This window comes from Panthera pardus, unplaced genomic scaffold (assembly GCF_024362965.1).
Source record: "Panthera pardus isolate Hobbes unplaced genomic scaffold, ASM2436296v1 HiC_scaffold_2, whole genome shotgun sequence".
NCBI lineage: Eukaryota > Metazoa > Chordata > Mammalia > Carnivora > Felidae > Panthera > Panthera pardus.
The window spans coordinates 27,817,279-28,105,636 of NW_026526765.1; the positions used below are offsets into that span (position 1 = coordinate 27,817,279).

At 39.9% G+C, this 288,358-nt stretch overlaps 1 protein-coding gene and 2 non-coding genes across 5 annotated transcripts; 2 read left to right on the plus strand and 1 right to left on the minus strand.

The window, feature by feature from the left end:
* Positions 1-950: 950 nt before the first annotated feature.
* On the minus strand, positions 951-158,698 carry PRLR (prolactin receptor). 3 transcript variants are annotated; one of them, XM_053906921.1, is made up of 11 exons: positions 120,355-120,433; positions 85,340-85,527; positions 41,599-41,660; positions 17,672-17,782; positions 14,741-14,873; positions 13,115-13,284; positions 8,726-8,895; positions 6,878-7,019; positions 5,251-5,350; positions 4,671-4,740; positions 951-3,015 (listed from the first exon to the last, which is right to left on the minus strand). In XM_053906921.1, exons 4-11 carry the CDS (start codon positions 17,736-17,738, stop codon positions 1,993-1,995), a joined length of 1,875 nt encoding a protein of 624 aa, XP_053762896.1. In that variant the 5' UTR covers positions 17,739-17,782; positions 41,599-41,660; positions 85,340-85,527; positions 120,355-120,433; the 3' UTR covers positions 951-1,992. The 3 variants fall into 3 exon arrangements, with proteins under 3 accessions (XP_053762896.1, XP_019306206.2, XP_019306207.2); XM_019450661.2 differs by lacking the exons at positions 85,340-85,527; positions 120,355-120,433 and adding an exon at positions 158,083-158,698; XM_019450662.2 differs by lacking the exon at positions 85,340-85,527.
* On the plus strand, positions 73,984-74,068 carry TRNAQ-UUG (transfer RNA glutamine (anticodon UUG)). The gene has a single exon. It is a non-coding gene; the product is annotated as a tRNA-Gln (tRNA).
* A 14,658-nt stretch (positions 158,699-173,356) lies between the features above and the next one.
* Positions 173,357-173,464, plus strand: LOC128778429 (U6 spliceosomal RNA). The gene has a single exon (XR_008424018.1). It is a non-coding gene; the product is annotated as a U6 spliceosomal RNA (small nuclear RNA).
* The last annotated feature ends 114,894 nt before the right edge of the window (positions 173,465-288,358 follow it).

Sequence of the window (288,358 nt, forward strand, 5' to 3'; positions counted from 1 at the left end):
CCAGGTGAGATGCTGATTTAGCTGGTCCTCCAAGCATACTTTGAGTAGCAAGGACCTAGAGGACTGAATGCACAGGGGCAACTTTCCCACAGGATACCTTCGCTCTTCTTGTTATTCTATACTGGGAGAAGAGGAACTCAGATCTATTTACTTTTGCAATTCTGGAAGCTAGTGACATGTTCACTTTCGAATATCCGGCCACCTCGGAGTCCACTTCCAGCGAGCATGGGGTTGCTGGGGTGGAATACTGAACTCATAGAGGTGAGCTCAAATTGACTATACCCAGCTAGTGAGTGAACAGAGAATGGGTCCGCCAGGAGGTGAAATGAAAAACAGAGGGAGGCTTTTTGATGAGTCATGAATGCTCTCTTCAAAATGGAGAGCCAGGCTTTGGACTGCTCTTGGGAAGGCTGCCCCTGGAGCAGACTTGGAGATTCTTACTTCCACACCTTGACCTTTATTCCTCTGCCAAGACTTCGCAAATGGATCTACTTCAGAGAGATACTAACTTCTGGCTTTGCTTAAATTTTCTTTGCTGCCCAAGATTTCTCAGAAGCAAACCAAACGAAACCAAACCCTCTCTCTAAAACAGTACGTGAGAGGTCACCACTCACCTTTTCATGGTGGTTTTATGAATATTCACCCAGAGAAGAGCAGAAAGCCCAGACAAGCCCTAAATCACAGAAGTAATTTATGGTCTGTGGAAAGCCCTAAAACTCTAGGCTGGCGACTGTTTCAAGTGTCATGGAGATAAAAAACGAATCAGATAAACTATACCATACTATGCTGGAAACTGAGTATAATCATTCACTTCGTAATCTTCAATGGACTTTGGGTTGGGATGGCATTTTCCTCCACAAACAGGGACTGCATATACTACTATGTACTGCAAATACTCATTATAACCTCATAGCAGAAAATACTGTACCCATTAAATACGTAAACAGCTGTACTGGGAAGATAGAAAATAGTCTTTTATTTTACCTAAGTGATAGAAAAATAGTCTTCAAAAATACATTGTGAAACTTATGGGTTTCTATTAAAGTAGAATTCATATGTACAGTAAGGCAGTATTTCCATTAGCATCCTGCTGTGATTATCTTTTAAATTAAGGTTAGTCTTCCGGATTTTTTTTTTTTTTTTACCTAACAGAAGACTAGGGGGTTTAATAAATTATCTCGTGTGCTGAAATGAAACAGGAAAACATTTTAGAAGAATTTACCACACGAAACTCACTTACCTGTAATGTAAGAAAATTCCATTTTCCAAAACTATATTCTCTAGAGGCTTTAGGATAAAATACAATTTAGGGGGGAAAACCCATGCTTAATAAATTCAAACCATTTTAAGAAAAAATTGGAGGCATCATTTTGGCTTGCATATTGGCAATGTATCACTAAGGTGATAGGAACTGATGTAAACAATTTGTCAGGTGTTCTGGAATGCATTCTTTCTTTAAATGTGTTCGGTTCATCCTAATAAAATGAGAGAGGAGTGCAAAGGTCAAGTAAAGGTCAAAGGTCAAGCAAAGGTTCGTTGGTTTTCAACAGTGGTTTTCATGGCATTTGTCTCTCACACCTGTCATCTTCCTGTGGTAAACAACCGTGACTCTCTCATTTCCTTTTGTCATACACCAAACCGTGAAAGTCTTCCAGAGGATATACCTGTCGGTACTGTCCCTCGAGAATACTAAACGATGCGCTTTTATTTCATTGAACACATAATTTTATAACTAATAGCAAATAGTAATATAACTAATAGCAAAAAGTAAATGTACAAATCACAGGAAGCAAAGCGATTTGTTCTGGAATCAGCTGTTGGAGAAAGAGGCAGCTGGTTGAAAATGGAGCATGAAAACGAATGAACTGTGGGCTGTATAGTGTCAATCTAACCACGTTCTCGAGCATTCTCTAGGAGAGTGCATTTCCTGTACTCTGTAGTGTTACCTGAAAAAAAGTCACATTTTAACCAATCGTTCCATTAATCAAGCTATCACTGAAAGGAGTGCATAACACATGTGGGATCCAGGTAATCCAACCCACCCTGCTGGAGTCCACAGTTGCTTGGTGCCGACGTGAAGGAGGCCAGGTCTTCTTTAGCTTGATTCGGTTGAAGGGGCTGTGGAGCCCCCTTGGCTGGTTCTTCAAATGAAGCCAGGTTTTGAGCTTGCGGATCCTGCACTAACACCAGGATGTTGTTATCCATCACCCTGGACACCTTGGCATACTCCTTACTGGTTTCAGGAGTGCTGGGCTTGTCTGTCTGGTTGCCGTTCTCTTTCTGTTTTGGGAGCAATGATAGTGCTCCATCTTTGCTAACTTTGTGAATCTCCACATAATCCAAGGGTTTCACAGAGATAAAAGAGGTTTTCTCCAGGGTCAACAGCCATGCTGTGCCTTGGTCAGTCTTGGAATGGAAGCTTTCCACTGCCCTCTGCTCAACTGCCACTTTCTCCCCTCCAGTCTCAACGTTTTTTGAAGATCTTAAAGCATGAGTGTCTGTTTTGTCCAACAAAGTGGCCGATGCACCTGCTGGGCCCATGGCCAGCTTGCACACATCAGCAATGTTGTGGTAAGAAGATCTGGGGCTGGGATGGCTGGGGGGCTGTGGTAAAGGCCATGTTGAAGATTTGGATCCATTGGCAGGGAAAGAAGGGATTTTGCCTTCCAAGCTTGTGCTCTGAGGGTCCCAGGTGCGGGTAGCATTTGTCTGGGGATTCTCTGGCTTCTCAATGCCCTCAGGAGTGTTAAATGTGGAGGGATTTGCCCGGGCTTCCTCACACTTTTTAGACAAAAGGGAAGGGCTGTCGCAACTGCCCCGGCCAGAGTCACTGTCTGGGTCCAGGGGTGTGGGCTTCCTATCTTGACCCGGGTGTTCTTTTGAAAGGGCTGGCATCAGCTGCTGGTCCTCACTGTCATCCACTTCTAAAAACTCCACCAGTAAGTCCTCACAGTCAGAAGTGGGAGGGAAGTCTTGGCACCCCAGGGCACTCAGCAGTTCTTCAGACTTGCCCTTCTATTCAAACACAGACACAAGGAGAGATGGCCGTTAGCTTCCTGACATTCCACGTCGACATCACAGCCAAGCCAGTGGTCATGACTATGGGCAAGTGGGATGTGCTAATGGCCTAGCAGAATTTCCCAAATGTTAGATGTTTGTGTACCAGGCTATTTATAACCACCTCCTGGGCTACTACTCACCTCATAGTTTTCTTTCAGTCAATTCATGATTTTAACTTAGTTTCTCCCTAAGCCATAATGATTATGAGTTCAACTGGCAGGTAGTATATGCACAAATAATGAACACATGCCTAACAAATAAGAGGTTTGTGAAACATGAAATCCACAGTGCTCACGCATGGCTTCAGTGCTCTGGGATCCACTGGCCCTGAGATCTGGTTGCTGGCCTCCTAACCAAGTCCACCACCTTCTGGAGTTTGGCAGTAGTAAGCAGATTCTCATCCCTCCTTGCTGTTCCAGTCTCCTCCCCTCTCCTCCTTTTTGTTCTCCTCCTTCTCCCCTTCCTCTTCTTCTGGCTTCCTTTTCTTTCCCACTCTTCTTCCTGATCCCTTGACTTAGATCAGGTACTGGTGCCCAAGTCTTGACTCTATCCCTTATTAAAGGGTATTGACTTTGGATGAGCTGCTCTATGGTCCTCACTTTCTCCATCTGTAAAATGGAAGTAATAGTACCTATCTGGGAGTTCTTTTGAAGATCAGGGTACTGTGATTAAGAATGCGAAAACAAATTTTTTTTTGTAACCCAAACAGTAGTTATTTTATTATTCCATTTCTGTGGCTATAAGGTCAAATTTCAAGTTAGACAGCAGTTAATTTACTTAGTTGAGAAGTGCATGCTGGTTCTGTGAAGGTCAGTACTAGAGACTAGATAGTGGGATAAGAGCACTGGGCCAGGAGCCCAAATTCTGGGGCTCTAATCCCTTCTCCGATATTTGCAATCAAACTGAGTGTAGTCAAGCCAAATTCTCTGGGACTCACTTATCACATTCTTGCATTGCTGGTCTCACAGTGGCTGGGTCAAGTGATGTAATGCAGATCATTGCTTTTAGACACAACAGTGTTAAGATTGAGTCCAACTGAAACTATATATTTCAATCTGGACAGAAGTTTAAAATGATGTAACCCCTCTTTTTATTCAAAACACTTGAATTTAATTCCACCTTGAATCAGTCTAGGCAGGGCCTGGCAAACACGAGCCCACTGTACTGATCCAGTTTCGACTGAACGCTCTCAAAGTGAACAACAATTACAGCAGGATATTGCAATCATGTGAAGAACATTCGAGTGAAAGCTTTAGCCCACGTATGACAAGGGAGGTGGTGGTGGGTCCCTGTTTTGTATTAAGTAAGACATTTACCCTTTTTCTTAATTGATTGTGCAAAATGTTTATTTCTGTGCTTATGAGCATATGCACCTGGTAGACCTAGCAAGCATTATTATGTATTTTCATGTTTTCTTGGCTTTCTCTCCCAAAGGTAAGTACTCTCATGCCTCCACCCAGCTTTCTGTAAACACACTTGCTGAAGAGCAGGGACCCGCTGGGCAGGGACTGAGCTGGCCAGGCTGAACGGATGGAAATTGTGTGTGCATGTGTAAAGGTAATCATTGCAAAGCAGAGGGTCATACTACATTCCCCACTTTTGCCACTTACCTCCAGCAGATGAGTATCAAATCCTTTTATTTTTGGCCCAGGAACTGGTGGAAGGATGCAGGTCACCATGCTATAAAATAATTTGTGAAAAAGAATAGATGACTCACCTTCTCACTTTGTGATTTTTGAAAGATTAGTATCCTCTCCAAATAGCTGCTACAGACTATGGTAGATAGGAGTTAGACTTCTGGGGCTCCCCGAGACTAACAACCAATGGTGAAGGCAATCATTTTAAGGGCTTGCATCACAATTAGCTCTGGCTAATAGAGGACGCTGATTCTGAAATTAGCGGATTACTTGAATTTCTTGCTTCTCTTGATTTTAGTTGCTCTTAGAAGATTTTTACTATTTTATAACTGGGAGCCTCAGTCTGATGGAAAGAGCACCAGCTTCAAAGGAGACCGTTCTGCTACTTTTGCTATCACTGATAAAAGATTTTTTTGTGGGTGAACACATTGCAGCTAATGGCTTAAATGAAGTGTTTGAATTATCTGTAGGTTTCTACTATTTTTATACGGTATTTTTTGCCACAATCCCTGACAACCATGATGGGGAGGAAGGATGATAGACAGTAAAGTACCTATGGCCTTTCAAAGCCACTGCCACGACCATAATCAGACAGATGACAGCAGAAAGAACAGCCACAAAGATCCACACAATGGTATCTTTCATGGTGACATCTAAAAAGCAAACAGTCAGAAAGCTTTGATCACATCAAAGCATCATTAAAAACAAACAAACAAAACTAATAAGCACAAGTTTTGAACAAAAGAGTCCCCTTCCCCTTACCTACACCTCTTTTGATTTGAACAGCAATCCAAATAGAGTAGCATCGATGACAGGTTTAATTTTTATTATTAAATTTTAATAGTGTGTATATTTCACAGTACTCTATAAACTTCAAAATCCCTTTACATATTGTTTTATTTGATCCTTAAAGAGGAAATTTAAGGTCACATGATCTGTTGCAGTAATAATAATAAAGTCCGTCACTTATTAAGTTCTTACTAAAGCCATCCACGGTGTTAAGCTTTTTACGTACATTATCTTGTATGTAAAGATGAGGACACGGAGGCTGGAAGAGTGATTTCCCCATGAGCATGTAAACTATAAAACTGTAGTCGTGACTGCAACTCAGGCCTCCTGCTTCCAAACCCGGTGCTTTTATTTATTTAATAAGAGAGAGGACTGAATGAGATGCATGTGTGAATCTGATGACCCACAGTTCAGTGTTCTTTCCAGTATGCCAAGCCAATGCAAGCCCTGATACTTTGGCCAGGCAAGTTGTCAGTAGAGGTAGGCTTTGTCACGTGGCTCTGAGTAAGACTCTAACCTCACTGAGCTTCAGTTTCCTCACTTTTAATTCCTGATGGTAATTGTATTCTCTCTGAATACCTGAGAGGGTTGGAAGGGCCCAAACCTTCCAACCCTGGTATGGTTTATGGTTCATAAACCATAACACACTTTAGAAATGCAAGATGAATCATTCTGTTGTGGAGCAGAAGCCCCATGGTTAATGGCACTTGGAATCGAGTGCCTTTTACATACTGTACCTCTGCATAGAGACCAAGATGTAACTGACATCACAGACTGAAAATTGGTTCATGCCTTTGAGATGGCATACCACTTTACAAATCTGGGGACAACTAGACGATGACCTTGACCAAATTATAGGGATAGGGTAGATGGGGAGGGCAGAATGACTGAGCATCAAGCCCTCTGAGACATGCCAAGCCTATGTTTGAAGGCTTATTCTAGAAACTGGTCTTCACTGACAGTGACCCAGAGAGCAGTGCTACACTTTCAAATGTCTTTGTATTGGATGGAGAGATGATAAACACACCTCTACTTATTTTTCTGGCTAAGGCTTAACATAGTTTCTCTGTTAGCTGTTATTACATGCAAATTTACTAAATTCTTTCTGTTTTAAAAATATTTTGGAGTAGGGGCACCTGAGTGGCTCAGCTGGTTAAGCGTCCAACTCTCGATTTCAGCTCAGGTCATGATCTTGCAGTTCGTGAGTTTGAGGTCCACGTGGGGTTCTATGCTGACAGTGCAGAGCTACTTGAGATTCTCTCTCTCCCTCTATCTCTGCCCTTCCTCTTTCTGTGTGCACATGTGCTCTCTCTCTCAAAAATCAATCAATCAATCAATCAATCATTAAAAAATATTTTGGAGTGTATGCAAAAGGGAGCCAAGACACTCACCATTAGGTATCTGAATGGAGCTCTCTGGGCTCCACTCACTCCAGAATCCATGGTCTGGCTTGCAGCGAACCTGGACAAGGTATTTCTGTCCTGGATATAAGCTGAGAATCTTAAACTGAGTCTGCTGCCCAGCAAAATGAGTCTATAGAGAAACAAGGAAAACAAGGAAGTCACTCTGACTTGTGTGATGCTTCTTCATAGACTTTCCTCCTAGATAACTGACTGTTGGAGAACTGAGACCAACGAACTAGATTTTGTAGAGAAATCCCTGTTCTCACCATTCCACCCTCTTAGCCCATCTTTTCCTCCTTGCTTTGCTCACACAAAAAGTAATGGGTTTTCTGTCTCTCCATTTGGAGCTCTCTGGCAGAAAGGCAAATATTCGGCCTCCTATCCTCTACTCCCTTCTAAATTCTACTTTATGGAAGACAACCATTTAGTAAAACTGGAAAATTGTTATTTTGTAAACCCTAATGACTTCATTGATTCAAGGCTTACCAATTGGTGTAAAACTACTAGATGAAAGAGAACGGGACCTTCAGTATGTTGAAACAATAGTGTACAAATGAAACATAAATTTACAATCAAGGGATCAGGTTGTCATCTCTCTAATCCCAGAGTCAGTTTTAGCATCAGGTACAGTGGGTTGGCCAGATGATTTCCATCTCCTTGTATGATGCAATATGAAGCAAAAAATATCACCTCTGAAGTTCTCTTGCTGAAAATTGTTCTACCTGAATAATCAGATTTTTAGATTTAATGGTCTGGGTACAGGAAATACAGGGGCAGAGAAAGTAGCTAAATGACCTCACAGAGAACTCATCAGACAAATACAGAAGGCAGGACATTCTATGGGACAAGGGGCCCAGTCTCCTGAGCATGTTGAGACCAAAGGGATATAACAACCAGGATATAACAATGTGTGTTCTTGCAGTGGATTGTGGTTTGGACAAACTAGCTTCTACAGACATATTTTGAAGCAACTGGGGGGAATTAAAATATGGACTGGCTGTTAAATGATATTAAGGAATTTTAATTAATTTTCTATGTGTGATCCTATTATTTTGGCTATGTTTGGAAATGCTCCCGTTAAAAATTTTATCATTGCTAGTGGGTTTGGAGTATCTTTTTTTTTTTAAGTTTAAGCATAATTAACATACAGAATTATATTAGTTTCAGGTGTACAATATAATGATTCAATCATTCTATACATTAGTCAGTGCTCATCACAATAAGTGTACTCTTAACTCCCTCTATTTTACCCATGTCCCACCCACCTCTCCTCTGGCAGCTACCAGTTTGTTCTCTGTAGTTTAGAGTCTGTTGTTGTGTTTGTCTCTTTTTTCTTTGTTCATTTGTTTTGTTCTTTAAATCCACATATGAGTGAAATCAAATGTTCCCTTTTTGAAAGAGACATATACAAAAATATTTTAGAGTGAACTATTAAAATGCCTGTAATTTACAGTATGATTTCTTTACATTGAAGTATTTGAAAGTGAATAAAAATACCATTGACCATGAAGTGGTTACACTGAGATTGTTTTCCTCCTACTTAGTGCCATGTAGGTACATGCATGAGTGTCTTAATCTAAGATATCCTGAGGGAAGTGGGTTGGAAATCTGGTGGAAGAGGATGTTCAGTGCAAGGAACTAGCCCTAGAGAGCTATGAAGATGAGTTCCCATCAATCCCAGTGGAGGGGAGAAGGCACTTCCACATCTGACTAGGTCACATCAGCATCAAGAGGGCAACATGGTTGCCCAATAATGAAGAATCATCTATTCTCAGCTGTGAGGGCTTGAACTTTGCCAAGGACCTGGTTCCTTCCAAAAGCTTCTAGTTGACTCACCTCCCACTCAGTGGCTTTCTCGGGTTTTAATCGAATTTCGTACTGGAGTGTGAGCCAACCAGATCTTACATCAACCAGGGTGGGTGGGAACCATTTCATCCACAGATACGGTTTTTTGTCTTCTGGCTGTTTTAATTCCAAAGTCAGGTTCACAGGAGGGTCTGGTTCAACTGTAGATATGAAAGAAACTACATATTTAGTAAAAGTAGCATTTGAACACAGAACTATATGACTTAAAGGCAGCTTTCTCTACTATTTCACTCCACCATGGTTATGAGACACTTTGCATTTGGTATCAGGTGCTGGTAAGAAGAACTGAGGTTAGGTTGAAGCAAGAAAGATGTAAAATTTAAGGAGGCACAAATGACCAACAAGCACAGGAATGAAGCTCAAAAGTCATTGGGAAATGCAAGTCAAAACCACAATGAGAGAGCAGTTCATACCTGCTAGAATGGCTAGAATTCAAAAACTGAAAAATAACAAGTGTTGGGAAGAACATTAGAGAAGTTGGAACCTTCATACATTGCTGATGGGAATGTAAAATGGTATAGCCAATGTACAAAAAAGTCTGGAAGTTACTTAGAAACTTAAATATAGTATTACCGTGTCATCAATTTCACTCCTAGGTATATACTCAAAAGATATGAAAGCAGGTGCTCACTGCAAAGGAAACAATCAACAAAACTAAAAGGCAACCAATGGAATGGGAAAAGATATTTGCAAATGATGTATCGGACAAAGGGCTAGTTAAATCTATAAAGAACTCACCAAACTCCACACCCAAAAAACAAATAATCCAGTGAAGAAATGGGCAGAAGACATGAATAGACACTTCTCTAAAGAAGACATCCAGATGGCCAACAGGCACATGAAAAGTTGCTTAACGTCGCTCCTCATCAGGGAAATACAAATCAAAACCACACTGAGGTATCACCTCATGCCAGTCAGAAGGGCTAAAATGAACAAATCAGGAGACTATAGATGCTGGTGAGGATGCGGAGAAATGGGAACCCTCTTGCACTGTTGGTGGGAATGCAAACTGGTGCAGCCGCTCTGGAAAAAAGTGTGGAGGTTCCTCAAAAAATTAAAAATAGATCTACCCTGTGACCCAGCAATAGCACTGCTAGGAATTTACCCAACAGATACAGGAGTGCTGATGCATAGGGGCACTTGTACCCCATTGTTTATAGCAGCACTTTCAACAATAGCCAAATTATGGAAAGAGCCTAAATGTCCATCAATTGATGAATGGATAAAGAAATTGTGGTTTATATATACAATGGAATACTACATGGCAATGAGAAAGAATGAAATATGGCCCTTTGTAGCAACGGGGATGGAACTGGAGAGTGTGATGCTAAGTGAAATAAGCCATACAGAGAAAGACAGATACCATATGTTTTCACTCTTATGTGGATCCTGAGAAACTTAACAGAAGACCATGGGGGAGGGGAAGGGAAAAAAAAAGAGAGGGAGGGAGGCAAACCATAAGAGACTCTTAAAAACTGAGAATAAACTGAGGGTTGATGGGGGTTGGGAGGGAGGGGAGGGTGGGTGATGGGCATTGAGGAGGGCACCTGTTGGGATGAGCACTGGGTGTTGTATGCAAACCAACTTGACAATAAATTTCATATATAAAAAAAAAGAAAGCAGGTGCTCAAACAAAAATTCCTGCCTGAGTGTTCATAGCACACTACTCATAGCATCCAATAGGTGGAAACAACTCAAACATCCATCAGTTGATGATGGGTTAATATCCACATAATGGAAGACTCTTCCGCCATAAGAGGGGAGGAAGTACTGACATATGCTAGACAATAGATGAATCTTGAAAACATTAGACTAAGTGAAAGAAGCCAGACACAAAAGGCCATATACTATCTGATTCCATATGTTTGAAATTTCCAGAATAGGCAAATCTATAGAGACAGAAAGCAGATTAGTGATTGCTCTGGAGTTGGGGTAGAGTGGGAAATCCAGAGTAACTGGTTAATGGGTATGAAGTTTCCATCTGGAGTGGTGAAAATATTCTGGAACTAGATAGTGATGGTCATTGCAGAACACTGTGAATGAACTAATACCACTGGATTGAACATTTTAAAATGAATACAAAGGTGAGTTTTGTACTCTGTCTCAAAAAATTAAGGAGGCACTTACTCTGAGGTTCCTTTAAGTACAGGTCTGTGAATCCCTCCTTAAGAGTGAGGTGCCTTGGATACCAACTTGTCTTCCCCTAATCTCAGTCCTGCTGGTCAGTAATATTTTCTCTATTCATTTATTACCTTCTCAAATAATTCTCCATGCCAGGTTTGGGATGTGTGTGTTAACTATAGTGTTTTGGGATTATAATCTACAGTTACCTAAAAAAGTGAACTCTGGAAAATTTGCCACCAATCCTAATGCTTATTTGTTACTAAGGGTGATTGTACTTCCTGAAAGGATGATATGTACTTACTAAACAAACATCATCTACAAAGGTTTTAAGCTAAACATAATACTGAGAAACGCCTCTGATCAAAAACTATTTGTGCAAAAATGCCAACAAAATGTTTACGACGAATCCTTTAAAGCAAAGTTGCTCAACCTCAGCATTATGTATTTTGGACCAGATCCTTCTTTGTTGGCAGTGGGGTGTGTGTCTAGGATGCTGAGCCTTCGCAGCGTTTCTGGCCTCTGCCCATTAAACATCAGTAATTCCCTCAACCCTCCTCTCCAGGTTGCACTATGTGGAGATGTTTCCTGTAATTGCTAACTATCCTGCGGGGGGCAAAACAGCCGCCAGTTGGGAATCACTCCTTTCAAGTGTCTTCAACATCGCTAAATATTATTCAATGGCAGTAACGAGATCAGCAACAACACAATCTATTTCTGAGACATTATCTGCCAATATTGTCATTCTGTACTGCAGGTTATCACTGGATGAGACTCCAGCTGATAGAAAATGTACTGTAGTGCACACTGATTTTTAAATGAACTTCTATGGCCTGTTACCAGCACTGGATGCTGCAGGGTCATAGGAGGGTTTGACCCTCCCCATAGGAGGAGAGTTCCATAAACCCTCCTTCCATTGTTTTGGAAAATACGGCCCAACACTTTTTTCACCAGAGAATTTGTTTTCCAGAGCCCATGTGAAATCGATGCCCTCATTGATTTCACTTTTTAAAGGTCCTACTCTTTAGTGATTCCATTTTTTTGTGAATGCTCTCATTATAGCAACTGCTCATTTCAGAACTTCTTTTGTTTTTGCTGTTTTGCCCTCAAATGTTAAAAATGTAAGAAAAAGCCCACGACAAAGGAATTAGTTGGCACTTAGCATCTTAAAGGCTTCGTATCTCAAGTAATTTATATGACTAGAATTTAATTTATTCCTACTTGCCAGTGGGGTTGCCTTTCTGAGTTTCTTAAACTAAGATCCAATTCAGTTCCCAGCCCATGCTCATTCCAATGATTTGCTGCAGGAAGAAAATATTCAAGTGTGCACTGGTTGGTGTTGGAAGCTTTTTTAGTTTTTCAGGATAAGCCACTGATACAATACCAATGGGATGATATATATGCAAGTGAACACTTGAGAATCCTAATCTGATTTTCCTTATTGAGTGGTGGTAGGTAAATCAGGAAGACTTGGGTAACCATGAGCCTAATTAGCTATTCCCTAGACTATTACCCAAGATGAGGGCTGAACTCAGGCCTGGCCAAGCCATCTCTTGTCCTAAGATTCCTTTTGTCACCCTTGCTAAACCATCCAGGCCACTACAGTTATGCCTAGTTGTCCCATAGCTCACTGCTGATCATGCAAAGCAAGAAGCAGCTCTCAGGTTGGCTTTGTTTCGCTTTGCTAATGACTTCTCCAAACTTTGTGCTTGTGCTCCTGGCCTTCAGACTGCTCTTCAAGTATTCACTCCCCAAATTATTTATTTTTGAAATAATGGCTCCAGTTGCTGAGCACACGTATACTGAAAATTGAATCTGGGGCAAGTCAGTTGGAGTAATTCCTTGGATACAGAAGCAGATGAATACCTCCTGAGAGGTGCTATTCTGTGGGGTAGCTCTGTCTTCCCTTGGGAGGGACAAAATTAGAGAGAAGGGGACATTGGTTGCAGGAGGAGGGCTGCAGGGAAGCATAAATAGAACATTCCTTCTGGATGCAAGAGGATGGGAAGAAGGGTCAAGGGAAAGCACAGAAACACAAGGATCCCGAGGGCCAGTCCTACTGCTATGAATGACTCAATTAAAGTTGGTTTGAAAAACTCAGTTGAGCAGGGTATTGTAAATTTTCTCATCTTTCTTTTGTGGGACGCGTGCAAAAGCCAAGAAGACTCAAACTGAGTTTGACTACTGGCAAATCCATAACGGAGTAACAAATTCCTTACCTGTCGCCCTTCCCCTTACCTATGTAAGTCACGTCCACATAACGTGGATCCGAGGAAGTGCTTCCCATCTGGTTTGTGGCATTTATTGTGATGATGTACATTGTCCAGATGGAGGTGTGCTTCTTGTTGAAGTAACAGGAATTGGGGCCACTGGTTATGTAGTCTGGACATTCATGTGTGAGTGTCTCTCTGCAATGAGTGATATATTAGCAGTGAATAAGAAAGTAGTAAAAAGAGTTTAGTCTTTTTCTTTTCTTATTTATTTATTTATTTATTTATTTATTTATTTATTTATTTTTATTTTTTAGTCTTTTTCTGAATAGATCATTAACACTGGCTTTTGAGGATCAGATGTTCCAATACAAATACCAGAGCTAAGGAATGGCTCCCCCAACATCTGTGTCCTGCCCATGTCAGCTGGGAGTGAGACAGGAAAGAGGGTGCTGGGGATGGTGATAGAAGAGTTACATCAGGTCCCCAGCGACCCTGCTTCTCACCGTCACTTCCCTTCGGCAGGTTTTTGTGGGCTGTGTGATTTGTGCCCCTTGCCAATAAACACTTGCACTTTCAACGGCCAAGGTGCCACCCTACTCAGATAATGGCCACTGGGCCATCTCAGGAAATGGGACTCTCCCCCTTACACACACCCTGCGGGTTGTGCACACGCGGCATTTCTTGCACACAGGTGTTGAGTCACATTTCATTAACAAAAGATGAAAGAGGATAAAAATTGATGTCGGTGTATTTCAGACTGCACTAAGTCAACAACAGAGGCAAGGGACTCAGAAAAGAGAGAGTTCAGGACCAGGTGGCTCACTGGGCTGCTCACATTTAGACTTCACAGCCTCACTGCAAGACCCGCCACAAGGTGTGAAGGTGTATTTGATTCCAGTCACCCGTGTGAGTTCCTGAAATCTATTTACATGCATCCTCCTTTGGGTCCCAGAAGGGATGACAGCTTTGTGTCCAACAAAGTGCAGTCCTTGGGAGGTGGGCCAGCTGTTGCAACCACAGGACTACAGCCCTCCTGGGATTTCCAGAAAGGTTTCATTATGAGTAAAACAAAATCTTCCCCTGGAGATGACCTTGTTCAGCCCTCACTGAAACCTTAGCTCCAAATACACCCCCGGGACGATCCTGGATCCTGGATCAGCAAATGCTAAGGAAAAGTCCTTACCTTCCTTTGCTTTGAGGGCTCTTTACTTGGTCACAATACAAGTTAGAAAACCTAACGTTACCATGGTTGTTAAGGATTACATGATAATCCACTTATATCGCAAAAGTAACAATTACTAAAAGACAAATTACACATGGCACAAGGTTTACAGATAAGCATCTAAAATTAATGAGCACTCAGGAACGATTCATATGTGACTTTGGGCTACAACCTAAGCTTCAGACAGGCAGTGGAAACAATGCCGTATTATATTTCTGGGGTGGCAAAAGAGCTTATGCGCATCTAGGGAGCTCCTGAAGGACATTAACACGAGAATGTGGACATGAACAGTAAGTTCTTTGCCCCAGTGGTAGGAGCCTTACTAGTGTCAATCCAGGGAAGTGTGGCAATTCTAACTCAGAACCAGTGTTCTTTGGGCTGGGAGATTGAGAGCGGTCACGTGGGTTGATAGCACAGAAGAAAACTTACCCTTCCTTGTGGTAAGTCAGTGTGTAATTGGTAGGGAGACCTCCATCTTCCCCAGGCTTCCACCAGCAGGTGAATGTCTCCTTTTCAGGAGAACGACATTTAAGGATCTCAGGTTTTCCAGGAGGTGATTGTCCTAGAAAAAGCCAGAAGCATCTGAGGTAAAGATGAGGGTGCATTCAACCATTCGACCATCCTGCTGGTGACAGAAGCAGATTCGTGGGACCAGCCCAGTGATGAGGTCTTGGGGTGAGCAGGCCTAGGGGTGGGTTGCTCAGAAATGCCACAGTGTCAGCATCCGGTAACATTCCTCTGTGGGCTGCCCGGATGTTGGCAGGACTGAGAGAAAGAGCTGTGTGTGTGTGTGTGTGTGTGTGTGTGTGTGTGTGAGAGAGAGAGAGACAGAGAGACAGAGCTGTGTGTGTGTGTGTGTGTGTGTGTGTGTGTGTATGCCTGTGCTTGTACGTCCTGTGAGGTAAGAAACTAACTGGGATTGGTGACTGACTATAAGGGTACACATGGACTGAAGACGACATGGCCCTTCCTCAATCCCAGAGTCTATGAAACTGACACCATCTCACAGTATAAGGGTGACTGTGGAAAGAATTCTCCCCCAGGCACCAGCATCCTGGGGACACTCTGCTGAAACAGGGCTCTCTGGCACTTCATCTGCTCACAAATCTCCATCTTTCTGCCATTCCCACACCATTGACTCAATCTGTGGCCTTCATTTTCCTTTGATTCCATTTGGCTTGGACCTCTGACCCAGTCTCACCCTCTGTCTCCTCATTCTTCCACCCCCATTTCTGAATCTTGTTTTTTAGTCCCTTTTGTCTTATATTTTCCCCCTTCCCCTTGGGTCTTTTTGTGGTGAGTGGCAAAGGGCTTCTTTGTAGTTTTATGACTCTTTTGGGGGTGGGAGGCATGGTAAGAGGTGAGGGAGTGGAGAGCTGCCCTCCTGGTTACCAGCTACCATTATTATACAAGAGCTGTGTCTAATCCCAGTTGGAAGCTAGAAGGTCTGAATGAGGTGATGTGGAAAATATAATGTCAAGAGAATGGGGTTTTTTACTTGCTTAATCCCCAAAGCTCTTGGTGAGCTTGCCCCCTCTCTTCTTCCTTATCTGTCAGGTCCAAAGAGGGGAAAGAGTGGCCCTGGGAGTTTGCCCTGTGCTGCTGGGCTAGGAGTGCCACCGTGCCCATCCACAGAACCCCAGCTGATCCTCCTTTTTCCCCAAGCTGGATGCCTGAGCTAGAGCTTAGTGGAGAAAGTCAGCAGCAGAGAGGAGAGCTTTCAAAAGGTGTCAGTCTCAGCAACTCGGTGGGAGGGAGGGTTCTGTCTGTTTTCTCTCACACTTGTCCCCTCCCCACCCCCCCCCCACCCCCCTCCTGCTGGCTCCTGGGCCAGAATTTCTTGCTGAGCACCAGATCAGAAAGGGCAAGTCGGAGGAGGACAGGCATGGAAGAAGGGGTACCAGGCAAAACTAGCCAGAAAGAATTTCATGGAATGATATGATGAGGTGCATAGGATGGGCAGAGGACACTGGGCTAATCATGTCAGCGGGAGCCAAGCTACCTCTGGCTCCCAGTCCCCCTGAAAACCGTCAAAGAACTACAGAAAACCTTGGAATCCATGCCAGCCCGCCTGGGTTTAGGTCTGCTGATATTTGTAACATCATTCCTCCTCCAGGGAAAATTTCTTCAAGACAATCTCACAGGTTGAAACAATTTGTTTGCTGTGTTTTGTTGTGGGTGGGAAGGAGTGTGTGGGACAGAAAGGTTTATTAACCAACTCTCCCCCCCCCCCAAACTTATGGCTCAATAATGAGTATATTCAGAAGACAATTAAGGCAACTGATGATTATTTGAGCACTTCAAGTTTCCCCATGGATTATACTGATCTCTATTGTCCTTTTCTCTCTGGAAGCTTATCTCTTCTACATTTCACTGGTTATTCATAGTACTTCTAGGAAACTCAAGAGAGGAGAGCACAGCTGTGAAATTATGATTAGTCAAATGTTCCTTTCATTCACTTTAGCGGACACAGTGAAAATTAATGGACTGTCTCACTATCCTTATAAAGTGCACACAGAGGGACAACCACATAGGCACCATACACACAGGTACACACAAATACCCACATAGAGCCCACCTCACAAACACACACATGCACACCCCCCCGCCCCCAAAGACATACATGCATATGCATACTCAGAGAGCACAGGCAGGTACACACATTGAAATATACACATTCATGGAGGTACACACACAGACGTATACTTACATTGGTATACACAGAGAAGCATTTGCAATCAGATACACATAGAGAAGTTAATACACAGAAGTATATACAAAAGTATCCACACCCAAAGATACACAGAGGTGGCGGCACCGAAATGTACCTACCAGCATGCTGGCTCTGTGAACTTCATTTCTCCCATGGGCACAGACAACAGAGTTGGCTATATGTTTCCGACCATGTAATAGCAATCCCTGTTATCTCTTTACACTTTTTCAAAGATTTTCCACATATATATTATTTCATCTGAGGTGGAGGGAACATCATTATCCTCACTTTGAAAAAGCGGAACCCCAGAGAGATTGAGTGATTGGCTCAAGGTTCCATATATAGCTAGTAGTAGCTGGAAGGCTGGACTGAGACTCTGGTCTTGTTCATACAGCGGCTTCACTGCATTCCCAGAGTGAGGACAGAAGGCACAACATAGGGACATGCCTTTGCATTCACCGCATTGCTTCCTTTGCATTAATTTCTGCATTAATTTTAGTGCCAAAAAAATACTGCAAATTAATAGCAGCAAATCACTTTGACACTTTCCTTTCTTGTAACTGCAGTACAAGAGGACTATATGGACTCTCCACCCTCTCAAGAAACACCCCATGGAATTAAAGAGAGCAGGACAGTCTCTTACTTACCATTCAGGAGTCTGGTGTTGAGAAAAAGTAGCGAAACGAAAATTGTGGATGCCACACTTTCCTTCATTTTAGCTTCTTTTCTCTTTCTACAGGAAATGTATCAGGCTTTCACTGAAAGAAAAGGCACCAGGCAACTTTTTGTGAAATAACAGTCTGGTCAGGCACATGCACCACTTTATTCTGGGTGTTTGCAACTGATTCTTGCTCCTTGCCTAACATGAATGACAAAACAGCAGGAAAGGAATGTAGGAAAATTGTAACATGGTTGGATGGCTTGGCTCAGAAGCGTACATGCACACATGCTAGGACAAATTCTACCACCAGAGGTCACCAGAAGACAGCGTTCAAGGGCAGCTGCTTGGCAGCCGCTCATTTACACACACCTCAAAGAAAAACTGTTCTGTTTCCACTCTTTGCTCACCTAACAATACACCACCAATGTTATGTGACACAGATCGTGTGCCCCACAAGAGAGCCATTCTTGGAGGGCTTTGATCCACCAGTCAAAAATAAGCCAGGCTGAAAAGCCAAGTACCCTCAGTATGACTTTAACCTGCCCTCATTGATGCCAAGTTAGGGGGGGGCTTCCTCTGAAGGTGTAAGCTAAGTAAGAAGTCGGCTGGGCCATGGGCACAACTGAGAACCGCCCAGTGAACTCCAGTGAGCCTCTTTCTTTTTCCTCTTTCAAGAAATGACAACCCCCGTAATAATTCAAGTCTATTGGTTTTGGAATGTTAAGTAAATTTTGAACCTGCAGGGGTTGAGAGTTTTGAGCAATTTATTATTAATATTATTATTTTTACTCTTGGAACAAATTTCAAAGCCTTCTAATGTCCTTCTTTAAAAAAAAAAAGCATTTTTAAAGACATTTGAAAAAGCCTCAATAGTCTTGTTGGACTCCAAAACACTCTCAGAAAACAAAGGATTTGATGAACTAAGTGTAAATTCTTGGAAACACATGGCATATATTTTCTTTTAAATTTTATGATTTTTGTAATCAAGGGAAGACCGTCCAGAGGCAAGGCTGCCTGTCTTGAGACATTTGAAATGGCTGAGTGTTGTTTGATGAACCCTGAAAAGACCAGCCTTCCCCCATTCCTCCTGGCCAGAGTGGGGGGTTCCCCACCTACCAGCTGGATACCATCTAAGGGACAACTTCTAGAAGGCTTTCTCCACCTGATACCACTCCCTACGAGGCATACTGGGAAGTAGAAATCCTAGTGACAGCAGAGATTTGGGGTACCTAGGCACCATCAAGTAACCCTCTTATTTTGGGGCTCTTGGTTTAGTAATGGCCTCCTGTGAGGCAGCCAGCATGTCATTCTTTGGGGACCTTCTAGTTACTCTTCCAGGATTCCTTCTTAATGCCTCCTCCTTCCCAGGTTGCACATTCTAAACCACCTGCCCCATCTAAGCTCTCAGATCATTTAATTAATTAACTTAAAAAAAAAACATGTTTATTTTCAGAGAGACAGAGAGAGAGAGAGAGAGAGAGAGACAGAGCATGCACATGTGAGCATGTAAGAGAGACAGTGGGGGAGGCACAGAGGGGTAGAGAATCCCAAGCAGGCTCTAGGCTGTCAGTGCAGAGCCCCATGTGGCGCTCAATCCCATGAACCGTGAGATCGTGACCTGAGCCGAAATCAAGAATGGGACACTCAACTGACTGAAGCAGCCAGGTGCCTCCTCAGGCCATTTAATTTAAATCAAGTGGTTAGAGGCTCATGATGGGAATAATCATGCCTACCATGTCTGGAGCACAGTCACTGTGCTAAGTGTCGTAATCATTTGCACCTCATCTAGCCTTCACAGCAGCCCCATGAGTGGCACAGACTATTACCTCCCCTTTTAACAAGTGAGGACACTGAAGTACAGAGAGGGGTAACACATGGTCAGTCACATGCCATTGGGAGAGTGAAATGTAGTAAATCTGAGCACCTCTGAGAATCAGCTTTATTTGCAGACAGTCTGTGATGGACAGTGCAATAATTCCTCCTTCTATGGCAGGGAGAGTGGGGACAAGAGCAAGGGACCCGAGTGAGCAGCACGCCAGGCCCCGAGCAGGCATGGAGCCAGGACAGTCAGGCTGCGGGGCCTACTTGTGCTCTCACAATACTTTGCTCTCACAAATCCAGCTTCAATAGGTCCATATAGCCTTGGAAGAGTTCTTTTGTCTTGGAGATCTTATGATCTATCTCATCCTGGCTTGGGGATGGGATTTGGCCCACTGACTGAAGAAGTTCTAGAATATCCTTTTATTGAGACTTCTCTGCTCTTTGGGGCATTGCATTAAAATGCTTGAGATCAACATGCTATAAATCACAATTTTTAGGCAAGGTCAGATGCTGTCTGGACAGCTCTGCCAAGTCAAGGCTCCAAGTGATTTGCAAAAGAAATGACTGGATGGGGAGGGCAAGGTGGGGGCGGGTAGGAGCAGACATTGCCAATGCTCGTACTTCCATGTGCTGGTCCAGGCTCAAAGAAACTCTCTTAAATAAAGTTTTCCTATAAAAATGCTTTCAGGAAATATTTTACGAACCGAAAAGCAAACAAACAAACAAACAAACAAACTCATTTCCTCTGGGATTTCCTCAGCTGTCTTGGAATCTGGTTAGTAGCCACCACTCACTTTCTGCTGCCCTGAAATCCCCATGCCGGGGAATTAGACAGACTCTTAGCGGTGTTGTCACTGTGCTTCATCAGTAATTTCTCAACTCATCCTGCACCTTATTCCCAGCAGGGCAAACACAGTGGGGAAAGTACACCTTCACATGGCAAGGAAATCACAGCTGCTAACCTAAGGGAGCCATGCCTAATGTTAACCCTGCTCACATACTGTGTTTTTTCCAGAACTACACATACTTTTATGTCTGGTAAATGCTAGTCTAGGGATAAATTTGTTTTTTTGTTTCTCTAAGCCACCCTCCCATGCACCCATTCCCAGCCCCCACTGCAAGCGAGATCTTAATCAAGGACCTCCTCATGGATCCCAACTGGGGCTGGAACACCCAAAGAGGGTCCACAACCCTCTTTTAGAGACGCTTTTAGAGACGGTTATAGGGGCAAATTGCTCCAAATACATGGATGCATTCCAAACAGGAAAACATCAGCCCCATACATCAGTTCAAAGACAATTATACTGGCTTCACTCTTCACTAGCTCCCTGGGTGTGACTGTGGTTTAAAAATGCAAGACTTGGAAAGAGGAGTCAACATGGCAGAGAAATATTGGGACCTGAAGTTCCCTTGTCCCTCAAACACAGCAGTATTGAGGCCAGAAGACTTGGAATTCCAGGAATCCGGGCTACAGAGTGACAGAAACATCTCCAGGGGCCCACAGGGACAACGTGGCGGGCCAGAGGTACATGATTTCAAACTGGTGGAGATAAAAAGGGTGGCATAAGAACGGAGGGAAGGGATCCCCTTCTGTGGAGAGACAAAAGGAGGGGAAAGAGAGGCTGTGGAAATATAGGATTGTATTTGGACAAGAGGAAAAAACCATGGGCTGGGAAACAGAAAAAAACAGGCAAAGAACCAATTTCTAACTGGGGCTTTCTCTGGACTGGAGCCAGCTGCCTATTCGCGCACCTGGGGAGGAGGGGAGCTGGCCTTGGGCTCTGTAGCCAGTCTGAGGTGCAGTTAGAGACAGCAATCCTCTCTGTGCTGTGGGAATAAAGCAAATAGCTGCTCCAAGGACAAAAGACCCTCCAGGCACCTGCCAGCCAGAGGCTCTTTGTCATCTGGCTGTCTAGGATGGAACCAGGGCATGCGGAGTGGGATCCTTCTAGACATGGAACGAACTGTGCCGCTCGTGTCCACGTGGCACTGTGAGGAACCAGAGGCCCTTTGTCAGCTGGCTGGGCAGAGTGGCACAACCCCAGGAGCAGGGCACACAGAGGGGGATCCTTTAAGACACTGGGGTTTGAATCCCACCTGAGAGCTTGGGAGGCTTGAGAGACTGTGGAGCAGAACAAACTGGGGCACTGTGAGGATGGTCTGAACAGAGTGGTTTGGGACACCCAGTCTGGGGAGGAGAGACAGGGGTGTTGCCAATTTTCTCCCTATCACCAACAAGGTGGGGCTTCAGGGAATGGACAATGGGCCCACAGTGGAGGCAGGACCCACCTACACCAAACCATGCCCCTCTGTGCCTGGTAACTGCTTATCTACTGGAGCAAGACTGACACTGACTGAACCAGATGGCCCCTTCTCCAGACCAGCACTGCCACCGATTCCAAGAAACCATCAGATATCGGTTCAGTGGATTTGCATTTTCTGATTTGATTCTTGGTCAATTATATATATAAATCCATAAAAATATATATTTATTTCTTCCTTTTCTTCCTCTTATTTCTTCCCTTCTCTAGTCTGTTTATTCTGGTTGTTGGTTTGTTTAAGGAGACATTTTTAATCTATTCTTTTTACACCTCTTCTGTATTTACTTCTTCTTTATTTTTCTCTCTCGCTCTGTGGATTAAGCCATATAGTTTCTCTGATTTTCTGCTTGGTTAATTTTTTTTCTTTTCTTTTTTCTCATCCCTGTCATTACTCTCTTTGTATGGGATAAGGCTTCTTCCATCCCCCCCACCTTAAAAATGTTTTTTCCAGGGTTACTTCAATGAACAAATCAAAATACACCTCCTCAAAAGAAATTCCAGGAAGAAATGACAGCTAGAGAATTGCTCAAAACAGATATAAACAATATATCTGAGCAAGAATTTAGAACAATAGTCATAAGATTAATAGCTGGGCTTGAAAAAAGTATAGAAGACAGAAGAGATCAAGGAACTAAGAAATAATCATAATGAATTAAAAATGCTGTAAATGAGGTGCAAAATTAACTAGATGTGGTGACAGCAAGCATGGAGGAAGCAGAGGGGAGAATAAGTAAAATAGAAGTTTAAAATTATGGAAAATGATGAAGCCGAGAAAAAGAGAGATAAGAAAATACTAGACCATGAGGGGAGAATTAGAGAACTAAGTGTTTCAATGAAATGTAATAATATCTGTATCATAGGAGTTCCAGAAGAATAAGAAGAGAGAAAAAGGGGCAGAAGGTTTACTTGAACAAATGATAGCTGAGAACTTCCCTAACCTGGAGAAGGAAGCAGACATCCAAATCCAGGAGGCACAGAGAACTCCCTTCAGATTTAACAGGATTAGGTCTCCACAGCATAGCATAGTGAAACTGTCAAAATACAAAGAGAAAGAGGGAATTCTGAAAGCAGTTAGGGACAAACGGGCCTTAACCTACAAAGGTAGACAGGTAAGAGTACTAGTAGACCTGTCCATTGAAACTTGGCAGGCCAGAAGGGAGTGGCAGGAAATATTCAATGTGATGAATAGAAAAACCAGGGAGCCAAGATCCTTTATCCAGCAAGGCTGTCATTCAGAATAGGAAAGATAAAGGATTTCTCAGATGAACAAAAACTGAAGGAGTTCATGACCACTAAACCAGCTCTGCAAAAGATACTAAGGGGGAGTCTGTGAGTGGAACACTGCAAAGACTACAAAGGACCAGAGACATCACCACAAGCATGAAATAACACAGTGACACTAAATCCCTATCTTTGAATAATAACTCTGAATGTTAAATAAACTAAATGCTCCAATCAAAAGATATAGGGTATCAGAATGGATAAAAAAATGAGACCTATCTATATGCTGTGTACAAGAGACCCATTTTAGACCTGAGGACACCTTCAGATTGAAAGTGAAGGGATGGAGAACCATCTATCATGCTCCTGGAAGTCAAAAAAAAGCTGGAGTAGCCATGCTTATATCAGACAAACTAGATTTTAAAGTAAAGACTGCAGCAAGAGATGAAGAAGGGCATTATATTATATTTATGGGGTCTGATAATCAAGAAGAGCTAACAATTGTAAATATTTATGCCCCCCCACATTAAATACCCAAATATATTAATCAAACATAAGCAATCTTATTGATAAGAGTATGGTAATTGCAGGGGACTTTAATACTCCACTTACAACAATGGACAGATAATCTAGGCAGAAAATCAATAAAGAAATAATGGCCTTGAATGATACACTGGACCAGATGGACTTGACAGATATTCAGAACAAAAGCTTTTCATCCAAAAGCAGCAGAATACACATTCTTCTTGAGTGCACATGGAACATTCTCCAAGGTATATCATATACTGGGTCACAAAACATCTCTCAATAAATATAAAAGAATTGAGATCAGACCATGCATATTTTCACATCACAATGCTACAAAATTTGAAATCAACCAGAAGAAAAAATTTGGAAAACTTCCAAATGCATGGAGGTTAAAAAGCATCCTACTAAAGAATAAGTGGGTCAACCAGGAAATTAATGAAGAAATTAAAAAAATATATGGAAGCAAATGAAAATGAAAACATGATGGTCCAAACCTTTTGGGATGCAGCAAAGGCAGTCCTAAGAGGAAAATACATTGCAATCCAGGCCTATCTCAAGAAACAAGAAAAATCCCAAATATAAAACCTAACAGCACAACTAAAGGAACCAGAAGAACAGCAAAGAAACCCCAAGGCCAGTAGAAGAAGAGAAATAATAAAGATTAGAGCATAAATAAACAATAGAGACTCCAAAAAAACAATAGAACAGATCAATGAATCTAAGAGCTGGTTTCTTGAAAAAATAAACAAAATTGATAAACCCCTAGCCAGACTTCTCAAAAAGAGAGAGAACCCAAATAGGTAAAATCACAGATGAAAGAGGACAGATCATAACCAACACCACAGAAATACAAACAATTATTGGAGAATACTATGAAAAATTATATGCTAACAGACTGGATAATCTGGAAGAAATGGACAAATTCTTAGACACCCACACACTACCAAAATCAATTGGGAAGAAATAGAAAATTTGGAAAGACCCATAACCAGTGAAGAAATTGAATTGGTTATCAAAAATCTCCCAACAAATAAAAGTCCTGGCAGATGGCTTCCCAGGGGAATTCTACAAGGCATTTAAAGCAGAGTTAATATCTATCCTTCTCAGGCTGTTCCAAATAGATATGGAAGGAAAAGTTTCCAGACCCATACTACGAAACCAGCACTACCTTGATTCCCAAACAAGACAGAGATCCCACTACAAAGGAGAATTACAGGCCAGTGTCCGTGATGAATATGGATGCAAAAATTCTCAACAAGATACTAGCAGATCAAATTCAACAGCATATTAAAAGAATTATTCACCATGATCAAGTGGGATTCATTCCTGGTCTGGATAGCTGGTTTGATATTTGCAAATCAATCAATGTGATACATCACATTAATAGAAGAAAGGATAACAACGATGTGATCCTGTCAATAGATGCAGAAAAAGCATTTGACAAAACACAGCATCCTTTCTTAACAAAAACCTTCAAGAAAGTAGGGATAGAAGGAACATACCTTAACATCATAAAAGCCATATATGAAAAGGCCATGGCTAGTATCATCCTCAATGGGGGAAAAAATGAGAGTTTTCCTCAGGAACACGGCAGCGTTGTCCACTTTCACCACTGTTGTTTAACATAGTGTTGGAAGTCCTGGTATCAGCAATCAGACAACAAAATTAAATAAAAAAGCATCCAAATTGGCAAAGAAGAAGTCAAACTTTCACTTTTTGCAGATGACATGCTACTCTACATGGAAAACCCGAAAGATTCCACTGAAAAGCTGCTAGAACTGATACATGAATTCAGCAAAGTCACAGGATACAAAATCAATATACAGAAACCAGTAGCATTTCTATACATCAATAATGAAACAACAGAAAGAGAAATCAAGAAATTCATCCCATTTTCAGTTGCAACAAAAGCCATAAAATACCTGGGAATAAACCTAACCAAAGATGTAAAAGATCTGTATGATGAAAACTTTAGAATAAACTTATGAAAGAAATTGAGGAAGACACAAAGAAATGGAAAAACATCCCATGCTCATGGATTGGAAGAACAAATATTGTTAAAATGTCAATACTACCCAAAGTAGTCTATACATTCAATTCATTCCCCTCCAGATTACACTGGCATTCTTCTCAAAGCTAGAACAAACAATCCTAAAATTTGTATGGAACCTAAAAGACCCCAAATAACCAAAGTAATGTTGAAAAAGAAAACCAAGTGGGAGGCATCACAATCCTGGATTTTAGCCTCTACTACAAAGCTGTAATCATCAAGACAGTATGGTATTAGCATAAAAACAGACACATAGATCAATGGAACAGAAAAGAAAACCCAGAATTGGACCCACAGATGTATGGCCAACTGATTTTTAACAAAGTAGGAAAGAATATCCAACGGAAAAAAGACCGTCTCTTTAGCAAATGGTGCTGGGAGATTGGACAGCAACATGCAGAAGAATGAAACTGGACAACTTTCTTACACCATACACAAAAATAAACAAAATGGATGAAAGACCTAAATGTGAGACAGGAAACCATCAAAACCCTGGAGTAGAAAGCAACCTCTTTGACTTCGGCTGCAGCAATTTCTTGCTTGACAAGTCTCCAAAGGCAAGGGAAATAGAAGCAAAAATGAACTATTGGGATCTCATCAAGGTAAAAAGTTCCTGCACAGCAAAGAGAACAATCAACAAAACTAAAAGGCAACCTATGGAACGGGAGAAGATATTTGCAAATGACATATCGGATAAAGGGTTAGTAACCAAAATCTGAAAAGAACTTACCAAACTCAACACCTGAAAAACAAATAATTCAGTGAAGAAATGGGCAGAAGATATGAATAGACACTTTTCCAAAGAAGACATCCAGATGGCCAACAGACACATGAAAACATGCTCACCATCACTCATCATCAGGGAAATATAAATCAAAATCACATTGAGATACCACCTCACACCAGTCAGAGTGGCTAAAATTAAGAACTCAGGAAACAGATGTTGGTGAAGATGTGGAGAAATGGGAACCCTCTTGCACTGTTGTTGGTGGGAATGCAAAGTGGTGCAGTTGCTCTGAAAAACAGTGTGGAGGTTCCTCAAAAAACTAAAAATAGAATTACCCTATGACCCAGCAATAGCACTACTAAATTTATCCAAAGGATACAGGAGTGCTGATTCATAGGGGCACATGTACCCCCAATGTTTATAGCAGTGCTATCAACAATAGCCAAATTATGGAAAGAGCCCAAATGTCCATCAATTGATGAGTGGATAAAGCATATGTGGTTTAGATATACAATGGAATACTACTTGGCAATGAGAAAGAATAAATCCTGCCATAAATAAATCAGTCAGAGAAAGACAGATATCATATGTTTTCATTCATATGTGGAACTTGAGAAACTTAACAGAAGATCATGGGGGAAGGGAAGGGGAAAAATAGTTTCAAACAGAGGGAGACAAACCATAAGAGACTCTGAAATACAGAGAACAAACTGAGGGTTGATGGAGTGGGGCCGGGGAAAGGGAAAAATGGGTGATGGGCATTGAGGAGGGCACTTGTTGGGATGAGCACTGGGTGTTGTATGTAAGCAATGAATCATGAGAATCTATCCCTAAAACCAAGAGCACACTGTATACACTGTATGTTAGCCAACTTGTCAATAAATTATATTTAAAAAAACCCTCAAAAAATAAAAATAAAAATAAAAGTTCAAGATTTGGAAATGAAGAGCAGGTTTGTGGGAAGTCAGCCACATGTGACCAGCTGCCTTGCTTCTGAATCCTCAAAGACCACGCCCCACCCCATCTTCATGCTCTCCCACCTCCGATTATCTTATTCAAATATACTTTCCCACAATGCTATGTCCCATGGTGGTATGATCTCCACAAAATCTCCCTTCTTCCTCGTTTTTGTTCTGCATCAATGCTGATGCTGTCCAGGCCATGTTTTCTGAAAGCTTCCCTTCATCACCCTCTTCCATTAAGCCAAGTCTCTTCTACACACGCCAACAGTTGGAAAAAAAAAGTCTGGAAATTTAGGCCTCACAGCTTGCCTTTCTAAGAAACAAGACCTACTCTCCCTGGATGGAAAATCAGGGCCACAGTCCCACGGTGTGGGCTGATCCCGCTATCCAGAGTGGAAAGGGTGAACCATAGGAGGGGAGGCCATGTGGCCCCTGAGAGTTAAAAATAACAGCTCTCAGTTCCCAATGCACCACTCCCCATTCTCTATCCACTGGTAGACCTACTGTGTACTCACCATCTGCATATTCTGCCCTACTTAGCCCCTGAACCAACCTTGAATGCAGGGGATTTCAGCTCTACTGCTCTGTGGGACTTGCTCCCCAAAACCTGGTGATCCCCTGAGTGCAGTACCCAACCTGGCCTGCCTCATCTGCCACTATTGCCCCAGTGTTCTATTCAGAATTTTGACTCACTTCTCCTGACTCTAGAAATGGATCATCATGCTAGGCAGTTGTTCTGAGGACCTACGTAGCTATGGCAAGCTCAATTCTTGATGGATACAAGTAGGGCCCAATTCAAGATTTGGATTTCTTTAAAGACTGTCACACATAAGATTTGCCCAAATCATAAGTATTCTCTTCAATGAATTATTGCAAAGTGAATATGCCCATGTTATAACCAGGTTAACAAATAGACCACTAATAGCACCCCAAAAGGCCTCCTAGCGTCTCCTCCCAATCTCTACCCACTCAACAGAAACCATTCCTCTGACTTCTAACACCACAGTTGACTTTTGGACTTTATAGAATTGGAATCACACAACATGCCTTTTCTGAGCTTGTATGTCTGGCTTCTTTAATTTCTTTAATTCTACAATGCTGAATGACTTACCCTTTTACAAAATTTACAAAATTTTACAATTTTTGTCATTTTACAAAATTCATTTTCACTGCATCTTATTTATCTTCCCTAATGTCATATTGAATGAAAGACCATAAATAAACTTATTTATTCATTCTCCACTTGATGGATATTTGAGTTGTTCCAGGCTTTGGCAAACTGTGGATTTTGTTAAGACTGATCAAAACTCACATGGCAGGGCAAATACCGTGTGATCTCTCTTATATATGGAATCTAAAAAAAATATATCTATCATCTATCTATATCTATAAAATTAAGCTCCTAGATGTAGAGAACAGATTGGTGGTTGCCAGAGGTGGAGGGGTGGGGGTGGGAAAAATGGGTGAACCGGTTTTTTTTTTTTTTTGGTTGGTTGGTTTAAGCACATTGAATAAAAGACATAAGAAATTAGAAAATAAAATTTGATGAAGCTCCTGATTTTAAATGGATATATTTACCTTATTTACCAAAAAGGGATGAAATAGAAAAAGCCCACAATTTTGCAGCATATAAATTGGATGGAACAATGAAAAGAGTAGTAAATAAGAACAAATTACCTGATGAGTTTTGTTGGGTAAAATGTGTTTCAAGTAAGTTATTCTGAATATTTACATTTTACATTCTTATATATTTACATTTTACACTAAGAAAAAATTAGAACAAAAACTATCATCCATTTGCTGTATTTTTCTGAGCTTACTAGATACCCCGTAAAGAGTATTTACACAGTTAAGAATGTTGTACAGATACGAATCAATTTCAAGTCTCAACACTTTTGAATTTATTAACTCTAAGAAGAAACTTTGAACAAGAATACAGGAAATTTAAAAAAAAAACAAGTCTCAGATGGTCAGGAAGCTTTGAGCACCTCAGATCCTCTTGCCTTCCCCCCCTCATTTTGAGTCTCCCACCATAAATGGTTAGGACACTGCCTGCCACATCTCCTGACTTGAATGCAAATCAAATTTCAAATGTCTCTCTTGTCCTAAAAATGTAAAAAGATTTACTTCTTGGGAACAAATTTTACATGCATTGATCCATTGTTTTTAGCGTTAGGAAATGTATTAGGTGCCTCCTTTGGGGTCTGCCTGGTTGGGGTTCTCTGCTTGCCAGATCTCTTTACCTGCTGTTCCACCTGGGTTACATGGCCTGAGGCTAAAATAACAGGGAGAGAACCCCATAGGTACGCTTTGATTTCCAGGAGTCCCGCTCATCTTTCCAATACAGAATGCCAACATTTAGTTTGGAAACCAGAAGACATACTTTGTGTAGGGTGGGGAGAGCATCAGGAGGTGGAGATTAAGGCTCAAGATTAAGACCATTATGTAAACTTTGCCCAAAGTCAACGGTCAGTGACTGCCTGTAGAATGAATAAGTGAATCCAAGATATGGGATGACACTTTGCATACAAGAGAACGGGTCCTATGTTAGTGTTATCAAACACCAGATGTGGAGCCAGCTTAGTCTTCTGTCTTTGAGAGAGGAGGGAAGAAGCTTTAAGGAGAACGTGGCAGCGGCTCTTTGAGGCAGACCCACAAAGCTGGAGAAGTAGTGCTCGGGAACCCCGGTCTGAGTGTGGGAAATGAAGGCATGCAAACGTGTGCCCGCATGCAAATGTGTGCCCACATGTTTATCTGTCCAGAGCCCAGACGACATATTTACACATTTGCCTGTGAACTTCCATAGCAGGGCCCTTGCTCACGTGACCATCCATTATTATTATTTTTTATCACTGCAATTATCCAGTCCACATTTTATCGCTTCTCAGTTTTCCATCTTATTCCCTATTGTGAGACATCCTTTGGTGGGAAACTTCTGGAACTTGCCACAAGGGAACTAGTTTTACATAAAACGACCATCCCATGAGAGCCCAGCAGTTTAGTCAGAACATCATGGCTGTGTGAAAGCTATTAGAAACAATACAGAGACTGATATAAAATGCCCTCCCTCCCTCCTCTCCCAGGACTCCCAGAGGTGCCACCTGGGGAGAAGTTGGTGAAGACTGTGCTCTGTGAAGACGCATCCAGCAGGAGGCGTGTGCCATGCTGTGAGAAGCAGATGATCCGCAGAGGCTGCGTTTGTCTAAGCTGGAGCGGACCCTGGGTTGGTATAGCATACAGGAGCTTCGATAGAAAGCTCTTCTGGCTCCTGCCGCCTGTAAACTGCCACCTGTCCTGCATGTGCCTTTGCACTGGAGTCCCTTTAATAAAGCAGAGCGCTGGGGACACCTGGGTGGCTCAGTTAGCTGAGCGTCCGATTTCAGCCAATTTCAGGTCATGATCTCAGGGTTTGTGAGTTTGAGCCCCGCATTGGGATCTCTGCTGTCAGTGCGAGGAGCATGACTCAGATCCTCTGTCTCCTTCTCTCTCTCTGCCTCTCCCACACGCACTCTCTTTTTCTCAAAAATAAGTGAACATTAAAAAAAAAAAAAAAAAAAAAAAGCAGAGCGCTGAATGCATCCCCATGGCTGGAGGCATCGCTTACACCACTTCCACTCACTGGCTACAGCATCCCAGCAGCATCTCTGACTGGAGGGAGGCTTGTGTTTGCGCAACCTGCTTGGCTTGAAGGCAAGAATAACATGTGGGTGAGTTGCAGTCCTCCCCAACAAGGGCACGCTTTGGACAGATGGTGGAAAACGTTGGCCTGATTGTCACGGTAATCAGTTTCTTTTGAGATCATCTATCAACTAATAACGTTTTAAAAAAAACACCATAAATTGTGGATTGTGTTTTATATAGCTGCTACACAGAAATCAGTGGTTTTCAATCCAGGATTTCCATTAGGACCACATAAGGAACTTGTTTTTAATTTTTAAGTTTATTTATTTTGAGAGAGAGAGCATGAGCAAGGGAGTGGCAGAGAGAGAAAGGGAAAGAGAAAATCCCAAGCAAGCTTCACTCTGTCAGTGCAGAGCCCGATGCAGGGCTCGAACCTACCAACTGGGAGATCATGACCTGAGTCATGATCCCAAGTCATGAAACCAAGAGTGGGACACTTAACCTCTGAGCCACCAGGTGCCCCTGGAACTTCTTAAAAGTTCTTGGGGGGATGGTTGCTTTGTACGTCCTGGCTCCTCCTGATCGGACCCCTCTCATTCCTAGAGAGAGGGAGAGCAGGAAAGCAAATACTCTTCTCCTTTTGCAGTGTTGATATTAGTCAGGTTAATCTCTGCACACCACCAAAGTCTTCGCACTCTCTCATTTGCTCATTGATCAGTAATTCTATTAGCTCCGTCTGTTTTTGTATCTGGCTCACTACCTCGTTGAGCAAAATATGCTCAGCCTTCTCTGAGATGCAATATTAGATGTACTAACAACAACCTAAATCAACCCCTCTCCTCTCATCCCACCCTCCCCACCCCCCCACCGCCCCAGAACAATGTGAACAATGACTTCTGCATATTCCCAATATCCCCTTCTGTCCTGTAGGAAATCCTTTGGTGGAATGGGTGTTGCCACAGCCAGTTGAGAGAGAAGAGGAGCTTGAGTTACACCAGGGGAAAGGATAGCTTGGGTGGGTATGTATGTAAAGTAATAAATAATCCTTTTTTTTTTTTTTAAGGCTCATGGGGATAGCTAGATCTGCTTGAGCATTCATTTATTCATTCATCAAACACTGATCTCCCTTACTTCTTTTGTACCATTGTTCAAATGTCACATTAGCAAGGCTTGCACTGACCACAATCTTTAAATTGCAATCCATCTCCAGCACTGCTCTGTATTCTTCATTCCCTGGTCCCACTTAATTGTTTTCCATGGCACTTAACATCATATGACCTATGATATTTTTTCCTTAGCTATTTGTCAATAGTGTGTCTCCCTCCACTAACGTGTATACTCCATGAGAGAAGAGATTATGCAGGATGGTGCTTAGGACAGTGGCCTATATCCCAATGATCCGAGAATGTCCAGTTTTTTGGTATGTTTTGAAAAACATACTTGCAATGTCTTACTGAAATAATGTCTGCCCCTTTCAGACATTATTATTATGTCTCCCCTAAAAGCATAGCTTACTAGCAACCAGCTCACCCATGGCGTAGGAACCATCCATTTCTCTTCCCTTCAGGGATTTTGGAGCCAGAACATCTGGGTTGGAATCCTGTTTCTGCCACTGACGAGATGTGTGTTCACAGGCAACTTACTTAACTTCTTTGTGCCTTAGTTTCCTCTTCTGTAAAATGGGAATAATATTAGGACCGACTTCATAAAGCTGTTATGAAGATCAGATGAGTCACTTTTGGCAATGAGCTTAAAACAGTGCCAGCCTATAATGAGGACTAGCTAATCCCTCTATTTCCCTGGGACTGATGGCTTCTCCCTCCTAACTGTCTCTAACCCAAGAACTTTCCACCACAGAAGGAGGGAGGTACAGTGGTTTCGTCTCCATAAAAAGTGTTGCATTTAGAACTTCAATGGAGGTAGTGGGAGTATAAGCAGACTGGATTATAATCCTCAAATATTTTCTCTCTCACTGTCACAGGATTGCATATTGCCATCCATTGTCATTGAACATAATCCTATATCCTGTGGGAGGAACACACATCCCATTTCAATGCCATGTGGAAAGCTTTGGTCAATGGAACGTGAATGGTTGTAATTGTTTTTGCTGTGTGAACAGAAGTCTTAAACAATTGCATGATTTGGCTTAGGCCTTCTTGTTCTTCTTCTCCACTTGCCCTCAGGATGTCCCAGATAGTGGCTACTCCCTTAGTCTGGGTTCTAGAATGAGAAGACAGGTGGAACCTAGATAAGCCTAGCAGAGTCCATCCCATCCTAGCACAGCCACTGCCAGCCCACAGCGGATCCTCTGTTTTTACATAAAGTGAGCAAAAAGCAAATGTTGTTGTAAGCCACTGAAATAGTACTGTATGTTATCACTACAAAACTGACTAACACAGGGCAGGAGAGTAGGAGGAGAATATGTTTTGCAAGACTGTTCAAACAAGATTATTTTTTCACAGAGGAACCTTTGTGTGTGTTATATATGTGTGTGTGAATGTGCTATTCACCCACACACAAAACAACTTTATTTTGCCATAAAAAATCACTATTATATTGGTAACAACCTTGTTTATTATATATATATAAACATATATACATATATATATATGTATATATATATATATATAATTTTTTTTTGAGAGCGGTTGCAAGTGAGTGAGGGGTAGAAAGAGAGGGATAGAATCCCATGCAGGCTCTGCACTGCCAGCGCAGAGGTCAGACGGGGGCTCAAGCTCACCCGAAGCAGGGCTCAAACTCATGAACAGTGAGGTCATGACCTGAGCCAAAGTCAGATGCTTAACTACTGAGCCACCCAGGTGCCCCTATTATATACATTTTAATTTCTAGAAACCTGGGCTTGGGAAGTAAGAACAGAAATTAAAGTTAAAATAAAAAATAAATTATTGCCCTAGTGGCATTGGCTTCCTGCCTCCCTGCTTATTTGTCTCAGGAGAAAATGGATAGCAGAAGTTCTAGAATTTTGGATATGAAAGGAAAAAGGGCTTGAAAAGATTCTGACCCAACCTCTCACTTTTCTATATGGGGCAACTGAGGCTTGGAAAGATGAAGTGCATTGGTCAAGTGCCTGATGGGAGAATCTTTAAAGCATTGACAGTAGGCTGTGTGCATACCTGAGAAAGTTAACATGCCTAAGAAGAAATTCTCAAGAATGTGTGAAAGCATTTTTCCTCTTTATTTACTTTTCCCTGCCATCTCAGAATCCTGGAAGACCATTCCCAGGAATGATAAAAACTTCTGCTGTCCATCAGAAATTTGATTCTCCTTTTCTTTCTGGGCACATAGTTAAAGATCACCTCATTGAAGCCCTTGTAATTAGGTGGGATCAGGTGACTGAGTTGTGGCGTCTGAAAGTGAGCAGAAGTGATATACTTCTAATCTGGTCCTGGTATTTAAAACTTTCCACACATTCTCACTTGCTCATTCATTCTCTCTCTTTCTCTCACCCATTACTGGCCAGAGGAAGATGAAATTAAGGACTTAAAGGTCCTAAGAGCCAAGCATAGCCAATAGATGGAAGGATCCTGCATCCCCTGCTGATGCCCAATGAACTGTGACTTGGGTGACAAGTAAACCCTTGGTTATTAAGTTTCCAAGATACAAAGAGGCTGGGCATTGTAGTGACTGAGATGGCAGCTACTATATTTAACCAAGCAGCAGGCCTACAAATAAGTGGGAAATCTCTGACATCTGGCCTACGGCTGATCCATCGTGAATACCATCATCAAAGTCTCAGAGTAACCTGTCTTGCTTCCTCTACATTTTTAGCTCCCTCACACTGTCACATGTGTATGTTCACAGGTGTTCAACAGCACTTGTTGGATGACTGACCGAATAGTTTATAAGGCCACATATAATACATTATTTAATTCACAGAGCCACTGAAAAAGCACTTGACCTTGAGCTCTGCAACATGTTCTTCCCATTAATCAACAAGCCCTTCCCATTACTGACAGATATGAGACCCTACTGATTCTTCCAATGAAGCTGTTCATGTGTATTAATTTGAACTCAAAGATGGATGGGTAACAAAGCTAACAAAGATGTGGTTGCTTTATAAGTGAGCTTTGAATACTGATGCGTTTCTGTATCCCAAAGTAAGACAGCTGCACTTAGAAAAATCTGCTAAAATATGCTTAACATCTTAAGAAGTGAGTGCCATTGTCAATTATAAAAGGATCTCTCCATATATTTCTTAATAAGTTCACCATACCATTAGCATAACAAACAGTAGGTCTAGCTCTCAATTGGTTGCTAGGCTTCCTGTACCAATGTATTTGCTCACAGAGGTAGAGTGGGCCTGTGCAAATATCTGCATACCTGACCACCATGACCTTGGCCTGGCAGAACCTGGTAAGTCATTGCTGACTCACCGCTTTACAATAGTAACATCACCTCACGGCACAACATATAATTGATGTTATGTCTTCCAGACAATCCTCTCTGAGACCACCAAAGGGAAAAAAGATTAAGAAGTCAATATTCAAAAGGTTAGTCAATTTCTCATTTTCTTTGTAACACTCTTCTTGGAAGATTATCCACAATGATTGTCATCCTTGGCCTGGCAGACATCCTATTGTTGCATTCCCATGCTTCTCAACTCACCATTAGAGACAGAAATTAATTTTAATATTACCACAAGAACAACATGATTTGAAAGGGAAGTTTGCTGCTTTGCTGACACTCAAAGTTATGTTAACTGCCAATTTATTTACAAGTCAAAATATAAATGGCTTGGGATGTTTTCCATGGGTTTGCCTAAGCAGAGGGGCTGATAAACACCTGGATTTCTGGAATGCATTTCTGAATGTCCTTGACTGCCTAAAAGACCCCATTATAATCCAGCCTTTTCTTTGAAGCTCTGTGAATGTCTGCTGGTGGGAATGCAAACTGGTGCAGCCACTCTGGAAAAGTCTGGAGGTTCCTCAAAAAATTAAAAATAGAACTACCCTGCAACCCAGCAATTGCACTACTAGGTATTTATCCAAGGGAAACAGGTATGTTGTTTTGAAGGGACACATGCACCTCCATCTTTATAGCAGCACTACCAACAATAGCCAAAGTATGGAAAGAGCCCAAATGTCCATCTATGGATGAATGGATAAAGAAAATGTGGTATATATATATATATATATATACACACACAATGGAGTATTACTTGGAAATCAAAAAAGAATGAAATACTGCCATTTGCAACTACATGGATGGAACCGGAGGGTATTATGCTAAGTGAAATTGGTCCCAGAAAGACAAAAATCATATGACTTCACTCATATGAGGACTTTAAGAGACAAAACAGATGAACATAAGGGAAGGGAAACAAAAATAATATAAAAAACAGGGAGGGGGACAAAACAGAAGAGACTCATAAATATGGAGAACAAACTGAGGGTTACTAGAGGGGTTGTGGGAGGGGAGATGGGCTAAATGGGTAAGGGGCATTAAGGAATCTACTCCTGAAATCATTGTTTCACTATATGCTAACTAATTTGGATGTAAATTTTAAAAAATAAAAAATAAAATTAAAAACAAACAACAAAAAAATTATTACTTTTATAATTGAGGGGGGAAAAGTCTCAATAAAAAATTTTAATACCACAAAAGCAATCTCCTAATAAAAACCTGTCCTTTCATGGTGTAAATACATGGAAAAGGTCCCCACTTGGGGAGTACAGAAATGGCTTATTTGTGTTGTGGCAAAAGTTTCAGCAGCTGCTGATAGCCAATCTCCCTGTGTTAGTGTGTGTGGTTGAGCATGAGCCCCGTCTCCCACCAAACAGTAAAGAGTGATTGCAATAGTTCTTTTTTTTTTTTAACTTTTTGAAAATGTTTATTATTTTTGAGAGAGAGAGAGAGACAGAGAGAGAGAGACAGAGAGAGAGCGAGACCCTGTACTGGTGCATGTGTGAGTGGGACAGGGGGAGAGAGAGAGAGAGAGAGAGAGAGAGAGAGAGAGAGAATCTCAAGCAGGCTCCATGCTCAGCACAGAGCCCCATGAGGGGCTCTATCTCATGATCCTGGGACCATGACCTGAGCCAATATCAAGAGTCAGATGCTCAACTGACTGAGCCATCCAGGCACCCCACAATAGTTCTTGATGTCCCACAGACTGTTTCTTTGTTTTTAAGAATTCTCGCCACTTCTCTGAATTCCATTACTGTGTCCACCTGAGGGTTATTTAAAATACCCAGGGATATTTTATTTACCATTAAGCTTTTGACAAGTTGTTGAAAGGCAATTTCATGGGAAAACTCTTTCAGAGCCTCAGAGAAGGGTGGGGTCATCTTATTCAGGTGGTTTAAGAAGTTCAGTAGGGTTCTCTCAAAGCTGGGCACTTGTTTTACCTTGGCCCCTCAGCCTCTGGTCATCCTTGGTATGTAAAGTAGGAGGATCTGGAAGTTCAAAGGGTGGTGGGGAGGTGGGGCAGCAGATGGGTGCAAGGGTTAAAGCCCCACCTCCTTGCCTGTTGCCAGAGTGTCAGAGTATCTCTGCCACCTCTTGAAACCACTACCAGTCCCCAAGTCCCCTTATCTCCCCTCACTTTGGTCCATCTCTTATACAAGCACATCCCATCTCTACTGGATTAAATCAACCCTTCTCAGTCATGTACAATGTTCTTTCAAACCTGCTTCTTCATTCAAAACATGTGACCTACTGATGCAGCAAGATAATTACTTGTCTCTCTTAGCGGCTTATATTCACTCTTTTTTCTTCTTTCCCCTTTACTCAGCTTCCCTCAGAAGAAGCCCTTTCTTAACAAAAACTCACTTGTCCAATCAAAGATGTAATGGCCAAGGTCCTTGAATTAGGCTGGGATTGGGGGTGGAACAATAAATTCTCGCAGGACGGACCCAATTAAGTGAGAATGGGGAGGAAGAAGGAAAATCAAGATTCAGCCCTTTTGTTTTTAAAAATTTTTTTTTTTTTTACGTTTATTTATTTTTGAGACAGAGGGAGACAGAGCATGAACGGGGGAGGGGCAGAGAGAGAGGGAGACACAGAATCGGAAGCAGGCTCCAGGCTCCGAGCCATCAGCTAAGAGCCCGATGCGGGGCTCGAACTCATGGACCGCAAGATCGTGACCTGAGCTGAAGTCGGACGTCCAACCGACTGAGCCACCCAGGCGCCCCTTGATTCAGTCCTTTTGAATGCATTTTCAGAAAAAGGCAGGGTGTACCTAGTGTAGTGTTCTCACTCACTCATCCATTTATCCATCCACCCATCCACTCATCAATCCATCTTTCAACAAATATTCACTGAGCATCTATGGTGCAACAGGCATGGGCAGGGCCCTGAGAACATGGTGTTTTGCTCAAACAACCCCCTTAGTACTTAGTCTGGTAGTGGAGAGAAGCTAGTAAAACACTTACATGTACTTGACACAAGTATTAAGGGAGTTCTGCAGGTGCCATGCAAGCCAACAGTGGGAAGATGTGACCTGGTGGAGGAAACAGGGGGCTTCTCTGGGGAGGTTGCTTCAGGGATGAAGGGTAGAAAGCCCCTCCTTCCTATCCACAGCTCTGGGTATAACTGGGCATGGCAGACACTGCTGGTTACATTTTCCCCTTTGCTTTTGTCTCTTGCTTCAAAAGGAGCCCACAGAATCCAGTGGCCATACAATGAAGGAAGCAGGACCCAAAGCTGACCCCAGTGGCTCCTTTATTTGCAAGTGTCAACATAGAGAGCTTTGTGATGGAGTAGATGTATGTTTGGCTAGGTTTGGGCCCTTGGCAAAGGATATCCAGTTTTTCTTTGGTCCCCCTTCATTTCCCCTTTGGAATTTTGTTCCTTGTACTCTTTTCTATCCCTCCCTACACAACTGGTAATTTTAGGCTTCTTCTCCAGAACCTCCTTTCCAGAACTCCCCATTGCCAGTAACAGCCTCAGGCTAGAGGAGTATGTGGCTATTGAGCATTTGAAATGTAGCCAGTGTGACTGAGGAACTGAGTTTTAAAAGTTATTTTCAAAGAATTTACATGTAAATTGCTGCATGTGGCTAATGGCTAGTGTACTGGACAGGGTGGGGCTGGAGTTCAATACCTCCATCACTGCAGTCAGGTCAGAGTTGTGCAGATGGGAGCTTGGGAAAAGGCTGGATGTGGGAGAGATGGAACGGGGAGAGCCCAGAGGATGCCAAGCTCTTGCAAAAGAACCTGGCATGCCAGTCAGAGTGACGTTCTGTTCCACCCTTGGGAGGAGGTTGCTAGGGAGAGCTTGTTAGGGAGTGATCACATTGGGACAAGACTGAAGGGTTAATAATTAAGTTAAAGAGACCAAAAACCAGATTAAAGGCCACAAAATGGACTGTGGCACTTTTGGTGGAATCCTGGCCAGGAACTGCAATCTCTCTTTTAGAGAGATTTTTCTCCCTGGATTCCTTTAAGAACATTGCTTTCTGGATGTTCTTCTCACCCTGAAACTGAGCCGTATTTCTGCTTTTCTTGGACAACCGTGCAACTGTTCTTAGATTCTTGCCTGTGTTTTCACAGATACTCATGGGTAGCAGAGGTAGCCTTTTAAACCAAACACTCAGTGGGATAAATGATGGAGGATAAAGAGAGGTGGGTGTGGGGGATGGAGAACAGCCAGGGGAAAAAGAGGCATGCTTGGAGATGAGCAGGAAGACTGTATTCCAATACTTGTACTTTGGGATTTATTCTTGGGGCCTTGGTTCACCACGTGGTACCATGGGTAAATCTGCGGCCAGAGCCTCACTTGCTCTACACTCTTTGAGGAATGGAAAAAGGGATTTCCCATCAAACCAATGCCAAGAATGGGTTTCTACTTGTTGAAAAATATCAAACTTTATGAAATCACTGGAGATCACTAAATCTTTAGTGCAATAATGTGGTCTATAAAATAAAAAATACAGTTAAGACTGTGTTAAAACACAGTTAAGACTACACAGTGCTTTTTCTGGATCTCTTTGCCCTCATGAATGGAAGGACTACTCACATTATTCAGCGCTACCCTGTTCTCCTTCGCTTGTGTTTCACTCAAACAAATCCTATGAGGCATTTGGCATCAAGGGGCAGAAACCCAGAAAGTAGAAACACATAGAGGCTGGTTGTCTGGCTAGGTTGATTCACCAGCTGCAATGTCATCACATACTCCCGGGCAGGGTACATTATGGCATAGGGTCCTGTTGTGCCACAGCATTCATTCTGACAACTCATGGCGGTCCTTCTGCAAGTCTTTGCTAATTTTATTCCAGATACTATGAATTTCAGTCCATTTGTATGAAAAGCAGAAGTTCTTGCTGGGCTGAGGTAACTTACAGTGGTGGTTCTCCATGGGGCAGATTGTGCTTCCCCCTGCCCCTACCCAGGGGACATTTGGTAATGTCTAGAAGTGTTATTTTATTATCATCACTAGGGGGGACATTTTGTCCTCCCTGGAACCTTAGGAAATATCTGGGGACATTGTTGATTGTTACAAGCAGGGTGGGGGTGGTGTCCTAGTGGCATCTAGAGGTTAGGGATGCTGCTGAGATCTCAGGGATGAGCAGAACAGCCTCCATGACAAAGAATTATCTGGCCCAGAATTTCAACAGTGCTCAGGTTGAGAAATTCTGGCCCAAATGGAAAGCTCAGGCTTGGTTTTTGACAGTGAAGTGCCATATGACCTACAAAGAGCTATCACTTTTTCAATGTTGGAAAACTAGTAAATATCCTGAGGTGGTCTCAGGAAATCCTAGGACAATTTTGGCCACAAGTTTCTTTTACCAATGGCCCAGTCAGTTTCACATCTTCAAGAGTCTTTAACTTCCTCTGAAAGACAAGAGTGCATTCTCAGGGTTACACAGTCACGTTGGTCTCAGTGGGTCTAGATCCCATTTTACTGTAGTAGATACAGAGGCAAGCCATATGGCTTGGTTTTTCCATATGTAAAATGGAGTCTTAATACTTCATATGATGGATTTGTCAGCTGGGCCTGGTATCCTAAGGAGATGGAATAAGGGCATGGTATTTGAATTGGGATGAAGAGGGAAAATGTGAGTTAAATACTTCTACCCAATTCCGATGCCAAAATGGCAATAGGATATTGTAGGTGGGGAGAGGCAACCAGTAGCTTGTGAGATCCAAACCGGCAGATTGTGCCTGGGACTCAGGGGGCCATTGGGCCATGAAATGATTTCCCTTGCTAATGGTAGATGGAGAAGATCCAGGGCCTGGCGCATATGAGTCTTTCCATGAAGTCTGTCATTGAGGTGGGAGGGAGGAGACATGCAGCAGTGACAGTATTAGGGGGCTAAGAGGGGCACAGAAAGCTATGGCAAGAATTTATGTAGAGCTGCTTGGGAAAACAAGAATAATATTTCTTTTCCTGATTTTCAAAGTAACACAGTTATTGTTGAAAATCTCTCAAGTACAGAAAACAGAAGAAGAAAATAAAAATCTCTCATAAAAGATATGAGAGTTTTGGTATATTCCTTTAGAAAAAGAGAAGGTTTCTCTGAGCAGGACAGGCTCAGAAGATTAAAGGGTCTTTGAGAACAGCAGCATGAGACCATGTAGATGATGACTGTTTTGGAATTATTTACTCTGTGAGCCAAGATACATGAGTCCCTGCCCTGGTTGAAATGGACAGCAGGACCGATGGGTGATGTCACAGAAGGACACGTGATCAGGTTTCCCTTACCTTCAGGGTTCATGTGGAAACCTTCCTTAGTTTTCACCTCCATGAATAGAAGAGTTCTTTAGCTGAAAGAGAAAATGACTCATCTTAGTTTAAGGATGACAGAAGAGGAGACATCATTTCTGACTCAATCTATAGCCCCAGCTTGACCACCATCACTGCACTTCAGTGACAGGCAGACGACAGTCCTAGTTTTTTGCAATTAGTTTTTTGGCAACTTTATTATGAAGTAATTTGAAACGTACAGAAAAGTTGCAAAAATCATAAAAAAGTAAAAGCCCATAAACCTTTCACTCAGATACCCTAACAGTTAAATATTTTACCACATTTAACTTATTCTTTCGTCTCCACATATACAAATTATTACTTTTTCTGAATCACTTGAGGATAAGTTGCAGTCATGAGGCCCCTTTTTAAAAAGTTTTTAAAAGTTATTTGTTTCTTTTGAGAGAGAAAGAAAGAGAGCAGGGCAGAGACAGAGAGAGAGAATCCCAAGCAGGCTCTGCACCATCAGTGCAGAGCCCAACGTGGGGCTCAAATTCATGAACTGTGAGATCATCACCTGAGCTGAATGAAATCAAGAGTCAGATGCTTGACCAAGTGAGCCAGCCAGGCACCTCAGTCATGGTGCCGCTTAACCCCTAAATATGTCAGTGTGTTTTCCCAAGAATAAGGGTATTCTCTTACCTTAACAGTGTAATGATTAAAATCAGAAAATTAACATTGATACAGCACCACTATCTAATCTTTAGGTCTTACTCAAACTTTGACAGTCATCCTAATTGGGATAGTCTTATGAAATTTGGTCCTAGAGACCTTGAGTAAAATTTATTCACAAGTCCCATCACAGCCATGGCTGACTTTGGGCATTTGGTCACTCCAACATGAAGCTCAGGTTTGATTCTATCTCATGGAACACAGGAGCACTGGCAGAAGAATGCTTTTCAAAGTGTGACTAACTTTTGGTGAGGACAAAGTTGATCATTGGGCTCTAGGTATGGGCTTGTCCCACTTAGACTATGTCCATCATGGATCATGGTTCCCACCTTGCTCCTTCCAATACATCTGGCCCTGGGTTTTATACAGGACATTTTAAACTCTAGAAACTGACTGGCCTCAGGCTGTGGGGCACAAGGTGACAACTGATAGTTGTACCACTGTGAGAACAAAAACGATTTCAGGACTTGAATACAAAATTGGCCCATACGTGTCTGCAGTTAACTTTTTAAAATTTGCTTTGGTGTATGGACAGCAATTCCTAATTTAGTGCCCGATCCTGTCTTGCACGTTTCTTGATAAAACAATCTAGCTAGAGTAGTAGACCAAATAATGCCTTCAAATAATTTTTATGTCTTCAAAATTCAGAACCCTTAGGAATATCCTTCGAGGAATTAAGTGCTGAATACTCTCCATGCTGATTCAGCTGATGCAGGAGGACGTGACAAGCGGGCCACTGAGGATCTCTCTCACACACACCCCACTATCTCAACATTACTGATACTAGCAAAATGAATGGAGAGCCCAGACATCTTTGAATAGAAGGCTATGATGTGACGAAGGCCACTTGAACATCAAACAGCCAGCCCCAAGGCACTTGATAATGAGGTGTCTGGTGAATCCAGAGTCTGTAACACAAATGTCTGGGGCAGCTTTCTCGAAAGCCACCAATTTCTCTCCATGTAGTACAGTGATGCTGAATTTTTCTTTTCCTTTTTTTTAAAGATTTTATTTTTAAGTAATCTTTATAACAAATGTGGGGTTTGAACTTACAACCTTGATATCAAGAGTTTCATGCTGTACCAACTGAGCCAGTCAGGCACCCCTGGTTTTCATTTATAAAACTCTGAACATTCTAGAATGCATTTAAAATTCTGAGAATAATTTCAGGACTTACTGCCCTCTTTTTGATAATGTCCTAGGTCTGTTCAGAAGGATTCAGACTCGTTTTACACTCTTGCAGGAAGCCCTAAGTGGTCAGCTGAGGCTAGGGAAGGTGCAGAGGGAGTGGAGCACAGGACAAATGTTCCATTGGGGGTAGAAAATCTGGAATGCCAAGCAGTACCAGTGATAGTTCTGAGGCAAGAGGCCATAAAGGAGATCACTGTCTTCCCACTCATTTTGCAGTTCAACAAACATTAAATGAACAACAGACCTTGGGCTCACTTCATTCATTCATCTGTTTACTCATTCAGCATTTATTAAGTACCTGGCACATCATTTAGCTTTTGTCATTCTCTGCCCCAACTTCTGCATATACTTGGTCTTGCTCTGTGCCCTATGGGGGCACACCCTATGGGGGTGACTTGGGTGGCTCTCTTGCCCTTTAGCTTCAGGTTGGGCTCCATCCATGGTAGCAGAGGGTGGGGGAAGAGCACATCAGGGAAATATTTCCCTCCCTTCCCGCCTTCCTCGTAGCTTAGTTCTGGCAGTGGTTGTGTCTCTACCACCGCAGCTCCAGTTGGGCAGCCCTTCTTCCATGGCTCCAGCTTTCACGAGTCCCAAAAAAATCCCTCCCTCCCCATTCACCTTTATGGAGAAAGGGTGGTGACAAATTCCCTTGTTAGTTCTCTCAACCCTGCCCACAGGTATGTCAATGGTCTCTTTATTATATTTTCTTAAAAAATCCTAGCTTGAGTAGAACATCTTCTTCTTGTCTGACCCTGACCAATACAGCCTTTTAACATATGCTAAATTTTTTTCTGATTTCTCTGGACAGGCTGGAAAGATGGAAAGTTTTGTGCATAGTTTCTAACACTATGCTACACCACTGCAAGGTAGGGATGCATAACTTAACAGAAGCTCCTGGGGAAAATAATCTCAGAAATGGAGTCCTTTATACACTCTAGTATTCTGTGTCAGTCAAAAGCCAACCTAATCTCTGGCCACATAATTAGAAGTACAGTGTCCAGGACAAGGGAGGTGATACTGAGCCTTCATTCTGCCTTCATTAGCTCCCACCCAGAGATCTAGGCACAGTTCTAGGCTTCCCACTTTAAGTGAAGGCATATTAATTGTTTCAAGGTCTGCCATATACAGCAGAGATCAAAGAGGCCATAAGTTGTCTATTGCAACTAGTCTGTAATTGTGCAAAAGCAGCCACAGACAACAGATAAACCAATAGGCTTGGCTGTGTTCCAACAAACTTTATTTACAAAAACAAATGAGTAGCTGGATTTGCCTGTAGGCCTTACTTAGCTAACCTCTGATGTATAAAGGAAAAAAAATTTTTTCTGGGTGTGTCCAGAAGGCAGAAGTTGGATCAATGTATAGAAATTCCAGAAAGGCAGGTTTTTTTTTTAAGATTTAAAAAATTTTAAAAATGTTTATTTATTTTTGAGAGAGACAGAATGCAAGGGGGGGGGGGTGGGGCAGCGTGAGAGGTAGATACAGAATCTGAAGCAGGCTCCAGGCTCCAAGAGGTCAGCACAGAGCGTGACGTGGGACTCAAAAATCACAAACGGCGAGATTATTACCTGAGCCAAAGTCAGAATGCTTAACCGACTGAGCCACCCAGGTGCCCCAGAGAAAGGCAGATTTGTGGTAAATTTCAAGGAAAATCTTTCCAATGGTGACTACCATTTCCAAGTAGAGTGATATGTTTCATGAGGCAGTGGGTTGCTCATTGTAAGGTTTTAAACAAAAGGTTAAGTGTTAGAGAATAATTTTCTGCAAAGCACAAAAAGTCAATCAGATGATGTGGGAGGCAACAGTCTCTCATATTTTTATTTACGTAGCATAGTACAGCACACATAGGGGGTCCTCTAGATTTTATGTTCCTAGAGGAAAGAGAATATGTCATATCCATCCTTGCGTCTTGCCCACTCCTGAAATCCTAGTATAATGTTTTAAACATGGTAGGTGTGACTGATACATGTTTTGTCAATGTGGCTCTATAAGTAAAATCTTGCTGACACATTAATGAAACTAATTTGTCTTCTGTACAGCCATAACTACTAGTCATTAAATTAGTTCAATTATCTCTAATAAGCTTCAACATTTGAGGATTTTCACTGAAAAGAATAGATGTAACAGTCAACATTTATCTAGTTCTGAAAATATGGCAGCTACTGTGCTAAGAATTTTAAAACTTTTTTTAAATGTTTATTTTTTGAGAGAGAGAGAGAGAGAGAGAGAGTGGAGGAGGGGCAGAGAGAGAGAGGGAGATACAGAATCCGAAGCAGGCTCCAGGCTCCGAGCTGTCAGCACAGAGCCTAATGCAAGGCTCGAACCCCCAAGCTGTGAGATCATGACCTGAGCCGAAGTCAGACACTTAACTGACTGAGCCACCCAGGTGCCCCTGTGCTAAGAATTTTAATAAGCATTCTCCCTCTCTCTCTCTCTCTTTTTAATTTTTGAGTAAACTGCGTACTGTTCTCCAGAGTGGCTGCACCAGTTTACATTCCCATCGACAGTGCAAAAGTGTTCTCCTTTCTCTGCATTCTTGCCAACATCTATTGTTTCCTGAGTTGTTCATTTTAGCCATTCTGACAGGTGTGAGGTGGTATCTCATTGCGGTTTTGATTTGTATTGCTCTGATAATGAGTGATGTTGAGCATCTTTTCATCTGTCTGTTAACTATCTGGATGTCTTCTTTGGAAAAGTGTCTATTCATATCTTCTGCCCATTGCTTCACCGGATTATTTTTTGGGGGGATGTTGAGTTTTTGACAAGTTCTTTACAGATTTTGGATACTGACCTTTTATCCAATAGGTCATTTACAAATATCTTCTACCTTATGACTTGCAGAATTGCAAATATGTATGTAGAATTGCACTACAAAGGATATAAATATGCTGATTTGAAGGGAGACATGCACCCTAATGTTTATAGCAGCATTATAAAAAATAGCTAAATTATGAAAAGAGCCCATATGTCCACTGACTGATGAATGGGTAAAGAAGATGTGAGATATATATATATATATATATATATATATATATATATATATATATACAATGAAATATTATTCATCAATCAAAAAAATGAAATCTTGCCATTTGCAACAATGTGGATGGAACTAGAGTGTATTATGCTAAGTGAAATAAGGCAGAGAAAGATAAATACCGTATTTTCCTCATATGTGTAATTTAAGATACACAACAGATGGGGGCGCCTGGGCTTGGTCGGTTAAGTGTCTGACTCTTGGTTTCTGCTCAGGTCATGATCTGGTGGCTCTGCCCTGGCAGGGTTGAGTCTGCTTGGGATTCTCTTTCTCTCCCTCTCTCTGCCCCTCCCCCACTCATACTATCTCTCTCTCTCTCTCAAAATAAATAAATAAATTAAAAAAAAACAACAACAACAACAGATGAACATAGGGGAAGGGAAGGAAAAATAAGATACAAACAGAGATGCAGGCAAACCATAATAGATTCTTAAGTACAGAGAACAAACTGAGGGTTGCTGGAGGCGAGGTGGGTAGGGGCTGGGCTAAACGTGTGATGGGCATTGATGAGGACACTTGTTGGGATGAGCACTGGGTGTTATATGGAAGTGATGAATCACTAAATTCTGGGTTCTATTCCTGAAACCAATACTACACAGTATGTTAACTAACTTGAATTTAAATAAATAAATTAAAAAAGTAATAGGCATTCTCTTATTTAATTCTTCCCCAAAACCTATGAGGTAGGTAACATTACCATCCCCCTTTTATTGATGAAGAAATTGAAATTCAGAGAAGCCTCATAGCTGGAAAGTGGCATCACCAAACTTGAACAGGAATTTCTTTGATGCTCAAGGCTGTGATCCAACCAAAACTTCACTCTGCTTTTCATTCATTCACTCATTCATTCATCCATTTATTATTCAACAAACATTGATTGGTTGCCTGCTATTTGTCAAGCACAGTGTTTTGGGTTCTGAAGATAGAGCTGTGAATATAAACAGATCAAGTCCATGCTCTGAAGCAACTGACATTCTGGCTGGGATTTAGCAGGAGTAGACAGACTATTAAATAAGAAGATATTAAGTGGTAATGTATCAGAAGGCACAGAAGTTAAAAAGATAATAAATAAGTCTCATCCGCACCAGAACTTCAAGGATAATGCCAATTGGTGAATTTACCAAACCTCTTTCTTGTTTACTGCCATTACCCCAAGTTTAGACTTTAGTCTTGATGAATTGTCAGATACACTCAGATTAAGAAGGAAGCTTCAAGAATTCTGGCAACTGAGGGGCGCCTGGGTGGCTCAGTCGGCTGAGTGTCCAACTTTGGCTCAGGTCATGATCTCACAGCTCCCGAGTTTGAGTCCCGCGTTGGGGGCTCTATGCTGACAGCTCGGAGCCTGGAGCCTGCTTTGGAAACTGTGTCTCCCTTTCTCTCTGCCCCTAACCCACTCGCATTCTGTCTCTCTCAAAAAGAAATAAACATTAAAAAAATTTTAAAGAATTCTGGTAACTGATACAGATCATGTATGGCAGTGTGTATACATGTGTGTGATAGGTGTATGAAGCCTTCAAAGGGAAAATAACCCAATAAAGCACACAAGAATCATTCTTCAAGGGCAAGTCAAATCTGAGCACTATTAAAATGGGAGACCAGAGGCAACATATGGAAAGGAATGGAAAGACCTCGTTCAGTTAACCCAAAAGTAAAGAAGAAAAATAATCCAGTTAAAAAATGGGCAATAGACATTTTCCTAAAGAAGACATACAGATGGACAACACACACATGAAAAGGTGCTCAATACCATGCATCATCAGGGAAATACAAAACTACAATGAGATATCAACTCACACCGTCAGAATGGCTAAAATCAACAACAGAAGAAACAACAGAGGTTGGCGAGGATGCAGACAAAGGGGAACCCTCTTGCACTGTTGGTGGGAATGCAAACGGGTGCAGCCACTGTGGAAAACAGTATGGAGGTTCCTCAAAAAGTTAAAAATAGAACTACCCTATAATCCAGCGATTGCCCTACTAGGGATTTTCTCAAAGAATACAAAAATACCAATTTGAAGGGATACATGTACCCAAAGTTTATAGCAGCATTATCAACATTGGCCAAATCATGGAAGGAGCCCAAATGTCCATCAACGGATGATTGGCTAAAGAAGATTACAATGGAATATTAGTCAGCCATAAAAAGAATGAAATCTTGACTTGTGCAACAATGTGGTTGGAGCTAGAGAGTGTTATGCTAAGTGAAAGAAGTCAGTCAGAGAAGGACACATATCATATGATTTAAAAAAAACAAAAGCACTTAAGCAACAAAACAAACCACAAAGGGGGAGAAAAAAGAGAGGAAGACCAAGAAACAGACTATTAACTATAGAGAACAAACTGAGGGTTGCTGGAGGGGAGGTGGATGGGGGGATTTGCTAAATAGGTGATGGGTATTAAGGAGGGTACTTGTGATGAGCGCTGGGTGTTGTATATAAGTTGTATGTATGAATCATTCAATTCTGCACCTGAAACTAATATTACACTGTATGTTAACTGACTAGAATTTATACACAAACATGGAAAAAAATAAGGACTAAAGATACCTCTGTTTCTCTTTTCTGAAACACAGAAATATGAAGAGCTTATATCCACCTGCCAGCCCCAAGTATTAAAAATCAGTATTTATAACCAATGCTTCAATAGAGAGAGTGTCTGACCTGTATATAAGGCAGAGGCAGACACACTAATTTGGGTCAAGGGAGAGGGCCTTGTTTAGGGGGAACAGAGCTGCCAGAATGCCTGGAGTACAGGGAACCAGGGGAAATTCCAAAACCATGATGGAGATGGAGATTGAAGGAGAGGGAGTAAGAACGCTAAGGGTCAACTAAGGTAAAGCCAAATATCTTGTCAGGTCCAACAGGCAAGTCCTGACTGGGAATGGGGGACAGAGCCCAAAGGTCATGGGCTAAGTACACACAAGTTCAGAGAAAGAAAGTGTGTCTTTTTGGATGTCAACAGCCAGGGGCACGTGTGGATGGCCTAGTTAAAGGTACAAGGTAGGAATCAACAGGGAGTAGTAATACAAAGTAGTACTCTGGCAGTTGCAGAATTCCTTTGGTTTATAGATTGAAAGGTGATTTTCAGATTAGTGAGTGTCGATGGCATCAGCATAGTCTTTTTAGAAAAATGGTTAGAAACAGAGAACACAAATAATTAGTGAGCATTTACTGATTGCCAGACGCTGCTTTTCAGGACTTGCATGCGTGGTCCCATTTAATTTTCACAGGTCCGTGTTGAGCACAAAGCTCCTTAACAGAGACCTAATTTAAAAATGATTGAAAATAGAAGTGACATTTGGAGGGAAACTATAAAATGTCATCATCGTGAATAAGTACTGTCATTCCTTTAACCATTTACTCATATGTTTCTTCAGCCATTAGTCACTGAGCACCTAACGTGTGGGGGTACTATTTAGGGTCTCTGTGTGGATGATTCTTATGGATTTCATTGTTCAACAGAGAGGCCGTAGAAGAAGCAAAGAATTGTGAGTTGGAAAATCTGGCTTTCATTGCTAGCTCTGCCTCTAACTAGTGCTGTGGTCCTTGGACATGTCACTTTTCTCCTCTGTTTAATGTTCTAGTGTAAAACAAGAAGCCAGGACTACATGATGGTTGAGGTCTTTTAGAATTTAACATTAAAGTATTTGGTAGCTTTTATAGTATGTTGCAATCTATAATGAATATCCACGTATATCCTATCATTATACCCCCATCTTCATCCAGTAAATAGTAATATTTACTTTAAAGCTTTAGAGGTGGAAATTTGTCAGGGCTTCAACCAAGTTTCTCTTGTCTTTCCCCTGGAACCCTTTGCCTTCTCTCTATGAGTTCATGCTTCATTTCCAGAAGAATTATAAGGGGATCAGAGGAAAAGAAAGAGATGCAGAAGACAAGGAGAAGTTGGAAGTAAAAAGGAAGATGTGTCAATTCTCAGGGGCTTTGTGTGTTGTTTCAGAAATCATTTAGGGTTGCTATGATCACTGAGAAAATATATCCAAAGGCACAAGGAGAGAAATCTTCTAGTTGGAGGAAATTACATGGAAACAGATTTGAGTTCAGTAAAAGCCCACTTGCCCATTACTGGGAGAACAATAAATGAGTCATGTTAGAAGGAAGAAGGCCTGGGCTTGAAAGGAAAAATAATTGTTTAATGATTATTGTGTCCCAAGCATGAAGTGAGATATCTGGTAGGAGACAAACTCTTTAAGCAGAGACTACATGAAACCCTAGAGGGGTTACTGACGAGGATCAGGACAGAAAGAACAGTTAAGAGGGCTTATTTCAACTCTGAAATGCTATGATTCTTAGGCTCTAAGCTTGCAATTTAAGCTATAGTCTATAATCCCTAAATCCAGAATTTAGATACTCCTGAAATCATCTGCTAGGAAAACTCAAGGCCCTTTTGTAGCTACTGATATTCAGGCCAAATTCCTCAAATTCATTTCTTTCCAAGAAGTTCCTTGTATGGATCCTTGGCAGAATATCCACCCTGACCTCCTGGTCTTGGCATTTCTGACCTCTCATTCTTGCCAAATATCCAGGATGGGAACTTCTCCGGAGGCCAGAGTTGAAGCCAAAGTTGGACCCACATACTGAAACTCTAGTCCTACCCATCAGTAGATTAACAGGGGGACCCTTGCATTTGTCCACTGCCCTTGTTTTCTAAAGTGTTTTCCACCTGCTAGCTTTACCAGAAGCATATAGGTCAACTGGCATTCTCTGAGGGTAATAACTTTAACAAGAGAAAGGATGTAGAAGTGCTTCACAATAGTGAAACACTGTGAACGGTTAGAAGTTTTATGAGTGTTACAACCTGCTCAAGGTCACAGTTTAGCAAAGCCATATCTAAAGCACATTACTTCAAATCCTTTTGAGAGTGAGTATAAAGTAAATAAAGTGTATTACTGATAATTTAAAAAGAACCAAAGTCCAGGTCTTCTTGATTGACTACCAGGGAAAGGTAGAGTTTACAGTTGGATTTTACAAGCATGACAATACCAAATTGGGATCACTGAAAAGTAGAGTAATTGTTCCAGTCCAGTGAACAGCCAGGGCATAAATGTGACTCTGCACAAATTGGCCAACGGTCATTGTGACTGGGGCAACCAAAGGTTGGATGCAGGGATGAGGCAGCCACTAATAGCGGACCTGAATGAAATGGCTTTCTGTTTATTGTAGTTCAGAGACCGCAGTACAAATCCATCTTCCTAAAGAAGCTTATAGCATCTACAAGCCAGGGTTATACTCCTAATTAAAATGACAATAAAAAACAACTTACACCTGATGAAAAGACTTTATCCAGAATTCTCAAGGAATTGGTTTAAAACAATAATCCCCAATTGATTGCAATATTAAGAACATTTAAAAAAATGTTACCTCTCTCCTGATCTCTAAATCCCCATGAGGGGGCTTATGAAAAGGTTCTTTATGCATTTGAAGCCATGGGGAAAGAAAATGCTTTTTAAATTAAAATAGCAGATTGTTATGATTTTGGTAATATGAATTGAGAACACCTTTTTACCTGGAAATACAAGAGAATAAATATTTCCTGATTTTAGTATCCAAGGTTTAGGATTATTTAGGATTAGTAGCTAAAATTGTTTCTACTTTATACTGTGTAATCAGGGAGATTGTTTAGAGAGGAATGTTAGGAGAAAATCTGTATTAGCTTTCCTGTGACTTCAGCCAGTTGGGGACCATCAAAATGATATTTGTCTCTGGCCCTTGAACTGTTTTCTCCTTCAATCTTGAGGCAGTGTAGCTAATAACCCTTGTGGAGTAGCAAATAATTAGCATGTGTCAATGCTGACACCTCTGTTTTTCAATCTGGTTGTTTGTTTGACTGTCAGATGTTGCTTTTTTTAGGGGTAGTTGAACTTGGCAGAATCATAAGCTGTGCTTGTGTTTACTCTTTTGCTCCCAAGACTAATTTTACAGTGTTGTTTGGGGGGAGGGGCGGTGAGTGGTGATGGTAATGAGAACATCTGAAAACATTAATTTGAGAACTGAAATGTCAACATGGGCACAAGGGACTAATTCCCTAGCCGATGGAAATCTTCAGCTTGAGGGTGTCATGTGCAGTTTCTTTTAGTCCCATAAACCAGGGGGCCTGGCTCCCCAGACTGAGGAGAACATGGCATCTAGTTGGATGATTTGCTTTACTTTGAGGTTCCTTAGGCCCTATATTTGTTCCAACAGCTTCATCTCAGGCTCTTCTGGTTTTTTTTTTTTCCTCATGGGTTTTGGTGACATTTTCCAAAGTAGCCCTATTGTATCAATCATTCATTTTTATTAAAACAAATTTGTGTGCACTATTATGGTTATGTCCTAGCATACAGAATATTGGCTAGCATGATACATTGCATACAGGTGGTATTGTCCAAAGATATGCACAAAATTTTGAACCAGACTTAAAGAGATATAAACATGACTTATGCCACCTTCTAGCCATGTCACGTTCAGGAAGACATAAGTTCCTTGAATCTGAATTTCTTCATCTGTTAAATGGGAATACTGTTAGCTACCTCTTTAGATTATTGTGGAGATTCAATGCACAGTATCTAGAAAATAGCAAGTAATTAATACATGCTAATGATATTAATGGTTAACATTGATTGTGCATTTGTTATGTGCCAGGAATTAGGGAAATCCTCAAAGCAACTGGACGAAATAAGAAATTAAGAACTACTATTATCTTCACTTTGCTGATGGGAACAAGACAGGTTAAGTACTTGCCCAGCATCCAAAAGATAGGAAATGGCCATGCCAGAATTCCAGAGCCCACAGTCTGGCCACTACTCCACATGTAAGAAGAGTGGACAGCAAGGGTTTCGCCACCTTGGGTAAGAACTACCTGAATATGGATCCCAGGGCAACACCTAAGACCTGAGGAACCCTCTTTGCTCCTTACCCCTTCTCTTTTCCATGCCTCCTCATTCATACCTAAGCCAGTAGCAGGGAAAGAGAGAGAAGGACACAACAGGCAGGTGAGGGCATCCAACAGACCCCTGGCAGGCTGCTCTGGAGATCGACCTCACATTCAGCTGTGAGATTGTTGGCTGAACACATATGGCAGGTGCTGTATTCTGTGTTCACATAATTAGCAAGATTTCATACCTTCCAAAGTTATTTTATTAGAAGGGAGGGGTGAATGCTTTAAAATATATATCCACTCTATTAATATACTGAAAAACACAACTAGAAATACCATGATCTTATTTTACTATTATCATTAGGTTGTCCTGCAAACATCCACTGTCCACAAACTTAAATACAAATCATTTTTGCTATGAATACTAAATTCTCTTAAATCCAAGACCTTAAGTTCAGGAACTGTTTTATGAACTCATACCTGCAGCTAAACAGGTGTTCAACTTAGATCACAGAGATCATGGCACTTTGCTCTTTGAAATAAAATACATAGTTATGTTGTCCATCAATTGATGAACGGGTACATAAAATGTAGTATGTCCTAATCATGGAATATTATTTGGCATTACAAAGGGAATGAAGTAATGATATATGCTGCAACATGGACAAAGCTCAAAAACATTATCCGAGGGGAAAGAAGCCAGTCACAAAAGACCTCATATAGTATGATTCCATTTATACCAATTGTCCAGAAAAGACAAGTCTACAGAGACACAAAGTAGATTCATGGTTGCTTGGGGCTGGGGGCAGGGGAGAAAGGGGAATGGGAATTTGCTGCTAATGTGTACTAAGTTCCTTTTTGAGGTGACGAAATGTTTTCAAAGTAAAATTTGAAAATGGTTGCAGAACTCTGTAAATATTCTAGAAACCACTGAGGTGTATACTTTAAACAGGTGTACTTTATGGTATATAAATTATATCACAATAAAGCAGTTCAAAAGAAATGTCAGTGTGTTATTTCCCCTACTTACTTACAAAAATGATAATAGATATTCTTTTATGTTCAGCAGCCTTCATGATTAGCAATACTCATTTTGGATAAACAGTGATGAACATGAAAGTATTTACTTCCCCTCTACCCCTCTCTACCTCCACAATGCCTTAATAATTAATCTTGTCCTCACCTGTAACCTGTCTGTCAAGTATTTGTTGGGAAATCAGAGTTCCAGAGATAATTGGTCCTCCATCTATTAAGTAGAACTTTTAGGCCAAACCTTCGAATCTGCCTCCATCTCTGGCCCCTATCCTCTGTTCTCTTTCTTCCAAAACCTCACTGACAAAGGCTCAGTCTTCCAAATCAGAGCTGACCCAAAGCAAAGCCTCTGAAGCTCCAGATTGCAAAGGGAACCAGAGCCATTGTTAATGAATACAAAGTACTATAGATAAAAACAGATGGAGAAAAGAAAAGATGGTGGCATACCCTCTCCTTTCTGGACGATGGTAGTGGAAATACAGGCAGCTTTAATTTCAAGAGCGGGCACCACAGCAGGAGTTAGACCAGAACGGGGATTCCAGTTGAGAGAACTCAAAAATTATGGTTGGCATTCAGGCACTGAGGGAAAAATGTTTTCATCTTGAGTGTCCTGGATTTGCTCCACATGCTGTACAGGCAACTAGGTCAATGGGAAAATTGTGTCCCTTGGATAGAAATTCCAATCCAGTTTTTAGATATTGGGAGTCTTGTTTTCCACTCAGCTTTTCTGCATGCCTAACTGAGCTGCATGGAGATGAGCCACCATGGAGCTGTGCCACTCTGACAGAGCCCCAACTCTGCATTCTGTGTCTCTGGTCCAACAAGGTCAGGGAGGATTTATACAAAAGTCAAGGTATCAACCATGGCGAATGTGGAGTTGGGGCTTAACAGGTTTTAAGATAAGTTGGAGTTAACTGGTTTTCAGGAAGCCCTGATATATCTAAAGATTCCAGTACCTTGGCTATATCCACTCCTTCATTGAGAGATCACTATTATCATATAAGTCTTGATCACTTTATGCAAGGTTAATGTTTTCTTCCCACTCTGACACCTGTTTCCTCTTTCCTTTTGTTCCTTCCTCTTCCTTTACTTTCCATCCTCTGCCAGTGGCAGAGTAGTTTACCTCCTTTTCACTTGCACAGAAGGCAGGTAATGTGCCAAGCAGTGGGGTGAGAGTGGGTACAGTGATTGGATTCTGCAAATATACTTTCCCTGTTCCCTCATCTCCCAGAGACCTGATCATCACCAAGAAAGAAAGACAGACAGACAGACAGACACACACACACACACACACACACACACACACACACAGAGAGAGAGAGAGAGAGAGAGAGAGAGAGAGAGAGATTTCCTGTGACACCAGGAAATCTGCACAGAATCTAAAGAAGCCCAGTGACTCCAGTGACTTACTCTGGGCATCTGCAACCAGACAAAGTTTGGATGTTTGCCTCAGAATCCAGAGGGCAAAGGCAAAGCTTGCTAGATTTACTAAAGGTGTCTGGTAGGGTTTATTCGTTGATCTGAATGAACATCCTCAATGACAAGCCTGTGCAACTCAAAGAAGCCCTACCTGTTTGAAGATTACCCTTTGGCAAGCTGACTCTGCAGGCAGATTAGCATTTGCCTTGTGATATACAAGGCCTCGACTGCCCCCCCCACCCCATCTCAAAAACAGAACCCCAATATTTGGATAACTTGCTTGTTAATGATGGTTGTATTTGTTTCCTTTGGCTTATTTGGTTTACAGCTCATGTGCAAAGAACCAAAATGGCCAGATTCAAAGCAGCTGTGGTTTCAGCAAAGCAGAATGAATGAGCCAGGAGAAGGGGAGGAACTGAGAGGGGTGAGGGCCAATGCAGCAGGACAAGCTGGAGGGGGTGAGCCATGGATCCTTCCAATTGCAAGCTTGAGTTTACCATGCCATCACTGCATTAGCAGCACCTGAGTTCACCTGGGTTCCATGGAACATGTCACACAGGATGGAACGTGTGTTTCTGAAGGAGCTGGCACTGGCCATGGAGCTTGGGCTATTCTCTCAATCCTTCTTGTCAAAAATCACTTTCCAGACAGAAGTAGGATTTTAGCTCTAAAACTGTGTAAAGTCAGGAGCCTAGCCACAACAGAGGGCACAGATGGAAACCTTCTCACAATATTATTTGTTTGGATGATTGTGTGAGTTGAATTGCATCCCCCTAAAAGAGATGGTTAAGTCTCCCAGTACTTAGGAATGTGACCTCATTTGGAAATAGGGTCATTGGAGATATATTAGTAAAGATGAGGCCATACTGGTAATAATGGGCCCTTAACCAACTATGACTGCTATTTTTCTAAGAAGTAGGGAAGAGACATAATGTACACATGTAACAACAGAGGCAGAGACCGGAGTGATGTAGCCTTCAAGCCAACGAATGCCACGGATTGTGGCCACCACCAGAAGCTAGCAAGAGGCAAGGAAAAATTCTACCAGAGTCTGAGAGGGAATGTGCCCCTGTGGAAACCTTGATTATAGACTTCTAGCCTCTAGAACTGTAGGAAAATAAATGTTGTTTTAAGTTATCCAGCTTTGGCACTTCGTTATGGAAACTCTAAGAAACTAACACAGATGGTTTGTGCCTGAGTGGGCTGGTGTGTTTATATAAACATCTTTTCTGTGATAAATTCATACTTTTATGAACCAACTTAAAACTTGCTAGTATTTTTAATTAGTGAAAATAGTTAGAAAGTGTGGGATGTGATCAGCCTAATATGGGCATAGCACAGTCCTATTCTAGTATGGCATCTGGTCTTCCGGTGGGAAAGTTGCTACTGTCCTAAAAGGAGCCAGTGATGGCGTTCTGAGTTCACTGCTATGAAATCTTGTTAATTTCTATGAAAGGAGAGATCTAACCACTGGAAGGAGGTTTAAGAATGATTAAGGAGACTTGGATATTGGACAGATGCAAAAACCACACAGGCAAATGGGGGCCAAAAGCATATGTATACTATTGGTACTTCCCCAGCAGGAGTGGAAGGAGGTACAGGAGAGAGGTAGTCCTAGAACCTCACCCTTCAATCTTCCTTCTGGCTTTGATGTTGCCACACACATTAGTATGTGTTCCCAGCAAAGTCACTAAAACCTCTAAGGGCTTCCATTTCCTTCAGGGGAAATTGCTTTCTTCGTTTATCAACCTATCCATATAACACAGAGGAAGAAAAAGGTAAATTAACTCAACCTCCACATCCCAGATTTTTAGAAAAGCTTTGTGTAGTCTCTAAAGCTTTTAGTCCCTTGGTTCTATGTCCAGAACACTCAAGACCATCAACAACTGCATACTCCAGGATCCTGACTCCTTTTTCTACAATATAGGCTCCATATACAGAAAGGCTGCCAACCCAAAAGTTATGTTGTGAGATCTGAATATATTACTGGATACATTGTTTTATTATTTCTTAAAAAAGCAAATCCCTGACATCAAGCTACTTTATCCCTACCTATTTCAGTCTATACATCTAGTAATTGTGACTCTATTCTTACATAACTATAGTATTATTTTCAGATCTAATATAATTAATAATTATTATTTGGTATCATCTCATCTGGATCTGGTTGTATTTTTGCAATTCAAAACAGGACAGAAATTAATGAATTAGTCTGTAAATTCTTCAGTTGGAAAGAAACTCAGATAAGCAACTGCTATTAATACCCAGTCAAGACAGAAGGCTGCATGTCCTGTTTTCACATACCATAGACTGTTAGTATGTAACAAAGGACTCTGGTGATCACTCAGCTCAACTTTTTACTTGACAGATGGGAAGACTGAAGCCCTGAAAAGTCATGTAACATGAATAGTTATATGGCAAGTTAGAGGCCAAGGTAGGATTGTGACCCAATCCTCTGATCCCCATGCTATAGCAGACTGTCTCTTTAGGAATGGAGATGCCACAGGCTTTCTTAGTAAGCAAATCTATTATTTAATTCTGGTTATTGTCCCTGCTCACTAAACTCCCAATTAACTGCATTTTAATCTTGTTTCTTCTGTGGCAATAGAGACCAGCTAGACTGAATTTTCTTTCTACTACTCTGTCACGCTTTTGGGGACTATCATTAAGTTGTGTGTGAGGCTCTTCCTGTGGGTCTGAGCAGCCCTAAGTCAGATCCCTTGCTCACAGCATTTGTTTTCTCTCCTTAAAGGCTGTGCACCAGCAAATGAGGATCTCTGGACTACCAAAGCACAAGTTCGACAGGACAAAAAGGTCTTGTTCCAATAAGCTCATGCTCTCACTTTTGCCAAATAATTAGGAGAATTCACCATCAAAATAGAATATGCTCAGAACCAGGCCCTATAGTCTTTTAAATGAAGTTTATGGAAAAAACAAAACTCTATACATATGAAAATGGAAACGAAACCAGGAAGCCGAGACAGAGCTGGGATTTGATGGGCTCTTGAAATGTTCACTGAGATGATTAGGTGTTGCTTGAGGGGTCCTGATGGGTACTTTCTCCTTGGATTATCACACAAAGATCCGGTGCCATGGAGAGTTTATTGCTCTCTACAGACTGTGGAGAACAAGGTGGTGAATAAGTTAGAAGACTGCCAGGGTCCAAAGTTGCGTCTGGGTAAATTAAAACACCAAATTACAAAGTTTGAAGATTCAGCTAACAACAACCAAAAATCCATGGATAAATACATTATTTTGACTACAGGATACCAAAATACTAGTCTGACTACTGTTTTCCCTAAAGCAGGCACCCTTCTGATTGCCCCCTGGCAATAAATTATAGCACAATGTCAGTTAACTGGGGCTTAATTTGATTTACTGAAAAAAAAATGTGCTTTCTGTCACATTCCACTTCTTGATGAAAAGTGAAGTGGCAAGACAGCAGCAAGCCAGTATCAGGACTTTATTAATACAATCTCTAAGGCAGTGGTTCCTAAAATCTGTCTAATATTGGAATCACCAGGAAACCTTAAAACATGCGGATTCCTGGCTCCCCTGACACCAAGCATTCTGATTTAATGGGGCTAGCACCGGAACATTAGAATTCTAATGTGGAGCAAAGTTTAAGAACCATTGTTCTAAGGTATTTCTTGAGGTTGAGATGATGCATCCCAGTCACCCAAACCATGTACGTAACCTTGGGTCAAGGAACATTTTTTTTTTCCCTTTGAATCTACTGATCCAAAGAAGAACAATCTATTTAAGGCTACATAAAGAAAACTATAATTTAATGTGGTGTAGGGTTTTGTGCTATTTTTCCTTAAGAGTTTTATTCTGTTGCTTTCAAAATTAAGAATCTGGAAACAAATACTTCTTTGCTATTTGGTCAGAAAAACAAACGAATTCTAGCCTTGTGAAATCAGCTAAGGAAAAGCAAAAGGAAGGAGAGAGGGACAGGATGAGAAGCACAGAGGGGAAATCAAATCTCAGAGCTGCTTCCTGTCTGGGTCCCTCGATTTCCTCAGCACACTCAGCATTTTTGGCTATCTTGTCCTGCAAGCCTTCTGTCAAAGTTTTTGGGTGGACTGGCTTCTGGTGAGAAAGAAAGGGAGTAAAGGCAGAAGATAACAAAGAGCATGTGACCAGTCCCATCCACTTGGCCTCCTCTTTGCACCTTAAGGACCATTTGGAGGCACTAGCACAGAGGTCTAGGACTTTTAAAAGTCCAGCAAGAAAGCCATTGTTTTACACACTTCTGTCTTTCCAGTGGTTCGTGTATTTTAAACCAATCTCCTTCACGGATACAGTTATCTGATTCATCGATACATATGTGTACACATAATGAGAAGCTATTCTCTGACTTCAACGAAATGTACACTCCTTAAATAACAAGGGAAGACAAGAAAAGAAACATGGAATTCAATAACTGAATTGTATCAGCTCTTTTATTGGAAGGATATATTCCTTTTTAGTGGAGCCAACCAGTAGGAAACATTTGGAAATATTTTTTATTATTTATTTATTTTATTTTTTATTTTGAAATATTAAAATTTAATATTTAAAATATTTAAAATTTAAATAACATTTAAATATTTAATATTTAATTTAAATATTTAATTTATTATAAATTATTATATTTATTTATATATTATATATATTTATATATATATATATTTATTTATTTATTAAATTTATTAAATATATATATTTAATTTATTATAAATTATTATATATAAAAATTATTATAAATTATATTTAAATTAATATTTAAATTAATATTTAAATAAATATTTAATAAATATTTAAATGTTATTAAATATTTTAAATAACATTTAAAATATTAAAATGTTTAATCCCATCTTATGAATGAAAATAGCCATTTACACACACACACACACACACACACACACACGGACACACATTTAAAGAGAGTACAATTTGAAAAAAAAATGTTGAAATTTAGTGGTCTAATTTGGGCTGGGTTAGGTCCAAACCTCTGGCTGGAGGTTCAGGACTTATTTGAAACTGTTCTGACAAAAATCATAAGGGTTTTATAGCTAAAAGCTAAAAATTTAGAAGATACTATAGTATTTCCAGTTTTGCAAGATGAAAAGAGTTCTGGAGATTGGTTGCACATCATTGTGAATGCGTTACTGAACTGTGTGCACTTCAAAATGGTTAAGATAGTAAAGTTATGCTTTGTGCATTTTAGCACAATTAAAAAAAAAGTGTATCATGGTAACCACAACATTCTCATTGAATAGATGGACAGCTTATTTATTTAGTAACTTGTTTACTTTTAATTGCTTATTTAGTAACTTGTTTGCTTTTGGTGGGGGTGGGAAATGGAAGGAGAACTGGGAATTAATGGAAAATAGGACATACTTTAAAATTGATGTATAGTTTGGTTTCATTAGGCATAAGTCAATGAAACTCAAAAATTATCAATGAGTGTTTCTCTCAAAAGGAAGAGTAGTTATATACGTATATCCTATTTTCAAAGACTTAAAGTCCTCATTTTGGGTTAGCATATACAACATGGTACCCAGTCAGAAACAATTGTAAGGTTCAGAACAAGTTCCTAGATCATTCAGAAATTCTTAAAAGTACACTGATACTGTTAAAGATTACTTTATTTAGACATATTTGAGAAGCTATCAATTGGGTTTTTTTGCTACTATTATTTTATTTGCTGCTGAGAAAAACATCTGCTAATTAATTAATGATATACCAAATATTTAAAGGTGTACCCCAGTTTCAAAGGTAATAAAATGTATTTAAAAGTTCATAGAATTGAATATATATAGTATAAAGAAGATACCCCATCATACTTTATTAATAAATTTAACTAGCTAGGAACCTAAAAAATAGACATTTCCCTTGAGGGCCAGGTGGAGGTACATACCTCAAATGTTAAAAGGAGCCAAAGCAACAGGTTAAAGTAATGAAAAAAAGCCCCCATTACATTCTAACCTTTGTTATGCCATAGAATAATCTGCACTTGAGAGAAGTTTTAATGGAGATGATAACTCAAAGATAGGTCTTGCCAAAGCCAATTAGGGAATCAGATATTACACATATATATTTTTTTCTTGATAGCCTATTAATTTTCCAAATAGTTTTGGATATACTTGTATTGCATTTCAAGAAATACATAGAATGGAAAACAAACTGGAGAATTAGAACTAGTGAAAAAGTAGTAGAAACTGAAACATCTTTTAAAAATGAGTAGAGAAGACCATGGGGGAAGGGAAGGGGAAAAAATAGTTACAAACAGAGAGGGAGGGAGGCAAACCATAAGATACCCTTAAATACAGAGAACAAACTGAGGGTTGATGGGTGAGGTGGGGGAAGGGAGAAAATGGGTGATGGGCATTGAGGAGGGCACTTGTTGTGATGAGCACTGGGTGTTGTATGTAAGTGATGAACCACGGGAATCTACCCCAAAAACCAAGAGCACACTTTACCCACTTTAGCCAATCTGACAATAAATTATATTAAAAAAATAAATAAACATTAAGAAATTTTTAAATAAAAAATAAAAATATGAGACATAGTAGAATGTTGTTGTCTAAATATAATAAATGTGCAATTTCATATGGTTTTTTCACTCTAATGTCTCTTTACGGTAATTTAATTTTTTTTTTAATTTTTTTTTAACGTTTATTTTTTTTTGAGACAGAGAGAGACAGAGCATGAATGGGGGAGGGTCAGAGAGAGGGAGACACAGAATCCGAAACAGGCTCCAGGCTCTGAGCTGTCAGCACAGAGCCCAACGCGGGGCTCGAACTCACGGACCGCGAGATCATGACCTGAGCTGAAGTCGGCAGCTCAACCGACTGAGCCACCCAGGCGCCCCTATGGTAATTTAATTTTGAAAAACGGTATTATCTCTAATTAACAAAGCAAATTTAAACTGATTTAAAAATAAAAATGGATGATATTAATACTCAAAAAATAAAATGAAAATGAGTAGAGAAAATAAAAGCCCTTGAAAAAATGTAATTGGTGAAAATAAAACCATGAACATTACAAATAGAACTTTTTTTAAAGAATACGAATTGAGACATGCATTTTTGAGTTAATGTCAAGTTTATAAGAAAATGAAATGAAGTAAAATTCTCCATCCCCAACTCTGAGCATTATAGTTACTCAAGATTTGAGCAAAATAGAAATAATACACTATTAGGTTTATTAGAGGCTGAAAGAACCAGTTGTAACTCATTAAAAGACTGACTCTCTTTGATCTTTAACACGGTGGAGGTGACTCCTTTTTAATTCTATTCAACCTAATGAATGAGGAGAAAGGTCTTCTAAACCTCTATTATGCCTGTAGCTTTTCACTTTGGGCAGAACTGCTTTTTCTTTTTTTCTTTTTTAAGTCTATAATAATACTTTTGAATACTCGTAAGAGATTTGAATAACCTTTAAAGCCCATATCAATCTGCCAGTTTATGGTCAATTGTACTAAATTGGCATTTAGGATTATGTAGTCACCATTCTTGGGGGTCATCCATTCCTGGGGAAATGTAATGGTAATAACTTGAACATTTCTTTGCCTGGTCGTCTCATTTTTGGATTATAATATGAATACTTCAGCTCCTTTCAACAAAAGTGAATGCTTACCTAGGTAAATGTTGCTTTCCTGGGGAATATAAAAAATATATGCAAAGTATAGTCCTGTTAGGGATGGACTTAGGCTTTATTACATGGGGAAGGAGGGGAAGCGAACTGTGCAATGACTGTAACTCCAAGAAGAAAAATAGGAGGGTTGCTATTTAGCTATCATGTACTGCTATGGCATGCTGGCCAGAATCTGTTCTGACTGGTCAGTGGTTATACCAGACCTGTTTAACAATATTTTGAATATTATATCTGAATAACCTTCAGCAACTGATTCAAGCTGCCTATCCAATATCCCTTTCCCCTTCCTTTCCTACCAGTACAACCCTTGTTTTGTTTTAGCGCATCAGTGTACCTGACCAAAGACAAGAGCATTCCCCAGCTTCCCCTACACCTAGGGATGGCCATGTGATACATTTTGACCAAAGAGATTTAAGCAAATGCCACTAAGAACTTCTAGACAAACTCTTTGAAAGGAAGATGATTCACCCAGCCCTTGAGTTTTGCTCTTCTTGATATCCCTTCTTGTCTGAGCTCAGACTTGAAGCTGGGTATTGAACAGCCGACTTTGGATCATGAATGCTTACAAAGAAAGATTAAAGGTACCTGGCTTCTGATGCCACTGTTTGGCTACTTCATCAACCATGAAATACCTACCTCTGGACTCTAATGTCTGAGAAAAAAAGCAAAGTGAAACGAAACAAAACAAAAAAACCTCCTAATTTGCTTCAGCTCCTGTCAGTCAGGTTTGCAATGGCACACAGTGTAATACAATTCTAACAGATTACCATATTAAGGTTCAAAATTGGGAAATTCCACATGGAGCCATGGAGATTAGGAAAGCATTATGAAAAAGACAGGATTTAAAAAGGTAGAATTTTAGAGGTGTAAGGTACCACAAAAATAATTTTGTTCAATATCCTAAGGAAGATGAAAAGACTGAGGTTGAGCAAAGTTCACAAAGACTAAAACATACTGATGGTTTAAATACACATGAATTAAACTCTACTCTCAGTAAAACACACTTATATTTTCACTTATTTCTAAGAAAACTGACCTATGCATCCCTTTTCAAAAAATCAAGTCTATAAGTGGGGTTTTATTCCCCAAATCCATGGGCTCAATCATGCTCTTTTCCCAGCTTATCAATTTACTCATGGCTGTCCACTGAAATGTGTTCTGAAGAGCTTTGGGGTTCTCTCATTCATTATTAATCCATATCTATTTAAAATATCCATTTCAGGGCGCCTAGGAGGCTCAGTCAGTTAAGCATCTGACTCTTGGTTTCCACTCAAGTCATGATCTCATGGTTTCGTGAGTTTGAACTCCACATCGGGCTCTGTGCTCGCAGCACAGAGCTGCTTGAGATTGTCTCTCACTCCCTCTCTCTCTGCCCCTCCCTGAATCACGCTGTCTTTGTCTCTCTCAATAAGCTTTAAAAAAATTCATATCATGTTCTCTTTTGTCTTTATATGATGCCACAGATTTTGGAAGAGTTTGAAAAAAACCCCAAAAAACAACTGCCCATGAATCAGATGTTTCCACCTTGCTCACCGCTCTAGTAAACATAGCATAGATTTAGCATAATACCAGGCACAGAGTAGGTGCTTACTATATATTTGTAAGCCAACAAATGAATGAGTCTTCATGGAGTTATTCCAGAACATTCTACAGTAAGAGTATGAATTGAAGCGGCTGTTCTGTCTAAAACCACTGGCCACATGAAAAATGTACTATGTGTGTTGTGTGAGAACCAGCAAGGATGAGTAGGAGGAATGTAAAATCAAATTTTGAGGTAATTTTGCCTTTGATTTTTGTAGCATTTATGAAAGACAGAGTTCCAAGAATAAAAAAAAAAGAGCAATGGGAACACTGTGTCTCTCAAATTATCATATGCATATTATTTACTAGCATGGTGTGGCAAGTAATGAATATATTAGGAGAATAGTTCTCATCCTCTTTGTATTCATGATAAAATATCCGCCCTGGCAAATCACCCAGGAATGATTAAGATGGGCCGTGGAAAGCTAGTTCACACATCAGCCTGATCCAGCAGGTACTGGAAATTGATTTCATAAACGTTATGCTGTTAACAAAGCACAGACTCTTTCTGACGGCACAGAGATACTACTTCTTTTTTTCTAACACCTATTGCTTGAGCATTCAGTTGCCCTGTGAGTGATTTTTGAAAGAAAAAAACAAAGTAAAGAAAAGAAGAGAAATGTTGTTCTTTAGCATCTGCTCTTCCATTTGATGGAATCATGGCAGGAAGAGTGGACAACACCTAAATTATGTCAACAGCACAGTAAATTACTGCCTTCCTTACTGGTTAAGGGAACAAGTCTCCACTTGACAAAGTTCTTAGAACTTTCGGGTAGGTGAATCTCTGGAGGTTTCCCATTTTTGTCAAACGCACCCTGTAAGAGTCTTTCTGTGCACACCCTGTATTAGAAGGCTTTTTGAGCTCTGAGCATTTCTATCATTTCCTTTATGTGTCTGTTCTACTTTGTACACACCATTATTTTTGCACTATTTCAACTCAGAGAAAATGTGTTTGCCTTGCCTATTATTAGCATCTTGAAGACAGGGGTCTTACTTAACCCCTCTCCAAAATATTGCTGAGTACTTGCCTCCTGGCAGGTTCGCAACAAATGTTTGCTGACTGAATGAAATAAACAAAAGCTTAATACTATGTAAAACCACTGTGAGTCCCACAATGTATGGCCAACTATCTTCCACAAAGCAGGAAAGAATATCCAATGGAAAAAAGACAAGTCTCCTCAGCAAATGGTGTTGGAAAGACTGGAAAGTAATATGCAGAAGAATGAAACTGGACCACTCGCTTACACCATACACAAAATTATACTCCAAATGGATGAACGGCATAAACATAAGACAGGAAGCCATCAAAATCCTAGAGGAGAAAATAGGCAAACAATGTCCTTGACCTCAACCGCAGCAACTTCTGACTAGACATGTCTCTGGAGGCAAGAGAAACAAAAGCAAAAATAAACTATTGGGACCTCATCAAGATAAAAAGCTTCTGCACTGCGAAAGAAACAATCAACAAAACTAAAAGGCGACTGAAGGAATGGGAGAAGACATTTGCAAATGACATGTCCGATACAGGATTAATATCCAAAATCTATAAAGAACTTACCAAACTCAACACCCAAAAAACAAGTAATCCAGTGAAGAAGTAGGCAAAAGACATGAATAGAAAGTTTTTCAAAGAAGACATCCAGATGGCTAACAGACACATGAAAAGATGCTCAATATCTCTCATCATCAGGGAAATACAAATCAAAACATAATGAGAGACCACCTCATGCCTGTTAGAATGGATAACATTAACAACTCAAGAAATGACAGATGTTGGCGAGGATGCAGAGAAAAAGGAACACTTTTGCACTGCTTGTGGGAATGCAAACTGGTGCAACCACTCTGGAAAACAGTATGGGGTTTCCTCAAAAAATTAAAAATAGAGCTACCCTATAACTTGGTAATTGCACTAGTAGGTATTTATCTAAAGGATACAAAAAAAGCTGATTCAAAGGGGCACATACATCCTAATGTTTATAGCAGCACCATCAACAATAGATAAATTATAGAAAGAGCCCAAATGTCCATTGACTAATGAATGGATAAAGAAGATGTGGTACATATATATAATGGAATATTACTCAGTGATCAAAAAGAATGAAATCTTGCCATTTGCTACAATGTGGATGGAACAACAGTGTACTATGCTAAGTGAAATAAGTCAGTCAAAGACAAATTTCATATGACTTCACTCATGTGGAAGTTAAGAAACAAAATAGATGAACATAGGGGAAGGGAAGGGAAGGGAAAATAAGATAAAAACAGAAGGAGACAAACCATAAGATACTCTTAAATATAGAGAACAAACTAAGGGTTGCTGGAGGGGTTTTGGGTGGAGGAATGGGCTAAATGGGCAAGGGGCATTAAGGAGGACACTTGTTGGGATGAACACTGGGTGTTATAAGTAAGTGATGAATCACTAAATTCTATTCCTGAAATCATTATTACACCATATGTTAACTAACTTGGATTTAAATAAAAATGAATAAATAAATGTATTAGAAATGCTTGCTCATCTTGCAGAACACTTGCAGAACAAGTTACTTGCAATCCAAAGTTTTACTGTATATGGTTTACAAATATTTTCTCCCATTCCATAAGTTGCTCTTTTGCTCTTTCATTATGCTTATTGTTTCTTTTGCTGTGCAGAAGTGTTTAATTTGATGTAGTATCACTTGTTTATTTTGATTTTGTTACCCGTGCTTTTGGTGTCACATCCGTGGAATCACTGACAAGACCCATGTCATGAAGCTTTTCATTTGTGTTCTTCTAGTTTTATAGTTTCAGGTCTTACATTTAAGCGTAAACCATTTTGAGTTGAATTTTGTGTTTGTTGTAAGATATGGGTCCAATTTCATTCTTTCATATGTGGATATCCAGTTGTCCCAGGGCCATTTGTTGAAGGAACTCTTTTTCCCATTGTATATTCTTAGAGCCCTTTTTGAAGATTGGTTGACTCTATATACTTGGATTTATTTCTGGTTTCTCTATTCAGTTATATGGCCAATATGTCTCTTTATGCCAGCATCATACCAGCTTTGATTACTGTAAGCTTTGTAATATATTTTGAAATCAGGAAGTGTAAGGCCTTCAGTTTTGTTCAGAATTCTTTATCAATATTGATTTCACTATTCATGGTCTTTTGTGGTTCCATAGGAATTTAGAACTTTTTTTCTATTTCTCTGAAAAATGCTATTGGAATTTTAACAGGGATTGCATTGAATTTGTAGATTGCCTTTGGCAGTATGAAAATTTAACAATATTAAATCTTCTCTTCCATGAAAATGGGATGTCTTTCCATTTTTTTGTGAGTTCTTTGATTTCTTTCATCCATGTTTTGTAGTTTTCAGTATACAAGTCTTTCACCTCCTTGGTTAAGTTTATCCCTAAGTATTTTATTCTTTTTGGTGCTATTGTAAATGACATTATTTTCCTAACTTCCTTTTCAGATAGTTTGCTGTTTCTATATAGAAATGCAACTGATTTTTGTATGTTTATTTTGTACCTTGCAATTGTACTGAATTCATTTGTTAGTTCTAACAGTATTTTTTTTTTTTTGAGTCTTTAGGGTTTCCTATATGTAAGATCATGTCATTCACAAACAGGGACATTTTTACTTTTTTCTTTCCAATTTGGATGCCTTTTACTACTTCTCCTTGCCTAACTGTTTTGTCTAGGACTTCTAGTACTATGTTGGATAGAAGTGGTGAGAGTAGGCATCCTTGCCTTTTTCCGGGTATTAAAGCTTTTTTTTTCTTTACTATAGAATATGATGTTAGCTATGGGTTTTTCATATATAGCTTTTATTATGTTGAGGTATTTCCTTCTTAGTTTGTTCAGAGTTTTTAATATGAGAGGATGTTGAATTTTGTCAAATGCTTTTTCTGCATGTATTGAGATAATCATGTGATTTTTATCCTTTATTCTGTTAATGTGATACATCACATTAGCTGATTTGCATATATTGAGCCATCTTTGCATTCCAGTGATAAATCCCACTTCATCATGGTGTATGACCCTTTTAATGTGTTATTGGATTTAGTTTGCTAGTATTTTTTTTAATGTTTATTTATTTATTTATTTTTAAGAGAGAGAGAACACAAGCAGGGAAGGGGCAGACAGAGAAGGAGACATGGAATCTGAAGCAGGCTCCAGGCTCCGAGGTGTCAGTGCAGAGCTGACATGGGACTCAAACTCACAAACCACGAGATCATCACCTGAGCCGAAGTCAGACACTTAACCGACTGAGCCACCCAGGTGCCCCAGTTTGCTAGTATTTTGTTGAAGATTTTTACATCTGCACTCATCAGGGATGTTGACCTGAAGTGTTTTTTTCTTGTAGTGTCTTTAGGTGGCTTTGGTATCATGGTAATGCTGGCCTTATAACATGAGTGTGCAAGTGTTCTCTTCTCTTTAATGTTTTAAAGGAATGTGAGAATTAGAATTAATTCTTTAAATGTTTGGTAGAATTCACCAATGAAGCCATCTGGTCTGGGACTTTTCTTTATTTGGTAGTTTTTGATTACTGACTCAATGTCCATGCTAGTTATATGTATATTTAGTCTTTATATTTCTTCATAATACAGTCTTGGTAGATTGTATTGTTTTAGGAATTTATCAATTTCTTCTAGATTATCCAGTAGTTTGGTGTATAATTGTTCATAGTAGTCTCTTACGATCCTTTGTATTTCTATGGTATCACTTGTAATGTCTCCTTATTTTATTTATTTGAGTCTTTCTTTATTTCTTAATTAGTCTATGTATGGGTTTGTCAAGTTTGTTTATCTTTTGCAAAAACCAATTCTTAGTTTCATTAAATTTTTTATATTGTTTTTATATTTTCTATTTCATTTATTTATACTCTAATCTTTGTTATTTCTTTCTATCTGTACATTGTTTTATTACATCAAAGATTAAGTTCTCCCATAAAGGCCCTTACATTCCCAAGAAGAAACACTTTAATAGAGGACTTTCTTAAGCACCACTTTATTCAGTATATGGTTGGCAAGCTTATTTCCTGATTCAAGGGTGGGGAACACCTCAACGTCTTCCCCATGTCTGTGCCATCATTGCAACTCATCCTGAGAATATGAAGGCAGGCACACATGTTCAGGGTGGGGCACTGCACATGCTGTTAGTGGTTTAGGAATGTGGACATTTGATTCTCCTCTTTGCTGGGAAGGATGGAGACCTCAGAATATATAAGCTTAAAGTGATGAAAGGCAACCCCAGAGCTTCTCTGAGAGTGGTGCTTCTGACACAGCAACTGTTTAATTAACCAGGTAATCAAGTCAGCTTTGTTTGCACATCTAGGTCATGGACTTATTTAGTCTCTCTAAACCTGTCTAAGGCAAGGCTTCTTTTACTCTTTTGGAAAGGAGTTGAAGAAGAAAAAAAGAAGAGGGAAGTGGAGCTATCTAATGGCCTGGGAATAGGAAAGAACCTCCAATCACCACCACCACCACCACACACACACACACACACACACACACACACACACTACTCCTATCTCTAAACTTCTGGGGACTCAAAGTGAGAATGATGTTGGAGAGAAGAGTAGGATAGTGAGGCCAGCCCCTCCTTCCAACAGTACCCCATCTGTCAAGCTATTAAAAGTCAGTCCCGTTTGTTTCACTATACATCACTGATTCATCATATAGTTTAGTTTCACAATTCCTTATATTAACCTAGCTAGAAAGCACAGCCATAACTGGGAAAGGCTTACAAATGCTCCTGCTCCCAGGAGACCCACTTTTCTGCTGCCAGTTCCTGCATCACTCACTTTCTCTGAGATTTACTCCTTGCTCTAGTGGCACTTCCTCCAACTGTGCCTAAGTAACACCATTGCTTCACTTCTTTCCTCATTTCTGGAAGCATGAAATGCTTTCTCAGGTTCATGGAGGTCTGTTATCTTTCTGATTTCAGGAATTATTAAAGCACAATTTTAAAAAGCAGAGTTCTTTCTTGTGTTGAAATGAAATGGAGAAAACATTTCAACCATTTTTCACTCAAAGTAGATGCCAACAATCAGAATCTATGTCTTGGGAGACAGTGATTAATTGAGGCTGAATGGTAATGGGACTCATGATAGCTAAAAGCTGTGATTGTAGGATTATTCAGGGTTAGTTGGGGGAAAATGCTTTTGTAAAAATCAGGGCCAGTAATAAAGGATAAATTTCAAATCAGAGAGGCAAACTTAAACAAGAATTTAGAAGAATCAGAGCACAGAAGTCATTCAAAGCACTACTGACTTCCCTAAAAAAAGATGGAGAAACATATTGTAACTCCCCAAAAGAAAAAAAAAACAGACATGGGAATCAAAAGCACATAAGGAATATAGTCAATGATATTGGAATAGTAATGTATGGGGATAGATGGTGGCTACGCTTGTGGTGAACACAGCATAACGTATAGAGATATTGAATCACTATGTTGTATACCTGAAAGTAACGTTACATTGTGTGTCAACTATACTAATAGACTTTAAAACAAAGACCATAAAAAGAGACAAAGAATGGCATTATATAATCATAAAGGGGACAATCCAACAAGAAGATATAATAATGGTAAATATTTATGCACTCAACATGAGAGCACCCAAATATATGAAACAATTAATAACCAACATAAAGGAACTAATTGATAATAACACAAAAATAGTAGGGGACTTTAACATCCCACTTACATCAATGGAGAGATCATCTAAATAGAAAATAAACAAGGAAACAATGGCTTTGAATGACAAACTAGACCAGATGGACTTAACATATATATGCAGAATATTCCATCCTTAAACAGCAGAAGACATATTCTTTTCAAGTGCACACAGAACATTCTCCAGAATAGATCACATGTTAGGTCACAAAACAGGTCTCAACAAATACAAAAAGACTGAAATTACACCTTGGGCCTTTTCTGACAGCAGTGCTGTGAAACTAGAAGTCAACCACAAGAAGAAATTTGGAAAGAACACAAATACATGGAAGTTAAACAACATGCTACTAAACAATGAATGAGTTAACCAGGAAATCAAAACTGAAACAAGAAGAAATAGAAAACTTGAACAGACTGATAGTCAGAAAAGAAATGGAATCAGTAATCAAAACAGAAGTCCACAGCTAAATGACTTCAGAGGCATGTTCTACTAAACATTTAAAGAAGGGTTGATACCTATTCTTCTCAGTGTATTCCAAAAAATAGAAAAGGAAGGAAAACTTTCAAATTCATTCTATCAGGCCAGCATTACCCTGATACCAAAATCAGATAAAGACTCCACTAAAAAAGAGAACTACACACCAATATCCCTGATGAATATGGATGCAAAAATTCTCAACAAAATCCTGGCAAACCTAGTTCAACAATACATTAAGAGAATATTCACCACAATAAACTGGGATTTATACATGGGTTGCAAGAGTGGTTCAATATTCTCAAATCAGTCAATGCAATATACCACATTAATATAGAAGAAAGGATAAAAACCATATGATTATTTCAAAAAATGCAGGAAAAGCATTTGACAAAATACAAAATCCATTCATGATGAAAACCCTCAACAAAGTACGTTTAGAGGGAACATATCTCAACATAATAAAGGACATATATGAAAAACCCACAGCTAATATCATTGTTAATGGGGGGGGAAAGTGAGAGCTTTCCTTTACGGTCAGGAACAAGACAGAGATGTCTACTCTCACCACTGTTATTTAACATAGCACTGGGAGTCCTGGCCACAACAGTCAGACAACAAAAAGAAACAAAAGGTATCCAAATAGGCAAGGAAGAAGTAAAACTTTCACTGTTTGCAGATGGCACAATACTATATATAGAAAACCCAAAAGACTCCACACAAAAAAACTACTAGAACTGATACATGAATTCAGTAAAGTCGCAGGATACAAAATTAATGTACAGAAATCTGTTGCATTTCTATAAACCAATAATGAAGCATCAGGAAGAGAAATTAAGGAATCAATCCCATTTACAATTGCACCACAAACAGTAAGATACCTAGGAATAAACCTAACCAAAGAGGTGGAAGACCTGTACTCTTGACACTGTAAAAAGCTGATGAAAGAAACTGAAGATGATTCCAAGGAATGGAAATATATTCCATGCTCATGGATTGGGAGAACAAATATTGTTAAAATGTCTACACTACCCCAAACAATCTAAACCTTTAATGAAATCCCTATCAAAATGCCAACAGCATTTTTCACAGACCTAGAACAAACAATCCTAAAATTTGTATGGAACCACGAAAGACCCTAGGTAGCCAAAGTAATTTTGAAAAAGAAAAGCAAAGCTTGAGGCATCACAATTCTGGACTTCAAGTTATATTATAAAGTTATAGTGATCAAAACAGTATGATACCAACATGAAAATAGACATATAGATCAATAGAACAGAATAGAAAACCCAGAAATGAACCCACAACTATATGGTCAATTATTCTTTGACAAAGCAGTAAAGGCTATCCAATGGGAAAAAGACAATCTCTTCAACAAACGGTATTGGGAAAACTGGACAGCAATATGCAAAAGAATGAAACTGGACCACCTTCTTATACCAAACAAAAAATAAATTCAAAATGGATTAAAGACCTAAATGTGAGACCTGAAACCATAAAAATCTTAGAGGAGAACATAGGCAGTAACCTCTTTGACATTGGCCGCAGCAACTTCTTTCTAGATATGTCTCCTGAGGCAATGGAAGCAAAAGCAAAAATAAACTATTGGGACTTCCTCAAAACGAAAAACTTCCACACAGCAAAGGAAACAAACAACAAAGCTAAAAGGTAACCTGTGGATTGGGAGAAGATATTTGCAAATGATATATCTGACAAATGGTTAGTATCCAAAATATATAAAGAACTTATAAAACTCAACACCAGGGGCGCCTGGGTGGCTCAGTTGGTTGAGTGTCTGACTTTGGCTCATGTCATGATCTCACAGGTCATGGGTTCAAGCCCCATGTCAGGCTTTGCGCTGACAGTGCAGAGCCTGTTTCAAATTCTCTGTCTCCCTCTCTCTGCCCCTCCCCTGCTCATGCTCTGTCTCAAAAATAAATAAACATTAAAAAAAAAACCCTCAACACCCAAAATGAATAATATAATTAACACTGGGCAGAAGACATGAATAGACATTTTTCCAAAGAAGACATACAGATGGCCAACAGATACATGAAAAGATGCTCAACATAACTCATCATCAGGACAGTACAAATCAAAACTACAATGAGGTATCAACTCGTACTGTCTGAATGGCTAAAATCAATAACATAAGACACAACAGGTATTGACAAGGATGTGGAGTGAGAAGAACCCTCCTGTACTGTTGGTGGGAATGCAAACTGATGCAGCCACTTGGGAAAATAGTATGAGGGTTCCTCATAAAGTTAAAAATAGAACTACTTTACAATCTACAATGGCACTACTAGGTATTTATCCGAAGAATACAAAGATACTAATTCAAAAGGATACATGCACCCCAATGTTTATAGAAGCATAATTTACAGTAGCCAAACCATGGAAACAGCCCAAGTGTCCCATAAAAAATGAAATATTGCCATTTGCAACGATATGGATGGAACTAGACAGTATTATCCTAAGTGAAACAAGTCAATCAGAGAAAGATAAATACCACATGATTTCACTCATATGTGGAATTTAAGAAACAAAACAAACAAGCAAAGGGAAAAAAAAGAGAGAGAAAGACAAACCAAGAAACAGATTCTTAACTATTGAGAACAAACATATAGTTACCAGAGGGGAGGTGGATGGGGAGATGGGTGAAACAGGTCCTGGGGATTAAGGAGTGAACTTGTGGTGAGCGCAGGGTGATGTATGGAAGTGTTGAATAACACACTTGAAACTAACATAACACGGTATGTTAACTAACTGGAATTAAAATAAAAATTAAAAAAAAAACAAAAAAAACATGATACTAAAAAATAAAACTTTATGAGAAAAATACGTCAAATATATTTTATGTTTACAACACAGATCAGTAAACAACAGAGAATCAATCATAGATTTTGTTTTTCCACTCATTTTTAAAGGAATAAACTTGGAAAGGTGTTTTGACTAAATTCTCTAAGTATATAGCACCACTTTAGTTGGAAAATTTTATAACTCACTGTCTTAAATATGTGAAATTGTCTTTTTCCTTAATAGCAGTTATTTTGACCTTAATTATTTAGAAAATCGCTTTAATTTCAACTTCACTTTGTGTTATCAATGTTTGGATGTGGATCAACTATCCTATACAAACTAATAATATTCTAGCCATTCAATTTGGGCTGAATTTCCAGGGCGTGGGTTTTTGTTGTTGGTATGTTTGTATGTTTGTTAGGAATTAGTGAAACTTTATGATGTCAGTAAAGGGAGTAGAGGGCTTGGCTCTAGCCTCTTGACGAAAAAAGAAAAAAAGAAATGCTTAATGTTAAGTGGGGTAGATAGTGATTGTCTACTGCCAAATATCATGTGAACTGAGAAGGGGTGAGGACGGGAGACAGTGCATGGGCTTGGATGCTGGACAGACTTGGAGTGGAAGTTCACCTTCACTGCTGATCGCTCGTGTCAGTTTGGACAAACTTTAATTTTTAGGAAGTTGGGTTTTTCATGTGTAAGAGAAGAATAGTAACATTTACCTGATGGGGTTGCTGTGGGGAATAATACATGCCCCCCAAATACTAGTTCCTTTCCTTCTCTCGTAGAAGGGAGAGATTTTAGAAGCCTTGGTTTTTAGTTCAAACCTTGATTTTTAAAAAGAAAATTCTTTAACATTTTAAAGGAACTTAATATGCCAAATAATGGAATTAATTCCTAGTTTCAAATTTAAAAATACCATTATTTGTACTTAAGCATGGAAAAGAAATAAATTATAGGTAGCATGTATGTTTGGGGATTTAAAAAGTACATACACATGTAGAATTTTAAAGATTCAGGACATAACCTTAAAAAGTTAGCATACATGCAGAGTTTCTTTAGTTTTTAAGGACTGGTAAGACTTCAAAAGTTTTAGAATGACAGAAGGTGAACTTGAAAAGTACAATTTCGGGGCCCTTTAGTCTCCAAACAGTGTTTTAGACTCCAAAGCACCAAATAAGTGAAGTTGGTGATATTTACCTACCATGATGTAACGAAAATTCTTGGAATTCAAAATGTTGTGCTGCTTAGTCACTTCCCTTTTAGTATAATCATTGTCCAGCTTAGTTTACATCTTAGTGACCTTAAAAGACCTGAAGTTTCATTAAAAGTTAAAGTTATCATCAGAGTATCTATTGACAGTTTTGCTTGTGGTTTTTGATAATATCTCCCTTTGTTCCTTTTGGCTCAGCAAAATATGGTATGCGAGACCTGAGGGCTGACTGGTTGACCTAGTTTAGAAGACCTAAGGAAGCCATATAACTAGCTGTAGCAAATGAAAAGCTATGACAATAATCCTATAAATATCCAGTTTTGGCCTGCATACACATAGGATACTGGGATAAACTCAGTAGACCACTAAGTTTCTTATACAATTTCTCACAAGGTTCTTGTCACTATAGGTACCCTTTGTTTTGTTTTTTTAATGTAATGTTTTTCCATTTCCACCACTTTTCTTTCTTTTTTTTTAATATGAAATTTATTGTCAAATTGGTTTCCATACAACACCCAGTCCGCATCCCAACAGGTGCCTTCCTCCATGCCCATCACCCACTTTCCCCTCCCTCCCACCCTTCATCAACCCTCCGTTTATCCTGTTTTTAAGAGGTACACTTTGAAAGTCAAGAAGAGCTTTAACAGTCCTGAATTTTAATTTTACCATCTATATATTTATTTAAACCCATCTTGAAGTTATCTTTAGTGTGTACCTCCAATGATTTCCATTGTTTATATTTCCTATAATTTGCTTTTAAATAAGAACTTGTGCTAAGTTCTTAATAATTTAGAATATTCCAGTGGGAGATTCCATAGTATGATTTGGTGCATGGATAAACCAAGGCTAAGAGTGATTTTCTACACACCCAAAGTCACTTAGGAAGACAGCTACCCAGACAAAAACAGTATCATTACTTCAGTCTATCACAGAGCTCATTTCTTCCTCTTCATTCTTTCTCACCAGAGAGTAAGGATTGTCCTATGGTTTCCCATTAGAAACACAATTTTCTAATTGAAGACTGAAACACGAACTGGCCCAAACAGAGCTCCTGCTGGTTTTCGTTCCTTTCATTGTTGAAATGTAGTTATAAGCTCTGTTTTTTAAAAATAGGAGACTTCTGTCCAGACTTATCCACAGTTTGTAGCCTTGCTATCCTAATTTTGTTTTAAAACAACAACAAATGGAATCAGGCTGTCAGACTAATGAATGCATGATTACTCTAAACTGGATTAAAGCCATTTAATTTATCACACAGTTTATTGCCATGGCAGTGTCTAATTAAATAGCCACATCTGCGTTTTCTAGAATTAGAGCTGCATCCCCAATGGTTTGCTGTGACATTAAGGCCTGCAAAAGGGAAGATAGATGATGAATACTGAAATAAAAAGGGTTTTGACTACAATAGTGTATGAAAATAATAGAATCAATATCCTGGGAGGCAAGGAGAGAAAACATTCTTATTTCATATTCCTTGGAGTAGACAGGAAAGTGTAGGATCTGAGAGAGACCCCCTGCCAAAGGAGTCAATGACAAAGCAACTGAAATTTCAATTGGTTTTCTGGAGTAAAATTATATGTTTTTTGAAAGCAGCTGAATTCTTTCCAGGAACTAACTACTGATGTGTCACACGTAGTAGGCATCGCATACATATTTGTTAGATGGATAAAGGAATGAATGAGCTAATTTGATAAAGTACAGAAACCAGCACTGATGAGAATTACAGGATTTCACCATTCAGGCAGTATCTCTAAAGCTGTGATACACCATTGCCATTTACCAGCATTTCTAGCTCTATTTTCTTTGTGGGCACACAAGAAGGCCACATGTGCTTCCTCCATTGAATGCAGGCATGGTTACGTGAGCCATGAAATGTGAGTAGAAGTGACTTAAGATGTCTCTTCCAGGTGGTGTATCTGAAAACTGGTGTGTGATCGTCCATGCCGCTCTTCCCCTGCGGCAATGGTTGTGGAATCATGAGTGATATGGAGGAGCTGTGGGATGGAAGCAGCAGCCAGGATTGCTAAGCCAACAATCCACTCTGGAGAACTGCCTGGAGCCACAGCAGACTTTGAACAAGACATAGGTCCTGGTTGTTGTAAGCCAATGCATGGCAGATGGCAGATTCCAAAGATGATCAAGAGGGCTCACAGCATCACCCATCCAACATGCTCATCTCCAGTGTGAATTTGCCCTTCTCCCATCAGAAAGTAGACTCTACTTCTCCTCCTCTTTCATCTGAGTGAGGGAAGTGATACTTCATGACTACTGAGACTGGCCCCCAAAAGGCCAGAAAGTTGCTCCTGCAGTACTAACTCTCTTGGAACACTTGCTGTCTGCATGCTCCTTCTTAGAATCCAGCCATCACAGAGCCCAAGCCCCACAGAGAGTTCATGCATAGGTGCTCTTGTGAAGAGTCCCAGCTAGTCTGAGTTATCCTAGCCAGGCACCAAACATGTGAGCGAAGAAACTTCCAGATGATTTCGGCCCCCCAGCCATTTGAGTGCTCCGCAACTAACACCCCACCTATTATGCAGCAAAGACAAGACATCACCACTATGTCGTGTCAGATTTCCTGACCCATAGAATTTGCGAGCACAGTAATATATTGTTATTTTACAGCACTAAGTTAGGACAGTTTGTCATAGAGCAATTGGTAACTGCAACATACTGATGGAATTTGTTTGTTGCCACACCATAATTTAGCCCATTTTAATACAAAGGTGTTTTTTTTTGAAAGCCAAGAAACGTAAGTGACAAAATAAAAGATAACATTTTCAGTTTTTGGTAGTAGGGCCCTGTATGATACCACCATAATGAGGAAGTTATACAGCCTTAATCTGTGTGATCTATTCTCCTTAACTATAAACCACATTCCTGGCACCTCATTCATTTATGCAAGGCTTACTAAACTTAATTTACTGGTGCATAGTAATTTTTATTGTTTCATCCAGGCTATATTTATTCTGCAAATAACTGTATCTTTCTGTACCTCAAGAAAACAAATGGTATATTGGAAAATACACATGATAAAATGCTATGGAGAAAACTGGGAAACTCAAATTTTGGAATGACTGATACTTCAGAACTAGTTAGCACCTAAGCTATTAGTATGTTAATTTTTTTTAATGTTTATTTATTTCTACGAGAGAGAGAGAGAGACAGAATATGAGCATGGGAGGGGCAGAGAGAGAGGGAGACACAGAATCCAAAGCAGGCTCCAGGCTCTGAGCTGTTGGCACGAAATCACGAACTGTGAGATCATGATCTGAGCTGAAGTCGGACGCTTAACCAACTGAGCCACCCAAGCGCCCCGAGCCATTACACTATGTTAGATGCAAGCTTCTGATATTGCCATGTAGGTTGGGACACTTCTCAGTGAATGTTGCTCCTCCCCTTCAAATTATTAGCACAGAAAATTTTAACAAAACCACTAGAACAACTTAGGAGTTCACATCACATTATATTTACAAGCACAGATGCCAAGAATGGAAAAGCATGGAATAAAATTGTCAATACTGCACACAACAATAGTACTGATTAGCTTAATCTGAAGGTTCTCCAGCTCCAGGGACAGACACCATGAATCCACACTAATGCAAGTATTGTCTGAGTAAGGTCTATTTCACAGCTTCTCAATTAAACATTTTAAGCCAATTTTCACTATTCATAATGTGTTGGGAGAGATGTATCCCAGAAAAAACATAAAATTTATATTTTTAGTTTGCAGAGAAGGCAAAATAAATATTCCAACAAAGGAGAAAACCGATCCAGAACAAGGAAGCAGCTATACACTGAAGACAATGAAGCATATAATGATGTCCTGTCATTCATATCTCACTCACAACACTGAGACAGACAGAATGGACAGACATGTATAAGGACCCACACACTAGGGTGATGGGGACATTTGCCAAGTATGAGACAGTTGGACAGAGGCAAGCTAGGGTATTGAAAAGGGCATAGAACTTGCTACTGGCAAGGCCCAGAATTAAATTACAGCACCTCTGTTAACTTGCTGTTTGGCTTTGAGCTAATAACTTTTCTCTAAAAAATTTTTTCTTTAATGTTTATTTATTTTGAGAGAGAGAGTGAGAGAGAGAGACAGACAGACAGAATCCGGAGCAGGCTCCAGACTCTGAGCTGTCAGCACAGAGCCCAATGCTGGGATTGAACCCATGAACCACAAGATCACGACCTGAGCCAAAGTTGGATGCTCAACCAACCGAGCCACCCAGGTGCCACTAGCTAATAACTGTTCTATATCTCCGTTTCTTTATCTTTAAAATGAGGAGAATAATAGCCATTATGAAGGATTATTTTGAGGATGGGTAGTCATGTGTATAAAATGCCTGATATTTTATCAGCACTTAATAAAGGGTGGTTGTCATTATCATATTTTAATAAGAAAGATAAATGCTGGCAATCTCTCCAACAAAAGCCATATGCGTTAGTGTTTGGAGTTCTTGGCCTCTTGGTAATTTGCTGAGAGAACTGTGATCTAGACTTAGGCAAAAGCTTTGGATTGTCCCCTAGTTTTGCCCTTCATTTTGCTCCTGAGGCCAACTCATCAGAGAATTCCTCTCTCAAAAGTTACATAACAACCAGTCTCAAATCTGCTTGTTCAGGTCTGTGGGCCAGAGATTTAGAACCCCTATGTGAAGCTTTATTCTACACCAAAGCCATATGCAAAACTAACCAGTAAGCCATAATTTCCTTCTGGGCTTTCATCATCAGCACTGAAATGATCATTTTTATATAACAAACAAATGAAGGAAGTGATTTGCAAGCCAATTATTCACAGGCATGGCCAGCGTTGCATTCTAAGAAATTCTTTCATTTGCTCAGGGTGGGGTGCTGTTTTTGTGATTGTCTTTCCCCTTCCCATTGTTCCCTCATGTCACTGCCAGCTGCCCCCCATTCTTCTACCCCATTACACACACACACACACACACACACACACACACACACACACACAATTATTTCTGCAAGGTTCCAGGAAGTCAACTGCCTTGTCCTTGTGTAGTCCCCTGGACCTGCAGATGATGACCACCCATTTGGTTAAGTCTGAAGCAGTATCCAAATCCCAGGTGTCATCCCAGCTTGATTTACCCACAGCAAAGCCTGTGGATGAGGTTCCTTGCCTCCAGAGACAGCCCTGCTGACAGATTTCAAAATCAATCACACGGGGTTGACAAGTCCCTTAATTGGTTTTCATAGTAATTTTCTCAGATGCCAGAGGATTTGCTGACACCTTCAAGTAATGACAGTTCACCAAACTGGATTCTGAAGTTTAGGATTAAATAAAATATACGTGAATATATTTACTGTGCCAAGTGGAAGGAACAGTTTCCAGGAAGAAGATTCATAGAATTACAGATTTCTTAAGCTGGAAGACCTCTTTGAAGTAAGTGTCCAACTTCTTGGTTTGCATTTGAGGAAGCAAAGATTCTGAGGGCTAAACCTGGAAGCTCAAACAATTTAAGGTGTAGAAACTCTTGGAGGCTATGAAAATATTATCTCAACCAATTTACTCCCTAAATACTTCCTGAGACATTTTACTTTTTTATTTTTTATTTACTCTATTATTATTACTTTTTTTTGAGAGAGAGCACATACATGCACACATGCGAGCAGGGGAGGGGCCAAGGGAGAGGGAGAGGGAGAAGGTGAGGGAGAGAGAGAGAGAGAGAGAGAGAGAGAGAGAGAGAATCTTAAGCAGGCTCCATGCTCACTGTGGAGCCCGACATGGGACTCGATCTCACGATCATGAGATCATGACCTGAACTGAAGTCAAGAGTCAGATGCTTAATAGACTAAGCCACCCAGAACCCCCTTCCTGAGACATTTTAAACTTTATAGTTAGTTAATCTCATGCTGTCCTTCCTATATTCTACTTATTCACATATGTATTTATTCATTCTTTGTCATCATCACAGGTGATTCAAGGTTGCATCTTTCAAATATGAAGAAAATATTGCTACCAGCAGGGATGCTTGTTTTTTGAGCTGTTTTCTCAACAGGAGTGATGGATTTACACTCTTTTGTCTGATTCACATTGTAATTAATTCTATTCATTTGTGAAGCCCAGGTGAAGTGTGTGGCCAAGAAACAGAGGGAAGCTAATTTGTGAACACACACAAAAAGAGTACCTCACTGATTTCAGAATATGACCAATTGAGCTAACTGGCTTTACTTCTTTGATCATATAAATCACAGCTAAAAAAGCCCCCATTATTAACTATTCATATTCCTTGCTGGAAGAACAATAAACAAGAGTATAAACTATAAAAGGGGAAGACCAAATATTTGTTTAAACTTTGGCTTAAATGGATGCCATTAGTATTTAATGACACCTGGGATCTGGATGCTGTTTCAGAATTGACGAAATTGGCAACTGTCACCCACATTAAAAACAAAAATGTCTATTTATTTATTTTGAGAGAGAGAGTGAGAAGAGTGAGAGAGAATGAGCAGGGGTGGGGCAGAGAGAGAGGAAGACAGAGAATCCCAAGCAGGCTCTGCACCATCAGCACAGAGTCCATTATGGCGCTCGAACTCACGAATAGTGAGATCATCACCTGAGCCGAAATTAAAAATCAGACGCTTAATCAACTGAGCCACCCAGGCGCCCCAAATGTCATCCACATTTTTAAGATGTGGGAACTGAATCTTCAAAGAATTAAAGGTCTTGCTAGAGATTCCAAAGCTAGGAAGGGCCGCACCCAGGACTGATGGCAGGACCAAGCGTTCATGCCTCTCTACCACAGTAATTTTAGGTACTGCCTTTTTAATTAAAGGCACAGAATGAAGTTCAAAGAGATTTGTGATTTGGAAAACAGTTCTGTCCACCTGTGAATACTAGTGTACAAAAAAATTACACTTGTGCAGATTTACACATTGCTTATATAGGCAGGACAATACATGCTTAGCTCTCTTCTTATTACTACATTTGGTTTTTGTTGTACTTCAGATCATCCAGAGGCTTTTTATTGGTTGCCACCAGTAATATAGTTTATAATTATGTTCACTCCTATGTTATGAAAAAGCAAAGCAAATAAAACTTTTGGCTTCATCTCCAGTTGCTCAAACTCAAAAGCCTTGGAATCATCCTTGACTCTTCTCCCTTTCTACTCCACATGCAACCCACTGGCAAATCCAGTTAACTTTACCCTTAAATGAGATTTAAAACTGAAACCTCTCACTTCCCCCATGGCCACCACTTTGGTTTAACCTATCGCCATTTGCCTGGATACTTGCATTAGCCGGCTGGCTGGTCTCCCTGCCTCTCTCCTTGCCCCTTGCAGTCATTTCCAGCACTAGCCAGTATGATTCTTTTAAAGCGTAACTTAGATCCTACCACTTCCTATTCAAATTGCCAATGGCTTCCCATCTTGCTTAAATCAGAGTCCAAGTCATCATAAGAACCTACAAGACTCTTCAGGATCTGACCTCTAGACATCTCTCTGAAATCACCAATCCCCTCACTTGAGCCACTCCAGCCTCTCTGGTCTCCTCAATGCTCCTGGAACATACCACACATGTTCCTACTTCAGGGCTTTGCACTTGCCACTTCTACTGTCCACGATACTCTTTCCTCAAATATCCTCCATGGATTACTCTCTCAATGCCTTTGGGTCATTGCTCAAAATTACCATGACAGTGGATTCTTCACCAGCTCTTTGCTTTACCCCAGGCAGGAAGGGCAACTGTCCTGGATCTCCCACTTTAGAGGGCACTGCTCTCATTCATCCCTTCCCAGAGGGGCAAGAAATATGCAGGGCTAAAGTGAGGTGCCCATGGAGAGCTCCCTCCCTCTCCCCACTCCTACATAACGTTCTGAGTACCCAGAGTTCCCGGACCCAGTAGCCCAACCACACTTCCAAGACCATGCTGCTGGTAGGCATGTTCCAAGGCCTGAGAGGAGAGCTGATAAGAAGAAGCGGCTATTAATGGTGTGTGTGTGTGTGTGTGTGTGTGTGTGTGTGTGTGTGTGTGTGTAACTTGGACTTGTGGGCTGGAGCATCCACACACATGTGTTTGAGAGCCCTCATGGGAGAGGATCTTGCTGAGGTGAGAAGAGAACAGGTGGGAATGGGGAGGGACACTGGCTAGAGGCAGGATACTTCAGATTCTAGTGCAGAGCTCTGAGGGTTTTAACACTCCAAATTTGACCAAGATCTTGAGCAAGATGCAATGAAGGTATGTGGTCAAGGTGGAATGACAATCTATAATTGATTTCATTATTGATCAAATATTAGACATATCACAGGCAGTCCTTCACCTGTGTTTTTCCCCCAAGCCCTGCAAATACTAAAGGTGTGCCTACCCTTCCATGACTGCTCTATTTGCAATTGCTTCTTTTCCCATGGACATTCCATAATACCCCTCCTTTCTTTTTATTTATCTTCTAGTACTTATCACCATCTGACATATATTTGTTTAGTTTATCTCCTACATAGAGAATATAAGTTCTATTGACAGTGTTGTTCATTGCTATTTTCCTAGCACTAAGAACAGCCCTTAGCACATGGTAGATACTCAATAAACATTTGTTGAATGGATGAGTGGTGGATGGCTATCCTCTAATGAGCACCTACCATTTTACATGTGCTATGCCATTTAAATCTAACTAACCCTATGGGCCTGCTATAAAAAAATCCTACTATTCTTTCCATTTTACAGTGTAGTCTCAGAGGGTTGAAATAACTTCATGGAGGTCGCACTACTTCCAAGTAGGAGATAGAGAATGTGCCCACAGATCTCTCCAACTTCGAAGTTCTTGTTGTCTTTACCATACTGTCTTTGGATAGTCAAAGTTCCAAGCATTAGATCCAGAAGATTTAGGATGCAAGGCTTTCTATTGCATCTGCCTGGTTGGCTGTTTTTTTTAAACTCAAGAGAGCACTGAGTTGACTAGAAAACTTAAAGTATGGTAAAATTTCTCTTTTAGCAATTGGAATTTATTTACTCAATTTGTTTAGCTTGGAAAGGTAGAGATGGTGTCAACCAGTTAGAGAAATTCATATAAACACGGTGCTTGGACTGAAAGTATTTGGAAGGAGAATAAATATTTTCTACTAATCAGGTGTGTCCAAGTTGGGTTACTTACCCACAGTGATTCAGGGTAGAGGTGGGGCAATTATCACTGGTCCATAAAATACCCTGCTCTTTGGAGCAGAAGTAGAAAATTGGGTGAAAACCAGGATTTTGCAGCTGTTGCCCAATCTTTGGTTTATTCATAACTGTCTTCATTGAGTTAATGCTATTAATGCTTCATTCTTGGGAGTGCCATGTGGACTGTGGGATAGGATATGGAAGAATTACAGATGCCTATATGGGACTAATTTACTGATTTTCACCATAGCTTCCTCAAGTCTTGTGATTATCCTCTTTCTCCTGGGAGGTCTCATTACATCTCTGATCTAGCTCCTAATTAAAAGCCAATATCATGTTCTATGTAATAGTCTGAGAAATGTTCTGCCTGAGGGTCCTGTCCCTGGATACATCAATACAGTATGTTCTTCTCCTGCAAATGGTCCTTTAAAGCTTTTCTTTTGAGTCACAGCCCATTGGGCTAGACTTTGGAAATGATAAGTCTTCTCTAGATTCAAAGGAGACCTATTATTTCAAATCTCTCAAGTTCTTCCATGCAAGATTTGCTTGTTAAACTATATAGCACTACAAATCTTCTGCACCACCTGTTCAAACTTTGCCTCCCTGCGTGAGTTCCATACGTAGCATCCATCCATCCATCCATCCATCCATCCATCCATCCATCATTTTACAAATATGTATTGAAAGCCTGATATGTACTCTTACTGGAATGAAAACCTAAAATAAAATGTAGTTACCACATTCACTGTGTTTACAGACAACCTTAACTTGGAAAAAAATACAACAGTTATCCAGGGACAATGATCTATTGAGTTTTTGGTGTAAAAGAAATGATATCTAAGGTAGATTGGACTCAGCTTTCCTCAGTATTGAGAACATCAATACCTTTACCCTTTTGTAAATAGAACTTCATGTAGCTGGGCTGAGGGCAGTATCTTGGATCTGAAATATGCACTTCTTCCCCAAGTGTGGGGCCCGAACTCTCACTGGCAGTGCAAATTTTTATCAATACAGTATCTTCTTGACTTCCTATGCATGGCATGGATTTGGGGAGAACTTCGTGGACACTTCAGGGGGGCTGAGGTGCAGATGCTATCATAGCTGGTCTGACTAACCATTTCCTGGTTGATGAGCTGTCTCATCAGGGAGAGGACTTCTCTTCAAGCCTTAACAGAGCAGAGCTTGGTGGTTCTTAGTGGGTTGCTTACGCCACATCCAATGTAAGCTCAGAATATAGATCAGAAAATTGGGCACAGGATCACAGCATATCTACATTGGACAGGATTGTGGGCCCCTATTCATCCAAACATCTTATTTTACTCCTGGGAGTCTGGGATTCCAAAACCCTCAGGCTTCTATTTTGAGCACACATAGCCTCATCTTTGAAAGCCGTGGGAAAGCCTGAAGAAGGTGAAGAAAGAACCAAAGGAGTGAAATCCCGAGGATTATATTCTCTTTTTCCCTAGAGATCACAATATCTCTTCTTGAAAAGTCATCTGTCTTCCTATCTGAATATCGCTTTTGGTAAGTTTTGGCAGTTTTTAAAGGGAACCTTGAAAAATACTTAAAGAAATTTTTTAAATTTTATTTATTTTTGAGAGAGACAGAGTGCGAGCGGGGGGGGGGGGGGGAGGGGTGTGGTAGAGAGAGAGGGGGAGACACAGAATCCGAATCAGGCTCCAGGCTCTGAGCTGTCAGCACAGGGCCCGATGCAGGGCTTCAACTCATGAACCGCCAGATCATGACCTGAGGTGAAGTCGGACACCAGATGCCTCGAAAAATACTTTTTTGTGTGTATTCTAATGTCTCCTTCCCAGCTGAGGAATCTACTGATTAATTTTCCCTTAAACATTAATTAAAAACGTATTACTTTCTTGCTATGTCCTGGCCATGGTATGAGGCTCCCTCTGCAAGCCATATATTTGCTAGCTTTCCACTCTGGGAATTCAGAGGGTTGTGCTGAAAATGATGATCCTTTCATCAGAATTAAGGCAGGCTTCTGTAAGGCAGTAATAATAGCATTGGCATCTGAGCCTGTGCACTATCTAAATCCTCACAATAGCAGAGGAAGATGAACTCTTTTATACCTGTCGTCTTTGGCCCACAGTGAGTGGATTAGCAGCACCTTGAGCAAATATCACAGCCTACTGCAATAACTTGCATGTTGCCGTTTATGTGCTGCTCTCCTGAACTAGACCATGATAGTACTGACAGTGAGATCGGGTGTTTTTCACTTGTATTACTTCAGCCCATAGCTCAGTGAAAGAACAAAGAAGGCCAGGGAATGGAGAAAGAACAAAGATTCACCAGGTGGCTTCTGATTTGCTTACTCCTTATGAAAACCATATTTTTACTAAATGCAAACAAATAATTTACTAGTGTAGTGCATTGCTTTTCATTTTGTGTTTGTCCCACATTCTTTCATCAAAACTTCCTCCTCCTCACTCCACATAATTCTGGTAAGACCAGACAGGAGAACGTGTGGCCTACACTAGCCAGAGTATTCATTGATACTCGTTGTTAAGTCCAAGGGTGAGCAAGATAAGCGAGGTTTTTTCACAGAGACAGAAATAGATGCTGGGAGAGAGGCTCTTTCCTTTTGAGACTGTGAGTTGTAAGGACCCTATGAGTCCGGAAATGCCAGCGTCCAGCTTTCCATCCACATGGAGAAAGTCTGTCAGAAGATGAAGGCAACACAGATGAACGCAGAGATAAAGACAAAAAAAAGGAAAGGAGAGATGATATTTGCTCCTTAAATACTGGAAGCAATTATGACTAAAGATCAACCCATAGTTTTTTTCAGACTTTTGAGTGAATGGTACTTATTTTTTTATGTGTTTATATTTGTACAGTCAGTTTGAGTTGGGTTCCATTCCTTGCAACCAAAAAGTCTTGATGACCATAAATATCCCAACAGGCAACATTGTACCAGTATCTGTAATTCTCATGAGGTAGTGTCATGTGTGACAAAAGTGCAAGAACAGTAAGAGTTAGTGGTTCTCAGGTCCTTACATCTCAAGGCAGGGGACTGGATTATAGCTCTAGTGACCCACCTGGAGCCCTTCATTTGTGGTGGCTCCAGCCAAAAGTCACCACTGTGGCAACTAACTGATGTGACATGGCTTAGCCTTCTCTTGGCTTCCAGAAAACCTTCATGACTCACTCTTTTCCTGTAAGGACACTCCAGTCAAGAAAGGAAACTGAGCAAAAGGCATTATTCCCTTAATTTAGACCTATGGCCCTCATCCAAGTCCGAAAAACCACAGACCTGCATCTGCTTGTTCTCAATCCAGAAAAAAACTAGTGTTCCTAGAGGGCTGTCCATCCTTCTGATACCAACAAACAGTGTCAGCAGCAGAGAAAGCCCTTGGATTTTAAGAAAACATTTGGCTGTTATGTTAAGCGAGCAAACAAACCAGGCATGTCTAAAGAATGGGACAGTAGAATTCCAACCAACCCAGGGAATATGGTAGATTTCTAGAGACAGTTATTTACATACAAACCCAAATATTTCCTTTCAATGTAAACATGCAGTCAGCAATGTCAGCAAGGAGTTTTGGGCATTTTCTGTATTTTCCACTAAAGCCATGTTAACAGGCAACATTCACAATCCCTTTTGTCTGATGTTATTAAGTGTGATCCAAACCACCAACACTCACTGACAATATAACTGGCATTTGTGGTCAAGTCTGTGTTTGTCAGAAGGAATTCTTCCTCTACGTCCTTTTCTGAGTAAGTCCTGTAACCTAGGATGACTTTTATTAAATAAGGCATTCAGAGATGAAATGTAAGTGATCTAACTTCACAGTCTAATGTGACAGCACCTCTGCAGAGGACAAATGGGTGAGATCTGAAGCTCCGAGGTATGGAATGGAGCCATAGGGGATGGGTATGACCCAAGACAAAGAATCAGTTCTCTCATGGGCTGAGATATGTCACTCTACAATAGGAGTAGGCACATGCCTGCCCCAGGCCAAAACCAATCCACCATGAGCTGACAATGTTTTTCACATTTTTAAATAATTGAAAAAAATCCAAGATGAAACAGTATTTTGTGACATTTGATAAATGTGAAATTCATATTTCAGTGTTCATTAATAAAGCTTTATTAACACAAAGCCACACAAATTTCATTATATACTTGGCTACAATAACGGAGTTGGATAGTTGCCACAAAGATCATATGGCCTGTGAAGTCAAAATCATTTACTATCCAGCCCCTTACAAAAATAATTTGCTTACCTCCACCTACCTTCCAAGGCTTGGATTATATTCTCCCTTGCAAGCCATCAGAGAACATAATGATGCAATGAGAGAGCCACCAATTCTCATCCTGGCTTCATGTCTAGCTCCCTGTGTAACCCTAGAAAGTGATTTAACTCTTGTAGGGCCTTGCTATCCTGCTCTTGTCTCCTAGTATAATACAGCTCTGAAATTATTTGGTCCCACAGAGGCTTGATGCTGGTTGCAAAGGGATAATCTAGATGGTCTGGATGTCCCTTCAGCATGACCACAGATTACTGATAGGGAAGTGACCTCTGTGGGATCATCATTCTACAAACGAATATGGTACTATTCTTCAGAGGCATTCTGATCCCTGAAGTCTCAACTCTATCAACACCACTTTATTTTCAAAACTGTGGCCATAATTACAGAAGCAAAGTGCAGTAGAAAACTGAAGGAACTAGCTGAATGGTGTCCAGCTCACCAAATGCTTTGTCCTGGGAATATCTGTTTGTGGCATAAGTCATAGAAGATCCATTAATTCTTTTTAAATGGAAAGACTCCTTGTTTCATCAGGAAAGCTTCTTTCCATTTTCTGAGGGAGGGGGTGAGCGCTGACTTGGGATTATCTGCATAAATGCCTCCACTGTCCTCTTGATTTAGCTGATGAACACCTGCCACAGCCAGGACAGTTGGCAGTGCAGATCCATGTTGGAAAATCAGACTTCACAGAGGATAGTTTTGCAAGCAAAATAGTCTTTTCCTTGAGAGCCTTGAAACACTGGTGACCCTAGTCCTACTCTAAAAGTCTTGTGAGAAAGGGAAGCTTGAAGGTTTCCAGGTGACACTTTTTAAAGACAGTTTTTCAAGGCTTTAAAAACCTTGAGCTCTGGTGATGGACCTAGAAGGTATGATGCTCAGTGAAATAATTCACACAGGGGAAGACAAATACAATATGATTTCACTTTTATGTGGAATCTAAAGAAAACAACAAATTAACAAACAAACAAACAAAAAAAGGAGAAATATACCCATAAATACAGAATACAAACTGATGGTTGCCAGATGGGAGAGGGGTGGGGAAGCAAAATGGGTGAAGGGCAGAGGGAGGTATATAGGCTCTCAGTTACTTCACAAGGATGAAAGGCACAGCATAGGGAGTATAGTCAATGGCATTGTAATATCATTGTATGGTGACAGACGGTAGCTACACTTACGGTGAGCACAGCATAAGGTATAGACTTGTCCAATCACTATGTTATACACCTGAAACTAATGTAACAACTATACTTAGTTAAATGTATAAACTGATGTGTCAACTATACTTTATTTAAAAACTTAAAAAACAAAACCTTGAGCTGCTGTGGATTTATCACCTAATTATATTCTTCTGTGGATCGTTATACATGGTCACAATAAATGGCTGTCACTTAACCAGTGAGTCTCATGCATAAAGACAAATTCTGGGCATTTAATTCTAACATTTGTCTTAAGACCTTTTTTTGGGTCTTTAATAAGTTTATTAAACTTATTTAATACGTTTATTTATTTAACTTTAATATTAATATTTAATATAAGTTGATATTTATTTCACTTTAGTAAGTTTTATTTATTTATTTTTAAATTTTTTATTTAAATTCCAGGTGGCTAACATACAATGTAATATTAGTTTCAGGTGCACAACTTAGTGATTTAACACCTCCATACAACACCTGATGCTCATCACAAGTGCACTCCTTAATCCCCATCACCTATTTAACCCATCCCCCACCCACCTCCCCTCTGGTAACCCTCAATTTGTTCTCTGTAGTTAAGAGTCTGTCTCTTGGTTTGCCTCTCTGTCTTTATCTCTATGCTTGTTTGTTTTGTTTCTTAAATTCCACACATGAGTGAAATCATATGGTATTTGTCTTTCTCTGACTGACTTATTTCACTTAGCATAATTGTCTCTAGCTCCATCCATGCCACTGTAAACAGCAAGACTTTATTCTTTTTTATGGCTGAGTCAAGACCTGCTGACATTTTCTCCTTCCCAGCAACAAAAGGCTTATTAGCATTTGTGGTGACAGAAGTCCTGGTTACAACTTGTACGGCAGGAAGTATCTATCTTAGCATCAGTATTTTGTAGACTTCAATCTCCTTTAGCTTTCTGACAGACTACATAAGAGTTTAAGTTCAAGATTAGCTTTCAAAACAAACCACAAAGCGCAAGCAGCCCATATTCATTGGACCCAACCTTGTTTTTAACCAAAAAAGCTTGTTGGCCTCCAGGGTGCATTTTTTATATTTTTCTTCCATGTTTTGAGGAAGTGTACACAAGGATTTTTCTATTCAAAATAAGCAGGAATACAAAAGTAGCATAAAAATGAATTTCACTGGGTTCTTATTTTATGAAACTCTAAGAGAACAGTAAGTATATAATGACACACAGAACCCTGTGAGGATATTTTTGCTTGGATTGCAGTTTTAGAATACAAGACTTCTCAAGTCAAAGAGTCACATCTGAGAAAGCTGAAAGAGATGAGCTGGTCCAGTGGCTTCATATCTCAGCCGAAGAAAGGGAGGCCAACCAGGGGGGCGATGTGTCCAAGGAGAACACTGGTTGTAGGACCGGATTCAGATTCTGCCTCTCCATATGCTCAATATCTGCAAGTACCTGGCAGTTTCCTCTACCCCATCTCCATTTTGACAGCTTGTAACTGACACGATTAACTTTTTTACACTGTGTTTTTTTTAATTCAAGTATAATTAACATAACGTTATATTAGTTTCAGGTGTACAATGTAATGATTCAGCAATTATACCCACTTCTCAGTGCTAACCAAGATAAGTGTACTCTTAATCCCATTTATTTTGCCCATCCCCCCACCCAGCTCTATTTTTGGAGTCATTGCCATCTGTCAGTGGGAAGAGAGTACATTGATATATTCCAATGGACACCTGAAGTGAACATGCCTATATTTTCTACCAGTGAGTCTCTTTAGATCAGCCTTCCCTCTACAACTGGGGGTTCCCTGTTCTTATTTGTACCCCTCAGGCAGCAAAGACCTAAGCTTTCTGACAAGCCTGCCAGATTGATGTGGGATTTGTCTTGCCTGAACACTGGGACTTGATGTATCCAGATGAACACCACTTCCTGAGGAGGAGCTAGGATATAAGATAATGACCAAGTAAACTGATATTGAGGCCACATGAACATGAACATGCTCTGAAGGAGTGAGGGCTGTCTTTAAGTTCTGTTCAAGGTTGGTACTCTCAGAGTCAAACGTGTAAGGCAAAGAGTCTGACATGTCACCTGGGCATGTATTTGACTACATGAAGCCCACGTATTCCTGAAATCATACATGTAAATGGAATCACAGATTCCATAGCAATATCAAAGGAGATTTACGTTGATCTCCTAATGCTCTTCAAGTGCCAAAATTTCTTAACTTTTTAAACTTCAAGTTTCTTTGGCTCCAGCATTAATGAGAAGTTCATTCATTCATTAATACCTGCATCAAATATTTACTGATTGCTTACTATGTAGAAACATTGTATGAGGGACATAGTGATGAACAGACAGACTTGGTCACTGCTCAAATAAATGTCAGCACACTGCATTACCACTTGTCAGGAGGCTCTGGCAATTCATATGCTGCAAATATCTGGCCAGGACCTCTACTTATAGAAGCTGAGGTTTGAGACGAAGCTAGACGTATTTCAAGCCAAGACAAGAAACAAGTATAGACACTTGTTTTATTAAAAAATAAAAACTGCTGATAAACACAACAATTACAGACAATGGTAAGTTTCAAGGAGAAAGTAAATGGGGTGTGACAACCAATGAAGCCAAGGGCAATTTATCAATGGGTGGTCAGGGAAGGATAAGTATAAACTGGGTAAGCTGGTACATAAGGAATGGAGAAGAGTCAACTGCTTGAGAGCCAGAGAAAAGGCATTCTAACCAGAGGACAGCAGGTGCAAAAAGCCCTGAACTGCAAGAGAACTTGAGTTGCTTGAGGTTAGCATGGCTAGCGTGTAGGGCAAAAGGAGTCTTCTAGAAGACTGCAGAACACATAGGGGCTGAATGCATCAGGGTCTAGAGATTTGGATTCTATTCAAAGTACATGAAGAAGCTACAAAAATTTTAATTCATGATATAACTTTTTTTCTGGATCACTTTGGCAACTGTGTATAAAATAAAGTGGAGAGAGAGGCGGGGGGTGGGGTGGGGGGGGGGGAAGAATGATGGAAACTGTGGAATCTGGCTTCTGGAGGAGGCTACTAGAGGACTAAGCCCAGCTCAAAGATGATGATCTTATGATCAGCATGGTAGCAGCAGAACTGGAGAAGAGAGATGAGATTTGAGATAGATATTTGAGGTAAAGATAGTAAGACTAGCTAATTGGAACGGATATAGGGAGTGACAAAGTGTAATCAAGGATAATTTATAAATCTCTGGATTGAGTCTCGGTTGAGGATGGTTCACTTATTAGGGAAAGAGAAATAAGGACCCCACTTTGTACATTTATGTTTGAAATGTCAGTTAATGGATGACCTATAAAACGTTCACAAACCCCACATTTCCTGACTTAGTTCTTACTTAAGCAGTTCTACTCAGTGTGAGGACTTACAGACTCAAAGAGATTTTAGTCACAGTCTTTTAGTGGGGCAAAAAACTACTCTGGAATGACTTCTTCCATGTGTTCCTCTCTTCCTCCAACAACCACCTTGCCCCCTGCCCAAATCATTGCAACATTTTACTATAGGAACAAAAAACTAACAAGAACTCAAAGAGTTAGTAAAAACACCAGCAATGCACATCTGCATCCCATGCATTTGTGTACTATTGACTCTCTGATTAATCTGTATGAAGGTATGGTAGGAAATGCCTAAGACAAATTAAGACAATGCAGTATCATGAGTATTTTAGCAGAACCAAATTCTCCTGGTGAACATGGAATGGAATCATACTCCAAGAGAGAGAAACCTAGAATGTGTTAATAGTCAGTCTCCCTTGGATAATCTCCATCAGGACAACCTTTTCAACGTGGTCATTTGCTTGAAAGTAATGTTTTCCATCCACAAGTTTCTGATATACAACTTCAATACACATAGGGCTATGGTGGGAAATAATACTGTTCAGCATTCATGTGTTGCAAATAACGATCCAGAGCTTTGATTGTTGAGATGGAAGGAGATATGTTTTGGGACACTTTAAGATGGAATCCTCCACAATCATACCTTTTTTATTTGTCTTAGAATAATCCCTTACAATGAATATGAATTTTTGTCCATGGCTTCATGGTATTGTTCCATGGTGGGTTATTCTAGATAGTTTGGCATACGCTGTTGTTTCCTCGAATCTTTTCCATATTGGGATAAATTTCCAACTATAACCAACTTTTTTTTGGATAGCATGGACTGAAAAGGTGACAACTGAATTTTGTAATAATAACGTCCATAAAAGACATTCTTGGGGAAAATAATTCATGACAATAACTGGGAAATATCTTGCTTTCTCAACTATAATCTTGATTATTCTCAACCTCCTTCCTCTCCCATGCTCAGAGTAGTCCACAGAGTGAACCACAGAGTTAACCAAGTGACTTAATCAGCTTGATGGGTGAGTCTTTGTGTTGATTTAGCCAAGTTTTGGGGATGTTACTGCGGATGTTTAGAGCATTAGCTTTCAGTGTCCTCCTCTTAATCTTGAAGAGAAATATGAGACAAAGCTCTGATACTTTATAGGTATAAAAAATGGGACTAGGCTTATACATACATATATATATATATATATATATATATATATATATATATAGGCTTATCCATATATAAGCCATGTATCTAGGCTTATCCATATATATATATATATATATATATATATATATATATATATATATGTAGGCTTATCCATATATAAGCCATGTATGTAGGCTTATCCATATATATATATATCCATATATATATGTATAGTTTATTGTCAAGTTAGCTAACATACAGTGTATACAGTGTGCTCTTGGTTTTAGGAGTAGATTCCTGTGATTCATCGCTTACATACAACACCTGGTGCTCATCCCAACAAGTGCCCTCCTCAATACCCATCACCCATTCCCCGCCCCTGCCCCCTTCAACTCTGAGTTTGTTCTCTGTATTTAAGAGTCTCTTATGGTTTGCCAACTTATTCTTAAAGATTCTCAAAAGAGGCCTTCAATGAGCACAAGTTGTAAGCCACAAATGTAATGGCTGTATCATAGAACTCTTACAGTCCCTGCAGTAAAAGTAGCAATCTCTTCAACTGATTGTGTTTGTTTGCCCTGGTGGATTATGTTGGTTTTGCTATGTTGTTTCTGAGTAGTAATCATTGATATCTCAGTATCATCTGGCGGTTTGTGGCTAAGCTGGGCTCCCATCATACACCTTTAAGCATATGACAAGAAATAGTGGTTTTGTGTCTTGCGTGTGTGCCAAAGAGTCTTGGGAATCCATATAGCCTGACATTTGAGAATGTCTTTGGGATGGTAAGTTCAATGTTACAAAATCCTTTTCCTTATTCTTAGAGTGAGAAGTTCCACCTTACCTCTAACCAAGATGTAGTAGCTTGTTTCACACTATTCACACTAATATACTGCTAACAACAACTATATATTTATATAGTATAAATAAATATATATATTCATTTTTATATTTATTATTATATACTATATACTATATAATTAGTATATATTATTATAATTAGTTAATACATATTGTATAGTATAATTATAAAATTATAATACTATATAATATGTAATCATATGTAATTACAATTAATATAATATATTAATTATATAAATTACAATACTATATAAATATATTAACTGTATATATAACATATATTAAAATATATTATACATATATATTTATATAGTACAGATATATGTACGCATATATCTATATACTTGTGTATATACATATATCAATATATATAAATAAATATAACACAAATATATATTAAAGGTATAATACACATTAAATATATGTATTTTTTAAATATATGTGTCACCAACTCTTTAAAGGCACTGGAGTCACCCAGAGGAGTCCAAGGCTCAGAGACAAGGGAAGTGCACTGAGTCAATTCTCACATTGGTCTCTGCTCTTTTATACTTGAGGCATTTGCCAATTTTTGAAGCAGGGAATGGATGTGGACTAGCATAAAATGCTGTGATGTGAGGCAGTCTCACTAGGCTAGGAGCTGACAAGGTGACTGAGTCTTGAGAGGCATTAACTTAGGAATGAGGAGACCACAGAGAAGTGAATCCAAACTAAAACTGAGAAAATACACAGCCAGGAGCTCTGAACTAAAAAAAAAATACTAATAGAAGTTTTACAGGCAGTAAGAACATGATCACAGATGGAGGCATGGTAATGTAAGAAGGAACAAAGATCACCAGAAAAAGCAAATATTGGGTAAATCCAAATAAATATTGAATACTTAACACAACAACAATAATATCTTATGGCTTTATCAATATATGTAGAATCAAAATGCATAACCGTAATGGAAAAGGCTGAAGGAGTTGTAAACGATATTAAGTTATTGTAAGCTACTTGCATTATCTAGGAAGGGATTAAAATATTAACAAAGTAGACTGTAATTCACTTAATTACATGACACATGCAAGATGCATGCTATAACCCTTGGGTAGCCATTAAAACAATTTTAACAGAGGCCTACTAAACAAGGTAATAAAAAAAACAGATGAAATAATTTAAAAAATCATCATTGATCAATATATTAAAAGAAGCAAGAAGGGATTTAAAAAGACCAAAGAATAGATGAGCAAAAGGAAAACAAATTTTTTTATGTATTTTAATTTTTTTATTTTAGAGAGAGAGAGTGAGAGCAGGGAAGAGGGGCAGAGGGAGAGAGAGGGAGAGAATCTTAAGCAGGCTCCATGCTCAGTGTGGAGCCCAACATGGAGTTCAATCCCATGACTATGGGATCATGACCTGAGCCAAAATCAAGAGTCAGATGCTCAACCGACTGAACCACCCAGGTGCCCCCGGAAACAAATATTAAAATATCAGATTTAAATTCAAATACTTCAGTAATAGCATTAAATGTAAATGGATTAAATGCTTCAATTATAAGATAATAAGGGCACAGAAAGGTTGAACATAAAAGTATGAAAAAAATGCACCATCAAAACATTAATCAAAAGAAAGTTAATGTAGGTATACCGAATATCAGATAAAGTAGAATTTAATGCAAGAAGTATTATTAGATAAAAAGAGTGACACTGCATAATGATAAAAGGATCCAGGTTCAGCAGGAAAATAAAAATCTATACCCATGTAATTATATAACCCCAAAATACATAAGGCAGACATTTCCAGAAATAAAAGGAAAAATAGACAAATACATAAACATAGGAGTTGTTAACATGCCATCCTCATATCAAATTGAACATGCAAATAAAAATTAGTAAGGACATATATAGAGAGAGATAGTTTATGTAGCATGATTAAAAACTCAATTCACATTTATAGAACACTATAGCCAACAACTGTAGAATGCATGTTCTTTTCAAGTGCCCATGGAATATTCACTAAAATAGGCCATGTATTAGGCCACAAATCAAATTTCAGGCGCTGAGTGTCCCTGCTGCTTCCTTCCCTGCACTGTCTAGACTGCACCCATAGTTCACTTACCTTCAGATTTCCAGGCTGAATTAGGCCCACAGGAGATAGAGAGAGACAAGGGGTGCAGTTGGGGCATTTATCCCCCTGCTGACTTGCTGTGAGGTCACCTCGGGCTGCTTGAAGGTGACTGGAGGTCACTGCTTCCCCTCAAGGTGGACCTTTCAATACAACTCCCCCTCTGGAGTGGAGGTAGAACTGTTCCCGCCCCTCACCCCTGCAGGTGTGGGTGGTCCTGCAATGGCCAGCCCTGATACGGACTTCCATCTTGAATACTCTCTACTCACACCTTTGTGAGGAGTTTCATCATCAAGCCCTTTTCAAATTGCCCTGTATCCTGTGGGGACCCTGCACTTGCTGAGGCAACTCCAATCTCCTGCCAGTTCCTGGAGCAGCACGAGATTTTATTTGTTCCAAGGAAAGTGTTGTTACATTAGAAGAAAGGAGTTCTGCCTCAGTGAAAAATGTAATAAATTCATTTTTGCCTTAAACTTGTAGATAAGATGAAAGTTTCTGATACTTATGCTGTGGAGTTGAGGATTTATTTTTCCTTAAAAAAAATATATTTTTTTTGTTTCTGTGGGTTTTGTTTGTTGTTGTGATTGTTCTTAAGATGGTCAATGAGGCTTGAAAAAAACGTGTCTGGTAGGTGAAGCATGTCTTCTACCCACCCTTATACCCTTATACCCCACGCTTTTCACCCCTTTTGCCCTTACTCTAATCTTCTCCTGCCCTTCTTTTCCCATCTGTAGTGTAGTTTATCAAGATCTTGTTCTCCAGGGATATCTGTGCAGATGTTGGCTGATAAAATTCAATACCTTTCAGAAGTGGGTTCATTTTTATGAGAACCTCTTACAATCTAGAACACCTTCATTGTGGTGGTGTGGTGGTAGACAGAGAAAATCGAGTTATTATTCTGGACAAGGATTCATTCATCACCCACTTTTTCCTCTTCCTCAGCCCTAATCATGTTCCCTAGGGAGCATCCTTCTGGTGAAAGAGCAGCCAAAGCACGTCTGCTGGACCCTACACAGCTCATTTCTAAGGGATTTGGCAGAATCATTTAGAAGATCAAGCGACAAGATTGGCGTGAAGTCCATGGCCCTTTATTTAAGGAAAAACATTAGGAAACAAAATGCAGAATGTTGCCCTCCTCAAAGGCCTCTGGCAAGAGTGACCTTCTAGTTCAGAAGTTAAATTCTTCCCAATTTCTCTTTTATTTTTGGCAACTGAAACTTTTCTGCCTCTCACCCCTTCAAAAAGACGTGTCACATTTAATTGAAAGATACTCCAACTGATGCTTCAGCAAACAAACTGTGAAGGAAAGAAGCAATTGTTAACATGCACTCCTTTTAAGGGTAGTTTTTTTTTGTTGTTGTTGTTGTTTGTTTTTGTTTTTTTTTTTTTTGCTGCTCTTCATTTTCTATGTTGGCACATCCCAATCTGGCTCATTAATTTTCTATGCAGAAACTGTGATTATTTGTGGGGCGCCTGGGTGACTCGGTCGGTTAAGCGTCCGACTTCGGCTCAGGTCATGATCTCACAGTCCGTGAGTTCGAGCCCCGCGTCGGGCTCTGTGCTGATAGCTCAGAGCCTGGATGGAGCCTGTTTCAGATTCTGTGTCTCCCTCTCTCTCTGCCCCTCCCCTGTTCATGCTCTGTCTCTCTCTGTCTCAAAAATAATAAATAAACGTTAAAAAAAACTTTAAAAAAGAAAATGTGATTATTTGCAAACCCCACAATTAATGCATTCTTTCCTGTTGATGAATAACTGTTTCTCATGTTTTTTTCTTGCAAACAATGCTGCTGTGAACATTGTCTAGCCTGATGCCAGTCACAAATGCAGAGACTTTGCCATTTTGTCCCATCTACCATCCCTTTCCTTCTTCCACCTAGCTTTCCAGGGAACCCCATTTCTTCTGCCCCAAATCCAAGCCACTCTGTTTGGGCTCCATATCTTGGCTCCTACTATCTGACCAGACCCTTGTTTCCATGACCTGTTTGGGAATTTGCCACCTTGGGCTTTTCCTTTGGAAACTCTTACAGGATGGAACTCTTGTCTCTACCCTCCAGCTTCAGACTGGAAATTACGGGTAAGAGCCCCACCCTGAGCATCACAAAGCCTGTGGACTTGTCCTACCTGGACTAGCTTCTTCCTGGCTCCTGCCTGACGAGCAGCAAGCTCAGCGGCAAGAATGTGTCTGACTTAGTCAATGGCATATGCTCAGCTCAGGTGCAGGGTCTGGCATGTGGTATAGTCTTAATGGTGATTTTAAAGTTATTTTGTGACTTAGCAAAGGAATTTTCATTATGTTTAAGTGTCAACTGCCTTGTAGATGTCCCATTTAAAGATAGATGATAGGTAGGTAGGTAGGTAGGTAGATAGATAGATAGACAGATAGATGATAGATAATAAGTTTTCTAAGCATTAGCATTTCAGAGGCTGTGCTGGGAGACAATCTTTTTGCAAGTGACACCACTTTATGTGATTTTCTCCTAATGTGAAGACAACTCTCCTTGACTAGGACATTATTTTGCAGTAGGTCCTTAAAAACTGTTCTGATTTTCTTTGTCTGATCAGAGAGTACACTTTCTCAAGCAACATCCTTCCACATCTACTTTCTTCTTTTCTTTTAAAGATTTTATTTTTAAATAATCTCTATACCCAACATGGGGTTTGAACATACAACCCTGAAATCAAAAATTGCATACTCTACCAACTGAGCCAGCCAGGCACCCCCCCCCCCATTTTCTTCTTCTTCTTCAATTATTATATAATAATTGCACACAAAGTAAGAGAAGACTGTGAAGCAAAAGTAAGAAAAGGATTTAAATCACCTTGAACTAGAGACAATTGTTGTTAACATTTGGTGATATATTCTTTGAGAATTTTTTCCAGGTGAATAATTATAATTACATAATATATAATAAAATATATATTATAAATTTATATAATAAAATAAAATATATAATATATATTGTATGCTATATAATATTATACACATGTACATGTATATATTACAAATACATACACATATACACCATGGCCCCATGTACATCTGCCTGATTGTTCTCCGAAACCACAATTTCATCTCTCTGTGGACTGCCTCTTGTTATCATCCAATTCTCTCCCAATTTTCTTGACTCATCCATCTCTTTGCTTATACCTTCTTCCAATTAAGACTTTTTTTCGTTGCTTTCCCCCAAACCAAGGACTAATATCACTACATACAAATTGGCTTCAAAAAGTCTGTCAATAATTACAAATTTAATCCCTTTTTTACCGTTCTTATTGTTTTTAAATTGCAAAATAATTCATATGCCATAAAATTCACCCTTTTAAAGTGTACAATTCAGTGGGTTTTTGGTATGTCCTTAAGGGTGAACATCTATCATCACAATCAATTTTAGAACATTTTTATCACCACCAGAAGAAACCCTGTAATGTTAACAGTCACTTCCTATTCTCCTTCCCCAGCCACTGGCCACAACCAATCTACTTTTTGTCTTTGTGGATTTATCTATTCTAGACATTTTATATAAATGGAAGCATCGGATACATGGTCTTTGTGATTGGATCCTTTCACTTTGAATAATGCTTCTGAGGTTTATCTATGTCATAGCATACATCAATCACCATGGCTGAATAATACTCCTTTCTATGGCTGAATAATATTCCATTGTACTGATTATCAAATTTTGGTTACCCATTTACCTATTGATGGACACTTGGGTTGTTTTCTACTTTTAAATAGTGTAATAGTGCTGCTGTGAACATTCATGTAGAAGTATTTGAGTATCTGTTTTCAATTTGGGGGGATATATACTTGGTATTGGAATTGCCGGATCATATGGTAACTCTATGCTGAACTTCTTGAGGAACTACCAAGACGTTTTCTGAAGTGGCTGCACCATTTTATATGTCCATCTGCAGAGTGTGAACTGTTAATTTCTTCTCTTCACGTCCTCACCAACACTTGCTATTGTCTGTCATTTTAATTATAGCCATTCCAGTGTGTGAAATGGCATTCCATTGTGGTTTTCATTTGTCTCCCTCTAGTGAACAATGATGGTGAGCATCTTTTCCTGTGCTTATTGGCCATTTGGATATCTTTTTTGGAGATATGCCTATTCAAATCCTTTGCCTATTTTTAATTGGGTTATTTGTTTTTATATTGTTCCAAGTTTAACCTTTTAAAAACAGATTTTTGTCACTTAGTTACAAACTAGGTCTTCAGGAAAGATGATATTAAGGAGGATTTCTACTTTCAGGTCTTCTTTTTCTTCCCACTTGTCCTTAGAAACTGAATATGCGTGTCATAAACATTCCTTATTAAGAGTTGACATCTGGGGCGCCTGGGTGGCGCAGTCGGTTAAGCGTCCGACTTCAGCCAGGTCACGATCTCACGGTCCGTGAGTTCGAGCCCCGCATCAGGCTCTGGGCTGATGCCTCAGAGCCTGGAGCCTGTTTCCGATTCTGTGTCTCCCTCTCTCTCTGTCCCTCCCCCGTTCATGCTCTGTCTCTCTCTGTCCCAAAAATAAATAAACGTTGAAAAAAAAAAAAAAAAGAGTTGACATCTGTGCCACTGGCTGTAGTTTGCATTATTTATGGAGTCTGAAGATAGTTACATAGCTTATGACGGAACTAGCCTGCAACCAGAACGCACATTGTTAAAATCGGGCTGCATATACAAAATGCAAAATGTTCACTGCGTGTTCCATAGGAAACATCATGGTGAAGAGGCAGGTTAGTCACTGATGTTAGTTATGACACTGTGACTCTACCTAAGTGTCACGGAACAGATAAACTCTAGTAAAGTTTCTCTATGAACTTAGTATGACTAAGTCCCATTATCCCTTTGAATTATATTATAAAATGAAAGTGTAGCTTGCTAGAAGAGATTTTTCTCTATGAATATATTAAAACCACATTTTAACAATGCACCAAAGCTTTTCAGGAATGCAATATTTAACGAAACAAGTTACATTTATGAAAAAATATGACAAAACATTGTTATTAATGTTAATATACTGATAAAAAATAAAAATCAGATAGTAGAAGTGCAAATATTACCCAGCCTAGGAAATTTTTGCCTGTGTGAATATATATCTCATTTTTCTCAATGTTTTGAGATTGTAGCTCTCAGTGTGTGCAACTAAAGCTTCCACCAGCAATAAACCTTCTCCTAACAAGGATATCACGGTAACTTCTGGGAACTTTCCATTGATTTTTTAACTTTCCCTAATTTAATTTTTTTGCTGTTTTTCACTATCTTCAAGACAAAGGTCCCACAGCTTTTCACACCAAATTCTTCACAGCTCACCAATCCTGACCACCCCTAATCCCTGGCAGCCCTCTCTCCCCTCATATCATCCAGGCTGGTCCTGAAATCTTTTCTCCGACTACGGGAATGATATTTCTTCACCTTTGTACCTATACTGCTCACACAATATGCAGCAGATGGAGAGGGATCTGTAAATGTTTGCTGAGTTACAGGACATATTTGCCATGCTAATCCTTGCTTCCTGTCTTGGCTCATCTGTTCATTCAACCTTTAAATGTCCATATCTGTTAGAGTTTTGCCCATTCTTCCATATTTACTTTCTCCATGTACCTTCCTCCATGCTAAAATCTCTTACTGATTTCCGATTATAGGCTAGGTGAGTAAGACAGGTGGTACAATAGCTGAGGCATAGGCCCTGCCCTCAGGAAGCTTCCAGCCCAGCACAGTGGGACAATAATACACAAGTGAGCAGATCAGTAACTATCTACCATTGTGAGTACTTAAGGAGTGCCTACATTAACCTGGATGGGTCACACAGTAATTTCACACATTTCTCTACGCTTATCATTTTGACATTGGTTTCCTATGGTTCTAAACAGTTATTTAATTTCTTTCTGAAGACAAGTACCTCCTACCTCCTCAATTCAAGACTGGAAGTGTTTGTGATAACAATAGCACAGAATAAGAATTTAAAAATATATGATTGGTTAGTATGTCCTTCGACAAAAGTAATGAGCAACACATTCAGTTAAATCCTAAAAGGCCCAATTCTGGAGGGTTCATGGGAATGAAAATGTGTCCTGATAATTTTACCAGGACATGTAGTTGAATGTCCACCACCAGTCAACAATATTTACATGGGAATTCCACTGACCATTCTACTTATTTAACCAAAGGTGGTCTTATTAGGGGCTAAAGTCAATCAAAGTCATGTTTACTAATCCTGGAATTGCTGTACATTATTTAGTCAGGCATTAGAATCTAGTTAATCTAATAGCAGGAGGAGCCATACCTTCCTGCTGTGAAGTAATAATGAGAGAAGAATGATTTGGCATCCTTAATTTCAGTAAGATTATGGGAGGGGAGGGCTGTGCACTTATATTAATTTTGAAGTATTTAACATAACTATTAAGTTCAGAAACATCTCTGGGCAGATGTCTATTAAGTAAGAGATCTCCCTCAGACTGTGCTATTCTTCTAAAAGAGTCCTTCCTCTCTCTTAATAAGTTTAATAATACCAATTTGCAGCATCCAATTCTCTAACATCAGAACTCATTTACAGACTAAGTGCAATTTTTTTGTGAAGTAAGGAATAAAGTGGAGGCTAAAATTTTCCATCCCAGTGAATTCCTTTTTTATGATTAAGGGGAATGTATCTAATAGATCCTTCTTAAACAGAAAGGTTCTCAGGAGGGAAGGAGACCAGGGACGATTCAGGTTCTGTGCATGCAAACAGAAGGTAGAAGTTTGTCTGCATTGCTCTCTTCCTTTGTCCACACACATTTAAATGTTTCTCCATCTTCTTCTTTCTGGAGATGTTCCATGGAATCCAACAGCACTTTTAAGGCCTTGTACCATTGTTAAGTAGATTTGACAAGTTATTGCAAGTGGCTGTGAGTGGACTTGGAACATGTCACACTACACCTGACCCATGTTCTACCATCATCCACTGAATTTTTTGAAGACGTATTTTCTACCTAGGAGAACCTAACCTGCATTTCATGTTCTCATACCAAGGGGTTTTGTGGGCATTCTTTACAGATCGGTGTTTAAAACCTTTCAGACAAATGAAAGTTTTGTGAAGAAAATTTTGCTGAGTTTAACCACCATCTACATTTGTAGATGTAGACCAAATGAAGAACAGTTTGTAATTGTTAACCTAGAAACACAGTATGGAGGTTCCTCAGAAATTTAAGAATAGAACTATCCTATAACCCAGCAATTGCACTCCTAGGTATTTACTCAAAGGATACAACAATACTGATTCGAAGGGGTACATGCTCTCCGATGTTTACAGCAGCATTATCAACAACAGCCAAATTATGGAAAGAGCCCAAATGTCCATCGACTGATGAATGGGTAAGGAAGAGGTGATGTATATATACAATGGACTATTACTCAGCCATCAAAAAGAACGAGATCTTGCCGTTTACAATGATATGGATGGAGCCAGTGTGTATTATCCTAAGCAAGATAAGTGAGACAGAGAAAGACAAATACCATATGATTTCACTCATATGTGGAATTTAAGAAACAAAACAGATGAACATAGGGGAAGGGAAGGAAAAATAAAATAAAATAAAAACAGAGAGGGAGGCAAACCATAAGAGACTCTTAAATACAGAGAACAAACTGTGGATTGATGGAAGGAGGTGGGTGGGGGATGGGATAGATGAGTGATGGGTATTAAGGAGGGTCCTTGTGATGAGCACTGGGTATTGTATATAAGGGATGAATCACTGAATTCTACTCTTGAAACCAATATTGCACTGTATGTTAATTAACTGGAATTTAAATAAAAATTTGAAAAGAAAATGTCGAGGATTTCTGCATAGAGAGTTGTGACATTGAGGCGCTTTTTTTAAAGATGCAATTTTATTTGTGTTGGCATGGCTCAGTTGAGTTTGTACTCGAAGAACTGAGCCCTGAAAGCCAAGTGGTATAGTTTTCTTTACATTTTTTTACTTCTTTGTCTCCCAAATATGGTAACACACAATGATGCAGTCTGATTAAGTGGTCTCATGTTACAAGGTCATGAGGGATGTCACTTACATGTACAGCCAGTTTGCCTTGAGTTTTGTTTTGTTTTTATTTTTTATTCCTTAGGGAAAGGAGCCTACCACAAAAAAAACATAAATGCAATAATAAAACTAAAAATGCAATGCGGTACCTTAAATTAGATCCTGGGTCAGAAAAAAAGGACAAATGGAAAAACTGGTAAAATGTGATTAAAGTCTATACAGTTTAGTAGTATTCAACAGTATTATATAAATGTTAATTACTCAGTTTTGACAGAGGTATCATGGTTGTGTAAGATGATAATCTGAGGGGAAACAGGATAAAGGGCAAATATGGGAATCCTTTGTGCTATCTTTACAGTTTTTGTGCAAATTTAAAATTATTCCAGAATAAGATGTTTATTTTTAAGATTAAAAAAAAATGTTAACCTAGAGAAACTGGGGCACTGACTTTGCCTGAGTCTAAGTCTCATAATTAGCTGGCCAAACAGTGCCTCTTCAAGTTAAGTGATACTGTTGCCAGAAATATTTCTCCTTCTGCAAATTAAGTTATGTAATGTTCTATGTAATGGATAGATCACCACACAGATAGATTTGATGGCTAGTGTCATAAAAAATACAAGAACGAGGAAGAAATAATAAAGAACAAGGCAATCAGGAGAAATAACTTCTATTTCACACTTGATTCTAGCTACTACGTCATACCCACTCAAAATTTGAGGGGAGGCATGAATGTAGCAGTTGGAAGAGTCCTAGGAGACGGGTATGATAAATGGATGATTAGCACATATTACCCAACCACTGAATCATGCCCCAAAGCACACTAATGAAGCAGAATAGTTCTTAGGATTTCTTTTTTAATAACACTGGCTTTATAAACATCCCAAGGAGAACAGAACCAATTTAAATTCCTGTTCTTAGCACCATACAGTTTCTGGAGAGACCACCCAGAGTTGTCTGTGGTTTTGCTGTATTTATTGGGAGCATGAAAAATAAGCTCAATCCATCACATGCAATTGATCATTTAGTGTTAGGACACAACTGCCTTATTTCACATAGGACCAAAGTAGTGTAACTCCCAGGACCGGAAAACATTTTTCTCAACAGCAAGAGACTTTTGCTGTTTTCCCAGTGATCTATTTCATTTGGACAAATAAGAAGGCAGAATCTCAAGAGCTGCATAATGTGTCCTGAGAGGAACATTCAAAGATCTTTCTCTCTTCTTTTCATTAGTTGCCAGCTTAGTAAAGTGATTAGAGCTTGGGAAATTCAAAGGACCAAAACTGGAATGAATGGTTCCCAGACCCCCAAAAAGCCCTCTCAGTGCAAATTAGTAAGCCCCCTCAGCCAATTATCAAGATGAGAAACTAAGCCTTCTTGTGTATTTTTCTCCTCTTTCCCCTGGTCCTACAGGTGCTTTTGTGATAAAAATATTTAGGGGAGAGATAATTAAGTTGGCAACCAGAAGTTACCACATTGTCAACACTGGGGCAGAAGTGTAATCTGGATGAAGCTTCGATTTTTATTTCCCTTGGGAAACCAAGAAGCCAGAACAGTCTTATGAAACAGTCAGGGAAATTCCAGGGACTCGGCTACACTTCCATTCTCTTTGGGCTTCACTACCCAAAAATCACTAGGTTCTATGTTTCCATTGCTTCATGGGACTAGCTGTCGTTCACTCCACTCACAGAATTAATCACTCATGAACATGTATGCTTTTTGTTGCAAGCAATGCTATGCTGTTTAAATTCCCTTATGGACTTAAGAAATAATGATGATTTCTCTTTCTGTAATTATCATCATTAACATTTACTGAGCGTTTACTATGTGCCAAGTAGAGCTCTAAAGTTTTAGGTGCAGTAACTGACTCATATCAACAGTAGGAGTCAGGTGTTATTTCCACCTCATGGCCACAAAAGTGAAGGCATAAATAAGTTTGGTAACCCAGTCAAGATCATGGAGCTTAATGAAGGCAGAGGCAGGATCTGAATCTCTGTGGGCTTGGCCTTCATAGCACATGCTCTTACCCACACTGTGCACTGCCTTTTGCAGCTCAGTGGCCTATCAGAAAGCATTTTAAAAATACCTGGCAACCTTCTTAGCTTCCATATTTCTCAGATTTTCTGTGCATGAAATAGCTTTTGTGGGAAATTAAATTTGTAGAACACAGAGACCATAAACTCACCTTTATTGTTGACCCGCTTATAAAAATCATTTTTACAGTTAGCAACACCTAGTCCAATGTCCCACCCAAGGGAAGGCATTCCCTCTTCAACCTCCCTCACTGGTGTCCCCTCCCTGCCTCCTCTCCCCACTCCTCCCCGCCACTGAACGAACACATCAAATGCCACGCAGAGCATCAACCCGCACAATGCTTCTTCACTCTAGACAACTCTAATTGCTAGAAAAACCAGCCATTGAATAAATTCGCCTTCCCCTGGTCCCACTTTTATTATTTGGAGTGAAGAAGAATACTCCTCCCTCTTCTATATGACAGTCCTTGAAAGAGTAGACAGTCACCATATTCCTCTGGGAAACAACATCGCAACTCTCACGTTCTCTGTTCTCATCAATCTGTTTCCTTGTCGCCATCCACTGGACACATTGTAAGGTGCCAATGCCCTTTGTCAAAGGTACATCACAGAACTGAATACAGGATTCCTGATGCATCCTGGCTTTAATCCTTGGGTTTTCCAATAAAGCTGGCAGGCCAATGGCATGCCTTCCACAGACAGAAAATGTAGATTAACCCCAGGTCCTGACTCTCTCCCAAGGATCCCATTACATTTGATTCATTTAATGTAATCAATGCCAAAGGTCTCTAAGACCCAGAAAATGGGGTCCCTTGGGGTCCATGTGTTTTTCCCTTTGCTTCACACATGAAGAGAGTCCACAGAGTTTGAATGAAATCCTCGTCCTGCATTGGTTCATCCGTGGTCAGCTGTAGACACACATGTGGTCATGTGATCATTTCCTTTTAGACAAAGAGCCCAGAACTGAGTGGAATGTCAAAACCTTAGGAATATAGATGGATACATTTCTGGGAAAAACAAAATAGGCATGGTATTTGAAGCACTCCACCATCTTCTTTTGCCAACTCACTCATTCAGAGCATAAGAGTTTTCCAAATATTTTTTCTACCTGCAAGAAGGCACCCCAAAAAGACCTGAATTTATTCTTACAGGAAAAGTCACGTTGGAGTGGATTAGACAAGATGTCGAATGACCACCCCTACTTATGGTCCAAATTCTCTCTCACCAGAAGATTGGCCTTTTTCTTGTGCCTTTACCTGGAAGACCTTGCTCTTTCAGGTTCCCGGGAAGATGTAAAAGAATTCCTGATAGTGGCTGGCTGATAAAAATGGTATGCCTCAGAAGAGTATTTGTCTTTAACTGAGGCATCCTTAAACTTTAAAGATGAAAGAAAATGAGAATCTGGTGGACTAGAATGAATCAGACGTGGGCATGGGGACCAGTGCACCACATGTGGCCACCTATTGTGTCTATAACGTCAACCCTGCCTGCACCTTGCCTCCTTCCCTTCCTCACTTGGCCAAACCAGGGACACACTGAGGGTGCAGAGGAGAATGGAGTAGTGGAGTTCTAAGCACTCTGTATTTATTCCCTCTTCCAAATAACACAAGTATCCAGGAGGCACCTATGAGGTAAGTCATCTGACTTACTCTTCAGTTTACCTTAGTGCCACACCTATCATAAATGCTCAGCAACTGTGAGGTCACTATTAGTTTAGAAGGATGGTATTTTGGCATGATTTAGACCTACGTCCACCTCTGTATTACAGCAATAAGGAAAGCTTTGTTTTGCATAAGAAAAATTAGGTAACTGAAGGACATTAGAGAAACATCTATTCTAGGGCATTCTGAAGCATCCTAGGCTTCCAGATTTCCTTGGGCAGGAAGCAAACTGACCTCGGAGGTATTAGTCTTGCTCTCTAGACATGGACTGTCCTGTAATTTCAGAAGCCTGATTCATACACTGAGAAGGGACAAAATGAATTCCCATCTCTCTTCCAACCTAACTTCCAAAATGTGTTAATTTCATGGGGGGTGTATGTAGGCAATAAATTAAATTCTCTTGACAGTTTACCATCATTTAGAGATATTTTGTACAAGGAATGATGTTCTTTCTAAATAATCCCCAAGTCAGGCCAGACTACCCCAGTTCCTTCTAAGATAATGTGACTTTTATTCTCTCTAAACACCCATTTGGTTGAGATGTCGAACAGGGAAGTCCACTTTCCTAGGAAAATCTTCCAAGTGACTTCCCTGAGGTTTCAGGCTGGGGTCTCTTCTAGCTGAAACTACAGGCCTGATATTTGTCTGTCTCTCTGTCTTGTGCCCTGATGATGAATCCAATGGGGGCAAAGTCCTCATGGAAACGTGCTCCTAGAAAACGTACAAGCCTTGCAACAAGACCTAGTCCCGGATCACTATGAATTTGGTTGTTATTGATTAACTCCGGGACTCCTGGCCAGAGCAGTGACACTGGTGTAATTTATATGTACACACTGCTGGGAATGAGAGGTAGAGGTTTATCAAGGAACCAGAGTGGTTGTCTCCACTCTGACCAGGTGTTTGTCATTCTAAGAGTAGCCTGTTGTGGGGCACCTAGGTGGCTCAGTTGGTTGAACTTCTGACTTCGGCTCAGGTCATGAACTCACCATTGGTAGGTTGGATCCCCACATCAGGCTCTCTGCTGACAGCTCAGAGTTGGAGCCTACTTCAGATTCTGTGTCTTCCTCTCTCTCTACCCCTCCCCTGGTCATGCTCTGTCTCTCTCTCTCTCTCAAAAATAAATAAACATTAAAAAAAAAAGAGTAGCCTATTGATTCCTTGTGGTGAAGGCTGGAGGGATATGGGGAGGAGGAAAGTCGGGATTACATTTGGCTGCATCTGTTTCTGTTCAGAATACTGGGAGCAGAGAGGGAGGAGTTAAGATGGCAGAGAAGTAGGGGAACCAAAATTTCCCTCATCCCTCAAACTCAGCAGTATTGAGGTCAGAACACTTGGAATTCCAGGAATCCAGGCTACAGAGTGATAGAAACATCTCTACAGGTATATGGAGACAGCTTGGCAGGAAGAGGTACGTGTTTGCAAACCAGGAGAAATAAAACAAGTGGCATAGGCTCAGAGGTGGGTGGGAACCCCTTAGGTGGGGAGACAAAAGGAAGAGAGGGAGAGGCTGTAGAAGTGTGGGATTGTATTTGCACAAGAGAAAAACCTCTCTGGAGCATGGGCTGGGGAACAAGAAAAATGGAGAGAGCCAGTTTGTACTTTGCAAATAGCCTTAGGAATGAATATCAGAGTATTCAGGGGTGGGCGACTTTCTCTGGACGGGAGCCACCATGGTGTGTGCGCACCTGAGGGAAGGGCAGTCAGCCCCGGGCTCGGTAGCAACCTCAGGGCGCATGGGGAAAGAGCAGTCCCCTCCCTCAAGTACTGTGGGAAGAGGGTTTATTACCCCTCCAAGGACAAAAGACTCTGCAAGCACCAGCCAGAGGGCATTTGTCAGTTGGGTGGAGTGGCACTGCCCCAGAACCGGTCCCCAGGCAGTGGGATCCTTTAAGACATCAGGTTTTGAATCCCAGCCGAGCACCTAGGAGGTGCGGGAGACCATGGAGCAGGACGGGCCTGCCAACCCTGCTGCTCTGTGAGGGCTGCCTGAACAGCATGGTTTGAGACACCTGGTCAAGGGAGGAGAGATTGGGGTGTCGCCCTTTTCTCCCCATCACCAACACGGTAGGGTTTCAGGAAACAGGACAGTGGCCCCCCAGTGGAGGTGGGACTCACACCAAACATCATCCCTCCTGTGCCTGGTAACCGTTTGTCTACTAGAGCAGGACTGACACTGACCGAACCAGATGGCCTCTCCTCCAGACCAGGACAGCCACCAGGTCCAGGCACCAACACACAACTGTCCTATACTGCCGTTTTGCATTTTCTCATCTGATTTTTGGTCAATTCTTATTATATATATACATTATATATATTATATTATATGTATTATATCTGTAATATATAATATATATATCTTCTTTCTTTATTTCTCTGTTCTGGTTGTTTGTTTAGTCAGGCATTTTTGCTCTATTCTTTTTACACCTCTTCTGTTATCTCCTTCTTCTTTATTTTCCTCTCTCTCTCTCTGGATTATGCCTTATAGTTTCTTTGATACTCTGCCTGGTCCTTTTTCCCCTCTCCTGTCATTTCTTTCTTTGTATGGGATAAGGCTTCTTCCACCACCCACCTTTTCATTTTTCCCATTTACCTCAATGAACAAATCAAAGCACACCTGGTGGAAGGCCCAAACCACCACTACGAGGAGGGAGATAAAACAACCAGAAACACAACAACAGAGAGCACACAACACACTCTAAAAAGGCCTCCTAAAGAGCCAGGCCTTGGACAGGGTATGACCCCCTTTTTAATATAGTAGTACTTGCAGATGCAGGACACATAATAAGATATTAAGACATGTAAAAGACAGAAAACTAGCCAAAATGACGAAACAGAAGAATTCTCAAGAGAAATTTCAGGAAGAAATGACAGCCAGAGAATTGCTCAAAACAGATATAAACAATATATCTGAACATGAATTTAGAATAATAGTCATAAGACTGATAGCTAGACTTGAAAAAAGCATAGAAGACAGCAGAGAATCTATTGCTGCAGAAACCAAGGATCTAAGAAATAGTCACAATGAATTATGAAATGCGTAAATGAGATGCAAAATAAACTAGATGCAGTGACAACAAGAATGGAAGAAGCAGAGGGGAGAATATGTGAAATAGAAGATAAAATTATGGAAAATGAGGAAGCTGACAAAAAGAGGGCTAGGAAAGAGGGGAGAATTAGAGACCTAAGTGATTCAATGAAACGAAATAATATCCGTATCATAGGAGTTCCAGAAGAAGAAGTGAGAAAGAAGGGCAGAAGGTTTATTCGAACAAATTATAGCTGAGAATTTCCCTAAACTGGGTAAGGAAGCAGACATCCAAGTCCAAGAGGCAGAGAGAACTCCCTTCATAATCAACCAAACAGGTCAACATCACGACATATCATAGTGAAACTGGCAAAAACAAAGATAAAGAGATAATTCTGAAAAGAGCTAGGGACAAACGGGCCTTAACCTACAAGGGTAGACACATAAGGGTAGCACCAGACCTGTCCACTGAAACTTAGCACGTCAGAAGGGAATGGTAGGAAATATTCAACGTGCTGAATAGGAAACATAGGCAGTCAAGAATCCTTTATCCAGCAAGGCTGGCATTCAGAATAGGAGAGATAAAGGCTTTCCCAGACAAACAAAAACTGAAGGAGTTCATGACCACTAAACCAGGCCTGCAGTTGATCCTAAGGGGAGATTCTGTGAGTGGAAAGCAGCAAAGACTGCAAAGTACCAGAGACATCACCACAAGCATGTAACCTACAGATAATACAATGACACTAAATCCATATATTTCAATAATAACTCTGAATGTAAATGGACTAAATGCTTCAATCAAAAGACATAGGGTATCAGAATGGATAAAAAAAAAACAAAACAAAAAAAAACAAGATACATCTATATGCTGCCTTACAAGAGACCCATTTTAGACCTGAGAACACCTTCAGATTGAAAGTGAGGGGATGGAGAATAATCTATCATGTTACTGGAAGTCAAAATAAAGCCAGAGTAGCCATACTGATATCAGACAAACGAGATTTTAAACTAAAGGTTGTAACAAGAGATGAAGAAGGGCATTATATCATAATTATGGGGTCTATCCATCAAGATGAGCTAATAACAATTGTAAATGTTTATGCCCCCAACTTGATAACACCCAAATATACAAATTAATTAATCACAAACATAAGCAATCTTATTGATAAGAGTACAGTAATTGCAGGGGACTTTAATACTCCACTTATAGCAATGGACAGATCATCTCGGCAGAAATGAATAAAGAAACAATGGCCTTGAATGATACACTGGACCAGATAGACTTGACAGATATATTCAGAACTTTTCATCCAAAAGCAACCAAATACACATTCTTCTTGAGTGCACATGGAACATTCTCCAAGATAGATCACATACTGGGTCACAAAATAGTGCTCAATAAATATACAAGAATTGAGATCACGCTATGCATATTTTCAGATCACAATGCCATGAAACTTGAGATCAACCGCAAGAAAAAGTTTGCAAAGCCTCCAAATGCATGGAGGTTAAACAGCCTCCTACTAAAGAATTAATAGGTCAACCAGGCAATTAAAGAAGAAATTAAAAAACATAAGGAAGCAAATGAAAATGAAAACATGACATATTTTTCTTGTTTCTTCAGATAGCCCTAGATTGCAAAGGCAGTCCTAAGAGGAAAATACATTGCAATCTAGGGCTATCTGAAGAAACAAGAAAAATCCCAAATACCAAATCTAACAGCACACCTAAAGGAACTAGAAGCAGAACAGCAAAGAAAGCCCAAAGCCCAAAACAGAAGAAGAGGAATAATAAAGATTAAAGCAGAAATAAACCATAAAGAATCCAAAAAAAAAAAAACCAAAACAAACAATAGAACATATCAATGAATCTAAGAGCTTGTTTTTTGAAAAAATAAAAATTGAGAAACACCTAGCCAAACTTCTCAAAAAGAAGACAGAGGACTCAAATAAATAAAATCGTGAATGAAAGAGGACAGATCACAACCAACACCACAGAAATATAAATAATTATTAAAGAATACTATGAAAACTTATGTGCCACAAAACTGGATAATCTGGAAGAAATGGACAAATTCCTAGACACCCACACACTACCAAAACTCAATTGGGAAGAAATAGAAAATTTAGACTGACCCATAACCAGTGAAGAAATTGAATTGGTTATCAAAAATCTCCCAACAAATAAGAGTCCTAGGCCAGATGGCTTCCCAGAGGAATTCTACTAGACATTTAAAGCAGAGTTAATGCCTATGCTTCTCAAGCTGTTCCAAAAAATAGAAGCAGAAGGAAAGCTTCCAGACTCATTCTATGAAGCCAGCATTACCTTGCTTCCCAAACCAGACAACTGGAGGGTACTATGTTAAGTGAAATAAGTCAGTCAGAAAAAGACAGATATCATAATTTTCACTCAAATGTGGAATTTGAGACACTTAATGGAAGATCATGGGGGAAAGGAATGAAAAATAAGTTACAAACAGAGAAGGAGACAAACTAAGAGACTGTTAAATACAGAAAACAAACTGAGGGTTTATGGGGGTGGGGGTGTGGTGGGGCAGGGAAAATGGGAGATGGGCACTGAGGAAGGCACTTGTTGGGATGAGCGCTGGGTATAGAAAGTAAGTGATAAATCATGGGAATCTACCCCTGAAGCCAACACTACACTGTATACATTGTATGTTAGGCAATACAGAAAACAAACTGAGGGTTTAGGGGGGTGGGGGTGTGGTGGGGCAGGGAAAATGGGAGATGGGCACTGAGGAAGGCACTTGTTGGGATGAGCACTGGGTATAGAAAGTAAGTGATAAATCATGGGAATCTACCCCTGAAGCCAAGACTACACTGTATACATTGTATGTTAGCCATCTTGACAATAAATTATTTAAACAAACAAAAAAAAAGAATACTGGGAGCAGGAGAACATTGTCCCCAGCACACAGGTGCCTCATATTTCTACCTGGCGGTGCTGGCGTAATGAGTACATTTGCTTCATGGCTCTCCTGTAATGTGACACTGTAATGCTGGCTGGGCTGCCCAACATTCAGACTAGAACGTAACCCGGACTTGCCCCGGAGAGATCTTGGAGATTTCATGGGTGTGTCTCTTCCTCACTCAAAGGAGGCAGGGCTCTCTCTGTGCCTCCGTCTCCACAGGTAATATAGGAGCATTGGACTTCCCGCATGTCTCGGTGTGCTGGGGCTGCCGTAACAAAGTACCAAGAGCCGAACGCCTTGAACGACAGGCCATATTATCTCACAGTTCTGGAGGCTAGAAGGAAATGTTTATGTGATGGTGATCTTCCATGATGGTGACTGTAGAACACAGCCATTATCATCACCGGCAGCACAGAAACAACAGGATGAACGAATGAATTTCCTGCAAGGCCTTTTTCTCCCGCTCGCCTTCCCCCCCACCCAGGAAACCTGAGGCGGGCAGGTGTGGAGAAAGGCTTCCGAGGATATGATTTCCAGCCGATTTTGTTGTATTGGCCTCCAGTGTGTTCTCTGTGTTTCCTGTCTTGCTCCCTCTAAGCTATCCTCCACATTGTTTTGCCAGGGTTTCCTTCTGTAAGTGTAAATCTGATTGTACACCTCTCCGGTCCCCAGTTCTCCATCCTGAGACGGCTCTGCCTTCTCCGGTTTCACTCTCCCCAGGCTGTGCATTCGGGCCGCTCCAGCTACTTTACACCCAACTACCTCCTGTTTTCTCAGTGCCTTTGCCCTTGCACTGGCACCTCCAGGAACATGCTATCTAGTGCCCTCCTCCTCTCAACCTTACCTTCAAGACTCAGTTCAGATGTCCAGTCCTTATGACTTCTTCCCAGATCAGCCCAGATGGGCTCCCGGCTTCCTCATGCAGACCCGCTGCCTGGGTGTCTTTTAGGACCACAGACTTCCTCACACTTGTTATCATCATTGTTGGTCCAGGTGTCTGTGTCTCCCACAAGCTTCTTGGGGACAAGGGCTATATTTCATTTATCTTTGTGTTCAAGGCCTACCCTGTCATATAACTGATGCTCAATCAACATTTGCTGAGAATACATGAGTAAGTGAGTGACCTATAATTGTGTATAAGCAGTAAGGGCATGGGCTCTGTCATAAATGTTTGGCCTTTAATGGCCCCAGAAATTCAGGGCTCCTTGTGAAAGAGCCAGCACCTGCCCTGGCATGCCCTTCGCAGCTCTGTGCCTTCCTCTCCCCACCACATCCCAATTTCCTGGGGGCCCTGGGCCCCATGCTGTTTTACTTTCATTATCGGGTGGATTTTTCAATGTGTTCCAATGTCTGTGGCTAGCAAACAGAATGGGTGGGAAGGAACGACACAGACCAAGATAGAAGGAGCTAAGTCTAAAGAGTATTCTGGAAAGTGAGGGAGGAAAAGCGTGAGTGGGAGGCGGGAGGAGGAGGACTGTGTGGAACGTGCTGCATATTCCCAGGGCGGAGTAACCGAGGCTAGCACCGTCTTTTCACCACTATTACCAAATGGTGCACTCTGCCCTGCATGTCCACGAGCCGATCTTCCAAAGGAAGACAAAAGCAAATGAGCAAGAAATTAAGATGAAAATTCTGTGCTGGAAAGCACCTAAATAGCTGCTGCCCCAAGAAAACAGATTGTGGTGAGGCACAGACATGATCTTCCTCAAAGGAATTTTTGGATACAGAAAACTTAGCGGTGGCTTTGTGGGGGTCCATATGTGCAAGCAACGCCCCAGACACTGGCCAGGTGCAGCAGAAGTGGCCAGATGAGAATGCATTAGGAGAGGCCAGCTGATCCCAAAGCTGACACTATGCTGTGAGCTTGACTCCCCTCTGCTTGTGTTTCCGGTTATATGGAGATGTTTGGGCCACTTTGCTGCCCCCTCTGGGAACATACAGAATCGACACTGGGCCACCCACCCCATAGACAGGTCCCCTTTCTTCAGGGATGGTCATTTTGGTGCTTCACACTGGGAAGGCAGCTATTCCTCACTCCACCTCTGCCCTCTGTCTAATTAACTATCTACAGTAACCCTGACTCCCCTAGTTATGTAACAGTGGGGACAAGAAGTCATCCTGTGTCTCAGGATGAGCCCCATGGTTCAGAACAGTCTTTGGGCCAAGTAGCCGCTACATTCTTTCTCTTAGATAAGAAATTCTCAAGAGCTCTCCATCCTCGTGCTGATTATATAAGTCACACAAGCACACACAATGGGTAGGATAGGAACAGATCCCAAGCTAAATACCCTCCTAGTCTTTCTGGACTCGTTTTCATTACACTGAGGGAAAGTAATGAGGGTAGCAAGGAACACCAGTATCATTCCCCAGGACAGGACCAGATTTTAAGCAATGATGTTGCACCAACATACCAGGTCTTCAGTGACATGCTCTTTTGCTCAGGGAGCACCACTGAGGTAGTAATCTATAACTGGCAGATTTCTATTTGTCCTGCAAATTTTGACCTGCTTTACCCAATCCCTGGGAGGGATACCCCTTGCACCCAGCTGCACTCCCCTGGCTGGACTCCAACCACCCCCACCTACGGACTGCAAATGTTATGGCTTTCCTCCTGCATGTGAGCATCTTTTCCGAGCCGAAGGCATGGTGCATCTTCCCCTCAAAGCTGTTTCTTAGCATCCAAATCACCCTGCTTGTTCTACAGAAGCTGTTTTGGCTAATTTTGCTGCCATGTGTTTGGACTGAAAAACGTAATTCTGATCCTGTGGCGAGAATGCCTTTTGACCTGGTATGTTAGCATGGCCCGAATCTCCCTTGGGTTTCCCTGCCTCCCTACAGCTGGCTCTGGCTATATCCACAGAACATCTCACAAGGCAGATGAAGATGGGGCAAGAGAGATCCATTCCCAATGCAGCAGGTGAATTAAGTAAGGGAAGCTCCATATAACCCAGGCAAGCTCTGCCCTACCCCGGGGCACAAGAGGGGCTCAGCCAAGTGGGCAGCTGAGACCCGCCTGAGATGACTGGCCAGCTTCAGAAGCTTCAGATCTTCTGGTGATCGGGCAAGCTTGCTCTTTAGAAAAGATTCTGGAAGTTTAGATGGCTCAACAACTATTCATTGGATGCCTGCAATGTGTCAGGCTCTCAGAACAAAGCTGGCCTGATTCCAGCCCTTATGGTTTCTCTGTTAGAGCAGGGAAGGGGGTCATTGAGGAGCTGGCCTCTCCCACTGAGCACGGGTCTCGAGAACCTTGCCTTAGGCCAGTTCAGGCCTCTGCACTCAAGTTATTCCATTGCCCCAGGCCTTCTGCTTCTCATGGCTCTTTCTACTTTCTCATTTGCTCTTTCCTTTGTTTCTGCCTTGTAACTCATTGAAAAGTCTGCTCAAATGGATAAGCAAGCTGTGGCACACCCATAGGATGGGATATTACCCAGTGCTAAAAAGAAATCACCTATTAAGCCATGAAAAGACATGGAGGCAACTTAAATACTTATTGCTAAGTGAAAGAAGCTGATCCGAAAAGACTACATGCTATATGATTCCTGTTATAGCACATTGTGGAAAAGGCAAAATATAGAGAGTAAAAAGATGAGGGGTTGCTAAGGGTTTGGGAGAAAGGAGGATTGGGGGAAATGGGCCTTTAGGGCAGTGAGACTATACCATACGAGCCTGTAATGGGGAATACATAGACTGTACAACACAAAGCGTCAACCTTGATGTAAACCACAGACTTTAGTTAACACTAATGTATTCATATTGGCTCATCATTGTAAAATGTACCACACTAATGCAAGATGTTCACGATGGAGGAATTTGTACGTAGGGGAGACTGGGAGACACTGGAACGGTCTGTACTTTCTTTGTAATTTTTCTGTAAACTAACGGCTGCTCTAAAGAATGATGCCTGCTAAACAAACAAACAAACAAACAAACCACCTTGGCCCCAAATCACCCAGACTCGCCCCTGGCACGGACGAGCTCCAGAGGCTCCATACAGTTCACTGGCTGGTGTCTCTCTCTCTCTACCTTCCCGCTGGATTTGGAGATGTTTCCAACGCCACATCAAGACAATGCATCCTTGACTCCAGTGTCTTTTACTCCTTACCCCGCCTGCCCCCCCCACCCCACCAGTTTGCCCCTTCCCACTCCCCTAAGACTGACTTGTCTGTCATATGATCTTACAGTATATTATCACGCTGGCCTTTTTATCTTTGCGCCCATGCCAGACCCACACTTTCCCCTGGAATACTTGGGGTCTGCAGTGGGCCTTTATGTTTGTCTTTATGTCAACACACAGTGTCCTTGTCCATTTCTTATCAAAACAGAGACCTTTGTACAACCATTGATATCCTAGTCATACTCCCTGTCCCCTGCCCATCCCCAATCCCAGAAGGGAAAGATGGAAGAAAAGGATCAAAACTAAGAAAGGTGAAAGTCACCGAGGCTCACCTGTGAGGTTCTTGCCATCTGTCACCGTACTCAGATTCCCAGCTGGAACCTGCCACATGTTAGCTATGAGTCTTAGAGGCGAGTAGCCTGAGATGATATCCTCTCCTACATTTCCTATGCTGACAAGGAGAACATTGGGACTCTAACCAGTTATCCTTTTACAACCCGGGAAAAGGTACAACTCACTGTTAATCATTTATCTACATACTAAAGTACAGAGGATTGTAATCACTGTTCAGCTATAGGGATAGGGCAGGCAAGACAACCCGTTGCTGAAAAACGTGAGGGTGCACTTTGTTTCAGCTTGTTCCAAGGGTCAGAGCTTGGGGTCAGGGCAAGGCTTGCTCACATAGGTCTATTGGGTTTGGCTGGGGGTACGGGGTTGGAGAGAGGACCTTTGTCTTTAACAGGCTCTATGCAGTAAGTAAAATTGATTTTCAAGGAAAAATACTAACCCTCAGGTTCCCAGAAGAAGCAGCCCATCAACCCCTGTGAAATACAGATACTGAAAAAGACCATGAGAATGGTTCAGTCTGATGCCATATTCAACAGTCCCATACTGAGCCTGCATGCCATGGAAGGGCAAGCTGAGAGGTCCGAACTCAATCCTGTAGGCGGGGAGGGGCCACTAAGCTTTTTGAAAGGTGACCAGAGTGTGGCAGGATAAAAGGAAAGAAAGTGAAGAGAGGAAATTAAATAGACAAAGGCAAAAAGAGTGAAAGAATAGTCCTACCTTCTTAAAGTTCTCATTCACATGCTGTCTGCCCACTCAGAAACTGGACACACACAGGGAACAGGGGCTTATAGAAAGGCAAGCACATTTTGGGTTGCTTAAGGCTAACTGAAACTCTTGAAGGAATTCTCAAGCACCTGAATCCCCTCAGGAGAAGCACCTCCTTGCACCCTTGTTCCTCATACCTTATCTCTTCTTCCCACCAGGAGAAGTGTGCAAGGGGGCAGTTCCCCACAGCAAAGCCTCCTTGGGACCAAAGGATATCTGCCTTGATCACAGAATCGTCACTGGCCATGAGGGTCTGCCCGAGACTCAACTCCCCTGGCTTTGTGGTAGTAGCATCTGTCATCCACCTTGTAGCTCTAGAACCCTAGCACATAGTAGGTGCCCAGTAAACACTAGGTGAATAAATGGCTGTATAAAATTTGAGCCAGAGCTTCAGAATAATCTCTTTTAACCTGACTGTGCCAACCATTTTCTTCTGGAACATCCTAACCCCTCTTCTGGTGGCATTAAGGATTATGATACACAGGAAAGCTGGGTGTGAGGGTGGCCATATGAAAGGCATAGCTTTCTCATCTACCTCCTACCCTAGCATGACAAGATACCCTGGGCATAGTAAACCATCACACCTTTGGGAGGATGCCTCCAAGTTTTCTGAAGGAGACATGGCAGGGTTGTGGGATGCACTTAACAATTCCCTGCATCCTTGAGGGCAAAACAGGAAAGAAGTCAACAAGGTTTTGCTTATCAGAGTAGAGATGCTTAATGTGTTCTGACTGTCCATGGCTCTGGCCACCAAAGGAAGCCATTGCAATGGCAGTCAGGAGAAGAGAAGTCCTGTTGCTCCTTTGAGGAGATTGGCAATGACTGCCCTAGTTGGAGCATCTTACAAAATCACATTCTGAGTCTCGCACGGGAAAGAGCCATACTATCTGTGGAGACAGCAATACTATCTGTGGAGATGGCAATACTATCCGCTAGGGGGTTAGAAGGAAAGTGGATAAAGAGCAGGGGGTAAATTGGGACCCCCCATGAGCAAAAGCAGAACAAACCTCAGCTCACAGGACTTGTGTCATCAAGAGAATTGTTCCTGTTGAAATAAACTTTCTCACTCCCCGGGGGCTACTGCGTGAGGACTGTTGCACAGGAGGGGGATATGGACCTCCCGCCTGGGAGCCTGGGTAGCAGCCCAAATCCACTGGTGGGATACTTCAGTTGTTTGCAAGCAGACTAAGTGGAGGCCAATCTAGACTCCTCCCGGGAATGGGTCTCAGGAGCAAGGACATGTAGGTCCTTGGGAGCCACCTTCTTCTGACCCCAACTTTTCTTATCCAAGGTAAATCAATTTGCCAAGAACTTCAGTCATGAGGAGAAATACAAAGTCACACATGGGGCACCTGGGTGGCTCAGTTGGTTGAGTGTCTGACTTTGGCTCAGGTCATGATCTCATGGTTTGTGAATTCAAGCCCCACGTCGGGCTCTGTGCTGACAGCTCAGAGCCTGGAACCTGCTTTGGATTCTATGTCTCCTTTGCTCTCTGCCCTTCCGCCACTCATGCTCTGTCTGTCTGTCTCTCTCTCAAAAATGAATACATTTATTGAGGAGGGCACCTGTTGGGATAAGCACTGGCTGTTGTATGGAAACCAATTTGACAATAAATTTCATATTAAAAAAAAGATTAAAAAAATGAATAAATTTAAAGAAGAAAGTCACACACGAGAAAGGAAGAGGGAGAGGCCAGCTCTCCCTGCGTGCTCTGCTCTAGGACCTGGAGGGACTCACAGGTGCAGTGCAAGTGCTTAAAGCTATAATCATTTTTTGCTTTTTTCTTTTCTGTCTTTGAACACTACTCAGCCAGAAGGTGAATTCTTCTTCCTCTGGCTGCTTCCCCAACTGCTGGGCTTCGCTGTGGGTAGGCTCCCTCCTGGCTCAAATCTGGGACTGAAGACGCGGTTAGAGCCCAGTTGAATGAATGATTAAGCTCTTCCTGAGTGTACACCTGTGCCACCACCCCTCAGCTCAGCTTCTGTCTATCCCTTGTGACCAGGACTGCCAATCCTCTCATCATACACATTCAGTCTTGAGGCTGGAGAGAAGGAGCTAGAAGGAGTAAATGTGGGTGCAGACTGGAGGTAAACCAGTGCACTAACTTGGCACTGTACCTGAGACGGCACTCTCCGGCTAGGCCGAGACTCGCCCCTTTCAGGAAGCCTCTGTCACCAGTAAGTGCTGCTCTGAACACACATCCTTGATTAACTTGGCAAGGTTCAGGGGTCCCTTACCACTTGAATTTGCCAACTTGGATCTGCACCGGCCCCTGGGGATGCTCTCTGGGCATACAACAGCATGAGGACGGGCCGGGCAGCCAAAGGAGCAACGCCCGTTCTGGCAAGAGGGCAAACCAGCCGCTCGTACCTGCGCTCACATGGGTGGTGCATTCCTGGGTGTCATACTGTAGATGCACATGGGACTGTTTCTCTAGCCAGCCCTTTAATCCCTCTTGCAACATCCTTCGGCTCTCTCGAGGACGGAGCACAGACAGATGCACTTCAGGAATTTGTCAATGGTGCTGCTGACAGATTTGATACGCCTGCTGTAGACATCTCAGGGCCCTTCTGAGAGCCAGAGGGTTGAGAAAACCTTGTCCCGCAGAAGGATTCTCTTTTCCTGCTCACATTGTGCTGGTCCCCAGCCCTAGCAGAGTATGAACTTAGTAAAGTTGTCTTACACCTGTCAGAGTACACAAACAGAACACTATTATATCATGCCCTGACTCTATGGAGTCCCCAGTGAAGCTGCAAAGTTGGTAAGCTCTTGTGGGTCTCCTCGGCATCAGACAAAAGGTGTGTTTCTGCTGGAAGCTTACAGAAGTCTCTCGATTTCAGAGAATGGACAGTGGCATTTCCATCTTCTCTTTGCCTCGCTTCTTTCCCCAAAGACAAGCTCATGAACTCCTGGGTCTAATTTCCCTGCCCCTATTGAGACGACTGGCCATCTATTCTTAATTTATTTTATTACTTGTTATTTGTGGTTAAAGTAGGAAACGACAGTTCCCTAAACAGGAAAATATGTTGGCTGCTGAAAGAAATTTTGTTGGTTTGTTTCCTGCTTTGTTTTTAATTACTAAATTCCACCATTTGGTCTTTGTTCTTTCTTCACTCCTTCTCTGCCACCAAAAAGCATGTAACACCTACCTGGCTTAGGTTATGAAATCAGTCATTTGGGGAGGCCTGGGTGGCACAGTCGGTTAAATATCCCACCGTTCAGGTCATGATCTCATGGCTCATGAGTTTGAGCTCCGCATCAGTCTCTGCGCTGACAGCTCACAGCCTGGAGCCTTCTTCGGATTCTGTTGTCTCCCTCTCTCTCTGCCCCTCCCCTGCATTCTCTCTCTCTCAAATATAAATATTTTAAAAATTTTTAAAAAATCAGTCACTTAGACTGTGTTTACCACAGCTCTGACAGTGGTGTCTCCAATGAACTGCAGGCTCTCTCTACAGGTAACCTGTTAGCCCAATGATCTGCTTAAGCCAAGAAACACAAAACTTTCCCTGCAGCCAGCTGATCTGTCCCCCTTGAATTTTATCCTAAATAACAAACACCACCACAATAACAACAAGGCTCAAAGGAGCTGATTATGTGTCTTCTTCCTGTGATGTTGGTTGTCCCTGACAGGCTGGATTTCTGGTTCTCTAGAGCTGGCCACAGAGAAAGCGGAGTCCCTTGGTAGGAAGCTCCAGTGTCTGAACAGGGTTTCTTTTCCTCAAAGCCTGAAAACAAGGGAAAATGCATAGAAATGTGGCTGTAAGTCCCCCAACCTCACCAAAAGATTACAGAGGCTCATACAGTTCATAAGACAATTGGGCTTTTCTTAAATGTAAAGAAATGCTATAGAAGAAATGCAAGATCAACCAAGAAACAGAATTCAGTGTGGAGCCCCTTATTCCCGATTGCCCCTACCCTGCCAGGCTGTGTGATTTGTGGACATTTTCAGTTTAAGATCTCGCAGATGTGAAAGTAGTTATGACTGTGAGGCAGATAACGTATCTGGATGAAAATGTGATTTTCTGAAAGGAAGATCTATTCTCTGTGATCTATTCTTTGGTACTACAGGACTAGGAGTAAAACTGTCCACCAATTTCCTGTGATTCACATAATGATAGAAGGGTCTTTGAGGCATCATTTATAGCTATAAGTTTACCTTAAAGAGACTGAAATATAGGAGAATTTTTAACGCTTTCTAAAAAAACTTTCATTCAAAGCTTGAAAATTGAAAAAAAAAAACTAAGTTGTTCAAATATATTATCCCCCCCTTTACATTTTGTCCTTTATAATTCTTTAAATAAAATCTGCTTATTACATGGGCAATGTAATTGTTATTGTCTTGATATTCCGAAATAAGGTGATCATAGACCTGTAAATGACACTGAAAGTCAGTATTTTGTATATTTCAATTCCCACTACATTTTGTAGTTTCCTCAATCCCCATAAATTCTAAATTTGTATTTCAAGGCATCAAAATTTCTAAAAATATTATATCTATCATCACAGCTAAATAGAGAGCCAGGACTGAATGAATACAAGAAAAACAAAGGCTTTGATAAGTTCCCCTCTAAAAAAGTAGGGATGATGGTGGGGGAGGGGAAGTCAGTGGTCATAGCCCAGACCCAACCCAACGTGGGGGTGTGTGTTTTAGAAAATGCAAGGTTCCTTTCCTGCCAGCATGGTCCTCTAAGCCCTGAGTAGTGTTGATGACTGGCAGGAAGGAGTGGCTGGCCTGGAGGATGGGTGGCACTTTGAAACTGGCTAGTTGTTTAGGCAAAAGGGGATGGATGGCGCTCCAGGAAGACCAGTATAAAACTTTCTAGCTCTGGGAATATTTCTCCCTGAGCCTCACTTTGTTCCTCTACAAAATGGGGACAGAAGTACTTCACGGGGCCATCGGGAGAAATAATATACTTAATGCACCCGTCTCATAGAAGGCAATTGGTAAATGGCCGCTCTCATGATGGTCAATGAGCTTGGACACAAGAGCAATTCAATTCTGTCTTGGCTTTGGTCACAAGCTGCCCCAGAACCTTCCCTCTGAAAGCCTTACTCTCAGTTTTGTAGAGTGACAGAAGGTTGTTAGTCATTCTCAGAATACAAACACCTTCAGGGCAGTGACGGTATCTAGTTTGTTGACTGACAATTGTTTTGCCCCAAAGCCAGGGGGAGAGTGCTCCCAAAACATACCCTTGGTAGAGGGCAGCTTAATTTCACTCAATAAGTTTTTATAAATATAAATGGAGATACTCTCACAGACACACTCTCTAAGAATGAAACTCTTCTTAACCAAGCTGATCTGACAGCTGTGGAGGGAATAGGGGACTAAGAGAAGAGCCCAGACTTTCTGGCAGTGCTATGAGCTGTCAGGTTACCAGGGCTACTGACCTCATTCTAACACTAAGAATGATACCTTGCCTGGAAATGGTGCTCTCCAGCTTAGAGAGACCCTAGGCATATCTGGCCTGACTGGACCTCCTCTGCGAGATATCAGGCCAAATAGTACCAGTCCCATTTTATAATAAGAAGCAAACAATCTGAAGAATCAACAGATGAACAGAGTCAGAGCTAGAACTCAGACTCAGATCTTCTATCCTTCTTGCTCAGGATTCTGTTCACAAGGTCGTGCTTTTTTCCCCCTAAAATTTTAGCTTTATGGAACTAGCAAATTCCATGGTTCAATAACTGGGCATGGATTCTGTCTCTATCAACCAGGGCAACTTTGAACAAGTCGCTTATGCTATCTGAAGCCCAGTTCCTTCTTTAAGTGGGGATAATAATGATAGCCTTCATCTACCCTATGAAGGCTAGATGCAATAATGTGCCTAAAATTATGAGTACGGTATCTAGCACACAGCAAATGCAAAAAAGCCAATCATTCACTTTACTATTGTTGTTATTTATCCATCCGGGCTTTGATTCTTTCCATGAAAGTGGGAAGGCAGTCATGGAGAAGAAAAAAGGAGCCCTGGACATGACACGTGTCAGAAGACCTATGTCCAAGACCTGGCCTGGCTGCTTCTCAGCCACATGGCCATGGGCATGCCACTTCACCATTTTGCCTTGCTCTCTTCATCTCTGAAAAATGAGACTGATAATCTATACTTCCTGGAATTTCTATGAGAATGGAATGAAAACCAAATCCCTGGAAGTACTCTGCAAAAGGCAACGCAATATGTAGGAGTGAGTGAGCAGAAATCCATCTACTGGAAACCTTCTCTACATCTTCTCCCACATTTTGACAATGAAGTATGCTGCTGAAGAACCTTCTATCTCATGACAGTGGTTAAAAACTGAGATCCATTTCTATGACACAGGGCAGCTGCATCAAACAGACATGTAAGGTCAATTGCTCACTCTCCTGGTCCCATCTTAAGAATCCATAATGATAGTGACATACACCAACCAAGCACTGCTTTGGAGCAAGGGGATAAGATGAAGGGAAGGAAGTGATAATAAAGCTGGACAAGAAAAACAAAGGTGGAATTTTCACAGAGTTGGCATAGGTAGGGTTTTGAGGGCATTTCAATAGAGAAAGGGAAAAACAGCTGACGCTGATCTGTGCTTACCTAAGTTAAAAGCTGGAGAATGACTGATGAGTATTGCAAATGACTCTTTATGGCAAGAGATAAGGCCTGTGTTTGCTTCGAACACAGACTGGCCCTGGGGAGTGGGCTCACTTGACTTAGTGTCTACCAAGATGCCTCAGAAATGTTAGCAGTTCTAAGAAGACACGTAGTTCTTAGTGAAATCATTGAGTTGGGAAAACATGGACCAGTCTCTTGCAAAACCATGACCTTGTAAAAATATGCAGTTGATCCTTGAGTGAGATTTCTTATACATTTCCAAGTAGAGGACTTTGAATCTTTTTTTTTTTTTTTTTGTACTTTCCAGTAGGGTCTAGCCAAACCATTATCACTGCCTCTCAACATCACAACAGGAAAACAAACCAATTCTTTTCATCTGGTGGTTATCTTGGCTTTATACAGATCTCTAAGGCATCAAGAGCTGGATCCAGTTTTGCAAATGCTTCTGAGAAATGTATCATTTGACTCAGGCAGGAGCTGACTTATGGAGGGAAGTCCTGTTTAATCACCCTTGCACATTTATCTTGTTTGATACTAGGAGCATCATGTTATCTGAAATTTGCCCTGTTGTCAGGATGCTTTTACTTGTAGATACCTCATCAGATACAAGTTGTGCACAGTCTCCTTATGCTCTGACCTGAGATTGGGAAAGAGTTAGTATGACAACTCAATTTAACATGTGCTTCTTAAATATTAGCCATGTGTAAGGAGGAGAAATCTTAGATCAAGAACAATGCATTCTAGGGTAACAAAACAAAAGAAAAAATCCATAGAAAGTTACCTAAATTTCTTACGGTCCCTCTCCTTAAGGAGCTTTCATTGTAATTAAAACTGAACAAAATATCCACACATAAAATAAAGGACTCTATTCAAAGGGCTATTTCCAAATAAGCATCAGAGGCCGGAGGATGTGGGAAAATCCTGGGCCCCAGTTTTTTCACCTATAATATAATCATAGAGATACCACACCTGTTCTACCTTGTAAACACGGTCAGAAGATTAATGAAATGCCATTAAACGTATTCTCCATATACATACACACAAAGATATGTAAATCTATATATCTATATGTATATATCTATATCTATAATATAGTATATAGATATATAATGTCTATCTCTATGCTCAACATACACTAAAATTTCAGAGATATAAAATGAACATGAAGATTCAGCTACTTTCAAAAAGTGGACTGAATATCCTTTTCCATATGGAACAGGTGAGTATGACAAAATGGAATGCTAAGAGATTTGTGCAGGCCAATGCTTGAAAATTATTTCATAAAATGTTAGAGCTGAAGGAACCTTCAGAGACCATTCTATTCCAGCCTCAGACATCATACTCTTATTCTTTCTTAGCACCACCCTCCAATAGGTATTCAATCTCTGCTCAAACACTTCTGGGGAAATGGAGATCACTACTTCTCATAGTTGTTGCAGATGGTCTCCAACTTAATGATGCGTTGACTTACGATTTTCTGACTTTAAGGTGGTACAAAAGCCATATGCATTTAGTCGAAACCTTACTTTGACTTTTGAATTTTGATCCATTCCCAGGCTAGTGATATGTGGTAGGAGCCCTTCTAGTAATGCTGGGCAGTGGCGAGGAGTTGCAGCTCCCAGTCAGCCACACCATCACGAGGGTAAACAACCAGCATGCTCACAACCAGTCTGTCCCCATACGATCATGCTGTTTTTCTCTTTCAGTACAGTGTTCAGTACATTACATGAGAGAGTCAACACTTTATTATAAAATAGGCTTCGTGTTAGATGATGTGGCCCAACTATAGGCTGATGTAAGTGTTCCGAGCATGTTTAAGGTAGACTAGCCTCAGCTACAGTATTTGGTAGGTCACGTGTATTAAATGCATTTTCAACTTATAATATTTTCAACTTATGTGGGATTACCAGGACATGACCCCACTGTAAGTTGAGAAAGTCCTACACCAGTTAATTAAAAGCTTTTCTTTACATTGTTAGACCAATTCCTAATAAGGTATTGAAGAGCTATAGATATTCAAAACACAATAGATGACTTTTAAAACCACAATATTTGAATCATGTTGTAAAAGTATATTTAACATTCAGGCTTCCAAGGAAAATGATAGCTTGCTCCTTTGGTAAGTACAGCTCTAAGAAGACAGCCCTAAGGCCTGTTTGGATGTTATTAATATCATTGCATAAAGAGAAACACTTATAGGGCCTGTCTTTCCTGCTTACATTCCAATTTCTTTGCCAGTATCTCCATGAATATTTAAACAAAACCAAACAACCAATACTAATCAGGCACAAAATCTCTCTCTCAGATTTTCAGGCCTTAACTTTCAAAGTCTTGGGCAGTAAACACAATTGCAGTGTTTGTAGTATTTCAGAGGTCTCATCAAATATGTTAATATCCTTTTAAGATCCTTTTAGTACTTCTCTGTCCTTTCACAGGATGAGGCTGCCCAGTCCCAGATGCCTGGTTTCTTCAAATAGTCAGGAAAGGGTAAAAAAAAAGATATTTGGAGACATGACTAGGGGGTATCTTTCATTCCCTGATCCCAACCTGTGTTACAGACATTCATCCTTTCAGTCTCAAACTTGGCCAGATATCAATTCTATTCTGGAAGGGAGCCCTTACTTGCCAATGCTAACATCAGTAGAACACACAAATCCATAAAGATCTGCAGATCAAAAGAGGTACGTGTTGTAGTTAAGACTAAAGACTGTGAAGCCAGATTGCCTGCAATCACCTAACTAGTTGTATGACCTTGGACAAGTTACTTAACTCTTTATGCTTCAGTTTCCTCATCTATAAGCTGGAGATAATAATAAGAGAATTTACTGATTACTTTTAAGAGGCAGTTTACATATTTCCATTGAATGATCTCTGGTCAAATCCAGCATGGTGTTCATTTGAGTTTGGAGGGGCGAGTGTAATCTAGCAGAGAAAACCATGACTATGAATCAAGAGACTTGACTTCAAGTCTTCTACTAACTGTGACTCCCCTGAATCACAGATGAAAGCACTTAGCACCATATTACACTTAGCACTTAGCACATTACAGTCTGACCCAACCTACTTTTCTCAGCCACACTTGCTGTCTCTTCCTACTTCTTCCTGTGTGCTCTGCCCATCTGGTGACCTGCAACTGTCCCAAATGTCAGGGACATGTGACTTCCTGTAAGCTTGTGTATGCTGTTTCCTCTATAGAATCTCCTCCTTACTCTCTTTCTGCTTGTTCAGTAACTGTCCCCAGTCCTGCCATGACTATACCACAGTTCTCTCCTCCACTAGACTGTGTGTTTCTTGAGGATAGAAAATGATCACCTTTTCATACTGGTGCCTCACATAGTGTATTAAATGCATGCTGGGCAGGCAACAGCAGTTTGAAAATGGTTGAGAGATTAAACGAATGTATTTTAGGCAATTCTCTTAAGAATGATCATAACATGACTTCTTTCTACTTTAGAAAAATATGTGAGGCCATCTGTTTGAAAGTAAACTAATAATATAAGATATACTAACAAAAGAGATGACATGAGGGGCGCCTGGGTGGTTCAGTCAGTTAAGTGTCTGACTCTTAATCACGGCTCAGGTCATGATGTCACATTTGTGAGATTGAGCCCCGTGTCGGGCTCTGCGCTGATAGCCTGTTTGGGATTCTCTCTCTCCCTCTCCCTCAACTTGTGCTTTCTTTCCCTCTCTCACAATAAGTACATAAAGTTAAAAAAAAGACATGACATGAATACATTATAGCTTTAGATCATTCCCGTACTCTTGTGAAAGACTGAAAAAAACATTCAAGTGCCAATTATTTTATGTGTCTCTGAAAATGTCAGTGGAGATTCCTTTGGTAATGGAGCATCTATCCACTGACAATCAAATAGGGGAGGCTACATAATGGCCCCATTCCTGGGGCCAAATATATATTTGTATGAGAGTCAAAAGATTTTTAAACAATATGAGTGACATATTATAAATCACTGATGGCTTCTCATTGTCAACTGTGCCCTTAGTAGATCCTGCTCCCAAAGGGCACTGGGAAGAAAAGAGGATCTGAGCCAACCACACATTTTATCTAGATGTGAAAGGGGCATCAATTACCAGGCCATCTTGTTGACATGTTGTCTTAAATGCTCCCTTGTTTGAGAACAGTCCTTTCAGAAAGATTGAGCTGTCCTTTTATATAGGTAGTAGAAAACTGAATGGACTCTCATGCTATAGAAGTTGGATTCCTGGCAAAATATGGTTAAAGATATCTTTTAGATATCAATTATGTGGTTATGCCAGAGGTGACAGTGGCCACAAAAGATGCCTTGCTCAGCAGGACATTCTGCTGAGTAACCAGCAAGACCCACCGGAGGAAAAGAAATGATGAGCCAAGATTTCTTGAGCTCCTACCATAACCAGAATCATTATTTTGTGTCTTGAATCATCACAAGGAGGAAGACAGCATCCTGTCACGCCAAAACTTTGGATGTAACACCGTTCTGCCCATTTGTGGTCTCAAGTAGTGTCCACCACTCATGGCATAAAAGAGAGCAGAAATCTACTAAATGATGTTCCAGTGACTGTTAGTACAGATTTGATGGGGCTCTGCACTAGTCTAACACAGCTTTGCTAAGAACTTGATAAACATCTGTGTAAAAGAGACCAATAATTCACATGGCGTAAGTAAAGTGTTAGTGGGACCAACTTCTTTCTTGAATATGGTTTCCTAATAACAAAACTCCTTTTTTTCATCTAGTGGACATACATGGGAAGTTTGAGTCTTTATCAAAAGCTCAGTTAAAACAACAACAACAAAAAAAAAACCCCAAAAGCTCAGAATTGCTATAGTAAATATTTTGGGCAGGTAGTTGATATTTTTCCCTTCCAACCTTTATCTTTGTTTGGTATCGTTGGTGTTGCAAGTCAAGATTGAGAATGTCAAGATTTTTTTTTTTGAGGGTCATGAAGAAGACAACATGGCTCTTATTTTTATTGGTGGTGACAAGAAAAATCAAAGGCAGGGATATGTGTTTCTTAGAAACACTGTTTTATGGGACAATGTTTTCATGGTACTTTAGAGAATATACTTCAAAGGCCAATTGTGTGAAAGTTTTCTTTCAGAAGAAGATTGTAATTTAACTTTGTTGTTTTACCTCTGCATGGAAAAGTATACTGGGCTTAGAGTATATAATACACACTTACATATGATGATAGAATGAATGTTCAGCTATGTTTTGAATGTTATGGCTAGGACAGGCTTATTTTCCGAAGGAGCAGAGTTTGGGATTTTCATTGTACACAGCAAAGGTTACCTACAAGACGCCCTGCGAGCTCTGCTGAAACCTCAGTCTTAGTTTCTGTGCTATTTGGTGTTATTCTTCAAAGACTCTCACCTCACCAGTCTTATTACTCCCAGGGAATAATGCGGTATTATTCCAGGGTCAAAGCTTTCCTGATAGAAAGAATATACTCCTAAGAGAAAAAAATATATATTTGTATGAGAGTCAAAAGATTTTTAAACAATATGAGTGACATCAAAAATCCCAAAGACTGGACTTACTAGTCCTGCACGTGACAATGGTAGAGGTAGCAGCAAGACCTTGAATTCCCCAAAGCGACAGATCACGTCTTATCTAACTCTATATATCTACTTTCTAGTATGGTTCCTGATACACCACAAGATCTCAGTAAAAGTTAGTTGACTTGAATTCAGATGCCACTCAGAGATGATAATGACGTATCTTTCAAGGCATACACTTAATCACCATTTTAAGGAAGTAAAAAAATATGATGAATTAGATTTCTGCCACTCTTCTCCCCTAGGACATTTGGTCACCTGTAAAAGGGGTTTCTTGGTGAGATAGCACTTCAAAATACTAAAGACTAATAAAGAGTTCATCATGTTTTGAATTTATCTATGTATGTAAAATAGAGAAACATGGTAGTCGTTCATACAAACTTGAACTTGAATAAGTGAAGAATTTAGCCAAGATTCATGGAGGAAGTGTATAGAATGATAACATCTTACAACTGAAAAGGACTTAAGACATTTATTACGTTTCTGGAAAGAAGTACCTATTTTTGACTCCTTATAAAGACATGGGGTGGAGGAGGGAAAGGGAGAAGGAAAAATCTAGACTATATAAAAAAAACCAAGACCTGCAGTCAGTCCATAGTCAGAAACCTGGAGGAAATGTCGGGACTAACATGACCCATGGCAGTGAAAAGTGAATCACAACTGCCAACAAACATATGATTTGCTGCTGAAAACAAAACCAAACTGTTGGCTTCAAAGAAGATAGGAAGATAGTTCACTCTTTTCCTGAAAACTGTTCTGCTACCCTCCTACTAAAGCCATCTTCAACACAGCAGGGCATCCTTTCTATATCCATACAAAAGTTTCAACCTTCAGAAAACAGCGAATTTGGATTTTACAAGACCAGGCACTGGATATCTTAGAACACGTATCCAACAAATAAAGACTACAGGGGGGAGGAAGGAAGAGTCCTGGAAGAAAGAGATCTCAAAGATGTCTTTTTTGTGTTTCCTGTTTTGAGAGTAGGAGAATAGGCGGTGGGAGAAGAGATCTTATCTCTATACACAAAACTACATTAGCGGCATTCCTGTTAGAAGCTGATATTGAACTAGGACATGTCATTCTGCCCTCCGGCTGTGAACCAGAAAACTTATAGCCTGGTACAGACTGAGCAGGTCCCAGAACACACTGCACATTCTATGTGTTCACAAATATTGGGTCTAAGTGGATCGGCTTTCATTCCTGGATGAGTAAGCATGAAAAATAAATAGCACAGACAGTGGATAAAGTACATAGCAAGGAAACTGAAGCATCATCTCAGAAACAATTTTAGAAAACTATTTCTCATTCTCAATTGATGTAGAAAAAAAGACCCTGTGAAAGCAGACAGGTAGCTGTTATGAGATAAAAGGCTGGGTAAGATGAGGAGGATTACAGGGAAACCAAAAACTGGGTAGTATTAATAATAGTATTAATAAGTCCACTGAAGGCAGGAAGAGGCAAAACTGACATGTTAGGACACAGAATCAGATACTCCCTAAAATATAGAAGCCCTACATTGTACTACTTTAAAGGAATAAATGAGATACAAGATAGTAGATACATCAAGTGGGGCACAGAATCAAATTAGGGCTAATTTATACTCTTGAAAGAGAGACCAATGATCACAGTGAGACAGCACCACACACCCAACAGCAGGGCTAAAATGAAAGAGTGACAACACTAAATGTCACCAGGGATATAGAGCAACTGAAACTCATAAACTGCTGGCAGGGATGTAAAATGGCACAACCACTTTGGAAAACAGTTGTCAGTTTCTTAACAGTTAAATATATTCCCAGTCTTTGACCTCAAAACTCTACCCCTACAGAATTATCAAAAAAAAAAAAAAAAAAAAAAAAAGAAAACAGAAAAGAAAAGAAAAAAAGAAAAAATATGTCCACAACAAACCTAACAAGAATGTTACTAGCAGCTTTATTCATAATAGCACCAAACTGGAAATAGCCCAGTTATCCACAAATAGGAAGATCAATAAACAAATCATAAGGTATTCATAGAATAGAATACTATTCAGCAATAAGTGAAATGAATTACTGACACCAGCAACAACATGGATAAATCTCAAAAAATACGTAAAAGAAGTATTATACATAATATTGCATACGTTATATAATATGTAATATGTATAATATGATACTCAGAACAAGCAAAACCAATCTAAGGTGATAGAAATCAGATCAGTGGTTGCATCTGGTATTGGGATTACTTGGGAAGTGGCATGAGGAAATTCTGTGATGGGAATGTTCAATATCTTGATACGGATGTGAGTTACTCAGATATATGAGTTTGGCAAACTGATCTAACTTAGGGTATGCTTGAGGTCTTTGTATTTCATTCGACGTAAATTATCTCTCTATAATAAAGCATCCAAATTTTGAAAATACATATTTAAAAAAAGAGAATAAAGGAAAAAAATATTCGAAATCATAAAAGAAGCTTTAAGAAAAGGAAAAACTCCTAGTGCAAATGGAAGATCTGACTCTGGTAACTGACATGATTCAGCAAGCCTATGAAAATCAGAAAAAGAGCTTACACCTAGATACATTATGACAAAGTATTTGAATTGCAAAGTAAAACCTATACACTTCCAGGAAGAAAAACAGATTACTAACTTAGAGATAAAAATAGGGATCATCTCAGATTTTCCCACCACATGACTAAAGGCAAAAAGCAAGAAAGATGGTTAGGCAAGAATTTTATACACAGAAAAGTGACTATTTATGTTGAAAGCAGACAGAAATTTGTTTAAGTAAATAAAAGGATTCAAAAAAAATTATCTCCTTGTTCTACTTACAATGACTTTTGAGCTGCCTGAGAGATAATTAAAATGAATCAAAAATAAGAAAATTATGGTATAAAGGCCAAAAACTATGTACACAGAAACCAGATAACCATATAACTACGCAAAAATGTATTGTAAATATGATTACATGGCTGAATAGATAAAATAATTCACAAAAGAGAAGTAATATAAAATATGTGATTGACAGTAACCTGAATAAAAAATGTTAATTTATTCTTACAAATATTGAGAAAATGGTTGAAAGGAAGTAAAATGGATTAAACGTCTCATCTTTGATATGGCCATTCAAGCATACCATTTCATTATGAACTTGATTATAAAAGTAGACGGTCATGTCCATGACTCTGGTTAAGTATAAAATACTGGTAAAGTGTTTTGGAAAACGTTAAGTGCAATAGCTTGTAGAAATAAAAAGAGGATGACTACCTTCTAATTTACTGGAAAAAATAAAAGCAAAACCAAACCATCGTCCATGTGGCAAAAGGTAGATTAAAAAAAAAGAGATAAGGTGCCCCCAAAAATAGAAAAATAAAAGATCAAATTAATCTAATATTAACTGTTATAACTGGTGTAACTTTCCAAATGAGAGAAAAAGATTTCTGTGGTCAAATACATTTTAGAAATATTTGTTCAACTCAGTTGAACTAGTTTCTTTATTGCTGATCACAGACTCTTAACATATGAATATAAGTTATGAATCCCTGGGAGAGAAGATTTCATTTGTAGCATTTCCCATGCTTATTTTATTATTTCTCATTGAATATATTTTAAAAAATGTTAAATAAAAAGCATTCTTGTTAAAATTGATACTAAGACAGGATGTTCACTATCTATTACTATTTAATAGAAGTTATAATCAATGTTATAAGACATCAAATAAAAATTGGATGCAGCTATTGAAAGGAGGAAAATTACCATTTACAGACACCATGATTACAAACTCTTATAATCAACTAAAAATTCTTATAATTAATTACGAGTCAAATAGATAGAAAGAAATCATATGTACATTAGTATTTTTCCTATCAGAGAGCAATATCAGAGAGAAAATATGGAAAAAAAAGACCCATTAATAACGAGAGCCTAAAAGTATAAGACACATAAGAATAACCCTAACATGAAATGTATAGGACCTACATGAGTAAAACTATAACACTTTAACAAGAAATATAAAAGAAAATTCAAGTATGTGGGGAGATGTTCAATGCTTCTTGATGGGCTGAGTCAATATTAAAAAGATTGACAGTTCTTTCATAACTGACCTATACGTTTAATGCATTCTCCAGTTACCAATGGAAGATTGTGTGTGTATGTGTGTGTACACATGCATATACATACATACATACGTACATACATACATACATGTGTATTTATACACACACACATATGCTTTTCTAACTTTCCAAAATCATTTTAGAGTTTACCCAGGACACACTGACATTAAATTTGAAACTGAAAAGTGATGAGAAGTTATATGCCCTACCAGTTTACATGTTTCATAAAACTCAAAACCAGCGTGGTGTTGGTCCAAGAACTGTCATTTATATGACAATAAAACTAAATAGCTTATTCTGCAGTGGCCAGTAGGATACGCATAAGAACTTAATACATAACCGAACCATTGTTTATCCAGTGAATATGGTCAGCACCTTCCTTGCCCATCATCTCTCTCCTGAACTACTGCAAACAGCAGCCTCCCAACTGGGCTCCTGCTCATATCTTGTCCATCACTCCCCTCCTCCCTGTTGGCACATACACTCCATGTTGTATGCATGGGATATTTAGCATTTAGGTCACTGAACATGAACCTTTGCACATACTGCTTTCCTCTGCCCCAATTCACATCGCCCTGTCTCTTCATTCTCAGCTAGAAAGTTGCTACTTTCCAGAAGCCTTCTCTTAACCTGACATCCAGATTATGGGACTCATGCTACCCTACACTTCCTCTCACAGAGCTTACACTGTGTTATATTAAACTGGCCTGGTTTTTGTCTTACTTCCTCACTAGACTATAAGCTCTGAAAAGACAAAGCCATCTCTGTCTTGTTTTCTGGTTTACTCCCATCATGTAGCTTAGTGCCTAATACATGACCTTCAACAAGTATTTGTTGAATGAACAGCTAATAAGTAATCACATAGAAAAAAACTGATAGCCTTCAAGCCATAAAAATCTATGCTTACCAAAAATACTGTACATAGAATTAGAAGACAAAGACCAAATTGGGTAAAATATTTATATTATTATAGAAAATAGATTCAATATCCTTAAAATAGAAAGAGTTCATTTTTTAAAAATTAAGAGAATATTGGGAGACAAATAGAAATTTTGATAATGGCTATAAAAGGGAATCCATATAAGAAGAAATATGAAGAATGGTAAATGTATGAAAAAAAAATTATTCCTGGTAACGAAAGAAATGAAAATAACATTCTTTTAGACTTATCAAATTGGCAAAATCAGTACATTGCTATGATGGAATGCTATGATGGCTTAAAAAACATGTTTTCAGAAATCATTGACATAGATATAATTGATTATCATGTAACATTACATTTTAAAAAGGTTTTGGAAATGTATATATATTGCTAATGTTTTTTAAAAAATGAGAGGAAAAATGATTATATGTAAACAGTAATCTTTTTCTAGGTGGTGGAATTATGGTGATATTCATTTTCTTTATTCCATTCCACAATGCCAGAAAAAAGTAATTAAAATTTTGAGCCTATATAAAAATTCATTTTTCTAACCCTTCACCAACTTGAGGGACCTATTCCATAATATGCTGAACAGCAAACATTTATATTCTTTTTAAAAAGTTTTTATTTATTTATTTTTGAGAGAGGGAGAGAGAGACAAAGAGAGAGAGTGAGAGAGAGAGAGAGAGCGTAAACACCAGTGGGAAAGGGGCAGAGAGAGAGGGAGAGAGAGAATCCCAAGCAGGCTCTCCACAGCCAGAGCAGAGCTTGATGTGGGGTTTGAACCCATGAAGCTGTGAGATTATGATCTGAGCTGAAACCAAGAGTTGGAGGCTTAACTGACTGAGCCACCCAGGCATTCCACAAACATTTATATTCCTATGCAAAATTACTTTCCTCCACCTCCTTAAAGTATCAAAGAAAATTAAACTTTCTTAGACCTGATTCATCTAAGAGGGTTCTTCTCCTGGGGGAGCGCCTTGGTGGTTCAGTTGGTTAAGCATCCAGCTCTTGATTTCAGCTCAGGTCATGATCTCAACGTTCTCACTAGATCAAGCCCTGAGTTGGGCTCTGTGCTGGGCGTGGGACCTGCTTGGGATTCTTTCTCTCCCTCTCTCTGCCCCTCTCCTGCTTGCACAAATGCACATGCTCTCTCTCTCTTCTGTCTCTCTGTGCCTCTCCCCTGCTCATGCTCTTTCTCTCTCTCTCTCTCTCAAAAATAGATAAACTTAAAAAAAAAAAGGAAAAGTTTCTTCTTCTGGGGCAAAATAAGTCAAGAGGTAGGCAAATAAAAAAAATCGTCAAAGACCAATAAGGTACTTAAGACCCAAAGTTCAGAATTGACCAGATTTGGAGGATACACCAACTAGTTGGCTTATTGCTGGAAGTAATTCCTAGAGACGGAAATACCACATGGACAGTAAGGAAAGTCATGGCTGGTGAGTTCGTAAACAGAAGCTAATTAAATCTCTTTTTTCATCCTCTGAAGTACGTGCCTGAGATCCCAAAGTACTAAAACTCATGGATGTCAAACTGTGTGGTAAAACATTCATTTCCAAACATTTCCTGAAGGACCATCTTAACTGTTTGATGGTACAAAGGCTTGGGCCACCTTCCAGGCTAGAATTTAAAAATCATATGAGGCAAGTTACTGTTGCTATTCATCTTTCTTGCCAAGTGTCTTAACCTCTAAGCAATGCATAGGCATTGGCTCTTGTTTTCCACAATATTCTCCATACAGTAGCCTGAGTAATTTTCTTTCTAGATGGTTTTAATTTTTTAAAAAGATTAAAAATTAATCTTAAACTATTTTTTCCCTAGTTGAATGGTTTATTTCCTTTTTAAAAATACCAGCAGGATCATGCTATCCCTCTTCTTCAAACACCTTAAAGGCTTCCTATTGCTCCTTAAGATCCTGTGTGGCCTGGCCTCTCTCTCTCATTCTCCAGCTTTTTCTTATATTTTGTTACTCTGAGTTTTTTTCTATTCCCACACATCTGGCACGCTCTCTCCTGCCTCGGTGCCTTTTGACGTGCTGTTCCTTTTGCTGAATTAACTCTTCCTTCCCATTTTGGTCTAAGGTCAACCAGCACTTTCTCAGGGTTACTTCCTTAGTAAATAACATGCCTCTCCTCTGTTGTCCTTACCATACTTACAAACATACATGAATTCGATTGACATCTATTTCCTCATTATACTATGAGCTCTACATGGGAAGAGACTATTCTGGTCACTATTATTTCCCGGGCACTTAGCATAGTGTCTAAGTGGTTTGATATGTTAGTTTCATAAATTTTGCAGGATTACTTCTAATGATGACTATGATACATTTTTTAAAAGTTTTATTTATTTGTTTTGAGAGAGAGTGGGATAGAGAGAGAGAGAGCATGAGTGTGAGCAGGAGAGGGGCAGAGAAAGAGGGAGAGAGAGAATAGCAAGCAGGCTCCAAGCTGTCAGTGTAGAGCCCAACACGGGACTCAATCCCACAAACAGAACCAGGAGATCATGACCCAAGACGAGATCAAGCGTAGAATGCTTAAACAACTAAGCCACCAAAGCACCCTGTGATAAATTGTAATTTGAATACATATAATTGATCATCATATAACATTACATTTTAAAAAGGTTTTGAAAATGTATATAAAGTCCTTTTGCACAGGACTTTTAATGCCAACACAGTCCCTCTATAACTGATCTCACTAAATTCAGGTTAACATTTCCCACTGGCTCAGGAAGGCAGAGGAGATAATTCAACACAAAGGTAGATTTTCCCAGATTAGGAGTGTGGTCTTGTCTGGGCAGCAGAGCTCACTTCACAGCTATTTAGCCCCGTGTGCTAAATTAATGTCCCAAATTTTCTCATCTCACAGAAGTGTGGCTTGTGTAAATTCTGCATGGTTGGTATCCATCACAGACAAACTCTTACCAGAGCTCTTCACTCTACATTACTACAGGATCATTCTTAGGCAAACCAGGATATTAGTTTTGTTCTCATTTTTCAACACTCCAGAAAGCTTAATTGTGGTTACAACTAAGATTTAAAGAAATTACACAATGCATTAGTTGCCAGTTCAGAACGTTTCGCAAGAGTCAATGTTTCCTTTTCATGTGGTCCATTTTGCTCTTCCAAAAATCTTCTGGGCTTTCTCAATTTCTTCCCCACTTTCACATTTTTACTTTGTTTATTGCTTGCTGCAGTCAAAAGGTACAACGGGGCAGCATTAGGAAGAGATGATGTGACCAGCCTGGAACACTCTGTCCCTGTCTAGTCCCTATACTTCAAGGACCCAGAGAGCCCACAGAGACTCAGTGATGGAGGCATATAATGATCTAGGAGATGGGGGAGACGGGGTTATTTAAGCACAAATCGTGAAGATTAGAGCTATTCTGTCTGCAAAGATAAAAGCTGTCACAGGATATGGTTAATACCAAGAAAGATAGGAATAGGATAAATAAACTTATTCCCAATACTGTAATTATGTAAAATCCCTTTGCATCAGAAAGAGTTAAGGAAGGGGGAGAGGATTTACTACATCATCCACTTGATAACTTAAGATACTTGTTACCTCAAGGTGTGTTTGTTATGGACTCCAAATATTGATGGGATAAACAAAGATTTTTAAAATTCTCATAGGATATGACAACAGATTCATGATGTAATATAGTATAAATTTTAGTAGATCAAACAAAAATTCAGATAAATTCATGGATGGTATGAGAACGGATTCATAATGTATTATATGACATTAACTAAAATATTAATAAGTTGAACAGAATTTAGTGTAAATTGAATCTGTGTTATGACAACAGATGGACACTGCAGTATTAAGAAGGTCCAAAACAGGGGTCAGCAAAATATAGGCCAGGGGCCAAATCTGACCCATTGGCTATTTTTGATATTGAAGTTTTGTTGGAACACAGCCGCACTCCTTCATTTATGCATTCGCCATGGGTCTGTTTTTGTCTGACAAGGGCAGAGTTGAGTAAATGTGACAATGGCTGTGTGGCTCACAAGTCCTAAAATATTTTACTATCTGGCTCTTGACAAAAGAAGTTTGCTGATTCCAGTCTAAGATATATTAGGAACATGCGAACATTATTCATATTTGAGGTCCACATGAAGCAGGATAAAATAAGTTCTTCTACATGAACACTCCTTGGCTGGTGCAGGATTTTGGCTAGGGCAGCAATTCCTGATAATCATGTGAAAAGGCTTAAAAAAATGTGTATTTACCCATCATTTGACCATCGTACCTTTGGAGGTTTGTTAGTCAAGTTAAGGATGCTCCCTGAACGTTAGGAAGATGAGGAGAAAATAGGCTTCTGACTGCATTTAGCTGTTGATGCTTTCCATTTTTGAGCTCCCCATCTATAAAGAATCATGGAATTGTTGGGAAATGAAACTCAGAAATATGAAATGATGTCACAAGGTCAGCTGGAACTGAGACCACAGCTTCAGATTTTCAGATCAAAATACTGCACTTTCCTGTACACCAAATATATTAGCAGTGAATATTTCCACAAAAAAACCAAAGTCATAGTCTTCAGAAATAGTGATTTCTTTTTTTTCCCCAGTGAAGTTCGCTGATATGAAATCAATTTGTATACATGTATTATGACACGACTTTGGTAATCACAACAGTTATGTTGCCTAAGTGGTTATATAAGAGAACAACTTAGAAAAACTGTGCATCGTTGGGTATTTTTGTTCCCACTTTGCATAACAAAACATATATTCTGGGACAAATTTTCACTTGTGGGCAACTGCCTCGATCCCTCTTGTGACAGTATCACCCAGAATATAGAGACCATTGTTAATTAAAGGTGGAATTTGTAGTTGAATGTAGTTCACACATGACAAATTGGTATCAGCTAGAAGGCTGGGAATCGCTCTTGGGGTTGGCACTATTAAGATCCTTTCATATTTTTAAAACATTTAAAACATTCATACATTCAAAACATTTTAAAACATCCCTTAGAGAATTTAAATTTTCTGTCAAAACCGAGGGGAAAAAGGCAGTTTATGATCAAGATCTCAACTTTGAGACATCAGGAGTGAGCTCTTCGTGTACAGGGCTCTGACTGAGTCACCAAGTCCAAGTACGACATTCATTAAAGTAATTTCATTTTCAACCATCGTCAGCAATAACGGGTACCATCCTTCCTCTCCCACTGAATGTTTGCCATCTGCTGGGCAAATTCACCCACAAAAAGGCAGTCTCCATAGCAGCCGTCTACCTACACAGAAGAGATTCCCGGAGAAGCTTAATGCTTTGCCACTGAACAATGCCCTAGCTGCTTGGATAATCAGAGCTACCTATCACGTTGTATGATAATCATGTCCTGTTTGAAATTCATTGCTCCCAAAAGAGTATCAGTGAAAAGGTCCCAGTCAATATCCACTTTGGTTTATTTATTTATTTACTTTTATTTTTATTTTAGAGTGGAAGAAGAGGGGGAGAGGGACAGAGAAAGAAAGGGAAAGAAAGAGAAAGAAAGAGAAAGAGAAAGAGAAAGAGAAAGAGAAAGAGAGAGAGAGAGAGAGAGAGAGAGAGAGAAAGTGAAGAGAAAGAGAAAGAGACAGAGAGAGAGACAGAGAGAGAGAGAGAGAGAGACTCTTAAGCATGCTCCACATTCATTGTGGGGGTCAATCCCATGACCCTGGGATCATGACCTGAGCCAAAATCAAGAGTCAGACACTTAACTGACTGAGCCACCCATTTCTCCATGAAATACCACTGTGGGAAGTGGTTTTACATCTGACATGTATTTGCCAAGTTCTTACTCCATTTCCTGAGAACTTTGGTGAGAATCCATAAGCACCGCTTATGTTCCAGTTGAAGATCTCCCTAAGCTGCCACATGTGATTTCAATTTTACAAGAAATCCACCACCTTTTAAGCTACTACACTTTGATCATGCGTTACATTTCACAGTATTCCCCGGACATGATCGATTCTTACCTTAACAACACAACACAGGCTATGTGGAGCCCTGGTCACTGCTGGTAACTACAAAAGACTATTTTGGTCTTCTGTAGATTTTTGTTATTGGACTCTTACTAGAGACTTTGTTCACAAGTGGAAGTTTCCTTTTTATACCACAAGTTACAATTACGTTGAAGGAATTTGAAATCAATGGAAAGAGTAAGAATTAGACAGTGAATAACAACAAGCCTCTAAACCTCATTGTTCCTTCTAGAGCAGTCCCCAGAGCCAGTGGCACACAGCCAGTGAGTCTGAGGCCCCTTCCATGTGGCTGTTCCATGTGGCTGGCCGGAGGAAGGCAGGCATTTTGCTTTTGTAAGCATCTGACTTTCCACAAAACCCGTATCATTTCATCTCTCACAAGTGGAAACAGACATGCTTTGTTAGGTTGGTTTTCAATCCGAGGTGCCTGGGGCCCGGTTCCTGCAGAGTGGCCCCTGGCCATTGAGGCCTTTGTCCAGTCTGAGAGTCGTCAGCCAGGCTCTCTACCACGAGCAGGAAGCCGTGTTTTCACCAGCCACGTGATTTTGGCAGCGCATCTCCAGCTTTCCTCGTTGTGCTTGCAACAGGACAATAGATTTCGGAGCTTTTCCACTTGCCTTGGCTTTCCCAGAGGAAGAACAAGTGCTTCTTCACTTTCCTCGCTTCTCAGAATTGCACGTCGCCCAACGGGCTCTGATTTGCCTGCTGGCATCAAATGTAGGACAACTGGAGAAGGTATATTTAGCTTATCTCTTAGCTTCCCCTCTCTTGAGGAGTCTTCCCGCGTACTTATCAGATTTGGGTTCCGAAGGCTCATGTTCTCCAGTTAGGCATCTGGCTAGGAGAATGGCCCTGAAAGTACACCGTTTGTGGCTGGGGGTACAAGGCACCAAATCAACAAATTATTACAATTCCCGAGCCTTTCTTCCCTGTGTGACATACGCTCTACCCATCCGAATATATGCGGTCATGGGAGAAGGGCACAAGCTCATTTTGAGGGCCAAGCATAGATGAGGTGTTTTGCATCCATTATTGTACTCCACCCTCGAAGTAGTCCTGGAATGTAGGCATTATCATCTCCATTTTTGGAAATAAGGAGACTGAGGCTCAAGTGAAGTTTAGCAAACTTTCCATGGATCCTTCCTCGTGGCACAACTTTGAAGCAGATCCAGTAGAAAGAAGGAATATACTGCTTTTGTATTCGGAGAAGACAAATTCTTTTAGAATTTGCTAGAAGCAGCATATTGGTCTGCTGGTGAAGTGCAAGAAGGAAGGGAAATGGCTGGACCCAATGGCACATATAAGGGTTCCTGAGGGCCTTACAGGCTCATTAAGTCATGCTAAGCTCAGACTCAACACCGAGTCCATGTCCGTGGAATTTTGCCTCACTGACTGTACACTTGTCGGTCTCCCCACTAAGTCATGAATTCTTTCCTAACGACTCCCATGAACGGAGTACTTCCTTGGCCCCAAGTGTTATACATACACTTATCTTGTCTTATTCTCCCAGCAGCTGCTGAATGTATGTTTTGGTGTTCTGACTGTAGAGATGTGAAAATAAGGCACAGAGGGGTGACTCTCACCCTGACACTTAACGGCTCCATCTGGATGATTTATGAAATTGCCATTGAAAATGCATGCCTACCAATACCCATACATGGGCCTCTCATGTAATTGCATTTCCTCCTCCATACTTGTCACCCGAACCCTTCTTCCAAAATACTGCTGTTCATTCTCCACTAGCCACACTGAATAATATACTTGAGTTTAGACAGGAAGCTCCAGTACCCATACAGAATCAGTGCTAGTAGGACTGGGAAGTCAGCAACCGAATGTGGGCTCTAGCTTCACAGAGTCACAGCATCACAGCTATGAAATAACTAAAAGAAAGGACGCCTAGCCCACATTCATATTCATAGTGCATTCTCATGCAGGCCTGGCCCATTTTTGACAATTATCTAGAAAGAGCGATTGCCAATGAGGGCAATGGGTGGCTGTGAGATAGGAGAGAGGAGAAGTAGTTTTCAACGAACAGTCTTTTGTACCTTGAATTTTAAACTGCGCACAGAAACAAATACAATTTTAAAAGTCACAGATCTGAACAGTGTTATGGTTTCAGTGATGTCCTTTGAAAAGTAAAATCAGAAAACTTTGCTAAAAGAAACATAAAACTCTTCTAGTCAAACCCTGACTAACGTGGCAGAGTCACCCTGATGATCGAACAGCTGCCATCACACTGCTCTGATATTTGAATGACTTGGTTTCAGGAGACATCCACATCTGGTAAATATTCACTGTCACTTTTTGCTGAGTGTTTCATCAAAACTGTCCAAAAAAGGAGGAAATTACCTTATTGGTTCAAAGACGAGTTTTTTCAAGTTAAGCTATTTCTAGGGTCCTGAGCTATTTGGAGGATATTCAAAGACTTCAAATGTTTTTCAAACTTTCTTTAATTAACTGATGTTCCACTGCAAACTTCCTAACTTAAATAGGACAAGAGTCTAACGCAACTATAACTATAGTTCTCTTTTTCCTTTATAGTTTTGAATTTGGAAGTTAATACAACCGTAAGAAATATCTGAACATATACTGTATAACACTTGAAAATAATAGTTTTATTGAAAACCAAAGAGTTAAACGAACAGATTGATGATTTGCTTAGATAAATTCAACACTTCCAATGAATGCATGTCAATTTCTATAGAAAATTACCCTATGGCAATTCTATTTAACTATTTAACTGAAATATTTAGTAAGTTAAAACTTATAGCAAAGAAGATACGTTATCACAGTTATTGCCTCCACAATCATCGCTAAAGAATTTAATGGAATTAAATAAATTTTAATGCATTTCTTTGTATAAACCTCAATTCTGTTAAATTCATTGCTGATACTATCATTAGGAAAGGAAGAAGGTGTGTTACACTCACCCTAATTATTGGAAAACTAACTTGAGAGAATTTTCTGGAAGCAGATATGCAGTGGAAGGTAGAGAAAACAGTATGGACTACTATGTTCCCCAGGATTATTTCACATATAATAATGAAACTCTGGAGAGAATCTACAGCATCTCTAAAGCAAAAATGTGGTAACAAATGAATTAATGATCCTTTTGTTGTCGTTAGTTTCTAAAGACCAGCTTCAGATGACCCTGGAGAGGAACCAGAATTTGTCGCACAGCATATTGAGAAACTTTGATTTCTTCTGTCTTTTGAGAAGAGACAGACAGGTGGGCACAACACAGGAACTCTGAGCAGTGGGCAGGAGAGGAGGTGAGGAGAAGAGGGGGCATTTCATAGAGTCCTCTGGTGTTGCCAACTCTTTTCAGCCAGCTCTCCGGGAGGGTGCGTGGTTCCCCTCCCACCTTGTCAGATGGCAGGTGGTTTAGAGGGAGGTCCTTCTGGAGAGGGACTGAATCATCCAGCCTCTGAATTATGGCATTTCCTCTCCAGTACTGTTCATGAGAGCCCTGCCCTGTTGAAGCGCCTCTTAGTGGTACTGTGGGGTTTATGCAGGAGAAACAAGTCTGACTCTGAAGGTAGCAGCTTCAGTTATACAGGAATTAGAGAAAAGGAGACAGGAGGAAAGCGGCACAGCTTAGTGACTGAGAACCTGGTGCTCTGCAGCCAGCCTCAGTGCAGACCCTGGCTTTGCAACTTTTTTGGACACATGACTTAACCTCTTTATTTCTGCCTCAGTTTCTTCATTTATAAAATGATAATCATAAGGGCACTTAATCAAAGGATGGCTGGGAGGGATAAATGTGAAATTCTTGAAACAATGCCTTGGACGTAGTAAGTGCTTGCTAAATGCTTGCTATTATGATGTCAGCATTTACATGGAGAAACTGACCAACTGCAAAAAGCCCTGTATAAATGCCTGATGGCAGGAAGGATTCGGTAAATGCAGCCAGAGTGTCAAAACACTCAGAAAAAGATAAACTTTAGCAATGTGAATGTGGTATTTCCAGCCCTTATGGAAAGCACAGTAATCAACAACAACAGAATCCATCAAAACACTCTTATGAGATAAGATGAAATTTTTATGGTTATGTGGTAAAAAGCAACAAACAAGTTTCTCCTTGGACAGGAATTTGATTTTTTTCTGCTTAAATAAGCTGAGGTCAAAATCCCTAACGTTTCCAAATAGCATTAGATATTATTCCATTTCGGTTCAAAACCAGTGGCCTGAGTCAGGAGAGGGCAGGAAAAATGATGTCAGACAATACGAGGTCCGCCATCTGGCCCTACCTCCAAACTTGCTCCTGAACCCAATCCTCCTTCTACTGCTCCCATCTTGGCTGATCCATTGTCACCTCCTCCTGTACCTGCCATGTCCTCCCTCTGCTTCCAGTCTACACTCCATTCTCCACACAGAAGCCTGAGAGATCTCTAAAGTGCCATGTAGAACACATTACTCCCCTGCTTAAAACCTCCCAATGGTTTCCTTAAAGCACCAAAATCCTAACTCCATCCCATGACCTCCGGCCCTCGGGGCTGTTTTCCTGCCCGATGCTCTATCTCTTTGTCACTGTGATCCAGCCATACTGGTCTCCTTTCTGTTTCCCGAAAGTGTCAAATCTTTCCCAACCTCAGGGCTGCTACTCTTGCTGTTCCCTCTACCTGGCCTTCTTTCCTCCCGATCTTTGTGTTGCTTTAACACTGATGTATTAGCTCCAATGCCAACACTTCAGAGAGAACAACTCCCATAATCCTATTTAAAGCAGCTTCATCAGACTCTACTCCCTCCTCACTTTATTTGTCCCCAAAGCACCAACCAACTTACTGGATTTTATTTACTGGTGTCTTCATGTGGATATCTGTTTCCTCTCACTGGACTGTAAATTCCATGAGGACAGGAACTTCATCGCTCTCTCTCCAGGTCATATAACAGCCTTGGGCTACAGCGGGCCCTCCATAAAAGTTGAGCGAATAAAAAATTACCAGTGTCCATGATGCTTGGCTACCAGTGGGTCTTTGCCGACCCTTCTCTCTGCAACCTCCTTCACAATTTCTTCTCCTCTGATGCTGCAACCTTAACACTCCAGATAAGTACAATGATGCATCATTTCCTTTCTCCCCTGCCCTCCAAATCTAGTACAAAACACTGGTTGCTTTTTGGCATTAATATAACCTTCCGGGAATGGCTGGAGCCACAGACTTAACTCGACCCTGGAGAAAATATTCTAAGATTGATTCTACAACCATTTTGTGTACCCTGTGTTTTTTCTTCTACATTTGGGTGACTTGTAATTGTCTCTTTGCAAACTAAAATTTATGACTCACCTAGCCTACTCTGGGGCTGGTAGCCTCTGCATCCCAAATGATCTCTCGGGGCTGAGAGCGTTTTACACAACCTAGTTAGTTCTTGGCCAATTCACATGGTAAAGTCTATGTATGCAATGACAGTCCATGGAGAATACTGCTGTAATTATATTTTTAATAAGGGTGTGAACAGGAATGGGGTTAATTGGCTTTAAAATGGCTAAGAGAGGAAAGCAAGTGTTGCTAAAGATCAACATAGCAATTGGGAAATTTAATACATGGGCAGCAGAAAACCTTAACCTTTATCTTCCAATCTCATAATTATCAAGCTTTTGGCAATCTTATTTCCAAATTGCACTTACAGAAATCTTAGTCATGAGGCTATGCAGGGCCATTCTGAGTTTGGAGTTAGATAAGTAGAATACTTTTTTTTTTCTCATTTTTTTAATGATTATTTATTTTTGAGAGACAGAGAGAGAGACAGAGCATGAGTGGGGGAGAGGCAGAGAGAAAGAGGGAGACACAGAATTTGAAGCGGGAGCCAGGCCCTGAGCTGTCAGCACAGAGCCCTGACGCGGGGCTCAAGCCCACGAACCATGAGATCATGATCTGAGCTGATGTCGGTCACTTAACCGACTGAGCCGCCCAGGTGCCCCGGTTATTACTATTGTTATTACTATTGTTATTACTATTGTTATTATTATATATTATTCTAGAAGCCATGTTTCCCAAAGAGTAGAATGACAACACAAATATGGTTTGGATGGTTCTCTGGGGTCATGTGACCTAAAACAAGACAAAAAAAAGAAATATAAATAAGTAATTAAGATTTGGATCTTAGCTGAGCAGTAAGATCTGCTCTTACTGATGCACATTATAATCACCTGGACAACTGTAAATAAATACGGATGCCCAGTTCCATCCCCAGAGCCTTGATTCAACGGTTCTGTGGGTGGGGCCTGGGCATCTGTATTTTTTAAAGCTCCCAAGATGACTACCATGAGCAATCGGTGGTGAGGACTCCTGTTTCAGAGGCTTGATTTTTGCTGTACCTGAAGACATTGGAAATTGTTTTCCAGTCAGTAATGGATTTGGAGACAGAGAAAAAGAAAACAATCATTTGGGGATGGGGCAAAACTAACCCATCTTCTTGTTCTGAAGAGGCTCTAATGTCAAGGCTCCAGCTTCTCCCCATTACCTTTCATAAAGACCTCGCGGCCTCACTACTGGCAGTAAACCCAAAGTTCCCAAAACATACAAAGACTTCTTTAAAAACGGAGCTGTAAAAATTGCTGTGTTTTCTTCTCTTTTTTTCAGGTGTGTAACAAAATAAAAATCAATGTCCTTTCAGAAAACAGGAGTTTCAGAGGAGAGGAGTTGGAATAGCCCAAGAGCCCTGGGGCTTAAGGAGTCTTCCCTTCCCAGAGGTGGGAACGGAGGAGCTGTAACACGCATGGCAACAGCTGCAGGGGAATAGAAACTCCAAGTCGGTGGTGGCCGACCTGGAGCGACTGCTGTGGCCGCCTATGCCTGCTGCCGCTCGTCACAGCACTGCAGCTCGGGCCGACTTGTCATCTTTCACCTACTGATCTGTAACACTGATTCATTCATTGAAGAAATAACATTGCCAGGACAGAGTATTCTAACACCAGCTGGAGACTGCACAGACTCACTCTGGGAGCCGAAGCAGATCCGGGGAATTCAGTGGCTGAGAATTCTAATTTCACCACTGTTGCCAGTTAGCCTCAAGGCCCAAGGCAAGGAATTAAATTCTATTTCCCAATCTGTAAAGTTGGAGAGGTGAGGGACGATTACCGGTTACTGTAAAATAACTACTATGGGGCACTAATGGGCATGATACTAAAGCCCTTTGCAACGTTTATGCAAAGTCTGGTGGGTACAATAAACTGTGGATACCAGCTGCCCGACGCTTAGCCAGGATTAACTACGGGGCACTGCAAAAACACACAGAGTAAGGGAATGGGCAGCTGGTGACAGCTTTTAGCCACCCCCAAGTGGGGAGGATCACTGTGAACACCAATTATCTGTGAATCCCAAAGACCACACAGAGATAGATATACGCGTATATAAAATTTCCGGAAAGACCACACATGCTGATTGTCCATTTAATCTCCTTTAAAATATTACCCTTTAAATTTTATTTCCCATGATCATGATATAAAAACCTTGTGTCTTTTGCTCAGTGGTTTTCAACTCTACGTCAGAATATTCACTTTAGAATATTCTGGGGAGGGGCACCGGAGTCGCTCAGTGGGTTAAGCATCTGACTCTTGATTTCCGCTCAGGTCATGATCTCACAGCTTATGAGTTTGAGCCCCAAGTCTGGCTCTGTGCTCATAGTGTGGAGCCTGCTTGGGCCTTCTCCCTCTCTCTCTCTCTCTCTCTCTCTCTCTCTCTCTTTGCCCTTTCCCTGCTCACACACACTTTTTCTCTCTCTCAAAATAAATAAGCTTTTTAAACCACAATATTCTGAGGAGTTAAAAAAAAAAGTTATACTGATACCCAGTCCCCATTCCATCTGTCTTTAGCCTAGTTTTATGTCCTTCAATGCCCATCTCTTACCTCGTCTTTCTCGGGCACACTGCCCTCTGGAATCTCCAAACTCTGTTTCATTCCTATAACACTTGGAGAATGTTATCTGACATTGATCCTGGTGTCTCCTGTTTATGCCCATATTCTCCACAAGTTAACATGTTCCTCCAGAGCAAAGACCTGTTTTGTTCTGTTATTTTCCCTATGGACTCTGATACAGGCTTCTTGGCTTAGAAGATGCTGAAAAATATGTGTCGCTGTTGATGTAGATACACTAAAATCCGAGTATGCTCAGCTTCTGTCATTTCCCCCTCAGATTTAGGTTTTAAGTGAAAATGAACAGATGTTAACCATATACCTGAAAGAACATTCCATATAGTGCTTTGCTCAATCTACGGAAAGCAAATTCTTCCCCACAGATGAATGTCTACAGTCCTCAGGTCCTCAGTGATAACCATGGTCCATTTGTTTCTTCGTGAGCACTTTATGTGACATTATCTCATGAACTCTGGACTTCCTACAGGATTGCTGGGGGAAGCAGGGTGAGGGCAACGCACAAACCAGTAGACAAAAATAGGATCCAGGCCTCTGACATCCCAGGCCAGAGGCTTCCTCTAACAACTTCACAATCTGACTGCTTTCCCTCTGGAATACATGGAATGGCAGGAACAAATCATATCTCTACTTTGCTGACATGATATTCAAGGGTCATTTTAGCTAATGGACAAAAGAAACCAAAATGGACTGTGATATTTTTGGGGAAGTCCTTCTGGAAACTGGGACTATGTATTGTTCAGGCTGTTTTAAAGCAAAAGGACAGAGAGGGAGAGATACTCATTACCCCAGTGACATGACTTATGTGATGGACTTTGCACACAAACATGAAGGCTGGCTGTCTCCTAATCTGATTTTACCAGGTTCCAGAATGACAAAGACATTGTCTTTGGAAGTGATTTTAAGGTAAATCTAAAGCTATATTCAAAACGACCCTTTGGTCATAGGATATTTGAAAGCTTCTTGAGATTTACCTGATGGGAAAGACAGAAGAAGTCTGGGTCAAGACTAGAGAAAAAATTACGTTAGGAAGAAGGGAGAAAAGTTTCCTATCGTGTATTTGTCAACTTATTAGTCTATAACAGTACTATTAAATGCAAATATAAAAAAAATTGAAAGGAAACAGATGAAATTAATTTTAGTAATATAGTTCATCTAAACCAATGCATCCAAAATCTTACCATTCTAACACATAATCAATATAAAAATCAATAAGGTTTTTTTTTTGTATTAGGTCTTTGAAATCTAGGGTGTAGGGGCTCTTAGATGGCTCAGTCAGTTAAACCCTGACTCTCGATTTCAGTTCAGGTCATGATCTCATGGTTTGTGAATTCAAGCCCTGCATCAGGCTCTGCACTGATAGCACGGAGCCTGCTTGGGCTTCTGTCTCCCTCTCTCTCTGCCCCTCCCCTGCTCACTTTCTCTCTCTCTCTCTCTCTCTCTCTCAAGAAATAAAAATAAACTTAAAGAAATCTAGGGTGTATTTTACATCTCAGTCAAGCAGACTGCCATCTCAGTTTGGACTAATCACATTTTCAGTACCTCATCGTCACATGTGGCTAGTGCTGCTGTTATCACACAATTGCACTGGTGTGCAACTTTAGACACACCAACTGGAATTTAGGGCATCAGACAGAAATCACTATCTTCGTTTAGCCGCCCAATATACTTTTGATACTTTCCTTCTGTTAGCTCCTTGCTATCTTCTGGAAGAGATGATCTCAAAAGCTACACGCTGTGCTAGCAAAACAGACCATGGGATTTAAAATATCACCTTTGTAACTTTGCGCCAGCTGCCTGCCTTCTATGGATCTTGGTTTCTTCCACTATCAAAGCAAGACAACAATAACTAACTTGACAGACTGTTGGGAAGGTTAAATAATATACGCATTAAGTCCACAGCACAGCCTAGAAGAATATAATAAGCAATCAGTAATTTCCCCTATATAAAATCCATATTGATTTCCAAGGGGACATCTCATATTTGAGGCTCTACTGCTTAATTTTTTTAATGTTTATTTATTTTGAGAGAGAGAGAGAGAGAGAGAGCACGAGCAAGGGAGGGACAGAGAGAGACACTCAAGCAGGCTCTGCACTGTCAGCACGGAGCTAAACACGGGGCTGCCACAAACCGAGAGATAATGACTTGAGCCAAAACCAAGAGTCGGACACTTAATCGACCCAACCACCCAGGCACCCCTCTACTGCTTCATTTATTCCACTTCCAGATCTTTCCCTGGAGGTTCTTCTGCTAAGGCAGTCCTTTCCCCAGACCTTCATCAGACTGGCTCCCTCTTATTATACAAGTTCAAGAATGACTTTTTTGTGGAAATCACCTTGGCTGCCCTATTTCAAGTTGCCTCCAAGCCCTGTTAGCCCCCGCCTCTCCTTACCTTCTTCATAGCATTTCTTAATATCTGAAATCATCTTATTTATGTATTTGCTCACCTGCCTCTTATCTGTCACTGTCTCTAGCACAGAAGCTCCACAAGTGCCAGGACCTTGTCTGTCTTTTTCAGAGCTCAGCAAGTTATTTGTTCAATGAATAAATGCTTAATACAGGGAGGTTACCGTAAAGGGTGACCAGGTTCCTTTTTAAAGTAGCAGAGAATGGAGATTCCAGGGCTCTTTTTAAGCTAAAAGAGTCGCTCAGGAAGTTGGTGGCCCAGAGCCAGCCTCGCCTGCTGAGGTTTAGTATTGCCTAACTGGAGTGTCACAGCTGGATCTGGAAAGGGCTGGGAAAATTATTCTTCACAGGCGATTTCATTGTTGCTGCCTGTTAATATGTATCTCATGCAAAGTATATGTTCACACCACTTCAATCACCTAGAAGATTTGGTTATTCCTGCCCTAAATGTTCTAAAGAACTGGGTTGGGACCCAGTTGGCATGATGCAACTTTCTGGTGCCAGGGAGAGTGAGTGCCAAAGTCAGGCAGAACTGGGATCCAAGTCCAGGGATCCCAGGCTTGGATCCCAGCTCTGCCTTTTACCAGCTCTGCAGATTGGGCAAGTAATGTAAATTTTTATAAACCTTGATGTATTTGTAAAGATTTAGATGATAACGCATACCTTGCAATGTTGCTGTGAGAATTAACTGAGGTGATGTAGAAAAGCGCTTCGTTCATCTTAATGGCTCAAGGGACAGTAGATATCAATACTGTCACCTTTGCATGCAAGACTGCCTTGCCACAATATACTGATGGATCTTTGGAAGGGCTACTTGGAAGGGATCCAACTGCCCTTTAAAATTCTGGCATTTCTTTCCCACATTTCTACGTCATCCAGCTTCTTATAACTGAGGGGTAACTGTAACTAAGAGACAGAGGAAAAGAGAGATACGGAGAGACACCAGAGAGAATAAGTTGAGCTGGCTATCTGAGCCACACTGTGAACGATGACAGTGGAGACATTTCTCTTTACAGAGACAGTTTCTCGCGTATCTGGAGATGGATGCAACCATGAAGCCGCTCGAGTCTCCACGCTGAGGTGTTTGTCACTAAGAGCAGAGAGCTAGACATTTCACGTTCAAGATTATGGGCCAAAAGAGAATTGAGAGGAAGGGTCGAGGATCCATGCCAGTCTGGACACATGTTATTTGCGGGCAACACAGAGTGCTCTGCTTGACGAAGATGAAGCAGGAAAGCCAACTCTGTATTCTAGACTCACCACTCATCCCTGAGAATAATTAGACCAGAAGTGACTTTACTCATTCTTTTGCTGACATAAGCCCTGTAGGAGAGAAAGTAAGCTGTTCTAAAAAAGCATGGAACTATTTAACACTTACTTATAACCTCACATTAATATTCCTAACAGCAGCTTATTACTGACTATGAACCAGGCATTTCCATTTTTCAGTTTCCATTTTCCTAACAACCGTGCAAGAAAGGCAGTATTGCTCCCCATTTCACAAACAGGAAAAGTGAGGCTTAGCGTAGTTCAGTAACTTGTCGGAGTGTGGGAGCCCAGATTTGAAGCCCAGTCTGTGGGGTTCCAAAGCTCCATGTGTCCTCTGCTGTACCTTGCTGGCACTGCCAATGGAAGACCCAGGTCCCACGAGACAGGAGTGTCCAGTACTTTAAAAGAAGGTCCACAGGTCCAAAAGAACACTGTCACTACTCCTACCACGCACTGGAGAGAAAACAGCACTTTGTTTCCTTCAAAACAAAGCTTTGGCTCCACTTTCTGGCATCCAGCTAGGTGACCTGAAGAGCTATCTTTGAGACAGACGGTGACCTTTTACAGGTGGCTCTCAAGTGCTGTTTGTAGGACTGAAATCTCTAGGGCTGAGGACCATCACCTTAGGAAAGTCATTAAAAGAGTTTGTGAGGAGGGCTCCCCAGGAAGCAGAGGTTGGTGAAGCCTTTGGGAAACAGTGTCCCAGGAGCTTACTTATGACAGAAGCGCTTTCTCCTTCAGCAGCAAGGCTGACTCCGGACTCCAGAGGAAGGCTGTTACTTCCATAGCCAGCCCAGCTGCCAGCAAGGGTTTAGCTGGGTGGTCTTGATACAAAATGTGCTCAAAAGGAAGGAAAGGAATGTTTGCTTGGGGTTCAGGCAGGATCTTCAAGGAGAGTTACAAACCTTGAGGGATTGCTTGCAAAACTTTATGTACAGTACATAAGAACATTTTTTCCCTTGGGGGAGAACTCATAGATAATTCTCCAAAGGACCCATGACTCCCAATTTTTAAGAATCACTAAAATTAAAAATTTCATCTGCTTCTTCCTTACACTATTCAATACATTTACCCCATTTATATATATAAAATATTATAGGATATATAATTGTATATGTTATGATATATTAAAATATATAATATATATCATATAGAATATTATCATATAGAATATGCTAATATTCTATATATATCATATAGAATATATATATTGAATATAGATCTATATGATATATATAGAATATTAGCATATTCTATATGATTATATATAAAATATGTCATGTATACACACATATAACGTTTAATGGGATATGTATATGGAATGATTAATTTCCCTAAATGTTGCAAAGAAAACAGAGGCCCAGAGAGGACTAGTGCCTTGCCCAAGTTTGCACAGCCAGAGGCGCACTCCACTGACCACGGAGCATGACACTGGGGGCAATCTTTGCCAGTGAACTTGATGAATGAAAACAAACGAATCGCTCCAGATTAAGAATGCTATTTGCAACGTTTTCAAGCCCAATCATATGAAACCCTAAATGGCTAGTCATTAGGGCACCGTGGGCGGCTTCCCCAGGATGCAGGTAGAGGTCACTACGAGGATGTTTTCCTGCTCCAAGAGCCGGCACTCCCGCCCCGCTGGCCGGCTCCCCAGCACCGCGCCCGGACCCCCAGTTACCTGAACGCGCCCGCCCGCGGGCCCGGCCCGCGGCCGCCTCCCCGGCTGGAAGGCCTCCCACCTGCCTCGGCGCCCACAGCCTTCGCCGGCGAGCCCCGCCTCTCTGGCCGGCGCGCGCCGCGCCGAACTTTCCCCGCCCGCTGCCCGGGAGGCTGCTCCGCCGCCCCGGGGCCCCGCCAGCCCGCGGGCATCACCTCTCCTGCCCGAGCCCCTTCCCGCTATTTTTTCTTTTCAGTTTGATGCAAATAATTTACATTGTGAGAATCCCGGAGTCACGCCGAAACTCACTCTCCAGGGCGCATCCCAAGATGCCTTACAAAGAAGCCGAATGTGTGCAGTTGTAAGGTGAGGGGGCACTTTTAGTTCTTCTCCGAGGGGGCCAGCAATGCTGACTGCGCTCAGAGCCCCGGCTTTCGCACCTGCGGCCGCTGCTGGGCAGCAACTCTGCCGCCTCCGGCTGGGTTCTGGCGCTTTCCGGGCAGCAGTCCGTGCAGCACGCGGGTCTCGAACCCGCAGTCCGAGCGCCGCGCGCGCGCTACCCTTCCAACTCGCCGGCCTCGAACCCGCAGCCCCCGCGTCTGCCGCAGTCTACTCACTTTTGCCTGGGAGCAAAGTCTGCCGTAACAGTCCGTGAGCACTTCCTGCAAAAGGACGTGGAGATCCAATGGGTGCAAAGCTGTTTCACGAACAGCCGGTAGAATCCAGACAGAGGGTGAGGAGGGAGTAAGACGGGAAGGGGGCGGAGGCGGGAGCGGGGGTTGGGGGAAGTCCAGAAGACTGGAGTCTCAGGAGCCCAACCTGGGCGCCTCCGTCCCCAGCCCGGTGGCTCTGTGAGAAGCTCAACTCGGTGCACTTGTTCACTCTTTCTTCATGAGAGGAGGAGTCAGTGTTGCAACATTCTTGTTCCTTGCTGGAGGCAAAACAGTGATTTTCTTCAGCATGCAAAATGTCCGGAGCCTGCCAGTTTTACAAGGTGAGGGAGGTGGGTTGGGGCCCCGGAAGACAGCAAAGACGCGGAGAAGAAATAACCGATGATCCCACCTTAGTCTTGCGTGATATGGGCCCCACATCTTCCGCGGGACTGCACCAGAAAATACACTGACAAAACAATAACAAATGTCTCAATACATGGAATGACCTCGAAGATGGTATTTCTCCTGGCAGCCAAGATGTGGAGTGTCTCCGTGTCAAATTTCTTTATTTCTGAGGAACAGCAGCTTGACGATATTCGAGGGGGGGGGGGGGTCTCCAGGGAGTTGAATCTCCCCTTCCGTGAGAAGAAGGAGGGGTCAGAGTGAAAGGGACAAAAGCAAATAAACAGTGACCTAAGGCAGGTTTTGCTTTCTTTTTTGATACCCCGAAGCCGAAACTTCCAGGGTGCTGTGTTTATTTTCCGCAGAAAAGGTGGTAGGGCCACTCTTTTGTTGTTTTCCACAAATGTAGGATTTATTTTTTTCTAACAGGGTCTTTTTATTTGCTAATAACAAAACCATGCAGGAAGGCCACCTTTTCTCTTGCAAAAAAGTGCCAAAATAAATAGTACCTGCCTGAATCAAATAGTTATCTCTCAATTAGTGAGTTGCTAATGTCTGTTTGGTGCCATTGATTAATCCTGCAGCTGATTGTTTCATAACCCAGAGGGGTACCAGAGAGATATTTTAAACAAAGGCTATTGAGTTTCAAAAATAAAAGTTAATTGGAACACTGGGCTTTCCCCCTTCGGTGCCACTTTTCCTGCCACTCTGGAATAACTGGCAAATGATATTCTTCAGCAGCCACTTGCCAGGTCTCAGGAAGATGTTGAAGACCCCAGGATGCTTTGGTGATTCTTTTGGACTGGAAGTCCAGATGCACCTGCATAGGTACAATCACCTGGTGCTTCCCGTTCCAATAACATGGCCACAGACTCCATCTGGTCTTTGGTGGGAGTCTACGGGGAGATGCACCTTTCAGGCACAGCCTTCACATGCTTTCTGTGATCGTCCAGGTACATTTACGTTCGCTCATGGTGGCCATAAAAGTAGGCAACTCCTATTTATTTCTAAAACCACTGGGTGACATAGGATCTTCAATGACAAAATATTTCTATAGAACTTTTGCAAGGCAAAGGATCACTTAGTTTTCTTAGAGCTGTTCTAGTCAGACCATTTTAATAGCTGGTGAAAGAATAGCGCTCTGGGTAACTCCAGACTGTAAGTTCTCAGAAGGTAAGGGACCTTGCTTTTCCTCCTTGTGGTTTCCAGTCAGGGACAGGCAGCTCAGCTCACCCATGCTCACGGCTTCCAGCAGGTGACAGATTGCTTGTTGAGTGACTAATGCACAGCCCACTGGGAGAGAAGGGCAAGACTGGCTTTCTGCTCGGTTGTGCAACACACAATGTCCCTAACCACTGGCATTCACCGTCAGTGAATTTACTTTACTCAGATGATGAAGGAAGTTGGCTGCGAGCCACAATCTCTTTACTTTCTGCACCACAATTGTTTTACCACCATTGCGTCCTCCTCTCCACACTAACGTGCTCTGGTCCCTTTTGGCCTGCTCCCTTCTAGCTCGTCTCTGTCTCATCTCTGTCTCAGTGGATGTATTCCTCCTTTCCTTCAAGCCACTCTTCCAGCTGAGTCCTGGAGCCCATCCCTGCCCACTGCCTCCAAGACCTTGCTCCTTTGCTGAATACCTTTGGCGTGGGTTTGAGTCCTTACTATTGATTTGGCTTTCCTAAGCTTTGGTTGCCTCCCCGTAAATAGGATGCAGTAATATATGCCTCGAAAATAATAATAATAGTGGTTATTAGTCACCAGTAAAAGGAATAATGGTGATAGCATATGTAAAATGCCTGACAAATAAGAAAGTCTAGAATCATTAAACTCTTTTATTTTTCCGTTTCCCCTTTTTTCTACCTTCCTCAAATATTTAATCTTTTCTGCTCCATAGGCTTCTTCATCCTAGCCCATAATATCCTCAGGTCTCCCTTGACGCTGGCAACCCTTTTGGTACTTTACCAAGTTCTAATAACTTTTATTTATAAGTCACTCCTTTCTGCATCTGTCCGACATTATGAAAGAACGAACTACACTTCTCAGCTTCCCTGACTCATGCTTTCTATGCCTTCAGTCGTGGTTCCCAACCTTGGCTGCACACCACAATTGTATGAGTGTTTCAAAGCTACTGTGTCTGGTGTCACTTGAGGAGCTTCTACTTCAAGAGGTTTAGGTCCTGATTTCTCTGTTTTTCCAGAGATGCACAGGCAGGGTAAAAAACGGCTGCCTAATCCCCGTTTGCATCCAGGCTCCCACCACGCTTCTCCTTATCTGCTGGTCCCTGGCCTGCCTTCACCCTTCTGCATCCCTCCTTTCTCCACTAGAAGCTGTCGTTCCTTGGTTCTCGCCCCGTGCCCTCCCCCCAGACTCTTTCTGTCCCTGACTTCATTGTGTTGCTTTTTGCCATGCCTCTCTTCTTTCTCCTCCTTCCTGGATGGGAACGGTTTTGCCTTTGGTTCTTCATCTTTCTTCTTCCAGGGCTATATTCCATTCTCAAAAGGAAAAAAAAAAAGGAAGAAGAAGAGGAGGAGGGGGAGGAGGGGGAGGAAGAAGAAGAAGAGGAAGAAGAAGAAGAAGAAGAAGAAGAAGAAGAAGAAGAAGAAGAAGAAGAAAGAAGAGGAAAGAAAAAGAAAAATGCTAAAAATACCAAAAGAGTAAAAAAATCACTCACATCATAGCACTGTTAAAAAAAATCCGTATCAGGGTGCTGGGTGGCTCAGTCGGTTGAGCGTCCAACTTCGGCTCAGGTCATGATCTCGGGATTTGGGAGTTCAAGCCCCGTGTCAAGCTCTGTGCTGACAGCTCGGAGCCTGGAGCCTGCTTCAGATTCTGTGTCTCCCTCTCTGTCTGCCCCTCCCCTGCTCATACTTTCTCTCTCTCTCTTTCAAAAATAAACACAATTTTTTAAAAACTCTATGTATTTGTAAAGTCAAATACAACCTTCCCAAATCACACACCCTCCTAGGACCTCTTTCATCTGATCTCATCTTTGGAGGTGACCACCATTAACAGACTAGGGCATATCTATCCTTTTCCTACATGTATATATTCATGTCTCTATATGCACATGCAAATATTTTTAAAACTAAAAATATAATAGTTCCTGTGACTTGTCTTTAAGCTCAGTGCAATTATTTATTTTAGGTTACTAGCTACAGATTTAACTCATTCTTTTTTTTTTATATTATTTTTTTATTTTAGAGAGAGAGAGAACATGAGCAGGGGAGGGGGCAGAAGAAGAGAGAGAATCCCAAGCAGTCTCCACACTCAGTGCAAAGCCTAACACAGAGCTCAATCCCCTGACATTGGGACCATGAGTTGAGCCAAAATCAAGAGTCAGACGCTCAACCGACTGAGCCACCCAGGTGCCCCAAGGTAACTCATTTTTTTTTTTTAATGGCTGTCTGGACTGTAATTTATTCTACTATTCTTCCATTGTTAGACCTTTGGTAAATTCAACATTTCATCGTCAGAATTCCTGCCATGATTATCTTTGCATGTACCTTAGGATAAATATTTAGAAGTGGCATTGTTGGGTCAAAGGGAATGGGAACTACACTTTTGATAGATCACTGCCAAGTTGCTCTCCACAAATGTTATGGAAAAAAAGTCCTAGAAGTGAGATTACTGAGTCATAGGGTAGGTAATTATTCCCCAAGTATTTAACAATACACGCCCCCACTAACATACACTCCTACCAAGGATGTTTTCTCACATTCTTGCCACCATTGAACTTTTGTCAATCTAATTTTTGCCAGTCTGGTAAGCAAACATGGTGTCTTATTGTTCTTGTTCACAGTCTCTTGACTTCTTGGGAGGTTGAGTCCATGTGTTCATTATTATTTGAATTATTTCTCTTCATGCTGTGGCTGTTCAATCATATGCCTATGTTTCTTCTGGTATGTTTGTATTTTTAAAAATTAATCTTTGAGGTCTCTGTTACTATTATACATGTTAACACCTTGTGAAATATACTGTAAACATTTCTCTGTGCCTGTCCTGTTTCCCTTAGTTTTGTTTATGGACAATTTCACTGCATGTAAGGTTAGAGTTTCAACTAGTCAAATCTGTCAGTTATATTCTATTAAGGCCCTAGGTTTTCGGTTTTGCTTTTTTGCTTCTCATACTGTTAGTTTAAAAAAAATAGATCTTTATCTTGGGAATTGTTTTTAAATATTATAGATATTAAATTTATTATATCTTATATTTGTAAATAGTATAAATATAAATATTGCTATTTGCTAAATGTAATATATAATTAATATTCAATTATAATATACTTACATTATAATATAATTAGGTAAGATATTAATATATTAATATATCAATATATTAAATATAATATGCAAATTATATATAATTTAACTATAATTACATATTTTTATTTATAAATGTTAGATTAATTTTCTTCTGAATGCATAGTGAATTATCCCGTTCCCCTTTATTGAAAAATCCATGATTTCTTCACTGATTTCTAGTATAAATATCACACATTACATTTACATATGTATTCATATTTATTCTGGGCACTATTCTGTTTTGTTTGACATGCCTATTTGCAAGCCAATAATGCACAATTTTGATAATTGTATTGTAAAAATAGCATATTGTAATGCCAATTAATGCAAATACTTTATCGAAGTCTTTTAAAATTTTCTTGATAAATGTCATATATTTTTTTCATAAAATTTTAGAATCAATTTGTTCAAATTAAAAAAAATTTCCTGGGCATTATAATTCACTTATTTATTAATTTGAAAAAGGTTTATATCCTTGAAACATTAGTTCTTCCACCCAGAAACTATGTCTCTGTTTATTTAGGTCTTTTAAATTTCCTCAATTTTTTCTTTAATCTTATAATGTAATTTTACTTTTATTGCACAATAATAATAATTACTTAATCATACCATATTATGAACATTTAAGTTGTTCCCCAGTTCTTTTTAAGTTTATTTATTCGTTTTGGGAGGGGAGGGACAGAGAGAGAGAGACACAGAGAGAGAGAGAGAGAGAGAGAATCCCAAGCAGCGACAGTGAAGAGCCCAGTGAAGGGGCTGAAATTCATGATCACGACCAGAACTGAAGTCGAACACTTAACTAACTGAGCCACCCAGGCACCGCCAAATTTTTACTGTTATAAATAATACTATAATGAACATATTTGTGGAAAAAAATTTGCCTTTGAGGGATTTATTTTCTTATTTCTTAGCCTAAGTGAGACATAATTAAGTCAAAGGTCATGTACATTTTTATGGTCCTTGAGATATAAACCCTTATCTTTTCTGATGACTTCAACTGTTAATGTTCCCTTTGTCTCACATTCTACATCCAATCAGGCACAAATATTTTTTTTAATTTTTTTAAATGTTTATTCATTTTTGAGAGAGAGAGAGAGAGAGAGAGCAGGAGTGGGGGAGGAGCAGAGAGAGAGGGAGACACAAAATCCAAAGCAAGCTTCAGGTGCTGAGCCCAATGCAGGGCTCAGCCTCATGAACTGTGAGATCATGACCTGAACCGAAGTCGGATGCTTAACCCACTGAGCCACCCAGGCGTCCCACAAACATCTTCTTTATCCCGTTTCACTGTTAATGCTTCAATTCATGCCTTCATCATTTTTTACTTCTCCCCCTTCAGTAGCCCCCCGCTGGGCTGGATGGTCTCACTCTCACCAGCCTTGCTTGTGTGAAATTCAAATGCTTCCATGATGAATCTGATTATATCACTCCCTGAATTAAAGTTCTTAATGGTGCCTACTTCCCACAGAATAAAATTAAAATATCTTTGCTCCTGCTGATCTTACTGGTTTTGGAGTAGTAGCTCAATAAATATTTATAGTGTTTGAATCCCATCTTTCCTTCTTGGAATTTTATTTCTCCCAGTCTTCACCTACTCCAAATTTTAGACATTCCTGATCTTCATATTCAAAATCAGCTTCTTCTAAAAGCTTTCCCTGATGGCTCCAACTCTGAAGGCACTCTGCTAGCCTCTATCAAATGGGTTTATAATACACTCTTCTGTTCTATCTCCAAGGAACATTGTGAGGCACTTGGTAAATTATATGACCTAACATGTGAGTGCACTTGGTAAATTATAAACCATGTGTAAATATAAAGCATTACTATTATTAGACAATGTTTCCTTCCTTCCAAGGAAACCCTCATTAGTGAATAAACTGTTAGGTTAAGTACAGTGAGCCTGTATGAACATGGGAAATGGGAATATTTTTCTCCATGTGGACATGCAGTAGGAAGAGAGCTGGCCTGTTGACTGATAAGGATCCATGTGTCCTAAACTCGAAGAGGGAAACTGAGCACGCTGAATAAAATACAGTGGTCGTTAGTCTGCACTAGCCACGTGGGTTTCTTTAGGCCAGTGTATGTGCGTCTAGCTACTCAAAGTGTGGTCCTTAGACCAGCTGCATTGGCATTACCTGGGAGCTTGTTAGAGCTTATTACCTTCCAAGTCTGTCTTTGTATTTTGACAAGATCTGCTGCTTCAGTGTTCGACTTGATAAAGCCCAAGTGAGAGTAAAACAAGTATTCCTCCTGAAATGCCCAATTTGTATACAGAGGTAAAATGACTTTGACCTATGTGCTTTTTTCTTTTCTATCTTGTATGTGTTTTGGGGGAGGGATGGGGGGAACACACTGTTAGGTAAGTTCCCAATTAAGTTTCTGATATATGGCAAATATTTGTTTTTTATTTTATTTTATTTTATTTTATTTTATTTTATTTTATTTTATTTTATTTTAATTAACTGTAGTAAGAACATTTAACATGACATCTACCCTCCTAACAAAATTTTAAGTGTACTGTACAATATTGTTAGCTCTAGACCCAAAGTTGTACAGCAGATCTCCTAGAACTTATTCCTGTTGCATAACTGAAACTTTATACCCGTTGAAGAATGAGTTCCCATTGTCTCCTCCATCCAGCCCCTGGAAACTACCATTTTACTATCTGCTTCTATGAATTTGACTATTTATTTTTAATTAATTAATTAGAGAGAGAGAGTGAGAGAGAGAGAATGCATTTGAGCAGGGGAGAGGGGCAGAGAGAGAGAGAGAGAGAGAGAGAATCACAAGCGGATTCCACACTTAAGCACGGAGCCTGACACAGGGCTTGATCCCACAACCCTGGGATCGTGACCTGAGCTGAAATCAAGAGTCAGATGCTCAATGACTGACCCAGGCGTCTGAGTTTGACTATTTTAGATACCTATTATAAGTGACTGGTTTATGTCACTTAGCATCACAGCCTCCAGGTTCAGCCATGTTCTCTCATATAACAGGATTTTCATTTTTACAGGCTGAATAACATCCCACTGTATGTACATACTATGTTTTCTTTGTCCATTTATCCGTCCTTGGATACTTAGGTTGTTTCCATATCTTGGCTACTGTGACTAATGCTGCAGTGAACATGAGAGTTCAAATATCTCTTTTAAGATCCTGATAACGGGCCTCCTGGGTGGCTCAGTCGGTTAAGTGGCCAACTTCAGCTCAGGTCATGATCTCATAGTTCGTGGATTCGTGCCCCGTGTTGGGCTCTGTGCTGACAGCTCGGGAGCCTGGAGCCTGCTTTGGATTCTGCGTCTCCCTCTTTCTCTGCCCCCCACCTCCATTTGTGTTCTCACTTTCTCTATCTCAAAAATAAATGAATAAACATGAAAAAAAAATCCTGATACCAATTTTGGGGACATATACCCAAAGTGGGATTGCTGGATCATATGTTAGTCCTATTTTCAATTTTTTGAGGAATCTCCATACTATTTTCCGTAGGAACTACACTATTTTACCTTCCTACCAATAGCACACAGGGTTTTCTTGTGTAGTTTCTTATGATCCTTTTTACTTCTCTGGTGTCAGGTATAATATTTCCTTTTTCATTTATGATATTATTTATTTGACTCTCCTCTCTCTTTTTTTTTCTTAGTCTAGCTAAAGTTTCATCTGTTTTGTTATTTTTTTTAAGAGCAACTGAATTTTGTTGATTTTGTCTATTTGTTTTTCTTCTGTTCTCTATTTCATTGATTTCTTCTCTAATTTCTATTATTTACTCCTTCTGCTACCTTTGGGCTTTGTTTTTTCTTCTTTTTCTAGTTCCTTGGGGTTTAAGGTTGGGTTTTGTTTTTCAGTCTTTTTTTGTTTGTAATGTAGGCGATGATCGCTATAAACTTTGCTGTTAGTTCTTATTCTGCTGCGTCCCATAGTTTTTGTATGCTGCACTTTCATTTTCAATTGTCTCAAGTAATTTTCTGGTTTTCGTTTTGATGTCTTCTTTGGCCCAATGGTTGTTCAAGAGTGTGTTATTTAATTTCCACTTTCATTTGTGAATTTTCTAGTTTCCCTTCTGTTATTGATTTCTAGTTTCCTTCTGTTGTGTTTTGGAAAAGATACTTGATGCCATTTCAATATTCTTAACATTGAAACTAAAACTAGTTTTGTGACCTAACATGGGCTCTTTCTTGGGAAATGTTCCACGTGTGCTTGAAGACAATGTGTATTTTACTGCTGTTGAGTGGAATGTTCTGTGTATTTCTGTTAGGTATATTTGGTCTGTAGTGTTGTCTAATCCTCTGTTCCCTTATTGCTCTTCTGCCTGGATATCCTATCCATTACTGAAAGTGGGTTATTGATGTCTTTTATTATTATTATGTTAATGTCTATTTCTCCCTTCAGATCTGTCAATGTTTGCTTTATATACTTAGGTGCTCTGTTGTCAAGTGCATATATAATTTTGTTATATCTTCTTGATGAATTGATCCTTTTGCCATTACATAATGTCCTTCTCTGTGTTTAGTGACAGTTTTTTACTTAAAGTTTGTTTTGTCTGATGTAAGTATGGCCATGTCTGTGGATTTTGTTTTGTTTTGTTTTGTTTTTACCATTTGTGTGGAATATCTTCACCTCTTCACTTTTAGCCTATTTGCCCTTAAATCTAAAACGAGTCTATTATAGATAGCATATAGTAGGTTCTTTTTAAAAATTAATTCAGCCATTCTTTTGACTGGGGAGTTTAATCCATTTATGTTGAAGGAATTATTGATATGAAAGGATTTACTATTGACATTATGCTAATTGTTTTTTGTCTGTCTTGTAGTTCTTTTGTTCCTCATTTCCTCTCACTTTCTTCCTTTTGTATCGTGTTGATTTTTTTTTTTAGTAATATGCTTTAATTTGTTTTTCTTTGTTTATTTTTTATGGGTATTTTCTTTTTTGGTAACCATGAAGCTTATATAAGACATTTTATACTTATGAGTTAATTTTGAGCTAATAACAACATTATTTCTATAGTATATAAAAATTCTACACTTTGCCCTCTCCCCCATATGCTATCAATGTGACAACTTACATCTTTTTATATTGCGTTTCATGATCAAATATCTGTAGGTATATAATTATAGTTATTCATGATACTACCTCTATACTTTTATATTAAAATAAAAAATGATTTACATGCCACCGTTACAGTATTACAGGATTGTGTATTTACCTTATCTTTACTTTTACCAGTGAGTTTTATACTTTCATATGCTTTCTTATTGTTGTTTTGTGCCCTTTCATTTAAACTTGAGGAACTCACTTTAACACTGTGCAAATTGGTAACCCTTTGATTTAATTTAATTAATTTAATTTAGTTTAATTATTGAGGTGAACATAAAATTAACTATCTTAGTGTACAATACAGTGGCATTTATTTTATTCACAATGTTGTGTGCTGTACAACCATCACCTGTATCTAGGTGATTCCAAAACCTTTTTATCACCCCCAAAGAAGAGCCCATATACCCCCACTGAGCAGTCATTCCTTGTCCTTCTCCTCCCAGTCCTTGACAACCAATCTGCTTTCTGTTTCTATGGATGTACTTATTCTGGTTATTTCATATTAATGGAATTATACAGTATGTAACTTTTTGTGTCTGGCTTCTTTCACATAGCACATTCTTTTTTTTTTTTTTTTTAGGTTTATCCATGTCATAGTGTGTATTAATAGCTCCTTCCTTTTTTGTGGCTAAATAATACTCTATGTTAAAGATATACATACATTTTATTTATCCATTCATTCGTTGATGGCCATTTAGGTGGTGTTCAACTTTTGGCTATTGTGAATAAATTGCTTCGACTTTTGCCTTTACTTTCCTCATCTGTGAAGTAGGGATAATAATTCATTGCTCAGAGTCATTGGGAAGACTGGAACTAATACAGATCATATGTCTGGCTCCCTAAATAAAAGCTATCAGAATCATTTTTGTGTATGTGAGACTAGAGAGAAAGAGCTCTTAAAATACAGGCCTTTGGTTGGGTTTGCAGATAAGATGAACATTCTTACTTTTTTTAGCCACTGAGGATTTATCAGTTGCTCTCATCTTGCCCCATCTTCCCGTCCATCTTTGGGTGACAAACCTCATTTTCAGGTCTCCTTACTGTTGAGATTATTCATCTTTTTGTTACTATCTTTACCTATGTGCTTTCTTTTTTTACTCCTAGTTTCATTCATTCATTTTTTTTAATGTTATTTATTTTTGACAGAGAGAGAGAGAGAAGAGTGCCAGCAAGCAGAGGAGGGGCAGAGAGAGGGAGACCGAGAATCTGAGGCGGGATCTGTGCTGATAGCAGAGAACCCGATGTGGGGGAGCTCAAACTCACCAACTCTGAGATCATGACCTGAGCTGAAGTCAGAGGCTTAACTGACTGAGCCACCCAGGCGCCCATGTTCATTCATTTTTTCATTCATTCATTAATTCATCCATCCATCGACCATTACCAGTTTCAGTTTTATATGCTGGATTATAGCAGGAAAAAAATTAGACTTAGTCTGAGATGTTTTCCCTGGCATTATAGTCTGGAGCTTGGGGGAGAAGAGACTAAAAACAAACAAATAAACCACATGTTAAGTAGTGGTATATATTAAGAGGTAAAACAGAGAAGTGAGATAGGGAGAGTTTGAATTTAGTCAGAGAGTCAAGATGAGCCCCTTCGAAAACACAATTTGAGCAGAGTTCTGAACGAGGACTATGCAGTGCCTTTCTGAAGTTAAGTTTCCTCTTGGGAGGGAAGAGGGAAACCACTGAGGCCTTGAGTAGCATGACATGAGCTGACTTTCATGCTAAATAGATAGTCCTGCTGCTGCCATAGGATAATACTATTGATAATTGTTATTTCTGTGTTCTTCCTTGGTTTCTTTCTCTGAGATTTTGCTTCACGTGTCCTTCCTAAGCGTTCACTTTCTTGATGAAATCTTTCAGAGTCAGCTTTATAAGCTGAGCCCACCCCTTTCTCCTTACTCCACCTCTCAGCTCTTTGCGGAAGAAGGAAAATAAAACACAAAGGAAGCTTTCAGCAGTGAATTTTCACCATCTCAACAGCCTCAGGTGACAAGGATCTGTGGCTGGAGGCCACTGTTTCCTTCCTGGTTTGAAGTGAAAACTTCCCTGATCTTCATCTTCACTGAGGCCCAAGGTGTGGGAATTAGGGAGAATCTTAGAAGTCTTTTCTAGAGCAAGACTACCTTTTTGTCTTTGCCAATGTGCATTTTTCTGACTAAATTTAGAAATAGGGAAGGTTATTTTTGGTAAGAGAAGTGAAAACTCAAAGGATTTCCCCAGTTCTTCTGGGGATTGGGGTTTGGGAATTCTATATCCAGTTCTCCTTCCCTCAACCCCCCCTACTTTCTCCCCAGGGCGTTTTATCCACACTCAGGGTAATGTGACATGGTGAAAAGAGCATTGGACTGGGAACCAGAAGGCCTGAGTCTTAGTCTGGACTCTTCCTCACTAACCCTGGGTTTGTTAGTGGATAGGTATGTTAAAATAAAAAACAAATAGATACTTGCCTTGAAAATTCCTTGAGCAGACAAAACCAGTTAAGACATACAAACAAAACTGAATTTAGCTTTTATTTGACCTGGGTCACTCTTTGCTTGTGTCTCTAAAAATCATAAGTAAATTTAAACTGTTTCTCAAGGTTGATATGAGATAACCATTGATCAATTCCTCATTCTTTAAGAAAATTCTAGTATTATAACCAATCACTGCGAATAATAAAATCACTGCTTTCTCATGATATAAGATGCTTTATAACAATATACCCTTGAGCCTCCTCCCATGTTTTGGTTTGAGTGTTCCTGGTTTGCAAATTTTCTTTTTGGTATGTGCACAATTAACAGTGGTTCATTGGTTTTACTTCTGTTATTTCTGAACTTTTGACAGGTGGTAGAACAGAATGATAGTGAATAATATAAGCTCTGGAGGCAAACTAGCAAGTTTGAGTGTCTAGGTCCACTTCTCATTGATTATGTGTAATTAAGCAAATTATTTAACTTCTTTGTTTCATATTGTCCCCATCTACAAAATAGGAATAGTAATTGTACCTACCTCATAGGACTGCTTGAGTATTAAAGAAGGTAATTGAAGTAAAAACACTTAGAGGAGCATTAGGTGTGCAGTAACATTTATGATTAGCATAATTTTTGACAAGTCAATCATCTAAGTTGTGTTCAAGTGCTTGTAACCATATGTGGAATGTCCTATAGATCTGATGATGCTTGGTGGAGGAAAAACGAGGCAAGTGGGTTGGTTTTATTCAGTCATATAAAGGATTGTCACATGAAAGAGATACTTCTTCTGAGTTGCTTAGAAAGTTCTTTGGAATTTAATTCAAAGTAATGGAGAACTTTTAATATAATCAATGGGGCCTGAGAATTGGAATGATCATTTTGCAAAGCAGTGAGGAGTCCATCGCCGAAAGAGTTTAAGCAAAGATGAGTCCTCTGTTTGGATTAGCATAGAAGGAATTCCCTTCTCTAAAATGTGAGCATAAAAAAGTAGTTCTTTCTTCCCATAACAACCCAAAAATTATTTCTCAACCTCCTTTATTCTCTCACTGTTCTTTTGACCCTTCCTCCTCCTTAAGAGAATGGATGAGTGTTTACCAGACAGGTATGATGGTGTCAGTGGCAGTCAAGGCTGATAGGCCCATTTTTTAAGATGAGAACATTAATGCCAAAGGACAATTGCATCGCTCATAAGCCGCCAATTAAAAGGATTAGAAAATGTGAAAGCTCCCAGGGCACCCCTGAAGCCTGGCAATAAGATGTAATTAATAATAGGAAGCCATGCAAGTCAATATAAAAAGCTTACTTTAGTTTTTCTTTTTAGAAAGCCTACTAAAAAAAAAAACAAACCATACATGAGTGTTGGTAGAAGTTTTAAAATGTTCACACACAACCTCTGACACCTCTTTCAGCTTCTTTTCCTGCTATTACCACATTTTCCTGACTTTAAATAACATGGTATACTTTTGAATCAGGTTTCCTGATGTTATAACCCTCAATTGGTAATATATGGTCGAAAAACAAAATGGTGAAGTTAAAAGTGTCTTCTTAGAGGTGCCTCTTCTGTCTGTGACCTCTCCCATGAATCTCCTGTCTTTGCCTGCTGTCATTCCTCTGGTTGTCTTAGTCAGTTAGGGCAGCTGTAAAAGAATGTCATAGACTGGGTGGCTTAAACAGCGATTTATTTCTCCTGGTTCTGGACGCCTGAGACAGGGCATCAACATGGTCGGGTTCTGGTGAGAGCTCTCCTCCTTGTTCATAGATGGCTGCCTTCTTGCTGTATCCCTACATGGCAGAAAGAGTGCTGGCTCCCTTCATCTCATTATAAGGGCACTAATCTCATCATTGAATACACTCTGATGACCTCATTTTAACCTACTTACCTCCCAAAGGCCCACCTCCAGATACCATCACATTGGAAGTTAAGGCTTCGACATATGTATTTGGGGTGATACAGACATTTAGCTTATTGCACTGGTCTACTTACTCTTGCTTTAGGGCCTTTACACTTGCTGTCCCCCTTGTCTGAAACATTCTCTCTTTTCCATATCCACATATCTTTCTCCCTTACCGCCTTTAGGCTTTTCTTCAAATATCACTTATTTCTTATCAGTGAGGCCTTCCCAGATTACCCCATTTAAAACTACCCTCTATCACCCCCTAACCTCTTTTCTTATTTATTTCTTATAATAGCACGCATCATCTTCTTTCACAGTTTGAGTTACCCCTGAAGTAGACTTTGTGCCAAGAATTCAAGTAGAAGTGGTTTCTTGGTATATGCTCCAGTTATCCCACTCAAGTGGAGAAGAAGCTGGGGTACTTTTATACTGACTTCCATTAGTCATTGGCTGTAGGCTTCTTGGGAATGGGGTGTTAATTTCTGCTTCTACCCAAGGTACACAAATAAGCCTTCTGTGACTTTGGAAAAAGTCTCAAAGCGAAACATGCAGATCTTGGCTCCTGGAATAAGAACAAGCACACCAAAATAATGATATGATATGATACGATATTCCAGGTTCTGGGTGGGGCATCAATAACATCTGCTACCCCATCTGGCATACCTTATAGTTTATGGAGATATATCATACATGTCACATATTACATATATATACAATCCCACTCCTAGGTCGTGAGCTCTATAAGGGCAAGAATTTTTGTCTATTTAATTCTCTGCTGAACTTAGAACAATACCTGGCAACCTGGCACATGTTGGTGTTGCATAAATATTTGTTGAATGAATTAATGATCTAGATCAGAGATTTTAAGCTATGGGTTGTAACCCGCTTAGCATGTCATGAAATTAATTTAATGAGTCACCACCAGCAATAAAGACAGAGAAAAGAAGTATATTGCAGGTAGTAAGGGTAAATACTGTTTCATAAAATGTTGCACTTCAGTTATTTAATGTACATATTATAATTATTAAATTTAAATATATAAATTAAATTTATATTGGGTCCTATAATAAAATGTACTTTTCACTCTGGGTTGTCATTTTGACAATCACTGATCAATTTCTCACTTTGGCATTGGAATGATACAGAGAAGATTAGCATGACTCTTGCACAAGGATCACATGCAAATTCATGAGGGGCTTCCTACTTTTAGAATGCATTTGAATTTAAATGACTGTCAGCTTAAAATAGACTTCCATATGTATAGGTCAATATGTATGAACCTCATAATAACCACAAACCAAAAATCTATAATGAAGACACAAAAAATAAAGACGAAGGAACTTATACATAACACTAAAGAAAACCATCAAACCACAAGGGAAGGAACTGAGAGAAGAAGGAAGGAACAAAGAACCACAAAAACAACCAAAAAACGATGAACACAATGACAATAAATGTATACCTATAGATAATTCTTTTAAATCTAAATGAACTAAAGGCTGCAATCAAAAGGCACAGGATGGCTGAATGGATTAAAAAAACTCAGGCCCTTCTCTATGCTGCCTATAACAGACTCACTTCAGATCTAGGGACACACATAGACTGAAAGTGAAGGGGGAAAAGAATATCCCATACAAATGGAAACAAAAATTAACCTGAAGTAGCAATATTCATATTAAATAATATCAGACTTTAAAACAAAGACTGTAACAAGACAAAAAAGATATATTACATAATGATAAAGGAGTCAATCCAAGAGGAGGATATAACATTCATATAAATTTATACATTCAAATTAGGAAATATAGCATTTGTACATATTTATACTCCCAAACTAAGAGCACTGAAATATATAAAGCAGATATTAACAGACATAAAGGGAGAAATTGTCTGTAATACAATAATATTGGGGAACTTAAATACTATACTTACATCAATGGATAGATTATTCAGATGGAAAATTAATAAGGAAACATTGGCTTTAAATGATGCATTAAACTATATGAACTTAATGTATGCAGAAGACTTCATCCAAAAACTGCAAAACACATGTTCTTTTCATGTGCACATGAAATATTCTCCAGGACAGATCACACATTAGACCACAGAACAAGTCTCAATAAACACACGAGGACTGAAATCATATCAAGCATTTTCTCTGGCCACAGTGGTATGAAACTAGAAATCAATTACAAGATGAAAACTAGAAAAAACCCAAACATGTGGAGCCTAAACAACATGCCTCTGAACAAACAATGGGTCAATGAAGAAATCAAAGAACAAAACAAAAAATACCTTGAAACAAATGAAAATGGAAACACAATTTTCCAAAACCTATGGGATACAGCAAAAACACTTTTAAGAGCAAAGGTCATAGTGATATAGGCCCACGTCAAGAAACATGAAAAATCTCAAATAATATAACTTTACACCTAAAAGAATTAAACAAAAACAAAAACAAAGAAACAAGACCCAAAGTTAGTAGAAGGAAGAAAATAATAAAGATCATAGCAGAAATAAATGAAATAGAGGCTAAAAAATTTTAAAAAATCAATGCAACTAAAAACAGTCCTTTGAAAAGATAAAAAGAAAATGATGAACCTTTAGCCAGCCTTATCAAGAAAAGAAAGCAAAAGGTCCCAAATAAATAAAATAAAAAATGAAAGAGAAGTTACAACAGATACTTCAGGAAAAAAAAAATCACAAGAGATTACTATGAACAATTATATACCAACAAATCGCAAAGCCTAGAAGAAATGGATAAATTCCTAGAGACACACAACTTTCCAAGACTGAATTACAAAGAAACAGGAAATCTGAAAACACTGATTACAAGCAATGAAATCGAAATATCAATTTAAAAACTTCTCGAAAACCAAAAGTCCAGGACCAGATAGTATTATAGATGAATTCACCAAACATTTAAAGTGGTTAGTACCTGTGCTTCTCGAATTATTTCAAAATATTGAAGAGGAAGGACACTTCTAAACTCATTTCATGAGACTAGTTTTATCCTGATATCAAAACCAGACAAAGACACAACAACAAAAAAGAAAATTACAGGCCACTATCCCTAATGAATATAGATGCAAAAATCCTCAACAAAATATTAGTAATTCAACAATAAGTTAAAAGGATCACACACTACAAGTACGTGGGATTTATTGCAGCAATTCAAGAGTGATTCAATATCTGTAACTTAATCAACATGACATACCACATCAACAAAATAAAGAATAAAAATCACATGATTATCCTAATAGATGCAGAAAAAGCATTGGACAAAATTTATCATCCATTTATGATAAAAAAAAACTCTCAACAAAGTGGGTATAGAAGGATGTAGGGACGCCTGGGTGGCTCAGCCAGTTAAACGTCTGACTCTTGATTTCGGCTCAGGTCATGATCTTATGGTTGGTGAGTTTGAGCCCCACATAGGGCTTTGAGCTGACAGTGCGGAGGCTGTTTGGGATTCTCTCTGTCCCAGTCTCTCTTCCCCTCCCCACTCGTCCCCCTGCCCCCAGACAAATAAATAAATAAATAAATAAATAAATAAATAAATAAATAAACTTAAAAAAAAAGAATGTACCTCAAAATAAAGGCCACATAGACAAACTCGCAGCTAATATCATCCTCAATGGTGAAAAGCTGAAAGCTTTTCCTCTAAGATCAGGAGCAAGACAAGGGTGCCCACTGTTGCCACTTTTATTCAACATTGTTTGGGCATTTTAGTCACAAGATTTAGGCAAGAAATAAAAGGTGTCAAAGTTGGAAAGGCAGAAGTATAACTTTCACTGTTTGCAGATGGCATGATACTCTGTAGAAAACCCTGAAGACTCCACCAAAAAACTGCTAGAGCTGATACAGAAACTCAGTGAAGTCACAGGATACAAACTTAATGTACAGAAATTGGTTGTGTTGCTACACACTAATAATGAGCTATCAGAAAGAGAAATGAAGAAAATAATTGTATCAAGTTGAAAAATGGGCAGAAGAAATGAATAGACATTTTTCCGAAGAACAAATACAGATGGCTAACAGACACATGAAAAGATGCTCAACATCACTCATCATCAGGTAAATACAAATCAAAACTACAATAAGATATCACTTCATATTTGTCAGAGTGGCTAGAAGTAATAACACAAGAAACAACCGATGTTGGTGAAGATGCAGAGAAAAGGAAACCCTCTTACACTCTTGGTGGGAATGCAAACTTGTGCAGCCACTCTGGAAAACAGAATGGAAGTTCCTCAGAAAGTTAAAAATAGAACTACCCCACGACCCAGAAATTGCCCTACTAGATAGATATTTACTCAAATAATACAAAAGTGCTGATTCAAAGGGGCACATGCCCTGATGTTTATAGCAACGTTATCTACAATAGCCAAATTATGGAAACAGCCCAAGTGTCTACTGATTAAAGAATGGATAAAGAAGATGTGATATCTATATCTATATCTATATCTATATCTATATCTATATCTATATCTATATCTATATCTATATCTATATCTATATATCTATATCTATCTATATCTATATCTATGTCTTTCTATATATATAGATATATATATCTATCTCCATGGATATATATCCATATATAATATGGAATATACTATATGTGTGGAATTGAAGAAACAAAACAAATGAACACAGAGGAAAAATAGAGAGAGGCAAACTGCAAAACAGACTCTTAACTGTAGAGAATGAATTGAGGTTTCCTGGAGGGAAGGTGGGTGTGGGATGGGTTAAATGGGTGATGGCTATTAAGGAGGGCACTTGTGATGAGCACTGGGTGTTGTATGTGAGTGATGAACCACTAGATCCTATACTGAAACTAATATTATACTGTATGTTAGCTAACTAGAATTTAAATAAAAACTTGGAAGGAAAAAAAAAGAATAAAATAGGAATAAATTTAACCAAGGAGGGAGATGAAAGGCCTGTACTTTGAAAGCTGTGACATTGATTAAAGAAATTGAAGACAAATTCTTCCATTAACAAATGGAAATAAGTGGAAATAAATGAAAAGATATGCCATGCTAATATATTGGAAGAACGAATATTGTTAAAATGTCCATATTACTCAAAGCCATCTACAGATTCAGTGCAATCCCATCAAAATACCAAAGGTTTTTTTCACAGAACTAGAACAAGGAGTCCCAAAATTTGTATGAAACCACAAAAGACTCCAAATAGCCAAAGCAATCTTGAGAAAGAAGAACAAAGCTGGAGGTTTCATGCTCCCTGATTTTAAACCATACTGCAAAGCTATAGTAATCAAAACAGTATGGTACTGGTATGAAAACAGATATAGATCGATGGAATAGAATAGAGATTCTAGAAATAAACCCACTCATACATAGTCAGTTAATCTATGACAAAGATGGCAAGAATATATAATGGGGAAAAGACAGCCTCTTCAACAAATGGTGTTGGGCAAACTGGACAGCTATATGCAAAAGAATGAAACTAGACCACTTGCTTACTCTATATACAAAAATAAATTCAAAATGGATTAATTATTTGAATGTAAGACCTGAGCCATAAAATTTCTACAAGATGAAATAGGTAGTTATCTCTGATACACACACACACACACACACACACACACACACACACACACACACACACATATTTTTGGCCCAGTCTCCTCAGTTAAGGATAACAAAAGCTGAAACAAACAAATGAACTTACATCAAACTAAAAAGCTTTTGCACAGTGAAGAAAACAACCAACAAAATGAAAAGGCAACCTACTGAACAGGAGAAGATGTTTGCAAATCATATATCCAATAAGAGGTTAAGATCCAAAATATATAAAGAACTTCCACAACTTAATATATGAGAAACAAACAACCTGATTATAAAATGGGCAGAGAGCTCGAATAGATATTTTTGCAAGGAAGACATACAGATAGCCACAGGCAAGTGAAAAGATGCTCAATATTACTGATCATCAGGGAAATAAATCAAAACCACAATGAGATACTTCCTCCTACCTGTCAGATTGGCTATTATCAAAAAGACAAAAAAAAATTAAATGTTGGAAAGGATGTGAAGAAAAGGAACCTCTCATACACTGTTGGAAGGAATATAAACCCTTGCAGCTACTACGAAAAATAGTATGGAGTTTCCTCAAAAAATTAACAATGGAACTATCATTCCATCCATCAATTCCACTTCTGGATATTTAGCCAAAGAAAACAAAATTACAAATTCAAAGAAATATATGCATTTCTATGTTTATTGCAGCATTATTTACAATATCCAAGATATGGAAGCATCCCAAGTGATCACTGCTAGATGATTCGATAAAGAAGAAGTGCTATATATATATATTGTGGAATACTACTGAGCCTTAAAAAAGAATGAAATATTTCCATTTGTGACAACATGGATGGACCTAGAAGGTATTATGCTAAGTGAAATAAGTCAGAGAAAGACAAATACCATATGATTTCACTTATATGTGGAATCTAAAAAACAACAAAATAGAAACAGACTCATAGATCTAGGAAAGAAACTGTTGGTTATCAGACAGGAGAGTGGATGAGGGGACAGGGCAAAATAGGGAAGGCAATTAGGAAGTACAAACTCCCAGTTATGAAATAAATAAGTCGTGGGGATGTAATGTACTGTATAGGGAATATAGTCGGCGATATTGTAATAATTTTGCATGGTTACCGACGGTAACTACACTGATCATGACGATCATTTCATAATATAGAAAAATATCAAATCACTATGATGTACACCTAAAACTAATGGGATATTGTACGTAATGATACTTCAAAAAGAAAACACTTCAAACCCACTAGGAAGGCTAAAATAAAAAATTAGACAATAACAGGTGTTGATGAGGATGTAAGGAAATTGGAAACTTCAACACTGCCAGTGGTAATGTAAAATGGTGCAGCCAAAAATATACTGGCAGTTTCTCAAAATGCTAAATGTAGAGTTGCCGTATGACCCAGCAATTCCACTCCAGAGTATATACCCAAGGGAAATTGAAACATATGTCCACACAAAAACTTTTACATGAATGTTTATAGAGGCACCATTTATAATAGCCATTTATAATAATCCAAATGTCCATCCACAGATGAATGGATAAACAGAATGTGATACACCATACAGTGGAATATTACTTGACCATAAAAAGGAATGAAGTATTCGTACCTGCTGTAACATGGATGAACTTTGAAAACATACTGAGTGAAAGGGGCCAAACAAAAAAGGACGTATGATTCTATTTATATGAAATGTCCAGAATAGACAAATCCATAGATGCAGAAAGTAAATTAGGGGTCACCAGGGACCAGGGGGAGGGAGAAATGTGATTGATTGCTAAAGTGGCATAGTTTCTTTTTGGGTTGAAGAAAATGTTCTAAAATTAGATAGTGGTGATGATTGCACAGCTCTGTGATTATACTAAAAAGCTCTGAACTGTATGCTTTTTAAAAGGGTAAATTTTATGGTGTGTGAGTTATATCTCAAGAAAGCTGTTATAACAACAAAAAAACATTTTCTCCCCTAATTTTAGAAACTAAAGGATCTAGGGCCAGAGAAGTGAGGGCATCTCCAAGGTCACAAAACTGGTCCCAGCCCAAGCAGGCCCATGACATCATAGCACCTCTGTGAGTCTAGCAACTATTAGACATTGGCATTTAGTTCATGGAACAGAAGCCTCCAGCCAGGTCTCCCTCTGAGCCAACAAAAACCTGATGCTTTGTAAACATCTGAAAAGCCAAGTTGTAAACTGTAAGGATCCGGAATTCTGTGGGTGACCGAGAGACAGGTCAGGCGGCCAAATGGCCTCAGTAATAGCACCTATACGCCAGATCACCTGCTCCCAGTTTATCAGGATGGGCTTGCATTACCGTCCGCGTCTCGGCATGAAGCAGCCGCAGCTTGCCTGGCCTACTAGCTACCTTCAACACAGTCATAAAGACATGCTGACACGAGGGAGTCCTGCTCAAAGAGATTTTCTAAAGCATTATCTTTATTATCATTTCATTCCTTTCTTATTCCAGCTTGGAAGCAAGAACTTTCTGTGAGCCTGCCCCTCTTCTTGCTTGTCATTTATGCTCTTCTATACTTCTCATGTGGAAAGACACAAGTGTAGGACATTTTCCTGGCTTCAGACCTTCAGAACTGTGCTTCTAAGAGAACAGTGATTCCAATGATTGTCCTCTAGAAGGTGTTTGCAGAGCTCCCTCATAACGTCAAGTTCTTTGCTAGACCAAAGTAAGGGCTGCTGGTAATGACAGAACGTAGCTGTGCTCGACTGGCTGCTGCTGGTCTTTAATCTCAAGTCACAAAGAGCTACTGGGAATTTTGTGAAATACATTCCCGGCTGCAACCACAGGCACAGTGGACCTCCATTCAATTGCATCTCAAGGTAGGGTGTGGCTATGGGTAGGGCCTGTCAACAAAACAAAACAAAACAAAACAAAACACCACTAGTTTGCTGGGACCCGAGGGGTCAAGATGAGCCCTTTGGGAAGTGGAAATACACTCCCAAAAAACTGATTTCTTTTTTTCATTTTTTAAAAAAATGTTTGTTTATTTTTGAGAGAGACAAAATGGGGGAAGGGCAGAGAGGGGGAGACAGAGGATCCTTTGGCAGCGGAAAGCCCAATGTGGGAGTCAAACCCATGAACTGGGAGATCATGACCTGACATGCTTAACCAATTGAGCCACCCAGGTGACCCCTGAAATGCTGTTTTTTTCCAAATCTCTTAAACACACTAATTTCAATGTTCATGAGTAGGGAGAGGAGAGAGAGAGAAGAAAGAGAGAGAAAGAAAGAGGGGGAGAGGGAGAGAGAGAGAAAAAACAGAAGGGAACGGGAGGAGAGGAGAATGGAAGGCAGGGGAAGGCTGGAAGGCGAGGAGGAGAGGAAAGAAGGAACAAAGTATTTTTGTTCTACTGAACCGCTGGCCTATTTGTTATCTGGCACCTTTGCAACTGGCCTTTTGCAGGCTGGGAACACAGATCCCCTCTGCAACATGCATGAGCTCCCAGCCCCTGCTTGTTTTTATTACAGCCAGCCCTCCAAGCAGTTAGCTTCCCCCTGTCTGGAGGCACGTCGTTGGGGTGGGGTAAGTTGTTGCGAGCAAAGATGGGAAGAGGCACTGAAATCTTGTCACTCACAGGAACAAATTGTCAGCTCCCTGGCTGTTAGCTAGAAAGTGGGGGGAAGATGCAAAATGTAGGAAATTATCATTTGATCTGTTGTTCTCTCTCTGTCTAATTCCAAAGGGAATGTACTCTCTCTCTCTCTGTCCAGCATATGGAACATCAAACAGGCTGCTCTCTCTTGGAGTGGGAAAAGCCTCCAGGAAGGCTGAGAGGGGCTGAACCACAGCTGGGACACCGGGCAGTGTGGGTGCTGGTGGCACCAGCTTCTGCCAGAGAACCATGGCCGGTGGCTTCCCCCAGCCCTTCCGGCCCTTCTCCCATATCTGGGGGGCTCCTTTGTTGGCTGGACTCATGAGCCAACTATTGCTCCGCACGGGGGAAACAGGGAGAGCAGAGGCTGCTTTCTAACTCAGGATTTACAATGAGAGAAAGAGAGGAGCTGGGCAGGTAACAGGTTCCTTCTCCTTGCCCTCTTCCCCTCGTCTCCTGTTGTCTAATAATTGTAGGGCAGGGCAGGCAATTCGCAAAAATCCTGTGTGCCAGGGCTTTTTGCGTGGGCAGGAGGTGACTGCCATGGCAAACAGCACGCTCTACTCGGCTGAAAGGCAAACACCATCGCTCAGTGTTTAAAGGAGGAGGCAGACCTTACCATTGTCCGTGGAGATTCATGGCACCCATCCCCAACTGTACTTGGGAGAAAGTGATTTGTTTTCTGCAGTCGTGCTCCTGCCCTTTATCATCCAGCTCTAAACAGGAAGTTGGTCAATGATCTCAGGCCAAGTGGGAATTATTCTTTTACTTGAGTCAGTTGTTTTATTGTCTTCCTGAATTAAAAAGGCCACAGGATCTTGAATGTCATGGGATTTTACACTCTTCCTGGAAGTGAGATTGTTCTCAAAATTGTCCTGATGTTTACTCTTCCTATAAATACCTTTTGAAAAACATATTTTTAGAATGTTTACTTAAAAAAATATTTTTAAAATGTTTATTTATTTTTGAAAGAGAGAGAGAGAGAGAGAGAGAGAGAGACAGAACATGAGTGGAGGAAGGGCAGAGAGAGAGGGAGACATAGAATCCGAAGCAGGCTCCAGGCCCTGAGCTGTCAGCCTGGAGCCCGACATGGGGCTCGAACCAATGAACTGTGAGATCATGACATGAGCCGAAGTCAGATGCTTAACCAACTAGGCCACCCAAGCGCCCCCAAACGCCCTTTTAAAAAGGGTGCTACTGCCATTTTCATCAACTACACAAATCTTCCAGGAAATTATACTTTTGGTTATGTTAAATCTCTAATGCTGCTATTGCAATCTGAACAAATCACATGGTGCAGTTTTTGATGTCTGATAGAATGTCACTTCATTTATGTATGAAGCAGATGCTATAAATGGCAACATTAGCAATGAAATTGAATGCAGTTCATGTACTTTTTTTTCAAATATTGAGAGCTTTAAAAAAATTTTTTAGGGGCGCCTGGGTGGCTCAGTCGGTTAAACGGCCAACTTCAGCTCAGGTCATGATCTTGCGGTCCGTGAGTTCGAGCCCCACGTCGGGCTCTGTGCTGACTGCTCAGAGCCTGGAGCCTGTTTCAGATTCTGTGTCTTCCTCTCTCTGACCCTCCCCCGTTCACGCTCTGTCTCTCTCTGTCTCAAAAATAAATAAAAAAAAATTTTTTTTTAATAAATAAAAATTTTTTTATTATTTTGATTTTCAAATGAAGTGTAATTAATGCACAATGTTTTATTATATTGTTATATATGTTATATATTATATATAATGTTATATATTATAATATATATCATATAATTTCCCATGTACAACGTAATAATTCAATAATTGTATACGTTACTAAGTGTCATCACCACCGGTTATCATACAGTGTTATTACAATATTATTGCCTATATCCTCTGCATTGAACTTTTCATCTCCATGACTGACTTATTTTGTAACTGGAAGTTTATACCTCTGCATTCCTCTCCTGCTTCTGGCAACCACCACTTTGTTCTCTGTATTTAAGAGTCTGCTTGTTGGTTTTGTTTTTGAGGATTCCACGTATAAGTGAAATCATATAGTTTTTGTCTTTTCTCTGTCTGACTTATTTTGTTTAGCATAACCCCTTCTAGGTCCATCCATGTTGTCACAAATGGCAAGATTTCATTCTTTTTTTTTGTGGATGAATAATATTCCATTGAATATATGTGCCACATCTTCTTTAGCCATTCATTTATTGATGGACACTTGGGCTGCTTCCGTAGCTTGGCTACTGTAAATAATGCTGCAATAAACATAGGAGTGCATATATCTTTAGAGTTTTTGTTTCCTTTGGGTGAATACCCAGTAAGGGGGATTACTGCATCATATGGAATTTAAAAGTTGGGGGGCGCCTGGGTGGCTCGGTCAGTTAAGCGTCCGACTTCGGCTCAGGTCATGATCTCATGGTCCGTGGGTTCGAGCCCCGCGTCGGGCTCTGTGCCGACAGCTCAGAGCCTGGAGCCTGTTTCAGATTCTGTGTCTCCCTCTCTCTGTGACCCTCCCCCGTTCATGCTCTGTCTCTCTCTGTCTCAAAAATAAATAAACGTTAAAAAAAAAAAAAGTTGGGAGATTTTACCCTAAAATGTATCTGTGCAGCTTTTCTTGAAAAAACAAAAACAAAAACAAAAACAAAAAAAACAAAACAAAACAATGTCTCCACAGGGCTCTCATTCCCACCTGTTGACAGCCCCCTTACTCTGAGCAGTGGCTTCCCTCTTACATGGTGTACGCTCCCTCCTCTGCTCCTTGTTATCTCCCTGACCCTGAAGCCAGGCACATGCCAGCTGTTATTTATTATTTCCCTTTCATTGTTCTTCTGAGACTAGACAAATATTTTTTCTTTGTCCAGGTTGCTATTCAAAGTGAGAAAATAAAAGTTAAATTGAGAGAGCCCCGCGTTTCTAGGGGAACCGATGGAAAGATTCTAATGGTTAAAGGGAAGGGGAGTTTTTATATACAGACTCATTTCAAGTTGTTCATGTCGCCTTCTGACTGCTGTGTGGATTTGTGATTGCGACCCCGTGAGTACCCGTTTTCAGCACTCCCCACATTTTGAAAAGCAAGTTCACTTGCTACAAGCTTGTCCTCGGTGTTGCCTCCAGGCCTCTGTCTCATTCATTTTATAACACCTCAAAGAAACTAATATCAAATGACTTGAGAAAGTAAGAGACCAACTGACCAAAGGTAAGATGTAAAATTCACCATGGCCATTAGCAAAGGGCAAAAATAAAATTTAGAAGTAATAGGATATGTGTGTTTTCCCCTTTTTGCTGACTGGTTCGAGAAACAAGGTGACTGTATTTTGAAAACTCACTATTAGGTCTCATAAGGGACATACTTTCTCTTTTCATCACCTGTAGGTATAATTTGCATCAATTTTCTTCAGGATCCACATGTAAGATTCTGCAAAGTTACCCAAGATGATATCTGTGAATACCCTTCCTTTCCACAAAAGCTTCAAATTAGAGATTTTAGAAAAATGCTTTGAGGCAGAAGACAGTTTCCAAAACTAAGCCTCAAGATATCAAAATCAGAACCCAACTTGAGTGTCTTCCTCATTAGTATAGTGGTGAGTATCCCTGCCTGTCAGAAACCAACTTTATTCCTGTTGGTAAAAAGCCAACAGAAAATGAGAGACTAGCACGCAGATAGAACGATAGTGAAAAACATGGATCTTTTATTAAGTGTTTCCATTTCTGGGAGAATCTTGGAAATCCCTAAAGTCCTGCAGACTACTCCCTGCAGTCAATTCCAGGAACCCATAATCCATTCTTACCACTTGCCTTGGTTAATAGCACCTTAGTGAGTAAAATGAGTCAACTCATCCAGAATGAGACATTAAAAAAATGCAGTTTTTTTAAGAGAGATAAGCCAGGAGAAAATGAACTGTTCAGGATGGAGGGAGCTTAGAACCTCGAGAATGGAATTAATCTGTTTAGGATTTCAAGGGAGAGTTATTTTGCAAGAATTTATATTTGCAAGAATATATATTTGAGTAAATGATGAATCACTAAATTCTACTCCTGAAACCAATACTACACAATATGTTAACTAATTTGAATTTAAATAAATAAATAGATAAAATTTATATTCAAGTTGGCATATGAGAAAAATGGAGTCCAGGGAAAGTTTGAGTGAATAGCTAAAAGGGTTATACTTCCTAGATTTTGGGGAGGAAGAAATCTTTACATACAATTATTTGACATTTGCCACATTTTCTTTATCATTCGTTCTGTGTGTATGTGTGTCTGTCAACATAAATACATTTCTCTCCCTCTCTCTGTATCCATATCTATGTTGTCTAATTTCACTCTGCCTTATCTCTCACACTGTGTGTGTGTATATATATATATTTTTCTCTTTTCAGAACTATTTTTTTTTAATTTTTTTAAAGCTTTATTTATTTTTGAGAGAGAGACAGCATGTGAGTGGGGGAGAAATGGAGAGAGAAAGACACAGCATCTGAAGCAGGCTCCAGGCTCTGAGCTGTCAGCACAGAGTCCGATGTGGGGCTCGAACTCACAGACTGTGAGATCATGACCTGAGCCGAAGTCTGACACTTAACCATTTGAGCCACCCAGGCACCCCTTTTCAGAACTATTTGATAGAAAGTTGCAGATAGCACAAGACTGCATCCCCAAATGTTTTAGCAGGCAGTATTGAAGAACACAGACATTCTCTTATATAACCACAAAACTATAAAAGACATTCAAGAAATGTAATACTAACACAATAATATTATCTAATATACAGTCCATACCCAAGTTTCCAAAATTGTCTCCAAATGTCCTGTGTATCTTGTGTTTTCTCCAGACCAGGATCCCTTTACAGATCCTGTTTTGCATTTGATTGTCATTTATCTTTAATCTTTCTTCTAGAGCAATCATCCTGCCTCCCACGCCATTGACATTTTTGATGAGTCCATACCAGTAGTCTTGTGTCTTCCTGTATTTTTAACTTAAATATGTATGTGTATGTCTGTGTGCATGCTTGCATATGTGTATGTTTTGCTTGCACTAACAGATCTCATTGTTTAAGAGCACAGGCGCTGGTTGGAAACATAGCTTCATATACCCATTTTAGGATCTTATACAAATTCCATAGCCTCTCTGTGCCTCAGTCACATCTAAACAATGGGTGCAAAATGGGTATAATAGTGACATGAAAATTTAGAAAGATACCAAGTGCATACTGGTGGCTGGTTATTGTTGTTTTTATTAGAGAATACATTCTACTTCAATCTTACAGTAGGTGGGAGTGTTTTGTGTGATTTTGGATATGTCTCAGTTACAAATGACTTAAAAATAATTTATTTTTGATTTAGAATAATGATATTAATTATAGTAGTATACCGACCTCTTGTTAAGATATAATTATGTAGTCTCTAATTATTATATCTAATGGTCCAGATTTAAGATAATGCCAACATTATATGGTTAATTATAACGCTGGCTAATATGTAGAGATTAATTGTGTGGGCTTGGGAGTTAAAGTATCTTGATTTGCCACCAAGCTTGGCCACTTACAAGCTATGTGCCTGAGCAAATCACTTATCTCTCTGGACTGTCATTTCCTTAGCCAGTAAGTGGGGATAATTACAACTATCTGAGAGACATGTTTCTAAAACTCCACGTTCCTTCCTTGTCACCCAAAAAGCCCTTTAAAATGCTTGCTATCAAAGTATCAGTGTAAAGTCTTCCCTGGAATGAAAAATTCCATGCATTACCTTGCTTTCAATAGATGTTACCAACGCTTAATAAAACTACTGATCATTGGTGATTTTATGATAAACCTAGTACAGGTTTACTTAATAGTAGCTAGGCCATCCTCTCTCTGTTATATATTTCTAAAGGATCTGGACCTTCTTTAGGTGATGTACATAAATCTGTGTCCCACAGGGTGAAAGTATTTGAGGATTTGCATTAGTTTGTGGAAGTTGTTTTGTTTCATTCTGTCACTATTTTTTAAAATTTTTTTAAAAAAATTTATTTATTTTTGAGAAACAGAGTGAGACAAAGCGTGAGCGGGGGAGGGGCAGAGAGAAAGGGAGACAGAATCTCTGAGTAAGCGGTCAGCACAGAGCCTGATGCAGGGCTCGAACCCACGAACTGTGAGATCATGACCTAAGCTGAAGTTGGACGCTCAACCGACTGAGCCGCCCAGGCATCCCTCATTCTGTCACTATTAAAAGCTGGCAAGCATTTGGAAGAGAGGCAAGACAGCTTTTGGAAAGAACATGTGCTGTGGACAGAGTTAGCCTGGAACCATCCCTTACTGGCTATTTGGTAGTGGGAAACTAACTCAACACTTTTATGCCCTAATGTCCCCTTTTCTGAGAAATCATATGAAGAACAGTGCCTAAAACCTGGTGGCCATGTTCAGTTAATGCCTTGCTCCGTTCCTCCCTCCTCTCCTTTCTTTTCCCCTCCCTCCCTCCTTCTTGTCTTTCTTCCTTCCCTCCCTTTCTTCTTTCCTATCATCTTCTGCATTGTCCCTTTCTCTCCCTTTCTCTTATTCTCACTTCTTGGTACAGGAGCCAGTGCTAAGTACGTAAGTTAAGACCAGGTCCAGGGAAATATTTTTAGAGACTTTTTAGGAAATCCCATCCATTCCCCATAATGGCTTGAAAAATACTGCATCTGTGTCCTAAATATATCTCTGACCTTGGGACAAGGGTTTCATGTGCACCTTTGCCGAGGAAGGATCTCCCTTTCTACATGGCAATGTTAGGGTCTGCAGAAAACTCTCTCTCACAAGCTAAGCTAGCTGGAGATTGACATTTTTAAAAAGTTTATTTAAAAACATTTTATTTATTTTTTAATATTTATTTATTTTTGAGAGAGAGAGAGAGCAAGTGGGGGGGGGGCTGCAAAAAGGGAGGGGGACAGAGGATCCAAAGGGGGCTCTGCACTGACAACAGAGAGCCTGATCCCGGGCTCTGTGTCACCAACCACGAGATCATGACCTGAGCTGCAGTTGGATGCCTAACCGACTGAGCCACCCAGGCACCCTGACATTTAAAAAAAAATAACATTTTATTTTAACAAATTCACAAGAAGACGCAAAAAAAAAAAAAAAAAATAGTACAGAGAGGTCTGGTGTACACTTTCGCCAATATCCCCCCTTGGACGATCACATTTTACGTAACTGGAGTGCAGCATTGGAGCTTGACATTCTGTAGTAGAAAATATCACCTTTCCTTCCTCAGTGAGACCAAGACATACGATGCCAGCTTGTTTGGAAATGGAAAAGTAATGACTTAAATACTGCAGTTTCAGCAGAAAACAGGCACAGGATGTTTTCTGTGGATGAGAAAAGTCTCATCTCTGTGGATGAGAGACTCCGAGAAAAGCTGAGGTTGCCCGCTCCTCTTTAGTTTATTTTTAAGTTTATTTATGTTGAGAAAGAGCGAGTGGACAAGAAGGGGAGGGACAGAGAGCGAGGGAGAGAGAAAGAGAATCCCGAGCAGGCTCTGCACTGTCAGCTAGGAGCCCAAGGTGGAGCTCCCTCTTACAAACCGTGAGATCATGACCTGAGCTGAGACCAAGAGTCAGACGCTTACCCGACTGAGCCACCCAGGCGCCCCGGCCACCTCTTCTTCAAAGGCCCCCAGAAACAACAAAGGCAAAAGGTACCCCATGGCTTTCAGGATTTTGTTGCAGGCCACCCGATCAGATATGTTTGAGAAGGCAAGCCTATGTCTTTTACAGTTTGGTGTGCGGAGAGGTTGAAGAGGCATCTTTTAGATGTGTCAGTGTCAGGAAATTTGAATTCTCTTACAATCACTGAGAACCCCCAAAAGCTTGGATTTCCATCTGAAGATATTTACCTTATTAGAAATTAAATATATATAAAAATGTCACGTATTAATTCCTCTAAAATTAAGATATATCCCATGCTGATATATCTACTGGTTTTTTTTTTTTATTAAAAAAGTTACGTTCCTCAGACAAAACGATTGTGTGAAGAGTGACATTGTTTTTCATTTTTTAAGTTTCTTTTGAATCTGGATTAAAAGGAAACAGCTGGGGTTTATATCTGCCTCTGCATTCAATCTGTTTTGATATGTTACTTTGAAGTACGTGGAGAAAAGCTAGCTTCATACAAATACATAGTTGAAAACGATGTTTTAGTATTTGTTATATTTTAAATTGTCTATTCAGATAATTATAGATGTAGTTCTTTGATACTACACTGAAACTCAAATAGAGGTTCCTTCAAAGTGTTTTTGTAATGTGGAATCTATCTAAAACCATATCAGTAACCTCTTGGGAGTCTTTTCTATTAAATGCATTGTTGTTGTTTTAAATGTTTCTTTTGAGAGAGAGAGTGCATGAGCGAGCAGGGGAGGGGCAGAGAGAAAGAGAGAGAGAATCCCAAACAGGCCCCACACTGTCATCACAGAGCCAGATGTGGGGCTTGATCCCACAGCCTTGGGATCATGGCCTAAGCTAAAGTCAAGAGTCAGACGCTTAGCTGACTGAGTCACCCAGGTGTCCCTAAAATGCGTTGTTATACATTACACCTTGACTGAGTCTTCTTTGAGTGCATGACCCTGTAATGTCACACATTGGTCACACCAAAACTATTGGTTCACTGGGTTATCAGCATCTTCCAATTGGTGACACATTTCATCATACAATATCAAAAAATCACATTTGTTAATACCATAAGTCTTCAAGTATTAGGGAGCTGTCAAGCTCATAGTGATGAATTTTCTAATTTTTCCCAGAAAGCTCAAATTGTGCCATTGGCAACAAATGCTGTTGGTTGGTTGTCTTTTTTTTTTTTTTTTTTTTTTTTTTGACGTGACAGGTTTACTTTGATCATTTCTGAGATAGTGTCTGTCAAATGCCTAAGTCTGAATAGCCATAGTTTGTCATTCCTTCTTTCAAATAAAGCTGGTGTTTATTTGAGAACACCAAACGCAGCTGGTTTAGCTTGCTGGTCAAACAATCATAAAAGTGCTTCTCCTCTCCCACCATTACACTTGGGTGTGAAGAAAAGTGTTTATGTGAACTTCCCATTCCATCACACAGTAGAAGAGATTTGTAATCAAGGCTTGCTATTTCATAAAATTAATAGAGTTTTCTGCTTCCTTAGGATGTTTTTAAGTCAAACTGGCTGTTTTGATTTTTCCGTGTGAATGCGTATCTATGAAGAACACAGTGACTGCTAACATAGCGTGGGCCCTGTGTTGATTTATACTAAAGTGTCAGCACTTTTATCCATTATGGCATGCATCACTGCAAATATCAAAACAGCAAAAAAGCAATATGTGCTGCTATTATTATGAAAATAGTTTTGACCTTTTAGTCCCAGCTCTGAATGGGTCTCAGGTACCCTCAGAGATCTGTGCATCACACTTATTAAAGGCCGTAGGTCAATTCAGTTTTAATTCTGCTAGCATGCTTTCTGCCAGACTTCAGGGAGAATACTAAATTGTCTGAAACCCACTCTTGAAAGCTAAAAATTCGGTGGAGAAGACAGATATAAACAACTAGGTAAAAACCGTGCTAAATACTGGGTACTCTGGATGCTGAGGAGGGAGTAATTCTTTTGACTAGAGGAGGTAGGGGAAGTCTTCTCAAAAAGATCATCTGTTCTGAGCCTTGCAAACCACATACGATTTCCATGTTACAAGCAGAGGCATTAGCCCAAACACGTCTGAACCCTTAGGGAACATCAAAGAGCCTGGGTTGGCTAGGTGATAAGGTACCTCAAGAGTGGGCATTCCCATGAAAATGGAAAGGTATGTAGGGGACTGGTTTGAGGGGACCCTGAAGGCTTTGGGAATATAGAATTTTTTTGTGTTGGATTGAACAGACATGTTAATTTAGCCTAGAGCTGTGGTTTACAAAGTGTGATCCCTGACCAACAGCATCAGCATCACCTGAGGACTGAGAAATGCAAATTCTCGGGCCCCACCAAGACCTACTGAATCAGAAACTCTGAGGATGGGGCTCAGAAATCTGTGTCTTCATAAATTCTCCTTGTTCAGATTCTGATGCCTGCTAAAATTTGGGAACCATTGGCTTAGAGCTGAGAATGCATGCCTTTATTTATTTTCAATTTTTTTAATGTTTATTTTTGAGAGAGAAAGGGGGGGAGGGACAGAGGGAAAGGGAGACATAGAATCTGAAGCAGGGTCCAAGCTCTGGGCTGTCAGCACAGAGCATGATCCGGGGCTTGAACCCATGAACCAGGAGATCATGACCTGAACCGAAGTCGGACACTTAACCCACTGAGCCACCCAGGTGCCCTGAGAGTGTGTGTCTTTAAAGAGAAGGCTCACCTGCAGCAGAATCAACTTGGGATGGGGGAGCCACACCTGCTTGTTCTGAGGCCTACCTCAGTGCTACCAACTGAGAACTTCTAAAAAGGAGCCTAGGAACCTGGGTGTTTGCAAACAAAGCAGGTGATCCTGACTGAAATATGAGCATCATTGACCTGGTAGAGATGAGGCTGAAGGAAAACTTCCGAATTTATACCAAATAATATATTTTGGTAGAAGGAATTTTGGAGAAAGGAATATAAACTTACATTTTGCCTAATTTCCATCGCAAAGTCACTACCTATTCATTTGCATTTTTACGAGGTCAAGAGCGAACTATGAATTCGCTATAGATTCACCAAGTAGACCCACCATTCTTTCTGGGAGCCTCCCCATGTATTAACAACCTTTACAACTTGTGATGTGGAGTTGGGGCCTGAGAGTGAAGTGCACCCGTAGTCACAAAGCGTGATAGGTTTTCTGGCAGAAGAGCCCTCTAGAATGAAGGCCCACGTTATCATTATCTAAGGGGAAGTTTTATCTCCTGGTAGTTCCTGAGACATCTGGATAGCTGCTTTTGCTTTTCTTCAGGCTAAGCGTATGTTAAGAGACACCCATAACTTAATTCCTCTGAGTAGTTACTCTAATCAGATGTGTTACTGTCTTGCGCTCTACAGTAAACTGGAGTTAAATAGAATGTAGCTGGATGTTAAATGGACAGTAATTTGCCAGGCACTTCAAAATTATAGAGTGTCCCACATAGATCTGTGTGAGATGAAGAAAAATACCTTGAGTGGATTTAGCTTATGTGTTGGAGCCTAGAAAGGGAACACTGATCTTGGATATTTAACCAGTAAATACTCTTGGAGATTTCCTGAGCAGCCAACTACCTGGATGAGACAGGATGGGAAATGGGCAACTTATTGGGTAAACCTTATAAGTGAAGTAGGGATAGAAAAGCCTACTCATTCTGCAGTAGGTGGATAGTGTCCTCAGTTTGAAAGTGGCTGGACTTGTGTTTTATAAAGTGCTTTAGGACACATGTATCCTAAAATCAGGAAAAGACAATAGTATATATTCAGTTCCCAAGTCCTTCTGCCTGGTCTATGTCCCAGAGATCATCTATATGAAAAGGTTTTTGTGGTTAGATAAACTTCAAAGAAGCCCATTCTTCATTGGGAGGAAAATTTCACATAATTAGAAAAGTTTTTTAAGAGTTCAGTATATTGACTTTGATTTAAGAGGAAAGGTGTCGTGGGGTTGTGGGTGAAGGAAGGGGGTTCTCAGACCCCTCCTGAAGGCACTTCAATCAGAAATCTATGCTTCTTATAGGTGCTTTCTGGTCCCATTTGCATTGGGATGTTGGTTTCTGAGATGCTTGACAGAAAATGAAAGTACTCAACCTGACCCAAGGCTTTAACTGACTCAGATGTCACCAGCACCTGCTCCTGTGGAGCAGGAGATGTGCTACCTAACTGCACTAAAACTGGCCAAAGGGTAGAATGGAGCCAGAAAGCATCGTTTTTGGCCTTTAATCTAAAACAAAACTCTGTCCATGACAGTTTAGAGACACACGGTCTTTTAAGGAATCGTTTGGGAAGAACCTGCTTGCACATTAATTGAGGAAAGTAAATTACAGCCCACTGGGACACCAAGTCTTTTCTGCTTTACAACTGTCCATGTTGGTGACACTGGCCATGTTTTCCAAGTGGGAAGAAACACCATTTCTGCTGATAGGCAATTGCAACCTCCCTGACACTCATTATCTGCCTGGAAAGAGCAGTTTAAGTAAGCATGAACTCGATATGGCTTTTTTGCCAAAGCCTGTAGCGCTTGAATGAATATCTCCTAATATGTAATATTACTATGAATGTCCTCTTTCAAATTAAGCCAGAATTTATTGTGAACCTTCCATATGCAAAGTACTGTGTATGCTCGACCCGGTGGATATCTCCAAGTAAAAAAAGAGTTCTGGCTTCCATACCTTGGAATGTCCAATTTGTTTATTTATTTTTATTTTTTATTTAAAAAAATTTAATGTTTATTTTTAAGAGAGAGAGAGAGAGTGGGGGAGGGGCAGAGGGAGAGGGAGACATACAATCCACAAAGTAGGCTTCAGGATCTGAGCTGTCAGCACAGAGCCCGATGTGGGGCTTGAATCCATGAACAATGAGATCGTGACCTGAGCCAAAGTTGGACGCTTAACCAACTGAGCCACCCAGGTGCCCCGGAATGTCCAATTTAGGGAGGACAAACAAGTATGTAAACAGTTTTAAGATAAAGCAGATTCTGATAGGTACTACAACAGAGGTGGAGAACAAATAGCTTACAAATGGTATAAAAACGCATTAAGTATGCAAATACACTTATGCACACACATGCTGAGTGGCTTATACATATCTAAAGCAAGGCCTCTACATTCATGTTATGTATCTTCAATACTTTTACCTTGGTGTAACTGAAGGAGAGGGAGGCACGTTTCTCTAGTGAATACCTGTTTTTTGGGGGTAGATTCAAGCATATTCAGGAGATTTCTTTATTATTCAATGACACTAAACAAATACTACCTACAACCTCAGACAAATTTTATCAGACAATCTTACAGTATTTAGAAATATTGTTGCCCAGGTCCAGATCTCAACTCTCCTTCCATACCGAAGAGATAAATGTATAATGGAAATGGGATTATGGAAATGTGAAATGTGGAATGAAACATGAAGCATCAGTATAATCTACTGAGGTTATTGGCCTGAAGGTGGGAACAAGATGAATAGGGGAGATACTTGGGGAGGTTTTTCAGATCACGTGGACAGTGCTGGGGGAGATCCTCTAAGACTGAGACATTCTCAATAGCAATCACATAGGCAAATACTCACACAAGTCCTCCCATTACAGTGCATTATATTGGAAATACAACAGCAAGAAGGCACAAATGGCACCTGCCCTCCAGAACCTCCCAATATACTGGGAAATCAGATCAAAGGGTGTCAAAGGAAAGATGAATGATATAGATGAGAAAAACCCAAGGGTAGCAGAGCTTCCCAGGAGCAGGACAGATGGGAGGTGTGGTGGCTGGAAGAAGACTTCTAGGAGGAGGTAGGATGGGAGGTGAGCCTTCAGGGCCAGGTCAGAGTGAGACAGGCAGAGAGGATGCCCACATTCCAGGAGGCAGAGAAAAACTTAACATACCCTCATCCGCACCATGTTTTGCATCCAGCTTCAGGAGACATCATCACCCTCCTGCTGTCCCATTGACCTTCTGGGAGTCCACAGATCTGAGGTTAAGATGCCCTGCTCCCACGCTTATTAAATTGCAAGACTGCATGCTCTTTGAGCAAAACAGGATTCCTTTTCTACTAATCGAGTAGGAAGCAACACTCAATGCTGGGCAACTGAAAGAAAAACCCTTCTGCCACCCAAATTACTTAATTATAAAAACTAATAACTCGAACATAAAAGAAACACCCCTGTGTGTATGCCCCATTTCCTTTCACCATTCTTACTTCTAAATGTTTAATTTTGTGTGTTTAAAAGCAAGGACTGTGGTTTCACTTAAAACAGAGAGAGGGTTGCTTGCTATGATTTCTTGCAACCGGATGCATCTATGTGTTTTTCTTCCTACTCCTTGATAAATGACATTGCAAACATTAATAATTAAGTCGCAGTCGTCTTGAAATAAATTATGGTTACAAATACTTTATATTTTGTAAAGTTATCATGTTTCAAACACCTCTACCTAAGACTCATTGACTACTAATAAAAATATGAAGCAGTTGGATGCTGAGATTGAAATTCATTTCACTGTAGAACTATTATTTTTATAAGTTTAATGTTAGAGGCTATGTCTCAAGAATAAGTGTCTGTATGACTTATTTCACTTAGCATAACACTCTCCAGTTCTATCCATGTTGCTACAAAAGGCCACATTTCGTAAGACAGATACCATATGTTTCACTCTTATGTGGATCCTGAGAAACTGAACAGAAGACCATGGGGGAAGGGAGGGGAAAAAGAAGTTAGAGAGGGAAGGAGCCAAGCCCTAAGAGACTTTTAACAGCTGAGAATAAACTGAGGGTTGGTGGAGGGGGAGTGGAGGGGAGGGTGGGTGATGCGCATTGAGGAGGGCACCTGTTGGGATGAGCATTGGGTGTTGTATGGAAACCAATTTGACAATAAATTTCACATTAAAAAAAAAAAGAGTAAGTGTCTGTATTTCTACTCTTCACACCCTTTGCCTGTAATAAAAGGCTTTCTTTTTTTTTTTTGAATAATAGTTTTTTCTTGCTCAAAGATATTAGTTCTGGGAAAATATGTGGCTTAGTTATCATGATCTAGTACTCATTGAGGAGAAGAATGTGTCATTTTTTCACTATTTGTTCAAAACATACCATACGATATCATACGATATTACAGGCAGTAGATTCAGCCTTCACCAATGTGACAGAGTCTCCTCAAGGAGACCTCACCTCTCCTCTGAAGTAGAACCCTCATTTGAAAATCGGGGATGTCACTGTTAGCAATTTAAAGGAGATCTGGGTCTCAGACCAATTGCCATCATGGTGATTCACCACCTAGAAAATGGCTACCCAGAACTCTGGATCATGTGACATACAGGTTACCCCACACTTATCATGTAAGTCTTTCAGAATTACCAGGGAGAGGCTGGAGTGGACACGACACTAGCTACTTTGTTTGCTGGCCTCGTGAGAAGTGACTACACAATGTTCAAAATGTTCAAAATTCTGAGATATTCAAAAATTATTGAGAATTTCAAGAGGGCAAGAGAAGAGCATTAAACCAACAAACATTCAGCCCTTCTAAACACAGGGTTCTGTGTGACTGCCTTGGCTTTATCTATAAAAGGAGATAGTTGTTAAGTAACCAATCTCGATGCAATCTTCTAAATTCAACATTTTATCATTCTCATTATAGCTTCTTATTTGATCTGGCTGTTTACAATTCCAAGATTAAGAGATGATTTTCCCTAAAGCCATTTCTCCCATCCACTCCCTACTGTATTTCCTTCATGGGTACTACTGTCCTCATACTTTTCTGGCGTCATCTTGGTTTATTTGTTTCCCTCAACTCCTTTTGTCAGTAAACCCCTAAGTCTTGTCCCTTATAATCTATCGGGTTTATTCATTCCTTAGCATTCTCATGGCCAGGGCCACATTCCAAGTCCTAGGTTATGACAACTTTTTTTTTTTTTTAAGGCTACCCTTTCCGTCTGCACTAATTTTATAATTCTGTGTAACAAGTCATTCCTGAGCTTCTCTTTGCAGTTTTTCTGTCTCAGAAATTCAGACTAAGTTAACTGAGGGGTCTGGCTCAGGATCTGACTCATAAAGCTGCAATCAGGAGATCCCCAGGGATGCAGTCATCGGAAGGCTGGATGACCTGGAGGATGTTTTTCCACCGTGGCTCATGCATGTGGTTGGCAGGTGGATGCTAACTCTTGGTAAAAGGGCTCATTTTCCTCCCTGGATAGGCCCTTCCAGTGGGCAGCTTGAGTGTCCCCAACATAGGGGCTGATTTCCCCAAAGCGAGGGGTCCAAGAGAGACTGTCAGGCAGAAACTACAATTTTGATAACCTCACCTCAGAAGTCACACACTGTTCTTTCTGCCATATTCCAGTTGTTAGCAGCGAGCCACTTAATTCAGACCAAATTCAAGGGGAGAGAATTAGGCTTCACTTTGTGAAGAAAGGAGTGTCAAAAATTTTATGAATGTATCGTAAAGCTATGACATCATCTTTTTTCTCTACTTGCTGTAAGCCGCTTATATGTTCCATCCAAATCCAGCTTCCTAAACCAAGGCTTTCATTGATTTGGTTGATTTAGTTGATACATTTCTGATCAGAAAAATATAAGGGACTTTAAAGTATAAAAGGACAAGTAAAAACATCCCTTATCGTTCTGTTCGGCAAATCTGTGATCCATCGTATTTCTGGACCTTGTCGTCTTCTCCGGCCAGGCCTGCCCACTCCAGCCCTATACACACCTGGATCGTTGTCAGGTGTGGACATCGTACTTTTGTCTCACTATTCCTCCCAGTTTGAATGCTCTGTGCTTCAGCATCTTCAGGTTCAGAATAAAACCCATTCAGCCATTCTTTCAAATTTTCTGTGGCAAGTCTTCCAGTATCAAGGAACACACAGTGTTTCTTCTCCCTTTGCCTTTAGTTTTTAGCCTATCAGTGACAATTTATTGGACATCAATCTTTGAGGATCCAGGCAGTGTGCAGAGAGGTGAACATACAAAGGTGAACTTGTTTTACAGTTTGGAACATTCCTATCTAATGTTCATAGCTGTTTCTTTCAACTTTCCTTTTTGCAGATTTTTTAGGGTTCTTCTTCACTGGGCCCAGTCCAGTACTAGGCCTATGCTGCATTTTCAATAAATATTCACTGATTGAAGAAGCAAATAAAAATTATAGAATTAATAGGGAAGGCTAATTCTCTCTACTGAAGTAAGTATTTTGCTTTTGTTTCCTTAAACAAAACTGATAGCTGTTTTGAAGGACTTGAAAGAATTAAACTTTTTTGTCTTAAGCTGGGATTTTAAGACTTGAACATTTAACTGATTACAACAGCAAAACAAGTAATGGCTTCAAACTGATAATGGGTTTCCTGCTCCTTCTTCAGCTCATTTACTAATCTCATATCTGGTTGTAATATTGTTACTCCAACTTGAACTTTGTTTGATACTCAGAGTAGTCCGTTATGAATTCAGAATTATCATACAGTATAGTCAATATTATAAGGAAGAAGGACCTTTGTGAAAGTTTTGTGGGACCGCACCACAACCCTCTATGTAAACATTCTTGTAATTGACTGCCAAATGGCCCAATGACTCTTGTTTTGATTTTCTATACGTACTTAATATGACTTAAGAACAAATTGTTGTAGTGAAATATTTCAGCTGGCAGAACTCTGCCTTCACAAATGTGCACTAAGAGCTTAGAAGCTAATCATGAGTCTGACTCCAGGAAAAACTTTGGCCACATGGGTGTGAATCACTCCTCTTGAGAGAGAAAACAAGGTGCTAAACATAACTGCCTGATGAAGAGCTTACAAGGGATTTTCTGTTGGGTAGTCTTGATTTTTTTTTTTTTTTTTAAATCCATACCTCCTGTAGGCAGCAATAAATGGGGGAAGTTGACATTGACATTACTTGACCTATAGGAAAAAATCTGACCAGCTAAAATCAAGACTGGATCCTCTATGCTATTGTGGAAGGAATCTTGTTGGGCACACTGTATGCACAGGCTGAATGAACTAATTATGAACCCTTATTGTTAAAATAAATAAATATAGAGATCAGAACTGTGGATATTTCTGAAATTAAGGCTTCTCCACCATAATCAAAGACAACAACTGTGTCTTCGGATTTCCTCCCTGGGAAGTGTTGCATGGCTATTTGGTCCTTACTAAAGTTCATCTTGTTAAAAAAATCAACCATCGATTAAGAAATGACTTGATATTCTCTTAATGTCTTACCTACACAAAGGCAGTGTGGAGTTGAATGATATGGTTTCAAAGGCATACTTTCAAGCTTAAGCTGCCTTGGGGTTGGGTATGGAGTAAAATTCTTGACTGTGTATGAGCTAAATCTTATGGAAATTAGTAAGTTGGTCTTTAAAACCTTAAAAATATAGCAAACAAACAAAACCAGGATAGATAATCATTAAACCGGGAAGGAAACAATATAGTTCTTTCTGCGGTAGAGGGAAACACTCAAAACTTGTTTTAGAACATGACTTGATGACCAGCCTTACTGCATTTGTAAGAATGCTCTGTGGACTTTCTCTTTCTCCAAAAATGGATTGCCACCTTCCAGTTCTGTTCTGAGTTGTCTAAAGATTCCTATGCCCAGATAACCAAACTTAGGTAGCGCTACGGTAATATGATGAGGCAGGCATGAAATAACCAATCTTGTAACACTAGGACAGCAGGACATCCTGCGTTGGCCATTCGTAGCTGGAGAAACAGGAGGTTGGCCTCTTTGGAGGGCATGCCCATGGTGCTTCTGTAGGGCTAGCTCACTCTGACTTCTGACCTCAGGCTCCACTTATGACTCCTTCCTTCCCACACAGTGATTTGGCCAGAGAGGCAATATGCCCTAGGGACAAGCCAGGTTCTCAAAACTTTTTCTGGGGAGATCCAACTAATGGATGAAAGGAAGGTCACCTGTAAGGACAACTTCTCATGGGGACTCATGGTTTAAAAGTGTTTTTAAATCAGTAGCACATATAAGAGTTTGTGGGAAATTTGAGGTGTAGTCTAGTTGTTACCTCATTCCTCTCTCACCCACTGATCTGGGTCACAGTTATCTTCTTGAGAATCCTCACTAAGCAATACATTGGCATTTGTGACTGTTTATGTCACTGCATGTATCCTGGAGACATGGGTTGATGCAATAAACTGAAGTTCTGAGACTCCTCTGGCTTTAATAATCACTACTTATTACCACTAATAATCTTGAAGAGAATAGTAAAAGAATATAACAAATGAGCCTACTGGGACCTGCCCATCTGGGGGGCTTACTACCATCTCTGTCACCAGCTAACTGTGACATCAGGTCTAATTTAATCTACACCTCATTTTCCTTCTTTGTAAAATTAGGGCACTGGACTAAATGTCCTCAAAAGTCCCTTCACTCTATTTTTACTTTTATAGCCTTTGTTCTTCATGATTATTAAAAGAATATTTTCCATGAAGAAACTTCCCAATATTAAATTTTAATTCACTTATTTCTACCATAAAGCAGTCTGGACCATCACTTTCCAGAAAGGCTATAATGAAAAGAAAATTGACTCCAGGAGACTGTTGCCCCATGGAATATACAGAGGTTACATAAGGGAATTCACATAAAGGTTTGGCACTGTCTTCAGCATTTAGTAAGTCCTCAATAAGTGGAAGCAATTCTTATTGTGGGTATCATAATCACTAATTCGTTCAATACATGTTAGTGCATATATGACCTAATGGAGCTAGATAAAATGTCAAGTAAGACACAAGTTTATAATCTTCACTATTAATATGATGGAGCCATAGCAATTCCCAAGCTGACCCAGGAGGGTTTAGAACCTGATGAACATGTGTTCATGACTCCCCGTGCCCTCTTTTCTTTGGTCCTACCCTGTGGTGGGCCAGGGAGCAGCTCCATAGATGGAATGAATCTGGGGAACTGCATCAAGGGAAAGAACCTTGTCTTTTTTGCTGAAGAGTCATATGGAAGTTTCTTATGTTCTTAACAAAGTCCACTGCAGGCTTATGTTAACAAGTCTTTGGTTTTCTCTTCCTCCTTTCAGAGTATAGGGGCACTGGGCTTGCCTAAGGTTATGTGACTATCCTTTCCTCAAATCACTTATGATTTTTATCCCTTTTTAAAAAGTCATTTATTATTTATTTATTTTGAAAAAGAGAGTGAGCAGGAGAAGGGCAGAGAAAGGGAGAGAGAGAGAATCCCAAGTAGGCTCCATGCTGCCAGCACAGAACCCAAAGTGGGGCTTGAACTCACCAACTGTGAGATCATAACCTGAGCCAAAACCAGGAGTTGGACCCTTAACCAACTGAGTGATCCAGGTGCTTCATGGCTTTTTGTTTTGTTTTGTTTTTTGTTTTTACCATTTTTAAGAGCTAAGAAATCATAATGAAGTGTAGCAAATATTGCCGGTAAGTTCCATGGATGCATGCTAGTTAATCATTCTATACTTCCTGGATTCAAGTCATATGTGAAAACAAAGTGATCCTCTGACCTACGCATTTAGAAAAACTTTAATTTGGTCACATCAATGATGGAAAACTTGACAGTGAGAAATCATTAGTGACAAAGTTGACTAAGTTTCTGTTCAGTTTTTATTGAGGTTTTTGAAAGTTCAAAAGGACACATTTATCTTTTATTTCCTGGTGAGATTCTTATTTAAAAGTCTTCCTGGCCTTTAAAATATATTGACTAACACTTAATAAAACACTTGCTTTTCACTTTCCTTCCCTCAACATATGCACATGTTTGGCCATAGATGATGAAATTCAGTTCCTAGGAACAACCTAATAAAGGAGTTTGAGACTTTGTGATGCACAGATACTCAAATGGGCTCCAAATCACATGTAATGCTGAGATTCTTTTCTACTCTTCTTTTCCTCCCCTACTCTTTCTAGTCACACCCCAGGGAGGAATAGAAAGTTGGCAAGTGGGTGGGAGAGAAGTTTTCTTTCTTTGCTGCAAATGCCAGTGCAAGGTAAGAAAGGGAGCATCTGTGATGACATTGGATGCTTTCATGAACAGGAAGAAACAAGAAAAGTTTTCCTAGTGTTGTACAGAGACACCCTTAGGGATTTTAAACACCTTTCCTTCAAAAGAGCAGACATAATGAGTTAAGTTATGACCATTTTAGAAAAAGTACAAAAGTCATACTTTTATTGTTAGCATGTTTTGGCTCCCATGGAAATATGTGCGCTTCTCTCTCAGAGCTCCCATGGAAATACATGGTCTCATGGTGGGACCAAACCATGCTTAGGACCTTTATTCTCCTGTTGCCAAGCTCTGACTTTCTCTTAAAGTCAACTATTAATTTTGCTGCTTGCTAGGCTCACTTCTCCCTCTTGCATAAGGGTCTTAGGAATTTAAAAAGGGACAAAGAGGAATTATCACTTTCTTAGCAGAGTGATAGAAAAAAAGAGTTGAAAGACAGTGACAGAGTTCCTTGAACTTGGGCCAACTTTTGCTTCTTTGCCCACATCACTACCTATTTTGTCACTGATCATTATTTATTGAGCTTACAGTTTGCCACGAGCTGTGGGGGACCCAAAGATGAATCAAGGAAAGAAAGATATGTAAACAATATAATGTAATATAATATATTCTTTCAATCAAGCATTTATTTTGAAACTTCTATTGAATTCTGACTACAAGCTATTTTCAGCTCTAGGTGTTCGTGATGCAATGATTAGACACTGTCTTGACTCTCTGTCATAAAAATATTAAAAATAATACAGCTAAAGTGCCTTAGAATTTTAGGAGTGAAAAAGTATAAAAAATTAGAGAATTTTTTTAAGGCAGATTGAATGCTGATAAGGGAAATAAAATTATAAAGATGTGAATTCAAAAATTATGTCCAGGGCCATAGATATTGAAAACAAAGGCATTAACTATCATTTTAATTTTGGTTATATTTGTTCTTCAGCAGAAGATAGAATTATTTCAAAAATTCATTAACTGTAAAGCAGCTCTGGGTAATAGTTCCCGGATGTGTATTAACTAATAAAGGACATAACAAGTAGACATGAGTAGGGAAGAAAAGTACTTGTAAATCTCAGTAAATCTCTGGGAAATGAGGCAAGTACTAAAGTTTCATCCTGAAAATTTCATAATGAAAATTTGGGGCTTGGCAGTAGGAGGAAATAAACTGGATTGCCTACCCAGTTCTACTGGGTCCTACCATGACCTTACCTATTTAATACTAGAAGAATACCTAATTCTAATGCTCTGTATATCAAGAAGGGGAAAATTCCAATTAAAAGGGATAATTACTTTCTGGCACAAATGTAGTTTTGATTCTGACTGTCCAAAGATTGATGACCACAGTCCGTCATGCCTGGCCTTTTTCCCCAGTAGCTTGCACACTGTGCCTTTATAAATCTCTTTTCCTATCCAAATAGGAAACTGTGAGATTCAGCAGACCTCATGGCTCTTGGCTTCTTGCTGTCTGGGCAATAGATCTCTTGGCATTAGCAACAGGAAAAGCTAATTAAGTCTTTCTCCAACTCTCAGGCCAGAATGGAATTACTCTTTTAGATCACAGCATTGTTAAGGGCTTCATTACATCTTTGCACTACAGAAATAATATTTCAACTGCTAATTTTGCCCTAAATCCACAACCCAGGAAATCTGTCTTTCTCCAAAGTAGGGAATAGATATCTAGAAGCGTGCACATGAGCCCTATATCTCTTGATCTCTGTGCTCCCTTTATTTTTCTCTACGAGAGAGAAGCTGTTCAAATGACCATAGAAATTAGGAATAACCTGGACTGAAGAAAAGACAGTGGACAAATTGATGTCTGAGCTTCTGAAATTGCACTTTGACTTTGAACAATGAATGTAAAAATATTCCATCAAAATTGGTTTTGTCTTCCAGGCTTAATGTGGCTGGAACTTAGAAGGTAGCATTTGTATCCAGCAGCCAAAATATTTTGGCCATTAAGACATCTGTGCATTAATATTTGGAAGCATCTCAATTGACCCATAAATGTATGGTCACTGAAATGGATTTAAAATGGGAAATAGGAAAGATCATACTCTTATCAAAATCTGATCTGTTTTTTTTTAAATTAGGCTTACATATAGATCCCATTTTCTCCCTGTTGTATAATTTTTTTCTATTAAGGTGATGAATCTAAGAGTTTTCCAGAAAACTCTTAGAGGAGCTTACCACTTTAGCAGTCAGGTAGTTTTCTGGTACACCTCTCTTAAAACAGGTGTTATTTATGAAGTCTAGATTTTTAGAAAATTTAAATAGATGTTATATACTTTACAAGAGACTCCACTATATTATCCTATTAAACATCAGTCTCCTCTTATGTATTAAAAGTATTCTTCAGACTTTCAGCATGAATCTATAGTTTAAAACTTGATTCACCAGAAACCAACTAAACAGGACTTTAAACTATTTATTTTTTTCTCTCTTTTTTTCCTCCCTGTTCTTCTACTATCACAACAAGACACTTATTTACTTACACATTTATTCACATTTACATACTTATTTACACATTTGCAAAGCAGAGTGATTGTGCTCTAACTTCCTTGTTCCCCTACTCTCCTTCTTCCTTTCCTCTCCGAGCACATAAATATTTGCCAACACCACCTGTTTCCCAACCTTGTGCTCCTGGCAGCAAGGCAATGGTGACCAAGGTAAGCTGGATCCCAGGGCTGCTGGAGGTTGCATTCTGCTGGAAGTATAAACCAGCAAGCGAGACATTCCAGTACCTCCCAGGGACCACAAAGGAGGGTAACCGTCCTCAGACTGGGAATCAGGGCAGGGACATCAAAGTCAAGATCTCCGGGATCAGTCGCAGGTGCCAGCCAGGGAGGGTACAGCTCGTGGGAAGGCCCAGCTGTAAGGGAAAGAAAGAAGACAATCTTTGAGGAATTATAAAAACCTAGATACAATTGAAAGGCCCTTCTGGAGGGGTGGCAGGGGAAGGGCAGGGATAGAGACCAAAAGACTAAGAACAGCCATCCAAGTTAGCGATGATAGGACTTGAACTGTGTGGTGGCAGTGGGGATGAAGCATAGGATTTGACTTCAGAGATATTTGAAAGGTAGTCAGTAGGTGGCTTTGGAGAAGTGAGTGAGTGAGAGTGTGTGTGTGTGTGTGTGTGTGTGTGTGTGTGTGTGTGTGTATGAGCATAGGTGCATGTGTGTGTTTGTGTGTGTGTGAGTGCCTGGGTGTGGTGAGTTGATGAGAAAGAGGAAGAGGGAGAGAGAGAGAGGTAAAGCTCACTATAGAATTTCTGGTTCTTTTTTTAAAATTTTTTTTAATGTTTATTTATTTTTGAGACAGAGAGAGACAGAACATGAATGGGGGAGGGTCAGAGAGAGAGGGAGACACAGAATCTGAAGCAGGTTCCAGGCTCTGAGCTGTCAGCACAGAGCCCGATGCGGGACTCGAACTCACGGACCGTGAGATCATGACCTGAGCTGGAGTTGGATGCTTAACCGACTGAGCCACCCAGGCGCCCCTAGAATTTCTGGTTCTGACAACTATGGCAGTATGATGATACCTGAGATACAGACCCCAGAAGGAGGAGCAGGTGTAGGAGAGACTGTGAATTCAATTCAGTGAGAAGTCAGAGTCAAAATGACTGGTAGAGAGGCCAGTGGTAGGAGACGCAGAATTGGGGTCATCAGCACAACAATGTTTATTATAGCTAGGAGAGGGAGGGAGGCCACAAGAAGCATGTGAGGCTAAGGTGAGAATTTAGTGGGATACTCGTCCATTCTGCTCATCAGCAGACAATCCCTGAGCTATTAATGTTCCTCTCTTGGGCCTCTTCTCCTCTGCAGAGATGTCTGATTATGATTCCCCCTAGGGCCTTCCGCAATGTAGTATAGGGGGAGCTACTTTGGAGACCGTCCAGATATCCAGGCGGGGTATCCACCCCAGAGTCCTGGCTCCATCGTGGTTGGCTCAAGGGCACACAAAAAGTGTTGACCCATTTCTCCAACAAATTTGTTCCTGTGTTCCACAGAGGTGCAGGCGGTTGTGGAAAGAGTCACATCATTTGGATGCAAGGTACTTTAAAAACAGCCACTTTTCTTTGTGCATAATCACATCAGTTACATTTAGGTAACAAGTTTCAAACTGAGGAGAGAAGGTAGGATTGTTTCCCGTTCCAATCCATACAGAACTGTGGGTCTGTTTTCTGTAGAATTCCTTCTCATGTTGGCCATCCTTTAGTTCACACAGAGCTCTAGACTTTTCATTTTTAAACTAGACATCAGGTTGCTCCAGAAAAAAAGCTAATGGCAGATATGTTTGTATATGGTGGTGACTCTCTGTGTTTAATAAGGTGCAGGAAGGGAACAGCACTCACAAACTATAAAACCAAGCAATTTCATACCGAATAGTAAATAGAATTATGTGCCTTTATTTCTCTACAACCTGTGTACTCTTTGAGAATGCCCAAAACTATTGAAAAGAAAAAATGGGTCCATTAGAAGCACATTGGAAAATGTTAACTATAAGAAAGGGCAGCCATCTTCATTCAATAAGATTTTCAGACAAATTTCAGGTAAAATTTACAATGATTCCCTTAGGACTTTTGTCCAAACTGCAGTCCAGAAATTCATTTGGGGGAAAATGGCTTTGAAATAATGGGAGCACTGCAAACGTGGCAAAGCTATATAATTCAGGTTGGTGAAATAAGTATTCAGAAAGATACATACTAAATTGAAAGTAAAAGCATGTGGTGAAATGCCTTGAGGATATCTAAAGGCAAAGAGGAAAAAAAAAACAAACAGAAAAATTGGTTATGCCGGAAAATGGTCAGGAAACTAGGACTTGGCTTGTCTGATACTGAACATCAACACTTAAACTACACTGTTAAATTCCTGTCTGAGGAATAAAGAAGTACATGCCTACAATGAATGACATGCCTACAATGCTGTGAGGATTAATGAGTATGTATTTAAAGCCTCAGAAAGAGCCCTGATGAAAGACACTGTACATAAACAAAGCATCTGTATTGTTTAATGTAACCAGGGCTGAAAGCTCAGCAATATCACAAAAAAGTATCTGTCGACATGAAAGAACTTGAACTTCAAAGAAAGGGAGACAAGGGCTTAGCATAACTGACACATCCTAAATTTCCCTCTTCCAGGTTTCCTTGAAGGCTATGGCTTTTTCTTTTACAACTCCCTGGATTTGAAACAATTGAAGAACATTCTCTCCTTATTAAATAAAGCTGGTTTGTTCTGAAATCACAGAACAGGGTCCAACCTCTTCCTTCGCTTCTGTATGATGCAACAGCACACTCCTTTGGAGCTGTGGAGGGAATGCACTGTATCGCCCAGACCATTCTCAGGCATATCCAAGACACTCAGGTTTTCACATGAGAATAATTAACAGTGAAATACTAAAGAGAAGACTTCAGGCATTTTGGTGGAGACCTAGAGTGTTAGTGTCGTAATAACTCGTAACCTAGTAACATGAGTTACTACAACACTAAAGCCTTTTAATTTGTAATTTGGCCAATTTCAAGATTGTAAATGTGGAATCATGGATGAACCTGTTGCCCACCTGCTCTATGAGCACAAAGTGATAAACCTGGACCTTTGTTCTTCAAGAGCAGGTATTTGTGCTGGCTGATGGTCTCAGTTTGGGTTCCACACAGGAACCAAAGAAGTGGAGAACCAGAGAAGTGGAGAAACTAAAGAGAATATGCCACCAAAGAAGACACAAGTAGAAAAACATTTAGGCAAGAGAGAAGCAGAGAGCTACAGTATCACATGAACATTTCTGCTCACCAGGAAAGGCAGCAGCCAGTCTTGTCCAGAATGAATTAGAGGAAAACAGAACCTTCCACAGAAACTACTGATGCACTGCCTGAATGCAAAATATTGAAGAATGGTGGGTGATTTTAAGTTTTCTGAGGCAAGAAGCAGAGGTCCCCAGAAGAGGCATGGGAGTGGGGAGACCATGAGGAGGTTTGAAACGCATCAGAGGCCAGGTTCTTCTCTTCAACACAGTGGATAAGGGACATCGCTCGATTCTTAGGGGAGAGAAGAGTAAATGTATATAAAACTCCCTTAAACCTTTATAAACCATCACATATATAAGTGTAGATCTCAATAGAGAGTGTGGTCCAGGCATTCTCACAAATCTGTGAAGATCCTGTTAAAGTTCAAGGACACATGGACTGAATTATTCAAAGAAGTTTATGGTGGCCAGTGGGGGACTCATCCAGGTAGGAAACACTCTTATAAAATTCTGTGTTAGTGAGGTACGCTTATGCCTGTAAGAGCTGATTGTTTCAGGAAGGTTCTTCTTTGCCTTTATCACCTGTGAAATAACTATGGAAAGTAGACTCCACTTTGTATGAGTGTTGTGAAGACAAGAGGAGAAGGGCACATCAAGCCTGGCAAACAGAGAGTGTTCGATAAATGTTTGTTACAATTATTCGCCATCACCCCTCATACATATGCGTGTTTGCACACACCCCGGTACATAGACATGCAAACAAACCATAATACAGTTTTTACAAAACAAGAGTCTTGGAAAAGAAAATGCAGATCAGAATGAAAGCCGTGTGTTTCCAAGGCTTTGGAAGAGTAAGGGATCATTTTTTTTCTTCTCCTAACATACAACAGATTGCATTACCTGATTCAGTGATCCATAAAGATAAATACAATGATAATAACAAACTGGCTGGTTTTTTCTTTCCATTTTGAAGAGAAAGCTTCTGCCTTTGAATGGTATCTGGTTAATTTGCGGGGGGGGGGGGGAATAAAAGCATTTTTATTCCCTTAATGTGCATTTTTCATTTATGTTGATTCAATCTCATGCTAAACTGCATAAAAAAGCTAGTAAACGTTCCTGTAAGAGAATTCAATTCTAACATTCATATCCTGGTTATGTTGGCAGTGATAAAATATTTTCCAGAGTATGTTACTCACATCACACATGACTCTTAGAAGGCTATGCCCATTTGCAGCAAGAAAACTTGGTAGCAATTTGAGTTGGAGTTAGTTTGGAAATGTTTTGCTTTCATTTGACTTTTTACCTAAGCTACGCCCACTGGGAAAATCTTTTCTTTGCTCCTGTATTTTCTAACCCTTATCTTCCCTGACTCTTTTCCAAATATGTAGTTGGTTACATTAGAGATTTAGGCAATTACAGTCCACATGTTTCTCCCTAAAGTGGCTGAGAAAAGGGTTAGGGCAGGAGGGTGGCTGCTTTGTCCTAACAAATAGCTTCCCATTTTTGTTCCCTTTAACAGCAAGGATTCATAGGTGGTTGCTCGGGGTACACAAAGTTAATGGTGTTAAGGCTATTCCTGACAGCACAATATTTCTACACAGCATATTTTGCCAGTCTTTTACAAATACCTGCTGGCAATGCAGAATTTGTAAAGGTTGCTGGCAGCCATTACCAGGTCTGAGTCAAAAGGACAGTTGCAGGTTGCTATTCGTGGACCATGGTCTGACGCGGGCCTCAGGGAAACGTGAAGGTGCCAGGCAGTTTCGTGTATCTGTAATTGAATACCCAATAATCCAAGCGACAGAGGATGTCTGAGTTCATAGTCTTTGCGTGCTTTTTCAGCTGGGTAAGAAAACTGGCCAGCTTACTTAAATTAAAAGCACAGCAGGTGGTAAAAAGAAGTTTATTGGAACCCTACAGAATCCGTGTCTCCAACAGCAATAATTGATTTAGTCTACAGTCGACCTGTTTGTTGTTTCTCACTGTGAGTGTCACATAATTTTCTGATTTTCTTTCAAGATTTGTACAGATTTTATAATGTTTAATTAAAAGAGCATTATATTCCTATGGTGTGCATACTCACAGGTGCCCGGGCATAAAGAGGGTTCCAAATATTCTAGTGCTACAATAATTATTTGATTCTACAGAGCTTTGCCTAAGCAAAATTAAATGGAGGTAAATCCAAGGACGGGCTGTTTTTGATTTTTAAGGAGAGACCACTCACAGCCTCTACTATTAAAGATGGTCTATAAATATATTGTCATAATATAACAAAACATGATGACAATGAACATTTACGATTCAGAATAAATGCCAAGCACTTCAGTGCATTCAGTCATGTAAACCTTCAACACGTCCGTGATGGGGGTACTTTGATTATCCTCATTTTATATATTAGGAAACAGGCCGGCAAGGGGCAGAGGAAGAAAACAAAGTTAAGTGTGCTTCGCTTAGACCTATAGACTTAAACGCTAGTTATACTGCCACTACCTAGCCCCAGAGAAAGTTCTAGAGGGCTGGGGAGATGACACAAGTAACCATTGTAGTATCTTGTGCTGAGTCCTGCTTAAGAACCATGGCAGTTGTTGGCAGTAATTCAATACCAATATTTTCTCAGCATTGAATTGACTTGCCGTCACCTTGATGCTGGGTTTGAGGGAACAATGATTTGTTAACCCCTCAGATTTACAGGTGACAGGTAAGCACACACAGCTATCTCTGTCAAAGAGGAAAAATAGTGAAGAACATAGAGTGATGGACTGTGGGTCATGAGATAGGGATTTTGACTCACTTTTCTGCTAATTAACTGTGTGCCTTTGGTCAAATCACTCTACCCCCCCTTTTTTAAAACCTCACTTTCAGTTACACTTGTCTGCAGGAGTAACTGCAGTCCACAGGACAGGACTACCCGTGATTGCATTTTTACTTGGAAGCAGAGATGACGTGACTTTCTACTTCCAGAAGCTCTTGGTAGGAATTTGGGGACATGGGAATTTAGCCAGCTTAACCTGTGGTGTTTGCTGGATTCTGGCCACATCAGGCTTCAAGTCCTCCAAGGCAGGGTCTAGGCCTGCTTAATTATCCTTTGGCAGCATGCACAAGGCCATCTTTTTAGTAATGTTATTGGATAATGACAGAAATAAATTGTGCGGGTAGAGGGCAGTAAAGTATGTACGGAATACCAGTTTTAGACATTGGACAGCAGGTACACATGACAGTAATTCGTGAGAAAAGGGAAACAAATGCGGTGAAACCCATGTTTACAGGGCTGGTTTCATTCTGAGGCTTCTTGGCTTGTAGATGTCATTTCACCATGGCCTTACACAGTCTTTCCTTTGTGCGTGTTTATGTCCTTATCTCCTCTTCTTATAAGGACATCAGATATATTGGATTAGGGCCTGCCCTAGTGACTCATTTTAACTTAATTGCCTCCTGAAGTAACTTATCTCCAAATATGCTTACATTCTGAGGTCCTGAGGGTTAAGACTTCAACATATGAATTGGAGACACAATTTGGCCCATAACACAGGTTAATGATGTATCAGGTGGGATTTGGAAGAGTATTGAATGAAGGGAGACTTATGTAGGTGTGGGCAGTGTTACAAGATGAACAGGGATGATGAGGACCAACCTGAAGCTGTTTGTCTCCTACAGACCTGCTGTTAGTATGTGAAATTAGAGCTGGTTTTGTGAACTAGTGGCTTCATGATAGGAGCTGTGGTCAGAGGAGGCCTGAGATGTAGCATCCTGTGGGGAGAAAATACCTTGATCTTCCTCTCGCACCTATGAATTTCTTGTTCACATCAGCTAAACTCAATATGTAGCTGAGGGTAAGGGCACTTAGATAATGCAGTTCTTAGGGCCTGGCCCCGCCTAGAACACAGATCCTGGGAGAGACAGGCAGACAACAAGTCTAGATGACAAGAAAACAAACACAAAACACAAAACAAAAAGTGAAAAAAAAAAAAAAAACAAGAAAAAAGATGAGCACATCTCCAATTCTTAATGCTGAGAGATTTTATTTTGAATGGATTTCCATTTTATCGAATCTTTTTTCTGCGTATGTTGAAAAACAATCATGCTTTGTTTCTTCAATGCAGTGAATTACAAAATAGTTTCCTGTTTTTCTAGGCTAAATCCAACATGGTCGTAACATATTACCTGTTATATTTATTGCTGGTTTTGGTGTGCTAATGTTTTACATAGCATTTTCCATCTGTATTCATGAGTGAGATTGGTCCTGTGATTTTCTTTGTTGTACTTCACGATTAAATTTGATAACAAGGTGAGGTTGGCCTCTATGAGTTTGGGCATTCTCTCTCTCTCTCTCTCTCTCTCTCTCTCTCTCTCTCTCTGTCTCTCTCTTTCTCTCTTCATTATCAGGAAGAACTTGTATAAGCTTGGAATAATCTGTCTCTTGAATGATGCGTTTCTCTAGTAAAGCTATGTGGGTCCAGTAATTTTGTGATAGGGAGATTTTATATACGGATTTAATTCAAGGATATAGAAATATTTCTTTTTGAAGAAACTTTAACAAGTTGTATTTTTCATAGAATTCACCCATTTCCCTCAAAGTTTTCAAATATATTGACAAAGTCATTCACTCTGGTTTTTAATTTGTGTTGATTTAGGATTTTTATATAATTCTTCAGTAAATGTCTACATTCCTAGGAATGCTTTTAGCCTTGAACTACATTTTTTTCTAATGATTTAATTACTAATTACCTGATCACTTTTTCCATCTTTTATCTTTAATTTTTCTGTTTTCTTACGTGATGGGTAGGTCTCTCACAAACAACATGTACCTGGATTTATGAAACGACTTACTGAAATTTAATATACATGCAGAAATATGTATGAACCGTGAGTAGATTGCTCATTGGATTTTTACAAAGTAGACTCAGTTGTGTAACCAATACCCAGATGCTTCATCAGATGCCCACCTGTCTCCTTTCTAGTCTTGCCTTCCTCTTCCTCTCACCAAGGGCAACCACCGTTCTCACCTCTAACCTCATGGACTAGTTTTGCCTGTTTTTGTGCTTTCTGTATATGGAACTCTACATTGTCTTATCTTTCATGTCCATCTTCTTTCACTCAATATGGTTGAGAGATCTATCCATCTTGTCATATAGAATTGTGGATTGTTCATCCTCATCACTGTATAGGATTCCATTGTGTAAAATATGCCAACATTAATTTCTTCACTCTACTGTAAAATGAGTGAGAAGTTTCTGGGTTTTGACTGTTATGAATGTGTTGCTAAGAAAACTTCAATTCATGACTTTCTGTGAAGTAGCATTTCCATTGGGTGTATACCAAGGCTTTAATTCATGTAATTTCTTCTAAATATTGATATCTTTGGGTTAATTTTTGCTACCTTATTACGTGCCTCATATTTGTACCATTTTGATTTCTTTTTCTTTTCTTTCTTTCTTTGTGTTAATTGATTGAGATTGTGTTTTCTTTGTCCGTTTTCTCTTCTCTGCTTGTTGGGAAGTTATATATTATATTCTATAACCATTCTTCTCGCGGCTACCCTGGCTATTTTTAAAAAGTATTTATTTGTTTATTTTGAGGTGGGGGGAGAGCAAGCATGTGAGCAGGGGAGTGGCAGAGAGAGAAGAAGAAAGAGAATCCCAAGAAGGCTCTGTGCTGTCAGAGCTGAACCTTGAGATCATGACCTGAGCTGAAATCAAGAATCGGACGCTTAACCAACTGAACCACCCAGGTCCCCCACCCTGGCTATTTTAACATATATGCTTAATATAATAAATTTTATCTCTACCCTTCTCTTGAATAATACGGAGACCAATTTTGTTCATATCCCCAAGCAATTTATAAGCTCTTACTGTCCAGTATTTTCATTTTGGCCTATTAGCTACCATACATTGGAAATTTTGATTGCTTTGTATTCCATCAATATTTGGTTAGTATTATCTATATTTACCAATATATTTGCATATTATTTCTTTTATTGCATCATAGACCTTCCATCTAGGGTAGTTTCCTTGTGCTAAAGTACACCCCTTAAAATTTCCTTGTAAGAGGTATTTTGGCAGTGAACTCGCTAGGTTTACATCATTTAAAAATGCTTTTATTTTCCCCTCAGTTTTAACAGTTTGCTGGTGCCCAATTCTTAGAATTTTTTTTCTAAGCAGGATAAATATGTTTCCACTTCCTTCCAGCTTTTATTATTACTGTTGAGAGTAAGCTGACAGTGCGGCTTGTTGGCAGGGAGCTGTTAATTATCTCTGGCTGCTTTTAAGATCTCTTTTTCTTTGGTATTGTGCAGTTTCACTATGATGCATCTGAGACTAGATTTATGTGTATTCATCCTGCTTGAAAATCAAGTGGCTTCCAGGTTCTTAGGATTGGTGTATTTCAATAATTCTTGAACATTCTGTAATTACTTCCTTGGATGTTGGTTTTTGAAGATTCTATTCTCTCTCTCTGAAACTCTAATTAAATCTATGTTCATCTCACTCACTTGTGTGCCTCTTAACCTCCCTTTCATATTCTCCTGAATGGCATTTTGGATTATTTATTTAGAGCTAGGGGCGCCTGGTGGCTCAGTCGGTTGAGCGTCCGACTTCGGCTCAGGTCATGATTTCGTGGTCTGTGAGTTCAAGCCCTGCGTCGGGGCTGTGCTGACAGCTCAGAGCCTGGAGCCTGCTTCGGATTCTGTATCTCCCTCTCTCTCTGCCCCTCCTGCACTCATGCTCTGTCTCTCTCTGTCAAAAATAAGTCAACATTAAAAAAATTATTTAGATCTATATTCAGTTTTATCAATTACCTTCGCAGCTCTAAACTTCTGTTTAATCCGTTGAGTATTTAACTTTAATTATATATTTCATTCCTCATACTTCTATTTAATTCATTTTTAATCTTCCTAGCATTTATAGTGTCTTGTTCCCTGCTTGTATTTTCAAATTATTCTTTAGTTTCTTTAAATATGATAATAATGTTATTCTGTATTTTGTATTTTATATTTCAAATATTGGAAGTTTTTGAGGACTCTTATTCAAGATTTCAATCATTGTGTCTTTTGTGTGTGTGTGTTTTATGAATTTTGACTATGGGTTATTCGTGTTCTTTATTTTTTCCTGTGGTACTTCTTTGAGTCCTGGCGTAGAGTTCCTTATGAGATTATTTGTATGTGCTTCTGTTAGTCCTCTGGCAGTCGTACTTTACCAGACAGGGTAGGCTAGATTAGGTAGGATAACAAACTTGCCCCAAATCTCTGTTTCTTAATATAGCTTAGGTTGATTTCCTATTTATGCAAAGTCGGTTGTAAATTCAGGGAGCTTCCCAAGGCATGTGATCTCCATCCTGGCTAACTGAGTTTCCAATATCTTGTAGATGCTTTATCTGGAACACATATCCACCTTGGTAAACACTGCTAGCGAAGACAGTGCTAGACATGTCTCAGCAGCCTTACTTTCCTTTTGTCCAGAAGTAACCTGTGTCTCATCTGCTTATGGCCGATTGGCCAAAATTAGTCATGAGACCTTGCCCAGTTGCCAAGAAGCTGAGAAATGTGGGGAAGCTCTTGGGATATCAGGTGGACACCATAATTTTCCGCCACAACAAAATCCAGCAACACCTGATTTAAATTCTCCACTTGAAACTTCTGGATAAAAAAGGTAAATCCTAGGGTGCCTGGGTGGCTCAGTCAGTTAAGCAGTGTTGACTCTTGGTTTCTGCTCAGGCCATGATCTAGCAGTTTGTGGGACCAAGCCCTGCCTTGAGCCTCATGCTGACAGCTTGGAGCCTGCTTGGGATTCTGTCTCCCCTCTTTCTGCTATCCCCCCTGTGCACACATACCTGTCTCTCTGAAAATAACAAATAAACATTAAAATTTCTTTAAAGGGGCACCTGGGTGGCTCTAAACATCCTACTTTGGCTTGGGTCATGATCTCGTGGTCCCTGCATGTAAGCCCCAGGTAGGGGTCTGTGCTGACAGCTCAGAGCCTGGAGCCTGCTTCAGATTCTCTCTCTCTCTCTCTCTCTCTCTCTCTCTCTCTCTCTCTCTCTCCCCCTACCCTGCTCTCACTCTGTCTTTCTCTCTTTCAAAAACATTTTTTTTAATAAGTAGATAAATAAATATAATTTCTTAAAAAAAAAAAAGTAAATCCCAACCAAAATTTGTGTGATAGTCATCTTGGAAAAATGAATTCTTACAGGAGATTTTTCCTTCATCTGGTACTCAGATGGAGACAAGCATGTTCTCATGCTGTGCTTTTTGGCATGTAAACATTTATTATTTGTTTAACACTTAGAAAGTACTACCTTTTGAAGTTCCAGGTTTATGTGGAACTCTTCTATTAGATTCCCTAGAGATCTCCTGTCTCCTCTACCATGTGCAGGCAACCGACTCCAAGTGGAAGCCCCAGATCTTTATGGTTTGGCAGATACCCTCAGAGCAAAATTGATCTTGCCTTTATCACTTACCCACTAAGGGTCCTGCTTACAATTTGTTTTGTGAGACCAGCAGATTCCTTATGTTTTTGACAGCTCAGCAATGCATTTAAAATGATGCTTTAAATTTCCCTCGGGATTTTAATTGTTACCACTGAGAGGCTAGTTCAGGGTATCTAATCTGCCATATTATCAGAAACAGGAGTCCACTATAGAATTTTGAATTATTTAGTATATTCTTAGTTGTATATTATTTAACTTATACCTATAGGGTTTCCTTAGTTAAAGCCAGGAAGAATTAATGTATTAAATTTGAAATAAAATTGAATGAGTAACATGAAAGTGACCATGTATCTGCAATTTCACTTCAAGATAACTTTTAAAAAATCTTTTTTAAATGTTTATTTGTTCTTGTGAGATAGAGACAGAGCACGAGTGGGGGAGGGGCAGAGAGAGCAGGAGACACAGAATGTGAAGCAGGCTCCAGGTTCTGACCTGTCAGCTCAGAGCCCAACGCGGGTCTCTAACTCATGAACCCTGAGATCATGACCTGAGCTGAAGTCAGACTTTTAACTGACTGAGCCACTCAGGTGCCCCCAAGATGACTTTTAATAGCTCTATAAATTGTATTCTTTTTGTCAATTAGTGTATACATATAAAATCATCTTTAATGTTTCAAAAATCTTTATTAAAGGGAAAACGTATGCAAATTTGGTTTGAATTTCATTTAGTAGTAGCAAATAACTTCCTTATCTTTAATGAGTTATTTACAAAAAAGTGATTGAAAAATTTAAGCCTTTTATCTTATCTAGTCATTTGAAATAAACCAGATGTATAAAAATAGGGCAGTTGATGTTTTTGTAAAACAAAATGAGATAATTAAAGATTGTAGTAACATGTTTTCTCCATTTCAATGCAATAAAGCTACTAAACTTACATCTACATTTTTACACTCATCAAAACCAAATATAATATCCTTTAAAATAAATTTGTCAATAAATCATGCATTTCTCTTAACTGATTTAAAACACAGTAAATTATATGCATCCCTAATTACATGTGAAAAGCCATGTTTAATGTTTTTTTTTAAGGTTTGTTTATTTATTTTGAGAGAGAGCGAGAGCACAAATATGCATAAGTATGTGCCCAAGGGAGGGGCATAGAGAGAGGGAGAGAGAGAGAATCCCAAGCAGGGTCTGTGCTGTCAGCAAAGAGCTTGATGTAGGACTCGATCCCATGACCTTGGGATCATGACCTGAGCTGAAATCCACAGTCTGACACTCAACTGGCTGAGCCACCCAGTCTCAGTAAAGATCAGTTCATTAATCTTTACTTTTACATTTATTTTTCATTTTATTTCAATTTTTTAATTTGAGTATAGTTGACACACAGTGTTGCATTAGTTCAGCGAATGTAGTGATTCAACATCTCTGTACGTCATGCTATGCTCGCAATCTAGAATATTTTTATTTCATCATGTTTAATAGTTTTCATTGCAAAAACGACAAATGATTGAAACAACTCCCAATACAGTTCACAGGATTATGGATAACAATGCAAAGGGTCTGAAAACTAAAACAGAATGGAAAACTGCTGTACTTGAGTCCCTGACTGCATCAATTTGATGACATTGAGAAGCAGGGAAGGTGAATGCATGTTGGTCAGGAGCAGCAGGGGGAACAGGGAGAGTAACTGAGTCATCTCAAAGGTGGCAAATGAAATTGTGTTTGCACCCACAGTGATGATGAGATAACTCAGTTGCTGGACCTGCCCTGACTGTACTGTATCTTGATTTAGTCTTTTATTTCCCAAAGACTTTATTTTCCATGGTGGGGTGGGGGAGTGGGAAGTATGTATGTGGCAGGGCGGGGGGAGGGGGCATCCAGCTTCTGGCCTGCCTGTCCTCCTTACAGCATTTTATAATTTAAGGTGTAAATTTGACACGCATATATTGCAATATGATTACCACTATAGCATTAGCCAACACATTATCATGTCACATAATTACCATTTCTTTTTTATGATTAGAGCATTTAATATTTACTCTCTTAGCAGCTCTCTGGTATGACAGAGTACTGTTAACTATAATCACAATGCTGTACATTATGAGACACTCAGAGCTTCTTCCAACTGGAAGTTTTTTCTCTTTGACCAATATCTCTGCAATTCTTCCATCCCTCAGCCCCCTGGTAACTACCATTCTATTGTCTGTTTCTACAAGTCCACTTATAAGTGAGATCATACAGTATTCATCTTTCTCTGTTTGACTTATTTCATTTAGCATAATACACTCAAGGTCTATCCATGTTAGGCCCCCATTTCTTTAATTTAAGCCAAATGTGTCTTACTTTTTTTTTTTTTTTTTTTTTTTTGGTAAATCTGAGAAAAGCTTAGCAGAGGTTAAAAGAAAAAGATCTCTGCAGGAAGTTTAAAGGAGCCCACATAAAAGAAAAATCACAAGTGAACAGCCTTGCTTGTTTCACATATTGTTTAATGCTTTGCTTAATAGATTCTTTAAACAAAAGAAAGGACTTTTCTTCAGGAGTTATTGGCCACTCAACATGGAAATTGGCAGCCATTATAGACTTGGGAAGGATGTTTAGATGACACCCCAAGGGAAAAAAAAGGCCTATTAAGTCTTGTACTCCATATTGCAGAAGTAATCACTTCCAGATTTCTGTAAATAATACAGATTTATTAAAACTTATCAACTCTATCATGTACATACAGTCTGGTAAAGCTGCCTACCTAAACTTCCTTTATTTGTTTCCAAATTTTCTACCAAACGTTCAGTTGTTTGCTAATCTGAGAGGGAGTCATGGTTCATCAGGGGATCCCCATACATTTTGTAAAGGCTTTGTTCATGTTTTCAGGATAGAGTAGTCAAGGAAAAGAGAATTGTCTTCCTTTAAAAAAAAAAGGGTTATTATTTAAATTTTTTCTACACTCCTTACCCTGTTGTATTACATGTAAGGGCACATTTTTTATGCTAACAGGAGATATAGCTTTAGGACAGACTGCAATGAATATTTAGTCAAGTCGATGAGAAAAGCCAATATAAAAAGTGTCTCCTACTATTTTCCCAGTGTCTCTAAATCAAATAGATTTTTCAACTTTCAGTGGTTAAAACTGCCTTATAACACTTACAGGAGATCAAGAATTTGGTCAAAAATTATCTCTTCAGGAGAGAAAGGGCACAGAATCCCATTGCCATGGCTGAGTGTATACATTAACCAAAATATTTGGGCTTATCAAACAAGAAAGGAAAGGAAATGATTGGACTTAAATTGGCTATATGCTACTCTGGGGATGAGAGGCGACTCAGGTATCAGATGTCTGCACTCTGAACCTTCTCTCACCTGGGAAAACAAAAGTTCCATCCAGGTATTAGAAACCCAGGGTCTAGACCAGCCCTATTCAATAGAAATATAATGTGAGCTACAGATGTAATTTTGCATTTTTTGGAAGTCCCATATAAAATAAAGTAAAAAGAAATAGGAGGAATTATTTTTTTTAAAGTTTCTTTATTTTTGAGAAAGAGAGTGAGAAAAAGTGCAAGTGGGGGAGGGGCAGAGAGAGAGGGAGACAGAAGATCTAAAGCAGGCTCCTTGCTGCAGCAGAGATCCCGACAGGGGGCTGGAACTCACTAACCGTGAGATCATGACCTGAGCCGAAGCCCGAGGGTCAACTGACTGAGCCATTCAGGTACCCCAGGAGGAGTTAATTTTAATAATATAGTCCATTTAGGGGCGCCTGGGTGGCTCAGTCGGTTGGGCGTCCGACTTCGTCTCAGGTCATGATCTCGCGGTCCGTGAGTTCGAGCCCCACGTCCGGCTCTGTGCTGACAGCTCAGAGCCTGGAGCCTGTTTCAGATTTTGTGTCTCCCTCTCTCTGACCCTCCCCCGTTCATGCTCTGTCTCTCTCTGTCTCAAAAATAAATAAATGTTAAAAAAAATTAAAAAAAAATAATACAGTCCATTTAATCTAATATATCCAAAACACCATTTCTACATGTAATCAATATAAAAATATTAATGAGATATTTTGCACTCTATTTTTGCTCTGTCTTCAAAATCCATTGTTTGTTTTATATTTACAGCATGTCTCAATTCTGACTAGCCACACTTCAAGTATTTAGTAGACACATGTGGCTGATGGCTACCATATTAGATAGTGCAGTTTAAGCCCTGAGCTCAAGTCTTTCTCTCCCATTGGTTCCAGAGGAATCCTTATGGTCTAGGTTTCTATCAGTGAGGCCTCCAATTCACTGTGAAGATTACAACCTGCCTTCCTGATATCAGCAGTGAGTTTCCTGCTTGGATGTAGGCCACGTGCTTTTAAGACCAGAGAACCATGAGATGCACCTACATCAGTAAGCCTGGACCACTTCAGTATAAAAGGTATCAGAAGCCTATAGCCAGTGGGCAGAGAAAATGTTTGCACATTTCACTTTGTAGCTATGGTCTTTGAAGCTTTTGGAATTCCTCTGCCCAGCCTCCTGACACTACCTGTCAAGGCCACTGTGCTAGATTTCCCATATGTCTGATAAAACGTGTATACTCTCTTTGGGACTCTTTTTGTGTGATTGTCAGATTTGGCTTCCCTTATCTTAATTGCCTATATTTGGGGGACTGTTATCTTCGTGTCTTGCATTACAACCTCACCTCTTGCTAATTTTTGACATCTTGGGTCAGATTTCTGGCACCCTGAGGCAGTCTCTGACAAATTCCCATAGAATCTGCACTGCTGCAGACCCCCCAAGTTTTCTAGCCAGGTTGGTAAAATACAGGAAATAAATGTAGATGGATAAACATGTTTATTAGATTTAGCAGCATGAAAGCAGCCAATATACCACTGGCTTAAACAAAATACAAGTTCATTTCCTTCAAATGTAACATCCAGAATTATGTGATTCAGGGCTGGTAGAGTGGCTGTTTTCCATGAGAGTATCGGAAACTTTTCTGTTGCTCTGTCACCTCTAGGATATTGACTGCCCACATGGTCTAAACATGGCTTAGCACCAGCATGATGTGGGAGAGGAAGTAGGAATGGCTTATTCTTCAAGGACACGAGTTGGAAAGTGCTTTCATAATTTCTTCTCACATTCCTGTGATCAGATTTTAGTAACATGGCTGTAACTAGCTATACAGGAAGATGGGATAAGTGATATTTACTCTAGGAGGACTTGTGCCCAATTAGAAATGGAAAGTTCTATAAAGAAGGGAAGAATGACTGTTCAGGAACAAGTAGCGGCTTCTGTCTTACATAGGAGATGTATTCTGCCATACGTTAGCACTTTTCAATAATTACAGAACAGTGACCTTCTCAGACAGATGGGGAAATTCATGAAGAGATGCCAGATACAGATGAAGGCAGTGGGTCCTTATGATCACTCAAGTTTGAATGGGTGGGATAGAAAAGGATTAAAATGAAGACCAAAGGGACTTAAATGTGACATAAGAAAAAACTCATTGAGGGGCGCCTGGGTGGCTCAGTCGGTTAAGCATCCGACTTCGGCTCAGGTCATGATCTCACCGTTCATGGGTTTGAGCCCCACGTTGGGCTCTGTGCTGACAACTCAGAGCCTGGAGCCTGCTTCGGATTCTGTGACTCCCTATCTGCCCCTCCCCTGCTCACATTCTCTCTCTCTCTCTCTCTCTCTCTCTCGGATAAATGGGCATTGAAAAAAAATTTTTTTTTAAAAGAAAAATTTCATTGACAATCGAGAGACACTGCAGTGGACTAACAAAGAGTCCAGTCAACCATTTGTTCTTGCACCTTTGGCCTTCCTGAGTTAAACCCTTTTTCATGGAATCAGTTAGCTATTTATTCTATTCCCGCCAGTGAAATTTATATATCATTGTCCCCACCTTAAGCTTAGTGAGGAGAGATGGCAGTGGCAACATGGTGAGACAAAAGAGAGGAGGGACGAAGTTGGTGGATGTGAAGAGTTGAGAGAAAATATATGAAAACTTTTCATCTTAAAGAAAAGCTGCAACAGACTCTCATGCTAGTGTTTGGCGTGTGGGGGAGGCGGTCCCGTAGAATGTTTCTTTCTTTTTTTTTTTTAAATGTTTTTATTTATTTTTGAGACAGAGAGAGACAGAGCATGAGCAGGGGAGGGGCAGAGAGAGAGGGAAACACAGAATCCGAGGTAGGCTCCGGGCTCCGAGCTGTCAGCACAGAGCCCGATGCGGGGCTCGAACTCACAGACCACAAGATCATGACCTGAGCCTAAGTCGGAGGCCCAACCGACTTAGCCACTCAGGCACCCCTCCCGTAGAATGTTTCTGAATAAAGGTCCTGAAGTGTGTCACTGTCACATAGCAGCGTCGCTTGCTGCTCCATCTCCATCTCAGGCTGGACGGTCACATGAAGGGACATGTGAAAAAGAGGCCACAAATGTACTCCTCTGCCCTCTCACCTTGGGTTGTGTGCATATCCAAGCCGCAGGTAAGACTTGTTTTCCTAAGGGGAGGAAAGCCTGTCTTCCCCAATGGGCGTTGCCACTGGGGAAAAGTGACGTCCCAGGGACTGGGGTCAGACTGGGTCCTGAGGGTCCCCTTCACCAGAATGTACCTTCTCAGTCTGCCATCAGGTCGGCCTGTGGGGCCCTCCTCCCGTCCTGCAGGCTGTGGTTGCCATAGCACCGCAGGACTCTTTCCACTTCCGGTTAGATTGATTCCACAGCAGCGCCGGAAATAACAGCCCACCTTGCCAAGGCTGAGACCCTTAAAAGCAGCTCTTTTCCTTTTCTCAATGTAATGGGTTGGAATGATGCCCAAAGGACTCTTCCCTGGGTGTTCTTTTTGTTTTTTTTCTCCCACTAAATTGCATTTAGTGGACTCAGGTGCCTTTGATATGTTGGTCTGCTCATCTGCTGATTATCTTGGCTTACACCAGGTTGGCCTTCTGATAATGAAAGGAACCAAAAATAGCAGTTGTGAAGCATGGGCTTTTTGATGATTACTTGTGTTCTGCAGCAGATCGCAGATTGAATGGAGCCCAGCATAAAGTAACTATCTTCTTTGTATTACTTAACCACCCCCTCAGAAAGCAAAAACTACTGTCACAGTCTCTCTCTGTCCCTGGCATGTGATACAGGAACTGTGGAACTCAGAGAGGCTCAGCGTCTATTTGACTGTGAAGTACATTTTGGATATCATCTCCCTCAAATATGTCTGGAAACTTTCTTCATTTCATCCATTAACCTCTGGAACACTTCTTTAAAGTCCATTCCTCCCTCCACCACCATGCCTGTTATTTACACACCATTTAGTAAGATGACGTCAGCTATTAGCCTGGCTCAATACCGTTTAGATATTTCTAATGAATGCGTGAGCTCATTTGGAGTATTCTTTGGTTTAGGTTGTGTATTATCCCGTTCTGAATATTATGACTCTGTTTAGCGCATTTCTATACAAACAGACTTAAATATTCAAGGTATTGCCCTTGGAATAGGTTCTCTTTCGTATGTGGTTTGTCAGGTTCGGTAAAAGGGAGCATATCCTTCAGATTGGCAAATTCAGATATCCACAGAACAAGTGGTAGAGTGTTCAGATAACTGACTCATCTTTCCAAAGGACATAAGTCATCAGGTTTGGTCCATTCTTAAAGAGCAAATTGCCCTCGGAATGTCAAAGCTAAAATATATCAGTTAATAATAAATTCCAGTGACTCAGATGGATGACATTATTGTCAGGTTAAAAATAAGTTACTCAAGGGGCGCATGGGTGGCTCAGTCGGTTAAGTGTCTGACTTCGGCTCAGGTCACGATCTCACAGCTCATGAATTCGAACCCCGCGTTGGGCTCTGTCCTGACAGCTCGGAGCCTGGAGCCTGCTTCAGATTCTGTATCTCCCTCTCTCTCTCTTCCCCTCCTCTGCTCATGCTCTGTCTCTCTTTGTCTCAAAAATAAATAAACATTAAAAAAAAATAAGTTACTCAACCACCACATCTCTCTCAGTTAAATTCTTAGATCATAAGACATTGAAATGGAACTTACTCTTGAACTATAAAGGTATTTTACGTTACTAGCAATGCTTGGAAACATTCCTATGTGTAACAATATTCTTACTTAATAACAAATAAATCAATGCAGAGATTTTGTTAAGCCCAAGGACCTGTACATCCAAACAGTTTTTTCATTATGTTTTGCATATTTCAGGTAGTTTCTTGGGTTTATAGTGTTCTGCTTTTTCACATTTGTGTCTCTAGTGCCGTGAGGATAGTGTGGAAAGATGCAGCTTTGGGCTGCCAGTGGGAGGACTGGGTTCCCCACCTATCAGTGTAGAGTGTGGCCTTGAGCACTGGACCTTACCAGGTGTCAGGGGCAGAAAGTGTGATGGGAGGTAATTGGAACCATAAACCCAGTGACCTGCATTTTACTTGCTGGGTGACCTTGGGGGAAATCATTTCATTTCTCTGAGACTCAGTTTGTTTTTGCATTTAAGGTTTATAATAAATCCAGAAAACATCAACAAGTACAGCAAGAGAATCAATGTAGAAACACAAGTCAAGGTGGCAAAAAACTCACGTTTATGAAGTCAGTGAAGGTAGGAAACAACAGGTAGAAAACATAACCCAGGCAGGAAGAAGATTACATCTGATAAGACAATGTGTCAGAACTTGAGAAATGAAAGTAAATAGGTGTTGGAATCTAGATGAAGGTTCTCAACTAGAAACGAAGTCAAGGCAAACAATATGGAAACCACGGCCAGGCTCTAGGCAAGGGTCCGGGGTTGGGCAGGAGACCCCAGCAGCCTGAAGGAGGCTGACCAGGCTACTGTAAGAAATGGGTTCCTTTATTTGCTTGAAGGAATTCTGGCCTGCCTGCAGGCCTGGTCTTAGACAAGATAAGAGAAGATCAGAGATGATGGGACACAAGACAAGTCCTGCCAGAATGGAATCAAGAATACTTTTCAGATGCTGTGCTCTCTCCTTAGAAACTAAAGTCACTTCTAAAGCAGAGGAAAAAGTGGGTGTTACTCATAAGTAAAATAATGATAAAAGAATGCATTTTAAAAATATATCCCTCCAGCTAAATATTTGGTAAAATCTAGAATCTGTCATTTTTAAAAAGTTCTGTTTTTATAAAGATGTGTGAATTTCTATGACTTTAATCAGAGTTCTTAAAAACAGTGTTATAATTTGGGGACTGCTTTGTCTACCCTTTGGTTTGTTCTCACAGACGAATGAGACAATTAAGTAAGTATTTAGTTACCTAGAACCATTACAGAACAAGTAAATGGGGTTTGGTAAATAAACATTTATATGTACCATATTTAAAGGAGTGAATGTGATCTTTTTGAAAGCAAGAAATCCTTTTGCAGGGGGAATGGTGCCCCATGAAGATCTAAATTTATACATTCATATATCTGGTGAAATATTACTATCAATGGTTTCACACAGAACGTTTAGTCCTATGGACACCACTTAAATATTAAATTGTGTAAAAGATCAGAGTATTTAAATATGCAGGCACATATCACTCATCTATACAGTAATGTCTTACCTTTGGAAACATGCAAAAATTGAGTGTTTGTCCTTTGTTGATGGCTTTCAAGCTTCCTCTCTGGAGTGAGAGGGGTGAAAAAAGTGCCCCAGGATTTTCTATTGATTGAGAAAGGGAAGCACTAGGACCAAAAACCAGAGTCTTTTTTTTTTCCACAATGGAGGGCTCACAAATGTTTTGAGCATCTACTTCATAACTAGTGAAATGAGGGAAACAAGGCTATAATTCTAGGGGGAAGGTGGTTTGGATAAAAGCCAGTTTCAGAAACATCAAAGAATGGATGATTTAGCACTAACCACATCTCTATACCTCTCAAGTCCTCTCCAGGACATATGAGAGGGTGTCCTAAATCACACATAGGAAAATATCATTCAAAGGCACGGGAAAGCCATGCATCTGAGAACCAATCAAAAAGATTTGCCCAGTTTACATGGATGTTGGGACACAGCATATGGACTCAAAACTAGGCATTTCTAGATGGAATCTTATTCCATTTAGTTCTGCTGTGACATTTTCAGCTTCAAAATGCTTCTAGTTCAAAAGACCAAATGGGCTAATTCATGAGACTCTTTTTGTGCTGTCCAATATGGTAGCCAAATTTAAATTAATTAAAATGACACAAAATTAGAAGAAACTCTTCTTCAGTCTAGCCATATTTCAAATGTCCAAAAGTCACATGTGGTTAGTGTCTACTGTGCTGGACAGTGCAGGTGTGGAATATTTCTATCATTGCAGATGAGTCCATTGGACGGTGCTTTGAGTCTAGTTTCAGGGGCACATATGAGCACATTTTAGATCAGAACTCTCATCCTTAAAAGTGTGTGGATCTTTGATGAGATTTTCATCATTAATATGTCATTTTTGAAGATTGAGTCCTTGGGGCTCATTAGGATTAGATTAGTGAAACTTTAAGGGCAATTAACTTTCTGAGGAACAAGCTATTAAAAATCTGAATAAGATGACCTATGCTCAGAAATTAGATGGAAAATGAATAAATAAGTTCTAGGGGAAAGTTGCAAAAAGTATCAAGCATAAAATTAAGGTAAAAAAACAACCTAGATTTTAAATACTTGAAGCTCTGTAGGATAAACCCGCTGATGGCCATTGTCTTCCATTAGAGACGTTAGAGACTGTTGAAGGCATAAGCGTGCCTTTCCTTCTTTATTTGGTCACAGGGTGTACTGGCATTGCATGTGGAGGCCATTAACCCATTTGGACATGTCTCTTTTTGTCTTAGATGCTGAAATGTCAGCTCAGATTTGTGGCATTCCTTCCTTTCTCTCTCTTTGACTCTTTCATTAGGCAAAAAGAAAATTATGAATAGAAGTGTTACACATAACTTATTCTGGTTACTGGCATTTTTAATTAAAAAAAAGAAGCCTGTAAATAAGTTGGCTTTTTTTCTTATCTTCCTTTCAGTGATACAGCCATCTATTTTCATTTGCAAACTATTTCACAAAGTCGCAAAAAAGCTTAACACTGGTTATTTATGTGTATCCACTTTGTTTCTAGTAAACAGCCTAGAATCACAGAAAGATTCTCACTGGTTAAGAGATGCTTGGACTGTCAAGGTGATAAATTTGGCTTGGTCATGGAGAGGATTTCAAGGTAAAATACAGCACAGAGGATTAAAAATTGGAGGCCCAGGGCCATGCCTCTCAACTGAGGATATCTTAAGTCAATGGGAATATGGTATTACCAACATGTTGGGAAAATACCGCAAGATTCAGGAGCAGATTTTCAACCACAGAATCTTTCTTGAGAGTCAGCTGATTTACCAGGGAAACATGGGGGTGAATGAGTCGTGCTCAAACTGTTTGTGTCTTAGATAAGAAGAAAACTGACACTCAAAAATGCTTCAGAAACTTAATTTTTAAAGTGCTAACTCTAACAATCTATGGAGGAGAAGGTAGAGGTTTTTCTATTTTAAATAAGCAAAGCATTAAAAGGAATTTCTTGAGGTGATTTTTAGTGGATGAAGCATTTAAAGTGACTTCCATTGCCTTTCATTCTTACCTCAATCACAATTTAGCATCTTGATTATATTTATATCAGCAAAATAAGTGTTTTTCAGTCATATATTTGTGTGACTCAATCCTCAAAGAAAAGCCTTGTGGGACAATCTCTATAGCTAAGGAGACTGAAGGCTTTTTCAGCATAAAGCCTTGGAATAAGATCTTACATTTTATTTAAATTGATTAAAGAAATTCCTGAACTTGCACTTTTAGAGGACATAAGAAGTAACTTTGGACTATATAGGTTTAGAGAAATAAATGATAAAGCATCAATCTTAAATCATTTAAGACCAGAAAGGAGAGTACATTAGTTGTTACTGCATAACAAGTTTCCCCAAAACCTACTGGCTGAAAACAATATACATTTATTATCTTATAATTTCCATGAGTCAGGCATTAAGGAGAAGCTCAGTGGGTTGATTCTAGTTCAGGGTCTGTCATGAGATTGTGAATGAGATTTTGGCCAAGACTGCAGCCACCCGAGGCTTGACCAGGTGAGAGGATTCTGCCTCCAAGTTCACTACTGTGGCTGTTGGCAGGACTTTTCAGTTCCTCACTGGCTGTTGGCCTCAGTTGCTCTTCATACACGGACCTCTCTGTAAGGAAGTTTGAGTGTTCTCACAAAATGGTAGCTAGCATCTCCCAGAGTGAGCAATCCAAGAGAAAGAACATGAGGCAGAAATCACAAGGTCTTTTATGACCTATTCTGAGAAATAATATACCATCACTCCTGCCATGTCCTATTGGGTTAACCCTGGTAAAACATGGAAGAGAAATACACAAGGGTGTGAACACATGTACATAAGGATCTTTGGGGCCATGTTGGAGGCTGGCTACCATAGAAGGAGTGATCTAGAGAAGCAGCAAACTTGATTTTAATAGATGTGGGTGGTCCAAAATATTTACCTATAGGGCTATGACTTCAATGAAGGGTCAAATTTTTATTGTGTTTTTATATTCCCAGTAATAAAAATATCCCTGTACCTAAACCAAAGGATTTGTAAATATTACCATTCTGTTCCACTACCTTGTAGGAATGATGTTGTAAGAAATGGTCATACTAGTATATGTTGGTGTTACATAGGAAGGGAGATATTTTATTTTCCTTTGAAAACCTACACGTACAGAAAGTTCAGGTACCTCTGCTGAATTGGCATGTACTGGCTCAACAATACCTTATCTAGAAGCTTAGGTCTCTGCTTCACTCTGAATAACTGCTTTATGGGTCCCTTGAGGCTTGGTGACAGTATTGGAGTAGCCTTGGATGTTGGATAGATTGATTTATTATTTAGCCCTTAGCTTTATTTTTGAAAATTCATATAATATGGGAATGGCAGTGAACTACACAAAACTGAAATCTATGTCTTGCTCTAAGTGCAGAGTTACGTCAATTGATTTATGTGTCTGGAACCATTCTCATAATTTCCAATGCTGGAAAATTAGATGGATATAACTTCCAAACAATTGGTTGTATATAAAAGACAAAACAAAAATAAATAAGAATACAGGTAGGCATCAAAGACCAAACTGGGGTAGTTTACTTTGTATTTTTACCTGTTACTAGTTCATGGGAACATACATCCTAACATTCTACCTTGTTCCACATTGTTTTGGATGCATTCAGCAAGAGGCCCCAAGATCCACATTTCTCATCTTCAGGGCCTCTTTCCATCTCAACACAGCAGATTTTTCAGGCAGAGTGTAGATGTGATCCAGTAGTGATTACAGGTTATCAAACAAGATCTGAGTTTTAGGCTTGTCTGCAGGGCACCCTCCTTTTTCCTGTGCTCACATTAGCCTTGCTGAAAATTTCCAGGGGCCCCTCCACTTTCTTTCTTTCATGTTCTTTCTGAGGAAACTACCCTACCCATGGCAGCTGCCATGTTCATTGGGAACATATTCCATATCCCAAATCTAATGCCTCTGTCTGTTTGGGGGGGACAAAATGATGTTTTTATCTTCAGTTGATTAAGTGACAAACTGAGGCGAAAGAAGTTAGAAGAGTCAGTCTACCTCATTACTATGGTACCTCTAGGAGGACAGTGAGCTAAACCACTGAACTTCCTTATAGAGGGGGACAGGTTACCCACCAATCACCGCTCTGCCCCAAGAACAGTGATTTTTACTTTCTTATTTACTACAGAATCCGCTTCAAGTTGAAACTTTTAAACCACAGCTCAAAACAATGACTACTTTAGAAAACTTACCAAGGTCAAGAGAGGCCTCAGTGCAGCCTAAAAAGAGGAACTGAGAATTCACCTGGCAAGTCTCTCTAGGTCATTCTTGGAAAACCCCAGGTGGGTGCTGTTCGTATCACTTTATATTCAGAATCTTAAACACCAAACCATTAGGGGAAAGGTTTTGAATTTTCAGGAGCACTAATGTACCGGAAATATACCCTGGGGTCAGGGTGTAATGTACCTTGGGGTCAGGAAACTGGTAGAACGGAAAACCCCACCAAATGCTTAAGAATAAGAAGATGGCCTGCAGAATTGAAGAGAAGATATAGAAGTCATTGGGGACATTTGAGTTATATTTGTTATTACATGATTTGGATATTTTCTATACATCCTTCAGATGAGCAAAATATTTTTTTGCTTACTCCCAATGGTAGGAAAAAACTACCAGCTGTTATTCCTCAAAGATGCACTGAGAGAACAGCTGTCTCATCAAAGACCCCCAGCAAAGGATTATTCTAGATGAGCACCTTAGCTAGTACTGAAGGTAACACACACTTGAGGAAAAGATTGCCCATCCTTTTTTTAAAACAATTTTTTAATGTTTATTTATTTTTGAGAGACAGAGTATAGTAAGCAGGAGAGGGGCAGAGAGAAAGTGAGACACAGAATCTGAAACAGGCTCCAGGCTCTGAGATGTCAGCACAGAACCTGATGCAGGGCCCGAGCCCATGAACCACGATATCATGACCTGAGCTGAAGTCGAGCGCTTAACCGACTGAGCCACCCAGGTGCCCGAAAGATGGCCCATTCTTTACAAGTCCTGCTAATTAAAGCTTTCTGCAATGACAAGATAGTATTATGGAATGACTTTGTTTATCCAAGCAACTGCCAAGTTTTAATTAGGCTTCAGCTAACAGACTTTAAGTTCAGACAAATGGCTCTGCTGTGGCAAATTGTCAGCATATGCTGATCTGGGAGCATCTGACTAGAGTGGGAGTCTGCTCTTGGTGCATTATGCTGCAGGTGGCTGGGATGACCCAGACGGGCCAGACTGTCCCTGCTTGCAAGCACCCAAACCACCTGTTGGGGTTGAGTAATCCCCTCACCACATTGCCTGAGTTTACCCCTTCAGAGTTCAAGCCACAGTGGTATGGATCGAAAACCTAGAATCTTATTATCAAATGAATCAACAATAACAACTTTTATTTGTCAAAAACAGGCTTACATCCATTACGTCAGAAGGCCTTCGAAAACATACCACATTAGAGCTGGAACGAATCTGAGAGAATGTTCCAACAGTCACAGTTTGATATGAAGGAATGAAGGGGCAGAGAGGAGGAATGACTTGGCCAAAGCCACCAGATTTTAGAACTGGGGCTAAAACCCAGGCCTTGCAATTTTGAATCTTCTGCTTGTGTCTCCCCCCGCCCCCACCCACCCCTTCTGCCCCCTTTCCATTCAACACATTGCATTAAATCTACCAATTAACTCCAACTCTTTCAGGCTAGGATGTAAAGAAGGCTTCCGGTGAGCAGGTGGGCATGAGCCTTTCCGAAGGGCTGACAGGTGTGGCCTCTTAATAACGCCTGATAACACTGGCTGCGGGTGGCCTGTCTCCTGCCACTTGCCACTGAGGCTCAGTGGAGCCTGTGACTGGAGATCCAGGTCAGGCTCACCACTGTCTGGGTGTCCTTGGACACAGAGCAGGGCCAGACGTGTGGGAGGGGACAGGGAGAGAACTTTGGCATAATTCAACACAATAAAGGGACACTCTCATGTTTGCTGTAATGTTGTGCTTCGAACTCCTTCAGTCCTCTCAAGCCTCCCCTCCCCGTTTCCTCAAAGAAACAACTCTGACTTTCTTATTTCCAGTCATTTCCTGTCACTAACGGCCTTCCCTTCAGATTCCTTCTGCTTCCCTCCCTCCGTCCATTCCCTCTGGTTCCTTCACCTTTGCTTCTTGGTTGTGTCTCTCATTTCCTTCACTGTGTTTCAACACCTTCTGCACTTGTAGCTCAAACTGACAAGTTTTCTGATCGCCATGAGTTGGTATCATGATTAAGTGTGTTGAAATACGTCAACATTTGAGAAGAATGTCTGATGTATAATAAACATCCCCTAAGGTCTTCTTTTTTTTTTACTTATTATTATTACTATTCCATTTGTTCTCTTATCTTTCTCTTGTTCTGCCATTGGTTCTATTTTATTTTATGCTCATTTAATAAATTTTGTCCTGTCCCTGAATTCTCCATTCCATTTTGAATGCTCCCTCCATGTCTACCCTTCCTGTAGACCCAACAGAACTGGGCACAAGCTGCTTTTCCAAGAGGTCTTTCACCCCCTTGATGCAAAAGTGAAAGCGTATGACTTTAAGATATTAGTTCAGGGATGCCTGGGTTGCTCAGCTGGTTAAGCATCTGATGCTAGATTTCGGCTCAGGTCATGTTCGTGAGTTCCAGCCCCACATTGGGCTCCACCCTAAGTGTGGAGCTTGCTTAGGATTCTCTCTCTCCTTCTGTCCTCCTCCCCAGCTCTCTCTCTCTGAAAGTAAATAAATAACCTTAGGAAAAAAAAAGATATTAGTTCCAAAATTTGCATTGTATGTTAAAAAACCCCTGTATTTTAGAAAGGTGTGTTATACATACCATGCACTTTGCTCCGCAATGTTACTATTATAAACAGCAATTCTAGCTTCTTTGAAAAAATTTCAGTTTAAAGAATATTTATTTCTAAAGCCCTTGAAAGTATAAATCTTGAAAAACAAAAAAACAATACACATATTTGGGAAAGATAAAAGATATTCAGAGCAAAATTTGATAAAAAGGGAATAATCAAAATGAATAATATTTTTAGTTTAAATATATATATATATACACAAATTAATTATAGACAGTAATTTCAAGCATTTTTCAGAATGGGAAGATAGACTGATGGCCAGTTACCCTAAAAACTCATGAGGTAAGAAATATTAAAAAAAAACTCTTTGGGGCACAAGTCTGGCTCAGTGAGAAGAACATGTGACTCTTGATCTCAGGGTCATGAGTTCGAGGCCCACATTGGGTGTAGAGATTACTAAAAGAATTAATTAATTAATTAATTAATTAAAAATAAATAAATACAACTTTAAAAAGTCTTCATGAATATTAAGTGTGTTTTTAGTATACAAATGAGATCGACATTAAAAGAAAAAATTTTTGATTTGGGGGCATATATAAGAAAACATTACAAATAGCTAAAGCATGTACTGATTGTATTTAGTTGAGTGTTTCTTATATTTTACAATAATTTTATTTTCACTGGTCCTGGTTTACCAACCTATGTGTTATAGGAAATGAGGTAAATGTTCTACATAGATTGCTTGAGGCTGATTAAAGACAGAACTTTCTGTGCAGTCTGCCACAAAGACAGTTTCAATCGAAGACCAGAATAGAAATGGCATGGTTTACAATTTCACAACGTTTGTTTTCAAAAGCGATGCAATTTCCTTTTCCAAACTGCAAAGCAAAATAAAACAAAATGGTGTTTCTCTTGCTGAAACGCCTTTGCCCCCTGTCTTTAACCCTTGATTCCTGGCACTATTTTAGATTCCTACTTAATGTCCAGAAAGAAAAAAAAAAAAAAAAAATAGGGCACCAAATCAAAGAATAAGTGTATACAAAAGCATTAAATCCAGGGGGACTGGGAATTTAAATGATGTTCCTGGATAGAAGTTTAAAAAAAAAAAAAAGTTGTGACAAATGAAACTGAGGAGGCTGGAAAGAGAGGCGGAACGACCTCACTCCGAGTGCCATTACAGGCTTGCGTCTGCACCAATCTTTGAGAGGGGAAAGCCTAGGTGTTTTCCCACAACAAAATTCCAAGGCTGCATCTATTAAGTATTCTGTGGTCATAATGATACCATTCGGTGATTTCTACCCTCCTGATTGATTTATAGAAGTTAAAACCTGTTTGTAATATAAAGACATGAGCATGGCAGCTAAATCCTTTGATTCAACTCTGGGTCAATTAGAATATTAAAATAATTTCTATGCCCTGGCCACAGAAACGTCATAAAATTTGGTTTCTATTTCAGTTTTGAAACATACTTGTTTAGAAATTGTAATAGATTTTATTTATTTTTATTTTTAAAATATTTATTTATTTTGGGGAGAGTGTAAGTAGGGAGGCGTAGAGAAAGGGGGACAGAGGATCTGAATAAGAGTGTGAATGGGAGGCGGTGGGGGAAGAGGATCTGAAGCGGGCTCCGGGCTCCGCACTGACAGCAGCGAGCCGGATGTGGGGCTGGAACTCGCAAATCAGGAGATCGTGACCTGAGCCGAAGTTGGACGCTCAAGCGACTGAGCCACCCAGGTGCCCTGAAGTTGTAATAGATTTTAATTCAAACCAATCATTAGTCTAACCTTTTCTGCCTCACTGGACAAAACTGTGCTAGTTTACCAACCTAAATATCTTAATCTTTTCTTCGGGAAGATTATAATTAACCTAGGTGGAAGTCCACGTGTGTGGGCTTAAGCCAGACTGCCTGGTTAAATTTGGACTATACCTTTCTTTGTGACGTAGATAGATTAGTTAGCATCTCTGTGTCTCATTTTTCTCATACATCGACTACATGGATGAGCAATAGAAAAGATGATATTTGCAAAGCAATGACACAGTGCATACCACGGAGTAAGTGCCCCAGAAGTGTCAGTTGAGATGGTGGTGATGTGGGGCCTTCAGCAACCCCTCAGTAATAGCCTAGGCGTCATTTACTGAAGTTCTCACTATGCGGTGTCACCCTTGCTCACTTAAGTGTTTCCCATCACTGACCCCAGGCTCTTATGAGGGTAGGGACAATGTATTTCTTATTTCTTGACTGATCACCAGTTGATCCCAGCACGTACCTCTGGCATGTGGTAGGTTCTAAAAAATAATTTTTAATAAATGAATTATTGACACATGGTAGTTTAGGGAAGAAGACTTACTCATTGTGGGGGCTCGGGGGAAGCCACCCATCTCTTAGAGACACACATCCCTTAGCTGCAAGTGGGGATAAAAGATTTAGGATCACTAGCATACTAGTGCTTTGTAGAGTTGTGTGTGTGTGTGTGTGTGTGTGTGTGTGTGTGTTTTCCAAAAGGTAGGTGATTAAAAAGGGAAGTTTGGCAAAGTGAAAATCAATAGTAATGATTCACTTCTAGAAAGATGATGTGATTTATTTATTTTTTCTAATGTTTATTTTTATTTTTGAGAGAGAGAGACAGAGCGCGAGTGGTGGAGGGACAGAGAGAGAGGGAGACACAGAATCGGAACCAGGCTTCATCCAGGTTCCGAGCTGTCGGCACAGAGCCCGATGTGGGGCTCAAACTCATGAACTGTGAGATCGTGACCGGAGCCGAAGTCGGACGTTCAACCGACTGAGCCACCCAGGTGCCCTGAAAGGTGATATAATTTAGTAGTAATCAATCTCTGCCTAGTCCTAAAGCTTAGTCCCGTTATGGCCCAGTACATAGCCATTTGTCCGAAGACTTGCAAACATCAGGAAAATGGCTTTCTCAACCTTAAAAAAAAAAAAAAAATCTCAATATTCCCAAATTGGGAGATATCTGGATTCAGATTAGTCTGAAAAACTGAAGGTCATTTGCCACACCCACTGATCATTGTCTAAGAACCCATGGCTTGTGCACAAACTACTTGGACTTCTCACATGGTGGACACTTGTCAGGCCCCTCAGTGGATGTGCTCGCCTGGCAGGTGCATCCAGCATACCAGTCATCTTCCAATCGTTTTCTCTGCTGGGCAGTTCCACGTCCATGGCAGGACAGCCGGAATGGTACAGGCCTCTTTGTTCCCCCCCACTTCCAATTTCCCTCAGCAAGACGGACAGACTGACTCCCCATCTCCGTAGCTGTGTTCCTCTCCAGTGATGTGTACCTCAGGAAAAAAAGTTGCTGGTTATTATAAAGGCACTGACTCTTATAAAATACTATGTCATGAATGAAACATAAGATTAAAGAGGAAAATCTTAACTAGAAATAAAAGTTCCAGTTAAAACAAGAAGTGTTAGCTCTTCTAGACAACATAAATATTTTAACATTGTTCCGCTTGACAGTTATTTCATAGAATTCATTCTTCGCACAATCTACAAGGAGAGCTATAGACTATGAACACTGTTAATAGTATACCACAGTCTCACAGGAAACAGAAGATAGCTGTCAAATAAAATAAGCATTTCATAAAAACAAACAAAAGTTAATTGACTTAACACTCGACAGCAACCCACCTAAATGTCCAACTGGAGAAATGACACTATATTGCTTCACTTATATAGTGCAGTTAGAGACTAAATGGAGCACATTTAAGGGAAATAATTAAAATGGTAAATATTCCATCAGTTGCCTTTGCTGTGCAATGTTTTCTGTGCCTTTGTTTCCTTTGCTGTGCAATGGAATACTACTCAGTGATGAAAAAGAATGAAATCTTGACATTTGCAACAACGTGGATGGAACTAGAGTGTATTATGCTAAGCGAAATTAGTCAGAGAAAGACAGATATCATATGATTTCACTTATATGTGGAATTTGAGAAACACAACATATGAACATAAGGGAAAAGGAAGGAAAAATAAGATAAAAGCAGAGGGGGAGGCAAACCATAAAAGACTATTACATAGAGAACAAACTGAGGGTTGCTGGAGGGGAGGCGGGTGGGGGGTGGGCTAAAGGGGTGATGGGCACGAAGGAAGGCGCTTATTGGGATGAGCACTGGGTGTCATATGTAAGAGATGAATCACTGAGTTCTACTCCTAAAACCAAGACTACACTGTATGTTAGCTAACTTGAATTTAAATTTAAAAATTCTTATAAGTATAATCAAAGCAGAAAAAAATGGCAAACATATTGAAATGCTACATAAGCTACAACAATTTACTAAAATTTACTGTCACGTTATGATAATTTCTGTAAATTCTGACAAAAGCACTTTGCTTCAAACAAGTGAAGGAAAATCTTTCACCTTCTGGTAAGAAAAAATAGTCCCTCAGAGACAAAATGTAAAATACAAACCACAATCTCCTTACTGGATTAAGCATATAATTTTCCTCCTTAGGTGCATGGATTTAAAACAGCTGCCAAGCCTACTTAATTATGGACCCTTAGAGTCAAAATAGAAATGATGGATTTTCATTTTGATAGCAACCACACTGAGTGTTTATTTAGCAAGTGTGACTAGTTAGTCCAGTACTCACTTGAAAATTTTCTTCAAAATTGGTTGCATATTGTTCATGAAAGGCTGTGATCTCAGTATTCAGCATTTCAGGGTCTCTTTTTCTTCCCTATTTTTTTTTTTTACATGAGACTTTTCTCCAAATTTAAAAAGTGATTTCTCACCCACTGGTACACAGACACAAATGCCACCTCCAGAGAAAGAGATGTATGAAGGTGTTGATGGAAAAACTTTTGTTTTAGGGCAGAAGCCTGAAAGCAAAATGTCCTGGTCATCATGTCAGGGGGTCACTTTTATGGCCAACATTTCTCATTCTAATTCTTTAGCCTTCTATGGTGAAGCACGGAAGCCAGGGCAGTGGTTCTCCAAGGAGACCATTCATTTACTAGCGGTAGGAGGGGAGGCGCCCACACGAGCTGCTGATCTGTACAATTGGCTTTCAGAGCACAGAATAAGGCAGAACTTCAGGCTCCTAAATTCAAGGCTAGAAAAATAACAACTTAGGAAAGCACCTGAATAGTTGAGAAGCATTTTCATGTCATTTATCTTGTTTGAGCATCGCGACGATAATCTAAGGTAGGTAAGAAAGATATTCTTATTTCATTTTTAACTGGAGAAGAAACTTGAGTCATAGAGATGTGGACTGTTCGGTCAAATCAAACACCTGTGGCACATCAGGTGTTGGAATCCAAGGCTCCGAACTGCCAGGGCTGGGTTCTCTGCAGCATATGCATTGCTTCTGGTGTCTTCTTGGAGTAGAATGGAACCAAGAAGCTACCAGAAGGAGGAAGGCTCCCAAGGGCCTGTTTTAGGGTTGCCAAATAAAATACAGGATACCCTGTGACATGTGGGTTTCATACAAATAGCATACATGTTTTAGACATAAGTATGTCTTATAAAATATTTGGAACATACTTCAAGTAAAAATTATGCATCGTTGATCTGCAATTCAAATTTAACTGGGAATCCTATACTCATTTCACTTTTCTACATCCGGCACTCTTATCCCGTTGCACCCCCTGATTGGGTAACTCAGGTTAGAAAGTGGACAGTGCTAACAGCTTGCACCATGACCTGGTGTTATGGGTTGAGTCATGTCCCCCTGAGAGGCTATGTTGAGGTCTTAACTCCCCATTACCTCGGAATGTGACCTCCTTGGAAAAAGGTTCATCACAGAAGTAGTCAGGTTAGTGTGAGGTCATTAGGGCAGCTCTAATCCAGTATGAAGTATCCTTATAAAAAGGGGACATCCGGACCCAGAGACAGATGTTCACAGAGGGAAAGATGGTGTGGAGACACACAGGGAGAAGACAGCCACATGACTGAAGTGATGCCTCTACAAGCCAAGGCACACCAAGATTGTCAGCAAATACCAGAAGCTGGAAGAGGCAAGGAAGGATTCTCCCCTAGAGACTTTAAAGGAAGCGTGGCCCTGGCAGCACCTTGACTTCAGATGTGTGGCCTCCAGAACTGTGAGATAATACATTTCTATTGTTTTAAGCCACCCATTGTTTTGGTACTTTATTAAGGAAGCCCAAGGAAACTAACACACCTAGTATAAGATGGTATACAACTTACATGTCTTACTTTCACATTCATGCAGGCCGGCAATTCTGAGGTGCTTCCAGCACTTACGGTGCATATATCTTGCATGTATCTTTCCACTTGGGAACATGACTGAATGCTGTAAAGGTCTATGCTGTGCGGTAAGCCCCACGGCCATGATCATGATAATATTATATGATTATTTCAATCGAGGTCTTACTGGGGCTTCTGATTCTCCCCTTTTTCCATACTCAGATGTGAATTTTTCTTCCATCTGGGGACCTACCCCACGTGTCACACCACAACGTGCAAACGACAGATTCATCTGGAGAGGATTACTAATGGATTGGTTTGGGCGTTGGTCACAAGTCCAATCAAAATCCCCTCCCAAATTCTAATCGTTTTCAAAATATTTGATATCTTGGACTGGTGTAATCAGAGCCACAAGAGGGTGTGAAATGTGGCAGCAGAAACTAGCACAGATCAAGGTACATCTGGTCTACAGACCCACATTCTGTGTTCCGTGTACTTTCGTTCCTGCTCTGTTGTGAGCCAGTAGTCTGAGCTCAAAAGGGCTGAACAAACTGCACTGTGTGGTGCCCCAGCAGCCAAATAATCACTTGGATTGCTTTGCTCACTAACAGATTGTTCCTCTCTTTTCCTCTCCAGTGAAGCTTAACGGACAGGGAGCTTCCTTTGAGGTTAGCACCTGGCAATAAACTAGACAGACAACGTTCACCTTTTGATGCCCCTTGTCCCCACATCGCCTTGGAATCACGGAATGACAAACATATGAAGCACATTTTATTAAATCTACATGACACGTTGCAGCTAGGGACATCATAATCCTAGAAGACTGCCAAGTGCCATAGGGTCACTGCTCTCCCTAAAGCTGGGACAGATTTGCTCAGAGGGGCAGGCTCCCTTTTAAAGTATTAAGGCTTCAGCTTCCTGATGTGCACCCATGAATGAACAGCCCATGCCCTTGATTTTGCTTTTGCTACTCCCTCTACTTTCCTGCTGTTCTGAAGCTTTTCTGTAACATTCTGGTCACAGCTCAAATGTCCCTGCTTTAGGGGCCTTTCTGAACACACCTCTTTTTTTCCATAGCTTTCTGTTACCCTGTTTTTTTCTTTTCATTACAGTTACTGCTGTTAAAATTCTCATTTGTGTATTGCCCCTTATCATCATTTCTCTCCACTAGAAAGGAAGGCTTAGTGAAGGACCTCGCTGGTCCTCTATACATATTCGTAGGAATGAATGAATAAAGGAATGAATGAAGGAACTCTAGCTCAATGACTATGGTTAATACTCAGTTGTCTTGTCTGGAAAATTGAGGAAAAAGTGGTCTCATATGAATGTTATGAGAATTAAATGACATAATGATTCTAAAGATAAGACCTTGTATCCTTTACCTAATTTACTTCTCATAAGAGCTTCTGGAGTTAAATACTAGAAAGCCATCTACATTTTACAAACGGAAAGCCAAGGTTCAAAGAAGCTAATTAATTTGCCAGAGGTTACAGAGCTGGCAAATGTTAGATCGAATATTTCAACCCAGGATTCCAGATTCTAAAACCTTTAAACTGGTTTTCCAAACTGCTAACAAGCTGTACAGATAAATCCCACATGAAAAGTATCAAGGGTGCCGAAGTCTGGATTCCATCTCTTCTATCCTGGCCCCTGTCTAGTCTAAGTTTTGTCTTAGTCTACAACTTCTGGGGGCAAGAGAGAGAGAGGTAGAGAGGGAGGGAGACAGAATCTGAAGCAGGCTCCAGGCTCTGAGCTATCAGCACAGAACCTGACACAGGGCTCGAACCCACAAACCATTAGATCGTGACCTGAGCCAAAGTCCAATGCCTAACTGACTGAGCCACCAAAGCACCCCCATTTCACCATTTCTAATTGCATTTATATTTGTCTGCCTTTTAGATTCTTCTTTGAGTGGGTTGTGACTTGTTACCGCTTCCCTTATTAACTAGCAGTTTAAGCAAAATTTTGACAAGTCTTCATTTTGTATTTTATGAGGATTATTTTTTATCATTTCTATACCCTTTAACTAATATATAGTTTCTGCATAAACTATGGATTCAATCTTAAGCAGCAAGTCATTTGGTTGTTTTTATCGACATTCTGTATGTGTGTGCTTCTTTTAATAAATATTCAGAGATGTTTTCGTATGTTAATTTGTGTTAATAAAAATGACTCCGTGCTCCATTTAAAAATATATAAATAGAAGAGAATGGTAGGAGGGGACGTCGGTTAGATGTGTGGTAGGAAACGCCACAGGAAGAGTGGAAGGAACCAAGGTTCTGAAAGGCCTGCCATGCCGAATGGAGGAGTTTGGATTTGGTTCTGACAGCTCTGGACTCCATCTGAACCTGCAGAGCTCCTACTAATTTAAAGATATCAGGGCTCTCAACAGAACATTCTGTTAACAGTTTTCTTTCTGAGCAAATCCAGTGCTGTGGATTTGATAACTTATTTATAATTTAAAGTCTGTTGCAAGTTACTCCCACTGGTGATGACAAAACTCTCAAGTACTTTGCCCTCCTGATTTCATGCCAATCACTGGAGCCCTGCTGTTAATCAGGAGAGATTTGTCAGAGGGAGAAAGAGATAATTGGAGTACGTGGACTAGACATCGCTGAGGAAATTAAGATGTAGATGCCCAAGTGGGTAAAGAATAGACTGGACTATTCCAGAACTATTTCCTTAGCTACCCTGGTCATCAACATTTTTTTTTTTGTAAGCAGGACTAAAATTGAAATAATAACCTTTTAAGGCTTATAATTTTATGTTTTAAGGTCTTCATTAATACAGTCTTCATATTATGTGATAATTAGATAAGATAATTTAGGTTAAAAGTTTATCATAGTGGCTAGCCTTAATTGTGGCCACTATTTTATCAACCACATCCCTTCCCATCCCTCATGGCAGAAATCTGTCCTTATGGGTCTTTTCTCTGAGTGTATCACATGTTACACAAGCAAGATACAAACACATGACTCACAGGAAAGGGGAAGATTTTGAAGCACTTGCTATTAATTAGTTTTACAAGGTTCCACGAGGGCCAGTATATGCCATAAAATTCTTCAGTTCACAGTGCAGAAAGTCCCTGGATGTAAGGTACAGACCACCCTAAAAATGATCCAAACATACGGCTTGCTTAAGATGAATGTTTTTTTTTTTTCTCAATGACCCTCTAGGATTAAGACTTTGAAATGTCAGCACTGCTCTTGAAATCACGGTTGTGAAATTCATAACCGTATCCTGGTTAAAATCATTGATTTCAATGGACTCAGAAATGGAAGGTAGATGGCAGGCTCCACAGGGCATCAAGCCTCCCTGGGGCTTCTGCAATGGTCACCCCGTGACTGTGTTAGGCCTGGGGCATCTACCTGTTCAATAATTCTCCAGTCCCAATTTTAACAAACCAAACCCAGGCACCACTCAGGCACCAAACTCATACCACAGTATGAAGCATTTTGCATACTTTGAAGGAAAACTCTGGAAACATTCCTGAGATAACCATCTGCTTCTTCAAAAGGAGGCAGCCTAAGTAAGGTGCTGTGCAGGAACATGAAAAAGTAGCAAGATGACCCGTGGACAAGTGAAGACAAAACACACAGTCCCTGGCATCTTATTGAAGTAGTGAGGTAAAAGAATCCTCTAGCAGGAAAAGAGAAATGTGGGCTGTGTCCATTCAAGTTTCCTCCTGCCCACAGAGCACCTTTCCCAGTAGAGATAGCCCATCAATGGAGGCATAACAAGACCAAGAGACTGGAGCCTGGGTCATACTGTTATTACTTAAATATACACTTCTGTATGCACAGTTGAACCCTGTGTCTAATTCCACCACGTGAGCAACTTGCAAGTTAGTTCTATAGATTCTAGTGCAAATTGATCCAATAATAACAGTAACAGGCAATTGTGTAATGCTCTCAGTGCTTCCCTCCTTTAAATTTCTCAAGAACCTCATGAGATAAGCAATTATTGTTTCCAATTTATACCTGAGGTTCCTGATGTTTTGGGAGCTCAAGTATTTTGTCCAATGTAGCCATAACACTTAGGAAGTAATAAATGTAGGATTCAAGCCCAGGAGCCCAATTCCACACCCCACAGCTTGATCCTTATTCTCTAGTTCTGCTGGCCTTGGGTAAAAACTTAACCAGCAGACATTATAAAACTAAGCCTAAGCATTTAAAAAATAATACTCACTGGGATAAATCCTATACCTCAAATACAAACAAATATACATTAGATACAATGTGTCCTTTAAAATCTTTTTCCTCAATTCACCTACAGGCTATATTTTCTTGGAAGGTGCACAGCAAGAAAGAATCCAGGGTACGTGTTTCAACAAAACTTACCCTAGTAAGTGCTCAGAATTTTCACCAGTTGTGTCTAAATACAGCGGTTTGAAACTAATAGTTAACTTACTGAACGTATACTGAGAATAAGCCATTGTCCCAAGCTCTCTGTATGTATCGACTCATTAAGTACTCATAAACTGCCTGTGAGGTGGACATTAGTATCATCCCCATTTTGCAGATGAGGAACTGGAGGCACACAGCTCACTCAGGGCCCCACAGTCGGGCTCTAACGTCTACGTGCTGGAGTACTATGCTCTGATCCCCTTTAGGAATCTTAAAGGTTATCCCCTAACAGTGTCATTAGCAACTGTTTCTCACAGACTAGCCTCATTCTCAGTACTTACATATGTGTGTATATATAGCTCTTTTTGGGTGTTTGCCCAAAGGTTTTGTACAGCATTTGTTATTTGATAGAACATCCGTATAAGGAAGCAGAGTTGTTGTCAGAGCCTCAGTTAAGGAAAACACAAAGCTAGAAAGAGACATTTGCCTGATGTTACACAGCTAAAAAAAAGGCGAGAATAGTTAGAAACCAAGTCAGCCTGCTCCTCGTCTATGTTATGAAACAACTCGAAAGTGCCTAACAGCAATATAGGACAGATGTCCAGTTCTTAGAGTAATAATATTCTAATTCAGGGGAATTGCCTCGTTGCCAAAAACGGGAGCAAGGAATCTGTGCACAGTACTGTTGTGGAGACCCATAGCCAAAAACCAAACCAAACCAAAACAAAACAAAATATATGCCTTGGGTCTAAGTCAAGAGCACACTCTATAGTGATTTACAAATGTATAAAGAAAGTGGGTCTGGGGTGCCTGGGTGGCTCAGTTGGCAAGCGTCTGGCTCTTGACTTCGGCTCAGGTCATGATCTCATGGTTCGTGAGTTCAAGCTCCACATCTGGCTGGCGCAGAGCCTGCTTGGGATTCTGTCTTCCTCTCTTCCCGCCCCTCCCCCACTTGCTCTCTATCTCTTTCTCAAAATAAATAAAAATAAACTTAAAAAAAGAGTGGGCCTATTTACTGTGTTAGTTTCTAGTTCTTTTCTAACTAGGGAAGTGTTTTCCAAAGTGTAGTCATTCATCCAGCCACCTTCGTGATTTTTGCCATATCAATATATCACCTAGGCTAGTTTACAAAATATACTTTTTTGGTAGGTCCTCTAATTTTATTTAGCCTAAGCAATAAAATCTGAAGCTATAGGTTTGATATGGTAGTATTTTTTTTCAGGTCTGCATTGAAATATATACAAAATTACCAAAAAATATTGATCTGTAAACCACCTACCATCGTCTTGTATAGAAACATTTATTGAGCTCTTACTACGTGCCAGATATCTTTTAACACACTTTACATATATTGACCAGTTAATTCTCATAACAACAGTATAAGTAGGCATTTGCATTATCTCCGTTTTACAGATGAGGAAACTGAGACACAGAGTTTTGGTCATCTGCATAAGAACGCAGAACTGATCAGTGGCAGAGCTAGAGTTACAAATCCAGGTGGTTTGGAGACACAGTCTGGGCTTTTAGAAACCAGCAGCCTCCATTTTGGAAAAAGCTCGATTATATGAGGGGAAAAAAAGACAGACAACTCCTGGAACTGTGGGACATCCTTGAACAGCATCCAACTGTATTAACCCAGGTTCCTACTTGAGAACTGACAGACGCAGAGTTGCTATGATGGAAGTGCATGAGGAATAACGTATTTTGTGACTGTACAGGTCTAAACTGACTGATGCTTACAACTTATTGTGGGAAGGGATGGAGAATTGCTACTTTACGTCTGTTAGCCAAGAATATACCACTAAGCAAAGTCAAGGAATAAAAAGCTTGAAGTGGACGGGGAAAAAAGAGGGTGTGGCAGTGGAGGAATGAACCTTCACATGGTAGGTAGAAAACTCAAGGTTTCCTACATCCCATCCCATCATGCTCTTAATGAGTGTTTGCCTAGATACCAAGAAACAAAGCTTCCTTTCTTCTCTTTAAGAAAAACTTTTAATGTTTATTTATTTTTGAGAGAGACAGAGCGTGAACGGGGGAGGGGCAGAGAGAGAGGGAGACACAGAATCCAAAGCAGGCTCCAGGCTCTGAGCTGTCAGCACAGAGCCCCACACAAGGCTTGAACTCAGGAGCTGCTAGATTACGGCCTGAGCTGAAATGGTATGCTTAACCGACTGAGCCAACCAGGAGCCCCTGAGCCTTCCTTTCTTCTTGAAAAAGCTCAACAAGCTGGAGGGAAAGCTTTAATGGTATAACACTTAATATACAGATGTGGTAGGAATTCATTATGACAAGTAGAGAAGTAGTCTTCTCTATGTGTGTGTATCCCTGTGTCCTCTCCTTTCCTTCTAAGGACACCTGTCACTGGATTTAGGGGCCACTCTAAATCCATGATGATTTCCTCTTGAGATCCTTAACCAAATATATCTGTGAAGATACTATTTCCCACAAGGTTACATACTAATGTTCTAGGTAGATAAGAATTTGGGGGGACACTGTTCGATTGACTACAGGCACCAATCAAGAATTGTACAGTTGAGCTCTTTCGGAAGTTCATCCAAAAATGGTAGTCAGAATGAAATGGTCATTTTCTTCTCGTTCTTTAATTTACATCCAGGTTACTTAGCATACAGTGTGACAATGATTTCAAGAGCAGATTCCTTAAAGTCCCTTATCCATTTAGCCCACCCCCCCCCACAACCCCTCCAGCAACCCTCTGTTTGTTCTCCATATTTAAGATCTCTTATGTTCTGTCCCCCTCCTTGTTTTTATATTATTTTTGCTTCCCTTCCCTTGTGTCCATCTGTTTTGTATCTTAAAGTCTTCATATGAGTGAAGTCATATGATATTTATCTTTCTCTGACTAATTTTGTTTAGCGTAATACCCTCTAGTACCATCCACGTGGTTGCAAATGGCAAGATTTCATTCTTTTTGATTGCCAAGTAATACTCTATTGTATATGTATATATACAATATATATACATATGTATATGTATATACAATATACAGTATATATGTATATACAATATACAATATACTATATATATATATATATATATATATATATATATATATATATCACATCTTCTTCATTCATCCATCGACGGACCTTTAGGCTCTTTCCATACCTTGGCTATTGTTGCTAGTGCTGTTATAAACATGGGGGTGCATGGGTACCTTTGAAACAGCATACCTGTATCCCTTGGATAATACCTAGTAGTGCAATTTCTGGGTCTTAGGGTAGTTCTGTTTTTAGTTTTTTGAGGAACCTCCAGACTGTTTTCCAGTGTGGCTGACCAGCTTGCATTCCCACCATCAGTGCAAAAGAGACCCACTTTCTCTGCATCCTCACCAAAATCTGTCATTGCCTGAGTTGTTAATTTTAGCCATTCTTACTGGAGTAAGGTCATATCTCATTGTGGTTTTGATTTGTATTTCCCTGATGATGAGTGATGTTAAGTACGTTTTCATGTGTCTGTTTGCCATCTGGATGTCTTCTTTGGAAAAGTGTCTATTCGTGTCTTTTGCCCATTTCTTCACTGGATTATTTGTTTTTTGGGTGTGGAGTTTGATAAGTTCTTTATAGGTTTTGGATACTAACCCTTTATCTGATATTTCATTTGCAAATATCTTCTCCAATTCTGTCGGTTGCCTTTTAGTTTTGCTGATTGTTTCCTTTGCTGTGCAGAAGCTTTTTGCTTTGATGAGGTCCCAGTAGTTAATTTTTGCTTTTGTTTCCCTTGCCTCCAGAGATGTGTTGAGTAAGAAGTTGCTGCGGGCAAGATCAAAGAGGTTTTTGCCTGCTTTCTCCTCTAGGATTTTGATGGCTTCCTATCTTACATTTAGGTCTTTCACCCATTTTCAGTTTATTTTGTGTATGGTGTAAGAAAGTGGTCCAGGTTCACCTTTCTGCATGTTGCTGTACAGTTTTCCCAGCACGATTTGCTGAAGAGACTGTCTTTATTCCATTGGACATTTTTTCCTGCTTTGTCAAAGATGAATTGGCCAGACATTTGTGGGTCCGTTTCTGAAATGGTCATTTTAAGCCACTAAGTTTTACAGCAATAGAAGACCGTGTCTTTCCACTTTACTACACTGCTTCTTTTCAGAGAACCTGCAACATGGAAGACTTGCAATAGATATAATAGGTAATAGCTCCTTTAAAAACTGTACTTAAAGTTTGCAAACACTTGAAGTTTTTATTTACCTTACAGAAAAGTAGATTTGTGAACTGCCAAGTACCTCATGCATATAGGCATCAACATATGTTAGCTTTTTTGTACGATTAATGTTACTAGAGCCACAAAGATGTATTTAAATGTCTCTTCTCAAACAGAAGGTCTTAATCTTGTCTCTATACATTGACAAGTGTATAAGCATCTAAATATAAACATATTTTTTCCTTTACATTTGTTGTCTATAGTTTCTTGGGACCACTCCAAAAATTTGGCCTGGTCCTAGGCATGGAGTATGAGAACACACCCTGAACTATGGAAGGGTATAGTTAACTTGGCATCAGTAACATACATGCTGCCAGTTTCCCAGAAGAAAGTTATCTTTGGTGTATGTGGGTGTATGTGCAGGTGCACACACTGTGTTATAGCCAATCACGTCCATTATTGCAGCAACTGTGTTTACTACTATAGTTTACTGAACTAGGGCAGAGGTTGAGTAAATGATCATCCTACTGGATATACCGGTCTTGGATTTGGTATTCAGTGGGTTGATCTAAAATCTAACCCAACGGAGGATATTAGCTGAGACGTTGTTTTCAGACATATCATATAATTTTCCCAACTTCATGGTTAGATGATTTAGAACAGAGCATCTCAAGGGTTAAGGCTAAAGAGAATGCAGAACAATGAGTATGTTGCTTATTTCAAATCAGAGAAAATAAAGGGTGAACACTTTCTAAACACCCTCTTCCCTCCCCCAGAGAAGAGCAATGCTTAGTGAAAGTCTAGTAACATCTAAAAATTGTTCAATTGCTTCCTTCATGTCCAACTTCTCTTTCATTCTCTTTGTTTATGTCTCCCTTTTCTCTTCAGTGCAGTGTCTCCCCATTGTCTCTTTTTTTCATCCTATCTTATTCTTGGTCTGCTAACATTTTCCCAGTGATTTTTGTCCCTTCCAGTTTTCATCTGAACCCGGTGGCAATTCACAGGGTAGTAGTTGTTTAAATGTAGTATTGTTTAAATGCATATAGATTTACTGAATGAAAACTTTTCTAACTCTTAATTTTTCAATGGCTATCCCAAAGAAAAAAGTAAAATCAGTAAACTAAATTCTACTACTAATTACTTCTCTATGTCTGATAATTCTGATTATTTTTGACTATTACTCACATAATGTCTTAAGTTATATGCTTAATTATATCTCATTTTTAAAAGAATTTTTTTAACGCAAGAGTACATTAAATACTTTATCCTTTCTAGGAAGAGAAGAAACTTCATTAATTGTTAATAATTTGGGAAGACTTATTTCGAATTAGCAAAGAGCTTCAATTAAGTGTGTACACAATCTTTTTCACGACGTTCAAAATTTTTACCCTAAGAGAAGAGTTAAGATGGCAGAGGAGTAAGGGGACCCTGGCCTTGTCTCATCCTTAAACATATCTAGATCAATATCAAACCACTTTGAACACCTGAAATTGATCTGAGGATAAACAGAACAATGTGCATAATTTGAAGGAGAGAACACAGCAGGTACATGGTGTGGAAAGGTGAATTGGGGGAGAAAAGAGCCACGGTGCCACAGAGGGGAGGGAGCCATTTTTACAGAGAGGAGAACCACAGGGTAGGGGAGCGAGAGCAGTGCATGCGGTTTGCACAAGAAAGCACCCTCCCCGAAAGCAGCTAGAGAGAAAGAGTGAGAAGGACTTACAGTGGACTGCACAAGATAACTGTTCCCCAAAACCACTGACACGGAAAAAGAGGAGAAGATTTCAATACTGCCAGTGTTTTATAAACAGTGGAGCACAGGGGCGCCTGGGTGGCTCAGTCGGTTGGGCGTCCGACTTCAGCTCAGGTCAAGATCTCGCAGTTTGCGAGCTCGAGCCCCGCATCGGGCTCTGGGCTGATTGCTCAGAGCCTGGAGCCTGCTTCCGATTCTGTGTCTCCCTCTCTCTCTGCCCCTCCCCTGTTCATGCTCTGTCTCTCTCTGTCTCAAAAATAAATAAACGTTAAAAAAAAAATTAAAAAAAAAACAAAACAGTGGAGCACAGAGTGCACAGAGAGCACAGAGAGCAGCGTGATTTGAGGATCCCCAGGGTCACACAGGGAGAAGCTGTTTCCCTGCTTGGAGTGCATTTGGCAGAAGCAATATGGCCTCTCTGCAGGCAAAAGATGTGAGGGGTGCCATCAAGGAAAAAAGATGCCAGCTGAAGGCAGCAACCCCTGGTGCCACATCTGTGCTGCAATTTACTATGAACTCTGAGCCACTGCCACTGGGTGGTGGCACAACTGTTTTCTGGGACAAGCTGGCCTTGGCCATAGCATTGAGACCTGCCCCCCAAAATCACCGTGGGTCCAAACCGTGGGGTTTTGAAACATAGCCATGCCTGGGATAAAACCCTGAAGATAGGCACTGCCTGGTAGACGGACGGCTCAGGCACAGACAGGAATAAGGCAGGGAGCTGATGGAGGTGGGGGACACAGAAGGGGTGACTGCGCATCAGTGAGGGCTTAAGTTCCCCACTCTGGACACTAGAGAGTGGGGTGAAGCCATTTTTCCAGTAGCCTACCAACACTGATTGACTCCAGTGAGCTAAACAGCTCCACCAAGCAGGAAAGGGAGCCATTATACCAAGTCCCACCCCCCTGGTGCCCTCCAGGCACACCTCCTCTAGGGTGAATCAGCCTGAGAAACAGAGCTGCAGGCTCTCGCCTCAGAAGATCAACACAAATTCCTTTCAGGAGCTTAGTCTACTGACAAAAGACTGCGGCAAAATTTCAGCTCTAGGGGAAAATGGATCTGGCTCCATCTGGGTTTTTTTGATTGTTCCTTTGTTCTTTGGTCATTGTTGTTGCTTCTGTTGTTGTTGTTGTTGTCCTTCTCTTCTTTTGTTTCTTGGATACAGAAAGAGCAACATTTTATTTTTATTTTATTTTATTAATTTTTATTTTTTTAATTTTTAAAATTTTTCAATTTGTTTATCTTTTCTTTTCTCTTCCTTTTTCTGTCAAGTTTCTCTTAAGCAGACCAAAACACACCTATGATCTAGCTTCCTTTATTCGAGTTTTAAAAAATTTAAAAGTTTTTATTTCATTCTATTATTATTATTATTATTATTCCTCCCAAATAACAAGATGGAGGAATTCACCTCAAAAGAAAGAACAGGATAAAATGACAGCCAGGGATTTAGTCAAAGCACATACAAGTAAGATGTCTGAATTAGAATTTAAAATGATTAAAGGATTAAAAGGACAATAGCTGGGCTAGAGAATCCCTTTTTGCAGAGATGAAAGACCTAAATTTTAGTCAGACTGAAATTTAAAAATACTGTAACCAAGAGGCAAACCTAAATGAAGGCCATAAAAACGAAGATAGATGAGGCAGAGGAGCAAATGAGGAATATAGAAGATAAAATTATGGGAAATAATGATGCTGAAAACAAGAGAGAAACAAAGGGATCACAAAGACAGACTTGGGGAACTCAGTGATTTATTAAAAGATAATGCCATTCATTTAAAAAAATGTTTTTAATGCTTATTTTTTGAAAGAGAGAGAGATAGAATGTGAATGAGGGAGGGGCAGAGAAAGAGAAAGAGAAAGAGAGAGAGGGAGAGGGAGACACAGAATTTGAAGCAGGCTGCAGGCTCCAAGCTGTCAGCTAGGAGCCCAGTCCAGGGCTCGAACCCATGGACCATGAAATCATGACCTGAGCTGATGAAGTCTGATACCCAACTGAGCCACCCAGGTGCCCCAAAACATAATGACATTCGTATTATAGGAGTTCCAGAAGATGAAAAGAGAGGAAAAGTGGCAGAAGGTATATGGGAGCAAATTATAGCTGAAAACTTTCCTCATCTGGGGAAGGACACAGACATCAAAATCCAAGAAGCACAGCAGAGGAGCCAAGATGGCAGAACAGCACAAAAGCTTTTTGTGTGTCTCGCGTCCATGAAATACAGCTAGACCAACACGAAACCATCCTACACACCTAGAAAACTGACTGGAAGGTTAACACAACAATCTGCACAACCTAAACCACAGAATTCAGCAGGTACACGACCCGAAGAGCTGAACTTGGGGAGCAAGAAGCCGCAAAAGGTAGGGAACCCCTTTTGTGGGCAGAGAGAGGAGGGAGACTGGGGAGGGGAGAGCATATGGGAAAAGCACCCCTCCCCAAAAGCAGCTGGAGAGAAAGTGGAAATTGAAAACAGCGGCAGGGACTAAACCAAAAAGGGAGAAAGGGGAAAGGAGAGGGTTTAAATTCCATTAAGACTGTAAACAAGGGGGGCGCAAAGGCTGCATCTCCGCAGCTCCATACCTGGTGGTGCTCTGGTGGGAAAGGTGAATCCCCAGGAATAGAGTGGGGTCTGGGAGGTTCTCAGGCCACACAGGGAAAAGCGGTTCCACTGCTGGAAGGACATTTGGTAGAGACTGTTGAAGCCACCTTGTCCCAGCAGACCTCAGAAGGCAGCCACATTCACTGGTGTTGGGGCAAGGTCGTTGAGGGTGAATCCTGGTGCCCGATGTGTGTTGCAATTTTCCATAATCCCTGAAATGCTGAGGCTACACTGTCTCGCGATCGTTTTGGGGGGCAGGCTGGCACCTGGCTGCAGTCTCGGGGCACCGGCAACAGCAGGGTCCAGCAGGCATTCCTGGGTGCAGCCGACATTCGGCCATTGCTCATTCAGCCGTGGCTCAGTGAGACCCTCAAAGCTGCAGTCCTTCAGAAATAAGGGGTGGAGGAAAACAGCCGCATCTGAGACAAAACTCGGGAGAGAGGTAGTGCCTGGGGCCTGGTCACGGAGAGTGGAAAAGCAGGGAGTGGATGAGAGCTGAAGACAGAGGACCAGTGCGGGATTGCTGATCTGGGAGAACAGACTGGGTAGCTGGGTGGTGCCATTTTCATCGCTCCCGTGTATGCACATGCACACCTATGAGCACCACAGCAATGCACCCCAGTAGTCTAGCAGCGCCATCTAGTGGAGAGCGTAGCTGTTACACTAAGCCTACCCAACTGGGCCAACTTCGCTCTTCAAGAACACAAACCTCACCGCCGGCTTAATTTATGGACTATAAAGAGCTACATGGACTGACCTCTAGGGGAAAAAGAAGCAATTTCAGCCCCACTTCAATCTGTGAGCAGGTTCATCTATTCAATTTTTTTCTTTCTTTTTTTTCTCTTTTTCCTTTGTCTCTTTTACAATTCTTTTCTTTTTCTTGGATACAAAAAGAGAAAAAACTCATTTTTATTTTCAATTTTTATTAAAAATATCTGTCTTTAATTTTTATTACTATATTTTTTACTTTTGTGTAAATTTTTTCAAATTCTACTTTACTTCCATCATTTTATTTTAGTCTACTTCAGTGTACTCACCTTTTCAAATTTTCAAACAATTTCCTTTCTTTTCTTTCTTTTTCATTTCTTTTCTTTTTCTTGAATGCAGAAAGAGAAAAACTTCATTTTTACTTTCAATTTCTTTTTTTTTTTAATTTAAAAAAAAATTTTTTTTTAACGTTTATTTATTTTTGAGACAGAGAGAGACAGAGTATGAACGGGGGAGGGGCAGAGAGAGGGGGACACAGAATTGGAAGCAGGTTCCAGGCTCCGAGCCATCAGCCCAGAGCCCGACGCGGGGCTCGAACTCATGGACCGTGAGATCGTGACCTGAGCCGAAGTCGGACGCTTAACTGACTGAGCCACCCAGGCGCCCCAACTTTCAATTTCTTTTAAAAATATTTTTATTTAATCCTTATTACTATATTTTTTGCTTTTATTTAAATTTTTTCAAATTATATCTTACTCCCATCATTTTATTTCAGTATACTACAGTGTATTCACTTTTTCAAATTTTGAAATTATTTCTTTTTTCTTTTCTTTTCCTTTTTCTTTTTTTATCTTTTTTCTCTTTTTCTTTTCTTTTCTTTATTCTTAAATACAGAAAACAAAAAAATTCATATTTCTTTTTAATTTTTATTAAAAATCTTTTTCTTTAATTTTTTCCTACTATATTCTCTACTTTTGTGTATATTTTCTCAAACTCTATTTTACCCACATAATCTCATTTTAGTCTAGTGTATTCATTTTTTCAAATTCTCAAGTGATTTCCTTTTTTGTCCCTCTCCCCCCCCCCCCTTTTTTTTTTTTTGTTTCTCTAATCTGTCAAACCACTTTCAACACCCAGACCAAAACACACCTAGGATCTAGCATCATCTATTCGATTTGTGTGTGTGTGTGTTTTTAATTTTTAATTCTTAATTTTAATATTTTTTTAATTTTAACATTTTTAATTTGAATTTCTCTACCCCATTAATTCCTTTTCTCCCTTCAAAATGACAAAACAAAGGAATTCACCCCAAAAGAAAGAGCACGAAGAAACGACAGCCAGGGATTTAACCAACATAGATACAAGCAAGATGTCTGAACCAGAATTTAGAATCACGATAATAAGAATACTAGCTGGACTCAAAAATAGATTAGAATCCCTTTCTGCAGAGATAAAAGAAGTAAAAAATAGCCAGAATGAAATTAAAAATGCTATAACTGAGCTGCAATCACGGATGGATGCAGTGGCGGCAAGGATGGATGAGGGAGAACAGAGAATCAGTGATACAGAGGACAAATTTATAGAGAATAATGAAGCAGAAAAAAAAGAGGGAAATTAAAGCAAAAGAGCACGATTTAAGAATTAGAGAAATCAGTAACTCATTAAAAAGGAACAACATCAGAATCATAGGGTTCCCAGAGGAGGAAGAGAGAGAAAAAGGGGTAGAAGGGTTATGTGAGCAAATAATAGCAGAAAACTTTCCTAACCTGGAGAAAGACACAGACATCAAAATCCAGTAAGTACAGAGGACTCCCATTAGATTCAACAAAAACCGACCATCAGCAAGGCATATTATAGTGAAATTCACAAAATACTCAAGCAAGGAGAGAATCATGAAAGCAACAAGGGAAAAAAAAGTCCCTAACCTACAAGGGAAGACAGATCAGGTTTGCAGCAGACCTATCCACAGAAACTTGGCAGGCCAGAAAGGAGTGGTGGGATATATTTAGTGTGCTGAATCAGAAAAATATGCAGCCAAGAATTCTTTATCCAGCAAGGCTGTCATTCAAAATAGAAGAAGAGATGAAAAGTTTCCTAGACAAACAAAAATTAAAGGAGTTTGTGACCACTAAACCACCCTGCAAGAAATTTTAAGGGGGACTCTCTCAGGGGGAGAAAAGATGAAAATATATATATATATATATATATATATATATATATATATACACACACACACACACATATATACACACACACACACACACACACACACACACACACAAAGCAACAAAAGATTAAAAAGGACCAGAGAACACCACCAGAAACTCCAACTCTAAAAGCATCATAATGGCAATAAATTCATATCTTTCAGTACTCACTCTAAATGTCAATGGACTCAACGCTCCAATCAAAAGACATAGGGTAACAGAATGGATAAGAAAACAAGATCCATCTATATGCTGTTTACAAGAGACCCACTTTAGACCTAAAGTCACCTACAGATTGAAAATAAGGGGATGGAGAACCATCTATCATGCTAATGGTCAACAAAAGGAAGCCAGAGTAGTCATACTTATATCAGAAAATCTAGACTTTAAAATAAAGACTGTATCAAGATATGCAGAAGGGCATTATATCATGATCAAGGGGGCTATAGACCAAGAAGACCTAACAATTGTAAACATTTATGCACCAAATGTGGAAGCACCCAAATATATAAATCAATTAATCACAAACATAAAGAAACTCATCAATAGTAATACCATAATGGTAGGAGACTTCAACACCCCCTCACAACAATAGACAGATCATCTAATAAAAAAATCAGCAAGGAAACAATGGCTTTGAATGACACATTGGACCAGAGGGACTTCACAGAAATATTCAGAACATTTCATCCCAAAGCAGCAGAATATACATTCTTCTCCAGTGCACATGGAACGTTCTCCAGAATAGACAATATGCTGGGACAAAAATCAGCCCTAAGTAAGTACAAAAAGATTGAGATCATACTGTGCATATTTTCAGACCACAATGCTATGAAACTTGAAATCAACCACAAGAAAAAATTTGGAAAGGTAACAAATACTTGGAGACTGAAAAACATCCTACTAAAGAATGAATGGGCTAACCAAGAAGATAAGAGGAAATTAAAAAGTGTATGGAAGTCAATTAAAATGATAGCACCACAACCCAAAACCTCTGGGACGCAGCAAAGGTGGTCATAAGAGGAAAGTATATAGCAATCCAGGCCTTCCTAAAGAAGGAAGAAAGATCTCAGATACACAACCTAACCTTATGCCTTAAGGAGCTGGAAAAGGAACAGCAAATAAAACCCAAAACCAGCAGAAGACAGGAAATAATAAAGATTAGAGCAGAAATTAATGCTATCAAAACCAAAAAAACCCAGTAGAATAGATCAATGAAACCAGAAGCTGATTCTTTGAAAGAATTAACAAAATTGATAAACCACTAGCCAGTTTTATCAAAAAGAAAAAGGAAAGGACCCAAATAAGTAAAATCAAGAATAAAAGAGGAGAGATCACAACCAACACAACAGAAATAAAAACAATTATAAGAGAACATCATGAACAATTATATGCCAATAAAACGGGCAATCTGGAAGAAATGGACAAATTCCTAGAAACATATACACTACCAAAACTGAAACAGGAAGAAATAGAAAATTTGAACAGACCCATAACCAGTAAGGAAATCGAATTAGTAATCAAAAATCTGCCAAAAACCAAGAGTCCAGAACCAGAGGGCTTTCCAGGGGAATTTACCAAACATTTAAGGAAGAATTAACACCTATTCTCCTGAAACTATTCCAAAAAATAGAAATGGAAGGAAAACTTCCAAACTCTTTTTGTGAAGCCAGCATTACCTTGATTGCAAAACCAGACAAAGACCCCACTAAAAAGGAGAACTATAGACCAATTTCCCTGATGAACATGGATGCAAAAATCCTCAACAAGATATTAGCCAACTGGATCCAACAATACATTAAAAAAATTATTCACCACGACCAAGTGGGATGTATACCTGGGATGCAGGGTTGGTTCAATATCTGCAAAACAATTAACGTGATTCATCACATCAATAAAAGAAAATAAATAAATAAATAAATAAATACCATTGCAAATTGAAAAAAAAAAATCCAAGAAGCACAAAGAATTCTCAAAAGCTGGCCATTGCCAAGACATATCATAGTCAAAATCACAAAATACGTAGACAAAGAAAAAATCCTGAAAACAGCAAGGGCCAAAATATCCTTAATGCATGAGGGAAGACAGATCAGTTTCAAAACAGATATGCCCACAGAAACTTGGCAGGACAGAAAAGAGTAGCAAGAGACATTCAATGTGCTAAATGGAAAAAAAAAATTCAGTGAAGAATATTCTATACAGCAGGGTTGTCACTCAAAATAGAGAGATAAAGAGTTTCCCAGACAAACAGAAACCAGAGGAGTTTGTGACCACGAAACCAGCCATATAAGAAATTTTAAGTGGGACTCTTTAAGTGTAGAAAAAAATAAAGACCAAAAGCAACAGAGACTAGAAAGGACCAGAAAAGACCAAACCCCAAAGACTAGAGCATCACCAGAAGCACTAACTCTACAGGTAACAGAATGTCACTAAATTCATATCTTTCAAGAATCATTCTGAATGCAAATGGACTAAGTGTTCCAATCAAAAGACATAGGGTATCAAAATGGATTTCAAAAAAAAGATCCATCTATATGCTGCCTACAAGAGACTCATTTTAGACTTAAAAACACTTGCAGATTGAAAGTGAGGGGATGGAGAACCATCTATCATACTAATGGATGTCAAAAGAACGCCAGAGTAGCCATGCTTATATCAGACAAACTAGATTTTAAAACAAAGACTGTAACAAGAGATGAGGAAGGGTATTATATCAAAGTTAAGGGGTCTATCCGTCAAGAAGTTCTAACAATTATCAATATTTACGCCCCATACTTGGAAGCCCAAATATATAAATCAACTAATAACAAACAAAGAAACTCATCAATAATAATACAATAGCAGTAGAGGACTTTAACATCCCACTTACAGCAATAACAAAGAGGCAGAAAAAGAATTCAAAAAATCAATCCCATTTGCTTATTGCAAAAACAATAAGATACCTAGGAATAAACCTAAGTAAAAAGGTAAAAGATTTATATTCTGAAAACTATAAAACGCTTATGAAGAAATTGAAGAGGACACAAAAAATGGAAAAGTGTTCCATGCTCATGGATTGGAAGAACACACATTGTTTAAATGTCTACACCACTCAAAGCAATCTGCACATTTAAAAAAAAAAATATTTATTGATTTATTTAGAGTGAGAGAGAGAAAGTGTGCACACACAAGTGGGGGGGGGGGGGGGGGGGAGAGGGTGAGAGAAACTCCCAAGTGGGCACAGGGCTCATGCCCATGAAATGTAAGATCATGACCTGAACTGAAACCAAGAGTTGGTTGCTTAACTGACCGAGCCACGTAAGCACCCCAGAAATCTACACATTTAATGCAATACCTAATAAAATACCACCAGCATTTTTCACAGAGCTAGAACAAATAATCCTAAAATTTGCATGAAACCACAAAAAAACCTGAATAGCCAACGCAATCCTGAAAAAGGAAAACAAAATGAAGCATCACAATTCTGAATTTCAAGCCATATTACAAAGCTTTAGTCATCAAGACAGTATGGTAAGGGCACAAAAACAGACACATAGACCAGTGGAACAGAGTAGAAAACCTAGAAATGGACCCACAACTATACAGTCAAGTAATCTTCAACAAGGCAGGAAAGAATATCTGATGGAAAAAAGACAGTCTCTTTAGCAAACGGTGCTGTGAACACTGGGCGGCAACATGTAGAAGAATGAAACTGGACCTCTTTCTTACACCACACACAAAAATAAATTCAAAATGGATGAAAGACCTAAATATGAGACAGAAAATCATCAAAATCCTAGAGAGAAAGCAGGCAGAAACATCTTTGACCTCTGTCACAGCAACCTCTTACAAGACAGGTCCCTGAAGGCAAGGGAAGTAATAGCAAGCATAAACTATTGGGACTTCATCAAGAAAAAAATCTTCTGCACAGAGGACAAAACAATCTCCAAAACTAAAAGGAAGCTTATGGAATGGGAGAAGATATTTACAAATGATATATCTGATAAAGGGCTAGTATCCAAAATCTATAAAGAACTTAGCAAATTCAACACCCATAAAACAAATAATCCAGTGCGAAATGGGCAGAAGGCATGAATAGACACTTTTCCAAAGAAGATATCCAGATCACTAACAGGCACATGAAAAGGTGCTCAGCATCACCCATCATCAGCGAAATACAAATCAAAACCATGATGAGATATCACCTCATACCTGTCATAATGGCTACTACTAACAACACAAGAAACAATAGATGTTGGCAAAGATGTGGAGAAAGGGGAACCCTCTTGCACTGTTGGTGGTAATGCACACTAGTGCACCTACTCTGAAAACATTATGGAGGTTCCTCAAGAAACTAGAAATAGAACTACCCTAAGATCCAGCAATTGCACTGCTAGGTATTTACCCAAAGGATACAAAAATAAAGATTTGAAGGGATACCTGAACCCTAACGTTTATGGCAGCATTATCAATAATAGCCAAACCATAGCCCAAATATCCATCAGCTGATGAATGGATAAAGAGGATATGGTGTATATATATATATATATACAATAGAATATTACTTGTCCATCAAAAAGAATGAAATCTTGCTATTGCAACAACATGGATGGAGCTGGAATTATGCTAAGTGAAATAAGTCAATTAGAGAAAGACAAATACGATAGTATTTCACTCATAAGGGGAATTTAAGAAACAAAACAGATGAACATATGGGAAAGGAGGGAATAAAAAGAAGAGGGAAACAAACCCCAAGAGACTTTAATGATAAAGAACAAACTGAGGGTTGACAGAGGGATGTGGGTGGGAGTTGGGCTATGTGCGTGATGGGTATTAAGGAGGGCACTTGTTGTGACGAGCACTGGGTGTTGTATGTAAGTGATGAATCACTGAATTTTACTCCTGAAACCAATATGGCACTGTATACTAACCAAAATTTAAATTAAAAACAAAAAAAGGAAAAAATTTTTACCCTAAGAAGAGAAAATTGTCATTTGGCCAACACTGTCACTTAGTAGAGGTCTTTAGAGACCTAATTTGTGGAAACAATAACGTGTATGAAGGGATGTAATAAACTATAAGAATAAGAATAAAGAATAAGAAACTTTCCTCAAAGATATCTCAAAATAAAAAGTATTCAGAAGGAGAGAACTATACTTCCCAGTGTAGTATAGACTTATACGCTGACAAGTTAGAAGGGAACATGATAAAGATAGGGAGCATAGAACTGCTGGGTCCTCCAGCTGTCCTAGAGTGACCCCAGATAGGCTTTATGTGTGAGCAGAGAGCAGGAAGTTACTTGCAGCAGGGAGGTGAGGCTGGCATGGTGAGTAGTTTCTACCTCCCTGACATAAATGGGAAAACAAAAGGCACATAAGTAACATAAAGCAACAACTAAAACGGGGAAAATCAGTAAAGGAAGCCAATGCACATTGAGATGTAAGAAAATAGGACAAAGACCTAATGCCCATCATGTGGGCTAAACACCGTGTTTTTTATTCAGCCACACATTTGTAAACTACACAGTTGTCCGAAGGGAGGAAGGCTTTAGGATAATCCTTCAGACAGATTCCTTTCATCTCAGTGGTAAAGCCGGGTTTAAATGTAAATCCTGTTTTGCACTTGAGCTTTTTGTTTGTTTGTTTCTTTGTTTTTGCTTTTAAGAAGTGGAATATTCTGACCAACTTCATAATTTATACCACAAATTCAGATTATTTCTGAGTTTAACCTTGTCTCTCCACTAAAAACGAGGGCACGTCAATGAATGATCATCACAAAAACAAAATTAAAGATGATTCAACCCCCAGATGAAACAAAACAGCTCTCCTTGGCATTTAAAGAACTACCATGTGGCAAAAATAATCCCAATTTAGGTTTCTCACATGTGCTCAATAAATATTAGTTAATTTTAGAAATCTAAATTAGTTAATTAGAAATGTAAATATTCAGAAAATGTTCTCAAAATTTGGTTTTCTTTTGTGAGCAATTACAACTTCATTTATAGTACATGAAAGGGACTCTTCCCTACCCAACAATTTAATGTGCCTCAGGGAAGTTGTCTTTAGGAAGTCAAACAAAAAATAAGCCGCAGAGAGTTGTAACAAGGAAGAGTGAATAACAGTACATTTCAAACTCAAAATGTCCAAACCTGAGTTTTCCATGCTCTCCTCACCCCTTCTTCCAAATCTGGCTCTGGAATCCACCCACTGACTGGCCAGAGCACTTGAAGTCTCATAATGAGTTTCTCGGTTTATATACAATCAGGTTAATCATGACACCCTTTTTTCCTTTAATTTTACCTATTTCTATTTCCATAATTTAGATCCTCATCCTCTCGTACATAGATACTTCAGACAGATTCTTCTAGTCCAGTTTTATTGTCTGTCAATCAAATCTACCTCCTGCTTTTTAGAATCTTAATTTCATCATGTCATATCTTTACAACCTTCTGTGGCTCCCTATTTCCCAGCCCATTAAGTCTTAGTTCCCTGTATAGCTTTCAGGAATCTCCATCGTGTTTCCATGTATAACATCTCTGTTGCATGTATCACTTCTCCTGGGCTTAGAATCCTGTAGACTAGTAAGGTCAGGCATCTGCTTTTTCTATAAGCACATTATTCTTCTTCCTTCTGCTGTATCTGAGATCATTTTATTTCCCTGGTGTGACCATGGTTTCTTCAGGCGAACTTGTTTCTTAAATTTAAACGTCACTTCCTCGAGAAAGCATTTCCCAACTACACTTTGTACCTCCAATTCAGGTGAGACCTCCCAATTATATGTTCCCATTACACCCCGGGGTTTCCATTGCAACACTCTCCACACTTACGATGGTTTGTCTCTTTCCCTCTGTGACCATGAACTCTTCTAATGGCATCAGCCTAATCCATCCACACTGTGCATCCTGGTAGCCCATAGTCCCTGGCACATAGCAGCTGCTTCAAAGACATCTTTTGGCTTATTATTAAATTGAAGGCAAGGACAATGTCTCCAGGTGTTTGGTTTTTTTTTTGTTTTTTTTGTTTTTTTTGTAACTTTTAAAAGTCATAAAACCTGGGGCGCTTGGGTGGCTCAGTTGGTTAAGCATGGGCTCTTGATTTCGACTCAGGTCATGATCTCACAGTGGTGAGATCAAGCCCCGCAATGGGCTCCGTGTCGAGAGTGGAGCCTACTTAAGACTCTTTCTCTCCTTCTTCGCCTCCCCACTCTCAAAAAATAATACATATATAAAAACTTACCTTTAAAAATGGGAAAGTTATTAACGACAGTTGACTTTATTTTTCATGGAACTAGGAGGGTGGTGTCGAGTTTGCTTTGAGAAACAAGTTATCAATACTAATTTTTAAAAGTCTCCTCAGTAGGGGCTTCTGGGTGGCTCAGTCAGTTAAGTGCCCTACTCTTGGTTTCATCTCTGGACATGGCCTCATGGCTTGTGAGTTTAAGCCCCACATCGCTCTCTGTGCTGACAGTGCAGAGCCTGCTTGGGATTCTGTCTCTTCTGCTCTCTCTGCCCCTTCCCTGTACACTCTCTCTCTCTCAAAATAAATAAACTGAAAAAACAAAATCTCCTCAGTAAACTACAGTGAAAACTAAGACAGGAAACCCTGAGGGAATTTGACTCATCTGAGGTGGGCCTGAGCCTTCTCCAGCCTGGAAGGGTGAAGGCAGGGAGGTAGATACTGGCAGTTCCTCTCCCGTGTGGTTTACAGAAAAGGACTTGTTCTTCCTGTGATCCTTAGCTGAGCATAGAGTCTTAGGAAAAGAGCGAGAGCAGGGCGTGAGCACTGCAGGGAGAACTTGTGACATACCCAGTACCTGTAACTCCAATTTATAGATCCTTCTGGGCCTGGAACCCATCACTTAAAATAATGACATCAGGAGGAGGTGCACTCATTTGTGGCTGGAATCCTTCAGGCACCCCCCGTCCTGACCTTAACTTTCCTTCCAAGTACTCATCCTAACAGCACACCTGGATGCAAGACGAGCCACCTTCTCAATTCTGGAGCTCCCTTGTGCAAAATCTGAGTTTCTGTGTCTTTTTTCTTAAAATGATTTATAGCCTGTCATCCCTCCTACAGTCCTTCTTTTAACTCTGATCTCTGAGATCTCACTCTTGGGTTTTTGTTTTACAACTGCCTGACTTAAACCATATGTATGTGCACGGGGAGAGTAGCTCCCCAGGTCTTTCTGATGCCTATCTAGCCTCTCATTCTCTTTGATCTTCCTAAATTCCCGAGCAGAAGTTCTTAACATGAGGGTCCACAATCAGAGGATTCAACCTCAGTAACAAAACCTATGCTTTGGTAGCTGCTGTGAAACAAGGCCATTCATTCATTGGTTCAACAAATAAAGAGTGTCTAGTATGTGCTATGAATTATTCTTGGTGAGAAAACTGAGGCAATAACTTATCCGGGTTCTCACGGCTCAGAGGTAATGGCTCTAGGGGCTGGAGCCGTTTCTCTAAGAGACCTCTTAAAATTATTTGAGGGATACAGTGGAAGTCTGAAGTCAACCAAGCCTCCAAAGCCCAGTACATGAGAATGACCATTCGACAAAATACTTTTTGTTCCTGGTCAGGCAAGGCATGTGTGATACAACTCTGAATAGTGCACGGTCCTTCCCTCAAAGTTCAGGGTGTTGGGGAATTGTGGCTCCTTTCTGAAAAAGGAGAACTGACGTAGGACAGTGGGATGACAGAAGTTCTTCCTGATCAAAACTTGAGGTGTAGGCGGGAGGCAGAACAAGGTGAGATGTGGGGTTGGTGAGCCTCTGTGACCTGTGTGAAAATTGCAGACATGTCACATAGTGCCCATGGACTCTGATCACTTATCAGCTCTCTCTCATTTATTTCCACCTCCTCCTGTAGGTTTCATCCTTCCTTACAGAATAACAGGTCCTACAAGCATAACAGCAGCTGATTGAATCGGCAACAGTATTTTTAGCCAAGCTTTGTTAAAGATTCAACACAAAGCCAAACTGTGTTAGTCATAACATATGAGCAAAACTGCAGACTCCCTCCTCATTCATTTTAATCAAATGTATTTACATATATTTACAGCTGTCTCTGTTTCCTCAGAAATGATCTTTTCTGCAGCTTAGTCTTGAAGCCTCAGTTCAATGTCTATGTGTTCAAATAAGCTTTAGCTCTTATTTACTTATAAACACCTATAATGGGCTTTCCTCCTTTTCTTCGTCTGTCTACTCGTCCTCTTCTTCCTTCTCTCTCTTGACATGAACAGATCCCATTTGTATATTTCTTCCTGTTGTTTCCAGAAGGTTCAAAATGTTGTATATTTATGTATCGGCTAGATTTCCTGTAGACCCATCCATAAAAATATTTTGGAATAATCACCAGTTTCTTTAATAGCCACTAGCCAAGAGTCATCTGAGAGGTCTGGTGATTTGAAAATCAGACAATTGGGATCTGTTCTGTGCAATATGGTGGCCCCAGCCACATTGAGCTATTGAGCACTTCATGTGAAATGATGTGTTTAGATATATTGGATTATTTAAAATTAATTTTACCTGTTTTTTTTTCTTTTTAATGTGGCTGCCAAAATTTTTAAATTATATAAATGGCTGATACTATATTTCATCACCTACACAGACTAGTCTAAGATGGAAAATGATGACCTACACAGACCAGTTTCTCTATCATTTTGCATAGCAACACAAGAGGGTCCCAAACTGAGAGAGCGCAGGGCATTAACACTGCAGTGAGAATTTATGACAGTTTCATTTCTTATTAACTTGGTGATCTTAGGCATGTTACTTATCTAATCTCAGACTTAGTTTCTTCCTTTGTAAAATGAAGATAATTATAATTCTTATCTTTAACAGTTGTTGTAAGGATGAAATGAGATGATGCCTGTATATTAATTAGTTTTGCATGGAATCTAGCTCAAGATAAATGCTAATTAAGGAAAAAATATTATTACATGAGTTATTAAGTTCTGAGATAAGACTCTTCCTTGTATAAACCAACTGGTTTTAATAAAACAATGGAAACTCAGCAACATCACTGTTCTGTTTAGACTGGGCTACACCATGAGGTCCTTATGATCAGATGTTCATCTTAGATCACATTTCAGGGGCTACCTTTGAAAGATTTTCTTTACCTATGAGTTTTGTTTCTTTTACCTTCTATCTCTTATCTTTGTGATTTTTAAAAAATAAATACAAATTATAAAACTGAGTTATGGTTAGCCATGTCTCTTAAGGACATTCAGTTAAAAACTGATATCTTACTTTCTTTAAGTGATTTGAACATTGATTTGAATATTATGAATTTCCTCTGAAAGTACAAATATAGTGCAGTCATAACATTCTTATAAAGTAAGCAGCAAATATTCAATAGCTCTGTGTGACTGTATGTGTATAATGTATTACACAGTGAATAAACACACGAGGGTACCCAACAGCATTGCACAATATGGGACTCCTTATGAGTCCAGATATATTTTCAGTTTCAAGGGTTTTAAGATTTCCAGGATATCCTCCTCCCTGCCTCCCACCCATCCACTCAGTTTCTTTTGGCCATCTTTAGATGATACGTGTTTTAAGTAAGTGAAACAGGGAAAGAGTACAAGTAATTATCCCTTTTTATACAAGAATTGAATGGGTTAACCTGCTTTCCAGTTACAGTAGAATTTTTTAGGCTCAAACAAATGGTTGTTATAAGATAACATGTTTGGTAAGCATAACTATATTTTACACTATAAATAATTTAGCACACACATACACACATGCACATTTAACATGAATTGGCATATTTCTCTAACACTAATCTTACGTGGTCTACTTCCTTGGCTGGGTTCTTTCTTATCTTTTCTCATCACCAGAAATGATCTTATCTAAAAAGGTTTAGAACAAAGCCCTATGCTACCTCAAGTCTTCCCAGCTGAGCATTTTGCAGCCAGTGTGTTCTTTTTTTACTATAAGAACTGTAGGCAGAAAGAGGCCTCTAAAATCATTCTAAATTTAAATGGACAGTCAACACTCTGACAGATATTTTTTAATGGTCTTTCAGCTGATCAGTGTAACACACTGAAATCTCATTAGCATGTTGTCACTGCTTGCTGTATGGTTGTGTCTGGTGGCTTGCAAATGAACTGGGAATACTGAAACTTCAAATTTAATTCCCTTCCAACACTGTTTCCTAAGAGGGTTTATAATAGTTTTGGCAGTTACTATAACCAAAAAGAAACCGTCTGAGGCTCTTTACAATCATCACATCCAGCAAATTTCACATGCCCTGGGATTGAATTAAGAGCCTTTACCATTTTCCAGGGCACTTGGGTGCAGAGTATTTTGCAGAAGAGTGAAATCTGAAGAGGCAAAGCCTTGACATTTGACAAACAAGCAGCTTCATCTGGCAAGATGACATTAGTCTGTTGCTCCTTTCAGTCACTGTTTCTTTGTCATGCTGGAAACGTCAGCAGGGGGCCAAGAACTGGGTCACGAAGTGACCAGAGAATTGGGGCTTGTGTGGTATCAGCAGAGACAGTAGCAGCAGCTACATAATTGTTGCCATTTCCTGGTGATACTTTCAACTGTCTATCTTCTTAGATGCCATCCAGCAGAAGAGTGGGGCATAGTGGCCTCCAAAGTGGACTATCAAACATGCCATCTCCAACCCCCAAAATGAGAGAAAGACATCCAGATGGTGAAAGGATATAACTAGCTGTGGAGTAGATATGGTGGCAAAGATTGGTCAACTGGCTCAACAGAGCCAAATGGCAAAAGGCAGTGCCGCAGGCAGGAGGTGCGTTCCAGAGCCTGGCTCAGTTTGGTGAACAGCAGGCTGACAATGAACTCAAGGAGGTGGAATAGAGCCACAGTGGAGGGCACCAGGCAGACTAATTGCTGAGTCAATGAAACTGCCACCTGTGACCTGGGCCTTTTGCCTGCCAGGGTCATGCTACCCTGAAGAGCACAGAAACCTGGGAGGACAAACAGTAAGCCTGAACTAGGAAGATTTCAAAAGCACCATCTTGAGGGAATGGGGAGAAGGGAGCAAATATTGAGGGAATGATGAAGGATGCAGCCCATAGCAGATACGTGCTTACTTGCAGACAGACGATACATGTTGAAAGTATGCAAATGGCTATGACCTCTAACGACAGAGCTAAGCAAACAGACTCTCCAAATGTTTAACTCTTCACCAGTCTCCTAGTCAAATCTCTCCTTTCTGCTACATTCTAGAAACATGCACTTGCTTGGGCAGTTTTTAGGATTTAGCAGTATAAACCCTCCCCTCCCTTAACTTCCCTTGCCTGGTTTGAGTTCAGTTTATTTCTACATTTTCCATTTTTGCTTTTTCATACATTTTTTTGGCCACCAACCTAGTTCATCTAATTGAACTCCACATATGGCCTGTTACCTCTCCTTGGAATTTGACACCCTAGATTCTAGCTTCAGCTTGGCTGTTGGGATCCAGAGCATACTCATCCTTCCTTTCTCCACTCATTCTTACTCATTCTTTCTTTCTCTATAGATAATGCTTTCTTATAGTAGGAGTTCATTACAGTTATTCATTTAAGTTTGGGGAAATTTTCTTTAATAACTGTAAACATCATTGTGAGGAAACTCAGCTGCATTTTGTTTTATTTTGTCTGCTTAGTTCAAAAAAAGCTAATGGCTCTAAAAAATTGGTTTTGCCCATGCTTGGTGAATCCACTAGTCTGAAAATTCCATAAAATCGTGAACATAGTATGTTTGTTCATCACTATATTTCTGTACCTACTGAAAAAAAAAATGTGTCGAATGAATATCTTGGAATCAGTATGCCCATATGAGGGTAGGCTTATCTTAAACAAATATTTGAGAACCATAGGCCATGACATAAAGGTATGATATGGTCTTAAAAGAATTTAATTCTAAATGCATGAAACTGAACCATTTAGAGCAGAGAAACCAGGATGTCCTCTTTGCCATGGGCATTTGACTTTGGACTTGGCACCTGCTACTGATGCCTTAGCAAAGGACACTCAAGGTTATTTACTCTCAACATGCAACCTTCTTCAGTGAGCAGAACAACTGATTTTGCCATACTTTGGATGACATTACTGTGCATTCTTTTTTCAATTCTCTGGTGATAGCCACATCAAATAGCATTCTCCCTGTTGTTTTCTTTGAAATATTAATACCTGAACAGATGATACAAACACAATGATCACTGAAAACTCCATCAGCGCTTCTTAAACTGGTGTCCATGGGTGGTCTCTAAAGGTCCTATAAACACTTGAATATTGTCTACAAAATATTGAAAGTATGTGCATTACATTTTCTGGAGAGAAAGATTTATGGTGTTAAAATATTCCCTGTATTTATGGGTTTGTTTCTGCTTTTGTTTGTTTGTTTGTTTGTTTTGTTTTTTATATTCCACACATGAGTAAAATCATACAGTGGTTGCCAGAAGGGAGGGAGATGGGGGGATGGGCAAAATGGATGAAGAGGAGTGGGAAGTAAAGGTACAGCATAGGGAATATAGTGAATGGTGTTGTAATAGCGTTGTGTGGTGACAGGTGGTAGCTACCCTTGTGATGAGCACAGCAGAACATATAGACTTGTGTGTCATAGACTCTGGGTCTAGAGTTCTCTCTTGTCCAGTAAGAGAGCGGGACACAAGATTGAAAATGCAAGAGGGGCTAATGTCCGGGAGGAGACAAGAGCCCTGAGTAAGGGTCGTTGCTCCATTTTTATTAGGATCAGAAGGCTTACAAGCGTGATGGATGTTCACAAAGAGACAATGAAATCGTGAACATTAACTCATGGGCGTGGGGGAATGGGGGTTTTGAAGATATGCGATGTTGGAGGTTTGGGTCAATACAAAACAAAATGCCAGTGCTGGGTGGAAGGTTGTTTACAGCAGACATGAGGCCTCCTCTCTGTTCCTGAACTGGCCTAGGAGACAAGAAAGACAGAGCTTGCTACCTCAGGGTCAGCAATGCCCCTTTCTTTGGCTAATTAGCTCCCCTCTGGGCACCTTCACCCTGCTGTGGTCTGTAGCCCTGTTTACCTGTTTACCGATGTGGTCCTTCATTCCTGTGAAAGCAGCTTTCTGCCATGGCACTAAGTTGGGGGGGCATTTCTGTCCTGAATACCTAATCTTGTTTACCTCATCTTGGATGTTTTCAGCCTGAGATTTCCTATTCCTATACCTTTGTCCTATACTGGGGGCCTTTGCCCCATGTACCTAATCTTATTTACCTAATCTTGTTTACCCAAACTTGGGTGTGTACATCCTGTGGCTTTCAAATTCCTTCTGCCTTGTTAGCCCATCGGTGCAAGCTCAGGGAATTCCCAAGCTTATTCCCCACACTTATGGAACCACTATGTTGTACGCTGAGACTAATGCGACATTGTGTGTCAACTATACTTCAGTAAAAAAAGATCCCCGAAGGAATTTGTGACCCCCAAATAGGTTAAGCATTATTTTTCAACACAAACTAGTAAGTTGTAGTCTTGGTTATTAACTACTTATTAGATGGATGCTGTGATTTGTAAGTACTTCTGGTATGTCCCACATTTCTGACATATTGCTAGGTATAATGAGAGATGCTAAGACTTGCAAATCAATTTGTTGTAAATTTGATTCATAAACTAATTTCCTTTTGATTTAATCTCCTTCAGGTTAGCTGGCAATTAAATTTCTCATCTATAAAACAGAAACATAGTTATCTTGTCCAGAACCAACTAATCACAAATCCTCCCCACCACCTTCTAGAGATGTGGGGTCATTGCCAAGCCATAGTCCTGGATTCCTGCATATGAGCTGTTCTTTACATGTTCTGATGCTTGGTAACAATGGTTTAGCTGTTTAGCTATTTCTTTGAATTAAATAAGATTTACCAATAACTATCCACCATCTCTTCTAGTCACTTATGGATCATGAACATCCAAGAGCAAGGTGCCTAACCGGGTTTATAAGTAAGGTCAATGGCCATGACCAAGAGGGAGACCAACCAACCCACATAAAATGAAATCTATAGGTTTAACATTCTACAGACATTAAGATAACTGGGTCTTTGATACCTCTGTAGGGCTGCTATACCTCTGTGGGGGATTTTATGTAGTTATACATTTGACCTTCAGTAAAATTGCTAATTTTCTAATCATCATACCTAGGGACCCGATTCTTTCCTTTTTCTCTATTGTTGAATTATATTTTCATCATTACTCAGTAACAGTGCATTTATTCCAGTGCAATAGCTATACCACAACAAAGAAACATTTGCAAGCGTTACCAGCTATAGGCAGGAAATACATTTCTCTTATTTTTTCATGCTAAGGAAAGGACTACAAAGAAAGATTCTATGATAATTTCAACAACTTCCCAGCTTGAAGTTTAACCCACTAATGTTCAAACCTTAATTTTTCATTCTCTTCTTCTTCCTTGTCACTCTATTCTCTCTTCTTTAGAAGGCCCAAACAACAATTCTTAACTATAAGCTAATATAAAAGAATTTCATTTTCCTGTTACCTTCTTTAGGAACACTATCATCATCTTGTCATCTGATTAAAGTTATGGATTTTTTTCATGTAAGCTTTCTTTGCTGCGAAAAAAATAAAAATAAAAGAACTGACTTGTCACAGACTATCTCTTCCCATGAAATCTCTGGTTTCAGTAATTTTCAGCAAAAAATTGGGTAAAATAAATAATATGAATGAGTAAGGAGGCATCTTGTTTACATTTCTAGTGATATAAAAGGAGACTAGTAAAGAAGTCAGGACTTTTTATGCTCAGCCAACAATTTCCTTTGAAAACTATTTTTGAATTGAGAGAAACTTAAGGATTTTGTGGACTGCCTTTCACATAAAATATTGAATCAAGATCCTAAGTTAGTTCACCTTGCACCCCCTGGTGGGTCAGGAGATTGGAGAAACACATGCTAATTAATACCATTTTGTTGATTTAAAAAAAAAGTCTATAAATATTTCTGAAAACGTCACTGTGGCTGGTAAAAAGCTAAAGTCCCCAAACCTCTTTGTAACTTGGTAAAAAAAAGTCAGATCTTTAACATTTACCAAGTTAAAAACATTTAACTCTAGAAAAAGAGTCCATGTTTCTGTTTTTTTGAATACATTTTCTTGAGGAGAATTTTTGCCTAAATATCAGTGAAGTTTCAGTCTCTCATGGAGTAAAATCTCCAGGAAAAATAATCATTGTGTCTTGGAGCAGACTGACTGGCTATAATTTTTAGCTGGAAGCAGAGTGATATGGCAGAAAAGTATGGGCTTTGGACCTGAAAGTCTCAATTCAATTTCCAATTTTACTTCATAGTAGTTACATGACCTTGGATAAGTTCCTTATCCCTCTTTAACCTCAATTTTTCAGCAAAACAATTTGAACCATAAAATAAACCTCCTTAGATCGTTTTTAATGATGAAAGATACCACATATAAATTGTTTTCTATAACATGAAACTCTGTTATGTGCAGGATTATATCCTCCCCAAATTCAAATGTTGAAACCTTAACCCCCACTGACTCGGAATGTGACTGTATTTGAGACAGAGCCTCTAAAAGAGGCAATTCAGGTAAAATGAAGTCATTTGGGTGGGCTCAAATCAATACGACTGGTGTCCTAGAAGAAGAGGAGATTATGACACAGACATGGGTATGCACCGAGGAAAGACCATGTGAGGGTACAGCCAGAAGTTGTCCATGTGCAAAAAAAGGAGAGAGGCCTCAGAAGAAACCAAGCCTTCAGACAACTTGATCTTGGGACTTTAGTCTCCAGAACTGTGAGAAAATAAAATCTGTTGTTTAAGCCACCCAGTGTGTGATATTTTTTATAGCAGTCCTAGCAAACTAGTTCAGGGTCATAATGGACTCTTGACAGATGCAAGTTACTGTTGTTAGCTTTTCCACTGAGGTACCAGATATAAGTGTCTAAGCTGGATGAACAGAGCTGGTTCACAGTTAATGTTGGGTGATCGTCCACTAAATGAATTAAAGGGCATGCATCGCAAAGTATGAATGCAGAAAATGTTCCCAGCCAGCATACCACAGTGCTAGAAATTCCCAGCTCATTCAAGTTAGAACACTGAAGAGTCCTTTTAAGGTATACATTAAGCCATTATCATCCATTAACGTTTTCAGACAAATAATTTAGAAGATTATCTCCAGTCTTAGAGAAATGGATCTTGAGAGCATAATATCCACAGAAAGTTCATTTTCAAAGGGGAGAGGGAGAAGGAAAGCTTGAGGACACAGGTCACAGTGGGTGAGGAAACTGCTCCATAGAGCTGCCAAAGAAATAACAAAGAGACAGTGAGTTCAGAAGAGACACTCAAACCAAATTAAGGTGCTGATAAAGGGATTCTGAAAACAAATTTTCTCAAACCATAGTTTGCTTATGAAGGAGAATTGTTTATTCCTAGGAGACAGAATCAGTGTGTGTGTGTGTGTGTGTGTGTGTGTGTGTGTGTTCTCACCCAAATTTCTGCTGCAGAATCAGAACAGTCACACAGGACCATGAATTTAAAGTTGCATTCAGATGTCAAAGGTTAAATGGCATTGCAGCATGGTTACCATTGAGACACGCATGATGAGAAGAAAGATAAGTTTGTAGGAGGTTAAGAAGAGAGTTGAAGAAGGGAGTGAGGAAATAAAATGGAAATATGAAGGCATATGAAGACCAGCCACAAGATAATAGAGACAAAGGAAATCCTAAGCACAGAAGACATATAGACTCAGAAAACTCAAAATATTTCTTTTAAAGGCCTGTTATCACTGTTATTCATTTCTTCACCATATTTAACACAAATCCCAATCAGTGCAATTTAAGATCATCTCACCCTGGAGAATACTAGTTAGTGATTTTCCCTCTCTTAGTAAGTCTTCATGAGCTTTAACCACCCTTTGACTTGGAGGAAACCGAAACAAAATGAAATGAAGAAAAATAGAAAGAAATTAAAGGGGATGAATCAAGTGATCCTACTGAAAGCAGACAACTTGTATTTGACTGTAAGTCAACACCAACGCCAACCAGTGAGTTTGGTTGGCTTGTCAAGAAATACCTAAATCTAAAATTTCAAACTAGAAGGGAACTTAGAGAAACATCTGTCCTCATTTATAATGTTTTTTTTAAATTTATTCTTGAGAGGGAGAGAGACAGAGAATGAGCGAGGGAGAGGCAGAGAGAGAGGGAGACACAGAATCCGAAGCAGGCTCCAGGCTCTGAGCTGTCAGCAGAGTCTGATGCAGGGCTCGAACCCACAAGCGGTGAGATCATGACCTGAGCTGAAGTTGGACGCTTAACCGACTGAGCCACCCAGGCGCCCCCAAAATGGTTACTTGTTTAAGTTTGAGACAGAGAGAGAGCAGGGGAGGGGCAAAGAGAGAGGGAAACACAGAACCCGAAGAAGGCTCCAGGATCTGAGCTGTCAGCACAGAGCCGGACGCGGGGCTCGAACTCATGGACCGCGAGATCATGACCTGAGCTGAAGTTGGACGCTCAACCGACTGAGCCACTCAGGTGCCCCTATGTCCTTGTTTATAAAATGATGGGGTTGGACTACATGAATGTAATGTCCATTCCAGCCATATTATTTTTGTGATTTGATGACACAGAAACTTTCTTTTATTTCTTCTGCTTATATGGTGTTAGTAAACATTTCAATGGACAAGTAAGGATAAAATTAAATGACATGAAGCTTATAATTATAAATTATCAAAAGGACACAATGTTAAATCAGATCATTTCCCAGTAAATTCAGTGTGGTCCATTTGGCTTTTACTTTTCATATGATCAGCCCAGAGTTTAGGTGTGAAGTCATTTCTTGGACAAGGACTCCTTTTAAGTTTCGTTCATCAAATCTGAGTTTCATTTAAAATTTTCTCTTTGTTGCCCATATTTGGACAGTTCCAAGATACTCACCAACAACACCTTCTTTATCTAGTGCAGACTATGGAACCAAAGATGCCAGAAAGTGAATAACTATGATTCTGCTGATAGAACTTTCCATACCAGTAAAAGATCTAAGATACCATTTTGTAAACTGGTGATAAAAATAAATTCTCAACAATAGCTTATACATGACTGCAAAATGCTTATAACAAAACATATCTCGAACACAATAGCTTGCTTAAAAAAATTTTTTTAGGGGTGCCTGGGTGGCTCAGTTGGTTGAGCATCCAACTTCCCTCAGGAAGTCCTGATCTTGCGGTTCATGAGTTCAAGCTCTGCGTTGGACTCCGTGCTGATAATGTGGAGCCTGGAGCCTGCTTTGGATTCTGTGTCTGCCTCTCTTTCTGCCCCTCCACCACTCGCTTTCTCTCTCTCTCTCTCTCTCTCTTTCTATCTCACTCTCTCTCAAAAGTAAACATTAAAAATTAAAAAAAATAAAAATATTTTGTTAAAAAAAACCTGCTTCAGATCATAGGGTTAGCAAAATAAAAACAGAACCAACACATGAACCTGTAAAGTCAATAATGAGTAAAATTCCAGTTCTCCTTGAGTTTTGTTAGAAATTAAAATAGAAGGACTGGTGGCTTTAAATTATTGCTTCAGATGACACCAAAAACGAAGATTCATTTCAATCAAGCCTAGTTTGCAAGTTTTTTGAGAGCAAGAACCATTTCCTGTTTATCTTTGTACCTTCGATGGCATTTCACATAATCTGTAACAGGCATTTTATATACATAAGTTGAATACATAAAACAAAGAGTTACTTTTGTAAACTGAGACAGATTAGAAGCATTAGAAATTTATCTAGCTAGATCTGATTTATAAAGCATAATTTTCCTCAGGGTATTCTCTTCTTATACTGGCCAGGAACAGGAATAGCAGAACAGGATGAACCAAAATGGACTTGAACAAAGGATAAATGTAATTCAGATAGCATTAAAAGCTTAGAATGTTGAGCTTTTTTATATAGGAAGTATGCTATGAAGTATAAAATAGTTCAGGTAAACAACAAGAGTCAAATGCATGCAGATGGGAAACTCATTTGATTTGTTATTACATATTTGCATATGAGATTATGCAATCACAGGTGATACATCCACAAATAGCTAGTAAAGCTTAACTTAAAGGGAGATTACTTATGTCCTTTTTATGAATGGATTGCTTTGCCTGGACTTCCCACTTCATGCTTTGGAGCTTGTGAAGATTGAATATAAACATACAGCTTTGAAGGCTATTATTTGCTAGCCCAGTTTTAGGAAGGAAGTATTCAGGGGAAATCATAAGTCTTTCAAAGACATTGCAGGCCAGATACAGATCGAATTATGATTGGTTTCTTGCTACTGCAACCTTGGTGTGACATATGAATTTGAAAGATGGTATTGTTCCTTACTACCATCCTCCATGAGAGGAAAAGGCTCAACAAAACAGATGCCAATTATTTTCCAGGGCCCCTGGGGTTTCCAATCTATGATGCCGAAGGGAAATCTACATATTTTACTCTGCTGATATGTTTAGTAATCACCACATTCCCAACATGCACGTGGTATGGTCTGCGTTTGTAACAATCCTCCTGGACAATTGAAATCAGCAATCTAGTTTTAAAAAACCCTGCCACTCGATCGATCAAGCTAAATAATGAGGATTCACTTGCTTGAGTAATCTAAGCAGGACATTTAAATCAGGTACATTATGCACAGTTTTCCCTCCCTGCTGACTGGCAAGTGCACTTGGAAGAACAGACAGATCTTGCTGCACCTGATAAGGTCAGAGAAGCTCAGCTAGAACGTAGTGATGCTTAAAGCTCATTGGTTTTGCCTCTGGAGCACAAGGCTGTTACTATGACTACAAAGCTGCGGTTGCTATGGCATCCACAGGCTTTTCCAATGTCAAGGCTTCCGGGTGGCCCAGCACAAAAGCTATTACTTTATGTTGTTTTCAAGAAGTCTTTGAATAGTAGTGCAGAGTCAAAATAATTCCAGGTAAACAAGGTTTCCCCTACTTTTCCATGTAAACAGAAGACTGGTCTTCAAAGTAGGAGTAAATGATGAGAAACAAATCTATTTCTCCCAATGAGCCCAACAGAGAAATAAATTAGAATTGAAAGGAGGGAAAAAATGCATACAACCAGTACTAAAGTACTGCTTTACTTCCCACTGTCTAAACGTAGATTTAAAATGTATGGAGAATTTTTAAATAATCTCACACAAATCTGTAAATCATTTAGATTGGCAAGCCACATTAGCCAACTCAGTGTTTGGTAAGAAAGATCAGCAGTGTTACAAAGCAGGAAAACAGAGAGACACAGATTGCGCCACGATGGGAAACTCATTTACAGTCTTGACTCTAGAGTAGCAAGTATCAATTCTTTTTTATTTGTTTGCTCATTTCAGCTTTGTTGAGGTATGATGGACAAATAATCATTGCCAAATGTTAATGACAAATATATAAATCATATGTACATATTGAAGGTATGCAATGTGATGTTTTGATATATGTTACACTGATAAATGATGCCTCTAAACAAGCTAATTAATCTCTCCGGCAGCTTATATATTTACCTTGTGTGTATGTGTAGGTGGTAAGAGCGTTTATGATCCACTCTCTTAGCAAAGGTCAAGTGTACAATACATTGTTATTAATTATAGTCACCACACTGTATACTAGATTCCAGAATGTATTAATCTTATAACTAAAATTTATTTTTTCACGGACACTTTTCCTGACACCCATACCAGATTGCTTCTCTATGTTATATACTCCTAGAATGTTCTGTCCTTCATAGAACTCAACACTCCTGTAACAAATGTCACTCTTTCTTTCTAGACTCTACAAGGGCAACCATGTTACAGCTCCATCACCCAACATAATGCCCATAACAGTGCTCAATAAATAATGCTAACTGGCTTAAAAGAAAATGGAAAGCTCGCTGGGAAAGGCATAAGTTATCCAGTTTGCTTCAAATACAAAGTTCATAAGACTGAAGCATTTATATGTGATTCAGTAGACAAGGAAAGGCAACGTAGGATTCTGATCTAGGGTTCACAAGGTCAGTACGGAGTATATTCACATTACTTCCTACTTGGAACTGAGGGCAGTCCAGCCAGACAAACACGGTGTTTGTCTGTCTTATTCTATTACAATGTCAGCTTACCAGTCACAGCCATTGTTGCTTATAAACACAGACTTGATCATAAGAACATTTGGGATCCAGCACTTCTCAATAATGTGATTTACAAATTCAGCCAATGTTACCTGATAATACAGAGTTATAAAATTTTCACTCCTTTGGATGTCACCAATGTTTTACTGCCAACTAGCTCTAAGCAAGAAAGGCCAATTTAAAAATAGTGCCAGGAAATGTGCTAAAAAACATACAGCCCCTTTTGGGCACAGCTTTGATTTTGGATGCAGAGCAAAAGCAGAGAGAAAGCAACATTAGTGTCATTTCCCCTGTTTTTACTTAAAGAAAAAAAACCCAGCATTGTCTCACAAATGTCGACTGCTCTGAACATCAGAATCAGAGATGACAGTGTCCATGGGTGTGAAAGCAGAGGGAAGAAGGCTGTTTTTCCTAGTTTTGTAGTTCCTCTTCTTCTGTGAAGAATATAGTTCATTGGCAGTTGTCTCATCCCTGAACGTATCTTTCCTCATAAAATCTAGTCTCCTTGGGACTATGAGTCAGTGATTGTCTACTTGTGCCCACCAAGCCCAAACAGAGCTCCAGGCACTTGTATTCTGGGCATTGCTGGGTCTTCATTGTGTGTTAAGTATCTGGTTCTGTGCCGTAAATGCTCAATAAACAATGAGTAATGAGAACAATTAATACTATTTTGAGAGTTTTGTGAAACCAAATAAAAGATATATTAATTCTTAGCTAAATGTATTTGAATGACTATAATCTAATTTGTGGTAATACTGGAATATTATAGTTAAGATGTGAGCTTTGGAATCTGGAAAGAAACCCTGGTTCTGCCATCTACTAGTTGTGTGACCTTGAACAAGTTATTATTGAGTAATTTCCCCCAATGTCATACACCTATAAGCACTTACTATGTGCCAGCTACTTTACCCTGAAGTATCCCCATTATTATTTTCTCCATTGTTCCATTAGGGATACTGAAGCAGGGAGGTTAAGTAACTCATCCAAGGTTACAGCTAATAAATTTTATAACCAGAGTTCTAATTCCAGGAATCTGGTTTCTAGACCTTGCTCTTACACTACAGTCTCTAAGCCTTAGTTACTTCTGTAAAGCAGTTACAGTGAGAGCTGCCTCGTAACATAGTTGAGATTTAAGTGATAAAATATATGTGAAATGTTTAGCACAGTGTCAGACCATAGTGTATTCTCATTAAATGCTCGCTATGATAATTAATAATCTATGAGGAGTTTTATAATCATAAAGAATATTAACTGCATACTCAATTATCAGTTAGTTACTCATGTATTATTTTTTTTCCTTTTTGTATTGTCCATGATTTAATGTTAGTCTTATACTGGATTTCCTCTTCTAATGAGTATAACTCTGGGGGATTGTCCCTTTCTTGGGTTGATGTGTGTTTAAGAAATATTCATATTCATACAGTGTGGTGTTATACTGGTGTGTGTGGTTACATTGGTACAATGTGGTGTTACCCTAGGTACCAAGACTCAGCAGTGAGTATTTTCAATGTGGTTGATGTACTTACTTTTTAACTATATTTTTAAGGTCCTTAGAGCAATGGTATGTATCTATACTTGTTAAGGGAACAGACAGACATTAATGAAAAGGGCAGATTTTTTTTTTAAATCAAAAGTTTTGTAGTATTCTGAAATAAAGTAAAGCATGTTTCTTTTTCAACTAAATACTTTTCAGCTCCATGCAAAAGCTTTTTATTCGTGCATAGAACATGGACCCTTTTAAACTCCAGTCCTTGTTGGTTATTTCTACTGTTAACTGACTGAAGATCACTGAAAAAGATACAAATAAAATACATCAATTAGTTTATGGGCACCCACCCCTCCTCTGCGGCATTCAGAATCTCTTAACATGCCATCGATCTGCCCCAAGCACTGGTTCTATCTGTGTTAATTTTCTTCCTCTGAAAAAAGGCTAGTGTAGTTTGGATGAGAGCCTGATTTTAGCAGTTGTGCAGGATGGACAATATGGGAAAATGGAAAAATCTCAAACATATGGTTCATTGCCTACATAAGACATTTATTTAATTTTGAAGCTGCACAGGAGGCGAAGGTCCAAAGCTTCTGAAAAACAGAATGAAACCTCCTTCATTCTCACAAAACAGTGACCTCTGTAGGAGGATGCCTGAACTAAATAACCTGCAGAATACCAAGGCCAAAGAGTCAAAGACCACCAGAAGTCCGAGAGGCCCATATGCCGGGAATAGTGATGAACTAGAGCTTACCAAAACTATAAGCCCAGCCCTGACCTAGATCAATCCTGATTGGATCATGGTGATGTATGATCTACTTTTCTGTTTATAAGAGGAGAGGCTGGACTCCATTTGGGAAAGATAATATCGTCTGGAAACACTACATTTCTTTTGTACCCAATAAAATTAAGATACTTGATATGAGATGAAGCAAGACCATTTGGTTAGTAACCAATAGGGAAAAAGTAGACAACTGAAGCATACCTGACAGTGATTCAGAACTTGAGGTCAGCGGACATAAACTTTAAGATAACTATGATTAATATGTTAAAAAGAGTAAGAGATGGGGAAAAATACATGAAAAGATACAAGATGTTACAGAATTGAAATATATAAGAGAACCAAATGCACATTCTAGAATTAAAACATATCTTTAAAAATTTAGTGAATTCATTTAATAGTATAGTGGATACACTGAAATATTGAATTAACTGGATAATAGTTTTTTTTATGTTTGTTTATTTTTGAAAGAAAGAGAGACAGAGCATGAGCAGGGGGGGGCAGAGAGAGAAGGAGACACAGAATCTGAAGCAGGCTCCAGGCTTTGAGCTGTCAGCACAGAGCCCGTTGTGGGGCTTGAATTCATGAATTGCGAGATCATGACCTGAGCCAAAGTCAGATACTTAACTGATCGAGCCACCCCTGTATAACAGTTTTTAAGTACCCAAGAAGCACACAAAATACAAAGAAGAGAAATGAACAAAAATGTAAAAATCATGGTGAACAAAAATTCCAATATTTATATAATTGGATTCAAAAAGGGAAAAAAGATATAGACTGAGTCAGAAGCAATTTTTGAACAGGTAATGGTAGAGAACTTTCCATAACTGATGAAAGACTTCAAAGCATAGACTCAAGAATCTTAGAGAACCCCAAGCGCAAAAGTTCAAAGAAAATCATACAAACAAAGCACATCATAGTCAAACCGGCTGAAAATTAAAGACCCAGAGAAAATCTTTCAAGTAACAGAAACAAAAGACACTTAAACTTCTAAGAAACCACAATAATACTGACAGGTGACTTCCCATCAGAAATGATAAGACAGGACTGCTGAGTGACATAGTTAAAGTCCTGAAAGAAAATCCCTCCAAATTTGACTTCTATACCCAGAAAAAACATCCTTATCATGACTTCTTAGTTATTCTGCCATCAATAGACTGTCTAAACAAACAAAAACAACAAAAGGAGTTCTCTAGACAGAAGGGAAATGAGCCTAGATGAAAACAGAAATGTCAGTGGCAAGAAAGAACCCGAGGCAGAGTAAATATATAGGTAAATAGAAATGAAATTGACCGTACAAAGCACTATTATTATATTTCCATGGAGTTTAAATTATCTATTGCACTAAAATGCATGAAAATAACAACAAAAGGCAAGAAGATGGTAAGAAGATGTGAAGTATTCTAAGGTTGTGGACTTAGGAGAAAAATGGCAAAAGTAATACTTTACATCATTGTCAACAATGCATGAAATCAACTCTGAAATGGTGTTCCCTAAAGCTTAGTATAATGGCTTGGTATACCAGGCGTTAGCTTCCTTCAATATTACAAGTTCCATTACCAAATTGTCACTTTCTTGCAAGGATACATCCACTTCCATACCCCCAATTAATTTCCTTTGACCAAACTTAAGACCAGAGTAGACCTCAATCTCATTATTTCCTCTACCTTTGAGCAATTCACTTTCAACAAGTCAGGAATTTGTTGGGTTCATTATATTTTAGAAGAGCAAGTCTACCAGCTGGTGTCTAGACTTTTACCCTGTCACGTGTATAATAGTTTGCTTCTATGATACACACCGCTAAAATCTTTTTAATGGCCAGCCGGCTTGTAGTTACTATGCCGGTTAATTCTAACCTCAGAGTGATTCCTCTCACTCTGCAGATCTATTTCACTTATCTCTATTCTTCTGTCCTTCAATTTAATCTGTTTCTTTTGAATGAGGTGTAAGTTCCCTTCCAGGGACATGTTATCAACCCATACCATCAGGTCTTTGAGATAGTTATGAGCCTCCATTGATGTTTATTTGTTCATATTTATATTTTATTTTATTTATCATCTATACTTGGCTTATGGACCATTTTGTTCTCACTCAACTTTCCATCTGTTTTTCTACTATAAATTTCAATCTATTTCTTTCTCTCTCAATAGTAATATAGATAAAATACAGACTCTGGAGCTAGAGTGCCTTGCTTCCAAATCCCAGCTCCGCTGAGGGTCACACTGAGCTGTGAGGTGCTTCAGGGGCGTCCTTAGGAGTCAGCAGCATGGTGGAAGACATCAAGAACTACCAGACGGCCCCTTTTGACAGACGCTTCCCCAGCCACAATCAGACCAGGAACTGCTAACAAAACTCGCTGGACTTTCACCGCTGTGAGAAGGCAAAGACTGCGACAGGGGGTGATGTCTTTGGTGTGTGAATGGTACCTGTGTGTGTACAAGTCCCTCCGCCCCATATCTGGGTGTCAGTCTGGGACGACGACCAGACGGAAGGCACGCTTCCTGGGAAGATCTGAACTGGCCCCGCCCACCTCTCCACTGTCTCCATCCTTCTCCCAGTGTGGTGAAGGGGGATCTGGGTGCACTGTGATACCCACTCTGGGGTCCTGAATCACGGCTTAACTAATAATAAACACTCATTGGAAAGTGTAAAAAAACAATCCCAGCTCCAGTAACTACTAGGTAACCATGGACCTAGTGTTTTTCCTTACCCTTAACTTCTCTGCCTAAGTGTCCTCATCTTTAAAATGGCAATAAAGAGGATAGTGGTATTTGCTATTATTTGGAATTGAGGGGTTTAATCTGAATTAACATGAATGGGATTCTTTTTTTTTAATATTTATTTATTTTTGAGAGAGAGAGAGAGAGAGAGAGCTAACAGCTCTGAGCTATCAGCCCAGAGCCCTGCGAGGACTGGAACCCACCCACCGTGAGATCATGGCCTGAGTTGAAGTTGGGCACTCAACCGACTGAGCCACCCAGGTGCTCCTGGAAATGGGATTCATAATCGTTTGTGCTGGACAAATGATAACACGTTAAATAAATCCTAGCTGCTATTCTTTCTATTCCTTATTTGCTATCTTTTTTTTTAATTTTTGTTGTCCTGGCTTATTGTTTCATGCAATGATTTTTCTTTATTTCCTTCATATTTAAGTTTAAAAATATTTCTATTCTGGCTAATTTTAACAACAACAACAACAACAACAACAAAATCTTTCTTTTTATTTTTAAAAGTTTTTAAAGTTTATTTATTTTGAGAGAGAGACAGAAGGAGGAGAGGAGGGGCCGAGAGAGGGAGAGAGAGAATCCCACTAGGGGCTCAAACTCACAAACTGTGAGATCATGACCTGAGCCGAAACCAAGAGTCAGACACTTAGCTGAATGTGCCACCCAGGTGCCCCGCAATAGAATCTTCCTTGTACTGATCTCAACAGTCCTGTCTCCATGCATGCCTTTCACTAGCTCTGCTGCTCAAGGCTTCAGAAAACAGCACGGTTGCAGTTTCCACATATAAACCCTTCTAAAGACAACTGTGTTATCCCCTGCGAGTGGTCTCATCTTTAAACTAAACATCTTCATTTCCCCTCTCTGTTCTTGTGAGAAATATGTTATCTGCTCTAGCACTGTCTTTGCTAGCAGGAAAAGGAAATTGGGTCTGCAGTGCTCATCATTTGAGGACAATACGCATGGCACAAATGCACATATTTTGCAGTGGAATGCAGAAGACCTGCTATGTCTTTTGTGTTCTTGGTTTAAGAAACTGCCGTGTCAGATCCACAAGCTATCACCCCGGCCGTACACAAGCAGCCTAGCCCCAAAGAGCTCAAAACTAAACACTGGTTATATTGTAATAGGTGGCAGAAAGAATAGTGGGAGGTTTGAAGCTTGGCCAGCCCTGGTTAGCCAAGGATTAGCCTACACCTTACCCAGCATGTAGTAAGCAGGAGAGCAGAGAAGGGCAAAGCTGGAAAGGGAGGGATCGTGTGGGCCAGAACAAAGAAAGAAAAGGAAAGGAGACCAGACAGGCAAAGCATGTTATTTTCCCCCATGAGCCAGGAACCATCCGTACTACGCATAGCTACACTGAAAATACAGTGTGAGGGACTGATTTGATGACTACTTCAAAAACTATGTTTTAAATGTTTGGGGTGTACAAGTGAAAGCACTCTCGCAAAACACTCGTGCCCCTCACTGTTTAATCTGTCTGTAGGGTTTTGATACCTTTTTTTTTGTTTCCCTCACCAACACAGTTTCTTAGAAGAGGCCTTTGATGTTAAGGAGGTCTTTCTATGCGACTCTTGAGAGTATTTTTTTTCCTTTTTTTTTTTTCTTTCCTGAGAAACAGGAAGTTGTTACTTTCCCTGAAGTAAGCAAACCAGAATGCTAAGGGATTCTTGTTTTCAGTTCACAACTTCAACCCCCAGGTAACGCAGACAACTTCATTACTCTTTACCTTCTTCTGTACAAAGACAGTCATCTTAGCAAATGCCCCTCTGTTTCCTTCTTGTCCCCAGAAGTAACCTACTACTTACTTTAATCAGAGCTGGTGGCATAGGGACAGACTGAGTCTTGTTTTGACAAATAATTTAGGAATTATTCAACTGATTTCCCCGTATCAACCCACTAACTTTCAGTTGCAAAATCAGATAACTTCTGAACCATGATAACATAAAGCAATAGTTTCTACACACACATCCACATGCACACACATGCACACTCACAAATATTTTGTATGCTAGACAGTAGTTAAATATTCTTTTAAATTTTTTTTCTTTTTTTAATGTTTATTTATTGAGAGAGGAAGAGAGAGAGACCAACTGCAAGGAGGGGCTGAGGGCAGAGAGAGAGAGAGAGAGAGAGAGAGAGAGAGACTGTCAGCACAGAGCTGATTGTGGGGCTCGAACTCAAAAAATGCAAGATCACAACCGGAGCCGAAGGCAGGCTCAACCAACTGAACCACCCAGGTGTCCCGATATTCTTTCATCTTTAATACCCATGTGAGGTGGGGGCTTCATGGAGAGGCTTATTCCTATTCTTTATTCAAAATGTTTGAGCATGAAGCTAGCTGGGGAGAGAGTACATAGTAGCATCAGATTCTCAGAAGCGTCTTTGAAACTTTGTTAGACAGGATAAGCCAGCAAAGCTTAGAAATGAAACCTGGAATATCAGTGGCTTAGCATATCAAAGTCTTGTTTCTTGCTCATAAGTATACGCGAAATTCAGTTTGATTAGGGGGAGGAACACGAGGACCTCTCTGTTTCTCACACAGTTACTCAGGGTTCCAGGCTAATACAAGGGCCATCATCTCATTGCTACACCATATGGACCGGGGCCAACGTGGGAAAACCAGCATGGAGATTTCGCCTCTGCTCTTCTTTGCTTCTTCCCAGAAGGGACACACCTCACTTCCACTTATTTTAATCCATTGGCAACAACCAGTCACGTGGCTTCTCTTAACTGTAATAGGGCTAGGAAGTGTAATATTTTTAACGTTTATTTATTTTTTGAGAGACAGAGAGAGAGACAGAGTGTGAGCAGGGGAGGGGCAGAGACAGGGGGTCACAGAGTCCAAAGCAGGCACCAGGCTCTGAGCTGTCAGTACAGAGCCCAACATGGGGATCGAACCCATGAACCGTGAGATCGTGACCTGAGCCGAAGTCAGACACTTAACCAACTGAGCCCCCAGGTGCCCTGGAAGTGTGATTTTTTATATATGTAAGAGGAGAGGAAAGTAGATATTGGTTCTGCAAGAGAAATTTCTACTATGGACCCTAAAGGGTGTGGGGTTATACTAGATGTTTATCAAATAGTCTTACAGAAAATTAATGCCTCTGTTTGGTAGCAGGGACTCTGGAGGACAGAGGCAACATTACCTATATATGATTGAGAAATGACTATGTAAAGGATTTGAAACTTAATCAAAGAGCTTTTGGAGTTTTCTTTCCTAATAATATTTGGACCTGGAAATGAGAAGAGAGGACCAAATGTATTAAGTGCAGGACAAGAAGCACTAACAATTATGTCTTTGGTAACATAATTCCATTTAGGATGGCATAAAAGCTTTCAACAATTTACGGCATTTAAGTATTAAAAAAACCCTCATTTTTTAAAATGAAAAGCTTTAAATGACTTGAATTTTAAATCACAGTAGAAATGTGTCACTAGCATGTGGAACTATTTAAAATTATACTTATATCATTTTGGAATTAAAGCAGAGTGGAGTGCTCCAGGAGAAGGAATTTTCAGGTCCACACAACAGGGCATTTAGCCTTGTTTTGCCCAGGGTTCATTCTCCACACAACCCCCACAATTACCTGTCTTGCCATGTCTCTGAACTGCTCAAAACCTTTCAGCTCCCCCATCAAGCTCAGAATACAGTGAACATTTCCGAGCATATATTACAGAGTCCAAAGTCATGGAGCCCCTACCTGCTTCTTCAGTTTAAACCTCTACAATGACTTAGCTCCTGCTCCATTGTTTTGGAACCCCAAACTTCTTCACACAGTCTGTGATCTGTTGGCTTCAGATATTTTATACATATTCAGTAACCATGTGGAGGGAAATAGCAAAAACAATTAGAATATTCTTATTACAACCCTGGTGTCCGAGATAAACTTTGTTTAACAGCAATGTGTTTTCTTATTTTAAGTAGAAAGAAAGTGGCAAAATCATCCTTGAATGTTCAGAGGTACATTGGGATTTCACATTCCATTTTTCAAAAGCAGAAATACAGACTTATTGATACCAATAGTCAAAGCACTAGGTCTTTTGTAAGATCTTTTTTTTCAGTTTCAAATGTTATACAGGCTAATAATGACAAATGAAACCCAAAAGGATGTTAATAATAATAAAGTAGTATTATTACATGTAGTAATATTATACTAGTAAGATCATTAGGAATACTTTAATAATCTTTTCTCAACTCTTTCCACGTCTACCCCTTTAGGCAAGCAGTACAAAAAATCTGCCTTTCTATTATTTCCCAACTTTCTGGGTTCAAGTTACCAAAAGATGTAAATGTACCAATAAGGACTTTTTTTTCTTTTTTCTTTCTTTCTTTCTTTTTTTAACAAGTGACAGAAAACCCAACCCAAACTCATTTGGATTAAAGAGCTGGTGTAGCTTCAGGTGTAGCTCAGGTAATATCTTCAGGATTCAGTTTCTCTGGGTCTCTCAGCTCCTTTGTGGGCAGGCTTCATCAAGGTGGCTGGTGGAGGCCACCTTCCCTCCGGTCCAAGTCCCGCAGGAAAGACCTGCCTCACCTGCTATCACCCAGCACTCCTGGAGTTCTCAGAAAAAAAAAGTGTTTAGCTACATTTGATGGGCTTCGATCGTACTGACTTTGTGTTCTTGAGCTCTCCATGTTTCCCTGAGATCATATACTCTACCCTGTATCGGGGGAGGGGACACCCACTGGAAGCATGAGGCCGGGATGGGAGAGTTAGATCCTTGCGTGAGGTTCAGGTGCTTTTGCTTAAGGTGCAATTGATGAACGATGGGCACATACGTAATATAGGCCGTGGTTTTTCTACAGCTTTCCTCAAAGTCGGAAACTATAGCTCATTCTTGTTAATGGTTTAATAATTACATTTTATGGCATAGAATTATCATAATTTTTAAACCTACCAGTGGACATTCAGAATTCTTCTTATTTATATTCTATATACCACAAACAATGCTGCAATTAACCTTCTTATATACTGCAGCTTTTATTGTTATTTGCTACATTTTGAAAGTGGGTTTCCTTCATAAATGGCCATGGCTACAGATATATGTGTACGTATATTCTTTTTATAATTTGCTAAAAATTGCCAGATTTTTTTTTCAAAAAGAGTATGACAATTCACACTCAATATTTGAGTGTGCCCATTTCCCTACATATGCCCGAGGACTGGATATTTCTGTTCTTTTAATTTTTTTAGGCTTATTTCTTTTGAGAGAGAGAAAGAGTGTGGACACATGTGTGAACGCAAGTGGGGGAGAGGCAGAGAGCAAGGGAGAGAGAATCCCAAGCAGGTTCTGCACTGTCACCGTAGAGCCCAATGAGGGGCTCAGTCTCACAAACTGTGAGATCAGGACCTGAGCCAAAATCGAGAGTCTGACACTTAACTGACTGAGTCACCCATGCGCCCCTGTTCTTTTAATTTTTGAGATGAAAATGCCATCTTATTTTTTTCAATGAAATTGATCATCTTTCCAAATATTTATTCAAATAGATTCACATATTTATTTAATTTTCTTTAATTCTCTATAGGCATGTGTGTGTGTGTATGTGTGTGTGTTAGTGCCTTTGTTTAACCAGTTTGTAAACACTCTTTTTATTATACAAATATCAAATATCTGACTGATTTCTGTGTTGCGAGCATTTCCTTTTGACATTTACTGTGAGACTTTCTCCCCATGGGAAAATTTAAACTTTCTGTTGTCAGGTGTAACTACCTTTACCTCACCTCCTGTCTGCAGATAGTGCCTGCTTCTCGGCTCCTTCACGCATACTCTGTCTACTTGCCTCTAAGCAGCCTCTGTGGCTGCATTTCCCTGTTTTTGCTGAAACTTCCAGTACTGCACGAACCCTCTTATCCATTTTCCTCTTTTCCAGCGGCACTAAATGCCCTCAAAACACCTCCACATAGCTACATACAGCCTACAGAGAGCCATCTCTGCCTCAGACTAGACGCCCAGTTCCAAGTCTGGCACCTCCCATTCTTTGCCATGTGGACAATCTACCTAGACCATGCTCAGCCGTGTCCAGGATTGTAACACCAGCACTTTTAGCATGTGTATGGTCATCACTTCTCTTTAGAGGCAGAGGTCGTATTTTACCCATTTCTGTCTATCCTTTGACCTCCCCTGTGTTTGTTGGTTAATTTTATGTGTTAACTTGACTGGATGCTGGGGTGCCAAGATATATGGCTAAACACGATTTCTGGGTGTGTCTAGGAGTATGTTTGTGGATGAGATTAACATTTCATGGGTAGATTGAATGAAGCAGATTGCTCTCACCAGTGTGGGTGGCATCATCTAATCCCCTAAGGGCTTGGGCGGAAGAAAGAGGCAAAGGAAGGTTGGATGTGCTCCCTGCCTGTTTGCGATGGGACTTTAGTCACCAGTCTTCGGACTGAGACATCCAGCACGAATGCTCCTGGGTCACCAGCAAGAACCCCCGCACACAATTACACACACGCACACATTCATGCATGCACTGTTCTAGGAACGGCTCCTACTCTTTCTGTTGCCTACCTCTCTCTCTACTGCCCCCAAATAGCGGAAAAACAAACACTTTGGGAGAAATATGAATTTGAAGTCTACGCTTTATAAGAATTTTTGTAAGTCATCATGTTTTACAGAGTCTTATTGCAATGTGCATGAAAGGTGTAAAGAGGAATCAAATCTGTGATACAAATTGCATTTTCAAATTGAGGTAAATATCCAGTTGCTCAAGGGCTGGTTTGGTTTGTGTCCAATTTATTTTCTTTCAGATACTCAGCTTATGAGCCCATGCATGTTGAGACTCTCCCACCGTAAGGGCAGCTCAGACTTGCTGTCTTTGACCAGGATAACACAGCCTGCAAGTCTTTTTTCCCCAAGGGCAGGACATTGCATTACACTCATTATCCAGAAGCTGGAAGGCAAAGGTTAGAAACAAATGTATTTTGCAAGAAAGTTTCCAAGTC

Coding starts and splice junctions, on each gene's coding strand:
- PRLR (XM_019450661.2), bottom strand. CDS start 17,738: ATGAAGGAAAGTGTGGCATCCACAATTTTCGTTTCGCTACTTTTTCTC. Junction 4,741..5,250: donor GTGGCTTTGAAAGGCCATAG/GTACTTTACTGT, acceptor ATTATTTTATAG/CATGGTGACCTGCATCCTTC. Junction 3,016..4,670: donor TTGATACTCATCTGCTGGAG/GTAAGTGGCAAA, acceptor GTGTTTGAATAG/AAGGGCAAGTCTGAAGAACT.